Source organism: Carettochelys insculpta, chromosome 5 (genome assembly GCF_033958435.1).
Source record: "Carettochelys insculpta isolate YL-2023 chromosome 5, ASM3395843v1, whole genome shotgun sequence".
Lineage (NCBI taxonomy): Eukaryota > Metazoa > Chordata > Testudines > Carettochelyidae > Carettochelys > Carettochelys insculpta.
This window is the reverse complement of record NC_134141.1, coordinates 503,040-790,270: the sequence shown is the minus strand read 5'-3', so window position 1 is coordinate 790,270 and position 287,231 is coordinate 503,040. Positions and strand designations below refer to the sequence as shown.

The window sequence follows — 287,231 nt, the reverse complement described above, 5'->3', positions numbered from 1 at the left end:
TGCAATAAACTGAGGGCCTTGACAAAGAAAGGAGGGGACTAACCTCTGGGAAGGCCCTTCAATGCGGGAACATGCCTCCTTCTCTAGGGCATAGTGATCCAGATGTAGTAACCTCCTGGACATGTTGATCTCATGCTTCAGTCAGCCAGCAACAGGAGCCAGTCAGGGAAACCCTGACCCCCAAATGTAAGATTGTTTTTATTTATCTTCTTCCTCTGAAGGATCAGACATGGTCCCAGCTGGAGATGGGAGAGAGGGTAGGACGGACCAAGACTGTACAGTGCTGAGCCGCTTTCAGGTGCTTGTGTGGTAGACTCAGCTTGTGAACAAGAACCAAACTGCTACTTGTGGAATGGGGAAGGAATTTCCCTCAGGCCAGACTGGCAGTGACCTTGGGGGTTTTTTGCCTTCTTCTACAGAAGGTGGGTGTGGCTTACTTACCAGGATTATCTGGGTATGTCTCACATAATCAACTTCCTGCTATTGCAGGGGCCTTTGGCATTGGTGCACCTCAGTCTCTCCTATTCTCTGCCTGCAGCACAGAATAGTTTAATCTTCTGTGGGCTGTAATTGAAGTTGTGTGTAGTGTACAGAGGCTGGCGGTATTGGTGGTCTGTGCTGTGTAGGAAGTTAGACAAGATGATCTGGTGGCCCCTGCTTGCCTTAAACCATATGAATCTCTGATGTGAGAACATATTTTTTTTCTATTCATTTGGGGAACATAAGGACAGCCACGCTGGATCAGACCAATCCGCCTCACCCTGTGTCCTGTCTTCTGACAGTAGCTGGTGACAGATGACTAGAATAGGGCAACTTTGAGAGAACCAGTGCCAGATTCTGGCCATCAGGGGTTTATTGCCATTCAACAAGTTGGGCTGTGTCCTGTTCATCTTGACTAATAGCTATTGATTGACCTATTCAGAAATGACTGGTGAAGGGAGATGTGGGGTCACCAGCCACATGACATACACCCCCCAGTCAGGTGAAGGGCTGGGACAACCTCTCCCTGCCCTCTCCCTACCCTTCTCACCTCCCCCAATTAATGCAGCCCCAGGGACTAACAGGACCAGCACTGGCAGCTCCCCTCCAAACTCACCAGCAGCCTTGCTCTGCTTCCCTGGCTGCATTGCTCCATTTCCCATGAGTAAGTGTGGGGAGATCCCACTCCTCCCCAAGTGATGTGACCCAAGGAGCAGAGGGAGCTGGGCCCTCCACTGCTAGTGAGTGCAGGAGAAGGAGGCAGTGGACCCCTGCTGTGGGCACCAGACCCTGCCCCCAGTTAGTCCACCCCCACTGGCTTCTGGCCAGCCTCTTGACACTCCTGCCCATGTCATTGGGAGGCAACGTGGTCCCCATCGCATTGCCTATGGACCTATCTTCTGTAAAGTTATGTAGTTCTTTTTTCAACACTTTTATATTCTTGGCCTTCACAACATCCTTGGGTAAAGAGTTCCACAGGTTCACTGTATTTTGTGTGAACAAATACTTCATTTTATTTGTTTTAAACCTCGTTCCTATTGTTTTCATTGGGTGACCCTGACTACTACTGCTATGTGAAAGGGGTAAATAACACTTTTTCTCTTTCTCCACACCAGTCATGATTTTATAGACTGCTGTCATACACTTCTTAATTGTCTATTTTCCAGTCTGAACAATCCCAATCTTTATACTGCCCTTCATGTGGAAGCTGTTTCTTAACCCTAATCATTTTGGTTGCCCTTCTCTGTACATTGTTCACTTTAATATGTCCTTTTGAGATAGGGCAGCAACATCTGCACGCAGTATTCAAGGTGTGGGTATAGCAGGGATTCATATAGTAGCATATCCGTATGGTTTTTGGCTGCTCTTGTGTCTCCATCATGTTGTTAACAGTATATTATATTTTAGTGGAACCTTTTGAGGAATGGGAAGAATGTATTTGGATCAAGACTGGGTAATGTAGTGAGGAGGGCTTTAAACTATTTTCAATGGGGACAGGTGACTAAAGCCTGCAGGTAAGTATAAAACCTGGAGACCTGGGATTTGTGTTGGAAAGGGGAGGAATCATGGGCTATAATAACAGAGAAAAAAGTCGGATGGAGGTGGAGATGGATGCAGGAGACAAAGATGTTGCAAGTCTCTGGATTAGTTTAAAAGGGGTAAAAAAACAGTTGTGATGTCATATTAGGGGGTCTACTACAGACCACCTAGCCAGGTGGAAGAGGTGGATGAGGCTTTTTTTCTAAGCAATTAACAAAATCATCAAAAACACAGGATTTGGTGGTGATGGGGGACTTCAGCTATCCTGATGTATGTTGGGAAACTAACACTGTGAGGCACAAACTATCCAGAAAGTTCTTGGACTGCATGGATGACAATTTTTTTAATTTCAGAAAGTGGAAAAAGCTATGCAGCAGGTGGGGAAGCAGTTCTAGATTTGATTTCAACAAATAGGGAGGAACTTGTTGAGAATTTGAAAGTGGAAGGTAGCTTGAGAGAAAGTGACCATGAAATCATAGAGTTCATGATTCTAAGAAATAGTGAAAGGGAGAAAGCAAAATAGAGACAATTGATTTCAGGAAAACAAATTTTGGTAAACTTAGAGAGCTGGTAGGTAAGGTCCCATGGGAAGCAAGACTAAGAGACAAAACAACTGAAGAGAGTTGGCAGTTTCTCAAAGGGACATTATTAAGGGCCCAAAAGCAAGCTATACCATTGCATAGAAAAGAGAGAGAGTATGGTAAAAGACCATCTTGGGTTAGCCGGGAGATCTTGCAGGACCTCAGAATCGAAAAGGAGTCATACAAAAAGTGAAAATCAGGAGCAATTACAAAAGATGAATATTAGCAAACAATACATGTATGCAGGGGCAAGATTGGAAAAACCAAGGCACAAAAAGAGCTTAAACTAGGTAGAGACGTAAAGGATAACAAGAAGCCATTCTTAAAAACATTAGAAAAAAGAGGAAGACTAAGGACAGGGTAGACCCACTACTCAATGAGGAGGGAGAAACAATAGCAGGAAACTTGGAAATGGCTGAGATGCTTAATGACTTTGTGTCGGTCTTCACTAAGAAGGTCAATGCAGAAGTGCCTAACTTTATGTATGCTAGTGGGAAAGGGTTAGGTTTAGAGGAAAAAAGAAAAAGTTAAAAATTACTTAGAAAAATTAGAAGTCTGCAAGTCACCCAGGCCTGATGAAATGCATCCTAGCATACTTAAGGAGCTGATAGAGGAGTTTTCTGAGCCTTTTGGTGTCATCTTTCAAAAGTCCTGGAAGTCAGGAGACATTCTGGAAGACTGGAAAAGAGCAAATATAGCGTCCATCTATAAAAAGGGAAAAAAGAACAACACAGGAAACTACATACCAGTCAGTTTAACTTCTGTGCCAGGAAAGATAATGGAGTAAACAATTACGGAATTCATCTGCAAACATGTGGATGAAAATAAGGTGATAGGTAACAGTCAGTGTGGATTTATAAAGAACAAGTCATGCCAGACGAATCTGATAGCTTTTTGTGACAGGATAATAAGTCTTGTGGACGTGGTATACCTAGACTTTAGTAAGGCATTTGACATGGTCTCGCATGATCTTTTTAACAATAAACTAAGAAAATACAACTTAGATGGTGCCAATATAAGGTGGATGTATAACTGGCTGGATAACCATTCTCAAAGCGTGTAGTTATTAATGATTCGCAGTCATACTGGAAGGGGATAACAAGTGGGGTTTCTCAGGGATCTCTTTTGGGACCGGTTCTATTTAATACCTTAATCAACAATTTAGATCAGGCGTGTCCAACCTGCGGCCCATGGGCCGCATGTGGCCCTGGACAGCTAGTAATGCGGCCTCACAAGATCGTAAACTTATAACATTATTATGTGATTTATGTACATTAACTACATTATATATTTTATATGCGGCCCAAGACAATTCCTTTTCACTCAATGCGGCCCAGGCAAGCCAAAAGGTTGGACACCCATGATTTAGATACTGGCATAGAGAGTACACTTATTAAGTTTGCAGAGGATACCAAGCTGGGAGGGGTTGCAACTGCTTTGAAGGATAGGGTCATAATTCAAAATGATCTGGACAAACTGGAGAAATGATCTGAGGTAAACAGAATGAAATTTCATAAGAACAAATGCATGAGCATCATGCATATAGAATGGGAAATGACCATCTAGGAGGAGTACTTTGGAGAGGGATTTAAAAGTCATAGTGGACCACAAGCTAAATATGAGTCAACAGTGTGATGCTGTTGCAAAAAAAAAGCAAACATGATTCTGGGATGCATGAACAGGAGTGTAGTGAGCAAGACTTTGGTTTTATCTGTTCCCTTGTGCTCTAGATCCAAAACAAACAGAACTCTGAATTTGAGACTCTAGGGCTGTGTCTACACTACACGCAAATCTCGAAAGAGAGAATGTTGAAAATCTAAATTGAATCAAGGGATTTTGAAAGAACACAGCCACACACACAAAGTGGCTCACCGTACCTGTCTGCTATTTTGAAAGAGGCCCCCAGTCTTTCGAAAGGGAGCGTCCACGCAGCAACATGAGCCCTTTCAAAAGAACAAGCTGGGAAACACTGTGCATGGGGTCACATGGCCAACAAGCTCTTCTGGGCCCCGTAACTGGCAGCTTCAATGCGTGGATGAGACGATGGTGTAGGGAGGAAGGGTTTAGATTTATTAGGAACTGGGGGACACTTTTGGGGTGGGGGAGCCTATACAGGAACAATGGGCTCCACCTAAAACAAGGTGGATCCAGACTGCTGGCATTAAACATTAAAAAGGTCATAGAGCAGTTTTTAAACTAAGAGATGGGGGAAAGCCGATTAGTGCAGGGGAGCACGTGGATTGGACGGAGACTTCTCTTAGATGAGACTCCATTGGTAGAGATTCTCAGTCAGAAAGAGAAGATGGGAGATGGTAAAGTATGGGCCAGATCAGATGAGAAACAGTCACATATAAAAAAAAATCCAACGCCTCAGTGAAGGGCAGACATATAGATAGTGGTAGTTTTTTAAAGTGCTTTTACACAAATGCTAGAAGTCTGTCTAATAAGATGGGTGAACTAGAGTACCTCATATCAAAGGAGGAGATTGACATAATAGGCATCACAGAAACCTGGTGGAATGAGGACAATCAGTGGGACACAATCATACCGGGATATAAAATATATCGGAAAGACAGAACGGGTCGTGCGGGTGGTGGAGTGGTACTATATGTGAAAGATAATATAGACTCAAATGAAGTAAAATCCTAAATGAATCAAATTGCTCCATAGAATCAGTATGGATAGCAATTCCTTCCTCTAATAGGACTATGGCACTAGGAATATATTATCAACCACCTAACCAGGACAGTGATAGTGATGCTGAGATGTTAAGGGAGATTAGAGAGGCTATCAAAATAAAAAATTCAGTAATAAGAGGGGATTTCAATTATCCTCATATTGGCTGGGTACATGTCACCTCAGGATGGGATTCAGAGGTAAAATTTCTTGATGCCTTAAATAACTGCTTCTTGGAGCAGCTGGTACAGGAACCCACAAGGGGAGAGTCCATTCTCTTTCTAGTACGGACTGGAATGCAGGATCTGGTCCAAGAAGTAACTATTACAGGACCGCTTGGAAATAGTGACCATAATATAACAACGTTTAATATTCCTGTGTTGGGAAGAACACCGCAGCAGTCCAACGCTCTGGCATTTAATTTCAAAAAGGGGAATTATGCAAAAATGAGGAGGTTAGTTAAACAGAAATTAAAAGGTAGAGTAACTAAAGTAAAATCCCTGCAGGCTGTGTGGAAACTTTTCATGGACATCATATTAGAGGCCCAACTTAAATGTATACCCCAAATTAAAAAACACAGTAAGAGACGTAAAAAAGAGCCACCGTGGCTTAACAACCATGTAAAAGAGGCAGTGAGAGATAAAAAAGCATCCTTTAAAAAGTGGAAGTCAAATCCTAGTGATGAAAATAGAAAGGAATATAAACACTGCCAAATTAAGTGTAAAAATGTAATAAGAAAAGCCAAAAAAGATTTTGAGGAATGGTTTGCCATAAATTCAAAAAACAATAGTAAAATGTTTTTTATGTACATTAGAAGCAGGAAGCCTGCTAAAAAATCAGTGGGACCCCTGGATGATAGAGATATAAAAGGAGCAATCAAGGAAGATAATGCCATTGCAGAGAAACTAAATGATTTCTTTGCTTCAGTCTTCACGGCTGAGGATATTACAGAGGTTCCCAAATCTGAGCCATCCTTTGTAGGTGACAAATCTGAGGAACTGTCCCAGATTGATGTGTCAGTAGAAGAGGTTTTGGAACTAATTGGTAAGCTAAACAGTCACAAGTCTCCGGGACCAGATGGCATTCACCCAAGGGTTCTGAAAGAACTCAAATGTGAAATTGCAGAGCTATTAATGGTGGTTTGTAACCTATCCTTTAAATCCGCTTCGGTACCCAATGACTGGAAGACAGCTAATACAATGCCAATATTTAAAAAGGGTTCTAGAGGAGACCCTGGCAATTATAGACCGGTAAGTCTAACGTCAGTACCGGGCAAATTAGTAGAAACAATAGTAAAGAATAAAATTGTTAGACACGTAGAACATGATTTGTTGGGCAAAAGTCAGCATGATTTCTGTAGAGAGAAGTCATGTCTTACTAATCTATTAGAGTTCTTTGAAGGGGTTAACAAACATTCAGACGGGGGATCGAGTGGACATAATATACTTAGATTTCCAGAAAGCCTTTGAGAAGGTCCCTCACCAAAGTCTCTTATGTAAATTAGGTGGTCATGGGATAGGAGGAAATATCCTTTCATGGATTGGAAACTGGTTAAAAGACAGGAAACAAAGGGTTGGAATAAATGGCAAATTTTCACAATGGAGGGGGGTAACTAGTGGTGTTCCCCAAGGGTCAGTCCTGGGACCAGTCCTGTTCAACTTGTTCATCAATGATCTAGAGAAAGGGGTAAGCAGTGAGGTGGCAAAGTTTGCAGATGATACCAAGGTGTTCAGGATAGTCAAAACCAAAGTAGATTGTGAAGAACTTCAAAAAGATCTCAGCAAACTGAGTGATTGGGCAGCAAAATGGCAAATGAAATTTAATGTGGGTAAGTGTAAGGTAATGCACATTGGGAAAAATAACCCCAATTATACATACAATGTGATGGGGACAAATTTAGCTACAACAGATCAGGAAAGGGATCTTGGAATTATAGTGGCTAGTTCTCTGAAAACATCCACGCAGTGTGCAGTGGCAGTCAGTAAAGCAAATAGGATGTTAGGAATTATTAAAAAAGGGATAGAGAATAAGACAAAGAATATCATACTTCCCCTATATAAAACTATGGTACACCCACATTTTGAGTACTGCGTGCAGATGTGGTCTCCTCACCTCAAAAAAGATATACTGGAGTTAGAAAGAGTTCAGAAAAGGGCAACTAAAATGCTTAAGGGTTTGGAAAGGGTCCTATATGAGGAGAGGCTAGAAAGACTGGAACTTTTCAGTCTAGAAAAGAGGAGATTGAGGGGCAATATGATAGAGGTATGTAAAATCATGAATGGTGTGGAGAAAGTGAATATTGAAAAGTTATTTACTTGTTCCCATAATATAAGAACTAGAGGACACCAAATGAAATTAATGGGTAGTAGGTTCAAAACTAATAAAAGAAAATTTTTCTTCACACAGCGCACAGTCAACCTGTGGAACTCCTTGCCAGAGGAGGCTGTGAAGGCCAGCACTCTAACAGAGTTTAAAAAAGAGCTTGATAAATTTTTGGAGGGTAGGTCCATAAATGGCTGTTAGCCGAGGGCAAAGTATGGTGCCCCTAGCCTTTAGTCAAAGGCTGGAGACAGATGGCAGGAGACAACTCGCTTGATCATTGTCTTCGGTTCACCTCCTCTGGGGCACCTGGCACTGGCCACTGTCGGCAGACAGGATACTGGGCTGGATGGACCTTTGGTCTGACCCAGTATGGCCGTTCTTATGTTCCTTAAAGGGCCCCTCCCCAACACACCCATCTTGCACACACACAGCACTGCAGAGCAGCAGACAGCACTGTGGGGACCATGCTCTGACCATGCTGACGCCTCCACTCACACTGGAGCCCAGACGGCCGTGGTCATCCTTGCCATGGTGGAAGCTCTGCAGTCCATGAAACCCCATGCCCCATGGCTCCTGCAGGCCCTGGCCACAGGGCAACTGCCGCACCCCATTCCCCATCCCCTGTGGTGCCTCTAGAGCCACCCCAGCAGCGAGGACTGGGGGGAGAGGCTGGTACTGGGCTAGTGGGACAATGAAAAGTGGCTCCAGACCTTGCGAATGTCGAGGCAGACATTCATGGAGATGTGACAGTGGCTCTCACCCACCCTGTATCATGTGGACACTTGCATGCAGCCCGCACTCCCGGTCGAGAAATGCGTGGCATCACACTGTGGAAGCTGGCCACCCTGATAGCCACTGTTTGCTGGAACACCAATTGGGGGTGGCCAAGGCCACCATTGGAGCTGTCTTCCTGGAGGTAAGCCAGGCCAGGGCACCACACCCAACCATGGGAAGTGGGGAGCATGCCCTGTGTAGGTGGGGCCCTGCAAGGGAAGGGGCTGGGGGCCCCAGAAGGGTAGGGAGGCAGGGCACAGAGGGCCATGGGGCTCCCTGCTGTGCTGGACAACATGTCTAAACCACACACCCCCACACACACACACACATGTGGTCCAACTCTGTGATCCTGTGGAGGGCCGTCCACCTCGGGGACCTGGATGACACCATGGTGGGATTAACAGCCATCAAGTTTCCCAACTGCTTTGGCGCCCTTGATGGCACCCACATAGTGATCCATGCCCCAGACCACAGGGCTGGTTCAGCATCATCTGTGTGGGTTGGTCTGGGCAAGCCTAAAACACTTGGGTACAGCAGAACTCCTGGCTGGGGCGCCACATGGAGGAGGGCATGTATGTTCCTGCCTGGGAGCTTCCTGTGGGGGCCACCACGATACCACCATGCATAGTGGCCGACAGGACATACCCATTGTAGCCATGGCTGATGCACTCCTACACAGGGCATGCCATTGCCAGCCAGAACAATTTTAATCACCACATCAACCACGCCTGCACTACCGTGGAGTGGCCATGTGGACACCTAAAGGGGTGCTTCCGATGCCTGAACATGTGGCTGGACATCAGCGTCCCCGGTGTGGTTGTGGCATGTTGTGTTCTGCACAACATAGTGGAGGGCAAGCACGAATGTTTCGTGCAGTGGTGGGCTGTGGACAGCGGCCTGGGTATGAGCAGCTGCCCATGGCTCCATGCCCCCAGGCACACAGGGATGGGGTTAGTATCTGGGAGACCTTTGACCGGGAGCCTCACTGACTGTCCCCTGGCACGCTCCGGCTCACACCCACCCCACATCACAGCCTGCATATGCACAGGGGATTCTCGGGTGTACAACACAGTTTATTTAAAATCACTCAGCCAACAACATAGGGAACATAGGCATTCTTCGATCCCGAGGGATCATAGGTTTGCGCCCTAGTTGGACTGATTCGAGCAGCATCTTCTGTGGCTGTGTAATCCAATCCGGGAGTGGCAGTCCCTTCCGCACTGTGAGCAGCAGTAGGCAGATGTTTCTCTGGTATCACGGGCACAGATCTTCCTGAGGGCTCTCCTGTCTTCCGCTTCCTTCACCAAGGTAGTTTCATACATAACACAAACTTCCTTCACTCCCTGTTTCCAGGCATGCCTGCCTGAGGCGAGCGAATGCCAGGTGTTCACACTGATAGAGAGAGCACTGAGGTCACGCTTGCATGTGTCCTTGTAGCGCAATTTAGGTCGCCCTTTTGGCCTCTTTCCAGACGCCAGTTCACCGAAGAGGAGGTCCTTCGGTATTTGGCCATCCGTCATGCGTGCGACATGGCCCAGCCAGCGCATACGCCTCCGTTTGAGAAGGGTGAACGTGGAGGTGGTGCCTGCCCTCTCAAGCACTGCACTATTGGGGACCTTGTCCTGCCATGAGATACCGAGTATGCGCCTAAGGCAGCGCATGTGGAATGTGTTGAGCCGCTGCTCTTGTTTTGAGCGCAAAGTCCATGTTTCACCGGCGTACAGCAGTGTGCTCAAAACACAGGCTGTGTAGACCTGCACCTTGGTGTGTACAGTGAGCTTATTGTCAGCCCAGACTCTCTTCGTCAGCCTGGAGAACGTAGTGGCGGCTTTTCCAATGCACTTGTTGATCTCGCTATCAAGTGACAAGTTGTCAGCCAACAAACAACATGTAAATAAAGGGCAATTGAACAAAAGGCAGTGTGAGAGCATCGAAACTGGGAGCTAGGTATGGGGGTGAACGGTGGAGAGCTATGTATGAGAGGTGGAGCACACCCCTGTAGACAGGGCCATGGGCATAGGTGGGCCTAGTCCTCCATGGGGGTGAAGGGGTGGGACCCTTGGTGGGTGTGGGGGCCCTGTTGACCTGGGATGAGGCTGGAATAACAGGGAGGTAGGACCAGGTGGGGGCTTGGAGGGGTGAGGGATTGCAGGGGGGCAGACTCCCCCTGGCCTGCGCTGGGGATGAGCCAGCGTCCCAGTGCAACCTGGACAGTGCCGGGGGGAGAGTGTCCAGGATAAAAGCAGTGAGTTCAGAGGCAGCAGGGGTGGGGATGGGGGTGGCAGGGGTTAGTGGGGGGCACGGGCAGGGGGCAAGGCACTGGAAGGCCATGGCTGACTTGCCCCAGGCCTCCCGCCACCAGGCCCTGTCTTCCTGCTCCACAAGGAGTCACTCCTGGAGTACAGCCATCTGCTCTTGTATGGCAGCAGTGTGGGCAGACGGCGGGTCGTCTGGGGCTGTGCAGGCAGCAGCCTGGGCAGCAGGGAAGGGGGTTCCCTGGCCCCATCGGATGGCAGGGCTGGTGTCCTGGTGACCGGGATGGGACTGGCCCAGCCCTTGGAGGATGATACTACAGAGACACAAGGGGGAGAGGGTCACTTATCAGTGCTGTCATCGGGCCCTTCCCCCCCAACCATTCCCCGTTGTAGCATCTGACGGCCTGACCTCCACCCCCTGGGGGGGGTCCCGTATGGCTGCTGGGGGCTGTATCTGTGGGGTGCCTGCTGGCTGCAATCTGGCCCCCATATCCCTTCCTGGTCAGGAGGGTCGGGGTGCTGTCCACAAGCGCGGGTGCTGCATGCCACCACACCTGGGTCCGAGACACAGCCGGGGCATGCAGGACGGGGCACACACCCCCGGACAGCCCGAACCATCCATTACCTAACCTGGGCTCTGGAGAACAGATCCAGAGACACCTATCTCAAGTGGGCCTGGCTGGAGGAGCCAGAGTAGATGGCGATGAAGAGGCCTTCGTCCTCCAAGCTGCACCCTGGCTTCACTGCCCCATTCCAGCTGATAGTCCTGGCCAATCGGGTGCCTCTGCATCGAGGTCCGAGTTGGGACTGTCGGTGTTGGCCATGGCTACTGACTCGGGGGTGTCCTTCAAGCTGAGGAGCCAGTCCAGCTCATGGTTGTGTGGACACCTTGGGGCCCCTGTCCCCGATCACCTCCAGGTGTCTCTGACCCAGCTGTAGGCCTGCCTCAGCTCCTTTTCAGTGCACTTGATCAGCTGTGCACTGGGGCTGGTCCCACTTCTGCAGCCCCAGTGACAACTGATTGAAGGCTGCAGCATTTTGGGGCCGCCCAGTACTGTGCAATAACATCTCTTCATCTGCTCAGAGGCCGAGGAGGTCTTTAATCTCGGCTTCTGTCCAGGAGGGGCCCCTCCTCTTCTGGCCCTGGCTTGCCTTTGGCAACCCCTCAGGCTGAGAGGAGGGGTCCTTCTGGGCATCCCTGGAGTGTGGGGGCTCACCATCCTATCAGTGGGCTATGCAGCTGCGGGTTCAGGGATGCTGGAGCATGTGCCAGGCAGAGCTCATGCTCCTGAGGCTCTGGGCATGCTCTCAGCTGGCCCTGGAGACCATAGAGCCCCACAGGGGCTTGCTAGAGTGTCTCTGCACTCCCTGTGGCTGCCGCCATGGAGGACCTGCTATTTTGAAACAGTGGCCCTGGAGCGTCTACATCTGCCCTATTCTGAAATTCAGTTTTGAAACGGGCCGCTTTTCCTGATTTCAGATGGGAAGAGCAATTTCGAAATCACACCTCTTTTCACCAAAAACAATTTCAAGAGAGGCCATTATGTGTGTGGACACCCCACAGCATCTTTCAAAATTGGACCCCCCTTTCAAAATTGATTTTGAAATATGTGGCTAATTTAGACACACCCTAGTTGTCATAGATGGACTCACTGTAGTATAATTACCATTAAATACAACAAAAGGCTACATCTGAATAGTTCCCACTGTGCTGCTGGGCTTCTGCTGGCATAATTTTTACCCTTGCAGGATGTTCTTTTTTTGTGTCTTTTTGCGGGTCTGCGGGATGGATAGTTATTGGCTTAAATTTAGAGAATATTTGTTAGGGATATCCAGCTGTCCCACATGCTCTCTCTCTGCCCTCACAAAACACACATTTGCTGCTCCTGTTCACTAGAACCACGGGTTGCTTAGAAGCTAAGTTTTTAACCCCCTATGCCCTCTTGACTTCAGGAACCCATGACAGTAGGGATCAAAGCACTGGCCCAGAGCCTCCTTAGGAAGCATTCAGCCTTTCTTAGCTGTTAGATGCAGCAGACAGACCCCAGCTGACAGTGGTAATGGAATGTGGGTGCTGGCAAAGGGGTACTTGTCATTTCACTGGTGAAGCAGAGCTCTGTGGCTGTCAGTTATCAATGATTTCTTATTGGCAGGGCCCTAACAAATTCATAGCTATGGAAAGCACATCATGGACTATGAAATCTGATCTTCTGTGTGCCTTTACCCTATACTATGCAGATGTCATGGAGGAGACCAGCAGTTCTCAAATTAGGGGCCCTGACCCAAGAGGGAACTGCAGTGGGTTGTAGCATTGCCACCCTTACTTCTGCTACCTTCATAGCTGGGTGGCCAGAGAGAACAGCTTTTGGCTGTGTGTCTAGCTCTGAATGCAGTGCCCCACCAGTTAGAGGTCCATACCATGCCATCCTTACTTCTGCACTGCTGCTGGTGGCAGCTATCCCTTCAGAGAGGGGCTACCGCCCTCCAGCTGCCCAGCTCTGACAGTAGTGCTGCCACCAGCAGCAGTACAGAAGTAAGAGTGGCAGTACTACAACTCCTCTTTTAGTCTGAACACCTGCAATTACAATACTGTCACATTGCAGATTTAATGATTATGATTTTTAAAATCCTATGACCATGAAATTGACAAAAATGGACTATGAATTTGGTAGGGCCCTACTTATTGGCATGTCATGGCTAGGAGAGTACTCTGAGTCCTGGGTGGGTATTGCTGACACTCGGCTGGCTAGCAGAGTCTGTAGCTGAATGTGGCTCAACAGCATAGATAAATATAACTATTTATTTGCTACTACAGGCCTGGTCTAGCCAGGTCAATCTGCAGTAGAGCAGTTGAGTACAGAAAAGAGAGCATCAAGCTGTATCAGTAATTGAGAAGAATGGCTTCTGATGAGTTTGTACAGTGTGTCAGGATTCTCAGAAGTGCTGAGTGATGTATTGGAAACTATTAACATTACAAATTTTTACTTTGTTCTAAGTGGCTTCCTGGTCCTGCTTGCAGGTTAGATGCCAATGTAGAAAAGCCTGCAACCTGGGGTCTTGTGCAGTCCACCTGCAAAAAGCCAGCTTAGAGCAAGGTCAGATGAGCTCTGCCACTCTGTTGTAGGGACTGGTCTGCTATGGCTCTGGTTTTAGTTCTTGTGTGTTGAGTTTCTGGATTTTAAGAAAGACTAGCAAGAGTAGTAAATGTGTATCTAATTTTTTGCCTGCAGTGAACATAACACTGAGCACACACATCTCATTGGCTATGGTGGAGTTGCAGCTGCTTGGCACTTAGGAGGGAAAACCACAACCTTCTTGATCCCACTAGCAGAGGACTCCAGAGGAATCAAACAAACTTCAGAATGTTTGTGTTGTTGCTTTCAGTCACTGACACTGAGTCCTTAAAGCAGGTAGCTCTGAGTCAAACTGAAATTTGGTGTTTCAGGTTAAAGATGAATGCAATTATCCTTCATTTGTATTTTTATAAACCTTTAATCTACTTTAGACATTACCTTTCATATATCTCAAGCCTGACAAGGTGAGTAAGCTACATATCACTATCTGTGAAAGCTGTTCTGTTTGTCTATTGCCAGAAATATTCTGTGAAATGTTTTGCTAAAGTTAATCCTATTACAGAATGGGCATACTTTCCGCTGATCTGACTTCACTGGGAAATAGTCATCTCTAAACACTTGGCTGAGTAAGAGTCTCCATGCCTGGGATTTGGCTTGTCAGCTGTGTATAGTCACAATAAGAAAATAATGCAGATGGCATCTGGAGGAGTAAAATTGCTCGACCATAACTCTTAGTAATTAAACAGCTATTGCTTCTAAAATGATGGTGAGTGTGATATAATGTTATGTACATTTTAAGTGTTCACGCACGCAAAAGATTTAATCTAGAGTGGGTGTAATGGGGGAATCTCAGTGGATTTCAACTCAGTTATGCTAGGGCTGAATCTGGCCCAGGTCTTCCATGACATGAACAGACAAAGCATGTTGATTGCTGTTCTGATAGAGGAGAATGTTGTAGGGGATAAAGTCATGGGAAAGGAAACTGAAATGTTGCCTTCAAGCTAGTACTGCAGTACTGAACCTCCAGAATACTGTGTGCTAAGAGAATCCATCTATTTTTGCCTTCTCTTAAAAACCTCATTGTGAGGTTTTCTGTGGTACCCAAGGTTGTGAGGACATCTCTGTCCCTTCCCTTTGCATGGGGGAGGCTTGTCTGTGCCTGCCAGATGTCAGCTCCCTGACTCCACTGGCAATGCAAGCCCTGCCCTCTAGGCCTGACAGACTTCGTTGTCACTCTACAGGTTAGTGACTGCAGTACTCCAGCTGTCCGAGCAAGCCGTCCGAGCATTTCCCTGGAGTGTCTGCCCAAGCTCACTGGAAGCTCATGGTATTCACAGGTTCACTGCTTCCAAAAAAACAAGGCACCCCACCTCCCCAGTGCACCTCCAGTCATTGTTCACTTAAACACATCTAAGTGTTGGGTGTTATACCGATTTCTCTGTAAAAAAAATTTTTAACAAAAGTCAGAAATACAAGTAGATGAAGAAGTAGATGGCTACATAGCAATAAAATCATAACATGCATTCTAGAGCCTACTCTTAATTAACAAAATACTCTTGTGTCTAACCAAGTATTGTTTTCCCCCTACCCCCAAAAAAATCCTTATAACCAACTTTGGCTGTGATCCCACTCCACCCCACCACTTTTATGAGACAAATATGATTGCAGTTTGTCACCTGGATGAAGGATTCCCTTCTCTTCTGAATATATCAGAATACTCCTTTGTCACCTGTCATACACAGAAACCTATCTTGTTTATTCTGGTGAACAGAGGGCAAGCAAACAGAGGGAGTTTGCCTGAGAACCATCCAAGAAGAGCTACGTTATGGACTGCGTTGTGAGCTGGTGAGGTGTCTGCTGAGAACATTTGTTTGACTGGAGCTTTGATTAACAGAGAAATGATCAGGGACCTTAAACACAAAAAGGAAGCTAATAAGAAGTGGACACTGGGACAAGCGACTAGGGAGGAGCATAAAAACATTGCTTGAGCATGCAAGGAAGTAATCAGGAAGGCCAAAGCACAATTGGAGTTGGAGCGTCCAAGGGATGTGAAGGATAACAAGAAGGGTTTCCGCAAGTATCCTTGCAATAAGAAGGTCAGGAAAAGTGTGGGACCCTTATTGAACAGGGAAGACAACCTTGTGAAAGATGGCAAAAAGCTGAAGTAGTCAACGCTTGGTTTGTTTTGCCTTGGTTTCACAGACAAAGTGGCTGGGTCTACACGTGTCCCTTCCTTTAGAAAGGGGCATGTTAATGAGCAGGTTTGAAATATGCTAATGAGGCACTGCAATGAATACACGGCGCCTCATTAGCATAATGGCGGCCAATTTTTAGCAGAAAACTCTGTAACTTCCTGAATTCTAGCTCCTGGCCAGCAGCAAACTTGCCTGGATTCTAGGTCTGGATGGCAGATGGATGACTGTCCCTCTTAGGAAGGAGTCTCCAAACACCACCACCTGTCTTCTTCTCTTAGGGGTGGTGGTGGCAGAACCCATGTCCCTAGGACTGCGCATCCCATGCCTTAGAAGCCATAGGGTCTTCTTCAGATCTCTTCCCTGTGAGGAATCAACCCCAGCTATCTCCACCATATCACCTGTGCAGAGAGGCTGAAAGCGGTTACTTAACTCCACTGGAATTGGAGAGACCTGAATTGATTTTCTCCTCCTGGAGGTAACATGCTTCCAGTTCTCTTCCTTGTTTTGAACAGCCTGCTCTTCCTGCAATATTGTATGGTGCCTTCTATCCAGAAAGTCTTCACCTTCTCTGATGGACCTGAGGCTTGACATTTGGGCCTCAAGTCCTCTAACCTTCTCTTCCAGCTTGTACTGGATACATACAAAATTCTTTCTATCATCCAGGAGGAAGGCAAAAATGGCATGTGCCATGCAGGGCACATAGCAGATTTCTCAGTAGCCATGTCACAGTCCATTTTCTCCCTTTTCAGAGCGTTCCCTCAGATGTTTCTACTGCCGCCTTGAAGGGCACAAGAGAAACAAACCTATAAGAAAGGGAAAACTGATATAGGGCTACCCCCCTCAGGTGAACTCCTAGGCAAACTGCCTGTTAGCTGCTCCTGTTCACTGTGGCTGCCTTCTTATAAGGCTGTGGCTGGTTAGGCCCAGCTCAAAGCCTTGTCTCCAATTTAATCAGCCCTTGAAGGCCCACCTGGAACAAAGCTCTCCCAATTCACACCTTGCAAACTTTGCCAAACTGCCAAACGTGCTTTCAAACTGCCCCTCTCTGCAAAACAAAACAAATGCTCAGACACACAGACAGATATTCAACCCACTAGCCCACAGCACAGCCTGAGCTATAGCTCAGTGGTGTGAGCATTGGCCTGTTAAACCCAGGCTTGTGAGCTCAGCCCTTGAGGGAGCCATTTAGGGAACTGTGCCAAAAAAAAAAAAAAATGATGGGGATGGTGCTTGGCCCTGCCAAGAGGACAGGTGGCTGGACTCAATGACCTCCTGAGTTTCCTTCCAGCTCTATGAGATATGTATCTCCCCCAAATGCCACACTCACCTGAGCGCCTCTTGGATACTTTCCCAGGCAAACTCCCTGTGAGCTGCTCCTATTCGCTGCTCACCAAATGAACAGAACATCACCAAAGTGATCCCTTTCCTGTCATCCATTTCAGACAGAGGCTAGGGACACCATTCCTACCTATCCTGGCCAACATCCTTGAATTTATCCACTTAGTTTTTGAACCCTGTTAATGTCCTGGTCTTCACAACATCCTCTGTCAAGGAGGATGAACTGGTCTACCATAACTGTGTGAAGAAGAACTTCCTTTTGTTAGTTTTAAGCCTGCTACCCATTAATTTCATTTGGTGACCCCTAGTTTTTTTATTATGGGAACAACCACACAGCTTTTCTGCATTCAGTTTTTCTGCACCAGTCATGATTTATAGACTGCTATCATATCCCGCCTTACTCTCCCTTTTTCTAGGATGAAAACTCCCAGGCTACGTCTATGCTACAGAGATCTTTCAAAAGAAGCTCTTCTGGAAGATCTCTTCTGAAAGACCTTCTTTCGAAAGAGTGCGCCTGCACACAAAAAAGTGGATCAAAAGAGTGATCTGCTCTTTCAAAAAAAGCATCTACACAGCCCCCACTCTTTTGAAAGAATAGGCCAGGGATTGAAAATGAAAATTGTTCTTTCGAAAGAAGCTTTCGAAAGGGGGCACTCTTCCTCAAACGGGAAAGGAAGAGCGCTTTCTAAAGGAGCACCATATTCTTTCTATTTACTTTCAAAAACTGGGCCCTTTCCACCTTGCTGAATAGACCTTGTCAGCTCTGGCCCTCCCTTTTACTGGGACCCCACTCTCTAAATACCCCTCTGAAACCACCCCCCCAACTCATGCATCTGATGAAGCGGGTCTTTGCCCACGAACGCTTATGCTCCAAAATATCTATTAGTCTATAGGGTGCCACAAAACTTCTTGTTGTTCTTGAAGCCACAGACTAACATGGCTACCCCTCTGATTTTTGCAAGTAGACTCTCCATGGGATCTTTCAAAAGAGCCCCCCTTCTTTCAAAAAATCTTTTGAAAGAACTTGCTAATGTAGACACAGCCCCAGTCTTTTTAATCTTTCTTCATATGGCACCTGTTCCAAACCCCTAATCATTTTTATTGCCGTTTTCTGAACCATTTCAAATGCCAAGATATCTTTTTTTGAGCTGAGGTGACTACATCTGTATTAAATATTCAAGATGTGGGTGTACCATGGATTTATGAAGAGGCAATAAATATTCTCTGTCTTAACCTCTATCCCTTTTTTAATTATTCCTAACATTCTGTTTGCTTTTTTGACTGCTGCAGCACGTTGAGTGGATGTTTTCAGAGAACTGTCCAGAGTGACTCCAAGATCTCTCTCGAGTGGCTATAGCTAAACTAGTCCCCACGATGTACAGTTGGGATTATTTTTTCCAATGTGCATTACTTTACATTTATTAACATTAAAATTAATGTGCCATTTTGTTGCCTAATCACTTAGTTTTGTGAGAGGAACACAGAGGTGAGGGGTAGAATGGGCACTGAGCTGGGACCCAGGAGATCTGTATTCTCACCCAAGCTCTGTTGATAAGCTTGTCTGGGCAAGTCTCTTCATGTTGGTATACAGTAACTTGCACACCACATGGCAGCTGTCCACTGGACAGCCATAATAGCAGCAGTAGTAGTTGGTACATTCCACAAGTGCAGAAAGACAGTCCCTAATGCTGCCATGGGCACAGTGAATGCAAATAACTGTGAGCATGGACCGACAGTCCTGATGCAGGCAGAGCAATGCCTGGCTCCACCTTAGCTGGTACAAGTCAACATGAAGTGACTTCCACAGAGCTAGCTCCATTCACATCAGCGGAGGAGCTGGCAGTTTGATGTAAACATAATCTCTGCTCTCAGGCCTGCAGGGCTTGCTGCACCTTTGGCTTCTTCCTGAGAGCACCTATTCAGGTGACGGGCCCTGCAGCTCCCCCTGTCCTAGGAGAAAACACCATGATTCTCCCATTCACTGAGCAGGTCCTGGGTTTCAGCCCTCAGTATGTCACCCATGATTACTAAGCAGCACCAAATGGTTGGCTACCTAAGAAGTCTCCTTTTCTAGGAGAAAAGGACCAGGACCCAAACCAGCCTTTTTGAACCAGGTATTTAATCCAACAGCAGGAGCAAAGCCCAGTGAGGAAGAAGGGCTTTAAAAGGCTTGCATAGATACCCAACCTCTCTTTAGTCTTAGCTCATTGGTGACTAGTGAGAGAGGTTCCAGGTTGGGGGGGGTACCAGGCACAAGCTTCTACCCCTTCTACTCTGCCCATGCCCTTCCGCACCGCTGCATTGCCCCTGCCCTGTTCTTCCTCTAGGGCTGCATCACTCCAGGGAGAGGTGGGATCACCCCTGCACTCACTGGAAGTGGTGCAGCACTGACGGTGAGGGGCAGACACTAGGGGATGCATGTGACCTCCCATATACCCACCACGCGTCACCCCTGGCTTAGATGGTCCTAGCTTACCTCAGGCACCCCCCATTTCTGGGCAGTGGGGATCAGCCTGCTCCCCAGCAGGGGTTATCATCCTTATAGCCATCCAGGCACTTTGTTCCAGTGTTTCCCATCAAAGTCAAACGGAGTTACAAAACTAACAAAGCTGTCCGGTTATTTTGGTAGAGGCAATATTTTGGGACTGCCACAGAAGGTTGTGTAGCAGTGAAACATACTAACCTACACTTTATCTGGAGCTGGAAATACCACTAAGTAGATGATGATGATGATGATGAAGAAAACTTTGATGGACTTGACTTAATGGCGGGGGGGGCAGGGTTTGCCATTGTCATACATATTCCTGGGAAATGAGAGAAAGATCTTCTGCAACATCGCATTCAGCAGTAGGACGCTATCTCTGTTGATCTCGTACACTGAGATTTTTAGCTCAAGTCTTAGCCTACACAGGAATTGTATCTGCTCCTGCATTGGTCATCTTCTGTTCTCTGTGCAGGTGCTCGTGGCGGTTACAACATAGTGGGCCAGACAGTAAGCGTGCACATCTCCATGGACGTCCGTATTTATGGTTTAGATAAGCATCATGACTACGTCTACTCTAGCCCCTTCTTTTCAAAAGGGGCATGGTAATGAGTGAGGTTGGAAGATGCTAATGAGGCACTACCATGAATATGCAGAGCCTCATTAGCATAATTGTGGCTGCAACAATATGAAAGTGCCGCTTTCAAATCACGTGCCACCTGTGAAGATTGGGGGCCTTTTAAAAGGACCCCCCCATCTTCAAAAGCCCCCTGTTCCTAAAACCAAATAGGAATAAGGGGCTCTTGAAGTCAACACGGGCGGCGCATGGTTCGAAAGCAGCACTTTTGAATTGCCGCAGCCACCATTATGGTAATGAGGCTCTGCATATTCATGTCAGTAACCCAAGGCTAGCATGCCTAAAACTCCTGGAATTGTGCAGCAGCTGATCCTTTGCCGTACTTGTTTACACACACCTGAGAGGAGCCAGAATCTTGGGTGAACATGTATGGGCAGCACTCCTAACTAGCTCATGTCTCAAGTCTCCTGAGAGCAGCAGGCCCTATGGTCCAGGAATGAGGAGGGGTTTGTGTGTTGAAGGATCTCTGGGCTCCACTGCTTCTCTTGTAGGTGAAGGTGTTCAGGAAACAGAGAAATGAAGCATTCTCTGTCTGGGGTGGTGAATATTATTTTAACTGCAATATCTAGAAGTACTAAATTGTCTGTATATTCTAGGTGGCTGTAAAGACCATTTGCCCTCATTCCTGCAGCTATGGTACAAGAGCACAGGGTGGGAGCAGCTGGATAAATAAACCTGGAAAAGTAAAATATGCTGTAGCCTTATACCCTGTGTGATGCAAACACTGACTTCTAGGTCTGACTTGCAAGAGGTGTCTGTCCACAACTCTCTGAATCAGGCCTCTTGGGTACCCTGCCTCTGCTGTCTTAACCCATTTGAATTTACCTCTGGCAAAGGCACTCCACCTTCCCTAGCTCCAGCAGCTGATAGTTCAGCAGGGAAGGGGGCTCTGGTCTGGCCAAGAACCTCAAGTAAGAGAGTGCAATGTTTCCTCTCAGGTTTGCTGATTGCCATCAGTGGGAGAGCATACTTTAGGCAGAAGGAGACACCCAGCTAACAGATGGGCCCCTTTAGAATGATGTAGGCCTGCTCCAGCCAAGGGGAGCTGAATCTGGTCACTGGAGAACTATCAGCCACTCGCCACTAGGTTAGGCTGCATTTCCATGGGTCGCTCTGGAAACATATGGGCCGTGTCTACACTTACTAAAAACTTTGAAATGGCCATGCTGTTAGCTAAATCGAAGAACACTAATGAAGCACTAAAATGCATATTCAGCGCCTCATTAGCATGACGCTGGCTGCAGCACTTCAGAAGTGCCACGGTTCGCTCGTCCATAGCTTGTCTACACAGGGGTCCTTTTCGAAAGGACCCTGCCAACATCGAAATCCCCTTATTCCTATCAACTGATTCCTATCACCCAGATAGGAATAAGGGGCCCCCAAGCTGGCAGGGTCCTTTCAGAAAGGACCCCCGTGTAGAAGAGCTGCAGGCGAGCAAACCGCGGCACTTTAGAGGTGCCGTGGCCGGCAGCATGCTAATGAGGCACTGAATATGCATTTCAGCACCTCATTAGTGTTCCTCGATTTGGCCATTGGCGTGGCCATTTCAAAGTTTTTAGTAAGTGTAGACGTAGCCAGAAAGAGGAACAATCTCACTGGCTAGTCTGCAGCTGCCCGTATTGGCAATGGTCTCAGAAGAGCTGTGCCTTCCACTGTGTTAGAAAAGCAGGGAGACCCCAGCTCAGGGTGCCCCGGGCCAAACTGCCTCTCCATAGATAAGGGAAGTGGAAAGCAAGAGTTCCAAGGATCTGCATGCTTCACTGACTGCAAAAGGCTGCTGTCAGAGCCAGGCTCAACCAGCTTTTTCCCTCCAGCAGGGGCCTACTAATGAAATTCTTATCCTGGTGTGTTATGACAAGGAGGAGGCTTGAGTCTCCACTTAACTGCTTAAAGATTCTGCAGAGTGCAAGTCAGTCAAGTGGAAAGAAGGAAGGAAGAGCTGGCTGCCCATGGACAATCCCTCCTTAAAGAGTTAATGCAGTGCAGTGCTCTGACTGGGGCTTTCTGCTGCCCTCTTATCACAGCCAAGGGAAGAGTGCAATGAATAACAAAGGGGAAAAGGGGCCTAGCAAGTGAGATGGAACCTGTCCTCAGTCAGGGCTTAAAGTCTCTCTGGAATGTTTCTTAGTAACAGAGAGGAAGCCGTGCTCGTCTATACACTATCAAAACAAAAAGCAGTCAAGTAGCACTTTAAAGACTTTGCTAGTCTTTAAAGTGCTACTTGACTGCTTTTTGTTTTGGAATGTTTCTCTGTTCTGACCTCAGTGGATGGATTACTGGCAGATAATACAGCCAGAATGACAAGTAATTCACCTGCTGTGGAAAGGGGGACTTCCCCTTGCTGCTCTGGTTGACAGCCACAAACCTGCTCCCCCTTTAACACCTGAAGGTTCTAAGGAACTTGCTATAGGAGCATCTATTGCAGGGTTCACACACTCAGATTTAAACTCTCATGTTGGGAAATTCAGGACCAGATCTTTTGCTAGTATAAATGGGTCTTACGCCACTGAAGCCAGTGCAATGACAAAATCGGTTTTCACCAGCTATGGATCTGAGCCCCAGAGTTCTGACTGGCACTTATCTTACTATGTGATGTGTTGGTGCAAGGACAGCCGTGCTAACTGGCAACAGTGACTAAAGTGGTGTCATCATTTTTCTTCTAAAGTCCCTTATTTATATCTTAGCAATAAAGGAAGGAACATGGCATACAAGGTCTCAGTGTCAGAAATAGCTAATTCAAGCTCAAAAGCCCCTAATCATAGTGTACATTCAAGACTGAGGTTTTGGAAAGAGCTGTTACAAGACCATTGTGGGCAGAATATATCCAGCTCGGGACAGCCAACTTGTATAGCCTGGATGGTGATATTGCAGGCTGGAGAAACCATCAGGAGAGAGAAACAGAAAAGTCAATATTAGCCAGTGATTCTTCCAAGGCCTCTCCATCATAGAAAGGAGCTGTGCCCTGAGGCCCTGTCACACCGACAAGGAGTGTGACTCAGGAGATGAGTAAGTGCCAAGTATGTAAAAATGTGCAGAGCGAAAGGTGCAGCCCAGGGTCTGTATTGTGTCCAGATGAGAAGGTGCCGGTACAATGACCAGTTCCTCTGCTTGTGCTTCCAGTGAGGTATTGTATGGGGAGGGAGGCAAATTCAAGTTCCAGCCACTATACTACAATTTGCAATGTTATTGGGCCTATGCTGTGTCTGATCTATACCTGAGCACCAAGGCAAAAACCTCGTGAAACCCAAGCACCAGAAAGCATTTGATTAGGTCTGAGCTGCAGAAAACTCCATATACTTCATGCTGGCTACGTCTACACTAGCCCCAAACTTCGAAATGGCCATGCAAATGGCCATTTCGAAGATTACTAATGAAGCGCTGAAATGCATATTCAGCGCTTCGTTAGCATGCGGGCGGCCGCGGCACTTTGAAATTGACGCGCCTCGCCGCCGCACGGCTTGTCCCAACGGGGCTCCTTTTTGAAAGGACCCCGCCTACTTCGAAGTCCCCTTATTCCCATCAGCTGAGCCCCGTCGGAACGAGCTGAGCGGCGGCGAGGCGCGTCAATTTTGAAGTGCCGCGGCCACCCACATGCTAACGAAGCACTGAATATGCATTTCAGCGCTTCATTAGTAAACTTCGAAATGGCCATTTGCGTGGCCATTTCGAAGTTTGGGGCTAGTGTAGACGTAGCCTAACAGAACGAGAGCACTACAGGAGGCTCAGCAGAGTTGGAAAAAGCAAGCTATCTTTCAGGTGTATTGCTGAGCGTGACTCACTGAGCATGGAAGGGAACTGCGATCCTCCCATCTGACTATCCATTCACAGCCAGAGGTCTCTGTGTCTGAGAATTAGGGCAATGAACAGGCACAGTGGTGCAAAACAGAAGGGCCTGGAGTTTTACTCCACTTTCATCAGAGCTATGACAACATTTGGATCTACAGGTCAGTGGCTGAGGGAGCGGCCTCCTTCAGGCGCACACTGCATTGCAATGTATGCATGTGCATATAGCAAGTACTGCCTGCATCACAGATAGACCAGGGACAAACCAGCAATAGCTTCACAACTGGGGAAAGCCCAGGGAGAGGATTAGGACAGGTGAGTGGTCTTTCTTGCTTATTCTACCCCCTCTGGTCTATGGGAGAGAGAAACCATATTGATTATGCCACCCCTTACTATCTAAAATGGGCAGCTCTTTGGGATTGTCTGCCCAGGTGAGCAGGAGACGTGTTCTCTCTTCCTAGCTCAGAGGTAATGAGTGGGTTAGAAGTGGTACGTCAGAAGGATCTGAACCAATGAGGCATGGGGAAAGATGGGGTGTAAAGGCTGTAGAGAAGTGGTTAAAGAGAGCTGGTGTCTGGCTAGAGCTGAGTAAATAATAAGGGGGACAACCTTTGCCCCCTTTCTGTCAGAGTCACCCCAAGAGAGACTAGGGTGCGTGGGAATGTGTGTGTGTGTTCATCTGTTTCTAGAGTTGGAAGAACCCAGGCCTGGGGAACCTACGTTCTGCAGGGTAGCTCCTTTGAGTGAGAGCTTGCAGAGGGAGAAGTAAAGCTCCATATGAGAACACAAGTGACAAACAACATTGATAGAATTACTGAAATCCCCTTCCCAGAAGAGAAGCCCTAATAGAAGAGTGGAACAGGCAAATCCAGTAACAAATTGGTTGAAAATGCAGATAACATATGACCCTAGTCACTGTCAAGTGAACTCTCACAGTGACAGAGACTTGTGTCTTGCCAAAGCCAGGAAATTGAAAAATATATATAAAAAAAATTAAATAAAAGTGGCAGCACTGGTCCCCTACTCTTGTCCCAGTCCAGGATCTGGTAGATGGTGGTACATGTAAACCCGCATCATGAGACTTTGATAAACCAGGATCTGAATCATCACACAAGGGCTGATTCCTTCCAGGCCACGAGCTCCTTCTCAGAAGGTCAAGAAACACCGGATCAAACACTGCAATGCTTACCCGGTATGTGGAGAGGCAGGGTAAGAGTAATGGCCAGAAGTTTCTTGCCTTTTTGCAAAATCTGCAACAAATGGGCCTAAGCCTCCAGGGACAGAAGCCAGGAGAGGGCAGAACTTGTCAGCCAAGAAATAACAAATGTCACTGACACTCAGCCACTAGCTCCACCCACAGTGAATGCCTCAATTTCCAGCCCATGGTGTAGGGTAGGCTCTTCTGCCTTGTCCAGACACAGCCAGCCTCGTGTCATTGTTATAAGGATGGCAGAAAACCAAGCTACCTGGGCTACAAAGCACAGTGGCAGTCATGCTCATAGTTGGGGAACAGGGTGATGATGCTCCTCAAACCTTCATACCACGCCTAGATGCCAACACCTTATAGTGGCACCAGCAAAAAGGAAAAACACATTTTTCACCTCTACCCTGAAGACATACATGGTTGGAGAATCTCTTTCTCTGTTGTTGCCCATAGGGATACAATCATCACCAACACCGCCCCCCCCATATGTACTTCTTTTCTGCCAGTTTTCACAAGGACATGCCCAGTCGTGAACATCACAGCTACTGTCGAGCACCAAGGATCTGGCCTAGTCTTGTGTCACATTAATGAGAAATGGAGGTCCCAGCACTTCTTTCAGGGGACAATTCCACATTTATAAACTTCTTTCTCTGTATGCTTCTGATCACTATCTGCCTTTCTCTCAGCCAGCAGTACTTCTACCCCACCAGACCCCAGGGTCCCAGTGAGGCTACTCCTGGAGAGGCACCATCCAGCAACAGTAAGGATTAGGAAGTCTGACTCACAATATTGGTGTAGTGTCTCTTGAATTTTTTTATCTACTTAAGGTAATGGCAGCTGGATCCAGTGACTAGAGCCAGGAAATCTGCAGGTATCCGTTTTATATCTGCAGGTATTCACATATACAGATATTCACAGCTCATGTTTGCAGATACAGTTGTGGCTACAGTACAAATTTTACATCTAGTACCAGTATTTCCTGTAAGCCGAATGCTTGTATGGCCACTTGGGAGAGATTGACAAACTGATGAGCAGAGCACCCACAGCAATTTTTTTTTTACTGGTGGTGCACAGTCACCCATGCTTTGATGCACATCAATTATTCTGCACCTGGATGGAAACAATCGACAGGTAGATGGAAAAGGGTGGAGGGAATATTGTCTAGAACCCTGCAAATTGCAGATATCCACATTATATCCGTGAGTATCCTCATCCATAGATGTCAGTGCAGATAGCTGCAACTCACTTCTGTGGATACAAATTTTGTACCTGTACTTGGCTCCATCCGTGACCCCTCACTCACAAAAGACATAGTATTTGGTACAACTGTGTTTGTTTGTGTTCCCTGAACACAGGAGGAACAAATGTAGTAGACAGCCAGTTTCCTTGCTCAGAAATCCCCAATCTACCAATCCAGCTTGTTCTGTGCTCTTTGCTCCTTCCAGGGCTGTGCTGACAATGGCTTCTCTTGCTGTCTGTGGGCTTCCTTCTTCCTGGCCTTCTGCTTCTTACCCACATACACAGCTTGCCAAACACCCCCTGAGCGCTTAAACCTGCAATCAGGAAACCCTCAGTCCACACAGTCCAGCTTCTGTGGCAATCTCAAGGCAGTGGTATACAACCAAAAGCCAGAACAGTAGGACAGCAGGTTTTATTAAGTGAAAAGTGAGGAACATAATTCATTCCTTTTCCTTGGCAACCATTGATCCCTTTCTTAATTGCTATATTTGGCACCATGGTATGACAGTTGCTGATGATATGTAAGGAAGGAACTCTACAAAGCCTGTTTGTTTGGGATGGGTTTAACGCACCTCCCCATGACTGGCATCCTGGAGTCTGAGTTTAAATGTTACCCAGGCAAACCACACCCTGTTCTGTACTGCGTCCAGGCAAGGTTCTTGCAGGCAGCCAAGATGCTTTGCATTGCTTCCTTGTCAGAACTGCAAGCACTGATTGCTTAAAATGGCCAGAAGGCTGGTGGAAAACAAAGCCCAGCAGAGTGATCTGGGGAGCGTTACAGTGTCAACCACGAACAATAACAAAAATATTTTCTTTCAGCTATTTTAAGGGAGTCTTACTTTGCCAGTGCTCCAGCTTAGAAAGACATTGACATGGGAAGTGGACTGAAGATCTTTTCTCCTTATGATGCCTCAATCTTGCTTAGATTTGATGTGGCTTTAGGGAATTGGAATCACTTCCTGTGGTATTTAACCCTGATTTGCTCTCTTGACAAATTTATTGCAAGGGTTTAATTTTTTTCTGTGGACCACTTAGGAGCAGAAAAAGCAAATGTTTTGTAAGCACCTGTAATCCAGATTCTCAAGGGTTTAGGGGCCTAGTTTACGGGAGCTAGGTTAGTAGATCCCTCTGAGGCTCTGGGCCTCAATTACTTAGGAGGTGAAAAGAGACTAAGCACCTGGGTGCTTCTGATAATGTGACTATGTGTCTGTGCACATCAGTAGGTGCCTAAATACCTTTAAAATCTGTCCCATAGGTATTTGTGAAAATGGGCCCAGTATCTATTTTTCTGTTGACTAAAGATGGGCAAGCTGTTTGGTGTGACATTGGTCCCATTTCTGTTCAGGCAGTTGTGTTACACTCGATCTTGGTTCCCACTGAAGGTAGCCATTGTTCATGAGTATTCACAGAACAGCTTGTTAGCTAATGGATTTCTTAAAACTGTACATGGAATATTTACTGTGTGTGGTATGTGGCCACTCCCCTAGGTCACAGGACATTGTTTCTGTCCCCCCATACAGATGATGGAGCTGGGCTTGCTATCACAGTGGCATTATAGCCACATGCAGAATGAGGTCTCCAACAGATGTCACTCAAATTTGAAGTCCTCCCTGATCATACCACCTTTTTCTTACACTTTTCAGGTAGATGTGTAAGGACTTGAGCATCCCATTCCCTACTCTGGCGTGTGGTCTGCAGCAGACACCAATTAACACCCCATTGTGTGCTCTGTCTGTTAGGGCAATGAGCCATAAACATTCAGGCTACGTCTACACTAGCACACTATGGCTACGTCTACACGTGCACCCAACTTCGAAATAGCTTATTTCGATGTTGCGACATCGAAATAGGCTATTTCGATGAATAACGTCTACACGTCCTCCAGGGCTGGCAACGTCGATGTTCAACTTCGACGTTGCTCAGCCCCACATCGAAATAGGCACAGCGAGGGAACGTCTACACGCCAAAGTAGCACACATCGAAATAAGGGAGCCAGGCACAGCTGCAGACAGGGTCACGGGGCGGACTCAACAGCAAGTCGCTCCCTTAAAGGGCCCCTCCCAGACACACTTTCATTAAACAGTGCAAGATACACAGAGCCAACAACTAGTTGCAGACCCTGTATATGCAGCATGGACCCCCAGCTGCAGCAGCAGCAGCCAGAAGCCCTGGGCTAAGGGCTGCTGCCCACGGTGACCACAGAGCCCCGCAAGGGCTGGAGAGAGAGTATCTCTCAACCCCCCAGCTGATGGCCGCCATGGAGGACCCCGCTATTTCGATGTTGCGGGACGCGGATCGTCTACACGTCCCTACTTCGATGTTGAACGTCGAAGTAGGGCGCTATTCCCATCCCCTCAGCTGCGTCTACACGTGCACGCTACTTCGAAGTAGCGGCAGTAACTTCGAAATAGCGCCCGTCACGTCTACACGTGTTGGGCGCTATTTCGAAGTTGAAATCGACGTTAGGCGGCGAGACGTCGAAGTCGCTAACCCCATGAGGGGATGGGAATAGCGCCCTACTTCGACGTTCAACATCGAAGTAGGGACGTGTAGACGATCCGCGTCCCGCAACATCGAAATAGCGGGGTCCTCCATGGCGGCCATCAGCTGGGGGGTTGAGAGATACTCTCTCTCCAGCCCTTGCGGGGCTCTGTGGTCACCGTGGGCAGCAGCCCTTAGCCCAGGGCTTCTGGCTGCTGCTGCTGCAGCTGGGGGTCCGTGCTGCATATACAGGGTCTGCAACTAGTTGTTGGCTCTGTGTATCTTGCACTGTTTAATGAAAGTGTATCTGGGAGGGGCCCTTTAAGGGAGCGACTTGCTGTTGAGTCCGCCCCGTGACCCTGTCTGCAGCTGTGCCTGGCTCCCTTATTTCGATGTGTGCTACTTTGGCGTGTAGACGTTCCCTCGCTGTGCCTATTTCGATGTGGGGCTGAGCAACGTCGAAGTTGAACATCGACGTTGCCAGCCCTGGAGGACGTGTAGACGTTATTCATCGAAATAGCCTATTTCGATGTCGCAACATCGAAATAAGCTATTTCGAAGTTGGGTGCACGTGTAGACGTAGCCCTCATGGGGTTAGCGACTTCGACGTCTCGCCGCCTAACGTCGATTTCAACTTCGAAATAGCGCCCAACACGTGTAGACGTGACGGGCGCTATTTCGAAGTTACTGCCGCTACTTCGAAGTAGCGTGCACGTGTAGACGCAGCTAATGTGAAAGTAGCCTATTTTGACATAAGAACATTGAAATAGGCTACTTTGACGCGTATTGTCTACACATCCTCCAGGGCTGGTGCCATTGAAATTCAGCGTCGAAGTAGCAATGGGGAACATCGAAAGGAGCTGCCCCAGAAGGAAACGCAGAGCATCCACACATACAAGCACTCCCCATCGAAATAAGGGGCCAGCAAAGCCCACGGACCAGATCAAAGGCTGGACTAGCCCTTCCGGGTCAACAGCAAGCTGCTCCTTTAAAGGACCCCTCCCAGACACACCCGGCCTGCACAGCACGAGGACCACAGGGTACTCTCCACCACACTCTCGCAGACCAAGTCACAGCAGACATGGACCCCCCCCCAGCAGCAGCAGCAGCAGCAGCAGGAAGAGGAGGCCCTCTAGGTAGTCATCCGGGGGCAAGCGCCCTGCTAGGTGCTGCCCGGGAGGCTGCCCAGTGGCTCCTGCCAGAGGAGCCCTCCCCTGACCACCAGGCTCCCCTCTTCCTCCCCTGCCGGCTGCTCCCCCACCTCTGGAGCTACCCCAGCAGCTCCGAGTGGTGGGAGCAGCTCGTCATGCGGGAGTGGGATGAAAAAATGTGGCTGCGGAACTTCTGCATGCACTGGCAGACCTTTCTCAAGCTCTGCCAGTGGCTCACCCCCACACTGAGGCACCAGGACACCCAGATGCAGCGCGCCCTCCCGTCGAGAGGAGGGTTACAATAGCCATCTGGAAGCTGGCCCCTCCAGACAGCTACTGTTCCGTGGGACACCAGTTTGGAGTGGGAAAGGCCAAGGCCGAGGCCGTTGTCATGGAGGTAAGGAGGCCCAGACATGCACCCACTGGGGGGGGTGGAGGGGGCCGAGTATGGGGCTGGGGAGGGAGGGGTGCTGGGGAGTGAGGGGCTAGGCAGGGGGGTTACCTGGGGAGGTGCCCGGGAGGAGGGTCTGGGGGGAGGGCCGTGGGGCACCCTGCACACCCTCATGGGTGCCTGTGTTCCCTCCCCACAGGTGGTCTGTGCACTCAATGCCATGCTGCTCCAGAGGGTCGTCCAAGTCGGGGACCTGGATGCAGCCATCACCGGATTCACCACCATGGGGTTCCCGAACTGCTTCCAGGCCCTGGATGGGACCCACATCCCCATCCGCGCCCTGGACCACAGCGGAGGAAGATACATAAACCTCAGGGGCTACCACTCCATGGTCCTGCAGGCCATGGTGGACAGTCGGGGCCGCTTCCAGGATGTGTACGTGGGCTGGCCCAGCTGCACACACGATGCCTGTGTTTTTAGGAACTCGGGCCTGTGCCACCGGCGGGAGGTGGAGACCTACAACCCCCAGAGGGAGATCTCTCTGGGGGACACCACTGTGCCCCCTCTGCCTCGTGGTGGCTGCAGCCTACCCCTCCAGCCCTTGCTCATGCACCCGTATGCTGGCCACCTCAATGCCAGCCAGGAGCAGTTCAACGCCCGCCTGAACCATGCCTGCCAGGTGGTGGAGAGGACCTTCGGCCGTCTGAAGGGCCGCTGGTGGTGCCTCTTTGCCCCATTGGATGTCAGCCTCCAGGTTGCGGGTGCGTGCTGCACGCTCCACAACATTGTAAAGAGTAAGGGGGAGGCTTTTGTCCAGGGATGGGCAGTCAACACCAGCATGGGCTTCCCCCAGCCAGCCGCCGCACCCAGCCACCAGGCCCACTGTAAGGGGGTATGGGTCCGCGAGGCCCTGCGGGCCTACTTGGATCAGGCAGACCCCTGAGCACCTCCCTGGCCTTCCCCAGAGGACCCCCCCACTGCCCACACACCGCCCCCAACACCCACACGCCCCCCCCAACAAGCACACGCCTCCAGTTATTTGGAAAATAAAACTTTTTTTTTTGAAAACTGCTAACTTTGTTTTGCACACAACAGAAACTGCAACCAATATACAAAGGGGAACTATCAGAGGGGTAGCCGTGTTAGTCTGGATCTGTAACAGCAACGAAGGGTCCTGTGGCACCTTATAGACTAACAGAAAAGTTTAGAGCATGAGCTTTCATGAGTTAACTCACTTCTTCAGATGCTGGTCCTGGAAATCTGCAAGGCCAGGTATAAATAGGCCAGAGCAAGGCTGGGGATAACGAGGTTAGCTCAGTCAGGCAGGCTGAGTTGTATTGTCCTCAGTAGATCTGGAGGTGTGAACTCCAAGAGAGGGGAAGCTGCTTTTGTATTTAGCCAGCCATTCACAGTCTTTGTTTAATCCTGAGCTGAGGGTATTGAATTTGCAGATGAGTTGTAGCTCAGCAATTTCTCTTTGGAGTCTGTTCTTGAAATTTCTTTGCTGCAGGATAGCTACTTTTAAATCTGCTACTGTGTGTCCTGGGAGATTGAAGTGCTCTCCTATGGGTTTTTGTGTGTTGCCATTTCTGATGTCCGATTTGTGTGCATTTATTCTTTTACGTAGAGACTGTCCAGTTTGTCCGATGTATATGGCAGAGAGGCATTGCTGGCACATGATGGCATAAATTACATTGGTAGATGTGCAGCTGAATGAGCCCACGATGGTGTGGCTGATCCGGTTAGGTCCTGTAATGATGTTGCTGGTGTGTATATGTGGGCAGAGCTGGCAACGAGGTTTGTTGCATGGATGGGTCCCTGAGATAGAGTGACTGTGCTGTGGTATATAGTTGCTTGTTAGGATTTGTTTTAGGTTGGCAGGCTGTCTGTGAGCAATGATAGGTCTGCCTCCCAAGGCCTGTGAAAGTGTGGGATCATTGTCCAGGATGGGTTGTAGATCCCTGATGATGCGCTATACAAAGGGGAGACAACTATATACATGGGGGGACAACTATGTACATGGGGGCCCAGCAGATGGCTCAGCCGTTGGCCTATCAGTCTGGGTTGGGGGTAGAGGGGTTTGACCCCGGTGGGTACAGCTCACGACCCCCACCCCCATGTCCGCAGCCCCCAACATGGCTGGCTGAGGGGCTGGGAGGACCGGCAAGTATGGCCAGGATGCCTCCACTGGCCGGTCTTCAGCCCCAGTGGGCTCTGGTCCTGGAGCGCTTGCAGGCGGCACGGCAGGTGGGACAGCAGGCGGCGAGGCAGGGGGGCAACAGGTGGAGCGATGGGGAGGGTGTCCCGCGGGACAGCAGCGGGGGTGGGAGCCAGCCGACAGCCTCCCAGATTGATCTGGCTGTGTCCCGGACGACCCCCATGAAGTCCTCCCACGCCAGCCACCGCCAGGTGGACTCCTCCCTGCCAAAGCGGAGTCTCTCCTCTGCCACCTCCGTCTGCCGCTGGAGAGCTGCCAGGAGCTGGGGATCCACAGGGGCCATCCCCAGGGTCTGGCGGTGGCGGGACCGTCCTGCTGGCCTTGGAGGTGTCTCCAGGCGCTGGCGGTGGCTGATCTCCGGCAGGCTGTCGGGGACGATGGAGGGTGCTTGGCTGCTGGGGGCATCGGATGGTGCAGCTGGAGAGAGGGAGGGGAAGGCTGTTGGTACTGTGCCCTGGCCCGTGGCCTGTTCCCCCCCACCCTCCCTTGGGTGCTGGGTCTCCGTCCCCGTCGGTGGGTGTGATGTCCCTGTTGGCTGTCCCCATAGCATTGTCCCCCTCCCACCCCTGGGGTTAAGGCGCAGTGCTGTCCATGGATGCGGGTGCTGAGGGGTGCTGATGGCCGTGCTGCCATCCTGGAACCATCCTGTGGTTGGGCGGTTGCACGTTGGGGTCCGCTGGGGGTGTGTGAGGCTCCCAGTCATGTCTGGGGCCCTCCGCCCATGGCCCATGGGTATGTGCTCTGTGGGGTACATACCTGACCATCCATTGCTGTGGTCGGGGGAATCCCGGTGGGCAGACGCCCGGCTGGTGCTCCAGGAAGGGAGGTCTATGAGGAGCCCCCCCCTTCGCTGTTGGACCCCTCCTCCACTGTCCCGAGGGGGGGGCTCCTTGGGTGGGGCCTGGGATGCGGGGCTGGCCTCCGGGCCAGACTCTGGCTCCGAGGCCTGCTGGGGCTCGTCGGCCAGGGTGTCAAGAGTGGTCGGGGGGTGGGGAGGTGTCCCGGGGGCCCAGGATGGCCCTGAGCTCCCTGTAATAGGGGCAAGAGGCGGGGGTGGCCCCAGACCAGCTGGCTGAGTCCCAGGCTCAGGCGTACCCCTGCCGCAACTCCTTCACCTTACTCCTGACGTGACCCAGAGTGCGGGCAGGGTGACCCCGGGCGGCCAGGCCCTCGGCTAGTTGGGCGAATGCTTTTGCGTTCCACTGCTTGTTCCCCATCACGTGGAGCACCTCCTCCTCGCCCCAGAGCCCCACCAGGTCTCGGAGCTCGGCCTCTGACCAGGAGGGGCCCCGCGTCCTTTTGGCCCCCTGCTTGGCTGCCAGGGGTGCCTGGGTCCCCTCAGGAGGGGAGCCCTGGGGGCACTCAGGGAGCTGGCTCTATGCCATGGGTGGTGGGTAGATGGGTCGGGGTCTGTAGAGGGTGTGCAGGGCTAGCACGTGCGTGTGCTGCTGCCTGCACGCTCTCAGCTTCCTGCCACAGGAAATCCGGGTCCGTGGTGCTTTAAAGGCTGCTGCGCGTGGGGACCATAAAGCCCTGAAGGGGCTGGACAGAGCATCTCAACCCCTCAGCTGATGGCTGCCATGGAGGACCCTGCTATTTTGAAGTAGCAGGACGTGATCGTCTACACACACCCTACTGCAACGTTCAACGTCAAAGTAGGGCGCTATTCCCATCCGAATATGGGAATAGTGATTTCGACGTCTCACCGCTTAACGTCGAGTTCCATGTCGAAATAGCACACGGCGTGTGCAGACGCAACGGGTGCTATTTTGACATTGTGCCGGCTACTTCGAAGTAGCCGGCTAGTGTAGATGCACCCTCAAAGTCATTTTCTTCTGGGTTATCAGTGACACTGGGCAATAGGTAATGTCATTTCTGATACAGAGTGCCCTCCCACTCCTCTTTTGCCCACTTAATCCTTCCTAAATAAGTTTTATAACCATCAATTTTAACATTCCAATCACAGAAATCATCCCACCCAGTTTCAGTAATAGCACTAGATCGAATGCTAAATGAGCAGTTCTAAGTTCCCTAGGCTGTTACTCAGTCTCCAAGCATGGGGGGAATAGGCAATTAAAGAATCATTTATCTTCATGTCATTTGTTTTCTTTAATTTTGTTTTCAACATCTCAGTTTTGTGCAAAGTCCTCAAATCTTCCCTCTTGCCAACTCTCTTTTTGTTACTAGTTTACTCTAGTCAGCCTGTCCCCAAGAAGACAGAGGCCATCCAAACTGTCCAGCCTCCTCTCACCAAAGAAGGTGGACCAGTGTATCACAAAACCCAAGGTCTTCACTCTACACAATTTATTTAGCCCATGATTTACTTCCAGAATCTTCTGTCTTCCTTTGCTCCTGGGACAGGCTTGGGTGTTTGCTAGGAATCATAGCTGAGAGCAAGGCAGGTACCCATGCATCCAAGGGCTTTGGATAATACCCTTACCCTTGGGTAGCTCAGCCTTACTTCTCTGGCAGCACTCTTTACCTGGTCGAATGACATCAGGCTCCACGAGTCCAGCTGAAATCTGTTAACATGCATGTTAATACCTTCTAACGGGAAGCTGGAATAGTCTCCTGGTCACAGATCCCAAACATGTCCCTTATTGAAGCATCTGAGGATACTGAGAGGGTCTCCATTGCATCAGGTGGGAGTAGCTGGCATAACAGTTTAGCTGCCCCATGAAATGCGATGCTGCCATTAAGATGTGGGTGTTGCAGTAGCTGCAGCAGGAACAGCCGAAGTGAAACCAGCCTCATCCTGTAGCAGCACTCTGGAAGGAATGGCCCAAGTAAGACAGAATGCATGGCGCAATTCCCTGCGTGGTTGCTTCCTGGAGAGGGGTCTGAAAGGAGCACAGAGTGTGACATAGCTGTATGTCCTACTCTGCCCTGTGGTATGACTGTTTCTGTAAATAGGTTGAACAACCGCTATGTACAAGCTTGGTTATGAGCAATTATAAAATACAGCTGGCAGCCGTGTTTTGTGTGGGCACAGTGTTGCATGGTGTTTACCTGCCCTCCAGCTATGCCCTGGTCATGACCTTACTGGAAAATGGCTATGCATAGAGGAATCCTGTGAGATCTGCCCTCTTCCCTTGCCCCTTACCTCAAGTGTCACATAGAAAGGAGGAAGGACTGCACCCTTTTTATATGCAGGACTCCCATTGCTCAAAGTTCACCAGTATTAGGCAATCACCAGGCACAGGTGACCACCCAGCAAATCTCCAGGCTGGCTGGGATTTGCCAAGCAGTGTGCAGTCTACGTTTGAATAGAAGACGTGTCTCACATGCCAAAACTGCTTTGAAAAATCTCACCCATTGTTCCATCCGTGGCAGGAAAGCGCCTTGGTGCCAGACCACTCAGGTTATGTTACCTCCCCACCCCAGTCTGTGCCTCTAGCAAACGGCCGCTGCCAGGAGTTCTTTTCTCTGACATGCCTATGTACAAAAGAAGGAGCTGTGGCGTTTCCTGTTGCCGCCCTCTGTCTTGGTGAGATGGGCATAAAGAATAATGATGACTCACAACACAGGCTAGTTTTAACAGCTACGCTGACAGCTCTTTTGAGCAGCTGGCTGGATTAGGAAGACCTGGCAGGGCTAGGACCAGGTGTACTGTGCTGAAATCCATTTGTCTGAAAAAGGCAGCCCATCCAGTACATGCCATGGGAGTGACTCTGCCCTGTGTTCTGCCTCCTACCAGAAATGTAGCAAGGGCTGGGCAAAAAGTGGTTTGGCACAAAAAGGAGAATTATGATTGGCAGTCACTGGTGTCATTGTTCTCTGTCTAAATTCTGTTTTATGTCACCGAGAAGTCGTGGCAGGCAGTGCTTTTGAGACAATTATTGACATCATTGATTGGTTCAGATTACCCAGGGTATGTCTACACTGAAGCTGGGAGTGTGCCTCCCAGCCCAGGAAACAGACACACACTAGCTCTGTTCAAGGTAGCACTCAGTAGGTTTTGTGGGTTTTCCACCTTCGTGCATGGAGGGTCTGCATCTTCCTGCTACAGAGTGGCCTTTCCCAACAGCTTTCAACAGAGCAGGAAGCTGCAAATGTAGGAACACTAACTGTGATTTTTCAAAAACACCTAAGCTCAGGCTAGCCACTCAACCACAAGCCTGCCTGCCCCCCGGGTGGCTGTCACAACAGCCACACTGCTGTTTTTTTTACATGCATCTGACAAAGTGGGTCCAACATTAAACAGCATTCAACAAGGTGCTGAGCTTAGCATGCCAAGACCTCAGGCTGCTTTAGTACCATGGGGGAAAGACCAATAAAATCTTTTTATTGAAGACATAGACGATATAGAAAACAGACAAGCCTTTCACTTGTGCATATGAAATCCTGACTTACTACTTTATACAGCCCTCTTTCTCCCCCATCCAGGAACTGGAGAGTTTTAAGACGGAAAAACCCCTTTGTTTGACAGTCTGAGTTGGTTTTAAAGATTTTAATAACTGTCCTTTTTGGGAAGAAGAGAAGTTAGGAGAGCTGGGCTGGAGCTACTGTTAAAGACCAATCCTGTTTTCTAGAAAACGAAACAAGACAAACACACACAAAAGGGGCTATGGTTACACTATGGTTACACTACAAAACCCTGGTTTCGCCAACAAAACTGGTGGTTTGTCCACACACCAAATGCGTTTTGTCGACAGTTTGTTGATTAAACTCAGCACTTTTGCTGGCAGCGTTCTGTCTCTCAGTCACGAGGCATAATGCTGCTGTTGACAGATTCTGTCGACGAAAAAGCTGTGTGGACACTCTGGGGGGGCTTTCTCTCGACAAACAGGGCATCCAGAACAACGGACAGAGTCTGCCTCCTGTGCTGCCTGTTTTGTCAAGAGAGCAAATGGGCACTGAGACTGCTCTGTCGACAGATCAGAGTGCACTTCCAATTGGCTTTTGTGCGTGGCTGCACTTTGTCGACAGAAGTTTTGTCATGAAAGCTCTTCCAACTGTGACTTCTGTCAACAGATCACTGAAGTGTAACAATAGCTGGGGAGAGAAAAGAACAGCAAAGACAGCGCATGCAGCATCTGTCTCATGTGCGACTCTCACATGCAGCCTCTTTGCTGGATAAACACAGGCTCTGGGTATGAGCAGGCGCTCTGAGACTAACCGTGAGAAACTGGTTGCAGGCCTATAGCAGCAGTACCAAATGCGCACTTCTGGATGGCTAAGCAAGACCCTTATTAGATAGAAGGAGAAGGAAAAGGAAAAGAGGTTGGAAAGAAGGAATGAGGAAATGAAGGAAAAGGACATGTTGGAGTGGGAGGAAAACAAAACCTCACATATAAGGGTGGAGGGTACCATAGGATGAGAGAGGCTGTGCCTTCTAAATTGCCAGGTTTGGCCCTGCCTGTGCTCTGCCACCCTGGTCCCTCCTGCCTGCTTTCCAGCAAGGGATGCAGAAGGGTTGGGGACTGGGGTGGAAGGGATGGGGCTGAAGGCAACCCTCTCCCAGCCAGAGGGTCACAACCCACCCACACTCACATTCAAGATGAATATTGTCTGCAAACTTTGCCACCTCACTGTTTACCCAGTTTTCCAGATCATTTATGAATACTGGTCTCAGTACAGACCCCAGGGAGACAACCCTTTTTACCGTTCTCCATTCTGAAAACTGGCCATTTGTTCTTACCCTTTGTTTCCGATCTTTTAACAAGTTACTGATCCATGAGAGGACTTTCCCTCTTGTCCCTGCTGACTTTGCTTAAGAACCTTTATTGAGGGGCCTTGTCAACGGCTTTCTGAAAGCGCAAGTATGCCATATCTACTGGCTCACCCTTGTCCACATGCTTCTTGACCACTTCAAAGTATTCTAATAGATTAGTGAGGCATGAGTCTCCTTCACAGAAGACATACTGATTCTTTTGCAGCAAATCATGCTCATCTATGAGTCTGTTACTTCTGTTGGTTACTATAGTTTCAACAAATTTGCCTGGTACTGAATTTAGGCTTACCAGCCTGTAATTGCCAGGAAGCTTAGCATCACATTAACACTCCTCCAGTCACCTGGTACAGAACTGGATTTAAGCAATAGCTTACATACCACAGTTATTGGTTCTTGAATTTCTTATTTGAGTTTCTTCAGAATGCTTGGGTGTTTTATTACCATTTAATTTATCAATTTGCTCCAACAGTTCCTCTATTAACATCTTAGTCTGAGACAGTTCTTCAGCTATCACCTAATGAGAATGGCTCAGATGCAGAAATCCCCTTCACATCCACGGCAGTGAAGACAAATGTAAAGAATTCATTAATCCGTTCTCCACAATGGTCATGTCTTCCTTGATTGCTCCTTTAGCATTTGATTCTCCAGTAATCCCCACTGATGGTTGGAAAGGCTTCCTGCTTCTGATGTACTTTGACAAAATTGCTGTTAATTTTTGTGTCTTTTGCTAGTTGTTCTTCAAATTCTTTCTTGACCTGCCTAATTATACTTTGGCTTGTCAGAGTTTATTCTGCTTTATATTTTCCTCAGTAGGCTATGACCTCCAATTTTTAAAGGATATGCACTTTTGCCTCTAACTGCCTCTTTTACTCCATTGTTCATCCATTGTGGCATTTTTTGGTGTTTGTCTATGTTCTTAAATTTTGAGTATAGATTGAATTTAAACCTCTATTATTCTGTTTTTTTAAAGGGTTCCATGCAGATTCCAGGCATTTCGCTCTTGTGACTCTCCCTTTTCATTTTCATTTGACTAGCTTCATATTTATATAGCTCTCCTTTTCCAAGTTAAATTCTACTTTGGGATGTTTTGGTATTCTTCACCACTCCCAAGAAGTTAAATTTAATTACGTTATGGTCACTACAGTAAAGTCTTTCATATCCAGCAGCCCCAGGACTGGGAGGTTCTCAGAGAGCCAAATATTCTGGATAATACAGAATACCTAGTAATGCATAACACTAAAGAAAAGCAAGATTAGATATTAAGAAACAAACAAAAATGTATGCAGAGTACTTTATTGACAAATAACAGGAGTATTGTACACTGTAAACTTATACTGTATTTGCTGTAGTTATTTATATTTACTTTCACTATACTGTACTTATAGGAAAAGGAACTGAAGTTTACTTATGGTTAATATGCTGGTTATTTGAGGGTTCTGGCTAATAGATAAAGAGAAGTAGCTGTGTTAACAGAATGGATAATAGAATCACAGAATTGCAGGGCTGGAAGGGACCTCAGGAGGTCATCTAGTCCAGCCCCCTGCTTCAAGCAGGGTCACCCCCCACTAAGTCATCCCAGCCAGGACCTTGTCCAGCCAGGACTTAAAAACTTTAAGGGATGGAGAATCCACCACCTCTCTAGGCAACGCATTCCAATGCTTCACCACCTGCCTGGTGAAGTAGTTTTTCCTAATATCTAACCTACACCTCTCCCTCTTCAACTTCTGACCATTACTCCTTGTTCTGCCATCTGACACCACTGAGAACAGTTTCTCACCCTCCTTTTTAGAGCTCCCCTTCAGGAAGTTGAAAGCTGCTATTAAATCACGTCTAAGTCTTCTCTTCCGTAAACTAAACAAGCCCAAATCCCTCAGCCTATCCTCATAGGTCTTGTGCTCCAGAACCTTAATCATTTTTGTTGCCCTTCGCTGAACCTGTTCCAGCAAATCCGCATCCTTTTTATACTGGGGGGCCCAAAACTGGACACAATATTCCAGATGTGACCTCACCAGTGCCGAATAAAGAGGAATAACCACTTCTCTAGATCTGCTTGAAATGCTCCTTCTAGTGCACCCTACTATGCCGTTAGCCTTCTTGGCTACAAGGGCACACTGTTTACTCATATCCAGCCTTTCATCCACCATAACCCCTAGGTCCCTTTCCATCATACTGCTGCTGAGCCAGTCAGTCCCCAGCCTGTAACAATGCTTGGGGTTCTTCAGCCCTAGGTGCAGGACTCTACACTTCTCCTTATTGAACCGCATCAGATTTCTTTTGGCCCAGCCCTCCAATTTATCCAGGTCCCTCTGGATTCTCTCTCTACCCTCCAACGTATCTACCTCTCACCCTAGTTTTGTGTCATCTGCAAACTTGCTGAGGGTGCAATCCAGTCCCTCATCCAGGTCATTAATAAAGATGTTGAATAACACCAGCCCCAGAACCGAGCCTTGCGGCACTCTGCTTGAAACAGACTGCCATCCAGATATTGAGCCATTGACAACTACCCTTTGGGCCCGACCATCAAGCCAGCTTTCTATCCATCTTATAGTCCAAGGATCCAAGCCATATTTCCTTAACTTATGGACAAGAATGCTGTGGGAGACCGTATCAAAAGCCTTGCTGAAGTCAAGGTATATCACATCCACTGACTTCCCCATGTCCACAGAGCTTGTTACCTCATCATAGAAGCTAATCAGATTGGTCAGGCAGGACTTGCCCCTGGTGAATCCATGTTGGCTACTTTTGATCACTTTCCGCTCTTCCAAGTGCTCCAAAATGGATTCCTTGAGAATTCCCTCCATTATTTTCCCAGGGATTGAGGTAAGGCTGACGGGTCTATAGTTCCCTGGATTGTCCTTCTCTTCTTTTTTAAAGATGGGCACTATGTTTGCCTTCTTCCAGTCATCTGGTAACTCCCCCGATCTCCAAGAGTCTTCAAAGACAGTGGCCAAAGGCTCAGCAATGATCTCTGCCAATTCCCTCAGTACCCTGGGGCGCATTAAATCCAGACCCATGGACTTGTGCACATCTAGTTTTTCTAGATAGCTCAGAGCTTGTTCCTTCCCCACAGGTGGCTGCCCTCCACCTTCCCATACTGCATTGCCTAGGACCGTCATGGGGAAGTTGACTTTGTCCGTGAAGACTGAGGCAAAAAAAGCATTGAGTACTTCAGCTTTTCCTGCATCATCTGTCACTAGGTTACCTCCCTCATCCAGTAATGGCCCCACACCTTCTCTGATAACCTGTTTATTGTTCACATGCCTGTAGAAACCCTTCTTGTTACTCTTCACATCCCTTGCCAGCTGCAGTTCCAATTGTGCTTTCGCTTTCCTGATTACTGCCCGGCATTCTCCAGCCATATGTTTATACTCCTCCTTAGTCAACTGTCCACGTTTCCATTCTTGTATGCATCCTTCTTGAATTTAAGCTGACTAAGGATTTCCCTGTTAAGCCAAGCTGGTTGCCTACCATGTTTGCATTTCTTACTACGCAGCAGGATTGTTTGTTCCTGTGCCTTCAGTAAGATTTCTTTAAAATACTTCCAGTTCTCTTCAACTCTTTTCCCCTTCATCTTCATTTCCCAAGGGATCCTTCTCATCTGGTCTCTCAGGGAGTCAAAGTCTGCTGTTCTGAAATCAAGGGTCTGTATGTTACTGCTCACCCTTCTTCCTTTCATCCAGATCCTGAAATCTACGATCTCATGGTCGCTGCAGCCCAGGTTCCCTCCCACTTCTATTTCTTCTACTAGTTCTTCCCTGTTTGTGAGCAGCAGGTCAAGTTGCGCATGGCCCCTGGTCGGTTCCTTCAGCACTTGTACTAAGAAGTTATCCCCAACATTCTCCAAAAACTTACTGGATTGTCTGTGCGCTGATGTATGGGTCTCCCAACAAATGCTCGGATGATTAAAGTCTCCCATGAGAACCAAGGCCTGTGATTTGGAAACGTCACTAAGGTGCCTGAAGAAAGCCTCATCTATCTCCTCTCCCTGATCTGGCGGCCTATAACAGACACCAACTACAACATCATCTCTGTTACTTCCACCTCTAAGCTTAACCCAAAGACACTCAACTGGATTTTCTCTTTCCTCATCCTGGAGCTCTGAGCAATCACACTGCTCCCTCACATAGAGCGCAACTCCTCCTCCTCTTCTCCCCCGTCTGTCCTTCCTGAACAATTTATAACCTTCCATGACCGTGCTCCAGTTACGCGAATCGTCCCACCAAGTCTCTGTTATTCCAACCACCTCATACTTGTGTGACTGTGCCAGGGCCTCGAATTCTTCCTGTTTGTTCCCCAGCTTCTGGCATTAGTGTACACGCATCTTAGAGAAGGGGCCTATTGGCCCACTTTCTCCTCTTCACCCAGGAAACCCACTTGATTGTTCCCTCCTCCTTCCCCACTTGCCTCCGGGCTTGTGTCACCTCCCCCCGACAAACCTAGTTTAAAGCCCTCCTCACTAGGTTTGCAAGCCTGCCCACAAAGATGCTCTTTCCTCTTTTAGTGAGGTGGATCCCATCTCTTCTCAGCAATCCCTGTTCACAAAACAGAATCCCATGGTCAAAGAAACCAAATCCTTCCCTGCTACGCCACCTATGCAACCACGCATTTAATGCCAGATATGAAAGAGTTTACTGTATTACCAAGCAGTTCCTTCGTATTCTTGGACCACATCCTGATCCACATCTATAACTAAATCAAGAATTTCCTCTCCTTGTGGGTTCCAGGAATAGCTGCTCCAAGAAGCAAATCATTTAATGGTGTCCAGAAACTTTATCTCTGAATTGCACCCTATGGTCACATGGTCCAAGTCAATATGGAGAGGATAATAATAATGAAGAATTTCAACTAAGTTAAAAAAAAATTATAGCTTCCCTAGTCTCTCCGAGCATTTCACCATCAGCATCCTGGGCAGCTGGTTGGCAATATATTCATGCTGCTATACTCATTATTATTTTAGCATGGAATTTTTATCTACAGGGATTCTACAGTGCAGTTTGATTCATTTACCATTTTACTGCATTTGATCCTGTTCTTTCTTTCACATATAGTCCATGCCCCCGGCAGCTCAACCTAGTCTGTTATTCCTTTATTTTGTACCTTGATATTACAGGACCACATTTTTGTAGTGACAGTTCATAGAAGATTAGGATTGGAAGAGATCTCAGTTCATCTGCTCCAATCCCTTATTCAAAGCACCCAATTCAGGGCTTTGTCAAGCCCAGCCTCAATAACCTCTACAGACTGAGTCCACCATCACCCGAGGTAACCCATTCCAGTGCTAGTGACAGTTATGAGTTCTTAAATAAATTATTGTTGGAAGAAATAATTGTGAATAATGGCCTACTATCTATCAAACCTGTTATTTGCATTGAAAGAAACATAACCTGAATAAGCAAAAATACTGGAGCCAGGTGAGAGGAATGGAAGCTGAACAGCTGGTATTTTTAGAACTAATTTTGCCTGTGTTCTTGAGTCATTTCCTTATTTCTTTACTAGGACAGGATGTGAGTTGACTGGACTGGAACTCATATGTGAACCACAAGGTGAACGTCTTTCCAACAGATCTCCATTGTGGGAACAAAGCTGCTAAAAAAAAGCATGTTCTTGCTCTACACCAAAGAGTATGGCACAATAAAAAATGAAAGATGTTTAAATCCTAATAAAATGGAGTGGCAATAGCCCTACTAGGCACCCAACACACACAAGAACTCCTTCTAAAAGTATACTAAATGGATTCCACACATACAGATCACATATTATTACAAATTATAGGGGCAGATTCTCTGCTGGAATAAATCACTACGGATCCATTGGCTTCAACCTGCTAGATGAAGACTTGGACAAGGAGTTGTACAGTTTGTCAAAAGAAAAATAGTTGCTGAGGATGTCCAATAACCACTCTTCCTCATTTACGGGAGGCACAGAATGAGGGGGAGCTGCTGCCTCAGCCCTGCAGCTTATTTCGTTCTTTCCTTGGTAACCTCCCTCCCAGGGTGTTGCCCTCACTCGAACCTCACCCTGGCTCTGTGCCTTGCTGGTGGGCACAGATGGAGCTCACCCACGCTGACCCCTCCACAGCCTCGCGTGCACCATGACAGCCCTGGGGAATGTTCATGACAACAGTGGGATGGACAGACAGCTCTCCTTTTGTAATAGTATGGACTTTCTCTGTAAAAATTAAATTATTTTCTCAATTTAAAACCAACTATTTTAATAATTCAAATTATTGTTATTTTTAAAAGTGGTATTAGTGACACATTATTCTTACCTTCACTTTTCAGTTTCTGCACAATTCAACCTGGGATAGGAACATTTTGCTCCCAAATCCAGTGGAGTAATTTCAGACCGTGGATTTACGTGGTTGCAGAGCCAGCCCTATAGGGGAGCCAACTGCCCAGAGCGCCGAGATCAGGAGGTGTTGTGGTCAACAGGGTGTTATATCCCCATGGCAATCACAGCAGTGGTGGTTGTAGCTCCTTCAGCCCCCTGGGGTGTGGTGCAGCTGCCATTGAGGTCTAATTCAGGGAGTGATGACATGAAGCTGCCATGCCCAACCCAGCTCAGCTGCAGGGGACTCAGGAGGCACAGGACTGCAGAGCTGCCTTGGATCATCCTATTTTGACTTCTCTCTCTGCTGCTAACACTGCTGTGCATTTAGGCTGACAGCCAGAGGCTGCATGTGGCTACACATCTCTTCTCCCTGCCAAATACAAGCCCACTGGCAAGCAGGATCCAGGAAAACCAGAGCCCAAGCTGCAGGCAGTCCCCTGCCTTGCCCCACTCTCACCTGCTCCAGCCCAGATGGCAGCATGACAGAGGCAGCTCCCCAAGCCAATAACTGAGCCAGAGATGTCCTGCACCTCCCAAGAGATCTTGTTCCTTTGCCCTCCCCAACAAGAATCTGTCCCAAGGTCCATCCCTGTGCCCGTTCACCTAGGGGACAGGTGATGGGGTGGGCAGTTACATACCCCAGCAAAGAAGGAGTAGCGGGGGAGGATGAAGGAGAGAGAGCCCAGTTAGAGAGGCAGAGCACCCTGGTTCTGTCCCAAGCCTGTGGGAAGGGTTCCTGTGTGGAATGACAGTGCACACTAACATAAGGGGTTGGGGCACCTGAGCAGATGCAGAAAGGGGAAGGGTGCCAAGGTACAGGGTCAACCGGGGGCACAAGTTTCCCTGTGCAGTTGTAGTCACAGGCAGAGATTGCTGCCCCATTCATTACAAACTTTTAGCCTCCTTCATTGTGACCCATTCATCCTGTACAGAAATGACGGCCGGGTCTGGCAGAAATAACGTGTGTTAAATGGCTGTGCCTCAATGCATAGGCACAAGGGAGAGAAATGTAGGTGTGCAGTGTCTAATTTCTGTTCCTTTGAGTCAATGGTATGAGAAAAAACAATTGGGGAGGGGCATGAGGTTTCCACCCTGATCGCTGCTTAGCCTTCCAGCTAGTGTGATACACAGATGAGGGGGGTTTCACGACTGTCAGACCTTTGCCGTATTTTTAAGAGCTGTGGTTTAATTTGCCTCAGAATCAGAGCCAGATTTACACCCTACAGGTCTCTACGTAAAGGATCGCAAGCATCCCCCCACCATCGCCTACAGCTGACCTATGTGCTGAACACAGTTTGAGAGAGAAGGGGTCCCTAGAATGCTGGCACCCCAACATGTGTGCCTAATTGGAAAACTGGCCCTGATCAGAATGTGGGAGACACCACAGCCCCCAGATGTCTTGAAGGAAAGGAGGAAACTAAAATCTTTTCCTTGCAACCTGTCTCGTGTCATAGCTATTCATGTGAGCCAGCATTATTCTGAACGTAGGCAAGGCAACGCCGCCCTCCCACGGGGCTCTCCGCACCCTGGGAAAGCTTCAGACTACATGCAAGTTTCAGCATTGCCAAGAACTTCCCTCTGATTGGCTGTTCTTTCCCTGGAAGTGGGAAAGGGGTAGGAGGCAGCCAATCAAAGCTACAGCAGGAAACAAACAGGGATAGGTGTCCTCAGAACTGAGGTGGGTTTGGGTAGGGGAGGGAACCAGCTGTCACCATTTGCGCAGAAGAGGAGGAGGGAGCAGAAAGATCCCCTTGCTCAGGATGGCTCCGCTCCTCTGTCCCCACTACTTGTGAGCAATGGGTCAGTCTGCTCCCTCCTCCCCTAGCCTTCCCTGCACCCTCAGGCCTGGTACGACTGTAGCTGTGGGGAGGGAGCACAGATGTGGGCTGGTGCCATGCAGGACTGATGTGGGGCTAGATGGGCGGGGTGGACGCAGGGCTGGAGGAAAGGACAGATGTGGAATTCGGAGGCACCGTGTTAATTGATGTGCGGCTATCAAAGCCTACAACCTGGTTTAATATGGTCAGCGGTCAGACTCTCAACAGTGTAAGATTAGTGCTGATGAGGGACTGGCGCTCTCAGAATGCTGCTAATGAGAGTTCCTGCGATCAGAGCCTAAGTCTCCTTCCTGGCTGCTCTGGAACTATCTCACATGACCAGGGGATGCGAAGACTCTTCCTTAAAAAACAAACAAACAAAAAAACCCACACACAAAACACAAAGAACATGTCTTGCTTTAAAACAAAATCTCAAAATTGTTGGGTCAGGCCTATGAGTTTGTGTGGGAATCTCACTCAGGCTCCCGAGGGTGTCTATACTGACTACCTCACTTCTGTTCATGTCTCCTTCCAATCAGTTTCCGCCTTCATCGTGTCACTGAGAAATCTGTGCAGCTTTGGTTTCCATCAGGTTTTCTTTCCTCTAGCTTCCAGTCCACACTTGCTATTAGGATCCTGCTTCTTTACATGTATATGACGTTCCCCAGCCCCTGAGAATGAGGTAAAGCTTATCTTCTCATTTGCAATGCACTCATCTCTGCTAGCTAAAGGCCTTAGTCTCCTGAGGTATTGACCATCAAATCCAACAAGCTGCATCATCATAGCTGTTAGCTCAATGGAACTGGACAAATTGATGTTTGTAAAGTGCTTGGAACATATGAAGTTGTGGCAGGGGCTCTTCTCTGAACACGGCAAGGTGGTGTTCCTTGTTTGGGAAACAAAAGCAGTCAAGTAGCACTTTAAAGACTAGCAAAATAATTTATTAGGTGAGCTTTCGTGGGTCTGAAGAAGTGGGTCTGTCCCACGAAAGCTCACCTAATAAATTATTTTGCTAGTCTTTAAAGTGCTACTTGACTGCTTTTTTGTTTTGATAGTATATAGACTAGCACGGCTCCCTCTCTGTTATTATTACTTGTTTGGGAAGTGCAGGGACCCTATAAAGACTTCTCTAGTCTCTTGTTGGTAGGACATTCAGCCTCCACATTGCCTGGGTCATCACTTTTTCTGTCTGCTCCATGAAATATACCTGAGAGATTTTATTTCTCTGGAGCCTTATTAACATGTGTTTGGGTCCATGATCGTGCCTATCATTACTACTCTTGAAAAGCTGCCCATGAGTGTTTCGGAGCTTCCTTCCAAGCCTTCCTGACAACAATCATGTTTTGCAGCACAGATTACAACATGCTCTTGCAGCAGACAGACTTAAAAAGTAGTTGGTGCATCTTGTAATGCAAAGGGCATTGTTCTGACCTGATCCCCACCCCAAAGCAAAAGGAAGGAGATGGCTTATGAATGCTGTCACAGTGTGAAGTTGGATCCAAGTGTATCTACCAACAGCCTTTATTAAGGTCTATTATTTGACTGTTCCTTGTTCCAATAAGTGGGATTGAACTGGTGTCTAGGTGCACAGGTGCTCAGTGTAGTGGTGAGTTTCAGCTACTGTGCTCAAGCCAGCACTCCTTGCCCAGGCAGAACTTCAAAGTAAAGCTAGATTGGGTCAGTGATTTGTTAGTATTATTATGGAATTAAACTTGACTAACCTGTAAACAGACAGACCAAACTGGTGATTTGGTAGACAAAATATAAAGAGCCGCAGGCTAGCACCCTAAGAGCTATTCAAAGATGTTGGCCTGGAGATTTTCATGAGGAGTTGATGTATAGTGGCCTGGGTGGAACAGCAGTGATGCAAAACTCACCAACCTGGCAGTCAAGCATAGCAGGAAATTTTCAGCTTCCAAAGAGAGCATTAAAGTGTTTTGCCTATTCCCTGCCAGTCAGGCTCTCCTTGTTAATGGACAGGATGAATTTGCCTAGCTGTTGTTTGCAAATCGCAGCACTTGGCAAGGCCATGCTCTTGTCATTGTTCAGTGGTAGAAACTATTTTAACAGATGACAGAAACATCTCTACCCTTGAATCTACACTCAGTTCCTCTCAATAAAGGAGCATCCCCCCAGGGCTGAGGGTTTGTTGATTCCTTATCTCCTGTTCATGCTGCCTACACTGTTGTCTGCTGTGTTATTTTGTTATTCAGTGGCTTTCATGGTCCTAGATAAAGCAGTCGCTGGTTGTAAGTTTCCATAGTTATTGAACAAGTTTAATCTGATGCTTATGCACAGTGATTTGAGTTCAGATGGTAATGCTGAACAGCATGTTGTTTAGGACTGATGAAGGGTTAGTATGCCCCATTACTAATCCGGATGCCAAACCTGTCTCAGTGCATTTCACCCGTGCACAGACCAAGCAGTCAGGTTCTGGGCAGAGAAGAGGAGTTTGTAGAGGTGAAATCCACCAGACCTGCCCAGAGCCAGGCTGTGGGCCACACACATAGTCAAACAGCCTTGCATGTGCATATGTGCGCACGCGTGTACACACACACACACACCCTGCAGATACCATATCATTTATGTGAGGCACTAAAGCCAATTGACGCAGCCTGTTCCTATCGCAGGCCTCTGTGCTGGCCTGCAGGTAACAATCTCCTACAGCACAAAAGGCTTTCCATGCTCATGGCTGCTCTGGCTGTGGCTCTCTCCTCCCATGCCCTGAGGCAGGGGCTTAAGTTGTACAATGTGATGGCTTTTGTTCCTCCCTGGGCCTGCTTGAGAGAGTGTGAGGAACAGGATTTGCCCTGTTTAAACCCTCAACAACAAATACAGAGCCTGGCTCCCCAGCAGGTTCTTGCAGGTTCATACTCATGTAATTTCATGGATCTCAAAGCCATCGTTTGTAAAACTGGTGCAGTGCAGTAGCAATTGGGCCCGAAGAGGTTTGAACCTTTCCATGTGTGGAAATTACACCTAGCAGTTCCAAACATGGTGTTCTGGCTAGTATGATTCATATACATGTAGCAGAACTAACAGGTGCCCTCTGCACAGGCTGGGGAGTGACAGCCACAAGTACAGGAATTTACAGTAAGCTCTGTGGTGCCTGATGCTGAAAGTCAGTTCCAGTTTTGTTCAGTTGACGATTGCAGATCTTGGCACTTACATCATTTAAATAGAGAAATTTGGATGGAAAAATGTTGATTCAGATTTATTTTTTAAAATTGCATTTGTCAAAGAGGCATATTTAAATACGCCAATGTGTTTATTGTGGCCAACACTAATCCAAACTTAGCACACTTTGTCACATTAAAAATGACCTCCAATCCTTTAATCAACAAGAGATTGTTTACCCCCTTTAAGTCAATAGATCTAGTGCAGAGGAGGCACAGGGAAAAGCATCTATCGTTTTGTTCTCCTTTTACAAAGATTAATCACCACCTCCAACACGGTTACTTTGAAGGAGAGACAAGTTTTATTTTAAATGTCCAATCCTGCGGGGTTCACCCAGCTGTGCCCCCATTATTGTTTAATAGATTTAAAGCTTAAGACCCTTCCTCACCCACTGATTCCTGCAGTCTCATGAGGTGTACTGTTTACCGAAAGCTTGAATTCAGGATGTGACCGGGAGCCTTACAAAACTGCTCAAGCCTTCGGAATACCACCCCTTCCTACTTCTGCATGTGGGAACTAACGAGACGGCCAAGAATGACCTTGAGTGGGTTACTGCGGATTACATGGCGCTGGGAAGAAGGGTCAAAGAATTTGGAGCGGAAGTCGTGTTCTCGTCCATCCTTCCTGTCGAAGGGAAAGGGCTAGGTAGGGACCGTCAAATTGAGGAAGTAAATGCATGGTTACGCAGGTGGTGTCGGAGAGAGGGCTTTGGATTCTTCAATCATGGGACGCTGTTCTGGGCACAAGGATTATTGGGAAGAGATGGGGTCCACCTAACTAAGAGAGGAAGGAGCATTTTCACAAGTAGGCTTGCAAACTTAGTGAGGACAGCTTTAAACTAGGTTTGCTGGGGGAAGGTGACCAAAACCCTGTGGGGAGAAAGAAACTTGGAGGCCGGGAAGAAATGCAAAGAGGAATGTACAACAAAAATGGACCCCTGGTTCGAGTAGTGAGGGTGGGGAGATCAACTGGTTATCTAAGGTGTTTGTACACCAATGCCAGAAGCCTGGGTAACAAGCAGGAGGAATTAGAAGCGCTGGCCCAGTCCAAGAGGTATGACTTGATTGGCGGGACGACTCGCGTGATTGCAGCGCTGTCATGAAAGGGTATAAACTGTTCAGGAAGAACAGGCAAGGGAGAAAAGGAGGAGGAGTTGCACTGTATGTAAGAGAGCACTATGATTGCTCGGAACTCCAGTACATAGAGGGAGAAAAGCCTGTTGAGAATCTATGGGTCAAGCTTAGTGTTGTAGGCAGCACTGGAGATGTGGTGGTTGGTGTCTGCTACAGGCCGCCAAATCAGGATGGTGAGGTAGATGAGGCTTTTTTGGACAACTGAGGGAAGTTTCCGGATCGCAGGCTCTCGTTACCATGGGTGACTTCAGTTACCCTGACATCTGTTGGGAGACCAATACGGCGGTACACAAGCAGTCCAGGAAATTTCTGGAGAATGTTGGGGATCACTTCTTGGTACAAGTGCTGAAGGACCCAATCAGAGGTGGTGCGCGACTCAACCTGCTGCTTACAAACAGGGAGGAACTAATAGGGAAGGTAGAGGTGGGTGACAACCTAGGAAGCAGTGATCATGAGATGGTAGACTTCAGGATCCTGACCAAAGGAAGGAAAGAGAGCAGTAAATTACACACCTTGGACTTCAGAAAAGCAGACTTTGACACCTTCAGGAACCTGATGGGCAGAATCCCCTGGGATGCTACCATGAAGGGAAAAGGAGTCCACGAAAACTGGCAGTATTTTAAGGAAACCCTATGGAAGGCGCAGAAAGAAACCGTCCCAATGCGAAGCAAGAGAAGTAAATATGGTAGGAGACCAGACTGGCCTACTGGGGAAATCCTTGGAAAACTTAGGCACACAAAGGGAGCTTACAAAAAGTGGAAACTGGGACAGATGTTTAGGGAGGGGTATAAATGTATAGCTCGAGAATGCAGAGCAGTTATCAGGAAGGCGAAAGTGCAACTGGAATTGCGACCTGCGAGGAATGTGAAGGATAACAAGAAAAGTTTCTACAGGCCTGTTACCAAGAAGAAGGTGATCAGAGAGGGCGTGGGGCCCCTACTGGATGAGGGAGGTAACCCAGTGACAGATGATGTAGGGAAAGCTGAAGTACTTAATGCTTTCTTTGCCTCTGTCTTCACGGACAAGGACGGCTCCCAGACTAATGCGATAAGTGATGCACTGTGGGATGAAGGTGGACAGCCTTTGGTGGGGAAAGAACAGGTTAGGAGCTATCTGAAAAAGCTAAACGTACATAAATCCATGGGCCCGGACCTAAGTCATCCGAGGGTTCTGAGGAAGTTGGCTTATGTCATTGACGAGCCCTTGGCCATTATCTTTGAAAAGTCGTGGGGATCTGGAGAGATCCTGGATGATTGGAAAAAGGCAAATGTAGTGCCCATCTTTAAAAAAGGGAAGAAGGATGATCCAGGGAACTATAGGCCGGTCAGTCTTACATCAGTCCTTTGAAAAATCATGGAGGGGCTCCTCAAGGAAGTCATTTTGAGGCACTCAGAGGAGGGGAAAGTGATCAGGAATAGTCAGCATGGATTCCTGAAGGGCAAGTCGTGCCTGACCAATCTGATTAGTTTCTATGATGAGATAAGTGGCTCTGTGGATAGGGGAAAATCAATGGATGTGATTTATCTTGACTTTAGCAAAGCTTTTGATACAGTCTCCCACAGTATTCTTGTCAGCAAGTTAAGGGAATTTGGATTGGATAAATGGACGGTAAGATGGACAGAAAGCTGGCTAGAAGGTCGGGCCCAGAGTGTAGTGATCAACAGCTCGATGTCGGGGTGGTGGTCAGTTTCTAGTGGAGTGCCCCAAGGTTCGGTTCTGGGTCCTGTTCTGTTCAACATAACCCTCAATGACCTGGATGAGGGGTTGTATGGCACCCTCAGGAAGCTGGCAGATGACACTAAGCTAGGGGGAGAGGTAGATATGCTGGAGGGTAGGGACAAGGTCCAAAGTGACTTAGACAAATTGGAAGACTGGGCTGCAAGAAATCTGATGAGGTTCAATAAGGACAAGTGCAGAGTCCTGCACTTGGGCCGGAAGAATCCCGAGCATTGTTACAGGCTGGGGTCTGACTGGCTCAGTAGTAGTTTTGCAGAAAAGGACCTGGGAGTTGTAGTGGACGAGAAGCTGGACATGAGTCAACAGTGTGTTGTTGTAGCCAAGAAGGCTAATGGCGTATTAGGTTGCATCAAGAGGAGCATTGCCAGTAGGTCTAGAGAAGTGATTATTCCTCTTTATTTGGCTTTGGTGAGGCCGCATCTGGAGCACTGTGTCCAGTTCTGGGTCCCCAGTTATAGGAAGGATGTGGATACACTGGAGAGGGTCCAGTGGCAGGCGACCAAAATAATTAGGGAGCTGGAGCATATGACTTATGAAGAAAGGTTGAGGGAATTGGGACTGTTTAGTCTGCAGAAGAGAAGACTGAGGGAGAACTTGATAACAGCCTTCAACTTACTGAAGGGAGGCTGCAAAGAGGCTGGAGAGAGGCTGTTCACAGCAGTCACGGATGGCAGAACACGGAACAGTGGTCTCAAGTTGTGGTTGGGAAGATCCAGGTTGAACGTTAGGAAAAACTTTTTCACTAGGAGGGTGGTGAAGCATTGGAATGCTCTACCCAGGGAAGTAGTGGAGTCTCCATCCCTGGAGGTGTTTAAGTCTCACCTCAAGAAAGCCCTGGCAGAGCTGATCTGATGGGTTTGGTCCTGCTGAGGGCAGGGGGCTGGTCGCATTGGCTTTTGTTAGGTCTCTTCCAGCTCTATTCTATGATTCTATGATTCCTGAATGAGGCCAAGAAGTTATAGCTGAGGTAGAGCACATGTCCCATCTGCACCTAAATGTCCCCTCTTAATCTGCCCTCTCTGGTTATTTCCAACTGCAGTAACCTGTCCCAAGGTGACTATGCAGAGGTGGATGGTGGGTTTGTGTTTGGGTGTTTACTACTGAGTCATGTGGTGGTAACTTGGCTCCTTGATTGGACAAGGGAATGACAATAGTGAGCTGAGCACATATTCCCCACACCTATAAACACCTTCTGCACCTGTGAATGGTCATGCATGGGACAACCAAACATTTGAGCTAATCCAATTCTGTTAGTGTGGGCAGTGAATAAGGAGCATTAAGAACACAGCTGAGCTTTCCCGGTGTGAACGGCTGCACTTGGCCGATACCACTGTTGTGCTGTCCAGCCTTCTCTGCTTATGGTCCAAATCCTGCCCAGGTGACAAGAAATGACTGTAGGGAGTAGGAGCAGAATCAGCTGCAGGAGAGGCCTGTGCGAAAAGCTGCCTGGAGCTCAGGACAAGATCCCACAAGCTGCCTCTGGGCAGTATGCAGGAGCCAGAACAGGCTTTGCTACCCCTCTTACCTGTGGCAGGGAGCTGGCATTAGTCACTCTGGACTCTGTCCCTACCCTCCAGCGTATCTGCCTCTCCCCCAGCTTAGTGTCATAGGGTGCAGTCCATCCCCTCATCCAGGTCATTGATAAACATGTTGAACAGAAGCTGCCCCAGTACCAACTCTTGGTACCCATTGCCAGCCAGACATCTAGTGGCTGATCACAGCCCCTTGAACCCTATGATCTAACCAGCTTTCTATCCACCGTACAGTCCATTTAGCCAGTCCATAGTTGGTGGGGTAGGTGTGTGTTGGGGTTTTGCGTGGTCAGAATTAGACCATAGTGGCTGCGTGTTTGGGATGCATAAAATAAAAAGGAGGGGCTGGCGGGCAGCGGGGCTCTTTGTGCATTGGGATCTGAACCGACTTGCGCTGACCTCTTCAGACTCCATGAAAAAGGGCCCGAGGGCTTCAATCTTCCTCCTCACCCCTGGAAAGTCACTAAACGCCACAGGCTGGCAACCAGCTAAGAAAGGTGCAAACCTGCAGACCATGGAGTGAACGTGGGGCTGCGCATGGCCGGGCGCTAGTCGGGCGGCTCCAGCCCGGCAGGGAGCTCCGCCTGTGCACCCCGTCGGACGCATGCAGCCGCAGTGGGGTGCGCCCGGGGAGCCCAGGGGGCGGGGGACAGGCTGGGTAGTAGCGGGAGCGGAGCAAGGTCCGATAAGTAACGAGAACGGCACAGAACTAGGCGACTCCGGCGCCCCTCGGAACGCGCAGCCGGCTTCGCCTGTCAGCCGGGCGCGGGGTAGCCCCCGGGCACAGAAAAGCCCAGAGCCTGGGCCGTGCACCGGGCGGGGGACCCGGCGGCCGTGCGAACGCGCCCCGCCCGCTCCCGGCTCGCGCCGCAGCACCCATGGGGGCTCGGCCTGGCCTGGCTTGCGGCAGGCCCCCGTGGAAGGCAGCGGCCGGGACCTGGCGGTGTCGGCGCAGCGCGGTTCCACCTCCGCAGCCGCTGGGCCCGGCGCTCGGGCGCTGCTGCTGTAACGGGCCGCAGCAAGCCAAGCACGGCCGGGACCTCCCTCCCTCCGGGCTGGGTCCGGCCCCCGGCGGGCGCTCTTGCCGCCGGGGCGCCGCTGGCCAAAGCAGCGGGAAGGCTGCGCTGACACTGGAGAGCTACAAGCGGCCGCGCCTGGCGCACGCTGCCCCCTGGCTCCAGCGCCGGCCGGGCCGCGGAGCTCGGGCACCTGCCCCCGCCTGGCCGGCCCTTCCCGCAGGTGCGCCGGGCCCGGCCTGTCTCTTTAAGGGCCGGGGGCGGAGGCGCCGGCCGGGCAGGTGGGAGTGCCGCTGCCCAGGTGGGGCCGGCGGGCGGCATAAAAGGAGCGAGTCCCGCGCCCGCAGCCGGCCGGTCTCCCGCCCCCAGGCCGAGCGCGTGGGGATGGGGGCAGCCGCTCCCGCAGCCCCGGGCCCGGACTCACCGCGCGCCCGGCCGGGGATGACCGCCGAGAGCCCGCAGCCCGCCCGCGGGGCCAGCCCGGCCGAGCCCGGCCGCCTGCTCACGCCCCTGGCCGAGGCGGGGCCGCGAGGCGCGGGCCGGCGGCGCAAGCGGCCGCTGCAGCGGGACAAGCCGCCCTACAGCTACATCGCGCTGATCGCCATGGCCATCGCGCACGCCCCGGAGCGGCGCCTCACGCTCGGCGGCATCTACCGCTTCATCACCGAGCGCTTCGCCTTCTACCGCGCCGCGCCGCGCCGCTGGCAGAACAGCATCCGCCACAACCTCACGCTCAACGACTGCTTCGTCAAGCTGCCGCGGGAGCCGGGCCGCCCGGGCAAGGGCAGCTACTGGGCGCTGGACCCCGCCGCGCGCGGCATGTTCGACAGCGGCAGCTTCCTGCGCCGGAGGAAGCGCTTCAAGCGCAGCGACCTGTCCACCTACCCGGGCCCCGCCGCGCCGCCCAGCCAGAGCCCGGCCCCGGCCCCGGCCCCGAGCGCGGCCGCCGCCAGCTCCTGCGCCTTCGGGGGCGCCGCCTGCGCCTACCCCTACGCGGGCCCCGGCGCGCCCCTGCCGCTCTGCCCGGGGCCCTACGCGCAGGCCAGCGGCCCCCTGTACCCGGCCGGCCGCCTGGCCTTGCCCGCCGCGCCCCCGCCGGCCGGCGACAGCCGGGACTTCTACGGCCGCCTGTCCCCCGCGCTGGCCCCCGGGTACAGCCCCTGCGCCTACCTGCGCCACGCGCCCTACCCCGGCGCCGTGGAGAGCTTCATCCCGGCCATGTGAGGGGCGCGGTGCGGTGGGGGGCGCCGGGCCGGGCCGGGCGGAGGCGCGGACCCCCGGACTCCGGCGGCGGCGACAGGGCCTCGGGCCGGGAGAGGGACCGCGAGCCCCCGGTGCGCGGCCAGGACACGGCGAGCAGGCAGCGTTGGCCTCCGGAACTGCGCTCCTGAGCTGCTCCCTGCTGCGGCTCCGCCAGCCTCGGGGCAGTCCCGGGCACTGAGCTGGCCCGAGCTCGGCCGCGCCAGGTCGCTTTCCGCAGGAGGGCCGGGCCGGGCCGGGCCAACGGGGAGTCTCCGGGTTCCGGCTGGGGCCGGGGCTGCAATAAACGCCTCTCCCAGCAGCTCGGGCGCTCTCGTCTTTGCTGTGGGGACCGCGCTCTCCAGCTGCGCTCTCTGGACCGGGCCGGGCCAGCCGGGGCGGGGGGGGGCGGGGGGTAGCGCGGGTCTCCGGAGGCGCCGGCCGGGCCGGGCCGGGCTCGCCAGCGCTGCCCGCAGGAGGGGCTCGCTCGGGGCGCGGGCTCCCTTCCTGCCGCCCGCGCGGCTAGTGCCCGCCGCCAGAGAGCTAGACGGCCGGGCCTGCGCCCAGGCAGCCCCCGGCAGCGGCGGGGTCGTAGAGCAGCGCGCCCTGGGGTGGAGGCGGCCGGGCCCGAGGGGCGCTAGGCGCTGCACCCCGCGCTCCGCCTCGGGCTCGCTGTCGAGGAGTCGCTGGGTTGGAGGGGAAGGGCCGGGGCAACGCCGCGGTGGCTCCGCCCCAGTAACCCTTTCCCCGTCCAGGGCGGGAGGCGACTCCTGTGTCACCCCCAGGCTGAGCCCCTCTTCGGCTACAACGCGGCCCGGGGAGCCTCCGCTGCTTATTTCCCTGGCTGCTTCCCGCGCCAGCCCTCCCAGCTCAGCCGGTCCGCGGGGGCCTGTCGCCGGCTGGTGGCGGTAGCGAGCCCTGGCGGGGGTGGGAGCTGCGGGGCAGCCCCGCGCCGACAGAAGCGAGAACACAGCGCGGGGCCCGCCAGAGCGGGCAGCAAATCCTTCTGCAGCCCGCAGGGGCTGCGCCTGAACCCCGGCTCGCTCCCAGAGGGACCCCGCCCGTAGCGCCCGGGACGGCGGGGGGTGCTCTGAGCGCAAGGAACGGGGCCGGTGACAGACCCAAGCCCTTACGCCCAGGCGTGGGCCGCTCTGAATTCCCCCGCTCGAGCCGGCAGCGGCAGCACGTGGCGTTTTCTGCCCGCCCCAGCGGAGGGGCCGATTTTCAGAGAGGAGGCGCACGGCGGTGTCTGAAAATCGGTCCCTTTGCGGCGCAGCGGAGGGGCCGCAGTGACTCCTGCCAGTCGTAGCGCGCTCGAGACGCGTCAGCGCTAGAAAGGGGAAGGTGTTCGCAAGGCCCGGCCGCGCACAGCGGGAGGCGCTCCGGCGGGACTCCCCCCCGGCAGTTCCTAAAGCAAAGCGCGGCCCCCACAGCTGGGCTGGCGCACGTGGGAATCCGGCAAGTGTTGAGACAAGCGGCTTGAAAGCCTGGCGGAACTTTTCCCAGCGAGAGGGAGGCAGGGAGCCCTTTTTCCCTGGCCGCTGCCGCCAGCAGCTCCAAGCTGGAGGACCTGGCTGGTCCTAGGATGGGCTTGGTTCCTGGGAAAGGGGCGGCCTTGTGCTGAGATTCCAGCTGGGAAGGGACCCTCGCCACAGCAGTTCAGGGCACGGGGCGACTGCATCCGACCCAAGCTTCAGAGCAGCACGGGGGGGAAGGGCGCCCTGAGTCCCTAGTGCGAAGGGGGAGGCCTCTAGTGCAGGACAGCCGGAAGGCTTTAAGCGCAGGCAGAGCTCACCCATGAGCTGGGCACCTCCCTGGCCCAGGAGTTGTATAGTGCTGCTAAACTCCACTCTTGGCTCAGTTTGTGACGGAGGGGGCACTGCGTCTGCAAGCCAGGGCAGGCAGGGGTTCTCCCCGTGGGGGGTAGGGCGTGGTGCTCCCTCTACAGGTTTGCTCAGTCGCAAGAGAACACAATGAGTCAAGTAATGGAGTTGTTCCCAAATGCTTCATTGTCGTGGTCAGCAGCAGGAGGCTCTTGGTCCCTGGCTGGTGTGTGTGTTTTATATTCAGCAGTAGCCGCCATGGGCTCAGCGCCCGTTGGTGTCCGACGCCTCCTTCACCGTTTCCTTCCCTCTTTCTCCATGCAGTGCAGAGCGGCTGAGTTCTGCAGCCTAGCTCCGCACCAGTCTCCTGTATCATCTACCCGTTCTCTGGGGGGTCTGCCGCTCCTGCTCGAGCTGTACGTTGTGCCGAATCCCAGCGTCTTGATTTTTCGTTCATTGTGCAGATCTGCCCGAATAGCTGCAACTTCTGTTCTGTAACCTCCTGCAGTTGGCTCTCCTTCAGCTGTATCTGGCTGTACAGTCCCCTGTTGCTGACCTTCTGCATCCATCCTGTTCTCAGGATCTTTCTCTAACGCCGCCTCTCGCATAGAATCATAGAAGAGTAGGACTGGAAGGGACCTCGAGAGGCCATCGAGTCCAGCCCCCTGCCCTCATGGCAGGACCAAGCACTTTCTAGACCATCCCTGAAAGCCACCTATCTAACCTCTTCTGAAATAGCTCCAGTGATGGAGATTCTACCACCTCCCTTGGCAATTCGTTCCAGTGTTTGATCACCCTGACAGTTAGGAACTTTTTCCTAATGTCCAACCTGAACCTCCCCCGCTGCAATTTCAGTCCATTGCCTCTTGTTCTATCCTCAGAGGCAAGGAAGAACAAGTTCCCTCCCTCTGCCTTATGACACCCTTTTAAATACCTGATAACTGCTATCATGTCCCCCCCTCAATCTTCTCTTTTCCAAACTAAACATGCCCAATTCTTTCAGCCTTTCTTCATAGGTCATGTTCTCTAGACCTTTGATCATTCTCGTTGCTCTCCTCTGGGCCCTCTCCAATTTCTCCACATCCTTCCTGAACTGCGGTGCCCAGAACTGGACACAATACTCCAGCTGAGGCCAAACCAGCACAGAGTAGAGCAGGAGAATGACTTCTCGTGTCTTGTTCACAACACACCTGTTAATGCATCCTAGAATCATGTTTGCTTTTTTTGCAACAGCATCACACTGTTGACTCATATTTAGCTTGTGGTCCACTATAACCCCCAGATCCCTTTCTGCTGTACTCGTTTCTAGGCAGTCCTTTCCCATTCTGTATGTGACACTGATTGTTCCTTCCTAAGTGGAGCACTTTGCATTTGTCCTTATTAAACTTCATCCTGTTTGCCTCAGCCCATTTCTTCAGTTTATCCAGATCCTTTTGAATTATGACCCTATCCTCCAAAGAAGTTGCAACCCCTCCCAGCTTGGTATCATCTGCAAACTCAATAAGTGTACTTTCTATGTCAATATCTAAATCGTTACTGAAGATATTGAACAGAACCGGTCCTAAAACAGACCCCTGTGGAACCCCACTAGTTATACTTTTCCAGCAGGATTGAAAACCATTAATAACTACTCTGGGTACGGTTATCCAGCCAGTTGTTCACCCACGTCAATGTCCTTCTCTTCGAAGCTTTCATTGTCACCCATGTCTCACATCCATACAGCATTCTGCATTGGATTGCTGGAAACGTTTCAAGGGCTCAGGGTTTTTGGTCTATTTCTGAGTGTATCAACTCTGTGAACCAAGCCTGAGACCTGTCTGTAGGCACACGGACTTAGTTCTGCATTTAAAAGGTCCTTCGGCCCCATGTGTGTGACTCGAGGGAAGTCAACTCTGCCATGCCCCATTACATGCACTAAGGATCTGGCCCAAGGCCATTAGAACCTGGGGTTTGGTTCTTTCTCGATTTATAGTGAAAGGCTTTGGGGCTGGAACAGCAGGATCCAACCTGCTCTGGGCCCCTGCTGGCACCAAAGTTGAATATTGGTAGGGTGACCAGAGTGCCTGTTTTGAAAGGGACAGTCCCACATTAACCCTCCTGCACATATCCTGACTTCTTAAGAATGGGTGAATTGTCCAATATTTTTGTCTCCTTCCCATTAATACTGGCAGGTCCTGCTGCTGTCTGAATCCCTGCGCCCAGCTGCCTGCCCCCCAGCTGCTGACAATGGAGGTGGGTGTGTAAAGTAGGTGGTTGGGCAAAGCTGTGGCATGTGAGATGAACCTCTCCCTAGTGGTCTTGTCAGTGCCACTCCCCTGCATGTCCGCTCTCAGCCAGCAGGTCCCCACCCCATCCCATTTCCCGCCAGCACCAACTGCGTGCTGTGAGCTGCAGCGGTTAGTGAGTACAGGATGGTGGCAGCCGATTATGTGTTACTTCTGCTGCCCTCCCATTGCTCCTTTACATGCCCCACCCCTCCCTGCTTTGCCCCTTCACACCCCAGCCCCACCGCTCCTCATATCCACCCAAGTGCTGTGCAGAGAGCCATCTCACCACCATCCTGGCCACGGGCGTCTTCCTTCCCCTGCTGCCTCGGGCTGGGCGGGCTCTCAGGGCACACCTTGAACACAGCCGGGGGGGAGCATCTGCAGCTGGCAGCGGGACATGTACCACACCAGCACCACGAGCCCCTGACTTTGGGGGCAACTGGCGAGGATGGGTGAGTGGGAGGCCCTGGCTGCGTGACTGCCCCCACCATCTGATTCCTCCCCTGGTGCTCCAGGGAAGGTCGGGACAACCTTGCCTCTACCTCAGGACCTGCCCCACCTCTGCACGGTGCCCATGCCACCCTCCTCCTACTGCTTCCCCTCCCCAGGCCTGTGCCATGAGAAACTGGGGGGGATCTGGTGCCTGCAGCAGGGTTGGTCCCCCCTGGAACTCACTGGCACCTGTGGGGGGAGTGATGCCACAAGGCTCCACTCCCGTGGCTGCCGGCCAGGCCACTCTGCTTCCCTCTGGCGGCAAGTGTGGGAGGCAGCCCTGCCCCTCCCCTGACTGATGGGCTGGCAGGGGGGAGCAGAGCCACATTGCTACGCTGTCCCCCACTGAGGGCACTAAGTGTCAGGGGATCCCTGCTGCAGGCAGCACACGCCACAGGAGGCCCAGAGGCTCTCACCCCTTGCCCGTCCCACTTTTGGAGAGTTGGAAGGGTGTGTGCTCCCCCGACCTTGCTCATGCACCACCAGTGCCTGACTTTCACTCGCAACAGCCCTGTCATGGGGAGGGAGCCCTGGGGGGTCCCTGCTGCCAGGGAGCTGGGCTACTGTGGGGCCCCGTGTCACAGAGGTTATAGAAAGTCACAGACTGTGCCCTTCTCCACTTCTGTGACAGGTTTGTAGCCTTACCAGTGAGGCATGCAGCAATGTAAGTGGGAGATAAAAGGGTGAAGTCATAGAACACTAGAACTGGAAGGGAGCTTGAGAGGTTGAGTGCAGCCCCTGCCCCAATGGCAGGACCAAATGCCGTCTAGCCCATCCCCATAGGTGTCTGTCTAACCCGCTCTTAAAAATCTCCAGCCATGGAGATGCCACAACCTCCCTAGGTAGCTCTGCTCTATCGTGGATTATTCAAACTTCGAAGTGCCAGCATGCGGGTAGCCGTGGGCGCTTTGAAGTGCCAGCACTACTTCAAAGTCCCTTTACTCCTCCTACATGCATGCTGGCACTTCGAAGTTTGAAGCTTCCAAGCTGCCACAGGGGAGAATTAGCCTAATGAAGTACTGCGTGTTCACCGCATCACTTCATTAGTAATCTCCCATCACCCTGATTACCATGCCCTCTTCGAAGTAGTGGGCAAGTGAAGTCCCAGCCAATGTACTGCAGCAGTCAAAAAAATGAACAGAATGCTAGAAAATGTTAAAAAGTGGATAGAGAATAAGATAGAGAATATCTTACTGCCTCTATATAAATCCCTGGTATGCCCACATCTTGAATACTGCATACAGATGTTGTCTCCTCATCTCAGAAAAGGTATCTTGGCATTAGAAAAGGTTCATAAAAGGGCCACAGGAATGATTAGGGGTTTAGAATGGGTTATTTAGTCTTCCCATAACAAAAGAACTAGAGGTCACCAAATGAAATTAAGGAATAGCAGGTTTAAAACTAGCAACAAGAAGTTCTCATTAACACAGTGCATGGTTGGCCTGGGGAACTCCTTGCCGGGGATGTTGTGAAGGCCAGGACTTTAGCAGGGTTCAAAAAAGTGTTGGATAAATTAATGGACGTCATGTCCATCAATGACTGTTGGCCAGGATGGGTAGGAATGGTGTGCCTTGCCTGTTTGTCACAGGCTGGAAATGAATGACAGGAGAGAGATCACCTGCTCATTACCTGTTCTGTTCTCTCCCTCTGGAGCATCTGGCATTAGCCACCATTGGAAGACAGGTTACTGAGCGAGATGGACCTTGGGGCTGATCCAGTGTAGCCGTTCTCATGTTCCTAACTGCTAGAGCATATGGCCTCAGCTGCCTAGCAGGGACACATGATGCTGTGCAAGAGAGAGGGGATTTGTTTTTCCCAGGGACTGTCTGCCAGTGCGCAGGTCAATTGACAAGAAACACAAAGTCTAAACTTTTTTTCACATAATAACAAACTGGCTGCAGTTAGAATAAACCACTTTCCTGAACCCCTAGCCAAGGCAGCGCGACGAATGAGTCGTGTACCTGAACAAAAGTGCTCCTTAGCAAATGCATTTTAGAGTAGATGATGTAATTATCTTGAAAGCGAGAAAACCCAACCTCAGGAAAGCCTTTGCCCTGGATGGGCACCATGCACCCACCGCCCTGGGAAGGTGCTGGCCGCTGGCTGTCTGTGCAGCTGCAGGCTGAGGTTGTAGAAAGGAAGGATGATGTTGGGCTGTGCACTGGGATTCAGTTCCTGCTTCTACCACAGGCTCCTTGTGTGACCTCGGATAGGTCTGTGGCACTGGCAGGCCACATGCCACCTCATGCCCAAAGGCCCTATCTCCCATGGGTGCTGACAAATGCAGAGGCGGCGTAGCAGCAACAGAGCACAGCAGTCGGGCTGAAACCTGGGTCTCCGGTGCGAGGAGCATGAGCTAAAAAACACCTGGCTCTTAGCAGAGGCTGCAGTGCAGACTCGATAACTCTCTCTAAGTAGGGGGGGACCCACGGTCGGGGTCTGGACTGGAGCTTGTCTGGATCCGGACCTGCGATTCAGGGCTCTCCTCCATAGCAGCCGGCTCCTGGAAGGTGCAGGGGTTGGAGCCCCAAGCCTCGTGGGCTGAATCAAAAGGCCACGGTTCAAATCCAAACGGCAGGCTGGGCTCATGAGTGAGGGAGGCGGCTCCAGGCTCAGCTGCCACATGCTGCTGTTCCCCCAGCCAGGAGCAGGGACACGGAGCAGCTGTGGCTTCTGCAGCCTGCCTCGGGGCTTCCTCCCATGGCTGCAACTGGCCAAACTGTGGCCAATCAGAGCAGCAGAGGGCCCAGCCGGGGGCGGGGGGGCGGCTGCTAATGAAAGCTGCACCCCCTGCACCCAGGCTCAGCGCCTCCAGACAGCTCCTGTGCCCCCACCCGTCCAGACCCCATCTCACCCCCCTGCCTAGACTCCCCACCTGCTCCTGCCCCCTCCCTCCTAGACCTGTACCCCAAACACTTCACCCGCTCCTGGCCAGGACCCACACCGCTCCTGAACCCTCCCTCCTGCCTGCACTCCCCACTGCACCTTGCTCCTACCCCCCACAAACTCCTCACCTCCACCTGGACCCCTCCCTTCCAGACCCCATGCCCTCCTGCACCCTTCCTCCCAACTGGCCCCTCCTCTTCCAGACCCCTTCCTGCTCCTGCACCCCTCCCACCCAGCCCCCCACTCCTCTCCTACACCCCCTCCCACCCAGATCCCTGCTTCTGCACCCCTCCCACCCAGCCCCCCACTCCTCTCCTACACTCCCTCCCACCCAGATCCCTGCTTCTGCACCCCCTCCCACCCAGCCCCCAACTCCTACACTCCCTCCCACCCAGATCCCTGCTTCTGCACCCCCTTCCATCCAGCCCCCCACTCCTCTCCTACACTCCCTCCCGCCCAGATCCCTGCTTCTGCATCCCTCCCACCCAGCCCCCCACTCCTACACTCCCTCCCGCCCAGATCCCTGCTTCTGCACCCCTCCCACCCAGCCCCCCACTCCTCTCCTACACCCCCTCCCGCCCAGATCCCTATTTCTGCATCCCTCCCACCCAGCCCCCCACTCCTACACTCCCTCCCACCCAGATCCCTGCTTCTACACCCCCTCCCACCCAGATCCCCCACTCCTCCCCTACACCCCATCCAGCCCAGATCCCTGCTCCTCTCTTACACCCCCTCGAGCTCAGATCCCTGCTCCTGTATCCCTTCCACCCAGCCCCCCACTCCTCTCCTACACCCCCTCCCACCCAGATCCCTGCTTCTACACCCCCTCCCACCCAGCCCCCCACTCCTCTCCTACACCCCCTCCCGCCCAGATCCCTGCTTCTACACCCCCTCCCACCCAGCCCCCCACTCCTCTCCTACACCCCCTCCCGCCCAGATCCCTGCTCCTGTATCCCTTCCACCCAGCCCCCCACTCCTCTCCTGCACCCCTCCCACCCAGATCCCTGCTCCTGCACCCCTCCCACCCACATACCCACTCCTCTCCTACACCCCCTCTCGCCCAGATCCCTGTTTCTGCATCCCTCCCACCCAGCCCCCCACTCCTACACTCCCTCCCACCCAGATCCCTGCTCCTGCACCCCCTCCCACCCAGATCCCCCACTCCTCTCTTACACCCCCTCCCACCCAGATCCCTGCTCCTGCACCCCTCCCACCCACATACCCACTCCTTTCTTACACCCCCTCCCTCCCAGATCCCTGCTCCTCTCTTACACCCCCCTTCCATCCAAACACCCATTCCTCTCCTACGCCCCCTCCAGCCCAGATCACCTTCCCTGCCCACTCCTGCACCCTCCCTCCTACCCATAACCCATAGTCAGAGACCACATCAGTGAGGTGTGGTAGTGGTTTTTTGGTTTTTGTTTTGCTTCTCACTTCTATGGCTCCTGACCCAAAAACAGTTCCTCCCATCCCTGCTCTAGGTGGTCTCAATACCACTAGATGTGTATTACACCAGTGAATGCTCATTTGATGTTGGGGTTTTGCTGCTGGCGTTATGCCTAGCAAAAAGGTGCAAAATGCAAAGCTCCTGGGAGGGATCTTCCAAGGATGCAAGAAGCAAGGCTGAGGTTCCTCAGAAGACGCAGCAATCCCACAGGAAAGCTGCTTTACAGACACTGCGTGCAAGTAGGCTTACAGCCTCTCTCAACAGAGAAGCCATTTTGGGTATGATTTGGTGTGTGAAGGAGAATTCTGAGAGACCTCCTAAAGCTGTTGGCTGTCTGTCATAGGGGTTCACCACTAGCGAGCAGAGAGAGCCTTACAGAGTTAAAACGGACTGAAAGGGCAGAGGTATCAGCTGTGCCACAAAGAAACAAGCTGGTCTTGTAAAGTAATGCTGAGGGGTTTGGAACAGATGCCTTATAAAGACTGGGACTTTTCAGCTTAGAAGAAAGGAGACTACGAGGGGATGTGACAGAGGCCTATGACGTCATTACTGCTGCAGGAAACGTGAGTAAGGAAAAGTTATGTGGCTGTTCCCATAACAAAGGAACTAGGGGTCACCAAATGAAATTAATGGGTAGTAGGTTTAAAACTCGCCAAAGGAGTTTTTCTTCACACACTGCATAATAGGCCTGTGGAGCTACTTGCCAGAGGAGATTGCGGAGACGCAGATATTAAGAGGGTTGAAAAGTGAACTGGACAAGTGCATGGAGGTCAGGTCCCTCGACAGGTATTGGCCAGTGTCGGCGGCGATGGTGTCCCTGCCTTCTGGTTGCCAGAGGCTGAAAGGGGTGTCAGGAGAGGAATCGCTTTGATTACCTGTTCTGTTCAATCCCCCTGGGGATCTGGCATTGTCTCTGTTGGCAGACAGGCTACTGGGGTAGATGGACCTATGGTCTGACCCAGTGTGGCCATTCTTATGTCTTCTCTAGCATGCCAAGTGTGACTCATAAGATGGTCTCTCATTGCTGCTGGCACCTCAGTCTACCCCAAGCAGAGCCTCCCAACCCAACTGGAAAAATGCGAGAGCAGATTGCTGAAGAACTACGCAGTGTGCAGTGGAGATATTGGAGCTGACCATTGCTACACTTCACTAGTTGTTATGGTTCCTAAGGGAGCTGCAAGCATAACGTGTTCCCAGGCTGAAATAAGACAGATTTCAGAATATCAGAAGTTCTCACTGAATGGAAATTTCACATTTTGAGCAGCTACGCTTAGCAGGGAAAATAGTGCCTGCTGCAAAGCTATTGCCGCAGACAAAATGCATTCCCCTTCTATGAGCTGGTCATTGATGAAGACCTCAGAAGGCATCCACATGAGCTGCAATGGCAATACAGTAAACCCTTAAATATGAGCAACCGAGCTGCATGTGTTTTGGGTTAATGCAGCTGCCGCCCCTGACAGGAGGTGGAAACTGCTTCTGTCGGCGTGGCAGCCTGACTATTGGCTGCTGCCCCTGACAGGAGCAGTTTCCCAGTCCCTGGAGTTGTGGGGAGCTGGGAACCAGGTGGCAGCTTTGGTCAGTTTCCTGGCTCCAGCAAGTGGAGGGGAGCTGGGAGCCAGGCTGCCACTTGGTTCCCATCTCCCTGCTGCTTGTGGGACCTGGGAAACTGAGCAGCATGTGACTGGTCGGTTTCCTGGATCCTGCAAGCAGTGGAGAGAGGGGAACCAGGCTGCTTCCACCATCCCATTTCCCGGCTCCCTGCCAGTCTGGGAGCCAGGAAACTGATCAGCACAGCAATGAAGGGTCCTGTGGCACCTTATAGACTAACATAAAAGTTTTGAGCATGAGCTTTCGTGAGCACAGACTCACTTCATCAGATGCTGATCAAGTGAGTCTGTGCTCACGAAAGCTCATGCTCAAAACTTCTCTGTTAGTCTATAAGGTGCCACAGGACCCTTCGTTGCTGTTACAGATCCAGACTAACAGGGCTACCCCTCCGGTACTGAGCAGCACAGGTCAGTTTTCTGGCTACTGCAAGCCCAGGGGAGCTGGGAACCAGGCTGAAGCTTGGTACCTGTTTCCCCTCAACTTGCATGAAAATTTGAGCTACGTGAGGGTTGCAGAAACACCCCTTCCCCCCTCACCCCATGTAACTGGAGGTTTTACTGTAGCCTGCTGTGATCAGCTGTCTCCTGTAGCAATGGGATTAACAGAATAGAGGGGCCTGGATTGTGAATGAAAGATATGAATGGGACAGCAAACATTCCCAACACTGCCTTGAACTCAGTGACAATCACTAATCACTGCATGTGACTGTGTTTAGTTTGTAGTTACCTAGGAACCCCAGTCATGGACCAGCATCCCATTGTGCTAGTGTAATATTTAGAGGTTTTTCTGGACACAGCTGAGAGAACTAATCCTTGGCAAAATGCTTAAAACTGGGCCTCTTATAGCCCAGACCAGGGTCCCAGTCTCAATTATATGAACCAAGCCAGCCACAAAAGTCCCTCTGCTATCCTCTCTGGCCAGCCAGAAGCTACACAAGCAAATGCACAGATTCTCCAGCTGCTTCTAATCTAGCAACCCACAGGGCTGACCAGTGTGCTGCAATACTGCAAGAGACAAGTGCTCTGAAGGGCACTTCCTTCCCTGCCTACCATGTGGGATTGGTGGTAGCAAAGCACCCCGTCTGCACACAGCTGCCCCCGCCCCCCCGTTCCCCAGCTGTTATCTGGAAGGGAGCTGGGCAGGTCTGGAGCAGCCAGCGCCTCCTGCGAGAGCTGTGGGGAGTGTTCTGTCTGAAGGCACTTCTGCTGTGGGGTGGTGCTGAGTCCAAGGCTGTCTGCATCTCCTCAGCCAGTCCCCTCTCAGCCCAGTCCTGTAGCTGTCCTGTTTGCCCAGAAAGGCCAAGCTCTTGTGTGGGAGCCAATCGGGCAGCGAGATGAGCAGGCCCTGCTTTCCAGCAGCTGTGGTCTCAGCAGGTCTGTGTGGTGAAGGGTGCTGGGAATGGAGGAGGCATGGCAAGGCCTGGCTGTCCATACAAGCCACCCTTTAGTGCAATGGCTGCAGAGCCTGGTACCAAAGCACAGCCTCCTTTGCAGGGCACAGCGAGTGTGAATTTCAGCCTCCGGGGCAACTGCCTACCAGGCACTGGGACCCCAAACCACCAGGCACTTTTCAAAATCTTGGCCGAGGACAGCAGGGTGCACATGTGTGTCCGTGTGTGTGTGTGTCCACGTGAGCGTGTGTGTGCATCCATGAGCATCCCACCTCCAGTGGCTGCCGCTGAGCTTCACTAGGCCCTGTGCAGGCCTGAGCTGCCAAACTTGCCCTTCGGTTATAACCATGCTGGACACCAGCCTAGTGCCTCTATCAGCCTCCCCCAAGCCCATCTCCTCCCCAGCCCCGGGCAGGACAGCAAAATAAGGATGTGTCTGTGCTTACAGGAGGAGCAGCGCTCTGGAGGTCCATGTTCCGGGGTTGGATGTAGTGTGTCTGGTAGGGATGCGCTACATCGAACGTTCTGGGCATCCCCATCGATCTCAACACTCCTCGCAGCCACAAGGGGTAAGGGAAGTCAGCGGGAGAGCACTTCCTGTCAACCTCACACAGTGGGGACAGCGGGGAAAGCCGGCCTAAGGCACATTGACTCCAGCTACACTATTCTCACAGCTGGAGCTTCATATCTTAGGCAGACTTTCTCCCCTAGCATAGGCGTGCCCAAGAGCCCACCCTGTTCAGTGTCCCCCTTCTCTGCATCCCCGGGATAAAGCCTCAGGTGATGGGGGTTCTCTGCCACCCTCCAGCCGTGGTTCCATCCCAGGGTCTCTCAAGGGGAGGCGCTAAGTTGGGTGGCACAATCTGTGCATTTAGTTGCTTGTGCTGGAGCTGCCTACCTCAAGTGGCATGGTCCCTAGGAACACAGAGGCAGTGGGGCAGGATGAGGTCGTGTGAGTTCAGCTGGGATTGCATGCCCCATGGGATGGGAGGGTGGAGATTAGTGGTGTGGGGTTTTATGGGATGGGGCAGTTTGGTTTCTGTCCAGAACTGTCATGTGGGATGCAGGGCGATTCTTCTGCTCACAGTACTCCAGACACGCAGAAGGCCTATATACCCCCACTGCTTCCTGCCTGGGGCTCCACCTGGCACTTTGTGGATCTGGGGCTGGGAGAGAGACTGTGAAGCCCATATAAGCTGGTACAACTCTTCCCCTCCACTGACTCCTCTCTCCACCCAAGTCTCTGAGGGCTCCCAGCACCCACACAAAGCCCTGCTCCAGGAGCAGGCTGGCAAAGGCATGGCACAATGGTGTGCGCTAATCTGTCTACCCCAGCCACTCACATCTAGCAGAGCCCTCAGGCACAGTGCATGATGGCCCTGAGCACTCAGTGCCTGCCCCACATGCCCCTGCTGCCGTCATAATGGCAGGGCTGGCCCTGTTCCCATTTCCTGCCGTTTGCAGCATCCGATCTTGGTGCCCTAATGTCGGGCGGAGCAGTATGTGGTTGCAGTTCTCCGAATGTCCACAAGAGACTGCCACTTGCCAGCTCCCAGACCTTCCCTGTGCTGGGCACAGAGCAGACTCAAAAAATCTCCAAATACACAAGCCTGTCAGCCAGCACTTTAATGGACTGGGCCACACTGGTAAAGACCTGAGAGACTGAGCTCCGGAGAAAGAGACTTTTACAGACGTCTACAGAGTGAACGTTCGGCACTAACAGTCATGGTCAAATTTGACACATTAACATGTGGGTTGAACAGGGACAGCAATTACCTGGCCCTTTATAAGGACTCTTTTACATACTTTGATGTTTGACCTCAGAAACAACAAGTCCCGTGGCACCTTATAGACCAGCAGGTCCCAACCTTTTCAAGACGGTGACCCATTCTGACAATTCAGTAAGACTTTGGCACCCAAGGCAATTCAAACCCAGAGGGGTGGGGAAGAAAAAGGCTTTCTTCCCTGGGAAATTTTTTTTCTAAATCTTGATCTCCCCCCCTTCACCACTGCACAGCCCCAAAATGCCCCCCACGTACCTCACATGAGTGCCACTGCTGCCCCCTGCAGCTCCTTTGTCAGGCAGCCGCCACCGCCACCTCCTCCACTTGGCTCCCCGCAGCCCTCCTACTCCCTTCCCCCACCTACAGCCCCCTGCCACGCTGAAATAGTGGAACTCAATTTAATTGGTTTAATGGCCACATCTGTCCTGCCAGTTGTTAAACCAATTGAGTTCCATTTCAGTGCAGCAGGGCAGAGACTGGGAGCCGGAGGAGTCAGTGGCAGCAGCAGTGGGAGCTGCAAATGGCTCCTTAAAGAGCCATATGTGGCTCAGAGCCACACAGCTGGTGACCCTTAGACAATCTGCTGGCAACCCATGTTACGGTCCCGGCCCATAGGTTGGGAATCACTCTTATAGACTAACAGATATTTTGGACTCTAAGCTTTTGTGGGCAAACACCCACTTCATCAGATGCATGAGTGGGGGGTTCCAGAGGAGGGTTTAGAGAGGGAGTGTCAGTCAAGGGGAAGGGCAGAGTTGACAAGGTCTGTTCAGTCACAGAGGATGTGGCCCATTATCAGCAGAAAATGTTTGACCTAACACTTAACTTCCCCACCCCACACCTCCCTCTCTCTGCTCTTCTATCTGATTTGCCAGCCTTGAAAACAATTTTTCTGATTTGTCAACCTTGATAGCAATTTTTCGACCGCTGTGCTTTATATATTGAGTCTGTTCTGGTGTGGCTATGACCTGAAGAAGTGGGTCTGTCCCATGAAAGCTCATCACCTAATAAATTATTTTGTTACTCTTTAAAGTACTACTGGACTGCTGTTTTGTTTTGTTTTGATAGAATACTGACTAACACAGCTATCTCTTTCTTACTATTTTTCCCCATTCAGTGACTGGCACTCGCCCCATGCTGAGGGGCCCACAGACTGCGTCAGTGCCCCATTAGCCTCATTTAAATTGTGGTAAGGCCTGTGCCCAGCACCAGCATGAACCTGCTGCATGTGGTATGGACCATTTGCTGTGGTGAATGTACCTTGCAGCTCTGGCCATTCAACCTCACTGTGTTAGTAGAAGCTGTTGCCAAATTCAAATGTTGAAAACCATGAGACTGAACAAAAATCATGAGATTTAAAAAAAAAGAAATCTAGATTCTTGCTGTTTGCCATCAGGTTTTGGCAGCTGTAATGTGTGTGTGTGTGTGGGGGGGGCAGGTGTTCAAGTTGTTCTCTACACCCAGGAGGGCTAGAAGCTTATTTGAAGAAAAACAAGCATGTGATTTTCAAAAAATAAAATGGTTCAGGGAGATGATTCTTGCCAACGAACCCCCCAGTACCACTGTGCTCGTGGTAAAATCACAACAATTGACAACAGATATTTTTCTTGCAATTCTTAAAAGAAATGCATATAACGTTTTAAAATATGATGATGGAACATCTTAACTAATGACAGGAACATGTTGTGGTGTTTTGTTGGCATAAAAAGCTGCAACAGGCATTATGTGGCTGTTCAGAGCTCAGACTCAGTGGGACAGCTCTCAGATCAGTAGAATCAGTCTGTGCTACCAAGTCCACTAACACTCAGCTGACATCACATACAAATTCCCTGAGGCCTGCAGATCATTTCTGGTCTTGGCTCTGCTGACTGCTGTGTGCTTCAGAACCCTCATATGTGATGAAAGTTTTATATCCTAACTCAGCACACAGTTAAGTATCTTCCTCTCACACACACACTTAACAAATGAGGCACCTGAGATGTTACTCAAGGCCACTTGCTAGCAGAACAAAAGTCTTCACTGGGACACATGCGGGACGCACCTACTCAACCTTGCAGAAAGGTTGTGCTGTGTTTCTGCACCGGCAGCTACCCTTTTTCTACCCCACCACCATTCTAATCACTAGGTCACACTCATCTCCCACAGAGCCAGGAGTAGAGCTCAGGATTCCTGATCACCTTCCAACTTCTGCATGCACCCCCTCCCAAGTGACCCACATGTAAAGACAAGTTGCTCCTTTAGCACAACTCAGAGAGCTACTTGATGGATCAGAAGGTCTAAACCCAGCTGCAGTCTGGGAAGGGGCTAACAGTTTCATGTGATGGTATTTTCCCCCCATTTGCTATCTTTTATAACGATTTGTTTAAGTTACACAGTGCATGAACATCCCAAAAGGCAGGTTTTAAAATTCACTAAGGGCACTAAGAGAATTGGCCAAGGTCATTGCTGAACCTTTGGCCATTATCCTTGAAGATTCTTGGAGATCAGGGGAGATACCAGATGACTGGAAGAAGGCAAACATAGCACCCACCTTTAAAAAAGGAAAGAAGGACACTCCAGGGAGCTATAGACCGGTCAGCCTTACCTCAATCCCTGGGAAATAATGGAGGGGATCCTCAATGAATCCATTTTGGAGCACTTGGAAGAGGGGAAAGTGATCAAAAGTAGCCAACATGGATTCACCGGGGCAAATCCTGCCTGACCAATCTGATTAGCTTCTATGACGAGGTAACAGTCTCTGTGGACATGGGGAAGTCAGTGGATGTGATATACCTTGACTTCAGCAAGGCTTTTGATACGGTCTCCCACAGCATTCTTGTCCATAAGTTAAGGAAATATGAATTGGATCCTTGGACAATAAGATGGATAGAAAGCTGGCTTGATGGTCGGGCCCAAAGGGTAGTGGTCAATGGCTCAATATCTGGATGGTGGTCTGTTTCAAGCAGAGTCCCGCAAGCCTTGGTTCTGGGGCCGGTGTTATTTGACATCTTTATTAATGACCTGGATGAGGGACTGGATTGCACCCTCAGCAAGTTTGCGGATGACACAAAACTAGAGGGAAAGGTAGATTCATTGGAGGGTAGAGAGAGAATCCAGAGGGACCTGGGTAAATTGGAGGACTGGGCCAAAAGAAATCTGATGCGGTTCAATAAGGAGAAGTGTTGAGTCCTGCACCTAGGGCGGAAGAATCCCAAGCATTGTTACAGGCTGGGGACTGACTGGCTCAGCAGCAGTACAAAGGAAAAGGGACCTAGGGGTTATGGTGGATGAAAGGCTGGCTACGAGTAAACAGTGTCTCCTAACAGCACACTAGGGTGCATTAGGAGGAGCATTTCAAGCAGATCTAGAGAAGTGGTTATTCTTCTTTATTCGGCACTGGTGAGGCCACATAGGGAATATTGTGTCCAGTTTTGGGCCCCCCAGTATAAAAAGGATGTGGGTTTGCTGGAGCAGGTTCAACAGAGGGCAACAAAAATGTTTAAGGGGCCGGAGCACAAGACCTATGAGGACAGGCTGAGGAATTTGGGCTTGTTTAGTTTACAGAGGAGAAGACTTAGGGATGACTTAATAGCAGCCTTCAACTTACTGAAGGGGAGCTCTAAAGAGAAGGGTAAGAAACTGGTCTCAGTAGTGTCAGATGACAGAACAAGGAGTAATGAAGTTGAAGGAGTCTGAAGGACTTGAAGGAGTCTGAAGTTGAAGAGGGAGAGGTGTAGGTTAGATATTAGGAAAAACTTCTTCACCAGGAATGTGTTGCCTAGAGAAGTGGTGGATTCCCCATCCCTCGAGGTTTTTAAGACCCAGCTGGACAAGGTCCTGGCTGGAATGACACAGTTGGGGTTGATCCTGCTTGAAGCAGGGGGCTGGACTAGATAACCTCCTGAGGTCCTTTCCAGCACTATGATTCTGTGATCAAGTTAGGAGCCTCCCTTTGAAAATCTTTGTCTCTGTTATTTACAATGCACACAGTAACAAAGGAACAGGTACCTATGACTTAGATCAAGGTTCAGGAACCTTTCAGAGACGGAGTGCCAAAATTTGACCTTTTGACCTCTCTGTGTGGTCCGACCGCCAGTGATACTTTTTAAAGTTACTAGAAGTCCCACTTACAGCAGCTTTGTTGATAACTATTTTAACATGCAGAGCTTTATGTTTAGGTGGTGTTTGGTAGCACTAGCCGGTCTTTTGTTAATCCGCAGCTGGCATGGCTTTGAGCAAGTCCCAGCTGCACAGAGGAATAGGGGCTGGGCTGAGCTGCTGCCTCGTGTGCCAATGAAAATCTGCTTGCATGCCACTCTTGGCACCCATGCCAGGGTTTGCTGACCCCTGACTTAGACAAAGACTTTATTAGTTATAAAATAGATGATAATTTTATGTTGCTTGTACCTAGGCAAGTTCTAGTGCGGCACACTGAAAATGGTAACTGGGGCATAGCAGAACAGTCAATTAGAAATTGCTCTGTGCTGTTTTGCGGTGCTCCCAGTACTATACACAAGCATTTGCTTCTCACAATAACATTAATTAATTACCAGTGTGTAGTCTGTAACTTACATCCTGTGGGCTCTACTCCTCAAAGCTATTTAGATGCCTAACTTCCACTGAAATCACCCGAATCTGACTAGCTCGTTAGGCACCTTTGAAGAGCTGGGTTCAAGCCACCGAAGCCAACAGAATAACTCCCACCCATTGTCTTCATGGAACGTTGGGTCAGGCCTAAAGGCAAAGTTTCCTAAAGCTTGTGGGCTGGCACAGGCCTCCTTTCATCAGAACTGGTTACTGCTTAGGCATAGCTGAGTCACTGCGCTAACAGGATAATACCAAAGGAATTTTATCTTCACAAAACTGTGTGAAAAATACCATTTGTGCTTCACCTGTACCTATGGAGTATCAGCAACCCTAGGATGAGCCCAATAATACCTGTCTTCCCCTGCCCTGTAAAACAAAGGGCTGAGGGTGGATACAGATGTATCTCTCACTAAGCGTTTTCTCTTCACTCCCCTTTGCTGGGTTATGTCTTGAGATCAGCTCCTCAGGGCTCAGTCTGGTGTCGCTTAGAGACGGTCAGTGTGGGCCACTGTGGCCGTAAGCAGACCCTTTCAGCTGTGATGACTTGCCCGTGGTCTTTCCCTGGGCTTGGAGAGATGTTCTCACACTTGCTTTCCCTTGCATGGTTTTCCTCTGGGCGGACAGGGGGAGACCAACCGGTCACGCTGCCTGCTGTGGCCTGGTCTGCCCACCCCTTAGCTTTCCTGAGGCAGACTTGGTCACTCCCTGGCTCGGCGCTCGTGCCGGTACCCTGAAGCATGTCAGCACAGACCGTGTTGCCATGGCGGTGAGCTTGCATCAGTTGGGTGAGGCCAGCTTTGTTGGCCTTGTTGAGCTCCAGGCCATATTGCTTCAGGGTGAGGATGATCATTCTAGTAATGGCCGCATGGCCTGTGGCAGCTGCATGCCAAAGCACCATGCACCCATTCTGGTCCGTGTGGCTCAGCTCGCGGTCTAGGGTGTTCAGTCACAGCTCCACCAGGCACTCCCACTGGTACAGCACAGCATGGATCAGAGCATTGCACCCACACTGATCCCTTCCCCCAACCCTGGCCCAAAGCTCAGCAGCAGTAGGGCAGCTGCGAGGGCCCAGCTGCCCATCATGGAGGCAGTAGTTGAGGAGTGGCATGTGGCCCTCTCTATCCCACCTGTTCATGTCGGTGCCAAACTCAACGAGCTCTTTCAGAAAGTTAAAGTCCCCCTTCCTCAGGGCTTCACTGATGCCTGTCTGCTAGAGAAGGCAGGGCTGTGCATGCTGCAGGGCTCCAGCAGGTGGAAGGGATGGAATGCAGCATTGTGGGCAGGGCTGAGCAAACAGAGCTCTCCTGACACATACGTTACAGAGTCCACGTCAGCTGCTGCAGCTTTGGGGCTAAATCGTGGGCAGGTCCAGCTGGTGGGGGGCAGATGCCACATGGGCAGCTTCTGGCCAATACACAATGAGATGCTTACAAAACAGAGTTACTAAGGTGTCTCTTTGCTCCTTCAGGGAGGAGAGTCTGGCCACAAATCAGCTGTTTGTGACAGGCAGTCCTGATAAGGGGCTTTAATGAGACACATTTGCCAGGTGACAAGACAGAGTCTTGCTCCGTAGGCGTGTGCTGCCTCAGACCGGCTACAGCTGCTGGTTTGTGGTAGGAGGGGAGATGGGTGCTTGGTGTTACCCCATCGGTTTCCCTGGAGCAAGTGTAACTGCCCACAGGGAGAACTCAAACCTGGGACGTCGGGTGCTTCATGCAGGTGCCTCTACAGCTTGAGCTAAATGCCAGCTGGCTCACAGCTTACGCTGCAGAGGACACTTCTTCTTTCTCTGTGAAGTGGTCTAGGTATCGCTACTTGGAACAGTTAACCACACCTAGGTGTGTGGGCTACATGACTCCAGAGAGGAAGTTGAACCACAGTTTGCATTGCTCCCCTTGGCACGTTTGCCCCAGAGGAAAGGAGGCTGAGGTCTAGAGATCAGCTTGTTTCCCTGGTCTTGCCCCCTCCTGCTTCAGGAGCACAGGACTGGGGCCCCTGCCACACTGGTGGCAGGAAGAGAGGCGCCCAGGGATGGGCTCTATGTGAAAGTGTCATGCCAGGGCAGCCTTGGGCTCTTGTGGTACCCAGCCCGTTCCTTTCCCAGCAACGTCATGAGCACTCGAGGGCACGGGGCCTCCGCTGATCAGGGGAACGTCCTTGGCTTGGCTCCTCAGCCTGTCTGGCCATACTGGTAGCTAACCTGGGCAGATGCCAAGAACAAGTGGGGCTGCAGGCCCCTGGTGTTCTGTGCTGAGGATGGAGCCCAAAGAAGGCCTGTGAGCCCTCTGATGAGCATGCTGCTGTGCACACAGCCACACTGTTCACTGTGGCAGGCTCTGGTCCCATTCAGGAGCAGGTGCTGCTCTTATGGGTAGCTGGGTTGCACTGTACCAAGCCCCAGGGCTGAGAGGTGAGCGCAGCACCTGCTGCCCAGTGCAGCCTGGCTGGGATGATCAGAAGTACCGTCCCATGCAGCTGCACTCCAGCCTCACTCATCGCACTGGGTGTGGTCTGCAGTGTGAGACAGTCCTTGTACCAGCCAGCCAAGGCCAGACAGCCAAAGAGAATTAGGTGCTTCTGAAAACCCCACTAAGGGGCTAAGTGGATAGGGCACCTACCACCCAGCATGTCAGACATCACCCTCCCACTGTCCAGCTGAAACGCTGAGGCACAGAGAGAGAATATCAGTGACCAAGTTAGGGCCTGCATGCGCTGCTGTCCAGGCTAGGAGCCCCGGGGTTCTCCAGAAGCCATGGCTGTGCTGGCTAAAATACAAAGGGCTCCACATAGCCAAATGGAGTAAGAAGCAAAGCACACAGCCCCCTGCCCCAGCCAGCCTGCCTGCCCCTGCTCTTCCCTAGCCAAAGGCACACGGACTGAGGCCAAATGGATCCCTTCTCCCTGCTCGTGTAGGGGTGTCTCTCCTGGACACTGCTGGGGTGTCCAGCAGGTCTGTAACGGCAGCCTGTGCTCCGCTGGCAGCCAGAGGAGTGCGCTCCCGCTGTGCAGGACAGTGTCCAGACGTGGCTGCTACTAGTAAGGCCAGAGAGGAGAGTTTGGGGTTGAGAGGGAAAACTAGGGCCAGGCAAAGGTGATTGTTACAGGCTGATCCTCTGCAGGAAGCTGGCAGTGCCGCTCTTTGCCCTGCTCCTTGGTGACGTACATTTTCCTCCTCTCACTCCTGCCTGGGAACACATTGCTCACAGCACCACTAGACTGTGGGGCTTGGTCTGGGTACTGAAGCACCTGTTCCAAGCAAGCTTTGCTGGGAGCATTGACTACAGACACAGCTTCAGTGTCACTGCTGCTCCAGGCCTCTCCAGCATGGCCCCTCTGGTAGGTCTGAGCCAATCCCACCTTGCGCCTCTGCTAACCATGGAGCCATCTAGTCGCAAGCAGTGCGGCAATGGTACCACACCACTCCTGCGTGCCATGCACACTGCCAAACAGCCACCAGCTAGTCGCATATCTCTGTCGCCACACCCCGGCTCAGAAGAGGAGCAATGACTTCGGATAACAGTCCCATATGTTTGACTAGTGCCAATCGGTACAAGTCCCTGAGCCGTCCATGCAGCCCAGGGCAGCTAACCCCCTAGAGGGCAGTGTAGGACTGACATGGCATGGTAGGGCTGTTTAAACCGGGCCTGTTGTTTTTAGGGAAGTATTTCTCCCTGCAGTGCTCTCATTGTCTCATGCTAGAGGACTGCAGAGATGTCAGACAGGTCTGAGGGGTGTCTGATGTCAGGGCTGTGCTGTCTGTCTGTCCGATAGATAGATGGATAGATAATGGCTCTTTGCACTCTATGCACTCTGTCCACGTGGCTCTTAGTCCCTACCTGGTTGGCCACTCCTGCCTTACATGGTGAATGCAAGAGACTGGTGTCCTGCATTGCACAGCCTGGCTCCCATCGCCTGGGGGTGCACATCAAGGCAAAAACATTGTCTAGGCCAGGTGGCAAGAAACCCTGCAGGTCTCTGACCCCTACAGCAAAGGGAGGGTTTTACCTTAGGTATCTGGCAGTGTGTTGATGGGAAAGTGCTCTCCTTTCCAACTACAGGCTGTGGCCAGCCAGGCAGCTGCTGCACTCGGTCATGTAATGGCAAAGTGGGAGCTTTGAGATGGAAATTATCTGCAACAGCCACATGGCTTCTGCTTTCAAACCTCCCGGTGACTCCGCCCTAGCACCAGTGGCACTGTTGTCTTATTGGAGCGCCCCAGCCAGGGGATTGTAAAGCAGCCATGGGCAGTGTGATAGACAGAGGGGGATACCAGGAAACACATTTACAAACACTCAGATATCACAGTAGCAGCCATGTTAGTCTGTATATTCAAAAACAACAAGAAGTCCTGTGGCACCTTATAGACTGACAGATATTTTGGAGCATAAGCTTTCGTGGGCAAAGACCCGCTTCATCAGATGCATGAGTGCACTTACAAACACTGGGTCTCTTCACACGGCAAATGTTTTGTGTAATTTAGTAAATGCTCCAGGCCCCATGGAAATGGGCCTTAGTTCTCCTAAGCTGAATGAGGGGCCTGACCCATGCTAAACACTAGGCCCTACAGGGTGGGGAGTAGATCTTTTGGTACTGCCAGGGACCTGGACAAACTGTATGTGCTCCACCTGTCCTGGGGAACTAGAGGCCAGCAGGCTGGAGTGACAGAGTCTGATGGGACCATAAGTAATGGCATCCACAGAGCCCTGGCATCGGCAGGCCCCAGAAAGGAGACACGGAGACAGACCCAGGTGGGGCAGCCCTGGGCACAGAACACAGTGTATCCTGCCCTTTTATGTGAAAATACCTTGCCCCACTCCACAGAGGGGCAGCCGGTGAGTGGGCTCCTGGCTCCCTCCTCCTCATCACTAGTTTTTTCACTACACACCAGAGTCTGTGTGCAAATGAGGTGTTAGCAGTATCCAGAGCTGACTAGGAACTTTAACCCAACCCTTCTCAGTCTGCTGCTGACCACGTCATTTGGCTCCTGAGTTGCTGGCTTGCTGAGCTTCTGCCATGCTCACAGTACCATACCGTGATTCCTACAGCTAGGTGGCCTTACAAGCCAGCCTGGTTCTATGCATGCTGAGACTTCACAGTTCTTGAGCACATCAATGTGGCTGCAGAGGCTCCTATCTCTGAGCATGAGGCCAACACCCTCTGAAGTCAGGAAGGGCCTTGTGCTGCGTGCAGCAGGAGCTGGAGCAGGCTCTCAAACTGGCTATCTCTGGGCACCCAAGTTTGAAGATTTTGGCCACGTGCTCGATTTCAGAGGTGCTGAGTGCCTAAGATTCCTGTTTAAGCCAACATGAGCCCTGGAGCTCAGCAGTGCTGAGAATAGGTGGGAGGGGCAGCTCAGTGGTTTGAGCACGGGCCAGGGTTGCAAGCTCAGTCCTTGAGGGGGCCATTTAGGGATATGAGGCAAATAGAAAAGGGATGGTGCCTGGTCCTGCCAAGAGGGCAGGGGACAGGACTCCATGACCTCCTGAGGTCCCTGCCAGCTCTATGTGATGTGCATCTCCATAGAGCTTATTTTATAATCGGTCCCATTGGTCTAGAACATTCTGCGGCATGCTCTTAGCGGAGGCCATTCTGGGCTCAGTCCTGCCAGGCCAACTCACAATTATAAGCAGGGATGCCATAAGGAATTGCGAACCTTCCTCAGCACAGCGGTGGGCATAGGAGCAGCGGCTCTCTTTAGCCACAGGGTTTGGAGATATGGTGCCTGGTTCACTGCTCAGGGCAGGGCAATCCATCTCCTTCCCTGTGACCCATATGCTGATTAAGTGGCACTGTTACGGCTTGGGCTGTAACTCTGAAAGCCTTTGGGACACTGTCAGTGCATTCCTTGTCCTTCTCCTGGCCTCCCCTCTGTGCTCCAATCCCAGCACTGCTGGCATATGAAGCCCCATCCCAGGGGCATGATATAGACAGCACAGTTACGGAGGCTGTATCTGAGTTTGGCAAGTGAAAAGTGAATGTGAAACACAGCTTCCCTCCTGCCTGGTCCACCCAGGGGCTACCACAAAGGACAAGCACAAAATACAGCTCCAAGTGAAGAGATTTCAGAAAGTCCTAAGATTCAGCCCTGCTTGCAATAAATACCACTGCTGCAAGGACAGCCAGACTCAAACAGCCCCCATCTCCCAGGGTCTGCCCGGGGGAGTCATGTGAAGCCAAGGGCCAGCTGAGTCTCAGACCCTTGTACTGGTGATCCCAGCAGGCAGCAAGCCTGTGAGAGCCACACCTCTACTTCCCCGCAGATAAGTTAAAAACCATGGTTTTTACATTCAACATGCTCATAAATGCTGGAGGCCTAATGGGGCTTAAAGGGCAGAGTCTGACAGCTCACAACACCCCCCTCCCACCACCACACACACAGGTAGTAGCCTCATGACCCCCTAAGGGGGCACTGACCTCAGTTTGAGAACCCCTGAATAAGTTATAGTTACATGTTGAGCAGCAGCTGGAAAGCTGGATAAACAGCTGACACCCCACTGCTGCCTGAGAGCTAACATCTGCAAGTTGCAAAGCCCAATCCAGAAATGAGCTTAGCCAGGGAAATCCCCAGATTTCAGCAGGATCGGGGATGCAGGGGAAGCCCAGCAGAAGACAATGGAGCCCAGGTCCCCAGAATCACTGGGAATTTCCCCCAGCTGAGGGAAACGGAGAGGGAGGGTTGGAAGAGACACCCCCCTCCAAGATCTGTGGTATAGTCCTGGGCGCACAGCTGCTGGGTGTTAGAGGGATGATATTTTGGAGGGAACTGAACAGATTTCCCCAGTGCTCCTATGTAGGCAAAATACCAGTGATGGGAGGTGCTGGTGCAGTGTTTTGTTTTTATTGCTCACGGAGGACATGCAGATCTAAATCATTCCACAGTGGCTGCAGTTTGACAGAAGCAATGTAAAGGAAAAAAAATTAAAATAAACCAGAAGGGTAGTATCCATTATCTGTGTGGTCATTTGCCAGAGGGACGGTCAAAACCTCTGAGATGCCTGCATCTTCTGACTTTGGCACTTCTTCAAGCTCTGTAAAATAAAATAAGAAAAGCTGTTTAATTGGGGGGTTTAGATGTTTTCCTTAGCTCCCCAGCTGCTGGAATCATGCACTCACTGGGGAAGCTTGGCTTTTATTAACAGTGCTGTCAAGCCCTCTGTGATAGGTAACAGGCCAACTAACCTACCCCTGGAGGAAAGCCAGGGATCACTACAGCTAACTGCTGATGAAGTCCAACTGGAGGAGGAGCAGGGCCCTGAAAGAAAGCTGGGAAGTTGGCTGTAGAAAGGGGGATGGGGTGGAAGTAGTCTGCATTTGTGCCTTGGGAGAAGGGAGGTGTATCTGGGTCTCTAGTCTACACTGCCTGTTCGGGAAGAGGGGGCTTGTACAGGCAAACCCAGAGAGCTGGGGGACTAGGTCAAGCTGAGAGGTAGGAAGGCAGTGAGGGCCTGAGGGAAGGCAGACCGCACAGTTCCAGGTATGGTGTCCCTGGGCGGCATCCACAGGCAGGAAGTGCTAGGGACCAGGCTGTGGAGCTCAGAGGGTTGCCTACGAGGGTTGTCTGGAGAACTCTGGTTGCTGTGGAAGGGGAGGGCTAACGCAACTGGACCAGAGGGCTGAGTCCTGAAGAAGCAGCACCCTGCATGTCAAAGAAAGAGAGAGACCGCAGGGCAAGAGGGAGTTTCAGGTCTAGAACCAGCTAATTCCCAGAGCAATCTGGAAGTGGTGCTGCTAGGGTTAGTGGGTCCTATGATACCCCGTATGCTTGTAGGTGCGTCAATTTTGGGCCCATATTTTTAAACATATGGGGAGGGTGAGCTTACATGGCAGTTGGAGATGAGGTGCTGGTCTTCGATTACAAAGACACCTCCTTTGTGTAGAAGGCTTACGTGCCCAGCCCGCAATGAGCTCTGCATGGGATGGGGAGCCTGCCCCCAAACAGTGGAGCCCTGTGCAGATGCATGGACCCTTGATGTGGCTTTGGGTCCTTGGGATCTCTGCACTCCAGTGGAGGTCAGTGGTGATGCAGGCACCCTGCACATCTCACACGAAGGCCCTAAGGGAATGGTCTCAAAGTCTGTAGGGGAGGTGGCTGTGCAGTTCCCATCAATGCCAATGGGAAATGGGCTCTCAAATCACATACCTGGTTTGGGGAACCTCAGCCCAGATCTCCACATAGCCTCAAGAATAAGCATGAACAGCCTGATGTTGACAGCGCTAAATGAGCCAGGCAGGGGCCCAGGTAATACAGGGCCCCATCATCTCTGTAGCTGTTCAGGGCACCTAAGGGGAGCACCCCAGGGCCCAGAATCTCCACACTTGCCTGCCAGGCTGCGCTGGTGATGTGTGGGTTTCTCTTGGGACTGGACTCGGGCTCCCCAGCTGCCCAGACACACAGTCCCACTACCCTGTTTGGTTCTGCCCCCTCTGCACTGTCTGTGACCTCCCTGCAGGTGGGCCCTGGACAGAGCCCTCAGCTCCCACGTACTTCGTAGTACTCTCAGCCACAGAATGGGGCCTGCCCAGGAGCTGCCACAGGGGCTGGAGCTTGGAACAGGCCAGTTCTCCAAGTGGGGTGGAGTTTGCTGTAGTTCAGTCATTGCCCTGTCCCAGTGCAGGCTGGAGGGAGGAGGAGGAGGCTCTGCTGCTGTTAGCCAGGCAAAGCCCCAGTGCGTGCGTGACTGGCTGGGCAGTGCCTCTCCTCCCCATGGGTGCAGCTAGGGGAGGGAGCTCTGGGAATGTGCTGTGATCCCAGGGGGTCTCTGATCGCTTACCCACTGGATGCAGAATGTCCTCAGCTGCGTGCCCCTCCACTGCCTCCTGCTGAGTCCCACCAGGCAGCTCGGGAGTCACAGGCAGGGTGGGCTCCTCCCCATGGGGCCCTGGGGATGCCTGGGCTTTCTCTGCTGGTTCCTTCTCCACGTCCTCTGGCTCTTCAGGCTGAGGTGCTGCCTCCGTAGCTTGCTGCCGGCCTCTTCCTCTTCCAGTGCCTCGGCCCCTCTTGGGCCCTTTGCCTTTCACCTGCTCTCTGTCAGAACATTGCAGCATTTCACACAGTGCTGGGACCTGTGGCAACTGGACTGGGCACAAAGGAGAAAGAAGCCCCCAGCTGCCAGGCACTGTCCCTGGGGGTTGGATTCCCCGTGCTCAGAGCGCTCTGTCAGTAGAACTGGACTGCTGCCTCTACCGGCAAACAATTCCTCCTGTGGCCCCAGCCAGGCCAGCAGACCTGCCCTGCTGCTGGTGTAGTTTATTCCAGCCACTCCTCCTCTTCCAGTGCACTGCACACTCAGCCCACTCCCCGCAACCTCCACACAAACTAAACTGTACTGGCTGAAGTTCAGCTCTGCTGCTGTGTCTGGCTTCATGAGGGGCTTTGGCTGGCCCAGCTCCATCAGTCACAGGTCACACCCCAGCCCCTACTGCGATGCTGGCAGAAGTCTATAGTCAGGCCTTCATGTCTCTCCCCTTTGTCTCTACGACAGGTGTGGGTAAACTCTCTATTCCAGGACAGAGCACAGCCTGGGAGAATACAGTGGGTGCTCGCCTGCCAACAGCTGGTCTCTTGTCCCTGAGCAAAACACCCCTGGGGTAAGTGAAACTTACCTCAGAACCCACTGGACAGTATCTTTCTCCTGTGCCTCTGCTTTCCTTTTCCTCAGCAGCTCTCGGTCTCTCAAGCGGCGCGTGACAGCCCCTACAACAGCAAGCCAGTTGTTAATGCAAGGTCGTGATTGAAGCCTGGCCTGTGCTAGGGCTTCCTGGTGATGACAGGGCATGACACAGTGAATCAAGCAGGAGCACCATGGGGTGGAGCTGATGTTGGAAGGGAGGAATCTGAGCCAAAGGGTGCATGATCATGTAAGTAGCAGCTGGGACACAAGTGCACCAGTGATCACATCTCTCGTGCCACAGATAACACTTTAGTGAAAGCAGGCAGGCTTTGGGCATGGGCTGGACATGCGCAGCTTCTTGGACAATAGCTCCCACAGGCAGCAGTGGGGGCTGCAACCAGAACTTTAAGAGGTTGCCTAACAGCTAGTTGGAAGCCTGCAGGCTGTTAACCCAAACCCGTTGGCTTGGCCGGGTGTTGTTCTTGCTGATCATTGGTCCCGCCATTGGCTCCCTGGACTCTGAGGCGGCCTGGACACAAGGCTTTACAGCTCTCTGGGCTGAGTCTGCTGCTGTTTGAAGGCTCATGTATTCGTTGCTCATCTGTACTGGGGTGCAGCCACATGTTCATAAATCTCCAGGTTTCTCTAATTTTACCAACACTGAGTATCCATTGTGGCCTGATGGATACATATAGAACACTAGAACTGGAAGGGACCTCGAGAGGTCATCAAGTCCAGCCCTCTGCACTCACAGCAGGACCAGGCACCATCTAGATCATCCCTGACAGATGTCAATCTAACCTGCTCTCAAATACCTCCAATGATGGGAATTCCACAACCTCCCTAGGCAATCTATTCCCGAGCTTAACCACCCTGACAGGGAGCTTTTCCTAATGTCCAGACAAAAGCTCCTTTGCTGCAATTTTAAGCCCATTGCTTCTTGTCCTGTCCTCAGAGGTTAAGGAGAATAATTTTTCCTCCTCCCCCTTGTAACAGGCATTTAGGTACTCGAAAGCTGTTATCACGTCTCCTCCCAGTCTTCTCTTTTCCAGACTAAACAAACCCAGTTCTTTCAGTCTTTCCTCATAGGTCATGTTTTCTAGAACTTTAATCATTTTTGTTGTTCTTCTCTAGGCCCTCTCCAGTTTCTCCACAGCTTTCTTGAAATGTGGAGTCCAGAATCGGACACAATATTCCAGCTGAGGCCTAATGAGCGCAGCGTACAGTATGGTCTTCATATAATGGACTAATGGGGGGGAGGGGAGTCCAGTAAAACAGAAAGTCCGTTATATTTGAGGGGTTACAGGGCGGTGGCCCCCATGCTCTGCCCTGAGTGTGGGGGCTGCCCAGGCTCCCAGCCTCCCAGACTCAGGACAGAGCATGGGGGCTGCTCAGGCTGACAGCCACCCACTGGGCGGTCCCAGCACAGGGGGTGGGTGGGGCGAGATGGAGCTGGCAGTGGTGATTTTCCCAGACACACCAGGGATCTCTTTACAGTACTGCACAATACAAGTACTCTACTTTCATTGGGGGAGTCTAGTGGTCCGTTATTACCGATGTCTGGTAAGACGAGGGCTGCTATCATGGCGGTTTACTGCTGAGCAGAAGAATGACTCTCGTGTCTTGCTCACAGCACTCCTGTTAATGCATCCCAGAATCATGTTAGCTTTTTGTTGTTTTTTGTTTGGGGTTTTGTTTGTTTCTTGTTTCATCGTACTGGTAACTCACATTTAGCTTGTCCTCCAGTGTGATTCCCTAGATCTCTTTCTACAGTACTTCTTCCTAGACAGTCATTCCCATTGTGTATGTCTGAAACTGATTGTTCTGCCCCAAGGGGAGTACTTTGCATTTGTCCTTACTGAACTTCCTCTTGCTTACCTCAGACCTTTCCTCCTGTTTGTCCATTTTGAATTATGACCCTGTGCTCTAAAGCACTGGCAACGCCTCGCAGCTTGGTATCATCTGCAGACTTTATAAGTACTCTCTCTCTTTGTCATTGTCTAAATCGTGCTGGCCTGGAACTTCTTAGACCTGCATCTTAATCTCAGCTCTGCAACTGGCTACCAGGCAGTCCTGGGGAAGTCTCTGTGAACAGTGTTCAAAGCAGAATGAAGTTCCTGCAGGACAGGTCCACCAGTAGCTATGAGCCAGGATAGTCAGGGACACAACCCATTGCCTTTGACTGCCAGGGCTGGGAGTGGGTGACAGGATGGATCACTCACTGATTGGACTGTGCAAGACGGGGCTGTCTCAGAGCTGAGGCTGCATATCTGTCCCACCATGAAACAGCCCCCCCCACTCCAGGTGAGCCCACATCAGCTGGCACAGGCCAGCTGCAGGTGTCTAACTGCAGTGCAAATGCACCCAGAGGGACTCCCTGGGATGAAGGTTGTTGGCAGCAAAAACAACACAACTCACTGCACAAAACCCCACCAACCCCTGTGTGAAGGGTTCCGGGTGCACAAGTGCTCACTGGTCTGGTGGTGTTATGGGCCTTTGTGACTTGCCCTATGTCACGTGGCCAGGCAACGGCTGAGCTGGGGACAGACTTCCAGGCTGGAATCCTAATGCCTGCTGTCAGTGGCAGAACTCCCATTGACTTCCCTGGGGCCAGGATTTGCACCCCCCAGTCCCTGAGCCCCAGCCCCAAAGCTAGCCCTGTGGTACAGGCACCTGCCCCTAGGGACTCTGAGGCCGCGTCTACACGTGCACGCTACATTGAAGTAGCGGCGCCGACTTCAAAATAGCGCCCGTCACGGCTACACGTGTTGGGCGCTATTTCGAAGTTGAAATCGAAGTTAGGTGGCGAGACGTCGAAGTCGCTAACCCCACGAGGGGATGGGAATAGCGCCTTACTTTGAAGTTGAACGTCGAAGTAGGGCACGTGTAGCCGATCCGCGTCCCGCAACATCGAAATAGCGGGGTCCGCCATGGCGGCCATCAGCTGAGGGGTTGAGAGACGCTCTCTCTCCAGCCCCTGCAGGGCTCTATGGTCACCGTGTGCAGCAGCCCTTAGCCCAGGGCTTCTGGCTGCTGCTGCGGCAGCTGGGGATCCATGCTGCATGCACAGGGTCTGCAACCAGTTGGCGGCTCTGTGGATCTTGTGTTGTTTAGTGCAACTGTGTCTGGGAGGGGCCCTTTAAGGGAGCAGCTTGCTGTTGAGTCCGCCCTGTGACCCTGTCTGCAGCTGTTCCTGGTACCCTTATTTCGATGTGTGCTACTTTGGCGTGTAGACGTTCCCTCGCAGCGCCTATTTCGATGTGGTGCTGCCCAACATCAAAGTTGAACGTCGACGTTGCCAGCCCTGGCGGACGTGTAGACGTTATTCATCGAAGTAGCCTATTTCGATGTAGCGTGCACGTGTAGACGTAGCCTGAGTCACTGAGCATGACTTGGTCTGTATGTGCAGGTCGTGGTCCTCCCTTCCTAGGCCTCAGCAGCTGTGAGCGCAAGGCACACAAGGCTCACAGCAGCGGTCCTAGCACCCCTTTGCTCTGAAACGCATCACAGTAACTATGCTGTGCAGGCAGAAAATGCATTTCTGCAACAGTCCCAACAGGGGACTGTGAGGAACGAGGCCGGTTGTGGGTAATTACACCTAGCACCTTCCAGCCAATAGCCTCAAAGTATGTTAATGCATTGAGCACCCCAAACAAGCTCTAGGAGACCTAGGAAGTGGTATTATAACTAAATTGAGAAACTGAGGCATGCAGCGGCAAAGTGGCTTGTTCACAAGGACTCCGACTGTTCTGGGAATAGCACCAGCATCTGTCTAGTGTTCTAAGCCAAGAATTTCCTCCTCTGGATCTGCAGCACCAGCTAGGAGTGAATGATGAGAAATTAACTCCAGGGATGCTTCTGTTGCATGCTTTAGATCCCATTCTGAGCTGAGCACAAGGCTGCAGCATTATCATTTTTACTGTAATGCCTGAAGGCTTACTTGTGCTGGGCACCAGAGAGACACCCAGAAAGAGACAGTCCTGTCCACAAGACACTCACAATCAGAACAGACAAGACAGGGGGTAAGTGAGAATTTACACAGTGATTCAAAATGTGTAATATAAAGTGGATAATATGCTGTAAGGGAAGCATACCACAGCTTGATAGTCCTGTACAGCAGCAGCGGCTTCCTTTAATTCTCAGCACATGCATGTTGTGAAATGTGACGTTCTTAGTATCAGAGGGGTAGCCGTGTTAGTCTGTAACTGCACAAGCAACAAGAAGTCTCGTGGCACCTTATAGACTAACATATTTTGGAGCATGAGCTTTCATGTGCAAAAACCCACTTCATCAGATGCATCTGAAGAAGCAGGTCTTTGCCTACGAAAGCTTGTGCTCCAAAATATGTGTGTCTATAAGGTGCCACAGGACTTCTCATTGTTGTGGTGTTCTTACTGTACAAAATGGCATAGTGACAACTCCACCCCCTCCAAAGGAATTATTTTAGTGACACAACATGGCACAGTGATCCATCCTGGCACCTGCCAACCAGTAAAGCAGCAGCAAAGTTGCTGAGAAGCCTGGCTCATTTGAACGGTAGAAGGCCGCTCACAGGACTGATGGAATGAATGAAATGATGGCTATTAGACCAAGATGCAGTTAGCTACACTCACATGTTGCACTTTGAAAAGGTGTAACTGAGGTGAACTCCTTATTTCTTTTAGTGAGCTAAGAGACAGTCAACTATCTGAGAAACAAACTCTGAGAAAATCGTCAAGGCCAGGGTTGGCAACCAAAATAGCAAGAGCCATTTTTTTCCAAATCGGCAAAAAACTCAGTAGTTCAAGAGCTGCAATGCATGTGAATATGAGACGGTCCTTAATAAATAACGTTAAACCAGACTTTTTGTAACCCCTATTTTAAGAACAGCACACACACACAATGATTTGCAATGTGATACATGTTTACTGCAGGACGTTCACAAACTTTTTACCTATTCTATTTCCCCACAGTTTACATATGTGTTTGTACTACTGTCTTCATGACTTTCATGGCCGAGCCTTCTCTCTCACTGGAGGATGCTAGGGAGAGTGAGTCAACATTTCAAGATTATACGTAATTTGCTATTTAGATATGAGGTGTTCATTGTTGGGCTTTTAGACATTCACTGTATCGAAAATAATCAAGATTTTTTTTTTAACTTTGTGATTATAATGTCGGGAGCCAAAAAGAAGTCCTTAAAAGCTGCATGTGGCTCTGGAGCGGCAGGTTGCAGACCCTTGTTCTAGGCTTATAATAAACCTGTGCCAGCTTTACACTCTAGCCTGCACAAATTATTTTTGATTGTCAGTGACCTCAATACCATTTTTCCCTCACTATAACAAAGTACTGAGCACAGGCTCCCTAGGGTTTGCTTGCTTTCTATTCTGCATAATCACCTTATGTTGGCATGTGAAGTCTGGAGCATAGAGTCCAACTATTGCCTGTATAGGGCCTGTTCAAACTGGAATGGCAAACTGTCTATTGCTTAAAACATTCTGGGATCACTGATTTCACTTCACACCTGATTCCAAGATTCGTGCACATGTTAAAGCAATAATTTAGCTAGATTTCACACCACATGGCAGTGTTTTGTGGTAACCACTTGCCAGACAGTGACTTCCTATTGCAAAATGCCTGTGTTCTTCAACAAAAGAACACTGATGCACAAAGACTGGCACACTCAAGTCCAGCTCAAAGAAGCATAAAATTCTCTGTAAACTTACTCAGTATTTGTACTGGTCCAGGATTCTGACTGCACTGAGAAGTGTTTCCAAATGCTTGTACCATTTGTGACAATGAGAAAAATTATCTGACTGGTAATGTATGCAAGGTAAACATCTGCTTCTTCCACACTCTGTATACTCAGCATCTACCATAGCTTATGCACATCACTTTGATTATTTGCAACTCACTAAGAACTCTAGTGCCTAGGCCTGCCAACCTTCCAAGACTAACCTGAAGCCTCCAGGAATCAGCAGCAATTCCCCAGTGACTACTGAAAGCAATGCTGGAGATTTTAATAGAATGGTTTAAGAAAATGACTTTATGTCACAGTTGGGGAGGGGGAATCTCCCAGAGTAGCTTCAGTCAGAGTTGTCAACCCTGCCAATAAGGCATTAGACTACAGCACGCTCCTGTTCCACCCTGTCATGTAAGAGGCAATAGCTTTGCAATGTTACCTGGTACAGTGTGTTCCTCTCCAGCTGGGGGAGGCTGCTGGGAAGATTCCGAGTAAGGGTGGTCCTTTTCCAGACCCTCCATTGTTCTTTGCGGGTTGTTGCTGAGGCTCTGTGTTTTAATTACAGCGCAGCTTAGCTGCGCACTAAGGGCCTCCAGGATCACTCAGGGTACATGCTGCACAAGGGGTAACTAGCGAAAACACAGCCCGCCCACTCGGCATGGCTTATCTGGCCTGGCCACTGGGCTGGTCCGGCTCTGCTCCTTATCATGTCACAAAGCTGAGGGAGCCTGAGCTCACGTCCTGTCACGCCGCTGCACAGGGTTATTAGTGTGCAGTGTGGTGCCAGGCCAGGCTCCCGAAACAGGAAGGGAAGAGATGCTGGAGCCGTTGAGTGTAGAGACCCTCCTATTTAACAGCCGCAGAGGTGGGAGGGAGGCTCAGCAGCCCCACTACTGGCTGCCATTGGACGTGGGGGGCAGGAGGACAAAGGGGCATCGCACCCAACAGAGGGCTCTTGTTTCAGGTCTAATGTATGTAGGTGGCCGCAGGCCTTCAGCAGAGGGTGAATTTCATGGCTGTGCTGCTCTGATCTCTGGGGCAGAGCTTTGCTCAAAGGGGCAGCCATTTGGGGCTGGGCATGGTCTCTGCACTGTCAGTTCTCCCCAAGCCCGCACAGGGCGTGTCCCTCCCAGTCCCTGGCCTGCATTGCCAGAGTATTGGTAACGCCCATGCAGCAGGCTCTGAGCACACCATTTTGTTCCCTCCGTGCTGCTTTTTAAGCAGTTCTGCCCCGTCACCCGTAATCAGACAGTGTCAGTCGTCCCATTTACGATATCAAGGGCATGCCAGGCTCCAGCCCAACCAAAGACTTACACATGTGCAGAACCCAGGGGAACTGCGCATGTAGTGGGGATAGCATTGCCTAGAGGATAGAGCATTAGACCAGGGCTCAGGGGGCCTGTTAGTGATCTTGGCCAAGTCACCTCCAGACTCTGTGCCTTAGTTTCCCCATTTGCAAAACGTGGAGCTTGTTAGTAACAAGCTTTGAGGGCTACTGCTGATGTGGCAGATCACTACATGCTTTGCTGAGTCTGGCCTCCGTGGTCAGCTGCCTTCACTCACGACTCATGTGGACATGAGCAAAGCTAGGGAAACTGTCCTCAGCTCTCACTTCCCTCAGTTACACAGGCACAGAGTGGCCCTAAAGCGGGCCTAGGAGACCTGCCTCCCTGTTCAGAAGGGTCCTCAAATGGAGCAGAGCAGTCCCTCTGTTGCCAGTTTCAGTGCCAGGCTGGGGTTAGGCTGAGCAGGAGCTGCATTACAGCAGTGCCCCCATGGAGTGTTAGGCCCTTACACCTGCCTACTGCTCCCACTTTCAGCAGGTGCCCAGCCAGCACAGAACTGAGGATGCACAAGGAACTATTCCCCTGGCTGTCAGACAAGGAGCCAGTGCCCAGACGCCTGATGGCCATGCCTGCAGCCCAGGAATGCACCAATACCGGGACACAAGTCGTATGACAGCCAGACTTTCTCCTGTAATATACTGAGCAGGCTATATGGCTTGTCATGATAACCTTATGGAATAAGGGGCAATACCTTCGGGGTGGTGCCTGCCAGGGGCGTGGAACTGCCAAGTGCCTCTGAATAGGTCCATAGCCCCTACCCCGCTTCCCATGCCCCGTGAGGCCATAGAGCCTCATCAGGAGTGGATAGGGCCAAGCCATGGCTCCCTGCCCTGGGGAGGGGGAGAGAATCACAGGGAGGCACTGACTGAGGGGCTGGTGCTGCATCCCTGGCCTGCACTAGCCGCCCTACCACCATGCCAGTGATGGATGCTCTGGACTTCCCTTGAGAAGCCTGATGAATGTAGCCACAACACCTTACTCGTGACAACCCTCAGAGCCATTGTCCAGTTGCTATCCCACTCTGTCTGCTGGGGTGGTGCGTGTGGCACTGTTGGTCCCCATGAGACTGGGTGCTTGGTCTGGTGAATGTGCGACCTCAGTGTAACCACTAGGGTGGCGTGGTGCATGGTGAGCGAGTTCACATGCATGTAGGTGTTTTGCTTGGATGGTCTCTCTGGGATGAGGTACACCTTGAGAGTAATGCAAGCTGGCTGGCTCAGAAAGAGCTAGGTGTCAAAGCAGCTATTGTGTCCAATTTGCCGGGAAAGCAAGCGGGCCTGATGGCAGCCTGACAGTGCTGGGAATGACCCAGTGTAGGCAGGGCCCTGTGCAGAGGAGGGGAGGGAGAACTGCAGGTTTCCTTGACAAAGGACATTGTGAAGGCCAAGTCTATAACAGGGTTCAAAAAAGAACTAGACAAGTTCATGGAGGACAGGTCCATTGACGTCTGCTAGCCAGGGTGGGCAGGGGCGGTGTCCCAGACTGTGTGTCAGAAGCTGGGAATTCGGAGACGGGGAGGGATCACTTGATCACCTGTCCTATTCATTTCCTTTGGGGCACCTGTTACTGGCCACTATCGGCAGACAGGACGCTGGTCGGGATGAACTGTTCGTCTGACCCAGCGTGGCCATTCTTATGGAAAAGCGGGCAGGAGTCCCAGGAGTTTCAAGAGGATGACTACGTGCCAGGGATTCCCAGCAGCTCCCAGCCAGGCTGTGGTGCTGCTCCAGAGGGTGCCCGGAAGGAGAGGGGAGCCCCAGCAGTGAGAAAGAGAAGTTACTCACTTGTGTAATAATGATGGTTCTTTGAGATATCCCCCTGTGGGTGCTCCATGTTGGGTGTCGGACCCGCCCCAGTGCCACAGGTCAGAGATTTTCAAGCCATAGTTAGCTGGACCACGCTTTTGGTCACGTGCATAACCGGTCCAAGCCAGTTCCTCGAAGACCACCCCAGGAGCATCTGAAAAACAAAGCAGAACTCCAAAGCAGGGAGGAATGGGTGGGTAGTGGAGCACCCACAGGGACACATCTCAAAGAACCATCATTACTACACAACAGAGTAACTTCTCTTTCTTCTTCGAGTGGTCCCCGTGGGTGCTCCATGTCAGGTGACGATACAGCAGTGACCCCCCCTTGAAGTACAGAGGCGGGTACTGGAGTTGGGTTGTTCGCCACAGAAAGCACCGCTGCCGGAAGGCGCATGTCTTTCTCCATATGACGATGTATCGCATAATGTTTAGCAAATGTATCATAGGAGGACCGCGTTGCTGCTGTGCAAATGTCCCTCAAGGAGACTCATCTGAAGAAGGCTGTTACCACTGCCCTGGTAGAATGAGCTTTGGGGGTGGAGCTGATAAGGTGGTTTTACGTAATGAATATCACATCTTAATGCAAATTGTAATAATATCCGAGATCCTTTGTGATGACAGCTCCTCACCCTTCGATCTCTGCACAGGGGATACAAATAATCTATCTGTTTTATGGAATGGTTTTGTTCTATTTATATAAAAGGCCAGAGCCCTCCTCATGTCAAGTGTGTGCAGCCTTGTTTCTCTATTCAAAGAGTGCGGCTTAGGATAGAAGGGTGGTAACATTATCGGTTCATTTATGTGGAATTCCGAGACCTTGGGAAGGAACACAGGATGTAAATGTAATATCACTGCGTTCTTAGAGGAAGTTGTATAAGATGCAATTGCCATTACTGCAACCAACTCGCTGACTCTATGGGCTGATGTTACAGTGAGAAGAAATCCTGTCTTTAAGGTAAGTAAACGAAGTGACCTGGTGGTTAGTGGTTTGAAAGGTGGTCTAGATAATGTGTCCAGTACCAGGTTCAAGCTCCATGGAGGTGCTATTAGTTTATGAGGAAGATATAAGTTCATAAGACCTTTTAGGAACCAGGTCATGATAAGATGGGCGAAAACCATCACCCCTTCTACAGTGTGTCTAAAAGCCGATATGGCTTCCAAGTGGACCTTTACGGTCAGTAGCATGAGTCCTCCTTGTTTAAGGTCCAATAAATAATCTAGAATTGTGGGTATGGGTGCCTCCAGTGGGTGTAATTGTCTGGAGGAGCACCAGGACATAAACCATTTCTATTTATAGAGGTAAGCCTTTCGTGTGGAAGTTCGTTGGCTACATATCGGTACTTCCTAGACCTGCTCAGAGCCTAAGTTCTCCAAGGCGCTGAACCAAGAGTCAACCCTGCCGTAAGACATAATGTTCAAGGTTGAGAGTGGGTCAGAGTCTCCAAATTCTGTGTAAAGTCTGGAACGATGAGGAGGGGTGTGGAGGGCAAAATGACATTCGTTGTAGCAGTGGGAACCAGTGCTGACAGTCCCACGCCGATGCTATGAGAATCAGATTGACCTTCTCTGGCCTCGCCTTTTCCAGAACTTTGTGAATGAGAACCAGAGGAGGGGAAAAGCATAGAGGAGGGGTTCTTTCCATGGTATGAGAAAAGCATCCCCTAATGAGCCTGGGCCAAGACCCGCCCTGGAACAAAAAACAAGGACATTTTCTATTGTTGTAGGTCACAAATGCGTCTATTTGAGGGAAGCCTCAAATGCAGAAGATGCGGCAGAGTGTATCCGGGCAGATCTCCCACTCATGATCCGGTGCAAATTATCTGTTCCATGGGTCTGCTGTGACGTTGCTGATGCCCGGTAAGTATGAGGCCCTCAAGATTATGCCGTTTGCCTTACACCAGTTCCACAGACGAACATCCTGTGCACACTGTGCAAGATCTGGCCCCACCTTGTCGGTTGATGTAGTACATTGTGCTAACATTGATGGTATTGATGCCAACCACTGCACCCCACATATACGGTAGGAAGTGTTTGCAAGCACTGAACAACACTCATAGCTCCCTCATGTTTATATGTAGAGCCATCTGCTGTTGTGACCAATGTCCTTGCACTGATTTGTCCCCCATATGTGCTTCCCAAGCCCATGCTGGGGGCATCTGTCATTATAAAAATGGAAGTTTGGGGCTGGTGAAAGGGAACCCCCGATAGTAGATTTTTAGGGTTCATCCACCACCACAAGGATTTTTGAACCTCTGCGGTTGGCAATACCTCTTGTGTTTTATTGGTGTATATACTGATGCTAGCCAATGCTGGAGACAGTGAAAATGCAGCCTGGCATTTTGAACCACAGATGAGATGGCCGCCATGTGACCCAGAAGCTGGAGGCAAGTTTTCACGTGTGTCGTAGGACTGGGCATCAGGATTTCCATTAGTGATTGCATTGCATGAAAATGAGGTGCTGGTAAGTACACTTTTGCCGTGATAGAACTGAGATGAGCCCCTATAAATTCTATGATCTGCGTGGGCTCGGTGGTTGATTTCTGAAAACTGATGATAAGGCCCAGAGACTGAAAGTCTTTGTGGTAATGCTTATCATATGGAGGACATCCGCAAGTGAGCAGCTCTTCAAAAGGCAATCATCTAGGTATGGAAAGATGAAAAGAGCTAGGTGATGCAGTAAGCCACTGCTACTGAGAGCATTTTTGCAAAGACTCTGGGCGCCGATGACAGGCCGAATGACAGGACTTTGTACTGAAAAAGATCTGTGCCCAGTGTGAAGCAGAGAAAATATCTGTGGGCACGGTGGATAGTTATATGAAAGTAGGTGTCTTGTAGTCGAGGGCTGCAAACCAGTCCCCATCATCCATTGTGGTAACTATAGAGGTAATGGTGACCATCTTGAAACACTGTTTGCAAAGACAACAGTTAAGAGCCCATAAGTCTAGGATGGGTCTCCACTCCCCCTGCCCCATTTTCTTCTCTGTGAGGAAGTAGCAGGAATAGAACCCTTTTCCCTTGAATTCATTGGGTACCCTCTCGATAGCCCCATGGACAGGAGGTGGTCCACTTCGCTCTTCCACAACGTCTCATGAGAGGGATCTCTGAAGAGGGACTGGCGGGGGGTTGGTGAAAGGGTGCGGAATGGAACGGTATAGCCTGCAGAAAGGATCTCCAGCACCCATTTGTCTGCAGTGGTGGTCTGCCACACCTGGTAAAATGGTCTGAGGCAGTGGTGTAACAGTGCGCTAGCTGTGTGTATTGGGTGATGAGTGTGGTGTCACCGTCCTTGACATAGTATCCAAACCTGCTGCCTTATCATTTGTGACGCAGGGTTACAGCCTTGCATGTTATGCCACCTCGGGGGTCTTTGCTGTTGTTGTTGTTGATGATGCCACGGGTCATAGCTACGTTGGTGGTATTGTGTTCGCTGAGGTTGGTAATTGTAGCGGCACTGATATAGGTCTTCCTCTTGTACGGGGGAGGTATACATACCCAGTGTTTGCAAAGTAGTTCTCAAGTCTTTACTAGAGTGTAAAACCATATCTGTAGACTTGGCAAACAATACAGACTTAACAAAGGGGAGGTCTTCCACCTTTGTTTGCAATTCTTTAGGGACGCCAGATGTTTGTAGCCAGGAGACCCATCTCATTATGACCGCAGTTGCAGTAGATCATGCAGCTGTGTCTGCAATGTCTAGAGCAATTTGGACTTCCGTATGTGAGGCAGTATATCCTTCCTGGACTATCAATTTTAATATGGGTTTCTTGTCATCAGGGAGATATTCCATTAGGGACATCAGTTTTGTATCATTATCAAAGATATGGTTGGAAAGGTGTGCAGCACAATTCATCATTCATAACAACAGAGTAGAGGATGAATAGACCTCTTGTCCGAATAGGTCTAGCCTCTTAGCATCCTTGTCTGACACTGCAGATTTACATTGAAGAGTCTATGATCTTTGTTGTGAGGACCCCACCACAAGACAGTTGGGTCGAGGGTGACTGAAGAGAAATCCCTTTCCCTTCGAGGGAACGAAGTTCTTTTTATCCACTCTCTTATTGGTTGGTGGGATGGAGGTGGGGGTCTGCCAAATATTATCTGCAGCTTCTGCAATGGCCTCATCTAACTGAATGGTTGTCTTGGATGATGTCAGAGGTCTTAGATTCTTAAGGAGCCTATGCTACTTTTCTTGTACCTCTGTGATTTGTATGCCCTGTGACTGAGCGACCCTCTTAAAGAGCTCCTGAAATTGTCTAAGATCATCAGGAGGGGACAAGTCCCCTGGACAACAGCCTCATCTGAGGATGATGAGGAAACATCTGTTTGATAGGTCTCCGTTTGTTCTTCCACAATTTCTTCTGGCTTCTCCTCTGTGGGTTCCAAGGGAGCAGGGTGCATTGGTTCTAGGCGTTCTCTTGATGAGAAGTGCCTATGCTTCTTTGAGAAGTGGAGATGTAGAATGTCTATATGAGGGACGTGACTCTGGGGATCTGTCCCTGGATCTATGAGAGTAGTGTTCTTAATAGTAGTCTTTGCGATTATATGGACGCAAATAATAATGGAAATGTGATCCCAGTGAGGAAGATCAGGAATGCGAATGTCTCCTGTAGGTATGGTGGTGGAAGGAGTAAGGTAGGTGAGACTTACTCAGTGACAGAGGAGGAGAAGGGGATATCTGGTGAGAGTATTCGTGTGACTGGTGTGGTTGTTGCGAGGTAGGAGAAGGTCTGAGCCAAGGAGAAGGAGGCCTGAGGAAGGGAGATGGAGGTGTCAGAGGCCATTCTAGTACAATTGAGTCTACAGGAGAATTATGGTATAGCAGCAACGACATGATAACTAAGTCAGGAGACGCAGATCTTTGCCCACTAAAGCTTATGCTTCAAAATACCTGGTAGTCTAGAAGGAGCCACAGGACTTCTTGTTGTTTTTTAAGTCAGGAGAAGGACTACAGTAGCGAGTTTTAGCCTGTGCCTTTCCAGGATGTTGGGCTGTAAAGGTTGAAGTGTACGTTGCCGATGGAATTGGTGCTGATATAGCTGGTACTCCACTCAGTGCCATATGCCTCAGTGCAGAGTCTGTCAGTGCAGTTTGTTTCAACGCTGTCGGCACTGACCTCAGGTCAGATGTTCTCGGTGCAGATTCCGCCAGTACCAAGATCTTTGGTGCCGTGGGCTTATGCACCGGGTCCTCTGGTGCTGCCATTGTTTTCAGTACTAGGGACGATTGTCTCGGTGCCACAGTTTCTGCTGCCGATCGCTTTGAGGCACGCAAATTCCGTGGTTCCGAGGCTTGCCTGTGTGCCTGGGGTATGCTCACTGATTTCTGCTCCCTAGCCCATTTGTCCCCTTTAGATGTAGAGGGGTCACGGCTTTCAACCTCACTTGTCCTGCTCATCAGTAACACTGGCAAGGATCGAGTGGGAGAGGATCTCTTTCTTATGGCCAGAGGGAGTCAAAGACGCTACTTTGTGCTTTTGAGGCAGCGATGGACCCTCGCAGGGAGTCAGCTCAGAGGTCGTAGGCTGAAGAGCCTTACCGAGTAAAATCATCTTTAGCCTCATCTCCGTCTTTTCTGGATCTTGCTGTCAGTTTGCAGCAGTGGGGACACTTCTGTGGTATATGGGCTCCCCCAGGCAGTGAATGCATTTGCTGTGGCCATCGGAAGCCGGCACGGCTTCGCAACATGAATCACGCTTTTTAAAGCCTGCCACAGACTTTTTTTTTTTTTTTTTTAAACACGCACGAATAACAAACAGGCTTTTTTATGAATAGCAAACAGTAGTTAATAGTATTTAGCAGTTGTAAATGATTGTTAACAGTCAATAAGAACCATTCTTAAGCAACTCTCAGATTACTTTTAACTTATTAAGAATGCCTCCTTTTCTCCCTTCTTTCTCTTAAAATGCTGCAAAAAGGCAAGAAACTATTTACAGACAATTCCGAACTTTTGTTTCAGGCATGTGTTGGAGCACAAGCAAAGTCCGTTTGCAGCCGCTGGCGGTTGAGAGGAACTGGCTTGGACTGGATTGCGCATGTGACCAAAAGCGCATGAAGAGCCCGGCATGCTCCTGCACATGCGTGGTCTGGCTAACTATGGCTTGAAAAATCTCTGAACTGCGGCACCGGGGCAGGCCCAACACCTGACATGGAGCACCCAAGGGGACCACTCGAAGACGAATCAATGCTTGGGGAGCCCTGGCACTATGAGTGCCCTGATGAGGCCTGTGATGGAGACACCTAGGAACCAGCTGGCCTGGTAGGAAAGACCCCTTCCCAAATGGCACCAGCAGGGAAGACGAATAGCACATGTGCCTGACAAAGACTCAGTTGACACAGACCAGGAGAGCACAAGATACACATAAGGGATTTCTCTGTTACCCTAACACCTTCACAGGACGAACAGGATACTTCCCAGCCATTGCCCTAGTCCAGGGACTGGCAACCAAAATAGCAAGAGCCATTTTTTCCAATTCTGTAAAAAAATCAGTAGTTCAAGAGCTGGAATGCAGGTGAATATGAGACAGTCCTTAATAAATAACATCAAACCGTACTTTTTGTAACACCTGTTTTAAGAGCAGCACACACACGATTTGTAATGTGATACATGTTTACTGCAGGACATTCACAAACTTTTTACATATTCCACTTCCTCACACTTTACGTGTGTTTGTACCACTGTCTTCCTGACTTTCACTCCCAAACCTTCTCTCTCTCCCTGGAGGATGGTAGTGGGAGTTATCCAACATTTCAAGATCACTTATCATTAGCTATTCAGATCTGAGTTGTTCATTTTTGGGCTTTTGGATGTTCATGGTTTATTGAAAATAATCAGGACTTTAAAAAAAAACACCAAACCAAAACTTTGCAATTATAGTGTTGGGAGCCACAAAGAAGTCCTTACAAAGCCACATGTGGCTCTGGAGCCGCAGGTTACAGACCCCTGTCCTAGTCACTGGAGTGGTCCAAAGTCCCTGCAGTTAATTGACACTGGATGCAGTGCAGGCAGGCTCTGGCCATTTCCTTTCAGCAGGCTCCTGGGCCAGTGATAAGTCTGTAGCTCTGTGCATGCCCTCGGCCCAGATTCTGACAGGTACTGGAGTGCTCAGCTCCTGTTTTTCGCACTTGGAGGTTGGTGGCTCGACAACTCTGGAGGGCCTAGGCAGCAGAGGTAGTAGTAGTCCAGAAAACAGCAGGCCCTGCTGAAAACGCAGCTATAGTAAAGCTGTGAGCATCTCGAGTCCCCACAGCTGGAACAACACACTCCACATAGACAGGAGACACATTTTCCATGGATTCTGGTCAGAATCTTGATGGCTTTGGCCGTTTTGCAGTGCTGGCTGTGTGATCAGCAGCTGAAGTTTGACTGAAGGCTCTGAACTAGACTGCATGCTGCAAAACTGTGGAGTAACCTGAGATGCCCACATTACGGCCAGGCTGGGCTTCCTTTTCATGCCCTGGGGGAGACTCCTGCAGGCTGCCGAAGCATGATAAAGGAGCCTTGACTCTGCAGAATGTTACTGGATGACATTGCAAACCCAGGCGATAAAACCTTTCCACACCCCAGCCTTTGGACAGCTGCAGAAGGCAAAACAAATGCAGGAGCAAGTTCTCCATGGAGCCAGACCATAAGAACGGCCATACTGGTTCAGACCAAAGGTCCATCTAGCCCAGTATCCTGTCTGCCGACAGTAGCCAATGCCAGGTGCCCCAGAGGAGGTGAACCGAAGACAATGATCAAGCGATTTGCCTCCTGCCATCCGTCTCCAGCCTTCGACAAAAGGCTAGTCACCATACCTCACCCCTTGCTAATCGCCAGCAAGGGTATGGAAGGAGGACATGATGTGCGGTTAGAACTAGGCTAAAGAGGTGGAGTCTGGAGGTGGCAGGAGGGAGGAGAAGCCACTGGGATGGTGCCTAGTGCCCAGATCGCCTGTTTTGCCAACTTGGGTGTGAATTGTCACAGTTTGGGGTAACTCTCCTGGATGCCCTCCCACAGTCCAGCAATAACAGCCAGGCTAGGCTCCTGTGCTGTCACCTCTCTTGCGTGGAGCTTTGCATCTCTCTCCCTCCTTTCCAGGCTGCCCAGCTCCCTGCCCACCCAGTGAGTGACCAGAAAGGCAAATGGCCTAAAGCCAAACTGTTTCACCTCCTCCCCAGCATAAATGCCACTGTGCTCGGACCCTATCCAGCTCTGTGTAAGTGAGCCCATTTCCTTGTACAGCGAAAGCATCTAGAAAAAACCTGCGACACACAATAAAAGAACCTGCCTGCCCACCTGCCTGCTCAGCTCACCAAGGACAACTCTGCCTCCGAGTGCTTGGACCTGAGACCAGGCCTTCAGACTTCACCTGTGCTCCTAAGCGCCAGGGCTCAGAACACACCCCCCAAGAATCTGTGTGATGTATCTTTACAGGACCTGGGCCGTAGCTCAGAGTACGTGGAGCAGGTGCTCAGCACGCAAAGCGCCTGCCCTTGCGGTGAGGGCCAGGAGGCTGCATTCTCATGCAGCTGGAGGAGTGACAGTTGCGCGCACTTCCCAGTAGCCCCAACCTCAAACTTTCACACTGGTTCAGCTGGTCGTTGCACCGTTTAGTGCTTCCCAAGGGTGCTGCTGGCCGTGTCTCCCCTGCACCGCCAGCATTCCACTGACGCACCACCAGCCCCTGTCTCAATCCACAGAAGGCCAAAGCTCCTTAAATGTACGCAAATCCGCTCTACGCTCATTCAGTAAGGTTTGGCCTGGCAATTGCAGCAGGCAGCTGTGCCTGCCACAGCTCCTTCCTAAGGACTGGATTAGCCAGGTGCTGGTCAGGTGCCTCCGGCCATATTGCCTGGACAGGATTAGTCTCTGAATGCCATTTTCTGCCCTGACCTCATCTCAGCTGTGCATACAACCAGCATGCTGCTACTGAGCCAGCAGGCAGACTTCAGCATCACATGACAGCCCTCCTGTGTCATTCCCCTCGTTCCAGCAAGGGACGGGCGCTGTCACGCACCCCCCTGTCCTTTGCCACCCCAGAATCTTTGGAGTAAACCGGGGACTGACCCTTCCAGTTCCACCTAGTGTTCCTCTGTTCCCACTACTGCCAGGGTGCGTCACTGGCAGCCAGCCTGTGGCTCAAAGTGAGCGCAACAGCAGGGCTGCCTCACTGGGAAGCAGCGCTCAGCCAGGAATGGCTTTTCAGAGCAGAATGCTCAGGCCAGGATGTGTCTTCAGATCTCCCCTTAGCCCAGTTCTTAGCTCCACAGCCAGGTGTGGTGGTGGCCTAATCTCAGCTTCTCACGGGCCGGAGTCTAGATCGCCCACCCCACTGGGGCAGCCATTGTTCCTCCCACAGGGAGTCAAGGCGAGTAGGATTCCTTCTCTGCCCTGCCCAGCAGACCCTAAGCCTGTGGGAAGAAGTTCTGCCTTCTCCTGACAGCAGGCTCCATGCCCCACAGCCACAGGACTCTGGGAGAAGGCTCAGGGGATTCAACATGGGGTCTTCCTGCCAGTCTTCAAAGACAATAGTCACACCTCTCAGCTGCCCCCTCTGCTTGTGGTTGGCTCCTTCCCTTACAGGTCAGAAGATAACAGAGGGGTCGGATTCACCCCTGTGCTTGCAGAGCTGTAAGAGCAGCCACCAAAAGAGAATATCTCTTGTTCCCGCCAGACCTACAGCCAACACACCAGCCCTTCCTGGGTCTGTCTAGGGAGCAGAACCAAACCTGGCCCCAGGCACTTTAACCCACAGTTCACACACCACGGAGCCTTTGATGGGGCCACATGAGATGGGGTCTAGTCCTAGGCTGCTTGTGGCTGTGTTGAGAACATAGGCCATCATATTGGCCATTACCGTCTCCTTGTGCTCCCCACTGACCTGGCTGTAAGCAGCAGTTGGTTTGTCTTATTCTTACGCAGTCAGATCTTTGAGGCAGGCCCTGCCTTGTGCAGCCGGCTCCACACTGTCCCAGAGGTTGGGCTCCCCAGCACTCAGCTGGTACAGACCCTAAATAATACACCACTGCACTGCAGCATCTGCCTGCCCTTTGCCAGGCTGCAAACTCCATGGAGGGCCACAGGAGCCTGTCCACTGGTTTCAGGGTGGGTGCTCTGGTTAGGCCTCCGGCGCAGTGAGAGCCACAAAGCCGTTTGCAGCTTTGTGACATGGATTTAGTTTGCTCGGTTCACAGACTGAGGCCTGAGTGCTGGTAGCTGGCAGGGGAAGGGACATGGGGGAGAGTTTTCATTCTGAGTGGTGTTTGGTTAACATCCCCCGCTCCCCGCCAATAGCTGGAGCATTCAAATCTCAGCCCCAACTCGAGCTCGAATGTGAGGCTTGTCCCATTCCTACTGTGACTGTCTCACTGTATTCTGCAGTCTCTGGGCAGCAAGCAACAGCAAGCACAGGCACGGTGCCACACACAAGCTGCTGGGGAGGGAATGCTGTGTTCCCTGAGGCTGAGGGCCAAGAATGGGGTTGTGGGCTTCATTTCTGGCTCTACCTCTGACAGGCTATGCTACCTGCCGCTTCTTGCTTACCCTGCCCTCATCGCCAGCTGACAAATGGTGAGCCCTACTTCCTGGGGTGGTATAAGGGTCAACAGATGTTTGTGCTGAGACCTGTGCTTAATTATTACGTATGAAGTACTATTATTACAAAGGACAAATGCAAAGTGCTCCACTTGGGAAGGAACAATCAGTTTCACACATACAGAATGGGGAGAGACTGTCTAGGAATGACTACAGCAGAAAGGGATCTAGGGGTTATAGTGGACCACAAGCTAAATATGAGTCAACAGTGTGATGCTGCTGCAAAAAAAGCAAACATGATTCTGGGATGCATTAGCAGGTGTGTTGTGAGCAAGACACGAGAAGTCATTCTTCCAGTCTACTCTGCGCTGGTTAGGCCTCAGCTGGAGTATTGTGTCCAGTTCTGGGCACCGCAGTTCAAGAAAGATGTGGAGAAATTAGAGAGGGTCCAGAAGAGAGTGACAAGAATGATTAAAGTTCTAGAGAATGTGACCTGTGAAGAAAGGCTGAAAGAATTGGGCTTGTTTAGTTTGGAAAAGAGAAGATTGAGGGGAGACATGATAGCGGTTTTCAGGTATCTAAAAGGGAGTCATAAGGAGGAGGGAGAAAACTTGTTCTTTGTGGCCTCTGAGGGTAGAACAAGAGACAACGGGCTTAAACTGCAGCAAGGGAGGTTTAGGTTGGACATCAGGAAAAAGTTCCTAACTGTCAGGGTGGCCAAACAGTGGAATAAATTGCCAAGGGAGGTTGTGGAATCTCCATCTCTGGAGACATTTAAGAACAGGTTAGATAGATGTCTATCAGGGATGGTTTAGACAGTACTTGGTCCTGCCATTGGGACAGGTGGCTGGACTCGATGGCCTCTCCAGGTCCCTTCCAGTCCTAGTGTTCTATGATACTATATATAATTTGCACCACTAGATGGTGGACCCCAGCAAATGGAAAAAAGCCCATTTAAGGCCAGATTCTCCTTTCACACTCTTACTAGCAGGACTCTCTCTTCCACACACTGCAGAGCTGTGCCACATTCCACATAATAAGAACTAGCACTTCTGTAGCACTCTCCATGCTTGGAGCTCAGAGCCCTCTGTACTCTGGACCAGGTCTACTTGTGGCCCTCTTAGCAGCAGAACATGACTAGAAAATAATTCGTACAATAGCTAAGAAATTCATCCCATGAATCTATGATAAGAACTTCCTGAAGAGGTTCGGGGGAGGGAGGGTGCTCACGTGTCTTCTCCGTTACGTGATAATAAATGTTTCAAATAAGAATGCTTCACGTGCTAATTTTATTATCCAGCATAACAAGCTGCAGTGATCATTATTTGTACTTTTTGAATCAACTTAGTGCAGAGAATCAAGTACAGAGCTTTCCTGTGGTTTAAAAGGTGTCCTGGAGGGCTCCAAATATTAACACACTTCATCCTTCGCAATCTGGCTAGCTCGCCTGATTTTTCTAAAATACCATAAAATAACAATACACTTTTAGCAAATATTCCTGGGGTCACATTTAGGATTTTTATCCAACAAATAGAAAATGCCTGATTTTCTAAAACCTGTGTTTCATTTTCCATCCAAAAAGTATGCATTACACATATAAACTGCATACTAATTATGCATTTAACTAGTTGTGTGCACAATTACCCAATTTGAAGATATAATGTTCCTAATTTAATATGCAAGTTAAGCATACAATGGTGCTTTTTGCCCTTCTAATTATATAAAATGCAGGAAATGGTTGACATCCTGTTCAAAACTGGTGAAGCCAAGTCTGTTTGCAGTTGGCTTTCATGGGATGTAATCCAGGGTCAAATTTGGCCCAGCTAAGTATAGAAAAGTATTGGAATAGGACAGTGTTACTGAATCTGTGTTCCATGGAATGCAGGTGCTCCTCATGACGTGAATAGATATTCCATGGCAAAATTCTGAAGCTAACAATATTTTTCCTTCTAAAATATTAAATAAGAAATTGTGTGCATTAAAACTAAAGTATTTGACTAGTATTTAGATCGTAGGTATAACATTTATAATAGTATAGTTATTATTATGGGACTCATGCCAAAACAGAAATGTAAAAATACTCTTCCCATTTAAAAAACAAAACAAAACAAAATAAAACAAAAACCACCTGTCAAATGTTACTTATTTTTATTCTCCAGTAGTTTTCTCTAAAAATATCTGTGACATGACTGGATTTTTATATTGGATACGGAAGCCATTTCATGTGTCCATTGTATCTAATGTCCAGCCTAAACCTCCCTTGCTTCAGTTTAAGCCCATTGCTTCTTGTTCTACCCTCAGGGGCCAAGGAGAACATGTTCTCCCCCTCCTCCTTATGACACCCTTTTAGATACCTGAAAATCACTATCATGTCTCCCCTCAGTCTTCTCTTTTCCAAACTAAACAAGCCCAATTCTTTCAGCCTTTCTTCATAGGTCACATTCTCTAGACCTTTGATCATTCTTGTTGCTCTTTTCTGGACCTTCTCTAACTGCTCCACATCTTTCTTGAACTGCGGTGCCCAGAACTGGACACAATACTCCAGCTGAGGCCTAACCAGCTCAGAGTAGAGCGGGAGAACGACTTCTCGTGTCTTGTTCACAACACACCTGTTAATGCATCCCAGAATCATGTTTGCTTTTTTGCAACAGCATCATACTGACTCATATTTAGCTTGTGGTCCACTATAACCCCTAGATCCCTTTCTGCTGTAGTCATTCCTAGACAGTCTCTCCCCATTCTGTATGTGTGACACTGATTGTTCCTTCCTGAGTGGAGCACTTTGCATTTGTCCTTATTAGACTTCATCCTGTTTCCCTCAGCCCACGTCTCTGGTTGCGACCGTTTAAACAACAAACTAAATTCAGTTCGCTCAATGGCACGCAACTGAATTTAGTTGTTTGTTTAAGGACTGGTGGTCTCTGGAGTGCACCTGGAGTCAGCGTCAGCAGCTCTCGGAGCCGCAAGTGAGCCCAGAAAGAGCCACGTGCAGCTCCAGAGCTGCAGCTTGCCGACCCCTGAACTAGAGCATAAGCAGGAGAAGACAGATGCACTACAGGAAACAGCTGAGCGAGTGGGCCTCGAGATCAGTTAAGAGAAGACGAAGTTGATGCACATTAATAATAGACAAGAAAGCAAAACTACAGTTGAAGGAAAAGCAGTGCAATATGCTGACCATTCTGTGTACTTGGGGAGTGTTATCAGCAAGAACGGGGGCACTGAAGAGGACATCAGTGTGAGAATATGAAAGGCACAACAAGCCTTTGCCAGATTACAACCAGTCTGGTGCACAAGAGCCATGTCAACAAGAATCAAACTATGTATTTGCACTTCCAATGTGAAATCAGTGCTGCTGTATGGCTTGGAGACATGGCGCATTGTCCAGAGTAATGCTAAGAAAATTCAGATGTTTGTCAACACATGCTGTAGACACATTTTCCAGCTAAAGTGGTATGACAGAATGCCAAATTAAACCTTGCAGAACAAAACAAACCACAAGCCAATGGCGCTCCAGGTCAAGAAGAGACAATGGCGACGGGCAGGCCATATCCTGCATAAGAACTGCGAGAAATGTATCTCAAGACAAACATTAGAATGGACTCCAAAGGGAAAGTGGAAAAGGGAATGTCCCAAAAACATGGCAATGAAGCTTCCTGGATGACGTAAAAGCAGCTGGCTTAATATGGGATCAAATCAAGACTATTGCCAAGGATTGCAAAAGATGGAGAATGACTGTGGAGACCCTGTGCTCCACTAGGAGCCCAAAGCATTAACCATCTTGTAGGCTGCCCTCCCCGTCGGCCCGTGCTCCTCTCAGTAGGCTGGGCCAGGCCTGTCTGGTAGCAATCCCTGGCCCATTTCTCTTTCACTTGGCTGGGTTTAAAAGACAAGTAAGGGCACTGTCGTTTTTAAAAACGCTGAGACTAAAAATAGGCTGCCCCTTTATTTTAACCAGTTACCCTAATTTATTTTGTTTCCATTCTGTAGGCAGGACAAAAGGATGAGACAGTTCAGGTCCAGATCATGCAAGAATACCAGTGTGGACTGGCTCTTGGGTTCCAGAGTGGGTTCAGCTCACAGTTCATACTCCATCCCACAGCAGGCCTGCTGAGGCACCCACCAGCGTGAAGCAGGTTGTACCTACCCAGCCGATTGTGTTTGCTGTCCCGTAACCTCTAGTGCCTGCCCATAGACTGTGAGCTCCTCGGAGACAGTGGGACAGTGGTAATAATACACAGATTAACAATAATGGCCACCACAGAGCCAAGTAGTAGCTGTGTAGCTAAGGGGCCAAGGGCAGACACATACGCTTGCATTTCTTAACCTTTTTTCCAACTAGTCAGTAAACAAAGCCAAGGATGTCCCATTACTGGGCCTCCTCTCCCTTCACCGTTCGCTGTCTCCTTTAAACCAACTCTCAGCAGAGTCCTCCCCACTAGCGATTGCCCTTCAGCTGCTCTAGGCTGCCATGTCTGCATCCCTGGGCTCACAGTTGTTGAGCACCTTCTACAGCAGGGTGGGAACCTCCCGTGTGCTGGCAAGCTGCCAGACCATTCGTTCACCTGAACTGCCACAAGCAGAGAGCCCCAAAGCTCCCAGTGGCCACAGGATGCCTTTCCCAGCTGATGGGAGCAGAGGAAAATGGCACTGCCTGAGCTATTGCTGCTCACACCCTCCACTGGCCAGGACTAGTAAACTGCAGCCATTGGGAGCCGCAGGGCAGCAGATGCTCAGGTAAACAAATGTATCTGGCAGTCTGCCAGTGGCTAACCCTGACAAACCACATCCAGCCAGCAAGCCAGGGGTTTCCCCCCCCAACCCCCACAGCACCACACGGGTGCTAAACCCTGATAAACCACGTCCAGCCCGTGAGCCGGGGTCCCCCCCCCGCAGCACCACACAGGTGCTAAACCCTGACAAACCACGTCCAGCCCGTGAGCCGGGGGTCCCCACCGCAGCACCACACGGGTGCTAAACCCTGACAAAACATGTCCAGCCCGTCAGCCGGGGGTCCCCCCCCTGCAGCACCACACGGGTGCTAAACCCTGACAAACCACATCCAGCCCGTGAGCTGGGGGTCCCCCTCCGCAGCACCACACGGGTGCTAAACCCTGACAAACCACATCCAGCCCGTGAGCCGGGGGTCCCCACCCCTCCTGCAGCACCACACGGGTGCTAAACTCTCTGCAAATATCTGTTCAACATGCAGCAGCACTCAAAAAGGTTTACAGAATGTTGGGAACTATTAGAAAAGCACTAGATCAAGAGACAGAAAATATCATAAGGCCAATACATAAGTCACTGTCCGTCCCCACCTGACCTACTGTGTGTAATGATTGTTGCCCCATCCCAAAAATCAAAAAGGAAGTTACATACAGAAAAGGCACAGAGAGGGCAACAAAAACTATGAAGGTGGCAGATCTGCGTTCATGGGAGGAGAGATTTAAAAAGTCCAGGCTCCTTCTGATTAGAAAAAGTGCAGTCTGGTGGTGGTAGTGGGGCGGGGGGGTGTGACAGAGGTCAATAAAATCATGAGTGGTGTGGAGAATGTCAGTAAGGGAACTTTCTTACCCTTCACACATCACAAGAACCAGGAGTCACCCAAGGAGAATAAGAGGCAGGAGGTTTAAAACAACAAAAAGAAAATACTTTTTCAGACAGTGAAGGGTCAGTCAGTGGAGCTCATTGCCAGGCCAGAAATACAGTTTTGTTCAAAGAAGACCAAGAGAAGCTCATGGGGAATCAGTCCATCCATGGCTATGAGCCAAGATTGCCAGGGACACAAATTCATGCACTAGGTGTCCCTAGCCTCTGGCTGCTAGAAGCTGGGCCTAGCCATCATTCACTCGCTGAGTGCCGTTTCTGGTCTCCCCACGTGGGGCACCTGGCCAGGCTTGTTGTGCTGCTCACACACCTTTGCCTTCACCCCTCCCTCGATCCCCCTGGTGTGGCCACCGGCAGAAGACAGGCTGCTGGGCTGGATGGCCCCAGGATCTGATAGGGATCTGATAGGCAATAGGAACAGCCCAACTATAAGCTGACAGGCAGAGTATCCCAGGACTGATTCTGCTTCTTTCCCCAGATTTATGTGTGTCACTGAGGAGTTCGGTGACATGACACTTGAGTCACACTGGCCCAACGGCACTGTGAGCCAGGCCCTGCAGCTTCTTGTGCCACCCATGGCAGGTGCAATAGTGGGCTCAACCGCCCCTTGGGGATGAGGCTAGTGACCTAGCACGCATCTTCCTGCGCCAGGCCCTGCAAATTACATGTTTCAGCTGACAACTTTCGTTTTACAACATGCTGCACCCTTCACACCCTGACCCTTCCCCTGCCTGCCTCTCCAGCTGCTCTCAGGGCTTTACAAAGTTTAGCTCCAGGAGCACCTAAATTAAATGTCCATTTACAGGACACCTCCACAGCGCCCCCTGCTGCCATGCTGGTGTGATGCGCCTTCCGCCCCTCCCCACCTATTCTTCCATGTCAAGCACGAGGGGACCCCACTACCTCTGACTAACTCTGTCACCTCAAGCACCATGAACCAGCTGCTCACCACCTGCTGCTATACCTAATTCCACACAGTTCCACTGACAATTCCCTGAGCCCATCCACCCAGCCCCTGCGCCTGGCTCTTTTCCTGAAGCCCCTTCATATATCCCCTGTATACAGCACAGCACCCTCAGCCTCTGGGAAGGATGAGGAGAGTAGGGATGGGGCGGGAAAAGCACTGGGGAAAAGAGGGAAGAACAGGGTTGGAAAGCAGCAGGACTGGGGTGCGAACAAGGCGAAAGTTGATGGGTGAGGCCTGTGGCAGAGCTGGGGATTGAGTACACCCCTGGGGCCCAGAGAAAGCCTGTGTCTATGAAGGACGTTTAGTACAAATCAGTTAAGAGACAATGCTGAACCACAGAGCGTGCAAACATGCCTACTGCACGGACCTGGGAATAGACTAGCAGCAGACTGGGTGGCGTGGAATATTTTCCCAAGTAGGCAGAACGAGCACACTTGAGAGATAATATTTACTCTGCCATCAAGAAACTGACGTGCCAGAGGTGCCAGCTGCTCTGGGGCTTGAACACCCACCCAAAAAACCCAAAAGAAAACAAAAAAAAGCGTTGCTCCACAAGCCACGCCATGGTGTTGCTGACAGTTTCACCCAGCAAGCTCCAGTGAGATGTAATGACTTTAAAGGAGGACGTTAGTGAAGATAATTTGAAGAGTAGTGCAACCATTTTAACTGTGATTCCACAGTTCGCTGTTATTTTAATAATGGTTAAATCATCAAGGTACAAATGACAGACACATATTCAATAACAAAAGTATAACATAAGGGTACACAGATGCTGAAAACACCCTCCCTCCCAAACACACCCCATGCTTTAAAAACACTCAGCAGCAAAACCAGAAGGTGGGGTGGGGGGTGAAGTGCACTTTTACTCACTGCAGTATCCCGACACTCCTAGGGATGACCAACGGCCCGCACATCGCTGCACCAGAACTGAAGTCCTTCCCAACAAAATGTGATTTTGATCATATCGCCAGCAGCCCACACTACTCACAAGTAAATGCAGAGGCTGAGCAAGCTGTTCTGACAGCCAAGCAAATCCTTCAGCTACTGCAAGACAATCCATGTTTTGCTCTCTGGAGTTACAGCTCAAAACCAATAGCAGCTTCTGCACATAGTCCAACAGCTCTTGACGAGAAGACGGCTGGGAAATACTATTTCAGCACTGGCATAGCACCTACCTCCACAGTGGTCAGATGTGAACTCAGTAGGCCCATTGGATGAAGAGACTAGCAGAGCTTTTACAACAGACAGACATCACTCAGCAACAGCCTGCTGGATCGAGAACCTAGTGACTGACTTTGTGTCAAATTAGGTTGACAAGAAGCAGTGACAACAACTGGGAAGGGACACGGGTGCTGCTCATGTGACCACCCCCTCCACACATATGACTTACACCCTTAGCCTAAGGGAGCGCCCCCCCTCTTCCCACCCCTCCCCAGCCCCATTCCACTTCTGCCCCTGAGTGGGGCAGCCCAGGGAACTAGCACCATCCTGGCACTGGCAGCAGGTGTCAGCCCCTCCCCACACTCACTGGCAGTGGCGGCAGGAAGCAGAGTGACCTGGCCCCAGCCCACTCCACTCCCCAGCGGGGTCATTCAGCTTCCCATTGCTGGTGAGTGACGGGCGCTTGACCCCTGAACCCTTTGGCAGCCCCCGGCTAATCCCTTGAGTTGTGTCACTCCAGGAAGGGGCTTGAGGGAAAGGGTGGAACCCCCACTTCCCCCACTGCAGAGCAACTCAGCTGAGGTGCCCAAGTAGCAGAGTGGAAAGGGGCTGGGTCACGCCACTTCCCACCATCACTAGTGAGTGTGGGGGAGTGGGGTGTGACCCTACTGCTGGCACAAGGGCCCCCACTAGTCCCTGGGGTCCGGCAGGGCCTCTGGCACGTGGGGTCCAGGACAGTTAGATGAACTACAGCTGTTGACCCTGTTCCCCTGGTGTTGTGGGGGCACGTGACCCTTCATGCCCCACCAAGGGTTGCCCCCCATAAAAAGGATGGGCAAATCCAACTTTGCCAAGAGAAACAAAGTAGTGCCCAGGCAGTGTGTGAGTGAGACAATAACAGCGCAATCAGCAGGCGCTGCTGACATCTACACTTCGTGCCTCAGAAGAACACATACGGGCGCAAACACAACAAGCAAATGACGGGGTAACTGCAGAGAGTCCTTGCAGCAAATGGGCAGCCAAAGACCAACTGGTTTTGCATTAGGACTCTGTGGTGAGAAGAGCAGGACAAGACAGAGTCACTTGACGGATGTAGAGCAGCAGAGAGCGAAGGCACCCAGGTAGCACAGCTACTGACATGGGTAGGAAAGTGAGCGCCAAGGGGAAAGTGCTGCACTGCCGAGCACCACAAAGCTCCTGAACCAGGAATGGAGGGGGTGCACTGTGCACAAGACCTTATTCGACCTGCTCTCAGCCCTGCGTGGCCCAGCTTGCTGTACTCACACCTGGTGTGGACACACCGCAGTCACTCTCCGCTTGATACCAAAGCTTGACTTGCTAGGAACAGCCTTGCAACCCATGGGGCGCAAGTGCAAGCTAACCCCTGAGCAGGGTACAGGCCCCCCGCCTGCCACTCACACCCCTCCTTCCTCCTTAGAGCCCTCCCCGCCTGCCACTCACACCCCTCCCCCCCCTTTAGACCCCTCCCTGCCTGCCACTCCCCCCTCCCCCCCTTAGAGTTCTCCCCGCCTGCCACTCACACCCCTTCCCCCTCCCTAGAGCCCCCCCGCCACTCACACCCCTCCCCCCTCCTTAGAGCCCTCCCCGCCTGCCACTCACACCCCTCCCCCCTCCTTAGAGCCCTCCCCGCCTGCCACTCACACCCCTCCCCCCTCTTTAGAGCCCTCCCCGCCTGCCACTCACACCCCTTCCCCCTCCCTAGAGCCCCCCCGCCACTCACACCCCTCCCCCCTCTTTAGAGCCCTCCCCACCAGCCACTCACACCCCTCCCCCCTCTTTAGACCCCTCCCTGCCTGCCACTCCCCCCTCCCCCCCTTAGAGTTCTCCCCGCCTGCCACTCACACCCCTTCCTCCTCCCTAGAGCCCCCCCGCCTGCCACTCACACCCTTCCCCTCTCCCTAGAGCTCCCCTCCTGCCACTCACACCCTTCCCCTCTCCCTAGAGCCCCCCTGCCTGCCACTCACACCCTTCCCTTCTCCCTAGAGCCCCCCCGCCTGCCACTCACACCCTTCCCCCCTCCCTAGAGCCCCCCCGCCTGCCACTCACACCATTCCCCTCTCCCTAGAGCCCCCCCGCCTGCCACTCACACCCCTCCCCCCTCCTTAGAGCCCTCCCCGCCTGCCACTCACACCCCTCCCCCCTCTTTAGAGCCCTCCCCACCTGCCACTCACACCCCTTCCCCCTCCCTAGAGCCCCCCCGCCACTCACACCCCTCCCCCCTCTTTAGAGCCCTCCCCACCAGCCACTCACACCCCTCCCCCCTCTTTAGACCCCTCCCTGCCTGCCACTCCCCCCTCCCCCCCTTAGAGTTCTCCCCGCCTGCCACTCACACCCCTTCCTCCTCCCTAGAGCCCCCCCGCCTGCCACTCACACCCTTCCCCTCTCCCTAGAGCTCCCCTCCTGCCACTCACACCCTTCCCCTCTCCCTAGAGCCCCCCTGCCTGCCACTCACACCCTTCCCTTCTCCCTAGAGCCCCCCCGCCTGCCACTCACACCCTTCCCCCCTCCCTAGAGCCCCCCCGCCTGCCACTCACACCATTCCGCTCTCCCTAGAGCCCTCCCACCTGCCACTCACACCCTTCCCCTCTCCCTAGCGCCCCCCCGCCTGCCACTCACACCCTTCCCCTCTCCCTAGAGTTCCCCTGCCTGCCACTCACACCCTTCCCCCCTACCTAGAGCCCCCCCGCCTGCCACTCACACCCTTCCCCTCTCCCTAGAGCCCCCCCGCCTGCCACTCACACCCTTCCCCTCTACCTAGAGCCCCCCCGCCTGCCACTCACACCCTTCCCCTCTCCCTAGAGCTCCCCTGCCTGCCACTCACACCCTTCCCCGCTCCCTAGAGCCCCCCCGCCTGCCACTCACACCCTTCCCCTCTCCCTAGAGCCCCCCGCCTGCCACTCACACCCTTCCCCCCTACCTAGAGCCCCCCCGCCTGCCACTCACACCCTTCCCCTCTCCCTAGAGCCCCCCTGCCTGCCACTCACACCCTTCCCCCCTCCCTATAGCCCCCCCGCCTGCCACTCACACCCCTTCCCCTCTCCCTAGAGCTCCCCTGCCTGCCACTCACACCCTTCCCCGCTCCCTAGAGCCCCCCCGCCTGCCACTCACACCCTTCCCCTCTCCCTAGAGCCCCCCCGCCTGCCACTCACACCCTTCCCCCCTACCTAGAGCCCCCCCGCCTGCCACTCACACCCTTCCCCTCTCCCTAGAGCCCCCCCGCCTGCCACTCACACCCTTCCCCTCTACCTAGAGCCCCCCCTGCCTGCCACTCACACCCTTCCCCTCTCCCTAGAGCCCCCCCACCTGCCACTCACACCCTTCCCGCCTCCCACCACTCACACCCTTCCCCTCTCCCTAGAGGCCTCCCCGCCTGCCACTCACACCCTTCCCCCCTCCCTATAGCCCTCCCCACCTGCCACTCACACCCTTCCCCTCTCCCTAGAGCCCCCCCGCCTGCCACTCACACCCTTCCGCAGCCTTGTGGACCCCCGAACTGGGACTGGAGCCCATGGGGCAAACAATAACCCCAGCAGATGGAGCACTGCTAAGCCAACACCAGAGCCCCATTACAGCCCTGCAGCAGCATGGCAATTTGAGATACTTGGGAAAAAGTAGCAGAGTTTGCAGGGCTGTCTAGAAGGGCTACTCACTTGAGCTTGATGGGATGCCTCTCAGGAGGCCAATTAGGCTGTAATTAGCTCTGCTTTGTCACACAGCAATTCAACTGCAGAATTGAAAGGGAGGGATTTGAAAAGTCATAGACTAACACGGCTACCTCTCTGGTACTTTTCATTCTGATGCAGTTAATGTGGGTAAGTGTAAGGTAATGCACACTGGAAAAAATAACCCAAATTACACGTGCAACATGATGGGGTCAAATTTAGCTATGACAGATCAGGAAAGGGATCTTGGAGTTATAGTGGATAGTTCTCTGAAGACATCCACGCAGTGTGCAGCGGCAGTTAATAAAGCAAATAGGATGTTAGGAATTATTAAAAAAGGGATAGATAATAAGACAAAAGATATCATACTTCCCCTATATAAAACTATGGTACGCCCACATCTTGAGTACTGCGTGCAGATGTGGTCTCCTCACCTCAAAAAAGATATATTGGCATAAGAACATAAGAACATAAGAACATAAGAATGGCCATACTGGGTCAGACCAAAGGTCCATCAAGCCCAGCATCCCATCTGCCGACGGTGGCCAATGCCAGGTGCCCCAGAGAAGGAGAACAGAAGACAAGTGATTTATCTCCTGCCATCCATCTCCTGCCCTTGTTATGAAGGCTAGGGCACCATACTTTATCCCTGGCTAATAGCCATTTATGGACCTGACCTGCAAAAATTTATCAAGCTCTTTTTTAAACCCTAATAGAGTCCTGGCCTTCACAGCCTCCTCGGGCAAGGAGTTCCACAGGTTGACTGTGCGCTGTGTGAAGAAAAATTTCCTTTTATTAGTTTTGAACCTACTACCCATCAATTTCATTTGGTGTCCCCTAGTTCTTGTATTATGGGAAAAGGTAAATAATTTTTCTATATTCACTTTCTCCACACCATTCATGATTTTATATACCTCTATCATATCACCCCTCAATCGCCTCTTTTCCAAACTGAAAAGTCCCAGTCTCTCTAGCCTCTCCCCATATGGGACCCTTTCCAAGCCCCTAATCATCTTAGTCGCCCTTTTCTGAACCTTTTCTAATGCCAATATATCTTTTTTGAGGTGAGGAGACCACATCTGCACGCAGTACTCGAGATGTGGGCGTACCATAGTTTTATATAGGGGAAGTATGATATCTTTTGTCTTATTATCGATCCCTTTTTTAATAATTCCTAACATCCTATTTGCCTTACTAACTGCCGCTGCACACTGCGTGGATGTCTTCAGAGAACTATCCACTATAACTCCAAGATCCCTTTCCTGATCTGTCGTAGCTAAATTTGACCCCATCATGTAGTACTTGTAATTTGGGTTATTTTTTCCAACATGCATTACCTTACACTTACCCACATTAAATTTCATTTGCCATTTTGCTGCCCAATCACTCAGTTTGCTGAGATCTTTTTGTAGTTCTTCACAATCCCTTTTGCTTTTGACTGTCCTGAACAACTTGGTGTCATCTGCAAACTTTGCCACCTCACTGCTTACCTCATTTTCTAGATCATTGATGAACAAGTTGAACAGGATCGGTCCCAGGACTGAGCCCTGGGGAACACCACTAGTTACCCCCCTCCATTGTGAAAATTTACCATTTATTCCAACCCTTTGTTTTCTGTCTTTTAACCAATTCCCGATCCATGAAAGGACCTTTCCTCCTATCCCATGACCACCTAATTTACATAAAAGCCTTTGGTGTGGGACCGTGTCAAAGGCTTTCTGGAAATCTAGGTATATTATGTCCACTGGGTGCCCCTTGTCCGCATGTTTATTAACCCCTTCAAAGAATTCTAATAGATTAGACAGACACGACTTCCCTCTGCAGAAACCATGCTGACTTTTGCCCAACAATTCGTGCTCTTCTATGTGCCTTGCAATTTTACTCTTTACTAGTGTTTCTACTAATTTACCTGGTACTGATGTTAAACTTATCGGTCTATAATTGCCAGGATCTCCTCTAGAGCCTTTTTTAAATATTGGTGTTATATTGGCCGTCTTCCAGTCATTTGGTACCAAAGTGGATTTAAAGGATAGGTTACAAACCACTGTTAATAACTCCGCAATTTCACATTTGAGTTCTTTCAGAACCCTTGGGTGAATGCCATCTGGTCCTGGAGACTTGTTACTATTCAGCTTATCAATTAATTCCAAAACCTCCTCTAATGTCACTTCAATCTGAGTGAGTTCCTCAGATTTGTCGCCTAAAAAGGCTGGCTCAGATTTAGGAACCTCTGTAACATCTTCAGCCGTGAAGACTGAAGCAAAGAAATCATTTAATCGCTCCGCAATGGCACTGTCTTCCTTGATCGCTCCTTTTATATCTTTATCATCCAAGGGCCCCACTGCTTTTTTAGCAGGCTTCCTGCTTCTAATGTATTTAAAAAACATTTTACTATTGTTTTTTGAATTTTTGGCTAGCTGTTCCTCAAACTCTTTTTTGGCTTTTCTTACTACATTATGACAGTTAATTTGGGAGTGTTTATGTTCCTTTCTATTTTCCTCACTAGGATTTGACTTCCACTTTTTAAAAGCTGCCCTTTTCTCTCTCACTGCCTTTTTAACATGGCTGTTTAGCCATGGTGGTTCTTTGTTAGGTCTCTTACTGTGTTTTTTTATTTGGGGTATACATTTAAGTTGGGCCTCTAGTATGGTGTCTTTAAACAGTTTCCATGCAGTTTCCAGGGATTTTAGTTTAATTACTCTACCTTTTAGTTTCTGTTTAACTAGCTTCCTCATTTTAGTGTAATTCCCCTTTTTGAAATTAAATGCCAGAGTGTTTGACCGCTGCGGTGTTCTTCCCAACACAGGAATATTAAAAGTTATTATATTGTGGTCACTATTTCCAAGCGGTCCAGTAACAGTTACCTCTTGGACCAGATCCTGCGTTCCAGTCAAGACTAGATCGAGAATCGACTCTCCCCTTGTGGGTTCCTGTACTAGCTGCTCCAAGAAGCAGTCATTTAAGGCATCAAGAAATTTAATCTCTGAATCCCGTCCTGAGGTGACATGCACCCAATCAATATGGGGATAATTGAAATCTCCTATTATTACTGTGTTTTTTATTTTGATAGCCTCTCTAATCTCCCTCATCATTTCAGCATCACTATCACTGTCCTGGTTAGGTGGTCGGTAATATATTCCTAATGCCATATTCATATTAGAGGAATGAATTGTTATCCATAATGATTCTATGGAACATTTTGATTCCTTTAGGATTTTTACTTCATTTGATTCTATATTATCCTTCACATATAGTACCACTCCGCCACCCGCACGACCACGCATTAGAAGAGGTACAGAAAAGGGTGACTAAGATGATTAGGCGTTTGGAACGGGTCCCATATGGGGAGAGGCTAGAGAGACTGGGACTTTTCAGTCTGGAAAAGAGGAGATTGAGGGGTGATATGATAGAGGTATATAAAATCATGAATGGTGTGGAGAAAGTGAACATAGAAAAATTATTTACCTTTTCCCATAATACAAGAACTAGGGGACACCAAATGAAATTGATGGGTAGTAGGTTCAAAACTAATAAAAGGAAATTTTTCTTCACACAGCGCACAGTCAACCTGTGGAACTCCTTGCCGGAGGAGGCTGTGAAGGCCAGGACTCTATTAGGGTTTAAAAAAGAGCTCGATAAATTTTTGCAGGTTAGGTCCATAAATGGCTATAAGCCAGGGATAAAGTATGGTGCCCTAGCCTTCAGAACAAGGGCAGGAGATGGATGGCAGGAGATAAATCACTTGATCATTGTCTTCTGTTCTCCTTCTCTGGGGCATTTGGCATTGGCCACTGTCAGCAGACGGGATACTGGGCTGGATGGACCTTCTGTGTCTACACGTGCCCCAAACTTCGAAATGGCCATGCAAATGGCCATTTCGAAGTTTACTAATGAAGCGCTGACATGCATATTCAGCGCTTCATTAGCATGCGGGCGGCAGCGGCGCTTCGAAATTGACGAGCCTTGCCGCCGCGCGGCGCGTCCAGACGGGGCTCCTTTTCGAAAGGACGCCACCTTCTTCGAAGTCCCCTTATTCCCATGAGCTCACGGGAATAAGGGGACTTCGAAGTAGGTGGCGTGCTTTCGAAAAGGAGCCCCGTCTGGACGCGCCGCGCGGCGGCAAGGCTCGTCAATTTCGAAGCGCCGCTGCCGCCTGCATGCTAATGAAGCGCTGAATATGCATGTCAGCGCTTCATTAGTAAACTTCGAAATGGCCATTTGCATGGCCATTTCGAAGTTTGGGGCACGTGTAGACGTATTGGTCTGACCCAGTATGGCCATTCTTATGTTCTTACTATTCCAAAGTAAATGCACTGTCATGCCTGCATAACAGGCTCAGCTGTGCGAACACAAAGTGTTTTCTGCTGGAAGAAAGCGCTTTATACAGAAAAAAAGCCCGTGTAAATGAGCCCCAAGTGATGAAGAAATGTTTGGCTTGTTCCAGAGGGAGCTCCCTTTGCTCTTCTCAGCTGGAAGGAGACTTTGAGGCAATGGGGCCGAGAGCCATTGCAGGCCACAGAGTAATGGTGGGAAAGAGGCCTGGCTCCATGCTCCTGGAAGGGACGGGGCCATGGGAAGAAGGGGTGGGGCTTAGGACAGTTATCCTTAGCATTGTCTGGACCAAGGTGCTAGGCTCCTCCCTCCCTGTTTTGCTGTAGCTAGGGTCTACATGTGCAAGCATATTTGAAACTTTTGGCCCCCTTTCAAAAGGCCACGAGGAGCGACTACACACAAAATGCAGTCTTCCAAAACGGAAATCGAAGGAACGCAGTACAGATTTCGAAATCCCTACCCTGTTCCCATATTAAGTACAGCGCCCTCCTCTGAAAGGCTCTTTCAACAGAGTCCTCCTCCATGGTGCTGTCCAGCGCGATCGCGGAATCGCCCTGGCTGGCGGCAGCAGGGCTCTATCGTCTCTGCATCTGGTTGCCATTAAAAGCTGTACGGACCCAGAAAACCCATGGCAGGAAGCTGAGAGCATGCTAGCAGCACAGCCACGAGCTGCTTTCAGCACACCCTTGCACCCACCCTCTGAAATCAAAAGAGCCGCAATGGCCAACAGCCACCCACCGCAGAAACTCTGGGGGCCCCCTCAGAGCCCTTGCAGGGTTTGCAGGAGCCAGTGCCTGCAAAAATAAAAAAGCCCCCCTCCTGGACCGAGCCAGAGCTCAGAGACCTCCTGGGACTGCGGAAGGAGGAGGAGGTGCTCCAGGAGATGGAGGTAAAGTGGCACAATGCTGCAGTCTTTGGCCACCTGGCCCACAGCCTCACCACCTCCGGACACCCCAAGCAGACTTTGGACCAAGTCAGGAGCAAGGTGAAGGAGCTCCAGCAGGGCTGCACCAGGGCCTGGGATGAGGCTGGCCACTCAGGGGCAGGTCCCACAACCTGCCCCTACTACAGGGAGTTTGGGCCGTCCTGGGATCCCAGGACAGTTCCCCACCACCCGTCACCCTTGACACCTTGGTGGAGCTGACGGAGGCAGAGACCCTGGAGGACCTGAGACTAGCAAGCCAGGGCCAGGAGTCATACCCCTCCACGGCATGGTCCAGTGATGAGGAGGACCTCCCTGTCATCTAGCTGGGCAACTGGGAACCGGGCGTCGCCAGACCTCAGCAAGGGACCATCAGGTATGTACTAGGTGTGGTGTGCACCCCAGCGCATGGGGCGTGGTCAACACACCTGCCAGTGTGCCACCCACATGCCCAGTTGTCCCAGTCTGGACACATCCCAGGCAGCCATGCCCCCTGCACACCGTGACGGCTGCCAACTACACTCAGCACCCACTCCCTGGACAGCACCATGAGCCACGTGCATGGCAAGAGGCAGGCAAGGCCGGATGGCACCTGGGAACTGCCCATATGGGCAGGGGACCTCTCCATGCTCATGATACCCCATGGCCACTGTGCCTTTGGGAAGGGGATGCTGCCCCAAGGGGAGGACAGTGCCCCAAGGGGCTTGGCTGTCGGCACTGTGATGAGGGACTGATACCCTGGCCATCTCTCCATACAGCCACACCATCCAAGGACTGACAGTCTCATGCCCTTTGCTGTCCCGGCAGAGAGGGCCCAGGCACCATGCCCCAAGCAGCACCATGGTGGGCCTGCAGTCACAGACCTCAGAGGCAGTTGGGGATGACAATGCCAGCAGCTGACAGGCTGAGGTGGCTGAATGACACTTTTGGCTGAGGTTGTTGTGGTCTGGAGGAGGGCAACCTGGGACAGACTCCTGGATAACCTGAAGGGCATAACCTGCATCATCTGTGAGCACACAGCGAACGTGGCCTGCCTTGTCTCCCCCACCAAACCCAGACCCACTGAAGCCCTCCCACAGCCCTACCTGCCCATGCAGCCTGCCCCACCTCAGCCACGCTGCAGATGCTGAACCCAGGGAGGGAGGGGATCCCAGGGCTGACGGGGCTCACAGCCTTCCACCCCTTCCCTTTAGTGATCCTCCCATCCCCTCTCCAGGTGTTGGTCCCTCCCAGACCCCCAAGGTACATAGTTCACGCCCCCATAGTACATATTTTTGAGTCAGAAAACAGATGGTTGGTTATAGTGTATAGTAAATGTTTTATTTTCCAAAGATCCCCATCTCCTGTGCTCTTCATCAAGGGATGGTGGGGGTTGATGTGTGGAGATGCCGGTGGTGGGGATGGTGAGGGGAGGCTGTGTAAGGGGGATGGTGAGGGGAGGCTGTGGGTCAGCAGAGTCTGTGAACAAAGCTCTCATGGAGGTCCTCCCCAGTATGGACCCTGTCCTGGTGGGCCTGGTGACTGGGGGCCATGGCCAGCTGCTCATACCCAGAGCTGGACTTGGCTGCCCACTCCTGCAGAAGGGCATCCCCCTTGCCCTCCATGATGTTGTGGAGGGCACAGCAGGTGCCCACCACCTGCAGGATGTTCTACACCTCGGTCTCCAGGAGCAAGAGGAGGCAGCGCCACCACCCTTTCAGATGCCCGAAGGCTTTGCTCCACCACGGTACGGGCCTGGTTCAGCCAGGTGCTGTACAGCTCCTGGGTGGGGCCAAGGTGGCTGGCATACGGCCACATCAGTCAAGCTGCAGGGGGTAGGCAGCGTCCACCACCATGCAGAGTGGCAGGGTGACATCCCCAACCTGGAGCTCCCGCTGGCGGATGATAGTCCCGGCCTCCACGCAGCAACACAAGCCCAAATCCCAGAACATGTATTGTGTGCCTGGCCCACTCAGCCCCCAGGGATGTCCATGAACCAGACTCTGGGATCCACCAGGGCCGGGAGGACTACCGGGTGACAGCCCTTCCTGTTGAGGTAGTGGCCGGTGCTGTGAGCCAGGGTGTGGATAGGGATGTGCTTCCCATCCAGGGCACTGAAGCAGTTTGGGAAGCCAAGTACAGTGAATCCCACCATGGCTGCATCCAGATCCCCCACGTGGAGGACCCTGTGGAGCAGCACCATGATGATGGCCTGGACAACCTGCAAGGGATGGAAGACGCACGCTCTCATGAAGGCATGGCAGGGAGTCCATGGCCCCCTGCACTCACGCACCCTCCTGGCCAAGAGTCCCCTGTTCCCTGCCGCCCAAAGCCCCCCACACCCTCTCCTGGCCCACCCCCTCCACACACAAGGAGGACCCTTGCTCTGGAGTCCAGCGAGTGTGTGCCCCAGCATGCCTCACCTACATGAGGACAGCTCCGATGGTGGCCTTGCCCAGCCTGAACTGGTGCCTGATGGAGTGATAGCTATCCAGGGTGACCAGCTTCCATATGGCTATGGTGACCCTCTTTTCAGGGGAGAGGCGGACCGCATGGAGGTATCCTGGTGTCTGAGAGCTGCGGCGAGCCAGTGGCAGAGCTCCTGGAAGGTCTGCCTGATCATATGGAAGCTCCGCAGTCATCTGGCGTCATCCCACTCCCCCCAGACCAGCCGCTCTCACCAGTGTAGTTTTTGGGGTAGCTCCAGGGGCACTGGGACACATGGGGGGATGCCAGTGGGGCAGAATACATGGCCCTGGGAGCAGCTCAGCCACCTGAGGAGGTGGGGGTAGTCATGCTGTGCACAGTTGCTACCACAGTGTCCAGGATGGCAGTGTCCGATGCCAGGAGCAGCTGCTGAGGCTCCACCGAGTTGTGTACTAGCCCGCTGGTTCCTGGATGGGCTCTGCCTGGCTTGGGGCAGCTCAGCAGACCTCTGCATGTACCGGGGGAAGGGCCCTCAAAGGAAGCAGCTGGCTGCGGCCCGCAGAAGGGTTTGTGCGCCACTTGACCCTGTCCGCGCAGCGCCCTGCTCCATTCTTTTGAAGGAGCGCCTGGAGCTGCGTGGACGCTCCCTTTGGAAAGACTGGAGAGGTCTTTGGGGAGTGGGTCTAGGGCTCTAGCCACTTCTTGCGCATAGCTGGGCTCTTTCAAAGGGCTACATTGCAAATCATACCACTCAATATTTAACCTTTCAAAAGAGCACTGTCCTGTAGACACAGCTAGTGTCTGGAGTGGCGGCACAGGGCTGCCACAGCACTTCAAAGGGGCCCGGAGCTCTGGCCGCTGCTGCTGCCCAAGTGGCAGTGATGGGGACCGGAGGTCCACGCCCCTCTGAAATACTGATCCTGGAGGCACCTGCCCACTTTGCCCCCTGCCCTGGGCATGCCTGCGTTGAGTCCCTGTCTGGCTTTGCACCCACCCTCAGGAGACAACCCTACATTTTTCATGAAAATGAAGTGTCCTGGAACAGCTGTTTGGGGACAAACACCTGCAAATTACAAGTCTAGGAGAGCTCTTGTCTGATCAGAGCTGGGGCAAGGACTTTCCTTCTGTTCTGTCTGTACAGCAGATAGCACAATGGCTGCCTGGTCCATGACTAGAGCGGCAAGAGGCTACAATAATACAAACACCAAACCAATGATCTCAGCAGCTCTCTGTAGTGTATATTCCCAGCCTCCTTTCATCTGCCACTACTTATCCCTGGCCACATAAAACAACCCACCAATCACATCGCACCTGCGCTGGTTTCCCCAGCTGTACATGGGGATAACAACATGCATTGTTAATGCAATAGAACAGGAGGCCAAACGGCTGAGGAAGTAGCTCTCTCACCTGCCAGTCCGTTTCCATAAGGGTTTCACTGGCAGCTGCTGCTGTGTGCAGTGAAGGATGAAAACCTTCCTCCCACCGCCGGGGGCACCTTGGCCCAGTCCCGCACCCCGGCGCCTTCAGACCAAGGTACCGGGTCTCCCACTTGGCGTCCCCCTCCTCTGTGGGGTCAGCGCTCTGCTCTCCCCACCTCCGCAGCGCCGAGCACGCCGCTTTCAACTGCAAAGTGCCCACCCCCGCTGCCCAGTGCCTGACTCTGGCTACCCCCGCTGGTGGCCTGGCGTCCGCGGCTGCCTTGGCCGCCCTTGAAATGCCACAGGCCCACCGCGCTCGGGTGGGCGGCTGCAGCTGGGTCACCGGACGGGCCGTCTGCCCCCCAGAGCTGCGTGCAGGGGCTTAGCCTGGGCGGCGGGCTCCCGCCCCAGCGAGGGAGCTGCGGCTGAGGACGGCTGGCGCGGAGCAGGCTGCGGAGGGGCCGCGGGCAAACAGCGCCACCTCCGACCCCGCTGCGCCCCCGGCCCGGCGCTCCGCTCCCGCGGGCAAACAGCGCCACCGCCGACCCCGCTGCGCCCCCGGCCCGGCGCTCCGCTCCCGCGGGCAAACAGCGCCACCGCCGACCCCGCTGCGCCCCCGGGCCCGGCGCTCCGCTCCCGCGGGCAAACAGCGCCACCGCCGACCCCGCTGCGCCCCCGGGCCCGGCGCTCCGCTCCCGCGGGCAAACAGCGCCACCGCCGACCCCGCTGCGCCCCCGGGCCCGGCGCTCCGCTCCTGCGGGAGACCTAGTCCGGCCCGGGGCTCACGCCAAGCGCCCCCCCCCCGGGCAGCCCCGCAGCCAAGGTTCCGCCTGCGCCCAGCGCAGCCCCCCCGTGCCCCGGCTCGCTCCGCCCCCGGCCGCCGCGGCACGGGGAGGGGCTCGGCGCGGCGCGGCTCAGACAGCCCGGCGGCTACAGGCAGCGCGCAGCGCCGAGCCCCGCCCCGCCCCGGGCTATGCGGCCGAGCGCGCCGCGATGAAGGAGGCGGTGGGCGGCAGGGCCCTGCCCGGCACCGGGCTGCAGCGGGCCTGCCGCCTGCTCGTGCTCCTCTGCGCCCTGCACCTCTCGGCCACGCTGCTCTACTACCTGGCGGGCGGGGCCGGGGCCGGGGCCAGGCCCGCCGCCCGCTCCCCCCCCGGGCCGCCGCCCGCCGCCCGCTCCCCGCCCGGGCCGCCACCGCCCGACTGCCCCGACCCGTCTCCGCTGCTGGGTAAGCGCCGCCCGGCCCCTGCCCCTGCCCCGCCCGGCCGAGCGGCCCCGGCCCCCGCACCGCCCCGGCCGAGCGGCCGCGGAGCGTGCGGGGCTGGCTGGGTCCACGGGCGCCCTGCCGGTGGCCGCTGCGCTCGGCCCGTTCTGGAGCTCGGCCGCCGCCGGGAAGCTGCCCAGACTCACCCCCGCGGCGGGAGAGACGGTGCCTGGGCCGCCCGGGCACTTCTCAGGCGGGAGCTGCGGGCCCTGCCTCCGTTCCCCGCGCCCCCGGCCCGCACGGTACCGTCGGACCGATCGGGCCAGAGCTCCGGCCCACCGCGCTGTGGGAAGTCAGAGCACCCCAGGGCCGAGCGAGACGCGCGGGTGGTAACGGTTTTGCTAGTCACTCGGCTGACGTTTTACCAGCGTCACTAGAGTCCAGAGACACACACTGAATCGCACCGGGCTGGTGTTGGGGAAACTCCCGTAATAGGGCTCATGACCACACGTGTAAAACAGTAGCAGTATATGGAGCCGCTTCCTGGTCCACCCAAATCATAATTAATTAATTGAAATAAAGCCCTGAGATTGAGGCCAGCCTGTCTTGGGAAGAAGGCGGCTGCATACGCTCAAATTGTCGTTCGAAGGCCTGTTTGTGCCTACTGTGTCTTCCACCGTGTGTGTTTGTAACCCTGTTAGCACACCTTGCTTAGGTGAACTCAGTGGAAGCTAGTAACAGAGAGGGAGCCGTGCTAGTCTATATATGATCAAAACAAAAAGCAGTCAAGTAGCACTTTAAAGACTAACAAAATAACTTATTAGGTGATGAGCTTTTATGGGACAGACCCACTTCTTCAGACCATAGCCAGACCAGAGCACACTCAATATTTAAGGTACAGAGTGTATCTGCAGTGGAGATTGGGTTCATTGTGTTTCACCTTATAAAGGTAAAAAATATCATAATGCAGATTACTAGGGCTTGTCTAATGGTATATTAAATGCTATTTTGCTTGTTTAATTTTCAAATAAAAAGAAGTTATGGTTGTGCTAAAAGGAACTGGCAATTTGTTTCACTGCTTTGTGTGATCCATTTCCATGTCCTTTACCTTCAGATTGAAGAGCTGATCTTGCTACTGATACAACTGTCCTGTGGCCTGGCTCTAAAAGGGTTATATCCTTGACTTGCTTATTCCATTCTAACCAGTAGTATTGACAGGATTTTACCCACTCTCCTGGAAGTTGGGACCTTTTTTGACTTCAGAATAGGACCCCTGATATGGCTGTATTTGTAAGATAAACAGATCCTTCATAAGAAAATTAAGATGGCTGCTGAAAAGCACATCTTTCTAGAAGGCATATAATTTAAAACTAAAAAAATAGATTTTTTTTGAAAAGTACAGTTTACTCATTGGAAAAGCCTTTGGATCCAAAAACTCAGTAATGCCTGCTGCTGAAAAGAAAGCAATTAAAAATTATGAATGACTTATTTATACATCCCTTACCAGAATTCTTCATGGTAGTCTTAATGAGATGGTGGGCGTGGGGAGAAACATTAAAAATGGAACATTTTTCCTTCCCAGACTTATGAATATTTTAGTTAGTTTTGTACTTAGTGTTTCATGATCGCTGTGCTAGCATTACTGTTCGGTTTCCTATTACAGATCCGCAGTTCTTGGGACTTTTCTTGCTGGTTGGGTTTTGTTTTGTGTGCAAAGGAGCGCTACTGCTAACGGATTAAAAGCCTGATAATTTTGACCCTTAAAACAAAAAAGCAGTCAATCAGTACTTTAAAGACTAACAAAATAATTTATTAGGTGAGCTTTCGTGGGACAGACCCACTTCTTCAGACCATAGCCATACCAGAACAGACTCAATATTTAAGGCACAGAGAACCAAAACCAGTAATCAAGGTGGACAAATCAGAAAAAAAAATTATCAAGCTGACCAAATCAGAGGGTAGAGGAGCAGAAGGTGGGGAGGAAGTTAAGAATTAGATTAAGCCAAGTATGCAGATGAGCCCCTATAGTGACCCAGAAAATTCCAATCTCTGTTCAAACCACATGTTCATGTGTCGAATTTGAATATGAGAGTTCAGCAGCCTCTCTTTGAAGGGTTTTGTGAAAATTTCTCTTCAGTAACACACAGACTCTTAAGCCATTAACAGAATGGCCCCCTCCATTAAAATGCTGACTAATAGGTTTGTGGATCAGGAGTGTTTTTATGTTTATAAAAGTTTTTTTTAATGACCTAAGAGTTTGCATGTTACTGAAGAGAAATTTTCACAACACCCTTCAAAGAGAGGCTGCTGAACTCTCTTTCATATTCAAATTCGACACATGAACATGTGGTCTGAACAGAGATTGGAATTTTCTGGGTCACTATAGGGGCTCATCTGCATACTTGGCTTAATCTAATTCTTGACTTCCTCCCGGCCTTCTGCTCCTCTACTCTCTGATTTGGTCAGCTTGATAATTTTTTTTTCTGATTTGTCCACCTTGATTACTGGTTTTGGTTCTCTGTGCCTTAAATATTGAGTCTGTTCTGGTATGGCTATGGTCTGAAGAAGTGGGTCTGTCCCACGAAAGCTCACCTAATACATTATTTTGTTAGTCTTTAAAGTACTGCTTGACTGCTTTTTTGTTTTGATATTATATATACTAGCATGGCTTTCTCTTTGTTACTTTTCACTATTGAAGAGTGTTCTCACCCAGCTTCTCAGGAAAGACTAATTTGCTCTTGTATGACTGAATTTTTGGAGCTTCTGTAATTGGGTTATTTAGACACCATCTACCATACTGGGGGAAAATGGAATTCTACAAATAAATGTTATCCAACACTATCATAAAGAAATACATCCAAGCAACAATAATCAAAGTGAATACGGGTAAGGCAGTGTTAGTGTGACTGATTTAGGATGACTAAACAGCAAGTGTGAAAAATCAGAAGGAGATGGGGAGAGAGAGGTTCCTATATAAAGACACAGCCCTCAGATCCAGATGCCTGGGCACCTTACTCTGACTTCCAATACTTGATGTTCGGCAATACATCTACAAATGAGAACCCAGATCCTCCAAACGTACACATGAGCAGTGCCATAGTGCATAACGTTTTTTGGGTATACAAATGTTTGCAGGATTGTGGCCTAGTGATGTTGGAATGTATCAAATTGTTTTGGGACAGCTGTCCAGCTCAACTACTTCACATATTTGTGTGAGATGAGAAACACGTGCATTTTTTTTTCCTGCTGTCGTTGGCAATTTGTTATTTATTAACAGCTGCTGTTAGAGATTACTACTACTTGAAACTTAAATAATGAAGCTTTACTTGGACCTTGTCATGTCTTCGATTATTAAATACTGCTCTGGCATAACCACAAGCACATGTGATGTGAAGATTAGAAAGAGAACCTTCCCCATTACTAGTATGTTTACATAAGAACTCTTTTTAAGCAGGGATTTTTAAAAATGCTTTTGAGAAGCTTTGTGTGGTTTTCAACATATGCAACTCTCAGAGAAGTTCCATCTGACCACTTACTGCTAAGTGAGAGGCTGTTTATGGATCAACACATCTGCATAACAAATGACTGGTTTTGAGGTCACTAAAAGGAACTGTGTGCACTGTTTCTTGTTGCAGATCTTTCACTTTTTCTTTACCATTTTAGAAACCAGTTGTGTGGCTTATACAGTGCTGCAGTCCTGGCCACGCAAAAAGCACAAATCAGAACCCTTCGGGAGACGGGCTTAACTCTGCACTAGTTGAGCTACGGAGTTGTGCTATGTTACTATGTTTACCTATCGGAGTTTACCATTGCCCCTGGAAGGAGTGGGTCTAATGCTTTCAAGTGCCTGGAATCCTGAGACAGGAAAGAGAGAAGAACCCCATGAGCTGGAAGCCATGCAGCCAAGGATTAGGGCCAGAGCTTGAAGCCCTGTGGCTGGAGCGTTCCCCCTGCCCCTTACCCTGAGCCTCGCCGCCCACCGGAAAGTGGGGAACATGACCCGCTGCCTGTTTCTCCAGGGGTTGTGTCAGGGGCGAGAGAGAGCAGGGACCAGCTGCTGCTGGCAGCTCTAGAAGATGGGCCCGCTGCTTTGCCTCCCCACCGTCGCTCTTCAGGAGGCTGCGGCTGCAGAAACAGCCCCTGGTGCCGGCGTGTGGGAAGCACTGGTGGGAGTCTGACAAGCGAGGGCTAGGGAAAGCTTTCACGGTGCAATTGAGTATCACCACTGACGATGTGCCGACCTACTCCGGGTCCCGTGGGTGCGCGTGGGGTGTGATACAGCGGGGGGAGTCAGGTGGCCCGGGACCGACCACGCCACCTTTATAGCAGCCTGATATAGCGTAGCAGCAATATGTGATTCAGTGTATCCACTTTAAAACCTGGGTTTCCACAGTATTATGAGTACCAGGAACAATAACACTCCAATTGTGAACACCACAATGCCCTGTGGCTGTTCTAAGTCCCAATAATTCTCTATACAGACCCAGCTAGACCAGCTAGGGGTATTTACCAATAGTGATTTATTCATTTATTCGTAACTACAATTACTTAACACTTGTTATATATATGTTATTTATTTGGCATAGGCTAAACACTAGGTTACGTATAGCTGTATATAATTACACGTGACTTACCAATAACATCCAATGCTCCCACATCTCACCAACAACTACGTTACAGCGGCCCTTCAAGTCAGAGATACGGCTTGGTTGGGACCTTTCGTGGTGGTGACGTCCGGGTGATCAGGCCAGGGTCTGCTGTCTGGACTGGAAGTTGCTAGCCTCCGCCTTGTGTCCAGGAGCCCACACCCTTATTCCTGCTAAATCACCTTTTATACTGTTTCTTACTTGGGGGTTTGATACCTGGCCAATTAAAGCGTTTGTTACCTAATTTGGGCTTTCTATCCTCCCGGCCTGTCAGAACACGTTACAAGATTTCCTCTGTCCTTGGTCTTTTTCTGAACCTCCCCTGGGACCCTCTGATGTTGTACAACCAAGATGTTCTCTTTGGGGGGCTTCCAGCTACTAGCCCCAGCTGTTCTCTTTGGGGGCTTACTATCTGCTTGTCAGGATGTTCTCTTTGGGGACTCTCCAACTACTTGTCAACTTTCTGATTTCTTTCTCCTGGCCTGACTTCAGACCTTCCCGCCGTTGTATGATAGCGTTCCAAGATGGAGTGTATGGTCATTCTGCCTTGCGAGTGAGGCCCGGCCACCAGATGCTCGTGCTCCCACAACCACCAATACGCCAAGCTCAGTTACTCTCACAGAGGGGCAAAGCACATCAGCATAAGCATGACCAGACCTCCATCCAATATAACCACAGGCTGTGATCAGGGAAAACAAATTGCTCTTTCTTCCCCTTCTAGGACTATTGATTTTGGAAGCTTTGGTGAGATTATGGGAAGCTTCTCCTTTCCCCCTCCCGCTGAAGAGAAAGGGGAGAGATGAGATGGTAGATTCCTGTGGAATTAGTTTGTGTTAGGATAACTCCTCATGAAATGCACTTTCTCTTTTGGGGCCAGAACATAAGTTATTCTTTTATAGGGTACTGATCTCTCAGCATATAAGCAGTTGATTTAAAAAATAAGTATTTCTGATAATTTATGACTGGCACAATGGAAGTATCACTTGCCAACATGTTACTTTTGTTTTTAAGTGGATGGGGAGATTAAAATGCATTGTATCCAAAAATGTTACTTTTGTGTGGTTGTAATGTAGTGAGGAAGTTGTGTTGGCATTATGTCTCCTTTCTCTGCAATGCTCATTTCTCTGGCTACACTTGTTTTCCAAACCATGTTCAGAAATTGTGAATACAGCATGGCTGTGTCTATCCTAGACCCCTCCTTTCAGAGGGGAAAGTCAATGAGGGATTATCCAGATATTTGTTGGGAGACCAATACAGCAGCACACAGACAATCCCAGGAAGTTTTTGGAGAATGTTGGGGATAACTTCCTGATACAATTGCTGATTGAACCAACCAGGGGCCTTGTGCAACTTGACTTGCTTCTCACAGACAGAGAAGAACTAGTAGGAGAAATAGAAGTGAGTGGCAACCTGGGCTGTAGTGATCACGAGATGGTAGATTTCAGGATCCTTTCAAAAGGAAGAAAGGTGAGGAGTAATATATGGACCCTTGATTTCAAAAGAGCAGACTTTGACTTCCTGAGAGAACTGATGGGCAGGATCCCCTGGGAAATGAAGATGAAGGGGAAAAGTGTTCAGGAGAACTGGCAGTATTTTAAAGAAGTCTTGCTGGAGGCACAGGAACAAACAATCCCGCTGCATAGTAAGAAATGCAGTTATGGTAGGCAACCAGCTTGGCTTAACAGGGAAATCTTTGGTCAGCATAAACTCAGAAAGAATGCATATAAGAAGTGGAAACTTGGACAGATGACTAAGGAGGGGTATAAATATATGGCTGGAAAATGCCGGGGGGGAGGTAATCAGGACAGCAAAAGCACAATTGGAACAGCAGCTGGCAAGGGATGTGAAGGGTAACAAGAAGGGTTGCTATAGGCATGTTAACAATAAGAGGGTTATCAGGGAAGGTGTAGGGCTGTTATTGGATGAGAGAGGTAACCTCGTGACAGATGATGTAAGAAAAGCTGAAGCACTCAGTGCTATTTTGCCTCAGTCTTCATGGACAAGGACAGCTCCCCAACTACAGTGCTAGAAAATGCAGTATGGGAAGATGGACGGCAGCCCTCGGTGGGGAAGGAATGAGTGAAGAGCTACTTAGAAAAGCTAGATTTACACAGATTCCTGGGGCTGGATTTAGTGCACCCAAGGGTACTGAGGGAATTGGCAGACATCGTTGCCGAGCCTTTGGCCATTAAGTTTGAAGACTCTTGGAGACTGGGAGAGATCCCTGATGATTGGAAAAAAGGCAAATGTAGTGTCCATCTTTAAAAAAGGAAAGGATGACAATCCAGGGAACTATAGACCAGTCAGCCTTACCTCAGTACCTGGGAAAATAAAGGAGGGGATCTTTCAGGAATCCATTTTGGAACACTTGGAAGAGGGAAATGTGATCAAAAGTAGCCAGCGTGGATTCACCAAGGGCAAGTTATGCCTGACTGATCTGATTAGCTTCTATAATGAGATAACAGGCTCTGTGGACATGGGGAAGTCAGTGGATGTGATATATCTTGACTTCAGTAAAGCTTTTGATACGGTCTCCCACAACATTCTTGCCCATAAGTTAAGGAGATATGGATTGGATATGTGGACTATAAGACGGATAGAAAGCTGGCTTGACAGTCGGGCTCAATGGGTAGTGGTCAATGGCTCAATATCTGGATGGCAGCCAGTTTCAAGCGGAGTGCTGCGCGGCTCAGTTCCAGGGCCGGTGTTATTCAACATCTTTATTAACAACCTGGATGTGGGACATGATTGCACCCTCAGCAAGTTTGCGGATGACACCAAGCTAGAGGGAAAGATAGATAAACTGGAGCATCGAGAGAGGATCCAGAGTGACCTGGATAAATTGGAGGACTGGGCCAAAAGAAATATGATGTGGCTCAACAAGAAGAAGTGTAGAGTTCTGCACCTAGGACAGAAGAATCCCAAGCATTGTTATAGGCTGGGGACCGACTGGCTAAGCAGCAGGACAGCAGAAAGTGACCTAGGGGTTATAGTGGATGAAAGGCTGGATATGAGTAAACAGCATGCCCTTGTAGCCAAAAAGGCCAACGGCATATTGGGTGGGCTGCATTAGGAGTAGCATTTTGGGCAGATCTAGAGAGGTGGCTGTTCCCTTCTGTTCGGCCCTGGTGAGGCCACATCTGGAATATTGTGTCTAGTTTTGGGCTCCCCTGTATAGAAAGGATGTGGATGTGCTGGAGTAAGTTCAGGGGAGGGCAATGAATATGATTAAGGGGCTGGAGCACATGACCTATGAGGAGCGGCTGAGGAATTTGGGCTTGTTTAATTTACAGAAGAGAAGGCTGAGGGGTGATTTAATAGCAGCCTTCAACTTCCTGAAGGGGAGCTCTAAGGAGGATGGAGATAAAACTGTTCTCAGTGGTGACAGATGGCAGAACAAGGAGCAATAATCTGAAGTTAAAGAGGGAGAGGTGGGGTAGGTTGGATACTGGGAAAATCTACTTCACCAGAGGGGTGGTGAAGCACTGGAATGTGTTGCCTAGAGAGGTGGTGGATTCTCCATCCCACAAGATTGTTAAGTCCCAGCTTGACAAGGTCCTGGCTGGGATGACTTAGTTGGGGTTGATCCTGCTTGAAGCAGGCGGCTGGACTTGATGACCTCTTGAGGTCCCTTCCAGCCCTATGATTCTATGATACTGTTGTGCCAGGTCGGAGAGCCCTGCTGACCAGTGGGCCTGCAAATGAGTGCTCATCAAGACAGAAACAAGGCTAAGAAAGAAGAGATGACTTGCTGAGAGAAGACTGCGCTGGCCAGATTCATTTGGACCCGGTCTGATTGGTTCCAGTTCTGAGGGTAGCTGGGTTGTTGTCAGCAGTACCTGGCTGACCTGTCAGTGGGCCCTGGTTGAGTGCCCTTTGTAGCAGAGATGGCGCTCTGGTGGCAAGTAGCCATGACCATGCTGAGAAGCACTTCAAGGGCTAACCCACTGTGTTTTGTGCAAACAGTAGTCATGTTTTTAAGTAAAAACAAGGAGTCCAGTGGCATCTTATGCCCACATAAATTTATTAGTCTTTATGCTTTTGTGGGCTGCATCTCACGTCATCAGATATCTTAAGTGAAAGAATATGATGACAGAGATACATACGTACATCCATATATGCAGAGGTGGGAGTGTTAAAACAGTGTTAATAGGGCTTATTTATTCTGGGCTGATGTGGCCTGCTTCAGTAGCAATAAAAAAGCTGAGAATAGCTGAAGGAGAAAATAACTTAATGTAATTATAATGACACTATTTTAGTTCAGTGATTCTTGACACCCTGCTTTTTCTTTCAAATAGGGGATTATCCATGTACTTTCAGCGTCCATTCCTTTGTGTCTCTTCTGCCTATGAACAAAGAGTGACAAAGTAAAGCTTGCAAATTGCAGTGTGTTCGTTTTATGGCAGGGGAAGAGTGGGCTGCATGAAGAGACCACAAGGAGGAAGTTAGAAGGGCAGAGTCAACTAGTATGACTTCAGACACACCCTACGTGTTAGCTGTTGTGAAAGAGTAAAAAATAGTCATTGCAAACATAGGTGTAACAATAATGCAAAGACCCCTGCAACTGATTTCTGCTGTGATTTGTGCCTCTTCATGGAATTACACAGGTAGAAGACAAGACAGTATGTGGTCCATGGAGTATACTTAATGCTAAACCTTACTCGCATGTCTCTCCCCTCCTCCCCACCACTAACAGCCCACAGTTTTGAATATTTAGCCATTTAACTGGGAGAATGGGTGTGAGTTCAGCTGGCAGCAGCTCTTCACTATTTAGCTTTGTTAATGGGACATGTTTTAATTTTAAATCACAAGCTTTAGCAGCAGGACTGACAAGTCCAGTCAGTGATAAAACATGCAGCTCGGTATAATCCTTATATTGCTGTGATCTGCTTAAAATAAGAATCTTGAACAATACAAACTATATTGAGAATTGCAAACTATAGTGAAAATAACAAAAAGTCTTGTGGCACCTTTATAGACTAACAGATATTTTGGAGCATGAGCTTTCATGGGCAAAGACCCACTTCATCAGATGCGTGAGTGGGGGGCGGTTCAGAGGGGCATTTAAAGAGTGGGGTCCCAGTAAGAGGGAGGGCCAGAGCTGACAAGGTCTATTCAGCAAGGTGGAAATGGCCCAGTATCAACAGTACTTATCAAAAGAGAAAAAAACAAGTCAGATCAGACTGGGTGTGAGCCATTGTCAGCGTCTAATAGGGAGCAATCAACATCCAGAGCAGAGAAACTGTTGTTGTAAACTGCGAGCCACTCCCAGTCTCTGTTTAATCCATGGTTAAACCATGGATTAAACAGAGACTGGGAGTGGCTCGCAGTTTACAAAGACAATTTCTCTGCTTTGGGTGTTGATAGCTCCCCATTAGAGGCTGACAATGGCTCACATCCCCCTGTCTGATCTGACTTGTTTCTTCCTCTTTTGATAAGTACTGTTGATACTGGGCCATTTCCACCTTGCTGAATAGACCTTGTCAGCTCTGGCCCTCCCTCTTACTGGGACCCCGCTCTTTAAATACCCCTCTGAAACCGCCTCCCACTCATGCATCTGATGAAGCGGGTCTTTGCCCACGAAAGCTTATGCTCCAAAATATCTGTTAGTCTACAAGGTGCCACAAGACTTTTTATAGTGAAAACATTAACGTATGTTCCTAGGGTCTAGCTATTCCTTGCACTGTATAGCAGATTGTGACACAACAGAGGAAGGAAGGGGAAGTTTTCATCTCCCACTTCCAGTATTTTGCAAAACAGTTGTTTTGTCTGTTTTTTATCAGAAGGAATGGCTGGTTTCTCTGGGCTACATGCCCAGTTAATGTTTACAGAGAAATTGAGGCTGTGTAGTGTCCCAAAGAGTTTATCTAGAGACAAGAGACCCTCGATTGATTAAACCCTCGTTTTTTCCTGTTTTCAGACTTATTTTTCATCCTGGAATGGCCTAATTTAATATTGTTTGGCAATTTACAGGTTTTAATTACAGAATGACAGCCAGTGGGTTGATTTGGGGAGGGGGTTTATGACTGGGGGTTACTGTCACAAAGGGACCTACAGATTTACTTTGTACCTCAGTTTTGTTAAAAGAAAGTGAAAGATCAGAGTAAGTTATAAGTCATAGTAACCTAAAACAGATATTATCAGGGAAAGATGCAAAAGGGAGACTGATCAAATGAGCCCAAACAAAAAAAGCCACCTGATCATGCCCAACAAAAATGTGGGACTGGAAATCTGTGAACCAAAAGTCATGTGTTGACTAGTAAGCCTAAATGGTGAACAAAATAATGAGGGGATGAACAATCCTTGTATTACACCCATTCTAGAGATCTTTTTTGAAAGAAGCAAAGGAAAAATAAATTTTAGGGGGAACTTAGCAGAGGAGGATGAAGGTTTGCGGTCTCCATTTTTTTTCCGGTACCCTTGGGTTCCTCTGTAACATTGGCTGTGTCTTCATCATGCTGATCCTAATAGATCCCTAACCCAGGTCAGAGAGCAGGGCAAGGATAACATCGTCAACTCCACTAGCTCTGGATAAATCCCACATACCACCTGGGAGGTGAGACTTCGGATATGTCTCCACTACTCACTTTTGTTGACAAAACACAAATCACCAGCAGGTGCTCACACTTGCTCCGTCTGTTGACACATGATGTCCACAGTGGGGCACCATCATTGACAATGTGAGCAATGCACTATGAATGTGTATCCCACAGTGCGCTGTGGGGGGAGGGTAGAGGTGATCTCTGTGCATTTTGGGACTCCCTTGCAGTTCTCCCACAACCTCCTCAGCTGCGGGAGGAGCATGGAGATTAGTGCAGGGAGCTCTCTGTGCTTAGGAGTGTAAAAGTAGCACAGCACTGATTTGTTCTTTGTTTAACAGTAACAGAGAGGTGGCCCTGTTAATCTGTGCTCTAACAACACAAACCAGCGGTCATTTAGCAATTCAGAAACTAGCAGAATGATTTATTAGGTGATGAGCTTTCATGGGACAGACCCACTTCTTCAGATCTGTAGCATTTCCAGTCCAGACCCAGAAATATAGTACGGAGGTCCAAAAGTTGTAATACACACTGAAATGTCAAATACATGAACTGAAGGAGGGGGGTGAGGGGTGTGGGATATTAAGTGGTTTGCCTGAGATCATTGCAAGCATCAAAGGAAGAGAAGCAGTCCTTGTAATGCGTGAGATAATTGCTGTCTTTGTTTTTACCAATTGTTAATGTGTCAAATTTGAATATAAAGCCCAGTTCACAGATCTCCCTATGTAATCTGCTGTTAAAGGCTCTTTGTTGTAGGATGCATATGCTCAGGTCTTTAACAGAATGGCCCATTCCATGGAAATGCTCACTGACCGGCTTATGTGTATTGAGATTCCTAATGTCAGCTCTGTGTCCATTCATTCTTTGGCAAAGTGTTTGCCCAGTCTGTCTGATATATGTTGTAGAGGGGCATTGCTGGCACATAATAGCATACATAATATTGGTTGACATACCTGAGAATTATCAGAGAGGTAGCCATGTTAGTCTGTAGCTTCGAGAACAACAAAAAGTCTTGTGGTACCTTATAGACTAACAGATATTTTGGAGCATAAACTTTCGTGGGCAAAGACCCACTTCATCAGATGCATGAGTGGGGGGTGGTTTCAGAGGGGTATTTAAAGAGTGGGATCCCAGTAAAGAGGGAGGGCCAGAGCTGACAAGGTCTATTCAGCAAGGTGGAAATGGCCCAATATCAACAGTACTTATCGAAAGAGGAAAAAACAAGTCAGATCAGACTGGGTGTGAGCCATTGTCAGCCTCTAATGGGGAGCTAGCAGCACCCAAAGCAGAGAAACTGTCTTTGTAAACTGCGAGCCACTCCCAGTCTGCGTTTAATCCATGGTTAATGGAGTCAAATTTGCAAATAAATTGCATCTCAGAGATTTCTCTCTCCATTTGATTTCTGAATTTTTTTTTTTGTTTCAGAACTGTCACCCTTAAATCTGCCACTGAGTGTCCAGGGAGATTGAAATGCTCTCCCACAGGCTTCTGCACACTACCGTTCCTGATGTCTCATTTATGTTCATTTACTCTTTTGCACAGAGACTGTCCAGTTTGGCCAATGTCAATTGCAGTGGGGCATTGCTGGCACATGATGGCATATATTATATTAGTAGATGTTCAAGTAAAGCAGCCCCTGATGGTATAGTATCAGAGGGGTAGCCGTGTTGCCAGCATCTGAAGAAGTGAGTTAACTCACGAAAGCTCATGCTCTAAACTTTTCTGTTAGTCTATAAGGTGCCACAGGACCCTTCGTTCCTGATGGTATAGTTGATGTTAGGTCCTGTGATGTCGTCACTGGGGTATATAAGTGAGCAGAGTTGGCAGCGAGGACTGTTACAGGGGCCCTGGAACCAGCCCCTGTAACAGTCCTCGCTGCCAACTCTGCTCACATATCTACACCAGTGACAACATCACAGGACCTAACATCAACTATACCATCAGGGGCTCCTTTACTTGAACATCTACTAATATAATATATGCCATCATGTGCCAGCAATGCCCCACTGCAATTGACATTGGCCAAACTGGACAGTCTCTGTGTAAAAGAGTAAACGGACAGAAATCAGACATCAGGAACGGCAGTGTGCAGAAGCCTGTGGGAGAGCATTTCAATCTCCCTGGACACTCAGTGGCAGATTTAAGGGTGACAGTTCTGAAACAAAAAAAATTCAGAAATCAAATCGAGAGAGGAATCCTCTGAGCTGCAATTTATTTGCAAATTTGACTCTATTAACCATGGATTAAGCACAGACTGGGAGCGGCTCGCAGTTTAAGACAGTTTCTCTGCTTTGGGTGTTGATAGCTCCCCATTAGATGCTGACAATGGCTCACATCCCCCGTCTGATCTGACTTGTTTTTTCCTCTTTTCATAAGTACTGTTGATACTGGGCCATTTCCACCTTGCTGAATAGACCTTGTCAGCTCTGGCCCTCCCTCTTACTGGGACCCCGCTCTTTAAATACCCCTGTAACCACTCCCCACTCTTGCATCTGATGAAGTGGGTCTTTGCCCATGAAAGCTTATGCTCCAAAATATGTTAGTCTATAAGGTGCCACAAGACTTTTTGTTGTTCTCGTATCTGAGAATGACCCCCTGATCTTGTAATTAACGGGTTACGTCCAGTGATGGTATCCCTGAATAAATATGTGGACAAGGTTGGTAATGGGGTTTGTTGCAAGGAAAACTCCAGGATTAGTATTAATGTGGTGTAGCCTGTGATTGCCAGTGAGAATCTTTCTTAGGTTAGGAGGTTGTTTATAGAGAGGACAGGGCTGTTACCTAGGACCTTCTGTTCCGTAGCATCATGACCTAGAATAGGCTGTAGATTTTTTTAATGATGTGTTGCTGAGGTCTATAGGTAGTGGCAGGTTGTGTTCTGTTATTGACCTCCTTGGGCCTATCTTGAAGTAGCTGGTTTCTGGGTGTTCGTCTAGCCCTGTTAATCTATTTTTGTACCTCTTGTGGTGGGTAATAAAGTTTTATGAATGTTTGGTAGAGATCTTGAAGGTTTCGGTCTTGTCAGTAGGATCAGAGCAGAGGCGATTGTATCTAAGGGCTTGACTATAAACGATGGATCGTGTGGTATGTGCTGGGTGGAAGTTGATGGTATATAGGTAAGTGTAGCAGTCAGTGGGTTACTGGTAGAGAGTGGGTTCGATGTGGCCATCTGTGATTTGTACTGTGGTGTCCAGGAAATGTGTATCTCGTGTGGACTAGTCAAGGCTGAGATTGATTGATAGTAGGGTGCAGGTTGTTAAAATCTTTATGTAATTCTTCCAGTGTGTCTGTACTGTGGGTCCAAATGATACAGATGTCATCAATGTAGCGTAAGTAAAGAAGGGGTAGGTAATAGGGGATGAGAGCTGAGGAATCGTTGTTCTAAGTCAGCCATAAGAATGTTAGCATACTGTGGGACCATGTGGGTGCCCGTAGCAGTGCTGCTAATCTGGAGGTATAAATTGTTCCCGAATTGGAAATAATTGTGGGTAAGAACAAAGTTACATAGGTCATCTGAGAGCTCATCACCTAATAAATCAATTTGTTAGTCTTTAAAACACTATATGACTGCTGGTTTGTTTTGTTCTTTCTTTGTTCCCCAAACAGAGGAACTCACTCAGCTATTCGATACTTCCCTCAGTTTTGAAAGGGGAGAGTTTTATGCATGCAGGGCAGCAGAGAGGAAAAGTGAGCAGAGCCATCAGGGCAGAAGTTATTGCTGTACACCAAACCAACAGCAGGGTTCACACTGGCTTTGTTGACAATGGGAAAATAAAAAAAAGTCTCCTTAAGGGTAAAAGATTTTTGTTGCCAAAACTGAGCGTTTCTCACAACAGAAGTCACATTAGTGTTCATAGGCTCTCACTGTTTTGTCACCAAAAGGCAGTTTTGGACTACAAAACTTGGTAGTGTGGACATATCCTTTGTCAAAACTTCCTCTTCTCTTCGATTTGTGGGGGAGGGGTTAGCTCAGTGGGTTGAGCATTGGCCTGCTGAATCTAGGGTTGTGAGTCTGTGCTCACGAAAGCTCATGCTCAAAACATTTCTGTTAGTCTGTAAGATGCTACAGGACCCTTCGTTGCTGATTCCTGATGTCCATTTATGTCCATTCATCCTTTGACGCAGAGACTGTCCAGTTTGTCCAATGTACATGGCAGAGGGGCATTGCTGGCACATGATGTTATCCAGTGTATCACATTAGTGGGTGTGCAGGTGTATGTGCCCCGATGGTGCAAGTGACGTGGTTAGGTCCAGTGATGGTATCTCTGGTATAGATATGTGCACAGAGCTAGCAATGGGACTTGTCGCAGGGATAGATCCCTCAGTTAGTGTTTCTGTGGTATGGTGTGTGGCTGTGAGTATTTTCTGGAGGTTGGGTGGCTCTCTTTCTTACCCATGAAAGCTCATTACCTAATAAATACAAATGGTTAGTCTTGTGGTGCTACAGGATGGCTTCTTTTTTTTGGTGAAGCTACAGACCAACACATCTACCCCTCTGAGACTATAAATTGCAAATTATCCTAGAGCCAGTTTTTCAGTGAGGATAGGCAATTATGGGCTGTCAGTATGAAATTAAAGGTTACAAAAATAATTGGGTGTGAAAGATACATTTAAAAAAATATCTACCACTGATAATTCAGTTTAGATGTTAAGTCTTCACCCAAATTTTATTTTTAAGAATGGAAAGTATCAGAACAAAGCACTGTGGTTTTTTTTTAAAAAGCCGTAAGTATGTGGGAGCAGTAGATTATCATACAAACCTGCCTAAAATGTTACGGCGCAATTGTCTTAAAGTGAACACAAGATAGCGTGAGTGTCCTTGTTAGTCTTAATAATCACATTTCATAAGGAGGAAGGAGAGAACTTGTTCTTCTTGGCCTCTGAGGATAGAACAAGAGGCAACAACGGGCTTAAACTGCAACAAGAGAGGTGTTTAGGTTGGACATTAGGAAAAAGTTCCTAACTGTCAGGGCGGTCAAACAGTGGAATTAATTGCCAAGGGAGGTTGTGGAATCTCCATTGCTGGAGACATTTAAGAACAGGTTAGATAGATAGTAATTGGTCCTGCCATTGGGGCAGGGGGCTGGACTCGATGGCCTCTCGAGATCCCTTCCAGTCCTAGTGTTCTATGATTTCGTGGCTCATATCTTTCCTCATGTGTAACTTACTTGTTTTTTCAGTGCTTGCCCTGCTGACTTGCCCAGATATCTAAAAGACAGGCTCTAGTCCTTCTGACTCATGAACCCTTCCCAGAAATAGAGACTCTTCTCTTTTGCAACCCCATCATACTTAAATTATACATCCCTGCAACTTTACTGTCTGTGAAGTCACACAGATGGAAGTAGGAGCGTGGCGTGAGGACCATAGGGTTGGCATGGATGGCTCTGCTGATGTACCTTGACTAACAATTCCATCAGGCATGCACAGACCACTGCAGAAGGCTAATAGAGAAGCTCAGAGTTCTGCAGCTCAGAGAGCCGTAGCATGCCGCCACATGTCCTAGTGACACACATGGGTAAAGCACCAGTGAGGACACAGTAATAGAGCTTGGCTGTGTGGCTGCATACACCAAGGCGAAGGTAACCTAGACCCGGCACTGAACACCTGGTTATTGTACCTTAAATCTCTAGTGCTTGCAAACAAATGCTAGGAGTGTCAGAAAGATAATGGAAATTCAGGGGATCCTGGGTGAGTGCTTTTCCCCGTCTGCTCTAGAACCTGGCCTACATGCCATGTAGGTGTATTAGCTGTCTGTAAGCCAAGGTAGGGAGGCAGTTGGAAGGGGGCTATTTGTTTTATTTTGTATCAAGTTAATGTTTAAGGAATCGGCAAGTAACAAAAGTGGGTTTCAAGTCATTTTTGTTTCACTAGAGTCATTTAAAATACGCCTAAACCACAAAAAGGGATTTTCTGCTTGACTTAAATCTCCCAAACAAATCTCTCTGCAAACAGATCTCAGCCCTGTCACCAAGATAAATGACTGTGAATTCATGATGAAAGAGATGAAGATTAAGGGGAACAATCAGACAGACATTGATTGGTTCCAGAAGCAATTGTAATAACTATTCCTCAAAAAAAAATCCTGCCGCTAACAGTATGATTTAGGAACTTATTTCCTGTCTCAGGATGATAGTCCATTAATAATTTCTGTTTCAGCGAGTTCATATTTGTAATATAGACTGTCACCCCACGATGACCAACTTAAATGAAGCATATTTTAAAATAACATATTTAATACAAAATACCTGCTTCTTGCCACAGACTGACTGTTTTGTTGCTCTCTGAGTAAGCCAAGAGCTCAAACACCATAGTCTGAAATTTATATGAAAATAGTATGTCCTGTGGATTGTGTGTATTAGCTTCATTTCTGAGTACCCCAAGCCTCATTACAGGCATTCACAAGCATTTCCTATTATTTAGCCTATGAGAACCACGGTGTTAAAATTAGCTTTTACCAAATGCTCAGTTTAATTAGACTGCAATGAAAATTCCATCAGAGAGAAAGTAAAACAACTGAAAAATATTGGGGGAGGGATAGCTCAGTGGTTAGTACATTGGCCTTGTAAACATAAGGTCATGAGCTCAGTCCTTGAGGGGGGCCATTTAGGGATCGGGGGCAAATAGATTAAAAAAATGCATCAGGGATGGTGCTTGGCCCTGCCAAAAGGGCAGCAGACTTGACTTGACTTGACTTGATGACCTCTCAAGGTCCCTTCCAGTTCTGTAAGATAGATATATATATCAATCAATTGACACTTTTTTTTTAAAGAGTCCAAACTCCTCTTCCTTGGATTTGGCTTTACTAACACAGTCCTGAACAATAAGAGAGCATGGGTTCCTGGACCAGCCCACACCCTCATTCTCTCATTACAGACCCACTCCCAGCTCCATTAGACAGGTGAGCAGTTCATACCCCTGCTTTGGGTCAGAAGAGCACACTTAGGGCTTGGCCATGCTGTATCGCAGTGGGGACTGCCAAGGTCTGAACTACATCCTAACTGCACACAGGGACACTTCTTGCATGAACTAACAGGTTGGACAAAGGACTACATTAATGCATGCTAGCTTCTCTCTAGTTCAAACCATCACCATTCAAGTGAGGCAGTTAGAATGCAGTTTTTTGGTGCACATTGCAGTTCGTATCCCTGCAGTCTGCATATGGTGCCGTGTAGACACAGCCCTAATCATAACTAGGAGGATCAGAAACTCCTAAAAGGGTAGGTGATGAAAATCTGTGTGCATGGTTTATAGATCTTCTGGCGAGTCTGGCAAAAAAAGAGCAACTTTATCTTCATCTTCCAACTGCTGACTACATTGCAAAGCCTGCCAGCCTCTGCCTTCTGGCTGTATATTCTCTTGTGGGGCTTGGAAAAGAAGGGGTTAAATCTACTATGGCAGGCTATTCAGTAAGTTGGTCAGTTTTCATGGGTGGTTAGTCTTCCACTTGGAGTAGGTACATCACTGACTCTACAGCTGTGTTTTGCAAAGTACATCTTAGCCACTGTCTGTTCTTCTACACAAGCCTCACCTTTCGCTGTTCGAAAAGTCGCTTCCTGTTGTTCAGCAGTTACTAGAACCGCACTGCCTCTTCAGACCACATCTGTTCCTGTACAACTTCTGTACGGTGTCTTAATGTGATTAGTTCATATCAAGCAGCACCTTTTCTGCAGCTCCTGGAAATATTGCAATCGTTGCATTTCAGAGTATAATTCTCAGTATATTGACAAGTAGTAACAGAGAGGTACCGTGTTAGTCTGTATTATAACAAAACAGAACAGCAGTCATGTAGCACTTTAAAGACTAACAAAATGACTTATTAGGTAATGAGCTTTCCTGGGACAGACCCACTTCTTTAGGTCTATAGCATGGGTGTCCAACCTTTTGGCTTGCCTGGGCCGCATTGAGTGAAGAGGAATTGTCTTGGGCCACATATAAAATATATAATATAGCTAATGTATATAAATCACATAATAATGTTAAAAGTTTACGATCTTGTGGGGCCGCATTACTAGCTGTCCAGGCCTGAATGCGGGCCACGGGTTGGACACGCCTGGTCTATAGCATTTCCAGTCCTAGTCCTAGGCATCCTTCAGGCTGTGTAGACTATGGATTGTGCCCTTCGTAACTCCATTTAAGATCGTCATTTGCAGCATTGACTGTGACTGTGGAGGCTCACATGAGAGTGACAGTCCTTGCTACAATCTGCTGCATATGTAGTGGGTGTCTGGCAGGTCCTTGCTGTCCTTTCTACGGGCTCACTTCTCCTCTGCCAGCTGTCTGATTTTCATCTCGCCCCTCTAAAGGCCCTTGTGTATTTCCTGCTTCCAGTTGCTGCGGTCATCTGCCAGCTCTTCCCAGCTATCTGGGCTGATGTCTACCTCCTTGAGGTCCCTCTTACAGATCTCTTTATAGCGCAATTGGGGGCATCCAGGAGGTATTTTGCCAGAGGCTAGCTCGCCATACAGGATGTCTTTTGGGATCTGTCCATCATTCATCCTGTGGACATGGCCAAGCCAGTGGAGCCGCCGCTGCCTGAGGAGGGTGTGCATGGCTGGAATTCCAGCTTGCTCGAGGACGGCGTTGTTGGGCACTCTGTCCTTCCATGATATCCCAAGAATGCACCTGAGGCAGCACAAGTGGAAGACATTCAGCCTCTTTTCCTGGCGGGCATACAGGGTCCAAGACTTGCTGCCGTAGAGGAGGGTGCTGAAGATGCAGGCTCTATAGACTTGCATTTTGGTGTGAGTGTACAGCTTGTTGTTGTTCCACACTCTCTTGCTAAGCCTGAACAGAGTAGTGGCTGCTTTTCCAATCTTCCTGTTTAGCTCAGTCTCCAGTGACAGGGTGTCAGTGATGATAGACCCAAGGTAAGTAAACTCGTGGATGACCTGTAGCGTGTAATTGTCAGAACTGATTGATAGAGGTCCTGATCAAGTATGTGTGTCTTCTCTAGGCTGATGGAAAGCCCGAAGTCCTTGCATGATTTGGAAAACTGATCCAGCAGTTTTTGAAGCTGGCTTTCTATGTGTGTCACTACAGCAGCGTTGTCTGCGAACAGAATGTCTCTAATGAGCACTTCCCGCACCTTAGACTTAGCCTTCAGCCTTGCAAGATTAAACAGTTTCCTGTCAGATCCTGTGTGCAAAAAGATGCCCTCTGTTGAGGGTCCAAAGGCGTGCTTCAGGAGGAGTGCGAAGAAGATCCTGAACAATGTCAGAGCAAGGATGCATCCTTCTTTGACGCCACTCCTGATGCTGAAGGCATCCAGTGATGTGCCAGTCCAGACCCAAATATATATTATGTAGGTCCAAAAAAATTGCAATAAAAACTGACAAATCAAATACATGAACTGAAGGAGAGGGGTGAGGAGTGTGGGATGTTAAGTGTTTTGCCTGAGATCATTACAAGCATCAAAGGAAGGGAAGCACTCCTTGTAATGTGTGAGATAATTGCTGTCTTTGTTCTTACCAATTGTTAATGTGTTGAATTTGAATATAAAGCCTAGTTCACAGATCTCCCTATGTAATCTGCTATTAAAGCCTCTTTGTTGTAGGATGCATATTCTCAGGTCTTTAACAGAATGGCCTCCTCCATGGAAATGCTCACTGACCAGCTTATGTGAATTCACAGAATCATAGGGCTGGAAGGGACCTCAGGAGGTCATCTATTCCAGCCCCCTGCTTCAAGAAGGATCAACCCCTACTAAGTCATCCCAGCTAGGACCTTGTCCAGCCGGGACTTAAAAACCTCAAGGGATGGAGAATCCACCACCTCTCTAGGCAACGCATTCCAATGCTTCACCACCCACCTGGTGAAGAAGTTTTTCCTAATATCTAACCTACACCTTTCCCTCTTCAACTTCTAACCATTACTCCTTGTTCTGCCATCTGATACCACTGAGAACAGTTTCTCACCCTCCTCTTTAGAGCTCCCCTTCAGGAAGTTGAAGACTGCTATTAAATCACCTCTAAGTCTTCTCTTCTTAGGAATTGAGATGCCTAATGTCAGGTCTGTGTCCATTCATTCTTTGGCAAAGTGTTTGCCCAGTTTATCTGATATACTTTGTAGAGGGGCATTGCTGGCACATAATAGCGTATATAATATTGGTTGACGTACCTGAGAATGACCCCCTGATCTTCTAATTAACGGGTTATGTCCAGTGATGATATCCCCAGAATAAATATGTGGACAAAGTTGGCAATGGGGTTCATTGCAAGGAAAATTCCAGGATTAGTATTAATGTGGTGTAGCCTGTGATTGCCAGTGAGAATCTTTCTTAGGTTAGGAGGTGTTTATAGGAGAGGACAGGGCTGTTACCTAGGGCTTCTGTTTTGTAGCATCATGACCTAGAATAGGCTGTAGATTTTTTAATGATGTGTTGCTGAGGTCTATAGGTAATGACAGGTTGTGTTCTGTTATTGACCTTCTTGGGCCTATCTTGAAGCGGCTGGTTTCTGGGTGTTCGTCTAGGCCTGTTAATCTACTTTTATACTACTTGTGGTGGGTAATAAAGTTTTTTGAATGTTTGGTAGAGATCTTGAAGGTTTCAATCTTGTCAGTAGGATCAGAGCAGAGGCGATTGTATCTAAGGGCTTGACTATAAACGATGGATCGTGTGGTATGTGCTGGGTGGAAGTTGAAGGCATATAGGTAAGTGTAGCAGTCAGTGGGTTTCTAGTAGAGAGTGGGGTCGATGTGGCCATCAGTGATTTGTACTGTGGTGTCCAGGAAATATGTCTTTCGGGTGGACTAGTCAAGGCTGAGATTGATAGTAGGGTGTAGGTTGTTAAAAATCTTTATGTAATTCTTCCAGAGTGTCTGTACTGTGGGTCCAAATGATAAAGATGTCATCAATGTAGTGTAAGTAAAGAAGGGGTAGGTAATAGGGGATGAGAGCTGAGGAATCGTTGTTCTAAGTCAGCCATAAAAAGGTTAGCATACTGTGGGGCCATGCGGGTGCCCATAGCAGTGCTGCTAATCTGGAGGTATAAATTGTCCCCAAATTGGAAATAATTGTGGGTGAGAACAAAGTTACATAGGTCAGATACCAGATTTGCCGTGTAATATGAGGGATGGTAGTCCTGATCACTTGTAGCCCATATATTTGTGGAATATTGGTGTAGAAAGCCTCTATATCCAGGGTGGCAAGAGTGGTATGGTCAGGAAGGTTTCCAATGTTTTGTAATTTCCTCAGGAAGTCAGTGGTATCTTGGCGATAGTTAGAAGTGCTGGTGGCGTAGGGTTTGAGGAGGGAGTGTGCACAGCTTGATAGCCCAGTAGTAAGGGTGCCAATACCTGTAATGATAGGGTGTCCTGGGTTTCGAGGTTTATGGATTTTTAGGAAGCAGATAGAATAATCCAAGTTGGGGCTCAGGTGGTGTGTCTGAGTGAATTTGGTCCCAAGTAGAGGCAGCGAGTTCTCTAAGTAGATGGTGTAGTTTCTTTGGGAAATTCTAAAGTGGGATCAGAGGAAAGAGGTCTGTAAAATGTGATATTGGAGAGTTGTCTGGCTGCCTCCTGTTTGTAGTCCGACTTGTTCATGATGACAACAGCACCCCCCCTTTGTTAGCCAGCTTGATTATAATGTTCGAGTTATTTTTGAGATGCTGGACAACATAGTGTTCAGCATAGTTGAGATTGCATTTCATTTGGTGTTTGCATATATTGTCAGTCTGTGCACAGTTGCGGAAGCATTTATATAGAAATCTAGACTGTCAGTATGACCATTGGGGGAGTCCACATTAAATTCTTCTTCTTTTGTTGGTGGTAGGGGGGATCAAGCAAGTCAGACTGATGTTCATTGGTGTGTTGGAAGTATTCCATTAGATGAAGATGGCGGAAGAAAGTCTTTAGGTCACCACAAAATTGTATTAGGTTTGTGGAAGAGGTGGGGCAGAAAGAAAGTCCCTGGGATAAGAGAGACTTTTCTGCCGGGTTGAATTTGTAGCTGGAAAGTTTAATGATATTATCCAGTGAGCTACAATATGTCACTTTTAAAATGCAGATTACAGCTGGGGTGGGCATGGGCCTGCAGTTGGAGCCAGGAGCAGAGCGAGGTGGTGCTCTTTGCCTTGACCTATGGGAGCTGGCCCAATCCCCAGCTGTGCTCCCTTTTTCATGCCTGCACTCTGTGGGAGTGCACCCTACAGTTTGGGGACCTCTGTCATAAGGCAGTGCCCCTCTCTCTCACAGGTGTGGCTTGCTCTGTATTGAGAGCTGACTAGACCCTGCCCACAAGGGTGAGATGCCCTGTTACAGAGAGCTTGCGGAGTCATAGAGAGTATTGACAGGTCTCACCGTGACCCCATCATGTCTTGCAGGGAGTTGGATATAGGGTTAAGCCTAAAGCAGAAGTAACTACTTGTAATTTAAAACACAAGAGAGAGGCTACAGGCTAGTACTAGTCATATTTTGATGACAACATTATACCAGAACAGTGCATGCATGTCAGTATAGACACAACTGCTTGTAATAGCTGCGTACCCGTCTGTACGTGCATTCCTTTTCTCCTCCGTACATCTACAGAAGATGCTTTGTGAGGATGAGCTTTGATCATTAGGGAGTTTCCCAGCTGTGCACACTCTTTCCCTTGTGCCAGCATGCGCTGGTGAGTGGGGGCATGGAACTATCACTTGTTAGGATGAAAAGGGAGTGGAGGAGTGCAATTAACATCTCTCCAAAAACATGTGCGTTGGAGGAAGTGCAGATGGCCATTAAATGATTAAATTGAAAGATGTACCAATTGTATTTAGCTAAAACTGAGCGCTGTTCTACTCTGCATTTTCATGGGCAGACAGAATAGCTAATATTTTCTGAATTCCTCCTTTAGAGCAGACATCCCACAGATCCTCCAGTGGTGGTGCTCTGCACCTTGGCCTAGGACATCCAGGGGCTTCTGTCAACACCATGCTGAGGGTTGCGTGGCAGCCCCCAAGGGACTTTGTCCTCTGCTGCTGTGGGCTCCCTCTCTCCGGGCTGTTCTCATGCTTCTGAGGGGTTGCTGGATTCCCCCTGCATGTGTTTTATAATGGGCAGGACTGGCTCAGAACAGAGAGCTGCTACTGAGAAACAACCCAACTGAAAAATAACCCCCTCTTCCCCAGTATGCAGCTGTTGACTTGGTTGGTGCCCCCACTCATTTGTTTTGGTAACACCATTATTGTGAAGCAGATTGGAGGCCTTATTTGGGCTCAGGAGTACCCCTGGCTTGGCAGCACATTAGGGTGTAACTTCAGGTCATCCAGAGCTACGCTCTGAGGGGTCAGTCTGGTCTCAGTCCCAGGACGGGGCTCTGTACTGAGGCGTGCACAGCACCCTGGCAAAGGGTGACAGGCAGAGCGTGCAGCCTGGCTTTTGTCAGCCAGATATTTTTCTTTTATGGTTATTGCCCATTTTCAGTTCCTTCTCCTCCCACCCCCACTCTTTCATTCCAAGCCTTTGACCAACCCTGCAGGTTGGGCGTTCACCCTTTTGTTCCCCTGTGGGTTTGACCGGTGGAGGAGCTCAGCCACCATTTCTGTACCATGTGAGGCTGTATTTGAAGTAACAGTAGTACAGTAGCTATGTGGAGTCCTGGGGCACCTTAAAGATGATCAGATGTATTTGGGCATAAGCTTTCATGGGTAAAATCCACTTCGTCATATGCCTTAGAGTGGAAATACAGAGACAGGAGTATCTATCCCCCCTCTTCCCTTGTAGCACTTCAAAGACTAAAAAACTAATGAATTTATTAGGTGATGAGCTTACGTTTTTTTCTTCCCTCTCTTCTCCCACCTTCTGTCCTATGCAGATGATTTGTCAGCTTTTATTTAATTTTCTGTCTTTCTGTTAAAGTTGTCTGTTTTCATTTATCAGAATTTTCCAGATCTGAAGAAGTGGGTCTGTCCCACAAAAGCTCATCACCTGATAAATTACTTTGTTAGTCTTTAAAATGGGTATGCCGACAGCAGAGTGCATGCTGGGTTGTTACTCCATGCAGAAGCCAGTGACCTATAGCAGGGCTGAGGATTTTCAGACCCAGTAAATATCAGATACAAATTTGAGTACTGGCCCGAAGCATACTGACGTCAACATGAGTCTTCCCCACATGGGGAAGGGTCTCATCCTGCTCCCAAATTGTGCACCTGGTTTTGATATGCTGGGCTAAAGGGACAGTTTTTTGTGTCCGGGACTTTTATTCAGATCCAGATTCCCTCCCTCACCCATTCCTCTATCCTGGGTTATAGAAGAACTGTGTGTCTTCAAACCACAACAGAGAATTGTAAGGGCCTTTTGGAAATGACAAACTCACTGTCTGTCATGGTCCTTTCCAGTTGGTGCACTGCGTGTGGAATTTTCCCAGCCCGTGAACCTTGAGGAAGTTGAAAAGATAAACCCTGAAGTGAGAGGAGGAGGCCGATATGCTCCAAAAGACTGTAAAGCACTTCAGAAAGTAGCAATTATCATACCATTCCGGAACCGTGAGGAGCATCTGAAGTACTGGCTGTACTATCTCCACCCAATCCTTCAAAGGCAACAGCTTGACTATGGAGTATATGTCATCAACCAGGTAAGGACATACATACATTCATGGAATAATGGCTAACATATTCCTGTATTAAGGTGCAGTTGGCTTATACTCAGCAACCAACTTGCTGGTTGAGAAGATTAATGCACAAAATAAAAGAGTGGTGAGTCAGGAACCTTCACTGCATAATCTGTAAACAGATCCCAACACTCCTGCAGTTTGTTTTTATAGTTTTGGGAAAATGCTTCCCCACAGTGTACTGAGAAGCACTTCTCAAGTTAGTCAAAGTCCATGTGGTATAACTTCTATTAAAGTAATTACTTTGAGGAGAACTTTTAACAAAACAGATCAATCTTATTCCCAGGATATGCTTATCACCACCTTGTGCAGGACTTTCAGGCCTAGATTACATGATCTCCTGTATGGTGCAGGCTAGACAGTCAGATAACCCCCATGAACAGTAATAGGAACAGTGCACTAAATGGCCTGCATATCAGAGATCTCTCACAGATGTAGACAAGTAAATGGAACAGAAGAAAATTACAGGCATTACTTCCAATTTGCCTTTAGCCCTGCCTGTGACCATCACCTAAAAACATGACTGGCTTGAGTATATACCAAGATTTTGGGATGAGTGGGGAATTGGCTTTTGTGAACACAGTGAGAAGCTTACAATGTTGAGAAAAATGCATTAGTTGTGATGAAAAGGCACCCGTGTGTCTCTGAATATGTGGCCCATAGATATTAACACAGCATCTCTGTCTAGTTTTGGATCTTATCCTTGGCAGTGTTCCCTGTAGCATAACCATTTCTAGAATGGTAACAGAGAAAATGAAGAGACAAGTTGGGTCAGGTAATATTAGCTTTACCTCACCCGCCTTGTGTCTCTAACGCTGGGACCAATGTGGCTACAAAATCTGTGCATGTGGCAAAGGATGATGTCTAAAGTCAAGATGGATGGTGTGTTCAGGTTCAGCTGAAGATTTGAACTTTTCTCTATGCAATAGGAAATGGATTGCTCTGCATTTAAAATAATGGTAAATACTGACCAAAGAAATGCTGATTCTTGCCTGCTGTGCTTGATGTGACTTTGTTCGTATTTCTGTGATGGCAGAGTGTTCTAGTGACAGATGACAAACAATTGCAAATAGTGGATTATTTTAGGTTGGATTATGATGAACTATCATTTATCCCTCCCAAATCATTTTTGTATGTAATAAACCCTTCAAATACCCAGCTTCGAGCTGCACAGAATTTGCTTTAATGCGAGTTAAGCACAACTTGAAGCTGCTCTGTGGCTGTCAGCCTGCCTAGCTTGTCTAGCTGCCGGCAGCTGTGAGCAACTAAGAGCCCCTTCTCCCTGCCTTCCCCCAGCGGTGCAGCTGTCAGAGTGACAGCTGCATGGCTGGGGGAAGGCAGGGAGAAGGGGCCAGGAAACTTACCAGCTCTGGTTGGGCTGTTCAATTTCCCGGGTCCCACAAGCGGCAGGGCCTAGGAACCAAGCTGCAGCCTAGCTCCCCTCTGCTTGCAGAGCCAGGAAACTGATCAAGGCATCAGCTCAGAGGAGTGGAGGGGAGCCCAGAGCAGGCTGCCCCTGGTTGCTGGCTCCCTTTCACTGGCTGGAACCAGGAAACTGACCAAGGCTGCTGGTGTGCTTAGTTTCCTGGCTCTGCAAGCAGAGGGGAGCAGGTCCTGGAAGCAGTAGTGAGCCTGGAAGCAGCAGTGAGACAGGAACCAGGCTGCCCCCTGGTTCTGGGCTCCCCCTGACTCTGGGAGCCAGGAAACTGACCAGCCTTGATGGGCTGGTCAGTTTCCCAGCTCCTGCAAGCCCAGGGGACCTGGGAACCAGGCTGTCCCCTGATTCCCGGCTCCCTGACCCCAACTTGCATGAAAATTTGAGTTATGTGGAGGTTGCAGGAACACAACCCCCATGTAACTCAAGAGTTTACTGTATGTGTAAAGTGCTTATATGTCACACCATATTGATGACTGAATCAGCTTTTCTACAGCCAGTAATAACATGCTCTACTAACGATACTAAATGTTACCCTCAAGTTGCTCCGCAGACCCCCTTTGTAGTACAGCATAAGTGACACTTTAGAATACAGCTCTCCAGACTGAGCCATTCTAGACCACTTACCTCTCACAAGCGGTGGTTTAAATACCCAGCCACTCCTAGCTTGTGAAGATGGTATTTTGTTGCACTTATGATCCACTGTGTACATGCACATGTTTTGTTTGCCCATGTAATGATACTAGTGTTCTGTTGAAATCCCCATCGAACACATTTTGGGTGGGGAGGGGCTGGAGATGAAACTGGTATTCTGTACCTTCATCAGCCAAAATGCTTGTCTCGCCACGTGTGCTAGTTTCACAAGCTGGGTATGTTTGCATAACTTGGAAAGTCAAGTTCCTGGTATGTGGCCATTTCTAGCAAGTGCTTACCAGTTGCTCTAAGCTTCATATATTTATGTATCTTGTGTGTTAGGATGTACGGTGTCTTGTTTAAAATATGGGGCTTCGATCCTACCACTGGGATTTACTGCTCATTGTAATTATCTCTTGTCATATGATAGCTTTTCAAGGACCTTTGAAAAATGACTCTTTTCTGGGGCTAGCTGCTAGCGAGCAGATATCCACATTGCAGTGATGATAGCCCATGGAGCAAATCTCCCACGGTTTGTGTGCCTGGCAAAGAAGGAAAGCACTGCCTGTAAGGGGCCTGAACTCCGCCATAAGACATTTGGCATATGCTTTGAAATTAACCTGCACAACAGTTATCTAATTGGGCTTTTAAAATATGTCCCCTTTAGCAAAGGGTGAGACAGAGCTGGTGCCCATAGACTGGAGAGGTACAGTGCATGCTTCTGCACGTATCTTCTTGATACGGGGCAGTGATTAGCTGTAGCAACTGACTACCTAGTCTGCAGCTAAAACGTTTGCTTCTCTTGTGCTGAAGTTAACCAAGACCAAGTCTAAACATGTTCTGCACTTCTCTGAAGTCTTATGTCCATAACATAGAGAACTGTTGGTGGCACTAAGCCAGCTGCGTTGAGGGGTTATAAAATGTGGGTGCTCTGGCAAAACTAGAGGAGGAAAAAAAGTTCTTATTTCTCTGCTGTCTTGACAATTACTTTTCTCTTTTCTTGTCTGTCCTCCCTTTGCATCCATCCTTCCTTTTTGTTTTCTTTTTTCCTTCTAGTGGGGAAATTTTACCTTTATTTGTTAATCGTGTCTATAGCAAAGCAGTCACTGAAGCAAGGAAAATTACTGTGTGATCTGACTCTTGCACTCCGCCTACGTGCTCTTCTGTACTCTACATCTCATAGAAAGAAAGGAGCGCTGACCCTTACTGCTGCTGCACTGGTAATGTCAAACTTCTTCCTTTCAGTGTGATGCAATTCAGGCATGATTCCATTGCATCGTCACCATTCAGTTCTTGGCTGACTGAAATGCACCACATTTAATGCTGGACTGAAGTCAGAAAAAGTGTATTTGTAAAGTGTCTTGGGTATAACCAGAGCCAGTGGAAAAATTCGAGTTGGGAGGGGAAACGCAAAGTGGCAATTTTATGGTCTCATTTTTTTTTAAATTTAAGCTTTTTTTTTTTTTTCATACTCTTCCTTATGATAATGGATACATTTCTGCTAACTCCAGTTAATGAGGCAATGACACATCTTCAGTGGAACAAATATGATCAAAACACTTGTGAACTTGGCCTTTGGCCCATTCACCTCAGTGAACTGTTAACTTAATTTGGGTCATTAATATGCCAACATCTATTAAAATAAGTAATCTCAGAAACAAGCCTGTTGCTGTCCCTGGGCTGTGGGTGATTTAAAATAAGACATTGTAGTGAGCAACTGATTAGGAGAGCTGGAGATTGCACAACCTGCCTAATGTTTTGCATCTGTACACAGCAGTTATGTCGTATTGTCTACAAGCACTGGTCACAATATGTTGCAGCTCCTGAGATGAGCTCTTCAGGTCAGGTCTGCCTGAACCAGCTCAATCAATAGTTAAAGCCACAAGTGCTGCTGCTCCACCACACTCTAGTCCTCAGACACTATACCTCATGCTTAGAATGCCTCTGGGCATGGTGGGACAGGCACGCCTGGTGCTGTGGAATGGACCAGTCCAACAGGGTTTCTGAAGCCTGTAAGATGAGCAACTATTCCGTGTAAGACCCTGGAAGCATTTTCTCCCTTTGGTGTCACATTTCTGTGGACTAAAGACATGTTAGCAAATTATTCCCAGGTAGAATTCAAGTGAGTTCAGCTACAGTATTGGGTGTCCCCTCAGTCACTCCCTCCAGGATGGGAACTTGCTTACTTGCACCATATGTAATTCTCCTGCCCTACTACTTGGTTCCTTCCAGTCTGTACTGAGTTTACCTGCCTCAAGTCCGGAGAGGTGAGGCAGTTTGCTACAGATGAGGAACTTCCCCATGGTCATACAGGCAGTACCTGGCAAAGCAGGGAATTGAATGTGAGTTTCCTGAAAATCAGCTTAGCATCTCAGCCTCTGAACCAGTTTTCCCCATCTAGAGCTCTCACTTGTCTTGGCTGCTTGGTGTAGCTACATTCACAGCAACTCTTTGCTGCTGCTAACACAAGAACCCTCACACATGCACTTGGAGTTTATAAAAAGTTGGCTTTCAGCAACTTGTCTGTGCAAGTGCTTGTGAGTGTCATGTTACATTGCTAAATGGGTGAAGGGATTGGGGAACGTTAGATAACACCCAGCCGATTTCACAGCTGTTTTTCCAGCAGTTTCCCACTGGCCCTGGCTGTTTCCTGTGACTACATCTGTAGTAAGTCGTGTGGCATGTGACTGTGTGAGTGTGTGGGTGTTGTGTTTTACTAGTCTTATCACAGGGCAGGATAGAGCTGCTGGGCTGTATTGTAGAAAGAATAAAAAAAAGTGCTTCCTGGCTACTTGCTGTTTGCCAGGTCACTCTGCTCATGCATTAGAGTCCCACAGCGGCAGACACTGCTGTGGAAAGGAGCTTTCTGTTATCTCCTCTGGGCACCAAGAAGAAAAAGAGACTCTCCAGGGAGGAGGCTGCTGAGAACAGCGTTGGCCTGTTGTTGGGAGCAATGGCAATTGCTCTGTTGTGCACAAGTGATGGAAGGCAGTTTTACAAGGCACCCACAACAATTGGTTATTCCTATGAAATGGCGTTTATCTTTTTACCTTTGATCCTGTAAATGTTCGTGGCACTGCCTGCAGCACACGCTCCCTGCTGTTAACCAAAGAATGGATATTTCTGCCCTACACTTTGTGCCTGGGGTTTGTTTTCCACGAAAGAATTGTTTTCCTCACTGCAGCAATGTGACTGCTGGTGGCTGAGGAGACAGTATTCCTGGTGAATAACATACAAGGTAGACTGAAAACATGCTGGCTGTTGCAGTGGTTCCAGAGAAGTAATTGCAGACATGTACATTTAGGCTGAAGTTTTCAGGCGTGTCTGGGAGTCATTGCAAGCAGTTCTCTGAAACCTCTGCTCAATGTGTAGCAGCAACCAAAAGAGCTAACAGAACATTAGACACCATTAGGAAAGGCACAGATAAGACAGTAAATATCACAATGCCACCATATATAAATTAATATGTCCAGAGTTTGAATAGTGCATGCAGACCTGGTCTCACTATCTCTGACTGGATTATTGGGCTGATCCATTATTGCCATTATATGTCTCTTGAGGAGTTAGGTGCCTGAGCATTGAGGCCTTGATCTCAGAGGTGCCTATACAGCAGCAGGCCTGTCACACTCCTGTCTAAAATGTCTCTCCCAGTGCTACTGCTGCAGGCCAGGGGCTCCTTTCCTGGGAGCGGCGAGAATGCAGTGGAGCATGGTGCTATGGCCTTGCTGTGTTGCTGGTGAAGAAGCTTCTTTTGTAATGTGGCCTGTGTTGGTGTTCAGGGCCAAGAATGCCCTGCAGTCTTCATGCTGATGCCTCAGGCTTGGAGCTGCAAGAACTGAGCAGGGACTGCAGTGTATGTCAGCCTTCCACCCTCCAGAACCTGCCTCCAAACACCGAGTAGGTGGGTTTCAAATGCATTTGGAGGCATCCACTGGTGTGTTAGTAATGAGCTGCAGCATTGGAGTCTGTGGAGTCCTGCTGAGTGCTCCTGGGTGGTCAGCAGAGATGGTAGGCACCGAAAGGGCTAGATCTCCATATCCCATGGACAGCCGGTGGGAGTTGGATGTCTGAGTCCCCACGACTTCTCTAAAGTCCTGTGTTAATGTTTGACACAGGCACGTCCTCCACTGTCATCCTTGTAGTAACCATGGTCCATAGAGTCTTACTCTCATTCTCAGGTGCTGCCATGCCCTCAGAGCTCCAGGGTATTTCTACACTGCATTGCAAACTCAGGTCTTCTTTCCAAGCCTGCCCTTGAGCTACCATGCAGCATTGGAAACCTGCGTTTGCCATTCCTTGACCCTGATCTCTCAGCTGTGCTAGTGCATCCACACTGCATGGCACAGCTCTTCTGACCCCACGCACCAGCTTGAGTTATGACCACATAGCAAAGTGGCAGGGCTTGAACCCAAGTCACAGCAGTATTCTGGCTCTGACCCCCGGTCCACTGCCCAGCAGGGTACTTGGACTTGGGTCCTGGATGCTTGCTGACCCAGGTCAGGCCAGTGGGTGTGTGGAGGGAAGTGAGGCCTTGGGCTCAAGCCTGAGTCAGAACCTGGATGTGGTGTGTAGTGTAGACCTACCCCAGCAGGGGGTGCTGTACAGAAACTTGAACCTGGGAGCGCAGGCTGTGCTACCTGTACTTTCAGTGGACATCAGAGCTCAGTTCACTTTCCACAGGGGATTGCTAGTTCCTTTCAGATATTTGATAACTTTCTGAATACGCTCAGCACCACTTCCCCACGACTAGACAGTGTTATGGGACCTCAGTATTTCCTGGCTTAGAAGAGGTGTTTTTAAGCAAACTGAAGCCTCCTGTTGCTTTTCCCCCAAGGCTTCCACCATGCTGCCCCAGAGCTTGTGGGACAGAGGCTCCCTGGGTCTCCCCCTGCCCCCGACCCTTTGGGCCCATCCAGGAGCTTCAGATCACAACAGATAACTTCAGCTTCTCCAGCACAGCTGCTTCTGTAGAACGTCACCTGCCAGAGTCTAGTCTGGCTGCACATTCCTGTCCAAGCTAGATAAGCATCCAACCCGTCACCCAATAGGGAAGAAAAGTGTTCTGGAAGTGCCTTTTCTTCTCTCTGCCCTGAGGGGCCAGCAGAATTGCCTTCCTTAATTACCGGATGATCTTCTTCCTGAAGTGACAAAGAAGCAGAGGTGTTTGCTGGATATCCACTGATGGGTTATCTACACTTGCTTCTTCCTTGGTGAGAGCCTGCTGCTGCTCCTTTGTTCGTGGTCTCCATATAGAGGATAGGTCATCAAGGGTTGTGAAATACTAATTCACGTAGCCCAGATGGGACACTTTTCCAACCTGGTCAAAGAATAAGCTGCTCTTCTGGCATGGAGTCTCCATCCCAGTGCGTGGGGTATATGTGTGAAGTTTTGGAAGGCCGTATCAGATGAGCATTCTGCTCTACATGGGTGAGACGAATGGCTATAGACCCTTCAGTTCAGTCCATATAAAATAGAGCTAGAGTCAGTGTCAGGCAGTTTGACTGGGGGCAGTTGAATCACAGAAGCAAAAGGGATTTCTTCTCTATCTCTTCCCTTTGTGGCCTCAGTCCCATCCCTGTGAATTACCACTAGCATCTGCGGGGTTCTCTTGGTACGGATTTGCCTCTCTTGTATTGATTGACTGGCTATTAGCAAAAACAGCACTCTCGCTCAGTTTGGCTGGGCAAGTTCTAAGTCCGTAAGTGATGAGATGGGGAAGTCTTCATTTTCATCAAGCTGCCAGCCTTCTGCCCTGTATAGGAAGGGTTACCAGTCTGCCAGGTTGTGCCTTGCATGTGCTGCTGAGATCCACTGGAATGATCCATTCACTCATGCAAGGAATCCCCTTAAGGTTTGCATGGTAACAGGCAGCGAACATCTGCACAGAAAGAATCGTCCTTTTGACCTGAATTTGCTTGCATAACAAGAGGACAGGCCAAGAAATCCGCGAAAATGGTAACATTAGGAAGAGTGCTGCCTGTTGTCTCCAGCTTAAATGTGAAAAGTGACCAAACATTCTGTGACGGGAAGCCAAGTCTCAGTGGGAAGAACAGAGTCCCATACAGACACAGTCCAAATACGCTGTGAGTGGATGCTAGCTACACAATAATACCTGGCTGAGCCCAGAGCACAGCGACACTCCTCAGGGAAGGTGTGTGTGATGTTTCTTTGCAAGAGGAAGAGAATATTATTTATTCATTTAGTAAACAGTCAGGGCCCAGCTTTGAAAGCCTTCATTACAACGAATGATACCAGTGAAGCCAACAAGTGCGCTTACAGAACAAGGTTACACTGAACCACATATAGGGTATTATAATCTGACCTTAATTTTTTTCTGCTTTTACTAAGCCTCTGCCACCCACAAAAATAAATCAGAAGGGAGAGAACACAAAGCACCCTGAGTTTCCTGCTTCTCTAGTTTTTCCTTTTGAAAGCATTGGGATTAGTGTGAAGCTAAACTCATCAGCAGGTCCTGGGATAATTGAACATTTAAATTTGTTACTCCAGCCCTGCCTGTGCTTCTGAATTGACACTGGTTGACAGACACATGCCCCTTTCTAACAACTGCCAAACGCAAAAAAACCAAACCAAACCAAAAACACTCAGTGCACTCTTTCCTGTTCTGATGTTTAGCAGTAACACCTTGTCCGAGTCCTTGTTGGGACAGGGGTTCAGATGCTTTTCCATAGCAGGGATCATGTCTTCTCCTCCCATTAATGCTCATACAGCCCCGCTTTCCATTTGCATCATACAGTGTCCCTATAGCAAGGACAGCAGTTGCCTATCCCAGCATCACGTGCCTAGCCTGCTCTCTAAGGACCATGCACAAGTGCAGTTTGATTTGCTAAGGCTCTTCAGATCAGTCTGCATGTGCTGCAGCAAGGACTTCTACAGTCCTCCAAGTTGGCACAAACTCAAAAGCTGTATGTGAATCAGAGGAGTTTGACTGTAACAATAGTCACATCACAGAACAAAAAAGCAGTCCAGTAGCACTTTTTAAAGACTAACAAAATAATTTATTAGGTGATGAGCTTTCGTGGGACAGACCCACTTCTTCAGACCATAGCCATACCAGAACAGACTCAATATTTAAGGCACAGAGAACCAAACATAGTAATCAAGGTTGACAAATCAGAAAAATTATTATTAAGATGAGCAAATCAGAGAGTGGAGGGGGTGCATCACAGAAACAGCTGCTGCCTCTAGAGTCCATAGGCTTTCTTTTATGAGAAAATTGTACAGATTTACATAACCTGTCTTAGAGAAAAATTTAGTTGAACTAATAAGACTGGCAGCTTTCATTTCAGTGTAAGGAAGCATCACGTTGACTTAGCATGAGTTGGTTCCTCACTGAAGTTGTTTGGCCAGTGCTGGCTTCACTGGGAGTACAGAGAGGCCCGTTTTGGAAAACACGACCCTACATTTGGGTAGTAATTCTTCAATTTTGCATGCATTAAAATAACCACAGGATTTAGTGAATTAAACATACTTTGTAAGAGTCAGATTCATTATCCGGTTTGGACTGAGTTACTAGAAATGCTATTTTTTAGCCAGACTAATGGGAAAGTAAACTGGAGACCTTTAGGCTTCCATTCTTTGTTTTTCAGTCCAGGCTGGACCTGTGTTTGAGAGTTGCAGCTCTGTGATTGATGCTTTCTGCTTTGTAGATGGAGGAATGGGTAAATGACTTTCAAGTAAAGCTATAAATGCCTTTACTGCTGTGTTGTAATAGCCAGCTGTGCAGGGGAGTTTGCTGGAGCCAAGAGAAGGAGCTGGGTGTGGCCACCATGTTGACCTCCTTGTCAGACAGTGTTCTGAGTCCAAGGCTCTTTTGAGAATGGCAAAATCTGCAGTCGTCTTTGGGTTCGGGTCCCTTGTGCCACCCATTGCTTGTTCTGCCTGTTTCCCTTACAGGTTTTGGGTTCCTAGCCAGTGGTGCTGGGTCAGCCCCTTTACAAGGAACAACAAACCTTAGCCTCAAACTGGTAGTGTAAGAATGATGCATAATAGTTTCTAAAGTGTCTAAGTGACTTTGAAACCCATTTTCCGAGTCAGTTTTGTTCTTTTCGAAGTGATACTTGTGTGTATGCCGAGCTGTTGTCTCTCCACACTCAAGGCAGTCACAGGTAAGGTGTGGGTCAGTGCCAGATCTTCCACCCCAGCTGGTTGATTAGGGCCAGAGTGTCCACATTGAGATCCCTGCTGAAGGAGTTGTGTGTTGTCTTGTGCAGGCTTTTCCCTGGTGCTTATTACCATAGTACCGTGTGCTGGTGGTATTCTCCTCACACTGCTCCTGTGAGACACTGTCAGGCAATACTTTTCGCATCACCTCAATGGGGTGCACTTGGGAACGCCAGATCTATGCTACAGACTTCTGCCAGTGAACATTTGTTGGTCAGAGATGTGAAGAGGGCATCTCTGGCCAGCAGAGGCCTCATGTGTAGACAGACTTATATTCTTACCACAGTACAGCTTATTTGGCATTTACCATAATACATATAAAGAGTAGCTTTGCTTGTATGATTCTCTCCATACTACCCTGCCATCCCTCTGCAGCAAAGAGCTCTGCTTTAAGCCCATCTCACTCTCTGCGCACGTGTGTGCTAAGAGGTAGCACATGTGAATAAGTGCTTTGCTCAGTTGACTTTGGTGACATGCCCAGGACCCGTAGAGCAGAGCCAGGATTGACCCCCATGTCTTCACTGCAAAGCCAGTCTTTTTCTCAGCCCTCTTAGCCACCCAGTCTTCACCAAGTTGCATAAACACCTCTGCAGTCTGGGGAGAGGTGTCACACTCCAATCAGGCTGTCTCCTCTGTAAACAGAACTGGCTGTTCTTTATGTGCTTCCCAGGATACCACCCTTTTCCCAGGGTGCCCCTCCTGCTCAAACCAAAGAAGCTTTTCTGCAGCTCTGTCCAAACTCCTCCCCCAAGGAGGGTTTTAATGCAAGCTGAACATTAGAGAGGGAAGTCACTTGTTTAAATGGTGATACCACAAGATACCTGTACTGAGTCATGTTCTGTGTCTGAAGGCAGTGTCCAGTGCAGAGCAAGGGAGGTTCCATCTAGCACCTTCCTGTTAATCCATTGCCTCTGATGAAGTGGGTTTTACCCATGAAATCTTATTTCCACATAAATCCCTGTCTTTAAGGTGCCACAGGACTACTCATCCTTCTTCCTGTTAATGTGCACACAAGTTGGATGGAGTTCAGCTACACAATGTGATGGTGTAAAGAGCATAGTGGGGATTACCTGAGCTCCTAGGAGCCTGTGGGCCAGCAATTGGCAGGATGAATGGAATGTGTCCAACTCTGGCTAGTCTTTTGTCAATCATTTCAGATTCCCCACATGTCTGGGAACTGCAACTAAACATAGATTCCGCTGCCCAGAAAATACAGCAGCTGGACGAAGCAGTCTTTGGGGATCAGCGTCAAAGCCTTTGGACGGGGTGTAGTGCTAGCTCTACTCCACATCAGCCATGCTGTGAGGGCTCAGGGGGACTTCAGCTCTGGTGGCTGTGTGGGTCGCATGTGGCAGATGTGACACTTGGGAGCAGGTAAGAAATGGACAATGAATTCTAACATCTTTAACATGCTTAATTATTTTTATTTGTTTTAAATTAGGATGGAGAAGAAACATTTAATCGTGCTAAACTTCTGAACATAGGCTTTGAAGAAGCTTCAAAAGAATATGACTATGATTGCTTTGTATTTAGTGATGTAGACCTAATTCCAATGGATGACAGGAATATCTACAAATGTTATAGCCAGCCTCGGCACCTCTCTGTATCGATGGATAAGTTTGGATTTAGGTGAGAGCTCTTTTAAGTGGACGGTTTGTTACTCATCTGTGTTTTAGCTTTCCATGCCTGTGGCAGAGTAGCAGTATCTCTAGTATAAAACTCTTAGCACAGGGCTAAAGAAATCACTGCTGGCTGCAGTGTGTCACAGTGCAGGGGGACCACAAGGTTTGTTGGGTGGGAGAGATTAGACAACTGGTTTTAAATGTTTTCCAGTATCAAAGTCACAGAAGTAATAAAAATAGGTAATCATTTTCAGATTTTCTATGCCTGTCCAGAAGCAGCTGATGTTATCCTGTATCCATTTAGCAACCAGCAAGCACCATTCTTCTCCCTTGAAGGCAATGGAGTCACTCTTTCCTATTCCAAGCGACTTTGGCCCTGTATATTTAGCATTATGTTAGCAGGTCTGGTCAGATTTTCTGGGCAAGGAGGGTTTTTCTAGAATGGCTACCCCTGGGGTGTTGGAAATTCTCAGGAACAAACTGTTGTCAGGAGAGTACCCCTTGCAGGCCAGTAGTCACTGCGCCTTCTCATGGGAACAAGAATAGGATCAACTTATTCATCATGAGCTGTATGACTGGGAGACATGACAGATACTTGTACCTAATAATGGCTGTATGGCAGGCTGTTCAGCCATTAACCTATGGGCTGAAGCTTGTAGTTCTGGTGGGAGACGAATCAGGGAAGGCAGCACCAAAAGGCAAGGCTAAATGTGTTGGTGCTATAGTGACAGAACTCCTCCCCAGAAGCCCTGGTAGTCATTCCAGGGACAGATAACCCACCAGCTTACCCCTGCTAGTCATTCTAGTGATATGACCTGCCGCCACCCGTATCATCCCCTGCTAATTTACCATACAGGGAGATGTACTGTGGCAGACCCCTACCTGGAAGCTGCAGGAAACCTCGGGAAGGAAGGTATACCGGATGGTGGGCTAATGCCTTTTTGTTTCCGGATTAAGCCCAATTAGGGCAGGCAACTGGGGTCTCAGTAGGAATCAACACTCATTGGTCAGCTGAGGCCCTGCGCTCTTTACAAAAGGCTCCCCATCTGGTAGCAGGGGAAGGTTTTGGAAGGCACACCGGAGGAGCACAGCGGGAGCAGAACAGAGCAGTGAGTAAGCAAGCGGGAAGGTACCACAGGGAAGCGGTGGGTGAAGTGGCCCAGGGTGAGGTTGCTGCATTGGGGCAGTCGTGAAAGCCCTGCCAGCTGCCTCTTCTCCCCTTAGGGACCCTGGGCCGGAGTCCAGGGTAGAGGGCAGGTCTAGTCTCCCCCCACCCTTCCCCGGAGGGATTACTCCACTGGAGCAGGCGCAGGCCTGCAAGGAGACTGGCTGTGTCCTCCCCCAGCTGGGACTTGCCTATGAGGAGGATGGCTCGCTAAGCGGAGACACCTGCCTCTGGAAAGGCCTGAACAGATAAGGGGTCTCCGTGAGTCTGAGGCACAACAGAGAACCGCCAGGAAGCGCAGGGACCCGCAGGGGCTGACAAGGGTCATTGTCACAGTACATTATAGTATTCCTTGTCAGGAAATGAGCAAAGTCTCATGTTTAAATGTGGCCCTTGAAAGCCTGTTCTGAACTTCCTTTTAACAAGGCCCTATTCAGCCCTGCCCCAGGCACTAGAGGTGATTGCTTTTCACTGGGCTAAGCTGTACAAGCTGCACTGTATAAACACTGCCCAGACACCCTGTGTGGGCTCTTGTACCTTTATTTCAGATCCATAGGAGTGAGCCAGGTTACTCAACCACTTTCTCCCTGGAGCTGGGGAAATGGGGCCTTGCCACTCCACACTCAGTCTCTGGCAAGAGTGGTAGGGCAAGGGCTCGGTATGGGGTAGTAACTTACTGCTGGTCCAGACCAGCATCATTGCTAGCTCCACTCTGAAGCTGGGGAGTCACAGTGCCTGTGGGAGTGGGTTTCTGATGTGCACCCCTTTGCTCAGGGCTGGGTCTGATGGCACCATCTGTCACTGCCTTTTCCGTACTCAGCCTAGTGCACTAACAAATCTCTTTTTTCCCCCTTACAGTTTACCATACAATCAGTATTTTGGAGGTGTGTCTGCTCTAAGCAAGGAGCAGTTTCTAAAAATCAACGGATTTCCTAATGATTACTGGGGCTGGGGTGGTGAAGATGACGACATTTATAACAGGTAAAGACCCAAGATGAAAAATGCTATGCCATATTTGCTGCAGGTGGAAGCCTCTACTAGCCTCAGCCACAGCACTGCTTGCTCTGTGACTTATATCCCCATTGAGCAACGCATAAAGCAGTTGCCTTTAGCCTGTGCTGTATCTACAGCCTTGTGTGCTAGAGCTTTCCTTCTTCTCTCCCTCAGTGATGTAGCCATTGCTTCAGTTGCTGCCTCAAGCAGGTCTGGGCAGTGCGTTGCCAGAGGTGCACTGAGGCTTTCTTGCCATGCCAGTGTAATGTGCTGCGTGTGCTAAAAGGCCAGGGTTTCTATGAGCAGCACCTCTGCTATAAACTGCACTTGCAGTGGACAAGTTCTCTGGGAGCCCGGAATCCTTCCAGGGGTGGCCAATGCAGGAGTATAAGTCTCTTCCTGCTTATTAGTCACAGGGTCAAGTTGGGTTGAAGGGTTGCACCAAGCTCATTGCCAGCTAGGGCTGTGTTTGTTGGCTGCTGCAGCCCTATGGGCTTTTCACCATGTCTGATCCGGCAGCACAGCCTGAGACAGCAAATGGGTTGCGGCAATGGAGTCACGTCTCTGGTGCAGGGTTTGGATTTCACAGAAGGCCATAGGAAGTGGGGGGAGCTGGAGCCGCCCTTTGTGCACACACCCAAATAACCTTGCTGACAGTGCCTGTGTTCATTTCCCCTCCTTGCCCACAGGAACTGTTGCAATTCAGGTGCAGGTTGATGCAAATGCACAGCTCCAACCTGGCGCTGTGTGGATCTGGAGCCAAGGAAGGCCCTGGAGTGAGGGACATTCTGTTCACCATTTGCAACGGCTCCCAGCCAAAGCAAACTGGGCCAGGAAGATCAGTCAACACCCAGTGGCCTGGGATGTGCCCTGTGAGCTCTCTAAGGAGTTTGCTGGTGGTGCTGATCTTGGTGTGAGGCCTGATGGTTATGGGGTTCACTTGCAGCCAGGACTGAGGTCAGGGCCATGGGTGCAGCAGCAGCAAGATTCCATCTGTCTTCCAGAACCTGATTTTTTTCTTCACTTATTATGTAGGTGATTCCTATCCACTGCTGGGGACAATGAAGCTGGGAAGCCAGGCTTTCCTGCAACCCTAAGGGGAGCACCTGAGTCCAGCCCTCAAATCACTGGGTCAGGAGATTCTCCAGATAAGGGAGAAATGAGGAAAGGAGCTGGGGGCAATGGCTCCAGCTTTATTTACACTGATCATGGAAGACCAACTGTTCAAGTTTGATTTTTCTGGGGTGCCATTTTGTGCATGTGTGAAATTGCGCATTCCAGGGTCACCGTTGACCCCGGAACGCCTTGCAGCCTTGAGAATTAAGAAAGGTTGATAGGAAGAGCGCTCCTGTTGACCTTCTGCTGTGTAGACAGGGATGAAAGTTGACAGCTGAAAAGTAGATTTTAGGTACACAGCTGGCATACCTAAAATTGCCTATCGGCCTTCTAGGTGAGTGGTGACGTAGCCTCAGGTTGGTTTGTTCAGCAGGCCAGGCAAGTTCTTTGCATGTGGCTGAAGTGAGAAATATCACCTGCATGAAAGGGATGTGGTAGAGCAGTTTGAATCTTAGTTTCAGTATGTGGGTAATGGTGTCTTCCAGCAAAATCTAAGCAGCTGCAAATACTAAAATGTAAAATAGACACTAATAAGTCCAGGAGTGAGCATGAAATGCCACAGAAAATAGCACAGGGAGCTATTTGCACAATACAACTTGTGCTTTTTTACGTGGAGACCAAACAAGCAGTTTTTGACAATCACTGGTATTTTGATTTTTCAGTTCACGTGTGCAAGGTTTTACTAACTTCTGTTTTAGTCTCAAGTGTTTCTCTACCCCTTGGCCTCATAGTAGGCATTTGTACTTCCCCTGAATTTATGAAACAGCTTCATACAAATGTTGGCTGAGACATCTGTAAACTTTGTTTTACCTGTTTTTTTTTCCTTTTTTAAATTGCAAGACGTCATCTCATGGGAAATTGATTTCCTTTGTACCATGTACTGACATCTGTCGTTGGAAATGTACAGTTGAGCCAGAGGGCATTCAAAAAGGGAGGGGTGATGTAAAATCTGGAATCATGGAAACATTGAACAGGAAGGGACCCCAAGAGGTTACCAAGTCCAACCCTTGCACTGAGGCAAGACCAGGTTAACGGAGGCCATCACTGATAGGGGCTTGTCCAACAGGTTTGTAAAATCCTCCAGTGAAGGGGATTCCACACCCCACCCCGGGATGCCTGGCCTGCTCCAGACCTTTACTATCCTTGGAGTTGCAATTTTTTGTGACTTTCGGCTCCATGTAATAACAGCAAAGAGAATACAGAAGAGCGCCAGCTGTCAGGTGTTGGAAAAGTTTTCTCTAGGCTGAAGGGTAAGAGCTCGGTCCGTCATATCTATATAATCTCAGTAAAGGTGAGCTGCATTTAGGAGACACTGGTAATACTTAGGATTGCCAGACCACTTTACAGTTTGAAAGCACTTTTTCCACCATTTTGATAGGAGCACAGAATATCTTCCACCAGGAGGTGCAAAATTATATCTACAGATTATGTTATGCTCCAAAATATCTGTTAGTCTATAAGGTGCCACAGGACTTCTTGTTGTTTTTGAAGACACAGACTAACTCAGCTACATCTCTGATACTTATCTACAGATTGTACATAGTATCTAACCATAAAACTTCCCCCAGACCCCAAGGATGGGCAGAGACTGACCCAACTTTGGTCCCATTCTCAGATTTCATAATACAGAATCATAGGGCTGGAAGGGACCTCAGGAGGTCATCTAGTCCAGCCCCCTGCTTCAAGCAGGATCAACCCCTACTAAGTCATCCCAGCCAGGACCTTGTCCAGCTGGGACTTAAAAACCTCAAGGGATGGAGAATCCACCACCTCTCTGGGCAACGCATTCCAATGCTTCACCACCCATCTGGTGAAGTAGTTTTTGCTGATATCTAACCTACACCTCTCCCTCTTCAATAATACGCAGCATTAAAGCCTGGAACGCTAATTATGGTTATTTCAAACAAGTGCAGTATGTGTCTGGTCAGTCAAGTAGCAAGGGAAACTCAAGCTTATTTGGGTAGTTGGGAGCTGAGAGAATTGAAGGGGTGTGAGTGGCAGGGAGCACTTTTGCAGTGCTGTGCTCACAGCCCTGAAGACGCACGGGTAGAGATTTCTCTGCAGTGCCACAAGGTCCATTCTGCAGCAGGAGGTCTTCCCACACAGTCAGGCCTCTCTGCTTTATTCACCAAATCACTGCATTATTAACCCCCCACTGGAGGCTGAAGAGGGGAGTTGGGTAATGCAGCTGTTCAGATGGTAAATGGGTTTTGGAAAATGAATAAAATATAGGTGTGTATAAACAGAGCAGGAGTGGTGGGGCAGACAAGTGAGGCTGCTGTGAGAAGGTGATGGAAAGCCAATTAAGTTAAGAAAGGGAGACATGTGGATCCTGGCCATCAACTACTGCTGGAGGCTATGAGAGCTGACAGCGCTTGGCCCCTTACAAGATTGAATCAGGTTAGCCAGATGTAGGAGTTGAAAATGCAGGAGGCAGAAGGTAACAGCAGAGGTACTGCGCTGACCTCACAGGGTAGTTCTCAGAGACACTGTTGGGACCATCTGGCTGGTGAGTAATTTTGAAAGCTATGAAGTCAGTTTTTAGTTGGTGGCCAAAACTAAAAAGCTACGTCTACACTGGAGAGTTTTGTTGACAAAACCCCTGGAGCACACCCACTAAAAATGTGTTCTGTCAACATGCTGTTGACAGAACTCAGCACTTCTGTCCACAGCCTTCTGCCTCTCCCCCATGAGGCAGAATGCCTTTCTCCACAGGATCTGTTGTGGACACTTCAGGTGGCTCTCTGTCAACAGACAGGACTTCTGGGTCATCAGGCAGCCTTATCTGATGTGCTTGTGCTTGGCCGCTCTGTCGAGAGAGCAGTCCGGTCAGTCTGCCTGCTCTCTGTGGACACAGCGGATCCATAGAGCGATCTGCTTTCATTTGTGGCTGCGATCTGTCGACAGATGTCTTGTTGGAAGATACCGTCCGACAGTAACTTCTGTTGACAGATCACTGTAGTGTAGACGCAGCCAAAGAGTGTGGCTACCAGCCCTACCAAATGGCACTTAGCACTCGAAACATGCACACAGCACCATTTAACTTTCTGCTATGAGGAGAGAGACCGCATGAGTAGCCCCAAACTACAAATTCCTCTTCTGTGTGTATTTAGCAGGCAGTACTGCAGCTTGGTCCAATTCGTTCTGCTTTCTCACCACATTGCCTTCTCAGTGGGGTTGTGAATGCTGTATTTGTGAATGACTAGGGCCATTACTTTAATTCAGAAGCTTGGCCACTGAATTAGCAGAGCTGTGGAAATAATTTTGATTCCCCCCATGCCCCACCCCTTTTTCCCACTTCACTGGCAGTTCCAAAAAAAAAAAACAACCCATCATTTTGGGGTCAATCCAAAACCAACATTTCTGGAATTTTAAATGAAGCAGAAAAGTTAGGAAAACTTGATTTGGGTCAAACAAAATGTTGAATTTGAAACCAGGAGATTGATCTAGTAATTTTATTGGCTCGGCCTCTGTTGGTGAGCGACACAAGGTTTCAAGTTTACACCCTGGGAAAGCTGCTCAGAGGGTATGTGCGCACAGTAACTGGACACCTGGCTTGGCTGTGTCAGCCAGCTCACACGGCTTAAGCTGCAGAGTTGTTTTATTGCTGCATAGACTTCTGGGTTCCAGGACACTGCAGGATGGCCAGGTGACTGCCCTGCCCCCAAGGTCTTTCTCTCTTTCACACCCAGTGACCATTTATGTAATTCATTTTGATGTTTCCAGGACTTTTTTTCCTTTTTCTAACTGAAACAATTCACCATAATTGGTACAAATTTGTGAAATATTTTGAGTGCCCTGAATTTGCATTTCCCTTCACCGAGAAAAGTTTTGACTGAAATACTTCATCCAGATCATTAAAATCAGCTCTTCTAAATGTTGCACAGTTAGCTTAAGGTTGTAGTGGCATTAGCTGCATACTCAAGTACTTACGAGGAGTAATAACAGCCTCTGTGCTATGTTTACTTTCACAGGCTGATTTTTAAAGGCATGAGGATCTCTCGCCCAGATGCTGTCATTGGGAAGTGTCGAATGATTCGCCATGCAAGAGACCAAAAAAATGAACCCAACCCCCAGAGGTGTGTCCCAACTCGCTTCCCCTTCTTGACCAGCTGGAGATGCTCTGCAGGCTTCTAGTCCCAGATCTTCTTGCTTCTTCCTTACTGTGTGGAGGTCTGATCACATGAGTTACTGTTCTCAGATGGCCAAGTGTCCACATGATTATTGCACCCAAACTCGATGGAGTAGGCTGGGATACACAGATGTAGGATTAACTTTGAAAACTTGATAGTTTGAATCCAGGGATGGCCAAAACTGACTGACCCTCTGAACCACATATGACCATCTTCAGAAATTTGAGAGCTAGGATGAACCTGCTGGCCCCTGGGACTTCAGCCCTGTGGGGTGGGGCTCCCTGAGTGTCAGCCCGGGCAATATGTGGAGGATGTCATGTGGGTCACATCTCCCCCCCCCCCCCAATTTTTTTGTGCTCAGTTATATGGTGGTGCAGAACTCCCAGAACCAGCTGCAGCCATTGGGACAAAAAACTGGGGACTGCAAGGTGAGTGGATGCTTTTGCTGATGCCCCTCCCTGGGGTGCTCAAGCAGTAGCCCCTCCCTGAAGCACCCAGCTGTTTGCCACTGCCTCTCCACATGGGTGGAGCTGCAGGGAAAGGCTGCTGAAGGTAAGAGGCAGAACTTGTGCCTGCTGGGGCATGACTCAAACTCTTGGGGAGGGTTTTTAATTGTGGGCGCTCCCCCACTCTCAGCAGGTTCCATTCATCTCTCACAGAAGCGCCAAGGTTTCCCTTCCCGAGCCTGGCAGGCATAGGCATATGTTCATATTACAACAGTGCATTTTTTCCCCCACAGGTTTGACAGAATTGCTCGCACAAGGGAGACAATGACTTCTGATGGCTTAAATTCACTGTCATACAAGGTAGTGAGAACTGATAAATACCCACTTTATACAAAAATCACAGTGGATGTTGGCTCACCCAAAAACTAGTGTTGGAGAGGCAGAAGGGAAGCTACCAGGGAAGTCTGATCCACAGGATTTTTACATGTACTGTACTGTTTTTACTACAGTCAGAAATGAACAAGAAAGCCTCATTCAGCTATGCAAAGTTTTTCTATGTTTGTTGGACAAGCGAGCCTTTTTAATCTCAAACTTGACTTTACACAACTTTCTAGCTCTACAATATTTTTGTAAGTTTAGAAACTGTAAATAAGAGTTGCAAATATTTACATTGACAGGAAATGTTTGGCTGTTTATGTATGTGCTGCAGTGCTCCCCACATAGTTTATACAAATGTTATTGTTCATAAACTAATGATGAATCCGCAATATTATTTTTATAACATTATTATGACTATCATATTATTTCTTCCATATGCTAAATTAGGTAGACAAGAATACGGCTTTAAATTCTTTGCTGCTATTACTTTATGAAGGACTGAGAAATGCTGCTAAAATTGTACAAGTTTACATATTTTATTAGATTTTTTTTTAATGGAGGCAGTATCACTTGTTCATGTTTAACATCAAACAGAACAAACATTTTTCTTTGATTTTATATAGGGTGTGTGCTGGAAAAATTGATCATACAAAATTTGTATTAGCTACAGATTTTATTATTGCAGAGGGGATGCAGCAGTCCTTCAAGGGTGGGAGCTGCACAGGACAGTATAAATATTATGACTGGTGCAAGAAGTACTGTCTCCAGGTGATCTGTGTTCACAGATGTCTTGCTATATAGAGCAGTAATTTTTGAGAAAGGCAAATTGATTGTAATTTTGGCCTGAAACTATAGCATTGTTTATTAAAATTTACCAAAATTTGTGTACTTTTGTAAGAGTTTATTACACTATTTAAATACTATATAAATTTCACGAAAACAAAATGCATTTTAGTTAATGTTATACATAAAACTTGAATTCACTGTTCCCTTTTTTGATGTGAGAAACATTTGGTTTTTAAGAGACATTTGTATGTTAATATCTTGATTAAACTAGGATGTAGCATTGTAGTTAAATGTGGCTTAATAATAGTCTGTCCTGCCAAATGACCAGGTTCTTATATGCTTCATTATGTGTGAGTGATGTATAAAGTTTACACTAAAATTTGTCCATGAAATCTTTTGCACTCTTTAATGCTTTAGTATTAACTGTACAATAAGAGTTCAGGTTTTGTTTGCTGATCTGAAGCACACACTAAGTGTTAGCTAAGCTATGGAGAAGTGTTGCAATAGTCATTTGTAACTTCCACAGCCAAGTAAGGAGTTTACATTTTTTTTGTTCATGGTATTTTTAAACTGCAGAAAGGGAGCAGTGCCAGCCTATGTATCTTGCCTTTTTGTAGCATGACATTCTGAAAATCCCTTCAGCGTTATGGCATCAGAGCAGGTCAGAATTTCACCTCAAAGCACCAACATCTCAGCAGTGTTTGTGATTTTTTTATGCCACTTTTCAGCCAGCCCAGTCTAAAATGATTTATGCTAACTGAGCCAAATCCATAGGAGTCAGTGGGAGGCTTTGCAGGAGCTGCGGATCAGGCCTGTAGGGTAACTCCTGCATCTAGCTAGGTCTGTTTCAGAAGTGCATAGAATTTGAGTGTAAGCCCCTTTTGCTTTACATAAGAAATGATGGTGCTGATCTAAAGGTAGGGCAGAGGATAAGCAATTACCTTGCTTTATATACAGGTGCTTTTTGACCACCAGCTGTGACTGAATGAATGGGTAGAAGCCCCAATAACTGAATAGGGGACCTGGGAAATTTTCCTTCAGTCTGACTTGTAAGGGCTTGTCCACTGATACAAGTTAATGTGAGGCCAGTGTGGACTCCTGGTTCTGAAACTTTAACCTGCACCTGTATACTTGCCAACACAAGCCAGACTTGTGTGTGTGTCCACGCACACAAGTGCACCAAATCTGTAAACACTCCCACCTTTGCTTAAACCAGTACAGCTCTGGTTTCTGATCAGAACGAGGGAGACCCGCTTCTTGGCAACACTGAAACTAAGACCCTGATCTGCCTATGTGGAACCCATTGCAATATCTGGATCTGAAAGCCAGCCTGCGAACATCTGGTCTGGGGAGTAATTGATTAATGCTCTGAACTGCAGTACAAAGTCACTGATACTGCTCCTGGGTGGACTCTGGGTGCCTGCACACCGGCCCATAGAAAACACACCCTTTCCCCGCCCAAAAAACCAGTTACACAGGAGAGATGGGGGGGGCAACCATGTGTGCCGTTTTGGGGGAGGGGATTCCCTCTCAGAGGCAAGGCACGGGGAGCACATGGGGTTACATGCCACGCCTCCCCAGGCCCCTCATTTCTGCAAGCACAGAGCTGCCCAGCTGGAGAAGACCAAGTCTCAAGGGCCTGTGGACCTGACTGACATCTCCTGGGTCCTAGTGCCAGTTGGGCTCTCCTGCATACTTGCAGGGAGCCTTCCTGTTTTCTGTGAACAGTGAGTGCCTGTGATGGGTGTGGGTAAGGGGATGTGGACATAAGCGAAGGGAGGGTGTGGTGGGGAAGAGGCAGTGAGGAAGGAAAGGTGTGGCACAGGGTAGCAGGAGGGGGAGGGGAAAAAGTAAAGGTGATAGGGGACTAGCATGGGATGTGGGAGCCTAGCATGTAGCATCCCCTTGGCAGAAGCTGGGAGTCCCTGTTAAGTGGTCCACTGAACGCTCACTAGCACTATGCCCAGACCCCTCTGGGCCACCCACCCCACTGGGCCCCAATTGGCTGCACCTGGATCACCACCCCATGAAGCCCCACTAAGTCCCCATACCTGGACCCCTCGACTGACCCCACCACCGAGTGCCAACCACCTTCACCTGGACTCGCCACAGAGTCCTATTGCACCTGGACCTCCCACCGTGAACAAGCCCCTGTGCCTCCAGATCTACTACTGAGTTGCCTGGACTCTGATTGCCCCACACAGAAGCCTCTCACCCCACACCTGCATCCCCCCATACTAAGCCCCTCCTTGCTTGCAGCCTGCCCAGCCATACCTCGTGTGCCTAGCACAGAGGGTTCAGCCCTTGCATGTGTCAGGATTGGGTTCAGTCTCACTGCTGAATCCCTGTATTAGAGGTGGTGAGGGCTTCAAAGTTATCTCCCACCTCAATGGAGCCAGCAGTCTGTGCTCCTTACTACCATGCTGGAGCTACATTACTTATTGACAAATAACATTTGCAGACTTTTAAAATATTGTTCTCATTTAATATTTTAGCGCAGTTCCCTCAGGAGTATGCTGTGTTGGTAGGTCAGCCCCTAATCCTGGCAGAAATGCAGTAGCACGTGGTTTAGCTCCCTGCCTGAATCTGCATTCATTTTTTCTCTGCAAATCCCATGTGCATACAGCAGCACTGCATAGTAGTCAAATGTGGCCTGGGATTTTCAGAGGAGTCTGAAGAGTGTGGCTCCCCAGGTCCCCTTGAATGGCAGGAGAATGTACGAACCAAACTCTACCTAGGCTTGTTGGAAAATCCCAGAATCCTTGTGGGTTCCCTCCCAAATTGCCTCTTCTATCAGCTGAAACATCTGAACTTTCAGAGATGTGTTTCATCTTCTAGCTACCCAAGCCATGCAAAAGCACTGTATATTGCACTTGTTTTGCCTTATTAATATATGAAGATAAGGAAAATTTCTATAGAACGCTTTGAGATTTAAAATAGGAAAGAATGGAATTCAAGTAAGTGGTAACTGCTCTGACTGTGAACATGAAAGGTTTCTACAAATGTGCCTTAAAGGAAATGGAGGAAGGAAGCATTGAAGCAACACAGCATTTATCATATCAGACACTTAAAGAATTCCCATGGACTGATATTTTACATACTTACTTCTCCTTTACTCATATTTAAAATGTATATAGATCTGAAGAAGTGGGTCTGTCCCATGAAAGCTCATCACCTAATAAATCATTTTGTTAGTCTTTAAAATGCTACATGACTTTCGGTTTGTTTTGTTAGAATACAAACACGGCTACCTCTCTGGTACTATTGATATTTAAAACTGTAAACTATTTAAGAAAAGTGCTTTAAAAACAAAAATCTCCCCTCCCCCCTTCTCAGTAATATGCATAGCTCTGTGGAGCAGAGCTGGGACTTCCCCAGACTGAGTTCTTATGTAAAGCACAACTGTCAAACTGTGAAATTTGTTCTTTCTGGGATTTTCAGGGACCTCATCTGTAAACAAGTATCTGACTCAAAGTGAATTTTCACTGTGAATCTTAGTTTGTGGTGGTTCCCATTTGCTCATTGGAATTGTGTATAAAATGGGCAAAATCTGGAACAAATAATTGGATGTAAAACAAATGCAGATACCTGACTTCTTAACAATTGTCTTTAGAATACTAAGGCTGCAGCCACACTTGGCCAAAACTTCGAAATGGCCATGCAAATGACCATTTCGAAGATTACTAATGAAGCACTGAATTGAATATTCAGCGCTACATTAGCATTAGGACGCTTCCGTCCGCAGCACTTCGAAAGTGCCGCCTTCAAAAGCACAAGTCTCGGCGCGGCTACACGGGGTCCTTTTTGAAAGGACCCCGCTCCTTTCGAAATCAACTTATTCCCCTTGGCTGAGAGGAATAAGGGGATTTCGAAAGGAGCGGGGTCCTTTCGAAAAGGACCCCCCATGTAGCCACGCCGAGCTTCACGCTTTCGAAGATGGCACTTTCGAAGTGCCGCGGCCAGAAGCGTCCTAATGCTAATGAAGCGCTGAATAGTCAATTCAGCGCTTCATTAGTAATCTTCAGAATGGCCATTTGCATGGCCATTTCGAAGTTTTGGCCAAGTGTCGACGCAGCCAAAGTGTTCTAGTTCATGGCCTTTTATCATGTGGTCTTTGCTTGTTTGCTGGACAGTGTAGCTGTTTTAAACACATTTTCCATAGATTGTTTTGCTTTGTACTTTCTATCACTCATATTATGTCCACATGTAAAAGCTGAGGTTCATATGTTGATGTTCGTATAACATAAAATATTTTAAGTCTTTACAGGTGGATAATTTTGTTTGACATGTATTTTGTCCGTTTCTTCCATAGTTACTCTGCTAGTGTGTAGACCATTCCTTGTTACCAGTTTACACTTCTTTGCATAGGGTTTATTCCCTCCCTCCTGCCAACAATAATGGCTTGAGTGAGGAATGGTCCTTGCACCTTCCAGAATTATAGGTAGGCTCTGGTGGGCCTATAAGCAAAGTCTTCCTCTGATGATGTCCAGGAGTCAGCATGCTGGGGCATGGTAGTTCAAGTGTCCTATATGCCCTGGAGGAGAGACATTCTGCTGCAGCCATGATCCCAGCTGTGTAAGGTTTTATAGTTCCATTAAAACAGCTGATTTCTCTAAGGAGAAAATCATAAGACTGGACGGCATCTCTAGGGCAGTGCCCTGCACCCATCGCAGTATTATGTATTTTGTAGACCAGGAGTGGGCAAAGATAATTGGCTTGGAGGAAAGGAACACATCTCAAAATAGAAACTGTACGGTGGACTATGAATACTCATAAAAATGGGGGTGGGGTAAAGGGGAGGGTAAAGACTCTGGCTTGGGGTGCAGACTCTGGATAGGGCCAGAAACTAGGAGTTTAGTGTGTAGGAAGGTGCTCAGGACAAGGACCAATGAGTTTTGAGGGAGGAAGGAAGCTCTTGGCTGGAACAAAGGAATGGGAGGTGGCTGAGGGCTTTGGCTGGTGGTGCAGGTCCTAGAGTTGGGCTGGGGATGAAATGTTTAGGGTGCGGGAGGGTGCTCTGGGCTTGGCAGGAGTTTGGGGTGCCAAGGTTGGGGGTGAGCCTCTGGCTGGAGATGCAGACTCAGGTGGGCTGAGGAGGAGGGGTTTGGGTACAGGGGGGACATACTTTTGAAGGGTAGAAAGGGGACTGGGGTGGAGTGCAGGGGCCTCAGGGATGCTGAGTGTGGGCAGCACTTATTTAAGCAGCTCCTGGAATCAGTGCTCTGGCTCCCATGCAGAGGTGACTCTCTGCATTACCTTGTCTGCAGACAACAGACTGTGATCCCCAGCCAATGGGAGCTGCAGATCTGGTGCTTAGGGTGCAAGAAAGAACTCAGTTCCAAGCTCTCACTGAAGGTAAGCCGCAAGCCAGCATGGGAGTTGAATCAGCTGTTGAGGAAGGAGATGCATCAAAGAATTTCACAGAGACTTGAGCAATCTGCACCCCACTGTCAACTTATGCCTCAATTACTCCATGCGAGAGGGACATTCCTTGGACACTACAGTACAAATCAAGGATGGCCTGATCGGTACCACACTCTACTGGAAACCCACTGATTGCTATACTTACCTACACGCTTCTAGCTTCCATCCTGCACACATAACTAGATCCATTGTTTACAGTCAAGCCTTTAGGTACAATCAACGTTTGCTCTGATCCTACTGACAGAGACCAAAAACTACAAGATCTTTACCAAATTTTCATAAACCTGAATTACCCACCAAGAGAAATAAAAAACAAATTGACAGGGCCAGACGAATACCCAGAGACCAGCTACTCCAAAATAGGCCCAAAAAAGCCAAGAACTGAACGCCGCTGGTCATCACCTATAGCTCCCAACTCAAACCACTGCAACTTATTATTGAAGACCTACAACTCATCCTTAATCAGGATGCCACACTCCAGAAGGCCCTAGGTGACAGGCCTGTTCTCCCCTACAGAAAACTTCCCAACTTTATGAGGATTCTCACCAACAGCCACAGTCTGTACCACAGGAACACTAGTCCTGGGACTTTTCATTGCAACAAAGCCCGCTTCCAGCTTTGTCCACATCTTTTCTGGCGATACCATCACTGGACCTAACCAAGTTATTCACAGAATCACAGGCACATTCTCATGTTCCGCGACTAACATCATATATGCCATCATGTGCCAACAATGCCCACATGCTTTGCATATTGGACAGACTTCAAATTCTCTCAGACAAAGAGTTAATGGGCACAAAACAGACATAAAAACACTCCTGATCCACAAACCTGTTAATGGAGTGGGCCATTCTGTTAATGACTTAAGAGTTTCCGTGTTACTGAAGAGTTTTCACAACACTCTTGAAAGAGAGGCTGCTGAACTCTTTTATATTCAAATTTGACACATTAACATGTGGTTTGAACCAGGGTGGGACTTTTCTGGGTCACTATATGGGCTCATTTGCATACTTGGCTTAATCTAATTCTTCCCTCACTGCCCCTGCTTCTGCCCCTGTATTCTCTGATTTGCTCACCTTGATCATTTTTTTTCTGATGTGTCCACCTTGATTACTGTTTTTGGTTCTCTGTGCCTTAAATATTGAGTCTGTTCTGGTCTGGCTATGGTCTGAAGAAGTGGGTCTGTCCCTCGAAAGCTCACCTAATAAATTATTTTATTAAAGTGCTACTGGACTGCTTTTTTTGTTTTCACAGTAGATAGACTCGCACGGCTTTCTCCATGTTTTACTTGTGTATATCTTACCTGTATAGCATACCTGAGCCCTTTCTGTACTGGCACCTGAAACAGTTTTGAAATGTCTCCAAATGCCATCAAAGGTGAGTTTGCTGTTCAGTTGTTCACAATCTCACTTGCCATGTTTCTAGTGTTTAAACAGAACACATTAGTGTCATTTTCTCTTTCCAGGACAGTTGCTTAATCCTGGGTTGGCCTGGAGTGAAGGCACTGGGCTGGGACTTAGGGAAAAGGGAGGGGGTGGCTCTGCTACAACCTGCTTGTGCAGATTTTCTTCCCCTCCTGTACTTATTTCCAGCGCTGCACCGAGACAACAGGAGGGTCTATTAAAATACATATGTGTGATGATTGTGAGACAGGTTACTGGCAAAATACATTGGCTTTTCTTTTATTCTTTCTACCTGTGCCCAATAACAATGCCTTCTCGGCAGGAATTGGAATTACAAAATGGGCTAGCTTTCTAATCCACCCAAAAAGAACTCCCCATGTACAGCTGTGTACAAGTAGGCTCTGACCAGTCACTGCATGCACCAACAGCAGAGACCTCCCAAATCTCCAGGGAAGCACCCTTCCCATGACTGGAATATGAACTCAAAACTATACCAAATTGTGGTGTACAGGACACATTACAGTGTAAGCTCATAGAGTCTGCCCCTACTTCACCAGGGAGAGGAAATGCAACAGTGTCTTGAGCTAAAATTCCCCAGCATGTCACTCCACTCTCACTGGTTTAGGTTAAAACGAAATCTTTTTTTTTAAAGCTAATACATTTATTTTATAAGTGATAACATTCAAATAAAATCCAAAAGGCAAACTAAGCTTAACTACTGGAAAGCTGGGACTTTAACATTAATGATCACCCTGACTGGTACAAGCAGAATGCAGACTTTTAAGACATAAACTACACTTCCTTACAGCCTCCAGGTTTTCCATACACTGGCTAGAAATCCCATAAGCCTGGATCCAGCACTCCCCCTATTTGTTCCTCAGGTGTTTCCAGGCATCCTCATGTTGCTCCATGCCTTATATATCTTTAGCATATGGTGGAAACTCTTTGTCCTTAAACTCAGTTTGTGGGGAACTACTGACATCGTAAGATGTGTTGAGTCCTGTGGGCTGTTCATATGCCTTCTGAAACCTTGCTGCATCATAGTAGCCATGCTTACAGGCTGGCCAAAATGCCAAGAGGAAAGTTAAGCTATTCCACAGTCCATTGTCTTTGCTGATGGGTCATCAGTCCTTTTTGCCTTCTTCATTGTTGTATGTGAAAGATTGCCTTTGGGTGTTCTCCAGACTAAGTTTATTTGAAATATAGATCCTTAGCCAGTATTAATAACTTCAGGTGTAAAAATGACCATGCATACACATAGGACAATCACCCTTTACATGACTTATACAAAATGGATCATAATTACGCTATAGTCATATAATATTGCTATAGGGTGGAGGGGTCATACTCACCCTGCCCCTTTTGGGTGTATTTGCCACTGGCGATGGAGCTGGCTGCCACTGGGCGGTTCTGCAAGACAAACATTGGGCTGGGCTAGAGAGGAATCTTGCAATGAACTAATGCCTTCACATCAATAAATAATGTAGCCTCAGCTGGGCACTGTTTGTAGTCCTCCACTGGGCACTGCAGCTCCACTGGCATAGCATGGAGTTAGAGGGGTTGTAGAGTGGTGAATGAGCAAGGACCTGGAAACACTCCCGTGAGGAAAACCAGAACAAACTGGATTCCTGTTCATTTATTCCCCTCACCCCTGCCTTCCAAGTGTACATTAGTGTCCCCAGGAAGATCACGGTTTGTGAGAAATCCACGCAAGTCAGTACAGTACTAGCTATTACTTTGCCATTTTCTGTAAATGAGTATCTGGGTCAGCTCCTCCTGGACTGCAACTGTGGGACCTTCAATAGCTGTTTCATGAATTCAGAGATGTTACCAGCACTGCTTCTCTCTCACCCTTAAGAACAAAACTTCACCCTCTTGCCTGGAGCTAACCTGACCCCAGGAGTGATACTGAAGCTCGCAGGTGGCTTCTGTACAGCTGTTGGGTTTTTGGTTGCTCTTATACACAGTTTAATATCTGTTATTCCAGGGTTTTCCCAACTTATGTGTAACAGTATTACCAATATGGTTTCTCTAGCCATTTTGTGAGGCCTATAGCTTGTCTGCAGCCAGACTAAAGAGACAAGTCACATACTCGCATTCTATCTACATTTCAGCACAATAGTAGCATATCAAGCCGTAAGAAGAAGACCACATCCTAATGCCACCCACTATTAAACAGATTGCAAGATGGGTAAAGAAAACTTAGTTAACAGCATTTCATCTGGCAGGCAATGGCTTATCAATAGCTGGGGTTGTGGAATCGCCATTCTATGATGATTGTCTTCACTTTTCTACTGTTTTCTGTATAATCTCTGTCTGGTTTGTAATTGCTCCTTCTCTGCTGTGTAATTAATTTTGTTAGGTGTAAATCAGTTAAGGTGGTGGGTTATGACTGGTTAGGTAATTCTGTTACCATAGGTTATGATTGGTTAGTAAAATTGCACTAAAATAATTGGTCAAGCTAGAGCTAAGCAGGACTCAAGTTCACTGCTTAAAACTGGAGTCCAAGAAGGAAAAAGGGGGGAAAGAAGAACAGAACAAGGGGGAAAAGGAGAAGAGCCCATCAAGGAAGAAGGAACACCTTAAGGCAGACTCATCCCCTCCCCCAAGACCCCTCTAAGACCCTGAGGTGCAGCAACCAGCATCCAGAGTGATTTTATCTGTCCCAAAAGCGCAAGTCTGCCTGCCTGCTTTATCAGGATTGGTGAGCATGATACTGTGTGCTTAGCATGTATTCTGCTTTCCTGGCAATTGTAAATAAATAGAGAATAAGAATATTACTGGATACGTCTTTTTCAGTGGCACAGATCCTGCATACCCACAGGGAATTACACCCTGAGCCCTAGGAATTGGGTAAGGGTGGGAGTTTAAATTAACAGGGTCATGCCTTGAGCCCTATGGATTGGGTAAAAGTGTGTATGTCCCTGAGTGTGGAAGGGATGAGAAATGTGTGCGGGTAACATATGGGGTGTGACACAAACATGGATTGTGATTAAAACAAAAAAGTAGTCAAGTAGCACTTCAAAGACTAACAAAATAATGTATTAGCTGATGAGCTTTCATGGGACAGAACCAGTCACTGGCTGGGCTGGGCAGCTCTGCAGGTGGCTCTTAAGGATCCATTCATGCTGAAGTGGTACTCGCCCTCACCAATCAATTAAATTGAGTGCCATTTCAGTGCTGCAGGGCAGGACAGGGTAGGTAACTGCCCACCTGCTTGGGAAAAAGGTATAGGCCAGAGAGCTAGGGAGCCAGAAAAGGAGCACTGCCTGGCTTGGTGAGGGATGTGGAGGTGGTAAGCTTAAGCCTAAGGGCGGCGGGGATGGGCAACAGTGAGCTGAGAGCTGGTCAGAGCTCCATGCCCTATCTGGCTTCCAGCCTCTGGAAGAGGGCAGGGTTTCTCTGCAAGTGGCTGGGTTCCCACAGCTGGCACTTACCGGCCAGGGCTCTGCCCCAGCCAGTGTCCAGCAGCATGGGTCATGGTTCCACCCCCCGCCCCTACCAGCTGTGACTCCCCTAGCCTCTGAATGTAACTCCAGCCCCCTCCAACCTGAGTGCGACTCCTCCAGCCCCTGCGTGTGATTCCCAGCCTCCTCCTTTAATGTCATATTGGGGTGCATTAGGTGGAGCATTTTGAGCAGATCCAGAGTTGTTGTTGTTCCCTGTTCTTCAGCATTAGTGAGGCCACATCTGGAGTATTGCATCCAATTTTTGCCCGCGTCACCCACCCGCCTCAGTATAGAAAGGATGTGGATGTGCTGGAGCAGGTTCAGCAGAGAGCAACGAAAATGATTAAGGGGCTGGAGCACATGACCTATGAGGAGAGGCTGAGGAATTGGGGCTTGTTTAGTTTGCAGCAAACACAGGGGTGATTTAATAGCAGCCTTCACCTTCGTAAAGGGGAGCCCTAAAGAGGATGGAGAGAAACTGTCCTCAATTGTGGCAGACGGCAGAACAAGGAACAATGGGCTGAAGTTACAGAAGGAAAGGAGTAGATTGGCTGTTAGGAAAAAAACTACTTCCCGGGAGGGTGGTGAAGCACTGGAATGCGTTGCCTAGAGAGGTGGTGGAATCTCCATCTCTAGAGGTTTTTAAGTCCCGGCTGGACAAGGTCCTGGCTGGGATGACTTAGTGGGGGGGTTGATCCTGCTTGAAGCAGGGGACTGGACTTGATAACCTCCTGAGGTCCTTTCCAGCCCTAGGATTCTGTGATTTCCCTCCAGCCCCCTGGCTGTGACTCTCCTAGCCCTCCAAATGTGGGGTTTAAGCTGTGAGGGGGGGGGGAGGCAAGCAGTTTGGGGATGTGTGTCTTTCCCCCACCACAAGTCAGATTAACTATAATAAATGTACCTCCCCATGCATCTGATGAAGCGGGTCTTTGCCCACAAAAGCTTATGTTCCAAAATAGCTGTTAGTCTATAAGGTGCCAGAAGACCTTTTGTTATAATAAATGTAGTTATTTTAGTATTAATGTATTTCCCTTTTCCTATGAAATAACTACTATGAATATATAAAAATGGGGGGACGTAATTTTATATTCTTTTCTCAGGTGCAAAATTAACTAGTTATAGCATGGGCACCCCTTCCCCCTTTTTTTTTTTAATTGCTGTGGGTCACCAAGTCTTACTGTCAAAATGGGTCCACCTATGGAAAAGGCTGGGAACGACTGTATTAGTCCATCATTGTTTACAGCTCTCGTAAGATCCTGGTTGGCCTTATCCAGGGGTCTGCAACCAAAATAGTGAGAAGAGCTATTTTTTTTTTCAAATTCAGTTACAAAATCAATCCTTCAAGAGCTGCCATGCGTGTGAATAGGCATCAGTCCTTAAAGTATGGTTTGATGCTACTTATTTTGTCACCCCTCTTTTAAGAACAGTGCATACACAATGATTTGTAATGCTTTCGCTGATGCACACAGGCAGAAATTGTGGAGAGACAGCATCGTTTGCCTCACAACCTCAGTCGTGCGGAACGCAATGCCATCCACAGCCTCAGAAACAACTCTGACATTATAATCAAAGAGGCAGATAAAGGAGGAGCTACTGTCATCATGAACAGGTCTGACTGCCAGAAGGAGGCTTCCAGATAACTCTCCAATACCAAATTTTACAGGCTACTTTCCTCAGACCCCACCGAGGAATACACTAAGAAACTACACCATCTGCTCAGCACACTCCCTACACAAGCACAAGAACAGATTTATACCAACACACCTCTAGAGCCCCATCCGGGGCTATTCTACCTACTACCCAAGATCCACAAACCTGGAAATCCTGGATGCCCCATCATCTCAGGCATTGGCACTCTCACTGTAGGACTGTCTGGTTATGTGGACTCTGTCCTCAGACCCTATGCCACCAGCACTCCCAGCTATCTCCAAGACACCACTGACTTCCTGAGAAAACTACAAGACATTGATGACCTACCAGAAAACACTATCCCAGCCACCATGGATGTAGAGGTTCTCTATACCAACATCCCACACAAAGATGGAATAAATGCTGCCCGGAACAGTATCTCTGATGATGCTACAGCACATCTGATGGCTGAGCTCTGTAACTTTATCCTCACACACAACTATTTCAGATTTGGCGACGACATATACCTTCAAATCAGCAGCACAGCTATGGGTACCTGCATGGCCCCTCAATAGGCCAATATTTTCATGGCTGACCTGGAACAGCGCTTCCTTAGCTCTCGTCCACTAACACCCCATCTCTGCTTATGCTACATTGATGATATCTTCATCATCTGGACCCATCGGAAGGAGACTCTGGAGGAATTCCACCAGGACTTCAACAACTTTCACCCCAACATCAACCTCAGCCTGGAACAGTCCACACAGGAGATCCACTTCCTGGACACCATGGTGCTAATACACGATGGCCACATCAATACCACCCTGTACCATAAACCCACTGACCGCTACGCCTACCTTCATGCTGTTAGCCGATGGCCAAGGATGTTTGGTGAGGTGCCAGCTATGCCCGTTTTATACCATCCGTGACTTTAACCGCTAGGACGCACTGTCCCTTCGCGGCGGGCAGCCCGGGCTAGGCTGACGGATGCCCCAAGGTCCTAACCACCCGTGACTTTAACTGCTAGAGCTCAGAGCTCCTTCGCAGTGGGCAGTCAACGCTGACTGACAGGTGCCCCAATGGCAGCACTAAGAGCCTTTCCACACCCGTGACTTTAACTGCTAGAGCTCAGAGCTCCTTCGCAGTGGGCAGTCAGGATTGACTGACAGGCGCCCCAAGAGTTTGCCCCGTGGAGGCGGCACAACTCAACGCTAGGCTCTTAGTACTCTCACCTAATGGCCAGGCTTTATAGCCAAAACGGCTGAGGTTCTTTAATTGTGTTGGCTGCTTTACAGTAAACCAGAGAAACAAGTCAGGCTTATGCACAAATGGTTACCATAATTTATTAAACTAGATTCTAATCATGTGGTTACAAAATTGCTAGTGCCTACTTATTTAAATGTATAGATGTTACACACACAAACAAGTTACAAAGCTGAAGCCACAATCCCAAAGAAAGAAAACAAAGTATAGAGCTCTATGTCAAAATATGTGTACACTAAAGATAGGAGATCAGGTGTGGGTGCTTCTTACCCTCCTTGCATCTCTCGATTCCAGCGGTGCCAAGCCAGGATCAGTCACTCAATTCCGCGGAAAGACGAATAAGGGACAAGGCTCAGGGACCCTCTTAGCTGCAGAAGCCTTGGGAGGCTGTCACTTATCTGACCAGCAGATAGATAGTGAAAAGCACTCAAAAATCATGGTGCTGTAGGTCCCATACTTATACCTCTGTACTCCTTTATTCTCTTTCTCCTTTCTTATGCCAAATTGGGGCTGGTCTGTCTGGGTGACGCCAGCTCTCGCAAGAGTAGTTTACACTTGCAAGGGAGAGAAACAATAAGTTTCGACTACTGGACATTCTTTTATTAGGGTAAATATTTTCCCACCTAGGATGTGGGTGTGTGTGCATCACGTTATTTAGTAGGGGCTAAGAGCCATGTCTGTCACAGCTTCTCTGTCTGCTGTGAGCCTAATCGTTGTATATGTTCCCAGAGGCACATTGCAGCAGCACACCTGTGCTTCTCACAGCTTCAAAGGCTGTGCTGGAATTTATGTTAAGTGCCCTGTTGTTTTGGCTCCCTTGTGTTCCCAGCAATGCTGGTCTGAGAGGGGGCTGGCTGTCTGGCTACACATGCCTCCAGCTTCCATCCCAGACACACCACACGATCCATTGTCTACAGCCAAGCACTAAGATATAACCGCATTTGCTCCAACCCCTCCGACAGAGACAAACGCCTACAGAATCTCTACCAAGCACGCTTGAAACTGCAATACCCACCTGAAGAAGTGAAAAAACAGATCAACAGAGCCAGACGTGTGCCATGAAGCCCAAGAGAGAAACCAACAGAACACTACTAGCCATCACCTACAGTCCTCAGCTAAAACCTCTACAGCACATCATCAGGGATTTACAACCCATCCTGGACAATGATCCCCCACTTTCACAGGCCTTGGGAGGCAGCCCAGTCCTTGCCCACAGACAACCTGCCAACCTGAAGCAAATCCTACCCAGCAACTATACACCGGACCACAGTCACTCTAACTCAGGGACCCATCCATGCAACAAACTTCGTTGCCAGCTCTGCCCACATATCTACACCAGCAACACCATTACAGGACCTAATCAGATCAGCCACACCATCGTGGGTTCATTCAGCTGCACATCTACCAATATAATTTATGCCATCATGTGCCAGCAATGCCCCTCTGCTATATACATCGGACAAACTGGACAGTCTCTACGTAAAAGAATAAACGCACACAAATCAGACATCAGAAATGGCAATATACAAAAACCCGTAGGAGAGCACTTCAATCTCCCAGGCCACACAGTAGCAGACTTAAAAGTAGCTATCCTACAGCAAAGAAATTTCAGGACCAGACTCCCAAGAGAAATTTCTGAGCTACAATTCATCTGCAAATTCGATGTCCTCAACTCTGGCTTAAACAAAGACTGCGAATGGCTGGCTAAATACAGAAGCAGCTTCCCCTCCCTTGGTATTCATACCTCCAGATCAACTGCTGGTAGTAAGCCTCACCCTTCCTGCCTGAGCTAACCTTGTTATCCCCACCCTTTCTCTGGCTTATTTATACCTGGCCCTGCAGATTTCCAAGACCAGCATCTGATGAAGTGAGTCTGTGCTCACGAAAGCTCATGCTCAAAACTTTTCTGTTAGTCTATAAGGTGCCACAGGACCCTTCGTTGCTGTTACAGATCCAGACTAACACGGCTACCCCTCCGATATTAGAAAGTTGTTCCCCCCCACCCGCATCCCCAGGCTTAACTCCTCTGAACCCCCAACTCCCCCCCCCGCCAGGATTAACTGCTGTGAGCCCTAACTCTACCCCCCCCAACCCCCAGGGTTAATTCGCCTCAGTGCCTGCAGCTCCTCTCTGCTGCCTTCTTGGTGGGGTGCATGGCTCCAGCAGGGGCAGGCTCATCTGCTCCTCCCCCCAGCTTTCCTGGTGGTTTAACTCCCCCCCCACCCCCCGCATGGGATGGCTTCCTGCTGTGCCTTGGCTTTCACCTCCAGGCTCCCTGCCCTGCTGCAGCTTTCACTTCCGGGGCTCCCTGCCACAGCTAACTGCTCAGTGGCTCTGGAAGCTGCTGCTGCTTAAACAAAAAAAAAGTAATCCAATTGGTTTAGCAGGCAACTTACTTCAGTATTTTTGTTTAAGTGGTGGTAGCCTCCGGAGCGGCAAGAGGCATCAGTGGTGGCAGGCTGCTGCCCCTGGCCTTAGCCATAGGGAAGTGGGGAGCCAATCCCCAGAGAGGAGTCCTACCCGCATGATGCAATACCCTCATCCCCACCTGCTCCCACTGAGCTGGACCAGATCTTTGCCTGGGCCTAGTCTCGTTGGATTCTTACACTGTGCCATCACCTTAATATCTGAGCGCCTTGCATGGTCTATTGCAAACCCAATGCAGTCCTTTCCATAACCCAGGTTCTGATGCACCCCCAAACAATAGTACTTGTGCTGCGGCTTCTGGCTCCAGCAGGGTTGTCACTGGTGTTCTCGGTAGCCTCTCACTGCTCTGATTACAGGGCTCTTGCACCTTGGGTAGGCCCTTCCATTGCACACTGGCAGTCACAAGCAGCACAATCTCACCAGCACTGTGCTGCGCATCCCTGGGGTTGGCAGCCCTGAGATTCCAAAATTGTGTGTAGTGGTGGTGTGGGCATCCTTTGTAAGTGGGTTATGGCAATTTGCACAGGAAGGGGCACACGCTCCTGCCGTGGAGACATGTTTTACCTTCAGCCAGTATGAATGGTGCAATAGCAACATGCTAGGTCTGGCAAGGCAACCTTGTTTGTTCAACAGCACAAGCTCAGTGGTGGCAAAAGTTGCAGTGCACTCACTGATGCCACAATTGGAAAAGAAAGAGCAAGGTCTCACTAGTCATGTTTTCCACCACTCAAGTTGGCAGGGACTTTGTAGGCTTTTGTGCCAGCTGCCTATAGATCTTACCAAGCACAAGTTATGCCTATGAGCTTTTTTTGGCAGTCACAAGGCTATGTGGCCAAGGAGTAAATGAGAGCATGTTTAAAACAGCTCAAAGTACATTTCCTAGTTCCTGGTTATAAGTGATTGGCCCAGCACGTCTCCCCCATTTATTCCAACATTTCAGAATATGGGTCTCTCCAACTGTCTTGGGTGTTGCTCTAACTATGTGAGTACTCATCTCTGGAGTTCTTAGCCATTCTTGCAAGCACAAAGACAATGCAGATGAGCAGCAGTGGGTACATTCTGAGTCACTAATCTGTGTTTGTGAAGAAGCATGGATTATGTAATACACTGTCGCAGAAACTGCCAGCTCTATAAAGAGGCCGGTGGAGGGCTTTATCAACACAGTCTTCCCCTGCCTTACGAGGGTACTTCATTCCTGAAAAACTCCTCTTAGGGAGAATTCTTGTAAGTCGAAAATGTAATTACCATTAATTTCAATGGGAAAAATTGTATGCATTCCTGAGCCCCAAAATTTACACCCTTTTATGCTAAAATAACACCAAATCCCATTAAAATAAACACAATTACATCAATAGTTAACATTAGTTATCATAACACAACCTAACAAGGCATTTTCCCTTCATTAATTACTCTACAATATAGCTGTTTACCTGCGCTCGTTAAGTTCTTTCGTAGCTATTATGCACAGTACACTTAAGACTACGCTCACAAACAAAACATACATATGATACTCAATGTTTATGTAATTCAACCTTTAATGCAAAAAAGAACAGAACAGTAAAGACAAAAGAAATCAATGAAAACAATGCAAATGATATCACACTCAGCGAACAAATTGACATCCTGTGGAAAGGCGATAAGATGAGGTGAGAGAGACTGCGAGGAGAGTCACTGTTGTTCGTTGGTTGGTGATGGGGGCATTGGTGTGAATGGAGTAGAAAATGAAGGCAAAGGTGAGGAGGATGAAGAGTGGCTGCTTTCTTCACACGCCATAATTTCTGGATTGTCAAAGTCGTCTTCTTCTTCCATTGCAATGGGAGGAAGAGAGATACCAGAGGTTGAAGGTTGAGCCTCAGAAGTGGCAGAAGTACCAGCAGCAGCAGCAGGGCGGGCTCGAAGAAAAAAACGATAAAATACTTGTCTGCTTGCCTTCTCGCACCTTTCTATCATACAGTTGTTTGTAATATTCAATCGATTCTCTCAAGAGAATTTTAGCTTTCTGAGCTCTTTCAAAATTGCTATCATTTTCGTCCAACAAAGCACAAGCACTATCGATAATGGAGAACAAATTGCGTAACTGTTTCGTGCCAAATTCTTTTACTGGTTCTTCCTCTTTGTCGAATTTCCCTTCTTTCAAGTGTTCAGCCTCCCCCTTCAAACATTCTTCTTCTCATTGAATTAGCTCGTCATCCGTCAGGTCTTCAGAGTGAGATTCCAACACCTCTTGCACATCTTCGGTGTCAACCTCATCAAAATCTGCTTTTGCTGTCAGCTGTACAATGTCATCACAGATTGTCTTCTTCAGATTCAAAACATTGAAAGCCATGCACAGCCTCAGGAAGAAGTTTTTTCCAAACAACATTCATAGTGTTCACTGTCACTTTGTCCCAAACAGTTGCTATGTTTTCAATGGCCATTTTTATGTTGTAATTTTTCCATAATTCCCTGACCGTCAGAATGTCACTCTTGTCCAAACCATCAATGAGATACTTCATCACAAGCTGCATATAGTAAGCCTTAAATGTAGCAATGACACCTTGGTCCATCGGCTGTATCAAAGATGTTGTGTTTGGAGGCAAAAACACACCTGAACATTGCTACCATAATCAAGAATTGTTGCTGGATGGCCTGGAGCATTGTCGACAATTAAAAGTGCTTTGTTGTCTAGGTTATTGTCTTTGCAATATTTTTCGACGAAAGGACAAAAGTAACTCGGCATGTAGTCCAGAAACACGTGTTGGGTCACCCATACACTTCTATTTGAACGCCAAATCACTGGAAGGTTTATCTTATCGATACCTTTCAAAGCCCATGGATTTTCCAAATGGTATACGAGCAAAGGTTTGACCTTTCTGTCACCCTCAGCATTGCCACCAAGCAACAATGTTAACCTGTCTTTAGAGGCTTTATGTCCTTTGGCTTGCTTTTCATCTTTGGAGATGTAGGTACGAGACATCATTCGCTTCCAAAACAAGCCAGTCTCATCCATATTGAAAATCTGCTTGTTAGTGTAGCCGCCTTCTTGGATAATTTTCTTCAGCTTTTCAGGAAAAGCACTGCCTGCTGCAAAATCGCCGGATGCTGCCTCACCTGTAACCTTGAGGCTATGCAGGAGTCCCCGCTTCCTGAAATGGTTGAACCATCCATTACTGCCTTTAAAGTTCAAATCCTTGGCTGTCTCATCACCCTCTTCAATTGCCTGTGCCTTCAATCGCTCAAACAATGATAGTGCCTTTTCTGTTATGAGAAGAAAGCTAAGAGTCGTGGCGTTTAACTGAATTCTCTATCCATTGCAACAAAAGAGTCTCAAGTTTCTGCTTAATGGGGTGCCTACTCAAAGATGACATTGTTGAATTTGCACCAACAGCAGTCTCAGCAGCTTCCAATATTTTTTCCTTTTGCATGTAGATAGTACGCACAGTAGACGAAGATAAATGGAGTCCTGCATCACATCTCTGTTATGCTGTCCTTCATCGATATGCTTTATCTCATCCAATTTTACATCTAGAGGTATGGCTTTTCTGTCTTTTTTTTTTTGGCTTTTCTAGCTCATTACTTGGTTTTTTCAGCACTGTCTTCATTTTAGGGGACATGATGCACAAGATTATCACTGCTATAAACTATCAAACCATGAGTACTCTGAGGGGAGAACTCAATGCAACACGCACCAACTACATATACAGCAGCAAAGCTCAGAAAAGTCCTCCTGGTAGTGAGCCCTGGGGAGCAGAGCTGGAGACCAGGGGGCTGTCCCAGGGGCATGGCAATCAAAGAGCGCCTGGGAGGGGTGTGCAAAGCTGGGTAGCTGCGTGTGGGGCTAGGGACTCGTGCGGGGCTGCGGGGCAGAGAGGCCCCACCGGCGGCGGCCAAGGCACAGCCGCGCAGGGCTGGCGGCAGTGGCCCTCTAGCCGCCCGGAGAACGAGCAGCGGGGGCGGCGCCAGGATGGGCTGCGTGTGCAGCAGCCACCTCTCCCAGGAGCACGTGGGAGCCTGCGGGTGGTGGCCGCCCTGGGGCGCACAGCTGCTGCAGCGCGGAAGCGCAGACCCAGACCAGCCCCAGGTGAAGGCTGGGCTGGGGGGCTCCGTGGAACCACCACCAGGCGAGATGCAGCTGCGGGCAGCCATTGTCCAGAGCCACGGCCTTTCTCCCGCCGCAGGGCGTCCGCATCCCGCTGAGGCACTCGTAAATTCGAGGAAATGGCTCGTAGGGTGAAGTTGTGGTTTTAAATCTAGCTGCTCGTAAATGTGAATTCTCATAGCCCGAATGGGCGTATCTTGGGGTATGACTGTACCTGACATTTATTTATTTTGGCATCTGGTGTCTGCTTCAACAACTTACACAGTCTGAAGTGCAATCGTATCGCCTTGGACTGGGAGTTCATTAGCTTTATGTGAATGAAGCTGGCAGAGGCATAATTGTGGCCAGATTAAGCCACAGTTACTACAGGCCCAAGGCTTGGATCCCCAAATCTTGAAGTTATGGGTTACATCAGAATCTCTGTGTTCAAAGAAAAAGTCTATTCTTTGTTCTCCTGGTTGTGAATAAAGCCTGAAAAATGTGCGTCTGCAAAGAGCCTCAGGTGATTCTACTTGTGGCAGTTTTCCTCGCACTGGCTCAGGCTCTCTGCAAACTCAGGCTGCCATTGCTGTACTGATAACGCTCAGGGCAGAACTATCCTGCTTTGAGCAAGTAGCTCAGCTATCTGCAATCTCAGGCCACATTGCCACATTGTATCAGAAAGGCAGCCCAGTTAGTCTGCATCTTCAAAAACAATAAGAAGTCTTGTGGCACTGTCAAAGTTTGACTCAGACTCACAATTTATCAGACCACTCTGTTTTATTAGCAAAGCCGCTCTGCTAATACATTTAGAAGTGAGCCCCCCGAGTGGGGCTTGTGTCTCTTAATTTATACAGTTTTTTGGAGAACAAGTTACAGAGAAGTTACAGACAAAAGAAGAAAGATTTTAGTCACCACCCTTCGAGATCCCTGAGACCAGTCACATATCTTCAATTACCTGCCACCCTTAACAATCTCCTTTAACAGCTTCCAGTTAACTTAACTAATTGCCCTTCACACCTTCCATTCTGATGCCTGCTTCTTAGACGTGCTGGCTCCATCTAAATTGCTTCTCCATTCAAAAGCTAACTGTCCCTACGCGTGCTCCCTCAGATACTTTGTAACATGTTTTGGCATGTCCCTCTCATATACAATGTATCCAGCATGTCCCCTTATACAACGTTATACTTACACAATGTTATACTTCCACAGCACCTTATGGACAAACAGATATTTTGCACCATAAGCTTTCGTGGGCAAAGACCTGCTTCATCAAATGCATCAGTTGGCAGGGAGGCAGTTCAGAGGAGGATTTAAACAGGGAGACTCAGTCAAGCAGTGGGCCAGAGATGACAAGATCTATTCAGTCAGGGTAGATGTGGCCCATTATCAGTAGCTAATGTGGAGTTGTGAACATCAAGGCTGTGTCTACATTAGCCAAAAACTTCGAAATGGCCAGGCAAATGGCCATTTCGAAGTTTACTAATGAAGCGCTGAAATACATATTCAGCACCTCATTAGCATGCGGGCGGCTGCGGCGCTTCAAAATTGACGCGGCTCACCGCTGCGCGGCTTGTCCAGACAGGGCTCCTTTTCGAAAGGACCCCGGCTACTGTGAAGTCCCCTTATTCCTATCTGCTCATGGGAATAAGGGGACTTCGAAGTAGCTAGGGTCCTTTCGAAAAGGAACCCCACCTGGATGAGCCCCGCGGCGGTGAGCCGCGTCAGTTTCTAAGTGCCGTGGCTGCCCGCACGCTAATGAGGTGCTGAATATGTATTTCAGCGCTTCATTAGTAAACTTCGAAATGGCCATTTGCATGGCCATTTCGAAGTTTTTGGCTAGTGTAGACGTAGCCCAAGAGAGGAAAAACTGCTTTTGTAATTGGCCAACCACTCCCAGTCTCTGTTCAATCCTTGGTTGATGGATTGCCACATTGGTTACACTTGGAGCAGCACTTCTGTGCCTTCCAGAGGTGTGGGAGGAGAAATATGTGCACCTTAGGCAGTGCTCATAATTGAGTGACAGTGCTATGTAGGTATCTAGAGTGGATGGATAGTCCCTTTGAGATGATGGCTGCACAAAGTGCAGGGAATCTGCTCCAAATAGTTTGCCTGATAGATCAAGAGCAAGCAGAAATGGCTGGATGTCATCAAAAGTGGGAAATTTGCAGGGAAACAATAATTAATAGTGTTTTATGGATCTCTTCTGCTTTGCAAAGGTACAACTTATCTCATCACAAAGACGGTCTGTCTGCACCTAACAGTCAAATGCAGGAAGCAGGAAAAATCTTTCCGCAAACAGGACCAAATTATTCACATTTGGAAAACAAAACAAAAAATACTCCCTGCCAAGCCCTCGCAGAGCAATTCTTTGGCAAGTGTGATGTAGCGGCCATGGCTGTTGGTGTAGTCGGACATCTATACCAGTGTGGTGCTCGGACGTCCAATCTGCTCCATTTGATGTTAATCATCTTGGCTGGATTTGTGTGGTTTCTTTGGACAGTGGTGTAAACTCTGCAGTCAGCTGACACTGCAGACCTCAGAGTGCCCCCAAGAACCACAAATCAACCGAGGTATGAAGGCACTGGAACCAGGTTTTATTGTTGTTGATGTATGGTTTCCAAACCTCCAGGCACCTAGATTAGTTGTCTACGGTTTTATGGTAGTACTTGTGTATGCCACAACAATGGCCTCGGTATATATTCAGAGGGCTAGAATGCCCCAAATACTGTCACCTAAACTGGACAATACATTCAGTGTGAAATACACTTTTGTACTCAGGTACAAACACGTTACGTACACATTACGTATCCAGGTACAACCTCTTCACTATAATACCTCAATGCCACTAGATCTACCCATTAACTTGGGGGATAATGGTGGTACCATCAAAACAACACTGTCCATCATGTTGTCATTACAACCTGCTCCTGAATTTGGGTCGTAGTGTGCCTGACGGTAAGCTGTTATCTATAGAGAGTGCATAGTATTGAGCAGCATGTGTTTATGTTCCTAACTGTCAGGGTGGTCAAACAGTGGACTAAATTGCCAAGGGAGGTTGTGGAATCTCCATCTCTGGAGATATTTAAGAACAGGTTAGATAGATGTCTATTAGGGTGGTTTAGACAGTACTTGGTCCTACCATTGGGACAGGGGGCTGGACTCAATGGCCTCTCCAGGTCCCTTCCAGTCCTAGTATTCTATGACTCTATGTGTATCACTGAGTGCCTGGCTCCGGGTGCTTTCAGGTGTTTTTATGTGCTTTTAGGCCCTGTGACTTATCAGCTGGCCAGGAGCAAGGGGATGGCTCAGGCCCCACTTGGTGGGCAGGGGAGCAACTTGGACCCTGCATGGGAGGTAGGAGGAGTCAACTCAGACCCTGCTGGGGGCGGGGCAGTTAAGCTGATGGGAGAAGGGGGTGCCAGCTCGGGCCTTGCACGGGAAGGTAGTTAAGCTGCTGGGGATGGACGGCTCAGTTCCCACACAGGTCGATTTGGGCCCTGCTGTGTGACAGCTCAGGCCCTGTGCAGACTGAAGTTGCTCAGGCCTCATGTGGGAGAAGGTGGAAGGTCGAGCCCCACACAAGACAGTTTAGTCCCTGCCAGGAGGTGGCTGAACCCCCACAGGGCAGCTCAAGCCCTTCTGGAGGAGCATTTAAGCCTCTGGGGGGGCAGCTCACGCCCAGCACAACGGAGGTTGGGCCTCGCTTTGGGGTGGTTGGACCCTGCATGGGGTTGCTCAGGGCTCACTGGTGGCAGGGGGCAGCTTGGGCACTGCTGGGATGGCTTGGGCCCTGCCAGGGCTCACCTCCGCCCACACCTGCAACAATCACTCAGTCCTCTCAGTTCTTCACCAGTCACTTTAGCAGCTACCTACTAAGCTGTAGCATGACCCTAGAAAGGCAACTCCCCAAGCCACAGATTTGATTGTAGAAACCACCCAAATAGTTACTGTGACAATGTCCCCTGTCAGCCCCTGTGGGTCCCTGCGCTTCCTGGCAGTTCTCTGTTGTGCCTCAGAGACTCATGGAGACCCCTTATCTGCCCAGGCCTTTCCAGAGGCATGTGTCTCTGCTTAGTGAGCCATCCTCATCATAGGCAAATCCAGAATGGGGAGGACACAGCCAATCCCCTTGCAGGCCCGCACCTGCTCCAGTGGAGTAACCCTCTGGGGAAGGGTGGGGAACGGACGGCACAATCAACAGGCGGCTGATAAGAGGAGCAGCGGACGGACGGCACGTCTGGCAGGCAGCCGGTAGGAGGAGCAGCGGACGGACAGACAGTTCGATTGGTGGGCAGTTGATAGGAGAAGCGGATGGATGGCACAACCGGCCAGTAGCAGGAGCAGTGGACAGACGGATGGATGGTGAGTGGCTGGTAGGAGGAGTAGCAGACAGAAGGATGGCACGACTGGAAGGTGGCCAGCTGGTAGGAGAAGTAGCAGACGGACGGACGATGTGACCGGCAGCTGGCTGGTGGTGCAGCTGGCAGGGAGCAAGCGGAACGCTGAACCAGTGTAAGGTGGGCATTGCCTCAGGTTCAATGAGGGAATGCATCAAGGTGATGTGTCAAGGCCTGCATGGACTGGACCAAGTTGTAAGTGGGGCATTTGAATTGGGGGTAGGAAGAAAGTTTGGGTGTGTGGATTAGCTGGTTACAATATTGGACTGGTGAGCCTGAGAGGCCAAGGACACTGCTCAATCCATTTGAGCTGGGACAGTTATTTGAGGGTTGGTTTTGAACTCTGGGTGTGGCATTTTCCCAAGCTTATGCCAGTTGACTTTTCTGCCTCTTTCATTAAAAATTTCTTTTCTACACTCAGACTGTGCGCTTGTGAGTGGGGAAGCACTACTGGGTGGAGGCTTGAGCAAGTTCTGTGAGAGATGGATGAAAAGGAAACCCCAGATGTTGAACCTGGCCCTGGTTGCTGCTGACTCCTTCTGGCAGAAGGGTAACACAATTTTTGCTGATAACTTTACATTGATTTGGCTCAGAGCTCAGGGGTCAAAGACTTGGAAGAAAGTTTCACTGGCACAAGCAGGCCATTTCTCACACAGCCTTCAATTTTTGCAGCCAGTCCAGCAAATTATGCACCCAGCCAACACAAATAAGCAGAGGGATTGTGTGGAGGGGAATTAATGTGCTATTATTCTGCCAGACAGTTTGGCTCTAGTAGGAGTCACTTAAAACAGCACTTTATTGCTAACAACACACTGAAGAGACAAGAGCAGCCAAAAACCATATGGTGTTTCAGTACAGCAGTTCCCAACCTACTTCATATGGGGACCAATTCTGAAAATTCAGGAAGACTTGGTGACCTAAGGCAATTTAAAGACAGAGGCTGGGAGTGTGGGAGGAGGAGAAACCAGTGCTGTAACCAGCTAATTTTGCACCTGAGGCAAGAATATAAAATTGTGCCCCCTCATGTTTATATATTAATAGTTATTCCATAAAAAGGGAAAATAAAATAATAAACAACCAGTTATTATATTAATGCATTATTATACTTAACCTGAGTTGTGATGGGTGAAAGACTCATCCACAAACTGCTCCCTCCTTCCCCTGGCTTAACACCCACACTTTGAGGCTGGAGGGGCTGGGAGGGAGTCACAAACAAAAAAATGAAAACTGAGAAATCAGCTACACGAAAGAGAAGGGGAGGCAAAAAGAGGGAAGAGAAAAGTGGGGGTGAAAATTACTGCCAGAGTCTATGAAGTGGCTTGCCTGGGATCACTACAAATATCAAAGACAGGGAAGCAGTCTTTGCAATGCATAAGGCAGGGGCATCCAACTTTTTTTTTTTAACTGGGGGCCACATGGCAATTTTTTAAATGTTCGGGGGCTGAACACAAAATAGCCCCAAGCCGCCACCACCACCACCCGCCCAGCCTTAGACCCACAGCCCCAAATGGCCCCCAGTCTTAGACCCCCTCCCGCAGCCCCAGTTGCCCCCACCCTTAGACCTCCCCAGCAGCCCCAAACTGCCCCTAGCCTTGGACCCCCCACCAGCCTTAAACGGCCTCAGCCTTAGACACTCCCCGCCTTCCTGCAGCCTCTTCATCAGGGCTGCTAGACTGGGTGGCCTCCCCAGCCCTCCTGCTTCCAGCAGGTAACAGTTGTTAAAAACAACTCAAGTGTAAAGCTTTCAGCATCTAGGCATCAGTTAATTACTATCTCTAGTGATAGAAAGAGCTCCTGGAGACCGTGTGTGATGCCCAGGCAGTTGCCATACATGCTAGCCCCGCACTTGCAACCTCCCCCATACCTATCCCAGGACCCCCAGGTTGAGAAACATTGATCTATGTAAGCTATACACTTACTCCAGAAACATTGATTTATGCAAGGCCCCTTGAAGGCCTCTCTTTAAACCACCTCCCCCCAACACACACACAAAAATCACAATAATTGTCAGGTTTCTCTGAGTAGTAAAGAACCAGTTGCTTATCCCAGGTCCATTGCACTTTAGTTCTCTCATCAAATGCACTTGTAGCCAATCCTATAACAATCCAAAAATGTATTAACTGGGCAAAGGAAACCAAAAGGTATTTACAAGATTTAAAGCAGGTAAACACACATAAATGAGTTAGAGATTTAAGTTTCAAACAGTAATAAATGCTTCTATAGTAAACAAGCTCTCTAGGCCCCTGAGAGCTGCCCCAGGCTAAACACAGAGGATCGCTAGCTTACACTTAGAAATCTTTGCCCTTGAGAATCCAAGCAGCGTAGAGACATGTTTCAAACTTCCACACAGTCTATAATTTAGTCTGTCAGTGCAAAAACTTTTTTTTTGTAATCAGGTCTATCAGCTAGTCAAATAAAGTAATGAACCCACCAGGAGGTGTGCCTGCCTCATCTTGGCTCAGGATAACAGTACTTTAAAGGACTTAAGAGAAGTGAACGGTTTATCCAAGTTCTGCAAGTTTCTGTGCCAAAGGATTAATGGATATATATAAGACATCAGGAATTGGAATACACCTGTAGGAAAACACTTTAGCTACTTTTACTTTATTGAATGGCCAGGGAGGTTATTCTTCTACAGATTACAGAGGGAGACATCTGAATTGGTATTCATTTACAAATCTGACAACTTTAACTTTGGCCTAAATAGTAGTAGGCATCCTTCAATCCCAAGGGATCATGGGTTTGCGCCCCAGTTGGACTGATTTGAGCAGCGTCTTCTGTGGCTGTGCAATCCAATCCGGGAGTGGCAGTCCCTTCCGCACTGTGAGCAGCAGTAGGCAGATGTCACTTTGGTATCACAGGCACGGATCTTCCTGAGGGCTCTCGTGTCTTCTGCTTCCTTCACCAAGGTAGTTTCATACACAACAAGAGCTTCCTTCACTCCCTGTTTCCAGGCATGCCTGCCTGAGGCGAGCGAATGCCAGGTGTTCACACTGATAGAGAGAGCACTGAGGTCACGCTTGCACATGTCCTTGTAGCTCAATTTAGGTCGCCCTTTCAGTCTCTTTCCAGACGCCAGTTCGCTGAAGAGGAGGTGCTTCGGTATTCGGCCATCCGTCATGCGTGAGACATGGCCCAGCCAGCGCATACGCCTCTGTTTGAGAAGGGTGAACGTGGAGGCTGTGCCTGCCCTCTCAAGCGCTGCGCTATTGGGGACCTTGTCCCACCATGAGATACCGAGTATGCGCCTAAGGCAGCGCATGTGGAATGTGTTGAGCTGCTGCTCTTGTTTTGAGCGCAAAGTCCATGTTTCGCTGGTGTACAGCAGCGTGCTCAAAACACAGGCTGTGTAGAAAAGTGGGCAGGACTTCTTGTTGTTCCCCACCTTTGATATTCGCAAGAATGAGACACATCCTTCTTAATTTGCTTCATTAACTAATTCTACCAGAGACAGTTACCTCCCCTCCCCCATTATATAAACCGTGGATTCTGTTTTTCCTCTGCATTTTCACCTGATGAAATGAGTTTTTCCCACAAAACCTCATTACCTAATACATTTTTTAGTCTCAAAGGTGCCACAAGACTGCTTGTTAACTGATACAAGCAGTTAGTTGTTGGGTGAATTATTGGTGACATCTAATGGCCAGTACAGCTAATACCATTAAATACTGCAGACAATAGGCTGCTCTTACAGAAATTGTTGGGCAAGCGACCGGGGAGCATGTGACCGGGTGCATGTGAACAGTGTGGTTGCTAACAGGAGGGAGCTCTTGAGAGGGGCTCTCCTGGGGAAGGAGGGGGCAAACTACCGCACTTTGGGTAAGTGGCCCTCTGGAGTGTGTGGGTGCCTGTGTTTGGGGGTTCTGGGCCTGGGTTTGTCTGTTTGTTTGGTGTTTGGAGTGCTGGGCTGTCTGTTTCTTTGTTTGAAAGGCCATGTGCTCAGGTTGTGTGCCGACTGGCTGAGTGGTAGTCAGAGGGAGGGGCTCTCTCAGGTAGACCAGAGCTCTAAAGCCCTGCTGGCAAGCGACCAGGGGGCAAGCGACCGGGTGCATGCGAATAGGGTGGTTGCTAACAGGAGGGAGTTTTGAGAGGGAAGTTTAGAGGGGGAGCTTAGAGGGAGCTAGTTACTACTTCAGGTGTAAGAGGCAGCATGATCCCCAACTGCTGGCTGGAGCTGAGGGACCCGCTGCAGCACAAGGAGCAGGGGGGGCGAGATTGAGGGATGTCAGTGGTGGGCAAGTGGTTTGGGGGCGTCTGGTACGGCTGTGAGGATGGCAGCACCCATGGAGGCTGCTTGCGGCGTGCTGGCTCAGATTGCATGGCTTCCAAGCCCAGTCCTGCGCTCCTTGCATGCACACGCCGCACCAGATCTATGGGGTTCCAGGGACAGCCATAGCCAGATGAAGAGTTGGTGGCTTTGGCTGGGACCCAGGGTGCGGCTGGGCTGCGAGATCGGCGCCTTCCTCAAGGACGTAGGGCTGCAGCAGTGTGTGGCCAGGTGTGGAGAGGCCAGGGGAAGGGGGACCTGGGGGCAACGAGAACTGATATGGGGCAGTGTGGTGCAGTCGGGAGACATGGGAGTGGATGGGGGAAAAGGGGACAGGGAGGGAGGATCTGGGGGGTGATGGTAGCTGATGAGAAGCAGAGGGGTGGGGAGGAGGGTCCTGGGGAGGCGAGGTGGTCGTCCCAGGGAGCTTTGGGGACATGTGGTGCCAGGGAGGTGCAAGAGGTAGTGGGACCCTACCCACGTTCTCCATGCCCCACTGCCTTGTGGGTTATCCTGGAAAGGAGCAAGGCTAAGGGAGTAAACCCTGACAGAAAATCCGGAGGGGAGTCCTAAGGCGGTTCTGTGCCAACTTCTGGCATTGACCCGGCAACTCCTGCAGCTGAGCTGGTACCAGACGCAGAGGTTATCCTCTCCTTTGGATTATATCAGTAAAGCCGAGACGGGAACTGGTGTCTGGGCAGCCCAGGGTCCCAATAATCGCCCAAGCTCGCACCTGGAGAGGTACTCCAGCATTGCTAACAGCGTTGAACCAACAAGGGAGGTAACATACCGGTTATAAGCTCTTGCTCGACTGGCGTAGAGAACGAGCGCCAGGGTTCGCCTCCGACGGTGGGAGAGATCGTCGCATCTCACTGGACAGTAACCGCCCGCCTCAAGCTGGGCAGTCCCCAGCCAATAGGGTACTGTCCCGCCACAGGTCACCTGCCTCACTGGGTGCGTGAGGCTTAAGGTTCCCAAACCTGACAAGTGACCTGAAAGCTGAGCACCAGGCAAACCAAAAAGAAAATCAACAAGAAAAGGAAACCATCAAAGCTTTAAGCTTGCTTGCTGGAATGTGCGGACCATGCTGACAGGTCTGACTGAAGATCTTCAGGACACTAGCGACACCCGAAAGACCACTGTCATCAATGAGGAACTGAAGAGGCTCCAAGTTGACACTGCTGCTCTGCAAGAGACGCGACTCTCAGATTCGGGATCTCTAAAGGAAAACGACTACACCTTTTTCTGGCAGGGTAAAGCCCAAGAAGAACCCAGGGAGCATGATGTTGGCTTCGCCATTAGAAACACCCTTCTACAAATGGTGGAATTAGTCATGGGTGGATCAGAAAGACTCCTTCAGGTCATACTTCAAACTCGCGCTGGTCCTGTCCACCTGATCAGCGCTTACGCCCCAACCCTGTACACCACACCGGAAGTAAAAGACAGGTTTTATGATGTGCTTAGTGCTGCCATAGCACAAATATCTGCTTGCGAACAACTGTATATTACGGGTGACTTCAATGCGAGAGTTGGAGCCGATCATGACTTGTGGCCTTCCTGCTTAGGCCACTTTGGTGTGGGGAAAATGAATGAAAATGGTCAGCGTCTTCTCGAACTTTGCACATACCACAATCTGTGCATCACAAACACATTTTTCCAAACCAAGCCACAGCAGAGTGTCATGGAGACACCCACGCTCAAAACACTGGCATCAACTAGATGTGGTCATTGCTAGACGTGATAACCTCAAAAACGTCCTTCTGACACGCAGCTATCATAGTGCTGACTGCGATACAGATCACTCATTAGCTTACTCCAAACTCAAGGTGATTTCCAAGAAGCTGCACCGCTCTAAACCAAATGGAAGGCCCCGCATCGATGCCAGAAAGACGGCTAACTCAGAGAGAGCTGAAAAGTTCAGAGCGACCCTCGAGCAGAATCTGCGCAGCAACCCTGGGGGTGCCGATGTGACATGCAGATGGCAGCATCTGAGGGATACAATGTGCAACACGGCTTTGTCAGTGTTTGGAAGAAGAGCTAGAAACACAAATGACTGGTTCGAAGCTAACTTCGATGAGATGATTCCAGCCATCAAAAAAAACCGCGCTGCACTCCTGGAGTACAAACGTTCGCCGAGACAGAATACCCTGCAAGCGCTCAGAGCAGCCAGCAAAACAGTACAGCAGACGGCCAGGCGCTGTGCCAACAACTACTGGCTCGAGCTATGCAGCAGCATCCAGACCACTGCTGACTTTGGTAACCTCAGGGAAATGTACGAGAGCATCAAGAAGGCTTTAGGACCCACCCAGAACAAGATGGTACCTCTGAAATCCAAATATGGTGATGTCATCACTGACAAAGCCAAACAGATGGAGCGCTGGGTTGAGCACTACTCCGAGCTGTACTCATGCGAGAACATTGTGGTCGACTCAGCCCTCGATGCCGTTGAACTCCTACCAGTAATGGATGAACTGTACCAGGAACCAACTGTGGATGAACTGAAGAAAGCCATCGACAACACTGCAGTAGGAAAGGCCCCAGGCGAGGATGGTATACCACCAGAGGTAATCAAGTGTGCCACAGACACTCTCCTGGAACCCCTACATGAGCTACTGTGACTGTGCTGGAGAGAGGGAGAGGTTCCACAGGACATGCGCGACACTAACATCATAACCTTGTATAAGAACAAAGGAGACAGAAGCGACTGCAACAATTACTGTGGAATCTCCCTCCTAAGCATCACTGGTAAACTGTTTGCTCGCGTCATCCTCGGCAAACTCCAGAAGATTGCTGAGAGGGTGTATCCTGAATCACAGTGTGGATTCCGCGCAGAGAGATCTACCATTCACATGGTCTTCTCTCTGAAGCAGCTGCAGGAGAAATGCAGGGAGCAGAGGAAGCCACTCTATATTGCCTTCATTGACCTAACCACGGCCTTCAACTTGGTCAGCAGGGATGGACTGTTCAAACTGCTCCACAAGATAGGATGTCCACTATGGTTGCTCAAGATGATCCAGTCTTTCCACGAAGACATGAGAGGAACCGTCCAATACGATGGCACATTATCGGATGCTTTCAGCATCAGGAGCAGTGTCAAACAAGGATGCGTCCTGGCTCCAACACTGTTCGGGATCTTCTTCGCACTCCTCCTTAAACATGCCTTTGGATCGTCAACAGAGGGCATCTTTTTGCACACAAGATCTGATGGGAAACTGTTTAATCTTGCAAGGCTGAAAGCTAAATCTAAGGTGCGGGAAGTCCTCATCAGAGATAGGCTGTTCGCAGATGACGCTGCTGTCGTGTCACACACAGAAGACCAGCTTCAGAAGCTGCTGGATCGGTTCTCCAAAGCATGCAAGGACTTTGGGCTCTGCATCAGCCTAAAGAAGACAGATGTACTTGCTCAGGACGTTGCTGTTTCTCCATCAATCAGCATTGACAACTATACGTTAGAGGTCGTCCACGAGTTCGTTTACCTTGGGTCCACCATCACTGACACCCTGTCGTTGGAGACTGAGCTAAATAGGAGGATCGGTAAAGCAGCCACAACTCTGTCCAGACTCAGCGAGAGAGTGTGGAATAACAACAAGCTGTACACTCACACCAAAATGCAAGTCTACAGAGCCTGCATCCTCAGCACCCTCCTTTACGGCAGCAAGACTTGGACCCTGTACGCCCGCTAGGAAAAGAAGCTGAACGTCTTACACTTGCGCTGCCTCAGGCGCATCCTAGGAATATCATGGAAGGACAGAGTGTCCAACACTACCGTCCTTGAGCAAGCTGGAATCCCAGCTATGCACACCCTCCTCAGGCAGCGGCGGCTCCACTGGTTTGGCCACGTCCACAGGATGAATGATGGAAGGATCCCAAAAGACATCCTCTATGGCGAGCCAGCCTCTGGCAAAAAGCCTCCCGGACGCCCCCAGCTGCGCTACAAAGATGTTTGCAAGAGAGACCTCAGGGAAGTACACATCAAACCAGACAGCTCGGAGGAGCTGGCAGATGATTGCAGCAGATGGAGGCAGGAACTATACAAGGGCCTTCAGAAGCGTGAGTTGAGGATCAGACAGCTAGCAAAGGAGAAGCGAGCCCACAGAAAGCACAGCAAGGACCTGCCAGACACCCATTACATATGCAACAGATGCAGCAAAGACTGTCACTCTCGTGTGGGTCTTCACAGTCACAGCCGACGCTGCAAATGAGGATGCCAAACGGAACTACGAAGGGCGCAATCCATAGTCTACGTACACTGAAGGACGCTACTACTACTACAGAAACTGTTCTACACAGAATGGCATGGGGAGAAAGAGCAAGGGTCCAGTTTTATAACTGTAACTGAAAAGAAAAACCCTGGGACCGATCCTTTCTGTTATACAGTGGGCTTCTGCAAATGACATTGTCTAAATTCACCATCACTGAGCTAGGCAACTCAGACATCAGGCAGGGAAATAGTGGCTTTATTCTCAGAGGCATGGGAATATTCCACTGCTTTTCAAGTTGATTGCTTAGGTGAAAGAATAACCAACAAATGCTGATGCTCCTGCACAGAATGTGTTCCATAAAGCACTATTTTAGAGCCCTTATGCTCGTCTTCTTCAAAAGAGACTGTAAAAGGGTGCAAATTCCTGCTGAATTTGCTCCAATACTTCTGAAGCACCACACAGGCAGTAGCGGGACAGCATAACTTAAAGACACATCTAAAATGTTTTCACAAGCCCGTTTTGTAATCTACACAGAGTACTGGAGCTAGAAGAATCTCTCTTTCTTTCTTCTTTCTCTCTCTTGGTGGTCACTCAATAACGAGTAGGACGTCTTCATGTCACCCTCCTACCTGTAAGTCCATTGATGGCTGATCAGCCCAATTATGGAGCTGCAGATCTTATCACTGAAAAAGCAGGTGTTACTGGCTGTTGGAAGGGCGCAGGGCAGTTTTTGATACTCTTTCCTTCTTCTCTCCCTCTGCACGTCTGCACTGTGGTGGGACCTCTCACATTGCGCCACCCCCTCATGGATTGCCATTCTCCCCTATGGACTGTCTTGGGCAAGATTCTCCCAAGCATCAATGCCGATGCTGCACTTTTTCATGTGTGCCTTCAGCACATCCTTATAATCGCTTCTGCTGGCCCGCAATGCTCCTCTGTCCTTCCTCCAATTTGGAAAACGGAATCTGTTTTGGGAGGTGCTGATCAGACATTTGAACCACACGACCAGTCTAACAAAATTATTGATGAATGATAATGGCTTCAATGTTGGTCATGTTCGACTCTTCCAGGATGCTAGTGTTTCTGCACCTATCCTCCCAAGAGATATTTAGGATCCTCTTGAGGCAGCCTTGATATCTTTCAAGCGCCTTCAAATGACACTTGTATGTTGTCCGGGTTTCACATGCATACAGTAGCACTGGAACAACCATTGCACAGTATACAAGGAGCTTTGTCTTGGTATGGATGTCCCAGTTCTTGAAGACCCTTTATCTCAGGCGGGTGAAAGCAGAGTTTGCATGGCTCAGACAATGCTGGATTTCCGCATCAATATTGACTTAACGGAAAGATGACTTTCAAGGTATGAAAAGTGCTCCACATTTTTCCAGCCATTGTCCTTTGACTTCAATAGAAGGCACATGAGCTTGTCCCATCAGTGAAGGTTGGTGGAGCACCTTGGTCTTTTTGATGTTCAGCATGAGTCCGAGACTCTCGTATGCTTCAGCGAAAAGCACTTAAGATGGGCTGTGGGAGAAAGAGCAATAACTATGTTGTCATCTGCATACTGGAGCTCCATAATAAAGGTTCTGGAGGTTTTGCTCTTAACCCTCTGCCTCCTGAGATTGAAACGCTTCCTGTTCATTCTATAGATAATCTTCACACCATCTTGAAGCTTGCCATCAATAAGGTGAAAGGTAATGATGATGAAGACACAAAACAATGATGGGGCAATGATGCAGCCTTGCTCGACTGCCATTTTGATCTCAAAAGGGGTCATTTTGGGATCCGCTGTGCTCAATACTGTGGCAGTCATGTTGATGTGAAGCAGCCTTAAAATGCTAATGAATATTTTGGGGCAGATGATCTTTGAGAGGAGGGTCCACAGGACACTACAACTGACTGAGTCGAATGCTTTGTTCAGGTCGATGAAACTCATATATAAGGCTTTATTGCATTCAGGACATTCTTCTTGAAGTTGCAGGACAGCGAAGATCATGTCCTCTGTTCCTTGGAATGGTCAGAAGCCACACTGGGATTCTGGGAGAATTTCTTCTGAGAGTGACAGGCATCAGTTTGCTAGGATTCGAGCTACGATTTTAAGATTGTTGCCAGGAGGGCGATGCCACAATAGTTTTCACAGTCCATCTTGTCACCCTTCTTGAAAAGACTGATGATCAATGTGTCTCTGAAATCTTGTGGCCCCTGCTGCCTAACCCAGATCTTGAGAATCAGGAGGTGGAGCTGTTTGTGGAACTCGGGCCCACCTTCGTGGAACACTTCAGTGGGGATTCCATCTAGTTCAGTTGCCTTGTTGCACCGCATTGCTTTGATAGCAGTTTGAACTTGACTCAGGGTGGGAATTGTTGCAAGATTGTGTCTAACCAGTTGCTGAGGGATTTGGTCAAGGAATTCTAGGACCATGATGGAGGGGCAGTTCAAAAGCTCATTATAGTGCTCCCTCCAGCAAGAAGCAATGGCTTCATTATCTTTCAAGAGTTGGGTATCCTCCTTTGATCTCATGGGATTGATTCTGTGGTTTCTCAGTCCATAAATAGCTTTGGTAGCATTGAGGAAAACCCTTGTATCGTTGATGTCTGAGATGCTGGAGTTCTTGCACATTCTCAGTCCACCACTGTTTTTTCAGAGCCCTTGTTTTATGTTGCACTTCTGCCTTGGGCTTGGCATGTACTTCTCTCTTCGTTGTGCAATTGATATAGTTTTACTAGGCCCTAAAGGCTTTCCTTTTCGCCTCAATTAGGTGCTCAATTTCTACATCACTCTCATCAAACCAGTCCTGATGCTTCCTGGTCTGGTAGCCAATGGTTTCGCCACAAACTCCAATGTTGGCATTTTTAATTGACACCAGTGTTTGTCCACATTTTCAGGGTGTACTGTCGGCAGCTTCTTTTGGAGCGCTGTCTGGAAGTCACTTCATTTGATGGGATCCTTCAAGCCTTGCACATTGATCTTTCATTGGATCTGTTTCCTCTGACTTCTTCATTTGGTGCCAATTCTATTCTCCATTGTGGATCAAATAAGGTGGTGACGCTCCGGCAGTCATCACCACTAATCACTGCATGTGCGAGAAGGACATTGAGCCGATCACGCGTGTGGACAATGACAGGTGTAAGTGCTTCGATCGAGGATGTTGCCATGAGGTCTTTAATTTGTTTCTCTGGCAGAACAGGGTGTTTGTGGTGATGAGCTCGTGTTCCGCACACTTTGTGAGGAGGAGCACTCCACTGGAGCTGCTCTTGCTGACTCCTTTCCCAGTGATAGTCTGCTAGCGATCTGCATTTCTTCTGACCCTGGCACTGAAATCCCCCAAGAGAATAATCTTGTTTCCTTTGGGGATGTCTTTTAGGACTGTGTCCAGTTGGGTGTAGAACTTCTCCTTCACATCATCTTCTGCGTCTGGAGTTGGTGCATAAGTGCTGATGACAGTTGCCTGTTGGTTTCTGGCAAGCTTCACGTGGAGTGTCTTTCAGGTCACTCACTGTCTGGGTTGTGCATTAGAATCCAAATATTCCTTGTTCCAAAGTTGTAGCATTACCTTGGCTATCCTCTACCTGTTCTGCTGTTGACAACTTTTAGAAGAATAGAGAAAAGAGGTCTCTCCCCTGGCTTTAGCTTCTTTTCCACACGCTGAAGAGCACTTTTCTTTAAAACTAGATTGTCTATTTCTCCTTTATAAGTCCATTAGTTTTCCTCACCTGTGTGGGCCTTTCATACAGCAAAAGGAGGAGGGAAAAGCAATGATAAAACTCAAAACTGTGATTGTAAAACTATAAATATCGGCAGGGATGTGTGTGTGTCAGGTGAAGTGAGTGTATACTTAATGTCAACTTGATTTTTTAATTCACTACACTTAAAGTTGACATTGTCACTAGAACCAGTATGATAGAAAAATATTACATTTTGGCATCCTCTCTCATCAAATAACACCAGGAAAGTATGTGAATTTTTCCATCAACACAGTTATAGACTAGAGTACTGGGGAGCTAGCTAGCTCCAGCACAGTAGCACAACACATTCCTGTGCACAATGGGAGGCACCCAACTTTCAGAGTAATTTAGTCTCTTGTTCTCAAGCTGCAGCCTTAGACTACTACACACACAGTGCACTCAGCAAGGGAGAGAAGTGCCTCATGCTGCTTTGCAGCAAACCTCCCAGAGAAATTCATGCAATACTAAGACTCCAGAAACAACTGGGCCCAGGCCACCTAAATGAAGCACTGCCACAGAGCAAGTGTTGGTAAGGAAGACAGAAAAACTTCTCTTCCCCTATGTTTTCTAAGGAACTGAAATTTACAACATATTGGCTACGTCTACACTAGCCCCAAACTTCGAAATGGCCACGCAAATGGCCATTTTGAAGTTTACTAATGAAGCGCTGAAATGCATATTCAGTGCTTCATTAGCATGCGGGCGGCCGCAGCACTTCGAAATTGACGCGCCTCGCCGCCGCGCGGCTCGTCCTGACCGGGCTCCTTTTCAAAAGGACGCTGCCTACTTCTAAGTCCCCTTATTCCCATCAGCTCATGGGAATAAGAGGACTTTGAAGTAGGTGGGGTCCTTTCGAAAAGGAGCCCCGTCAGGACGAGCCGCGCGGCGGCGAGGCGCATCAATTTTGAAGTGCCGCGGCTGCCCGCATGCTAATGAAACGCTGAATATGCATTTCAGCATTTCATTAGTAAACTTCGAAATGGCCATTTGCGTGGCCATTTCGAAGTTTGGGGCTAGTGTGGACACGGCCATTGAGGCAGAAGTGACTGGTGCATTTGTAACCCACAAACCTATGGCCCAATTTTATGCCCCAAATTAACTGACCCATGTAGTGGTACCTAGACCACTTTACACAGAAAGAATAGGTGTCCTCTACAGCCTCAGCTGAGAGCCATCTGGTCTTTAGCCCAAGCTGTAGCTGCAACTGCACTAAGCTCCAGAGGTCCCATGTTCAAGTCTAGCTGTGGGCAGTTACACCTAGCTATCTGAGGATCCAGGAGCCATGTGATCCTCCCTCCCCCACAGCCCAAAGAAGGACCAGAGCAGCCTGCCTCTGCCCCAAGCTTAGTGATCAGTTAATATGGCTGCCCTTCTTAGCCTGGCTGGGTGGCCTCATGCCCAGAGGGAAATAAGCCACCATCCAGGGAGAGAGTAGCCTGGGGAACTCAGGCCCTCCCTGCTCTATCAGGTGCTAGCAGCATGTGTATTCATCTCTGGCTCAGTAGGGATTCACATTAACTTACTGTTCTGTTGTACAACCATATCAATGGCTAGTTCCTCAGCCTACTTCCTACCTTGCCTTCCAAGTGGCATGATCCAAGGTCTTCAGCCTTTGATGATTCCAACAGTTGCAATACTTCTTGGGCATCCACTGGTAGCCAAGCATCTGCCTAGCACTCAGTGTGGCTCACATCCATGCTCTAGGAGCTCCAGGGCAGGAACCTGCAACATGCATCCTCTATTCTCAGTGCTCCACCCTGACTGAGCTCTATTTTATACTGGTACTCCAGTCAGAGCATGCACAGGAAGGATGAGAGCAGTATGGCTTCCTCTGCTCCAAGTACTGTGTTAACACCTTGTCCAGTGCAAGTACATCCCATTGCACACCCAGAACAAAACAGCTCCAACAAGGTTCAGAATTTACATACACAGTTGTATCCCTTTACATCTTTAAGGCTTCTTCTGCTCTTGAGAACTATGAAAAAATGAGAGGACGTAAAAGTCTGCATCCTGCTTGTACCAGTCAGGGTGATCATTAACGTTAAAGTCCAAACTTTCCAGTAGTTAAGCTTAGTTTGCCTTTCTGCTTTTATTTGCATTTTATCACTTATAAAATAAATGAATTAGCTTTAAAAAAAAAGATTTCGTTTTAATCTAAACCGGTGAGAGTGGAGTGACATGCTGGCGAATTTTAGCTCAAGGCACTGTTGCATTTCCTCTTCCTGGTGAAGTAGGGGCAGACTTTATGAGCTTACACTGTTAAGGTGTCCTGTACACCACAATTTGGTATAGTTTTGAGTTTATATTCCAGTCAGGGGAAGGGTGCTTCCCTGGAGATTTGGGAGGTCTCTGCTGTTGGTTCATGCATTTCTGCTGTTGGTTCATGCAGTGACTGGTCAGAGCCTACTTATACACAACTGTACATGGGGAGTTCTTTTTGGGTGGATTGGAAAGGCTCCTTCTGCTCTTGAGAATTATGAAAAAAGGAGAGGACAGCATGTTGACTCTGCCTGAGGCAGAGCCAAGAGCTGAACAAGTGTCAAAAACAAAAAGCAAAAATGAAGCAACAGGCAAACAAACTGAACCTGGTAATGCACTGTAACTGATATACCCCTTTGCCATCAGAATGCTTTAAAGCCAGAACTTGATGCACTGGTTACAAGGCAATTTGTCTACCTGTTACAGTCAGGGTCCTAGGTCTGAGCCCCAGCTCTTGCACTGGCTGGCCCACTGTGTCAATGGGCAACCTACAAGGTCTCTTTGGGTCTCCATTCACTTCTGTGCTCAAAGGACTCTTAGGACAACTCCTTTCTGAATGGTATCAGAAGGGTGGCCATGTTAGTCTGTATCTGCACAAACACAAAGTCCAGTGGCACATTATCGACTAAAAGATTTTTTGGAGCATAGCTTTCATGGGCAAAGGCCCACTTTGTCATATGCATGTTCGGCTATAAGGTGCCACAGGACTTTCGAATGGGGATCCAGTCTGAAAACAACTGACCAGCACAGGTTAGAGCAAAGCTTTCAAGGAGTCTGTAGGTAGCAGGAACAGGGCTACATAGCAGTTCCCTGGCAGACAAGCTGATGCTCGTGGCATTTCTTTGTTTATGCACCTCAGCAAAAGAGTGAAAGTAGCGCCTCATAACATGTTCTGCGTTAGTCTATTCCGCTCGGCTGACTCCTATGGACCAGCGTCAGTCCCGCCAAGCCCAGGTCCCACTCTTAGGCTCCTTCGGAGGGCAAAGCGCCGTCCCCAGCACTCCTGCTCGGCCCCCCTCGGAGGGCGGGGCAGAAGGCCCTGAACCGGACACCGGCGCACAACGCTACGTTCCCGTTATCTTGCCTTCCAAGCGGCAAGCCTCCTGCAGGGCGGCACTCCCTACAGGGCTAGGCCCTAACGGGCCGGACCCGGCGCCGGCCGCAGCGCACGCCCGAAGCGGCGTTCCCCAACAGCTAGCAGCAAGACCCGCCCCTTGTCTCGCCTAGAGGCTCACGTGGCCTTGGACGGTCACGTGAGCGTCCCGCGTTCTGAGCCGCCCTGGCGCGTTAGCGGAAGTGGATGGGCGCGAGGGCGGAAGTGCTTTTTGCTCAGATCGCTGGAGGCTGAGGGGGTCTTGGGCGGTCCAAGATGTCGATAGAAATCGAGTCCTCGGAGTACGTGCGGGGTGGCGGCTCCTCGGAGAGGGGGTACCGTGCTGGCGGAGGGCGGCTCTGGGCTCGGCGGGCGGCTCTAGGGTTGCCACGTGTTCTTCACAAAAATACCGGGCACAAGCAGCGGGGGGCGGGGGGCGTTTGAACGAGGTGAACCGGGGGGCGGTTAGCTGGGGGGCGTAGAGCCTCAGGCGCTTCCAACGGCTGACAGTCGGAGCCGCACGCGAGGCGGGCCTGGGAGCCGAGCGCGTGCCTGGCGGTGAGCGGAGGACGGCGGGGGGAGTTGAGCCGGGCGGAGGGGTGGGGTGAACTGGGGTGAGGGTGTATTGAGCTGGCAGGGGAGTTAGAGCCCCTGCGCACGCCGGTGGTGGCGGACAGCTGGAGCCCCGCGCGCTGGGGGGTGAGCCGGCTGGGGAAGTTGAACGGGGTACACTGGAGCAGCGTGGTTGAGTGGAAGGGATTTGGAGCAGCGTGTGGGTTGAAGCCGGAGCCCCGCGCGAGTGGGAGGGATAGCTTGGGGGAGAGGTTGAATGGGGGTGCAATGGGGTGAAGTGCTTGAGCGGCGCGGGGAGTTTGGAGCTGCGGTACGCTGAGCTGGGACCGCACGGGGGTTGGGGGCGAGCCCCCCGGCGTGCGGCTGGGGTCCCCTACTGGGGCAGGTGCGCCTGGGTGAGCTGGGGCCCGCAGGGGAGTTGGAGGAGATGGAGCTGGTGGGGTTTTAACGGGGGTGAACTGGCACAACTGTCAAGGGGCGCTGCTGTGGGAAGCTGGGGGAGAGGGGTTTTAGCCTGCCTGGCTGCCTGAGAGCCCCACAGCTTCACATTGTGTGAAACTCATGTTAAAGCAAGTTTTTCATATTGTGTAGCTGTGTAAAGCAAGGGATTACTGTAAAATTAAAATACTGGACATTTGTGTGTCTGGTAGTCTTTGTTTTTGTGGGTTTTTTTTTTTTTTTTTTTTTTTTAAGCGGACAGAGAGCCCAAAAACCAGATTGCCGGGTTTAATACCAGATGCCTGGCAACTCTAGGTGTATCTGGTCTGGAGCAGGTTGACCCCTGTGCTAGTTATGCAAAGTTATACTGAGCTGGGGAGGGTGACCTTGGGAATGTTACTGATGGGGGCATACTGGAGTGAGGGAGAGTGACCCTGGGACTTTTACTGGAGGATGATTGTGATCCTAGGCCTGTTGCTGAGGGTGGGGTGGGGTGTACAGGAGGTTACTGGGTAGGGAAGGTTGACTGTGGTGTGTTGCTGGGAGGTGGGGTATTTTAGTCCTGTTGCTGAAGGATACCAAGCTAGGGGCTGGCGTTTGAACTGATCCATTTCGATCCCTTTCCTGTCTTTCCTCCTTTCCCTCCAGTGTTATCCGGCTCATTATGCAGTATCTGAAGGAGAACAGCCTTCATCGTGCATTGGCCACTCTTCAGGAGGAGACAACTGTGTCCCTCAACACTGTGGACAGCATTGAGAGCTTTGTGGCAGACATCAACAGCGGGCACTGGGACACAGTGCTGCAGGCCATACAGTCCCTCAAACTGCCGGACAAGACCCTTATTGACCTCTATGAACAGGTGAATTTGTCACCCACACAGTATCAGCCATATATCCCATTGCTGATTTATGAGAAAGGTAGCTGTGTTAGTCTGTCCCCACAAAAATAGTGAGAAATCCTGTGGCACCTTATAGACTAACAGATATTTTGGAGCATAAGGTTTCGTGGGCAAATACCCACTTCATCAGATGCATGTACTGGAAATACCAGAAGCAGGTCTAATTATACAGGCTCGTGAAAAGGAGGGAGTTCCAGTCAGGAAGAACGCCAGAGTTGAGGAGGTCAGTGCAGTCAGGGAGACTGTGGCCCACTTTCAGCAGCTAATGTGGAGGTGTTATTTGTGAATATTACTCTGCTGCCCTTAACCACAAAATCAAAGGTATCAGAATACCACAAGGGAAAATTCCGAGTCATGATGCACTGCTCACATAGTTAATACTTCTGCTTGTATAATTATGGATAGGAGGTTCAGACTGGGACACTTGACATACATATCTTCAGCATCAGTAGTGGGGAAAAGTGATCTCAGAAAGTTAAGGTGGAAAATATTTCTTGCATAACTGTATAAAATATCCATTTTAAGAAATTCAAAGCAAAGAGAAATAATTTGGGAAAAACTTATTCTGTAGATCACATTCTCACTTCTGATGTGTGGTGGCTTTGCAGTAATAAATACTGTCCCATTGTTTAATTATTAATATATGAGTCATATTTTATGATGTACATACTAACAGTGTTTCTTTACGTTACTCCAGGTTGTTCTGGAATTAATAGAGCTCCGAGAGCTGGGCGCTGCCAGATCTCTCTTGAGGCAAACTGATCCCATGATCATGTTAAAACAGACTCAGCCAGAGCGATACATTCATCTTGAAAATCTCTTGGCTAGGTCGTACTTTGATCCTCGTGAAGTAAGTTGTATTTGTGGTATCTTTTTAAAAAGTTACAGTTATGACTGCTTGGAGAATTTGTATCTGGCAGAACAGTTTTGCACTACACAGTTTTTAATGAAAAAATTATTTAGTATTTTACACTTTCCTAGTTTTCCTATGTAAAACCATTCCCCTCTCTCAAATTCTGCATTAATATTTTTATTCTGTTATGATACTGCAAATTTTGATTTTTGTTTTTTTGGCAATTTCTGTTATGCTCTTTATGAATTAATCTTTTTCAGTATTCACCATGGTTAAAACATGGGACTGGGGCTCGGGCGATCAGGGTTCAGTTTTCATTTCTGTGACAGACTTCTGGTATTATTTTTGGGCAAGTCATCCAACTGCTCTATACCTCTTTCCCATGTTTAACGTGTGAGAAACAATATTTGTCCATTCTTATACATCTGAAAATACTTCATGTATGAAAAAGTCATAAGATAACCAAGTACTTATATAATAGACGGAGTTTGTTTAAATCTAAACTTGATCCCTTTATTGCATCTAATTTTTTTCTGGTCACTCAAAATGCATGTGTTCTATTTTGATGATTTCCTCCTTGTGGCCTCAGACCCTTGTATGCATTGAACTTCCCTGGTCTGGCATCTTTGAATGTCCTTCCACTTCCCCAAGACTCTTTTGCTGCTCCTTCTGGGCACGGCAGCTCTGCTGCTTCTGCTTTGGATCCCTCTTAGAGCTCTGCTGCTCCAGAACCCCAGAGTGCTGAATTTCCCCCCACCCACAGGTTCTCTGCTGCTCAAGCCTGCAGCTCCACAGGAGCTTTAGTCTTTTCTACTTCAGTAATGCTTCTGGCCCCCCATTTTTCCATGAGTGTTCCAGTTCCAGAGCACCCTCTGGTTTACCAACAGTGCTGGACCAGTGGTAGTGCTGGACTAGGGAAGTCTGGATTAGAGATATTTAACCTGCAGTCAGGTGTTGTTAGAAAAAATGGCAGTGTTCTATGACTAAATTCATCTAGAAAATTAATAATTTTACTTGTACTTTTTACTAGGCATATCCAGATGGCAGCAGCAAAGAGAAACGGAGAGCAGCAATTGCCCAAGCTTTAGCTGGAGAAGTCAGTGTAGTACCTCCATCACGTCTTATGGCGTTGTTGGGACAGGTAAATTTTGAAGAATATGTGTTTACTAGCTATATCAATTTAGCTACTGGGGGAACTGTTCTAGATTTGATTTTAACAAATAGGGTGGAACTCTTGAGAAATTGAAAGTGAAACTCAGCTCTGATGAAAGTGATCATGAAATGATGGAGTTCATGAGTCTGTGAAATGGTGGAAGGGAGAATAGCAAAATAAAGACAATAGAGTTCAAGAAGGCAGGCTTTAACAAACTTGGAGATATGTTAGGTAAGGTCTCATGGGAAGTCAGACTAAGAGGAATAACAATTTAAGAGAGTTGTCAGTTTTTCCAAAGGGTCCAAGAGCAAGTTATTCCAGTGTGTAAGAAAGATAGGCAGTATAGCAAGAGATCACCTTTACTTGATCTCAAATGATCTAAAAATTAAAAAGGAGACATACAAAAATGGAAACTAGGTCAAAGTACAAAGGATGAATATAAGCAATTAGCATTAGTATACAGTGGCAAAATTAGAAAGGGAAAGGAAAAAAAGAAGCTCAATCTAGCTAGAGACATAAAGAATAACAAGAAAACATTGTTCAAATGTATTAGATGTAAAAGGAAGACCAAGGACAGGGTAGGCCCACTGAAGAGGGAGAAACAATGTCAGTAACTTAAAATATGGAAATGACAGAGATGCTTAACAGCTTCTTTGGTTTGGTTTTCACCAAGAAGGTTGGTTGTGACTGGATGCCTACATAGTGAATGCTAGTAGGAATGTAACACAGAGGGAGCCGTGCTAGTCTATATACTATCAAAACAAAAAAGCAGTCAAGTAGCACTTTAAAGACTAGCAAAATAATTTATTAGGTGAGCTTTCGTGGGACAGATCCACTTCTTCAGACCATAGCCATACCAGAACAGACTCAATATTTAAGGCACAAAGAACCAAAAACAGTAATCAAGGAGGACAAATCAGAAAAATATTATCAAGGTAAGCAAATCAGAGAGTGGCGGGGGGGAGTCAAGAATTAGATTAAACGAAGTGTGCAGGTGAGCCCCTGTAGTGACTCAGAAAATTCATCCTGGTTCAAACCATGTGTTAATGTGCCGAATTTGAATATAATAGACAGCTCAGCTGTCTCCCTTTGAATAGTGGTGCAAAAATTTTTCTTCAATAACACACAAACTCTTAAGTCATTAACAGAATGGCCCACTCCATTAAAACATTGATTAACTGGTTTGTGGATCTGGAGTGTTTTTATGTCTGTTTTGTGCCCATTAACCCTTTGTCTAAGGGAGTTAGAAGTCTGTCCAATGTACAAAGCATCTGGGCATGATGGCATATATGATGTTAGTTGAGGAACACGAGAATGTGCCCGTGATTCTGTGAATAACCTGGTTAGGTCCAGTGATGGTATTTCCAGAGACGATATGTGGACAAAGCTGGCAGCGGGCTTTGTTGAAAGGAAAGGTTCCACGACTGGTATTCCTGGGATATAGACTGTGGCTGTTAGTGAGGATCCTCATAAGGTTGGGAGGTTGTCTGTAGGAGAGAACAGGCCTGTCACCTAGGGCCTTCTGGAGTGTGGCATCCTGATTAAGGATAGGTTGTAGGTCTTTAATAATTCATTGCAGTGGTTCGAGTTGGGGGCTGTAGGTGATGACCAGTGGTGTTCTGTTCTTGGATTTTTTGGGCCAATCTTGGTGTAGGTGGTCCCTGGGTATTTGTCTGGCACTGTCAATTTGTTTTTTTAACTTCTCCTGGTGGGTAATTCAGGTTTATGAAAATTTGGTAAAGATCTTTTAGTTTTTGGTCTCTGTCAGTAGGATCAGAGCAAATATGATTGTACGTAAGGGCTTGAGTGTAAACAATGGATCTAGTTGTGTGTACAGGATGGAAGCTAGACGCGTGTAGGTAAGTATAGTGATCAGTGTGTGGTACCAATCAGGCCATCCATGATTTGTACTGTAGTGTCCAGGAAATGTAATCGAGGCATAAAGTGATGGTGGGGTGCTGATTGTTAAAGTGTCTGTGGAATTCTTCTAGAGTCTCTATACCATGGGTCCAAATCATGAAGATGTCATCAATGTATATTAAATAGAGGAGGGGTAATAGGGGACGAGAGCTGAGGAATCGTTGTTCCAGGTCAGCCATAAATATATTAGCATATTGTGGGGCCATGTGGGTGCCCATAGCAGTTCCACTACTCTGGAGGTATAAATTGTCCCCAAATCGGAAATAACTGCAGGTGAGAACAAAGTTACAGAGCTCAGATACCAGATTGTCTTTGGTGACATCAGGGATGGTATTCCTGATTGCTTGTAATCCGTCTTTATGTGGAATATTAGTGTACAGAGCCTCTACATCCATTGTGGCAAGGATTGGCGTTATCAGGAACTTTTCCGATGTTTGGAGATAGCTGGGAGCGTTGGTGGCATAGAGTTTGAGGAGGGAGTCCACGTAACTGGGTAGTCCGGTGGTAAGGGTGCCACTACTCGAAATGATAGAGTGTCCAGGGTTTCCAGGTTTGTGGATTTTGGGAAGAAAATAGAATAATCCAGGCTGGGGCTTTGATGGTGTGTCTGAGTGAATAAGGTCCTGAGTAGCAGCAGGGAGTTCCTTAAGTAGTTGTTGTAATTTCCTTTGGAATTCCAAAGTGGGATCAGCAGAGAGAGGTCTGTAAAATGTGGTGTTGGAGAGTTGTCTGGCTGCCTTCTGTTCATAGTCTGACTTATTCATGATGACAACAGCACCCCCTTTGTCAGCTGGTTTGATTATGATGTCTGGGTTATTTTTGAGACTGTGGACAGCATAGTGTTCAGCATAGTTGAGATTGTGCCTCATTTGGCATTGTTTGTGTATAATGTCAGCCTGAGCACGGTTGCGGAAGCATTGTACGTAGAAATCCAGACTTTCACTACGACCCTCAGCTAGTCTTTAAAGTGCTACTTGACTGCTTTTTTGTTTTGCTAGTAGAAATGGGATGAGCTTAGAAGTGAAAATAGGAAAAGAACAAGTTAATAATGTCTTAGAAAAGTTAAATGTCGTTGAGTAACCAGGGCATCATGAAATGTATCCTAGAGTAGTCAGGGAGTTGACAGAGGAGATATGAGACATTAGCTATCATCTTTGAAAAGTCAAGCCAGTCAGGACAGATTCCAGGAGAGTATAAAAGGGTAAACAGTGCCTATCTATAAAAAGGGAAATAAGAACAACCAAGGAAACTGCAGACCTGTCAGCCTAACTCCTTTCCTAGGAAAGATAATGGAGCAAGTAATTAAGGAATTATCTGCAAAGACCTGGAAAGTAATAAGGTGATAAGTAGCAGCTAGCATGGATTTGTAAAGAACAAATCATGCCAAACCAATCTCACAGCTTTCTTTGGTAGGATAAAAACAGGCAAGCAGTAGATCTGCTATACCTAGATTTTAGTAAAGCTTTTGATACAGTCTTGCCTGATCTTTTCGTTTATAAACTGGGGAAATGCAACCTATATTGGGCTACTCTAAGTTGGGTGCATAACTGGCTGGATATCCATACTCTGAGAATATTTATTAAGGGTTCACATTCATGCTGGAAGTGGGGTTCTGCAGGGGTCAGTTCTGGGACTGGTTTTGTTCAATACCTTCAGCAACAATTTAGGTAATAGCATAGAGTGTATGCTTGTAAAGTTTGCAGATGACACCATGGTGGGAGGGGTTGCATTTGCTGTGGAGGCTAGAGTCATAATTCAAAAAGATCTGAAGAAATGGCCTGAGATAAACGGGGTTTAGTTTAAAAAGGATAACAGCAAAGTACTTTGCTTAGGAAGGTACAATCAGTTTCACACATACAACATGGGAAATGACTGTCTAGCCAGGAGTACTGCAGAAAGTGATTTAGGGGTCGGAGTGGACCACAAGCTGAATATGAGTTAACAGTGTGACATTGTTGCAAAAGAAACCAAACATGATTCTGGGATGCATTAACAGGAGTTTTGTGAGAGAGACTTGAGAGGTAATTATTCTGCTCTACTCTGTGCTGATTGGGCCTCAGTGGGTGTATTGTGTCCAGTTCTGGGTTCCACATTTCAAGAAAGATGTGAAGACATTGGAGAGGGTCCAGAGAAGAGCAACAAAAATGATTAAAGATCTAGAAAACCCTGTGAGGGAAGACTGAAAGAACTGGGTTTGTTTAGTTTGGAAAAGAGAAGGCTGAGGCCATGTCTACACTACAAGACAAATTCAAATTTAAGGCTGTTAGCTCGATATTACCACATGACTGTCTTCACTTTCAATACCATTAGCTTGATTTAGGGAGCACTAATATTAGGATTACAGTATCATTGTTACCTGACAGGTATAGCATCAAGCTTGAATTCAGGAGTTGTATTAAAGGCCAGTGTGGAAGCACCACATCTTAAAATTGAATTAATTAGCCTCCAGAGGTGTCCCGTATGTAACCAACAATGTCCCTCATTGCTCTGCTCTGGCTGCTGCTCTCCAGGCATGCAGGAATTAGGTAACAGGAACGCCATGAATTTTAAAGCTGAAGCAGCAAGCCTGTGGCTGTGGGCTCATGTTTGTATGAGGGCCTGAGAAATGTCTTTCTTTACTATTGGGTCTGTGAGCACATCTACACATTATCTATATGCCCTACAGGATTTTGTCTCTATGCTTGTTGGCAGCAGGCAGTGCAGAAAAAAAAACTATTACCCTGCTGCACTACACGGCAACAAGGCTATTGTGGGGGTCATGCTTCCATAAGACACCAAGAAACTTCATCTCAGCAGTTCACATTTGTGCTTGACTCTCCCTCCCTTCCCCACAGGTGACATACAGTTGGGGTCTTTCCCATGCTCAGTCCCATTATGTGGGTAGCCCCCAACCCAATAAAAGGACGTGCGTGCCATTCAGTGCTGACCGTGTTGCCAGGCAGCACCACATCCTAGCTTGTGTGCATTTGGGGCTCCAAGGGCGTAAAAGATATTTGGGGACTCGCAGCTGTCGTGGGACAGTGTCCACTAGTGACTAAGATACCCGGGACTTGCTGCCACTGAAGGGAAGTCTCCACCGGCAGCTAAGATAATTGGGGGGGACTACTTCAACTGGCCCCCCCACTGAACCCCCTCATGCCCCTAGCAAGAGACCAACAGTGGTTGCAGCCACCGGGCGGAGGGAAGTGTCTATTGGCAGCTAAGATACTCAGGGGCTTGCTGCTGCTGAAGTGAAGTCTTCCCTGACAGCTAAGAGAGTCTGGGGGACTGCTTCAGCTACTTCAAAACCAACAAGAAGTCCTGTGGCACCTTATAGACTAAGAGATATTTTGGAGCATAAGCTTTTGTGGGCAAAGACCTGCTTCATCAGATGCATGAGTCGGGGAGGTTTCAGAGGAGGATTTAAAGGGAGTCTCAGTAAAGGGGTGGGCCAGCACTGGCAAGGTTTATTCGGTCAGGGTGAATGTGACCCATTATTGACAGTTTATGTGGAGTTGTGAACATCAAGAGAGGAGAAATCAAGTCAGTTCACTTGGGATGGTGGGATGTGTCCCATTGTCAGTTGCTAATGTGGAGGTGTGAACATCCTAAGCCTTCCAAACTGGCATCAGTATGTAAGATAAATGGTTTGTTTGGGTCAGCAAACACTAGGACAGGAGCATGAGTTAGACAGTTAATGATCAGCTACTTCAACATTGCAACTGACTCTGCAGCTGCAGACCACAGCATCCCCGCCCACCAAAAATATTTTCAGGAGCTTGCTGTCCCTTGCCAGACACCTGATGGTTTGATATTTCTGTTATAAACTCTTTTTCCTAACATTTCCTGTCTTCGTGCTTTGACACCCCTGCAAAAACACAGGGGAAGGCCAGTTGAGATTCCTGTTTTTGTTATAAGTTCAGTGTATGATATTTCACTGACGTATTACCCGTGTTGGCAATGTCTGTGTAGTGAAGAAGGACATCAAAATTTTTTTCCTAGGCTTTTCTGTCCTCTTTCTTCTTTCTTAAAGAATATAGTGAGGGTCCCTGTATTATTTTCATTGATCGCATGCAGTCACTGAAGGGGAGAAACTCAGTGGATGGCGAGTTGAGAATTCAGCGACAGAAGAAAGACATTTCTGTTAACTTTTTTTTGCTATCTCTGTGGATGCCCTACTTTTCCTTCCTTCTGACGGGAAAAATGGACATTTACTTACCATGGGAGGGGAATGAGGAAAATGCAATGTGAGAGGATGATCTCAAAGACCAGCGAGCACACTTAGAATTCTATGGGAATGAGGGAACGGTGAGATGATTCCCACAATGCACCACTGCAACAGTTGATGTTTGCCAATTCAGTGTGGCAGCAATAAGTCGACTTGTGAGGAGCATGTGGGGAGGTGAGGATGGTCAAATTTGAACTTATAAATTCCAGAATTACAAACTTGATGTTAATACATTCAAATTTATCTTGTAGCATAGATGCAGCCTTAGAAGGGCCATGACAGCAGCTTTTAAGTATGAAAAATTATTCTCCTTGACCTCTGAGGATAGGACAAGAAGCAAAGGGCTTAAACTGCAGCAAGGCAAGTTCAGGCTGGACATTAGGAGAAACTTCTTATCAGGGTGGTTAAACAGTAGCCTTAAGAGGTAGACAATTCTTTATCATTAGCAATATTTAAGAGCAGGTTGGATAAGTATCTGCCAGGGATGATCTAGATGGCACTTGGTCCTGCTGTGAGTGAGGGTGCTGGACTTGAGGTGCTTTCCAGTTCCAGTACTTTATGATTCCTACAAATTTACTGTGTATAAGTGAAATTAGAGTGGCATGTTTCTAAGCTTTGCCATAGCAGATCCTCATTAATCTCTCTCTTTATAAATAGCACATACAAGTAAGCCTTGTCCCTTTTCACAGCAAAGATTTAATTAGCTGTAATGAGAGGTCATAGTCTTAAAATTATGGCAGGTTTGTAGTTTTTCAAACTGTGTTGCAGAATACTTACTGGTACCAATCCATGATTACAAATAAAGCCAAAATAAACTGGTCAAATTGTATTTCATGGGGTTTTGTTCCTGCTTTGTAAATTGATTTTTCCTTTTCAAAGTTCATAAGGGACTTCCTTGTGACTATACTAATAATGTTCTACTGTAGATATTTTCATTGCTTAAACTTTACATTACAGAAAGTAAAGATCTTGGAGTTGTAAATAGTTCTTTGAAAACATCGGTTCAGTGTGCACATAGTCAAAGAAAATAATGATGTTAGACATTAGGAAAGGAATAGATAATATACAGTGCTTCTGTATATCTGTGGTACGCACATATTTAATACAAGCAGATCTGATTATCCCATCTCAGCAAAGATATACTGGAAATGGAAAAGGTACACAGAAGGGCAACAGAACAAAAAAGCAGTCATGTGGCTCTTTAAAGACTAACAATAATTTATTAGGAGATGAATAGAAACAGAGAGGGAGCTGTGCTAGTCTATACACTATCAAAACAAAAAGCAGTCAAGTAGCGCTTTAAAAACTAGCAAAGTAATTTATTAGATGAGCTTTCATGGGACAGACCCACTTCTTCAGACCATAGCCAGACCAGAACAGACTCAATATATAAAGCACAGAGGTCCAGAAATTATCAAGGTTGACAAATCAGAAAAATTGTTACCAAGATTGGCAAATCAGAAGAGCAAAGGGATGGCAGTGGGTGGTGTGTGGAGTGGGGAAGTTGAGAGTTAGATAAAACAGAGTTTGTAAGAGTCCTTATAATGGGTCAGGTAATTGCTGTCCCAGTTCAAACCATGTGTTAATGTGTTGAATTTGAATATGAATGTTAGTTCTGATCATTCCCGCTGTAGATGGCTTTTAAAGTCCTGTTTCGGTAGAACACAAACTTCCAGATCGTTAACAGAATGGCCCACTCTGTTAAAGTACTGGCTGACAGGTTTGTGTATTTGGAGTTTTTTGATATCCTATGCCCATTCATTTTTGTCAAAGAGTGTTTGCAGTCTGTCCTATATACATGGTGTGTGGGCATTGTTGTCATATGATGGCATATATGATGTTAGTTGAGGAACAGGAGAATGCACACATCCCGCCCCCAACACCTTGCCTTCCCTCTACTCCTCTGATTTGTCAACCATGATAACAATTTTTGGACCTGTGCTTTATATATTGAGTCTGTTCTGTTAAGGCTATGATCTGAAGAAGTGGATCTGTCTCATGAAAGCTCATCTCCTAATAAATTAATTGTTACTCTTTAAAGCGCTACATGACTGCTTTTTTGTTTTGATAGAATACAGACTAACATGACTATCTCTCTGTCACTATTCAGAAGGGCAACAAAAATGGTTAGGGGCATGGGACAGTTTTTGTATGAAAAGAGGTTAAAAATACTTGGATTTTTATCTTGGAAATAATTGACTAAAATAAGTTGTGCTATAAAAGCTTGATTGGCATGGAGAAAGTAAATAAGGAAGTGTTATATACTCCTTCACGTGACAGGAAATGGGGTTCTGGCAACAACAGCACTTTGAGTAACACTTGAAAAAAGCCTCTTTGGCCACTCAGTTCAAAAGTAGGAGTGCAAAGTTTAATGAAGGTTTATGAGAAAAGCTTTACTAAGGAATTGAGTGGAACACGGACAGCCCCTGCAGCGAGGATTACAATGACTGAATTTACTTCATGATAAGTATCTCTAATTGTGTGTTATGGCTTCTCATAAGGCACTGAAATGGCAACAGCATCAGGGACTGCTTCCTCCAGGGATGACAATTGATTTGTTTAGAGGTAAAGCAGCTGTGAAAGATGTAGAAGAAGAAAAGTTCCCAACACAGCTGAGCAGACATATTAAGGTAGAATTCTATTAACTTGTTTTGGTGTAATGTTTGGTAGTACTTGCTATAGATATGTTAAGCCAAGGCTTTAATTTTAATTCTCTAGCTTCTCATGCTCAAAGCTTTTTGAACATTTATCCTTTTTACTTACATTTTTCCCATACCTGGTTTTTGCCCAGAAGAACATCATTGGAAGGTTTTATTAAAAACTCCAGTTAAGGTGGGGGGGAATGCTAATGAAATTTCAGCTGGTTTTCAATTGTGAATTTAAAATGCTTTTGAATTGTGATTGATTGAAACTCTCGTTATCTTCAGGAAAAAAGGGATGATGGTATTGTGCACGCGTTAGTAACTTCCGTTTAATCATGGGAACATTGGTACTTTGCGCAGTGCTAAGTTTTTAATACTGTTGCAACTAATATTTACGTAGCTTTCAACAACAATGTACATACAGAATTCAATACAGAAATGGATTCTGCTCTAAAATTTCTGTGTTCCTGCAAAGATTGACTTGCAACAGAGAGCTTTTCTGTTGTGGAGTTTGCAGTGTTTATAAGTGAATTCCATAAGCCCTGTAGTTCCATTTCTTGCATGTAACTCTGCAAGCTGCCTGCTCTGGTAACTAAGAGCAAAAATGATTTACAGGGGTCCCTATATCAATGACTTGGTCATGGGCAGTCAGGTCTAGTGGTTGGAGCATGAATTGATGGCTGCATATCAGAACCCAATGTCAGGGCCAGAGTTGAGAGCCAGTGATTAGAAATCTGAACTGGGGATCTGAATCCGATTACATGAAGTGAGGCAAGGCAGAAGCAGGATTCAGAACAAGCAGATGCAGGAGCTATTTCAGTTCTGACAAATTATTTGAGCAGCTGTTTAACTGCTATTGCTGCTGTGCTTAAGAGCCGTCTGCTGGCACTTCCAGGTCCAACTAATCAGGTGGCTTAGGCAATCAGGCAACCTACTACAGGCAAGCTTTCCTGGCAAGGTTGCTTGGAGACTGGCTCTACTGCTCACTTGAGTTGGTATCTTTCCCACCAGCACTAAATTCACTTACTTTTAATTACAGGGTCAGACCCTCAAAACAAGCAGCAGAAAGGTCAGACCCTTTAATCCAGACTTCTGTAGTCTGACAGCTCCTGTGGTTCTGCATTTCTGTGGGTGCTTCCTGGGAATAGTTGGGCCCCAGCTTCAGCATCTCTTTCCCTGCCTGCCCAGAGCTTTTGGAGCACCACAAAAAGCCGATCTGTGATGCTGAAACTTGGGAAGGAGGAGGGACACTTAGTGGAAGAGGCAGAGTGGCTATGGAATCCTGCAGGGATGCGCTCCTAGACCTGACTGCATGGCTCTGCAGCCATCTTGCCTCTTCTTCTGAACATCCCATCCCACTCGGCAGCCCACGGTAACAAATGGGACAGCATTGACCAAGTGGAGACTGGAGTTCAGGGAAAGAAGCAGGGTGGCCGTGGAGCCCTCCAGCCTGTGTCAGCAGAAGGGCTGGCAATGACCACCTTGATCTGGCAGATTCTCTGGTTTGGAACCACTCAGGTCCTTGGAGTGCTGAACCAGGGAGGTACTACCTGTATTGGAAGGCATCAGATTTTTCAACATGGATATCATTTTGAAAAAATAGTTTTATTTCAAATTTTGTGTTATGACATTTTGAAATGAAAAGAATTGTTACATTTTAGTGAAGGGAAAAAACTTGCTCATTCTTACTTCTCTTATCCCATTTTTTCTAATATGCAGATGGTGTAAGTGAAGATTTTTCAGTCTGAATTTTTTTATTCAGGAAATAACATTTCTAACAAAACAATTTTTTTCTGCTTTACAGTAAAATCTTTGATATCTGGCATCCATGGGACCGGGAAATTGCCGGATAATCAAATATTCTGAATAATAGAGAGGGGTACCTAACAGTGCATAACACTAAAGAAAAACAAGATTAGATATTAAGAAACAAATAAAAATCTATGCAGAATATTGTTCTCAGTCCTTTTCCACAAGTATCCACATACAGTAGAAGATTGATACCCACTGCCATCAGGACACTGCCTCAGCTGAGCAGCTCTGGACAGCGTGAGTGGCTCATGCTGGGTGGGAGAACAGAGAGCCTGCTGGTTGCACTCAGACAATATGGCTATGTCTACACTAGTACCCCGCCTTTCGAAAGGGGGATGTTAATGAGACCCTTTGGGATATGCTAATAGGTGCTGCAATGAATATGCAGTGTCTCATTAGCATAATGGCGGCCATGGCACTTTGCAAGTGCTGCTTTCAATCAAATGTGCAGCTCCTCTGCATGGGGTGCTTTTCAAAGTCCCCTTATTTATATTTAGTTATCGGAATAAGGGGATTTCAAAGTGTGCAGGGTCTTTCGAAAAGGACCCTAGGTAGATGAGCCGCGTGCGATCAAAAGCGGCACTTTCAAAGCCGCAGCTGCCAGTATGCTAATGAGGTGCTGCATGTTTGTTGCAGTGCCTCGTTAGCATATCCTGAAGTGTAACATCCCCCTTTCGAAAGGGGGGTGCTAGGGTAGACATAGCCAATGTGTCCCAAAAGGGGGACACAAAACAGCAGTCATGTGTCACTTTAAAGACTAACAAAATGATTTATTAGGTGATGAGCTTTTGTGGAACAGATGAAATGGGTTACCTCTCTGTTATGATCCAAAAGTGGGAGATTGGGTAGTTTAGAAGAGTGTTAATGGCATTTGTTAAAAGTAACTGCCTACTGGCTGCTTGGCATATCCTCTGTCTAGATCTTTTTGAAGAAATATCTACATTGTAATTCCAAGAACAACAAGAAGTATTGTGACACCTTACAGACTAACACATATTTTGTAGCATAAGCTTTCATAGGCAAAGACCCGCTTCATTAGATGCTTGAGTTGGGGAGTGGTTTCAGAGGGGTGTTGAAAGAGTGGGGTCCCAGTAAAAGGGAGGGCCAGAGCTGACAAGGTCTATTCAGCAAGGTGGTAATGGCCCAGTATCAACAGTACTTATCAAAGGAGGGAAGAACAAGCAGATCAGACAGGGGGACATGAGCCTTTGTCAGTGTCTAATGGGGAGATGTTAACACCCAGAGCAGAGAAGCTGTCTTTGTAAACTGCAAGCCACTCCCACTCTGTTTAATCCATGGTTAATGGAGTCAAACTCGCAAATAAATTGCAACTCAGAGATTTCTCTCTCCATTTGACTTTTGAAACGTTTTTGTTTCAGGACTGCCACCCTTAAATCTGCCACTGAGTGTCCAGGGAGATTGAAATGTTCTCCCATAAGCTTCTGTGCATTATCGTTCTTGATGTCTGATTTACGTCCATTTATTATTTTACGGAGAGATTGGCCAAACTGGACAATGTAAATTACAGTGGGGCATTGCTGGCACATGATGGCATATATTATATTAGTAGATGTGCAGGTGCCAGACCTGCAGCAGTCCTCGCTGCCAACTCTGCTCTCATATCTACACCAGTGACATCATCACAGGACCTAACATCACCTATACCATCAGGGGCTCCTTTACCTGCACATCTACTAATATAATATATGCCAGAGTTGCCCCATTGCAATTTACATTGGCCAAACTGGACAGTCTCTCTGTAAAAGAGTAAATGGATGTAAATCAGACATCAGGAACGGTAATGTACAGAAGCCTGTGGGAGAACATTTCAATCTCCCTGGACACTCAGTGGCAGATTTAAGCGTGGCAGTCCTGAAACAAAAAAATTTCAAAAATCAAATGGAGAGAGAAATCTGAGCTGCAATTTATTTGCAAATTTGACTCCATTAACCATGGATTAAACAGAGACTGGGAGTGGCTCACAGTTAAGTAAGACAGCTTTCTCTGCTCTGAGTGTTAATCTCTCCCCATTAGATGCTGACGTTCATCAACGAGGAACTGAAGAGGCTCCGAGTTGGTATCGCTGCACTGCAAGAGACGCGACTCGCAGATTCGGGATCTCTGAAGCAAAAGGACTACACCTTTTTCTGGCAGGGTAAAGCCCAAGAAGAACCCAGACAGCATGGTGTTGGCTTTGCTGTCAGAAACACCCTTCTACAAATGGTGGAATTAGTCATGGGCGGATCAGAAAGACTTCTTCGGATCACGCTTCAAACTTGCGCTGGTCCCGTCCACCTGATCAGCGCTTATGCTCCAACCGTGTACGCCACACCAGAAGTAAAAGACAAGTTCTATGATGTGCTTAGTGCTGCTGTAGCGCAAATACCTGCTCGTGAACAACTGTACATCTTGGGTGACTTCAATGCAAGAGTTGGAGCTGATTGGGCCTCATGGCCTTCCTGCTTAGGACACTTCGGTGTGGGAAAAATGAATGACAGTGGACAGCGTCTCCTTGAACTGTGCACGTACTACAATCTGTGCATCACAAACACATTCTTCCAAACGAAGCCACAGCACAGAGTGTTGTGGAGACACCCACGCTCAGAACACTGGCATCAACTAGACGTGGTCATCACTAGGTGTAATAACCTCAAAAACGTCCTTCTGACATGCAGCTATTATAGTGCTGACTGTGATACAGATCACTCGCTAGTTTGCTCCAAGCTCAAGCTGAGACCCAAGAAGCTGTACCGCTCTAAACCTGCTGGAAGGCCCCGCATTGACGCCAGAAAGACGGCAAACTCGGAGAAAGCTGAAAAGTTCAGAGAGACCCTCCAGGAAAATCTGCGCAGCAGCCCTGGAGGCACCAATGTGACATCCAAATGGCAACAGCTGAGGGATACAGTTTACAACACGGCCTTGTCGGTGTTTGGAAGAAGAGCTAGCAACACGAACGACTGGTTCGAAGCTAACTCCGATGAGATGATTCCAGTCATTGAAAAGAAGCACGCTGCACTCCTGGAATACAAACGCTCACCGAGCCAGAGTACCCAGCAAGCACTTAGAGCGGCCAGAAGAACGGTACAGCAGACAGCCAGGCGCTGTGCCAACAACCACTGGCTCCAGCTATGCAGCGGCATCCAGACCTGTGCTGACTTTGGTAATCTCAGAGGAATGTACGAGGGTATGAAGAAGGCATTAGGACCCACCCAGAACAGGATGGCACCTCTGAAATCCAAATCTGGTGAAGTCATCGCTGACAAAGCCAAACAGATGGAGCGCTGGGTTGAGCACTACTCCGAACTGTACTCACGCGAGAACGTTGTGGTTGACGCAGCCCTCGATGCCGTTGTGCTCCTACCAGTAATGGACGAACTGGATCAGGAACCGACTGTGGATGAACTGAAGAGAGCCATCGACAACATTGCAGCAGGAAAGGGCCCTGGCCAGGATGGTATACCACCAGAGGTAATCAACTGTGCCGCGGACACACTCCTGGAACCACTACATGAGCTACTGTGCCTGTGCTGGAAAGAGGGTGAGGTTCCACAGGATATGCGCGACGCTAACATTGTAACGTATAAGAACAAAGGAGACAGAAACAACTGCAACAACTACCGTGGAATCTCCCTCCTAAGCGTCACTGGTAAACTGTTCGCTTACGTCATCCTCGGCAGACTCCAGAAGATTGCTGAGAGGGTGTACCCCGAATCGCAGTGCGGATTCTATGCAGAGAGGTCTACCGTTGACATGGTCTTCTCTCTAAGGCAGCTTCAGGAGAAGTGCTGGGAGCAGAGGAAGCCACTCTACATAGCTTTCATCGACCTGACCAAGGCCTTTGACTTGGTCAGAGAGATGGTCTGTTCAAAGTGCTCCACAAGATAGGCTGTCCTCCATGGTTACTCAGGATGATCCAGTCTTTCCACGAAGACATGAGCGGAACCGTCCAATAAGATGGCGCATTATCGGATGCTTTCAGAATCAGGAGCAGCGTCAAACAAGGATGCGTGCTTGCTCCGACATTGTTCGGGATCTTCTTCGCACTCCTCCTGAAGCATGCCTTTGGATCTTCAACAGAGGGCATCTTGCTGCACACAAGATCTGATGGGAAACTGTTTAATCTTGCAAGGCTGAAAGCTAAATCTAAGGTGCGGGAAGTCCTCATCAGAGCCATGCTGTTCGCAGACGATGCTGCTGTAGTGTCTCACACAGAAGACCAGCTTCAAAAACTGCTGGATCAGTCCTCCAAAGCGTGCAAGGACTTTGGGCTTACCATCAGCCTAAAGAAGACAAACGTACTCGGTCAGGATGTTGCTGAATCCCCATCAATCAGCATTGACAACTTATACGTTAGAGGTCATCCACGAGTTTGTTTACCTCAGGTCCACCATCACTGACACCCTGTCGTTGGACACTGAGCTAAATAGGAGGATTGGAAAAGTGGCCACTACTCTGTCCAGACTCAGCAAGAGAGTGTGGAATAACAACAAGCTGTACACTCGCACCAAAATGCAAGTCTACAGAGCCTGCATCCTCAGCACCCTCCTTTATGGCAGCGAGACTTGGACCCTGTATGCCCGCCAGGAAAAGAGGCTGAACGTCTTCCACTTGCGCTGCCTCAGGCGCATGCTTGGACTATCATGGAAGGACAGAGTGACCAACACTGCCGTCCTCGAGCAAGCTGGAATCCCAACCATGCACACCCTCCTCAGGCAGCATCGGCTCCGCTGGCTTTGCCACATCCACAGGATGAATGATGGAAGGATTCCAAAAGACATCCTGTATGGTGAGCTAGCCTCTGGCAAAAGACCTCCCGGATGCCCCCAGTTGCGCTACAAAGATGTCTGCAAGAGAGACCTCAGAGACGTAGACATCGAGCTGGACAACTGGGAAGAATTAGCAGATGACCACAGCAGATGGAGGCAGTGGTTACACAAGGGCCTTCAGAAGGGCAAGATGAGGATCAGACAGCTAGCAGAGGAGAAGCGAGCGCACAGAAAGCACACTAAGGACTTACCAGACACCCACCACATCTGCAAGAGATGCAGCAAGGACTGTCACTCTCGTGTGGGTCTTCATAGTCACAGTAGACGCTGTAAATGAAGTCCTCAATTGAAACTATAGAGAGCGCGATCCATAGTCTATGCGGACTGAAGGATGCCTACTACTAGTACTGTTGATACTGGGCCATTTCTACCTTGCTGAATAGACTTTGTCAGCTCTGGCCCTCCCTCTTACTGGGACCCCACTCTTTAAATATCCCTCTGAAAACAGCTCCCCCAGACTCAAGCATCTGATGAAGCGGGTCTTTGCCCACGAAATCTTATGCCCCAAAATATCGTTAGTCCATAAGGTGCCACAAGATTTTTTGTTGTTCTGGAAGCTACAGACTAACAGGGCTACTTCTCTGCTACATTGTAATTAACATTAATTGTCTCTTAATGGGCAGTCGCCTTAGAACATTTCCCTGTCTCTGCTGAGCCTGAGTGTAGCCTGCAGGCTCCTCTGCTGTCTCCGTGCTCTTGCATCCTGTCCACTGACCAGAGCTGCTCAGCTGTAAGTTGGGCTGGTTATTGGAGTTGATCAAAGAGCAGTTAAACAAAAGAGTTTACTGTATTAATTAAGATTTCTTATGTTTGCTAAAATGACATTGTAGAAGTCTCCACTGACAGTCCATGATTGTAAAAATTAGTGAAAACTAACTAGTTTTGAAAGCATAGACTTGCTGGAGTAGAAATAAAGCAGCAACACAAAAAATTATTTATCAAAAAGAAGGGCTTTTTAGTAGACAGTCAGTGGGACTGGCAGCTGTTTTCCATCACTAAAATAGAATAAATTAACCTTTAGCCATGAAATCCATCATGAAGGCACCAGTGAGTTAACTTGACTTAAAATGTAATTGAGCTCATCTAAAATCCTTTTCTTTTTTTTCTTTTTAATTTCATTTGAAAACAGTTTGGGCAGAAGTCACATGTGGAATGTGCTAGGTTTTCTCCAGATGGTCAATATCTGGTAACCGGCTCTGTGGATGGATTCATTGAAGTGTGGAATTTCACTACTGGAAAGATCAGAAAGGTAATTAGTTCTGGGTTCATTTGAATGGGAAGTGGATTGATAGGTGGTTAGAGAGTGCATTTTTCAAGTGTGAAACCATGTTTCAAATCCAAATGAATCTAACTAAAATGAGTTTGTAGAAGACAGCTAGTCCATTGTGCTGGCCAAGGAGGTGCAAACTCATGATCACTTGGTCTTTCTTTGCTTTAGTTCCCCATTAGCAAAATGAGAATAGTAGCACTGCCTATTTCACAGGTGTTTTTGAGGATAAGAATATTTGTGAGATGCTTGAATACTGTGGTAAAGGGGACTATATAAAGTGACTTTAAAAGAGAGAGAGAGAAATAACTGTTGCTAAACCACTGTCACGTTTCTTGTAGTCAGCAGACTGGTTGTAGTTGAATGTTCTGGAGGTTGAGTCACCAGAGAGATCAGCCCTGCACACTGGTGTCATTAATTGAACAGAGTTGAGCATGTAAGATGGGAAACTTAGGCATGAGTCCACCTAATTCTTGCCTTTTGTTTTTGAATTTTAAACAGAACTAGTGTCACTTGCAGATTCTGGTCATATATATCTGATAACTTGGACCCCTATCTGTTCTATCTTATCGAGTTCTGGGGTACCAGGAAGCTTTGCTTTGCTTCTCATCTTTTAGACTTGGATCTTTGTTCATTTGTTTTTTGGGGGTTTTATTTTTGTACCTTCCCATAATGTATATTCATTAGCTTTGTTTCAATCACTATTAAAGTGATCTACTGTATATTTGGGAGAGTTTGTGCATCTGTCTGTTTTGTCCATAAGTCTGTTTGTTCAAGAACTCCTCCAAAATGGTAATAGCTAGGACCACCAAATCTAGTATACAGCTTCCTCTTATCGTAACTGAAAGGAAGGTAAGGGTTTGATAGTGCCAGATCAATGGGATGTGTGTGGAAGGAATGTGATTCTCATCAGACAGAAAGGCAGGGCTCTGAGAACAAGGAGAGTTATACTCCAGAATGCCCACAGGAGGGCAGCAAGCAAGCATGGTCTCTGCTGCCTGACAGTGTCCTGGGCCTGCTCAGGAAGCAGATTGCTGGGCAGTTTGGCCCCTACCATCCAGGGGAGCAGCCAGAGCTCAGGCAGTGCAGCCTCTTGAACTCCCCCTATCCCACCCAACCACCTGCTCTGACTCCTGCACCTCCAGCCCCTGTCCTGAGTTCCTTCTCATCCCCAACACTGACTTCTGCACCCCCCATATAGCCAGCCCTGAAGGACTGGAGCAATGCTGGATAAATTTTCCACTGCTTAAATAATCCATAAATTATGCATGTTCAGGCTTCAATTTACATAACATTTGCTGTACACTATTGTTTCATGTTTTTATGTCACCTTATTCCTGTTTTCCCTGTATAGGGACTTCTAGCCATATGTTTTATATATTTTATGATTAACTTTCTTTTCCTTACACCTTCCCATATGATATGTTTCATGAATAGAATGTCACCTTTACCTTGTCCACTCTAAGCCGCACTTAATCAAGTCTGTATAAGAGAGAGAGTGGAAGACAACAATCATATCAAGCACAGATTATGCCAAAGCATTAGCATGAGTATTATTGTGAACTGTCCAAAAGAAATTCATTATTATACATAGTTTAATATTAATTTATAATGAATACAACTAGCCTTTTTTGCCATTTTAAGTTTTCGTCTTTGGATGTCATAGTTCACAAAACTAGTATCACCGTAAATTAGTTATTAGCATAATGTTTTGTTTTGTTTTTTTGGTTATTTGAGTAGTAGGGCGTGTTGTTTGTTTGTTTTTCCATGGCTATCCTATCAGAATATTTTTCTTTTTCAAACTTGAACTTTTTGCTCAAAGTTTAGCACCACATTGGAAAATCATCAAAAGTCTTGTCAAGTAATTTTGCAAAATACATTTAGAAGAGCTTTTTTCACTGTAGGGCCTAGGTGTGTGTGTTTAGACCTCAATACTTTCCCCTCCAATGCTTTTGGAAATACAGTATTTCCAAGGGTGTCACTTATTTTACATGATGGAGTCACATTCCAATATTTGGGGGTCTTTTCTGTCTTTTTTTTTTTTTTTGCTGGTTTTTAATACAAATTGTAGGGACATAAAACCCTGTTTTAATTGGTTAACTGTTTAAACACCACCCAGGTGGAAGACGCCTGTGGGGCTAAATCAGCTGTGAGGGTAGCTGGTCCACGCCTTATCGGTTAACTGTATGTGCTAAATGAGATCAGTTTCAGGGTGAGGCTTACTGGTTAAACTTTAACATCTCTAATACATTGTATGTACATTTATAATGCATTATAACCCGTGATGTAACTATTAACCTTAACATACGTAACAATATTTTAAAGATAAATGCAACAACTGGGCATTCCCTAACTGTATTTGTTTAATGCCATCATCTAGTATTAATATGTTTACCATGACTATTTGCTATATTTAATTTTTGTTCTGCATGTGAACTAAATGTTTCTATTTTGTGGTGACAGAGACTTTAGGTGTAGATTTAATTTGGCTATGGCTAATCAAAAAGTTAGGAAGCAACCTCATAACTTCAAAACCAAATCTTGGTTGACTTGATATTACTGGTTCAACAAATATGGGTATAGATATGATTTTGATTGGTTCAACCATAGTTTTGAATTTAGGTGTAAAACATCAGTTGGACTGATCAGTTGGGTCTTCTTTCCCTCCATAATTGTATTTTAGCTGTTATGGGATCACATCGTATTCTCTGTTCCCCACATATGTGGCACAGGTTTGTTCAAATTGCAGATGCCAGATGGAATGTGGCATGTTCCACGTTCATTAACATAATAGACCACTTCCAGTTCAGAGCTGAATTATTTCATGAATTGATGCTAATTAGCCAGGGGTGTTCAGTTTTAGTTCTGTTTTATACTCACCTGCTGTGACTGATGTATCTTCCTGCTATTTCATTTAGGATCTGAAGTACCAAGCGCAAGATAACTTTATGATGATGGATGATGCAGTTCTATGCATGTGTTTCAGTAGAGATACAGAAATGTTAGCAACTGGAGCACAAGATGGGAAGATCAAGGTATGAATTCTCGGGCATGAAAAGTGCAGAAAGATAAGGCTAAGTCTAATGTATGCATTGCATCTTTTTAAATTTGAGGAGTTGGAAATGGAGGAGGGTCTGATGCTCATGTCCTGTGAATTTTCCCAGGCACTGGAAACAAATGTCTTGATATAATTTAATCCTCTCTCCTCTCGAAGTTGACCTACAAAGGCACTTTAACAAACTTTTGGATTAGAATATTGTACCTGTATTGAGAGAGGAATTTATTTTATGCTTAAGAGATTATGGGTTTCACACCCTGCGATCTTTGTTATAAGAGGCTGCTAAATATATATTTATAGAAGCTGTAACGGTTTATTTCCTCTTGCTAGTATGGGAAATTTTTTTCAAAGCATATCCTTTGGAATAGGAGGTGGATATGCATGTTCAGTAATGAATGTCCTTAGACTGGCCCAAGGCATTTCATATGTGGACTGCATTCTGTATGGTAGCCTCAGACACGAACAAGTGTAGTGTCTCAATAGCTACGTCTACACTAGAGCATGATTTTGAAAGGCCCCCTTTCGAAAATGGTGAATCAAAAGATGATCTTTCAAAATATAGCATCCACACAGGAGCAGAGGCTAGCACCTGCAATCCATTCTTTCGAAAAAGTGTCTACATGGTCCCAAGCGCTCTTTCAAAAGAGAGGGCCAGGAAATGTCATGGACAGGGTCACGTGGCAGACAAGCCCTTCTGGGGCTGCAGACAGCCACTCCCTTAAAGGGCCCCTCCCCAACGCCCTCAGCCTGCACAGCACAAGGCCTACAGAGCTGCCACGAGGCCAGCAGATGCCAATGCTCACAGGGCAAAACGTGGAGCAGCAGCTGGAGATGCTTCTGGCTGTTCCCAGCAGCATGGTCGCCCTACTGTCCACAGCTGTGGCAGTCAACCTTCACCTCCTGTTGGGGGCTGCTGCCCCCACCCTCCTCCAGCATGGCTATGGATCCCCTGAACTTTTGACTCCTCCAGCACCCCTCCTCACCCAGATTCTCTGCCAACTGGAGCTACCCTACTAGCTCAGAGTGGTGGGAGCACCTGGTGATGGGGGGAATGGGATGATGACAGGTGGCTTCAGAATTTCCGAATGAGGCAGCAGACCTTCCCAGAGCTCTGCCAGTGGCTAGCCCCTGTGTAGCAGCATTAGGACCCGGATGTGGCACACCCTCCTGGTCGAGAAGAGGGTCGTGATAGTTGTCTGGAAGTTGGCAACATCCCTCAGGCTGCGTGCTGCCAGGTTGCCTTGGCCTCTTCCAGGCAGAGGCACCACTCCGGCATCTCCACCTGGTGCCAGGCAAAGGCAATGAGCTGAAGGTTCTCAGTGGCCCACCTCTGGACCCTCCTAGAGTGGGGATGCCCTGGTACAGTGGTGGGGCTGCCTGGTCTCCATCCCTCACCTCACCTGTAAATGGCAAAAGAGCTTAGAGCATCATAAGCAGTGGGGATCCAACATTTAGGTTGTATGTTAAATTAGAAAAATTACAATGTAAAGAGAATGTTTTCATAACTTTGTTAAATGGCAGCAAAAGTAGATGGTTATGTGCCTTGCAGTGTTTGTAATCCTTCCATCGCAGTGTATACTGTTTATGCATGAGTACTTGAAGGTAACACACACAATTAAATTAGGCTGCTTTCATTGTCTCAGGTGTAAGTAAGCGTTTTTCTAACATGTGCTCTTGGCTTCTTGGGTTCATAGATGATCAGGCCAGAAGGGACCAGTCTGATCATCTAGCCTGAAAGCCTATATATAATAAAGGCCTCAAAAATTCCCCCAAAAAACATTGTCTAAGGTGAATAGTCCGAAATGTAAGGAGGATAAGTGGGAGAAAACAGAACTCATTTGTTAATCATTTTTAACACAAATGAGGTTTTAAGTGATATTTAACCTCTTAAGGAAAAAGAAAGTGTAGTTCCAGGGCAAAGTAGTGGTGGCAGTCCAAAGCAGTGGGCTGTTGTTCCTTTCTGGAGGAGGAAGGGTTGGAAAGGGTCTTAGGCTGTGTCTACACCAGAGATTTCCCAACCTATGGACTGGGACACAAACATTGGTTGCCATTAGAGGGTCACCGGCTGGGTGGCTCCAAGCCACACATGGCTCTTAAAGAGTAATTTGTGGCTCCCGCCAGTGCTGCCGCTCACTCATCCAGCTCCTAGTCCCTGTCCTGCCTCACTGACAGGGAACTCAATTTAATGGCCAACAGGAGGGGTCTGGCTGTTAAACCAATTAAACTGAGCACCATTTCAGCAGGCAGGGAAGGGAACTGCCTGTGCTGCAGGTGGGGGAAGGGAGTAGGAGGGTTTGGGCGAACTGTGCAGAGGAGGCGGCAGCTCAGTGAAGGAACAGCAGTGGCAGATTGTGGAGCTCGTGTGAGGTAGATGGGAGGCGGTTTAGGGCTGACAGAGGTTTAAGACTGGGGGTGCTTTTTTTCCAGGGGAGAACCTCAACTCCCCCATTTTGCATTACTTTGGGTCACAAAGTCTTACTGAATTGTCAAAAAGAGTCCCTGCCTCAAAATGGTTGGGAACTGTTGTTCTACCTGAGCCATAATGCCAGCAGCTTGATGTAAATGAGCAGTCTTGAACATGCAAATAGATGCTCACTTGCATATTATTGCAGCTAATTTACATATTCATGCAAGATTGCCCTGCTGCGGAAAACAAGCAGTGTAGATGTGGTTCTATCAGCAGCCCCTTATGCCTGGAAAAGATCAGGGATAAGGAGATATACCTATCTCATAGAGCTGGAAGGGACCTTCAGAGGTTGTTGAGTCCAGTCTGCTGCCCTCAAAGCAGGACCTGTCACCATCCCTGACTCTTTTTTTTTTTTTTTTTTTTTTTTTTTAAAAGATCTATTTGCCACGGAAGCCTAATTGGGCCCTGCAAGGATTGAACTCACAAGCCTGGGTTTAGCAGGCCAATGCTCAAATCACAGAGCTATCCCTCTCCCCTAAGCTCAGCTTGTGAGTGCAATCCTTGAGAGAGCCATTTAGGGATCTGGGGCAAATAGATCAAAAAAGGGATGGTGCTTGGTCTTGCCAAGGGGCTTGGGGGTGCTCTCATGTGCGTATGCAAATTATCAATGTAAATATGCAAATGAGCATCTATTTGCATTTTCAAGACAGCTCATTTACATCAGGCTGCCAGCACTACAGCTCAGTGTACACACAGCCTTCCAGCTTTAGGCCAGGCAGCCCTCTGCACCAGCAGCAGTCCCATAGCTGACAGGTGCCCTATGCAGCCTGATAGGATTGCTATAGCCATCACTGGAAAGAGTTGCCAGGACAGATGAGTTCAAGCATTCATAAAACCAAACCCAGGTAACCTAGATTTCTGTAGTCACCCGTATGAAACAGCTTCGAAGTTGGAGATCAACTTAAGGGTATGCCATATATACAAGGAAATGAGCAAACTGCTGTGGAAGATACATTGAAAAAGGAAAGTTGTAGTTGGGCTGACTGGCTGATATGAAAGATCCCAGTCACTTTCAAAGGAGGGGCATGGTGGAGATATTGGTAGTGCAGGCTGATAGGTAGATGCCGTCCATTGCAGCGATTCATACTATGTGCTGAGTCTGAAAACTAATGACCCCATTTGTATTGTCAGTTACCTTCCCAGTTCTGTTCTAACACTGTTTAAATCAAAATAAAGCTGGGATATTGGAAGGGTTTGATTTACACAGAGAACCAAAGACGTTGAAATTTAAGGCTTGACTTGAGGGGTGGCGAGACTGTCCCTGAACTACATCCATGCAAAACTCTTAGATAGCGTAGTCAGAGGTGTAGTGTAAGGACCTGGAGAGAGACAGAATCCCAATATTTCATTGTAGGTTGCCTGTTGTCCTCAGTCTAGCCCATGGTTTCCCAAACTGGGGCACGTGTCCCCCCTGGGGTGGGTCTGAAGAAATTCAAGTGGGGGGGCAAGGCAACCCAGTGCCCCCCACTATTTCCCCATCCTTTGCTTCTGGCTCTCAGCCCCTGCCATTTTACATGGGTGACCTGGTGCAGCTGCTATAAAAAGCAGGCAGTTGGCGAAGACCCACGTGCTAAGGTAAGTGAGTGTGAGTTGCGGGGGTAGGAGGGGAAGGATGGAGTTAGATGGGGCCTTGGGGTGCCTAGCTCAGTAAGGGGGATGGGAATAAGAGCAGGGGGCTGGTAGTATCTGGCTTTATGGGAGGGGAGGGGCTCGGGTGAACCGCTCGCAGGGCTCGGGCGGCTGGCTGGCTTGCAGGACTCTCGGGGCTTGGGTGGCTGATTCCGGCATCACAGGGCTTGGGCTAGTGGGTGGGCAGCTGGCCCCAGCAACGTGGGGCTCATGCAGCTCGGACTGGCAGGCGGGTGGCTGGCCTGGGCAGTGTGGGGCTTGGGCAGGCGGCTCAGGCATCTGGCCTGCGGCCAGCTCCAGCGGCTGGTGGGAGGGTGGGTGGCTGGCCCTGGTGGTGCGGGGCTCAGGAGGGCAGCTCTGGCAGTGCAGGTCTGAGGCAGATGGGTGGCTGGCACAGGCCGCTCTGGTGACTGGCATGGGGTTCAGGCAGCTGGCGAACTGGGGCTGTACCAGGTGTCTGCAAGGGGCCAAGAAAAATTATTTGTGCTTATTTTTAATTTTAAATAATACTTTTATATGAAGTTTTGTTTTTATTTTAAATTACGAATTGAGTTTTTTGTTAAAGGGGGGTTGGGTGATGGTAAAGAAGAGGTGGAGGGGGCGTGAAGGTTTCTCAAAAATCAAAAGGGGGCATGAGTCCAAAAAAGTCCATTGTACTAAAGGGCTGTATGCAAGCATATTGTTGAAGGGGTGCTGGAAGGCTGGCATTAATAGGAAGTAGGGTTAAGGTTGCAGTGCATGGTGTACAGTAGCTCTGGGGTATGGTGAGGTGTGAGTGTGTCAGGAAAAGCAGAGGGTCTTTGTTGCTAGGTGGCTTGACTTTACCTTCTCTTTTTGTGTAGGTTTGTGTTTGGCATGTGTGGGTGCAGTGCTTTTTTTTTTTTTTTTCCTAGAAAAAATGGTGCTGGGACTAAAGTTTGATTCTTCATAGGGGTTAGGGTGTTCAAATTTAATCCCACAGTCCCTGTGCTTCTGTGAGACTGGCGGGGACTCCTGCCCCAGTCTCCACACTGCTGCAGGACCAGTGATGAAAATTTTTCTGGTGTTCTAATGAAAAAATGTGCCAGTACTCTGTACCACTATGTTCCACCAGAAAAAATGGCCTGGTTCGTGTAGGTGTATGAAGAAAGGCTAACTGGTACACAGCAAAATTTCTTATATGTTTCCTAGGTGTTTTTTTTTTTTAATAGTTGATTAAAGAGGAGGGTTGGACTAGAGTTAGTATCAGAAGAAACGCAAGGTACTGTCAGATGGTTTATCTGTCATCTCTTGTGTCTTACATGCCAGCAGCTGTGCACCAGCCATGCTGTCGGATCACATCTGACAGAAGTGTAACTCCTAACAGGTCTTGAGTGCCCAGGCTGGCTGTCTCCACTTCCAGTTAGAACAAGAATAAAAGCTAAACACTGTTACTGGGGGGGAAAAAATCATCAAACTTACTGCCCAAGCTCTACTCAGAATCCGCTGCTTTTGCAAAATATGGAGTAGATGTAGTATGTAAGAGAGAGCAGTCAGCAGCTGAAAGTAGGACAGGAAAGTTGGCTAAAGCCCAAATTTAAAGAGTTCCTATTGCATACAACGAAGAGAATTTCAGAAAGCAAAATAATTTGGTAACTGTGCACACTGCCTGATCATCCACTTGCAGAAAAAGACAGGAATTTATATCCCATTTAAAACCAATCCCTAATTATGGAGTGCACTCTGGTACCTCCAGAATTTGTGTATTTTAGGGTGTGAAATAATGTTGAAAATTTGACAAAAATTGGCCAGTCCTGGAGTTGGGAGGGTCATGCAGCCTGTTTGGTGATAAATCTGTCATAGTAGAGTGCAAAGGAATAATGTTCTGAGGGTAGCTACTGTGCTGGGATGATTCTGCACCTGAACCTCAACAAAAACATTGTTTTTGTGACTAAGGCTAAGTCTAGATTGCTACTTTACTGGTCTGCAATTTTTTGGCTCAGAGTTGTTAAAAACACCTTCCTCCCTGAGTGCAAGTTACAGCACTGCAAAGTGCCAGTTTAAATAGCTGACCATTGCTATTAGCTTACATGCCACATGGAGCACTGGGAGACATCTCCCTGTGTTCCGTGATTCTGCTTTAGTTTTAGAAGTGTAAATGCAGCCTTCAACTGATGCAGCAGTGTAATTTTCCAGTGACAGGCTCACTACGTGGGGTTTGTGCTGGTTTTATATTAACTTTCAGGCGTGGTCAAACTTGAAGCCTTTTTTGTGTTCAGTAGTGGAAAAAGGAAAGAAGAGGCATACCACACAACTGTTCTTACATGGAGCTGGGAAATCAGAGCCAATCATCACCTCTCCCACATTAGCAAGAAACTTCAGCACACTGTTTGCCAAAGTCTTGTTTGAATGCAAGCTTGCTAGAGTCATGCAGGTGCCTCTTAAATGTATTTACCACAGTATTAGATATTTTGAAGAAGTAAAAAGCACTACTGCCAGTGCTTTCTAGATTAGCTTTTGATCCTGGATAATCTCTGCTTAGTCCTGAATACCCTTTTAATGTTACATGATTTTTCGAAGTCCTTTTTCTAACTAGTGTTTTGGATGTCTTTCAGGTGTGGAAGATTCAGAGTGGGCAGTGTCTGAGGAGATTTGAACGAGCACACAGTAAAGGTGTCACCTGCCTCAGTTTCTCTAAAGACAGCAGTCAGATTCTTAGTGCTTCTTTTGATCAGACAATCAGGTAAATTATACATTTGGGGGTCATAATGCACAAGAAGCTCTAATAGGGGTTCCAAGTATTATTTCTTCCATCCTCTTGTGTTAAATCTTTAGATGTTTTTATCTTACATAAAAACTAGTCGTTAGTGTCAGTTTTTAACATGAATAAAATTACTTGGCTCTTTACTATTGAACAGATAATCTAAATTTTTGCTATTAGTTTTTGTAATCTCTTTTTGTGCTGTCCTATTGTCATTCCAGTGTTAAGCAGAACAGTGCTGGCCAGGGTGTTTTGTTTTTACATTTGTTCAAATGTATTTCTCTCCTCAGATTCAGCAGTAGTCATTTCACTACTCTCACGCCTGCCACCTCATCCCAGCAAAAGGCCTACTGAGCAGTACTTGTTAGCTTATAGTCAAATTTTAGGACACCTGTTTCTGAAAGTAGCTACTGCAACCTGGTGGTCCTTACAGCTAATGGGACATACATCCATTCTTGAACACCAGTTCTGACTGAACCCAATCACTACCAGTTGATAGCTATTGGTGGGTTGTTATTTTCATTCTTCTTCATAATAGCCTTCACACCACAAAAGGGAGTGCCAAGCAGCCAGAAAACCTCTTAGTGCAGAGAGAGGAGAGTTCAGAAGTTCTCCAGGGTCACTTGTCTCCGTCCTCCTAGCAGCAACTACATAGAGAAATAGATATCGCCATTATAAAAATGTGGCCTTACACCTGCCACAGTCTTTTGTAATTCTCTCTAATAGGGTGAAGCACTTAGCCAACAGAGTTTCATCTTCTCTACTTCCATCAGGAAGCATTGTGGGATGCACCGCCAAAGCACATGTACACTTCCAGGAAGCAGCTCAGCTGTTGTTGAGCTGTTCTTGGGCCTGGGAGCTTAGATACCCTAACCGAAGATGCAGTTCCTGACTCTCACCTTCTGTGAATAAGTGGGACCTTCCACTATTGTGGGTCCCAGGCTGCATCCCTGTTACCCAGTCTGAGACAGCCCAACGCCCTCATAGTCGCATCAATTCTTGGAGCAGTGAAATTGGCCTTTTTTGGAGAAGACTTGAGCTTGCAGGAGCTGGGCATACTAGAATATGGGAACTCATGCTCATAAGAACAAAGGGGACCACAAAACCAACCTAATTCAAAAGTAAATTGCAAAGCTCCTCCTCAACTTAGCCTCACTCAAAGCTTTCACACCATAAAACTGTTGTATAAACTAATCAAGCTAGTTTTTCTGCAGCCTGGGAATAAAAAGAGTTTTGATTTTTAAGTAGTTAGTGGCTGCTCAGATGCTAATATGCTTGGGGCCATGTGAGTACTTAGATTGGGGGCCAGTATTTATGCTATCAGAATTCTTCAGTATCTGTTGAACTTTCTTGCCAGAATCAGCCACTCCATGCTCCTATTACTCCCTTCAGGACTGAGTTCTAGTGCACTGGTGCCTAGTAGAAACAAGACTTAAGTCTGCAGGGTTCTTAGGTTAAATTCACCTTACAACTAACACACAAACCTGTGTCCTTCTGCCAGTTCTTGGGGTTTTATGTTCTATGTATGCCTGAAACTACCTTTTAGCTTTTTTAAATTGATTAGATTTCAAGTTGATGATGTCCCTTTACATTTTGCATAGTCAGAAGTTGTAGTTGGGGAAAGGAGCTTGTGATGACTAATGTATTCTAGCTGCAGATGTTTTAGCGTATTTTACTACTAGTTCTGTACATCAGACATAAAGAAACTAATTTCTTCCTTTATTTTATGTGTATGCATCATACCTCTGTACAGATTGTATGGATTAATGGTACCTTTTTTAAATTTTGTAACAGGATTCATGGCTTAAAATCAGGAAAAACTTTGAAGGAGTTCCGTGGTCATTCTTCATTTGTTAATGAAGCTACTTTTACACAGGATGGTCACTATATTATCAGTGCATCCTCTGATGGCACAGTAAAGGTAAAATGGTCATTTCTGTGAGTTACATATAGGGCTTGTTCTCTGTGTTGAAGCATTTAATATTTGAGATACTTTCACTTAAAGATACTGTTATTAAAGCTAGGGCTCAAGCTCTGTCATTTGGGCCAATTTACATGTAGATTCATGGAAGCTAAACAAGATGAAATGAGACAGCTAATGGTACTTTGTCAAATTATGGAGTGCTACACTGCCCATTTTTTGCTGTCCCAAGAATATATAGAAAATGCATATTTCTGGGCAACATGATGGTGTAACCCATCTGACCACATATAATATGATGCGGAGTTCTGGGCACAGCTGAGGGAACCAATCCAGTGTAAAACTGGGCCATTTACAGCCCGGGTTGTGATTTCCTTCTCACTAAGACAAATCAAACCAGCCACAAAATTACCTCTGCCAGCCCCACTGGCCAGCCAGAAGCCCCACAAGCAAACCTGCAGATTCTTCAGCTGCTCCAACCACTCAGTCCAGTACCACGCTTTACTCAGGTCAGAGGTTATTACAGCCTATTTCACCAAATCCAAACAGATTCTTCCGGGCCCCAATGAGTCCAGTCGCAGTCCCAGGTCAATATGTACTTGGATCTTACCCAAAACAGCAAGCTGTTCCAATCCTTTAGAATCTGAAATCTGAAGGTTTATTAATAAAGACTAGGGTGAGAGAGAAAAAATTGTTAAATTGGTACATTATATATATCAATTAAAGCTGTTGACGCAGCCCAGCGGTGCTATTTGCTGATTTCTTGAAAGTCTTTGAAAGCACACCCCATGAGGGTGGGATCCCAGTTCACACAGGCTTAGTTCATAGAGACGGGAGAAAAAAATGGTCACTGCCAGGACCATCTTGTAGCTTGCCATGTGGATGGGAAAACCCCTTTCTTCTTCCATAGGCAATGGAGTATCACCTGATGAGGTGGGCTGCTGCGGCATGTTGCCATTGACTGCATCCCAGATGACCAGTCCCAAATTCCTGAGATGGGTATTCAACATCTGGTCATCTGTCCCTTTAGTGAGCTCATGTCATCTGACTGGGGAGGTGATCACACCTCCTATTGTGAATCTTACCACTAAACCTGAACTAAAAATGTTTTAAAGTCAATATCTGTAACTTACGCACAAACATGGCACATGTATGTAAGTAGCATGAACAGATTCAGGACATTACCAGCTTTAATTACACACCTCACCTGGCCCTCCTGGCACAAGGTTTGGTGCCACTACATACAATGGTGACCTAAATGGCTTTCATCTTTAATTTAAAAATCCAGTAACGTCACACCATACCACCTGCAGTTGTGTCATTTTGGAAATAGAATTGAAATACTTATTCATGGAAGCTGGAGGTGAAAAATATCTGTTATAGTCATTACAGGTGACAGGGCTTCTGTTACACTGTTAGGGATACCCCTGCCCACCTTTCCATCAAGATTTCTGGCTGGTTTAGGATTGGCAGAGTAGCCAGTTCAATAAATCATGCAAGTTGTAGGACCCATAACAGTTTCCTTTTCTTAATCTTAATAAATTACTGACTGCTTCTACTTCATGCCAAGAGATTAAGCTAGCAGTAACTTACAACATGGTGCCTTCTATTTATTACAGTAGAAATAAAAATAGTCTAATTCTGAAAGTACAGGCCAGCTGGGAGGATGGATGTTATAGTAAAATTCACACCGTATCTGTGACATGTTCAGGCCTACCGATGTGGGTGGAGAGAGAGGTAACAGGACAATTGCCCCAGGGCCTGGCAGTGCAGGGCCTGGAGCTCTCAGCTGTTACAACTTTAGCAGCCATGGTGACCAGAGCCTTGGCTCCCTTTGAATTGCTGCCAGAACACTGTTCTGTGTGGATCTGTGGGCTCATGAGAGGTTGGGGCAGGTGTGGAAGATTCAGAGTGGGCAGTGTCTGAGGAGCATGGGGAGTGCTAAGTGCTAGCTACTCTCAGCCTCGCCCACATCTTGCCAGGCAGCCCACAGTGGCTGTCTATTCTGCTGGACATGTTATGTGTATGTCTCAGGATAGTTATATTAATACCCAACAAGAAACTACTTTGGATATATATCTTTTTGCCAGAGTGGTGACACATAGGAGAACATATATAGGCAGGTGCTCTCACTTTGTCTTGAATTGATATGCAAATATAGAATGAACTGGTGCCAAACCTGCAAAATCCCACGTTAGGAGGCCAATCGGCCAGAGTAAATTCTTAAATATAACACCAGAAGTTACTGTCATCTCATTTGCTGACTCCATAGCTAAATTAAATTTATCCATTGAGTGTCCTCTGCATATTCCCATTGATGGGATGCTCAGCCAGCACAGCCTGAATGGTAAAATGCTACTATGGGTAGCTGTGCCAATATACAAGTGCCTCTTCTGACCCCTACCCTGTTTTGGACTTCGGATATCCTAGAGGAAGGGTTTAAAAGAAGCAGGGCTGTAGGTTTTCGTAGGCCAAATTTGGCTCTGTTTCCAGCCAAGCTGGCCAGAAAAAAGCAAGATTCAGCTTCTGTGTCAGGCACATGACTACAGAGAGGTAAGTGTCTGAAAAAGAAGAAAAGATCTGGAACAGAGACTGACTTTGTTGCCAGAGCTGTGCTGTTATAGAGGAATTTGATTGTTGTACTGAAGAAATATGTGCAGCCCTCTCTTTATACCTTCAATGATAAAAAGAAAGTTCATCTTCTGTGATTCTTCTGAGATGTTAGATTTGATGTAAGAATGCAGTGCTTCAAGCCAATCCACTTGGATATTATTTATTGGAAACCAGTTGTCCAATTTTTTTTTTAACCGATGTGAGTTATCATTGGACAGATGAATTTCAGAAGTTATTTCATGGAGTTAATACAATTCAGTTCAAAATCTCTCCCCCAGCAGCTCACGTGCTTCATATCTATGCAGAAATCAGTCACCTGTTGAAAAAGGTTTCCTCTACTATAGTGAAATGCAGTAGATTACGGAGAAATGGTGAGGTTTTACTTGTTATCTTCTGAGTCTCCCCAAAGATGAGGTCCTTTGTTGTGTTTTGTATTTAACAAGATTACACACCTATATAGAGAAAGTTTACTTGTGCATGTTGCCTTTAACTTCTGTAATACCTACCTCCAGGGTCGGTTTGCAGCTCTGGTCTTAAGACACACATTTTCACATATATTGGATCATGTCATTGGAAATACCTGTGTTTTGTTATTGTAGAGGTTTATTTTCAGCATAAGGTTCTCTTTTGAGTTCTTCCCAGCACATAAAGTGTTTACAAAATATTTGTGTGTTACAGCAGCATGTTAGGAAGGCAGGGGATTATGTATAGCCATACCTAGACCACTGATTAATAAAAACGTCATCCGTAGTCTATGCAGACTGAAGGATGCCTACTACTACTACATCCAAGGAAGGGCTCTTACTTCATATATGTAAAATATTTTCACTGTCAGTCTGCAATTACAGTTAAATGGGGAAACATCATGTCCACTGTTTCCTGTAAGCTGGGTGCTTGGTGGTCGACTCAGGAGAGATTCAGGTGCTGCCCAGCTGATTAGCAGAGAGTCTGCAGCCTCCCACAGTGGGCACCATGTATTTCTATTGGTAGCACATGCCTTGGTTTGCATAACAACATTTATTCTGCACACATTGGAACATTGGTTCTGTCTAAACCATACACAAATGATTCATTTTATAGGTGCCTGCAGTGATGCTTTAGCTCACCCTGGCAGGGAAAGAGTTGAAAGCAGGCCAGAGGGAGCCTGAGCAAACCCAACCAATCAGGGCCTTCAGGTTTTATTTCCCTGTGTAGTAGGTAGCACCTTGTGTGGAGCAGTGCTGGGCAGGCCCAGGGATCCTGGAGAGAAGCTCCTGCCTGATCGGTGAGCCTTGGTACAAGGGCAGAGTAGGTGAATGGGTTATGGGGGAGTGGCCCAGGGAATAGGAGTTGTCAAGGGGAGAGAAATAGGGCAAGAGATGGCTGTCACCAGCTGGTCCCTGGGTTGGAACCCAGAGTAGTGAGTGGGCCTGGGTTCCCTCCTCTTCCCCTTTGCATCTCACCTGGCCACATTAGAGTGTGGTTTATACAGACTGTCTTTGAGACAGGCTGCTAAACTGTGGGGCTTTAGTTTGACTGCTCAGGCAGGTGTGAGGAATGAGGACTGCTGATACCTGGGCAAAACAGAGTCTGAAGAGGATGTCACAGTCCAAGGAGTGACACGGGTCCCAGCCAGCGGGTAGAAACAGTGGAGCAGAGAGCAGCACTGTGACAGGTGAGATACCAGCCAAAAGGAAGTGCACTCTAACAAACTGAGCTAATTCCCGACATGACCAGCAGGAGGTGATGTGGGGTGCGTTGACCCTGCTACAGAGCCACGTTGGACTCAGTGGTGGAGAGAGTTTTTCTGCTAGAGCACATCTGTGGATCCATTTATTTTGATATATATATCTCCTTCACTGGTACCAAGACAGTTGATTCTTCTCTTTTGTTGTGGGGTCTGTTGGCATCAGTCACTACTGTGACTCCTTATACTTGTCTTAAGATGAGAGTTCTTCAGCACTTGTTAGCAAAATTACAAAAGCAACTTTAGATGCTGCATCAAAAATATTAATTCCACAAGTATTAATGGTGTCAGTGACATGAAATGCCACTTGTTCAACTGTGGTGCAACTGTTGATGAAAGCATTTCCAATGTGATCACCAGATCCTGTCTGTGTTGATATGAATCATGAACCTTCTAATTGTGAGATCCAAGCAGACATAAAAAAGATGAAAGATGACAAGATCACAGGCCTTGGAATCCCTGCCGAGATAGTCAAACAGGGAGGTCTATCCTTTCTGTTGTGCCTGTATTTCCTCATTCTGATGATATGATGAGAGGGAACCATACCTAGCAAGTTCAGAGATGCCATCAAAATGACCCTCTTTAAGAAGGGTGACAGAATGGGCTGCGTAAACTAACAAGGGATCTCCTTGCTTTTCAACCACAGGTAAAATTTTCACCCAAGTGCTTCTGAGACATCTCCTTCCTTTGGCAGCAGAAGTTCTTCTGGATTCACAATGTCAGGTTGAGGAATGACTAATATATGATCTCTTCTGCCCACCTAATACAAGAGAAATGTTGGGAACAACATCAGACTGTGTATATGGCATTCTTTGATTTGACTAAAGGATTTGACTCGGTCAACTGTGAGGCTCTCTGGAAGATCCTGTGACAGTCTGGTTGTCTTGCAAAGTTCATCAACATCATATACCTCTTACATGACAACATGCAGGCTGTGATACTCAACAATGGCAACACAACTGAACCAATTAACAGAAGGACTGGAGTCAAAACAGGGTAGTGACAGCACCTATACCATTTAATATCTTCCTGGCAACAATACTCCAGATTATTGGAGACAACTTCCCAAGTGTAGTCAAAATAACCTACAGGATGGAGACTTCAGAGCCACGATCAAAACCATAACATCAGTGGTAGAACTCCAGTATGCCAACAATGCAGAGGTCAGTGCTACCTTGGAAGATGGTTTCCTAGCAATCATTGTTTTTGCTGTGGCCTACCACAGGTTGGGACTGACTCTCAATACACAAAGACCAAAGTTCCCTTTCAGCCAACATGCACCATACCGTTACCCAAACCCACCATCACGGTGAATGACTGAGTGGTGGAAAATGTCAGCAGCTCCCTTTATCTCAGAAATTATCTGTGCAACAATGCTGACATTGATGATGAAATTCACCACTGAATTTCTAATGCAGCTTATGGATTCTTATGTAGGCGAGTCTTTGACCATGACATCAAGACACAGACCAAGATAGATGAAGCTTGAACTCCCTAAAGACATCTAAAAGATCTGGAGAAATTCCACCCAAGGTATCTGAGGAGAATACTAGGCATCATGTGGCAGAACATATGTGCCAATGTTCGTATCCTTGCAGAGGCTGATGCCTGCAGCATTGAGGCAATAATTACCCATATGCACCAATGATGGTGTGGTCATGTGGTAAGTGCCTGACACTTGTCTGCCTAAAGAGATCTTCTGCGCTCAGCTCATGGCTGGGGCAGGGTCTCATGGTGGGCAGAGGGGAAGTGCTATCAAGAAGCCCTTAAGAACACTTTAATAAAGTGCGGCATTGATGCTGACCCTGGGAGAGGCAGGTTGAGGATCAGGTAACCTGGAGGACTGCCATCAGGAGTGGTCCCCAATACTTTGAGGTTAAGTATCATCTCTGAGAAGAAAACCAGAGAGCCCGAGGTAAGGAGTGGGCCTGGGCCCACATCAGCGTTGCTGGTGCCAGTGGAGACAAAGACCTTGTGCAGCCATTGCCGCTGTTCCTTGCCAGAACTGACCCGATTTCTCACCTTCAAACTCATCGGTTATAGGTGTCCAAGGGGAAATCTTGCTGCACATGGGGGGGCTCCTAAGGTTCATCTCGCAGCCTTATCAGTATTATCATGTATCTAGATGGAAGTTCAGTTTTCCTAATGAGATGGCTAAGGGAATTTTAAAAGGTCCTAATAATTGATAACCTTCAACAGAAACTCTTGTGCCCTCCCAGGATCTGAATGTAGCACCAGCACAATTAATGAGACTTCTCTTTGTCCTTTTGGGGGTTGTTCTTCATTTCATCTATCAATAAAAGCGGTGTTTGTAATACATTCACTGAAGTGAGATGCATAAGTGACTTGCATGCAATAATGGCTGATCCCACATTCTCTGTACTTCATAAGAATAAGGCGATTCTTTGCATTCATCCTAAGTTTTTACCAAAAATAGCCTCTGATTTTTCACATAAATCAATAAAAATTTCCCTCCATGCCTGATACTCATGATAGGGAAACTAAATTACACACACTGTGTGTGAGGAGACTTCATCTTTTAATTTTGACAAGACTAAATAGTTCAGTCTTCAGAACTGTTTGTAGCTTATGCGCCCCTCCACACATACATACACACACAAAGGGAAAAGCTATTTCTGATCAGTCTCTAAATTAATTAGGTGTTTATGTTCATAAGGTGAATGGATTATCCATTCCTCAGGAATCAGAACTTTCACATAGATCAGAGGCATCTCGCATAGTTTTCTTTGGGTGTATTCCTCTGGTAGAGTATGTAGAATAGTAACCTGGTGTTCTTTCCACTGTTTACTAAACATTATACTTTAGATTTGAATTCAAGAGCAGATGCAAAGTTGACAGAGCAGTCCTGCACTCCTTATTTGAGTAGAATGCCAGGTCCCACTATTCTTGGTCAGAGTACTGCTTATTATTCTGTCCGTGGCAAGGAACAAATAAAGGTCACTTACCCATAACTGATGTTTCCAAGACAGACTCTACATTTCAACACTCCTCTGTATTACACTTTTCCCTACTACCTTGGAGGCTCCTGCTTACCAAAGGGCTTGGGCGTCAGAACTGTGACAATAGTATGCCATGCTCCTTTTAAACCCTTGCCTTAGAAAGTCTGGATTTCAGTGAAGAGGGGCAAAGAAAGCATGTGTCTTATACCAACCACTACCATTAGTAGAATATTACCATGTAGGCTCCACTGGTCAGAGCATCTTGTGAGATGAAAAAGGGTTAAGAGTCCATGCTGAAGAATCTCAGCCACAGGTAAGTAATCTGTATTTGGATATCTTTCTGAAAAAAGGGTGTTTTTGTTCACCCACTAGTTACTGGGCTTGATTCAGAAATTGCTAGGTAATATTCTCAGGCCAATGCTGCATAGACAATTGGTGTAGGTGCACAAAAGGTTGTTTTTCTGGTTTCAAAATCTGTGAACCTGTTGAATTACCATTACTGTCATTAGTTACTCTTTTTTCTCTAGTTTCAATAATTTTTTTTTAAATGCTTAACACAATGTTCCTAGCAAAAGTGTGCTGTCTTGTTCATTAAAATGCAAAAATGGACCTGATCATAAAGTGCTTCCACTTCTATATTTTGCTTAATAGATTTGGAATATGAAGACAACTGAATGCTCCAACACTTTCAAATCTCTTGGTAGCACTGCTGGAACAGACATCACCGTGAATAGCGTAGTTCTGCTGCCTAAAAATCCAGAACACTTTGTTGTTTGCAACAGATCAAACACAGTAGTCATTATGAACATGCAAGGACAAGTATGTGATCAAAGAGTGTCCCTTTGATGCAGCTAAGGGGTTAACAAGCATTAGAATTGGGAAGAGATTTGTGACCTTTCCAAGCTGTGTATTGGGTGAAGACCTGATTACTCCCTTTAATGAGGAGTGGGCATGCTGGTGGGGGAGCATGCTGAGATTTTAGTAAGAGGTCAAAGGCTGCACTTTTCTGTAGATGGGGTGCAAAGTCTGGGATGGTGGCTGGGTGCAGAAGGAAGCTCAGGGTAAGAGATGGGAGTGCACTATAGGGTGTGCGGTCTGAGAGTGCTTGGGTGGAGGGGGTTGTGACCTGGGGCAGGGGATTGGGGTGGAGGGTGCAGAAGGGAATATGAGTTCAGGAGAGTACTCTGGACTGGGGGAGGGATGTAAGATGGAGTGCATGGTCTGGGAGGGAGCTGGGATGTAGGAGGGGGACTATGAGCAGCTCCCATACATCAGCACTCTAAGGCAGGCTTCCCCACCTGCCAGCAGGCACAGATCACCTGCCTTTTCTGTGCTGTCCCACTCCCCAGGAAAATCTCTCTCCACCTATTGGCCAGTTCTAGCCAATGTGAGCTGAGAAACTGTGTGGCACTGCCCCGCTCCTTCCAGCAAATTATCTCAGCTCCCATTGGCTGGTTTTTGGCTAATAGGAGCAGAGAGATGTTTCTCGGGCTGGGGGCAGCACGCAAAGCTCTCCCCCAGCGGGGGGTCTGGATTAAACGGCCTGGTGGGCTGGATCCATCCCTGGGCTGTATTTTGCCTGCCCCTGCTTTTGTGGAAACTGCTGGGTGCTCTGATCTTCTGATAATCAGGTTTATTATTTAGGCAGTTAAGTTCATGATGTGAGTATCTACTAGAAGCTAACCTTGTTAGCCTGGCATGTGCTGCCACATGTCAATCCACTGAACCTTTTTTCATTTTTATAGATTGTAAGAAGCTTCAGCTCTGGTAAGAGAGAAGGTGGAGACTTTGTGTGCTGTGCCCTTTCACCACGTGGTGAATGGATATACTGTGTGGGGGAAGACTTTGTGTTGTACTGTTTTAGCACAGTAACTGGCAAGCTGGAGAGAACTCTGACAGTGAGTACTTACCATAAGCTATTTGAGAGTAAACTCAAGGCAGAATCCGTGCTGTCTCTTTTAGAATGTTCATGTAAACTTGAATTCCATAGTGACCACTTCCTCCCATGACAAATACCCTCTGAGTTCTAGTGTTAATATTAAAAATGAAAATGAGCTTTAGCTAGAATGTAGTCCTTGTAATCCTTGAAAGATTTTTTAAATAGTCATTGTGAGTGTATACTGTGGTTTAACCCTGCACTCTCCACAGGTCAATGGGACTGAAAGTGTTCGTGTTTGCACAATTTTCTTTTAGTTTAAAACTTCACGGATGTGACTCTTCCTGTTTGTATTTTGAGTGGCTTAATTCCATATAAAGACTCTTGTTGGGGGTGGATATTGAGATGTAGACAGCATTAGCTGTTGTAGACCCACACATGAGGTGGACGGGGGAAATCAGATCAAACCAAATTAAAGAACAATTGATTTATGAATGGCATTGTAGTATAAGGTGTGACCACACCAGGAAATCTGTTGTTGTTTTATTAGATGCTAGACTCAAAGGGCCAGAAGGAACTATCATGATCATCTAGTCTGACCTTCTGTATATTATATGCCACAGAATCTCAGCCACCCACTCTTTTAATAGATATCTTACAACTGCCTGAGCTATTGAAGTCCTCAAATCATATTTTTTTAAAGACTTCCAAGTTATGGAGTTTAAAAATCTGCAAGTGGCCTGTGTCCTCAGGATCTCTGCCAGTCAGACCTGGAAGAAGATTCCTTCCCATCCCCTGACACAGTTGTCAGTTAAATCCTGACCACATGGGAAGACCCAGCAGCTGGCACATGAGAGAGAATTCACTGTAGTAACTCAGAGTCCTTCCCATTGCTGCCCAATGGAGGTATTTGCCACTAGTAGTTGCAGATTGGCTCTATGCCATGGTAAGCAGTCCTAGTATACTCTCTCCTCCATAATCTTATCAAGCTGCATCTTGAAGCCAATGAGGTTTTTTGCCTCCCACTACACCCCTTGGATGGCTGTTCCAGAACTTCCCTCTGATGGTTAGAAACCTTAGTCTAATTTTAAGCCTAAGGTTGATGATGACCACTTCAGAACCATTTGTTCTGGGGCCCATGCTGATGTTAAATTAAAATAACTTCTCTCCCTATATGATATTGATTCCTCTGATGTACTTAGGATAGCTCTCGGAGACTACTGTCTCCCCTCAGTCTTCTTTTGGTTAGACTAAACAAGTTGAGCTCTTTGAATTTCCTTTTACTAGGCAGAGTTTCTATTCCTTGGATCATCCTTTCTTTGCTTATGTTCCAGTTTGAATTCATTTTTCTTAAATGTGGGAGACCAGAATTCCAGTGTGTTCCAGATGAGGTCTCACCAGTGCCTTGCATAATGGTACCAACGCTTCCCTGTCTCTGCTGTCCTAGGTTGAAAATACTTGTGAATGATGACAGTATCCCAATAATACCTATGGTCCTAAAGTACTGATGTGCACTCTGAACCTTTACATATTTTTTCATTGTCTTTGATTAAGACTATGGTTTGGCTGGAGGTGATGTGCAGAGATGACTTGCATTCATTTATCTTCTGTTCATACTATAGGTTCATGAAAAGGATGTCATTGGAATCGCTCACCATCCTCATCAGAACTTGATTGCTACCTACAGTGAAGATGGCCTCTTGAAACTCTGGAAACCATAACTTTGTTTTTAACCAGCTTTGGAGTATGCTTCTTAGATGAAGGGCTCTTGCATTCATGCTTTTTGAGTACACAACGTGAATGTATATTTTTTCCTCAATGTTCAGTTCAGGAGCCCTGACAGCTTTTTCAGTACTTAGTCTAAATTAGTTGTATAATGTCAGTGGATAGAACTCTTTCCTTAACCCTGCATCTGGGTAGCTAGAGCAGTTTAATTGCTGTAGCAATGATTACTCTGTCTTCTGAAGTCTTTATTTCATTTGTGGTGTTTTTAAAGGTAGATGGAAAAACCACCATCAATTTATAAATGGTTGACTTGTTGAAATGTCTAGCAGATGGCTCACTTATTTCTTTGAGAATGAGAATGGAATAGACAGGAGGAGAGGGTCACCACCTTAGCAAAGGTGGATTCTTTGTGGAAAACAACTATTGACCCTAACTTACCTTGCTTTTTAGTACTGAAGTACTCTAATACAATGGGGTTTTCTGCTGTATTTATGTCATACCAGCTATCTAACTTTGATCCTCATTAAATGAAGCATTCTTCTGCCTTCTACACAAAAGATCCACCCCTTGGTGTCTTGTATGACAAGAAGTTGCATGTATGGGCTTTGTTTCCAGCAGAGACCTGTATAATTGCATTCTGACTACCGTAGAAAATAGGTTCGAGCTGACCTGATGAGAAGATCAATACAGGGTTCGGCATACGTTTTTAATATGAGCTTTTGTTTTTGTTCTTTCATGCACCCATATTTGCATGACTCTCTAGTGCACTATTTCCTGCTCTCATCTTTTGTACTGGAAGCTGTATCACTAAAGGAAGGCATGGAATCAGGCTAACTGCCCTATAATTTGTAGGCAGTAGGCCCAGTTCAGACTGTTTAATGTGATAGGTGATATTATTGTGACTGCAGTTCTCACGTATAAACTGGTGATGAACCCTGTAGAATTATTACAGTGGCTTTTTCTATCATGCTGAGCAATGAGAAGATGAACAGAAGAATTTAATCATGAACAACTATCCTAGCTGTAAGAGGGCCTATTCATTAACACTGTAATGTTTAGTTCATGTTAATTTAGATGGTTCTGCATTAAAAATAGTTTTTACTTCATCAGGCATAGCAATAAATCAATATTTTAGACAGTGGAAATAGTATTTCACATGAGCACATGACATGGATTTTTATGTTTCCACCTTGTCCTTTGCATTTTTGACCATAGCTGTATGTCGAGCGGCTCACCTGAGACCCATATTCCTGCCTGAATTTATATTGTAGACAAGACCACACTCCACCCATGTGGCAGAGGGGTAGTTCACAATTAATTCTACAATGTGTATCTATCAAGTGAATTGCATATACTAGGTTAGAGCCCATTCACTGGGCTTGGAGAGAGGTAACGAAGCCACTGCTAGAATTCACTAGCCTCCACAGGTGCTGGCAAGTCCCTGTCATAAAGCACAGTAAGGATGCAGCATGACACACAGATTTTCCTCTCTTAAATATCTTGATCTTCTTTAAGGGTCCCCATGGGTACCCCACTTTTAGGTGCATCAGTGCCGCCATGCCCAGTGACTGAAGATTTGTATGTAGCAGTGGTTCCCCTGCCCCCCAGCTGCCCTCCCGTGCAGAGCACAGGCATGAGATGCTTGTGGCACTTACTGCACGTGTGGGTGGCTGGTTCCTCAAGTTTTCTGTTCACCTTTGGCTGCGGTGGCAAGAGCAATCCTGCCCTCAGTCACCTGAAGGGGGGGGGAAAGAAGCAGCCACCCAAAATCAGAACAACTTATCTTAAATATTTAAGAACTGAATACAACACAAGAACAAGAAGACAAGGAGGGAGAGCTATGGACGTGGCTTCTCCCAAGCAGCCCTAGCCGCTTTTAGCGGCTTCGTTCCATAATGCAGCCAGTCTCGTCAGTTTCGCTCATGCCCAGCTCGCTGGGTTTTAAAAAGTGCTCTGTTTGTGGCTTCTCCATTTCAGTTTCTGATGGCCACTCTGTGCACACGCTGTCTGGGTCAACACAACATGGAAAGCTGCCTGCACTGTGGGAATTGACAAAATGGCCCAGGAGATCGAGGCTACAGCAGCTCTGTGTCTGGCGGATGGAGCAGATTCTCACACCTATGGACCACAACTCCCACCTCAGGCATAGCCAGCAGAGGGTTGAGGCTACTGACAGGGCTTTGATTGGGAGAAGCCCTAGAGATAAGGGGAACGCCCTTGGACTTAAAAAGAGGTCTCTCACTTCCTGGAGATAAGTATCCCCAATGGTGAAATGGACCAGCTCCAAGCACTGCTCTGCCACCCTCCGTGCTTTTAAGGGGGCATCCTCGAGTGGTTCATCAAAAAGGCCACAGAAGGAGAGGGCTCGCCCCCCCCTCAAACAATACAGAGCCACCCTCTGTGCCCCACAGAATAAGCTGGCAAAGAGAAAGCAAACACCATTTTCTGTGAACATTACACCGGTGCCAGCAGCTGCTAATGTTGACAAGCTGGCCCTGGCAAAGCACACTCCTGGTGTGGAGAAAATACAGGGTGTGGAGAAAATAAATTTATTCCTCGCAACACAAGAACCATAGGTCACCAAATGAAATTAATAGGCAGCAGGTTTAAAACAAACAATAGGAAATATTTTTTCACACAATGCACAGTTAACCTGTGGAACTCCTTGCTGGAGAAAGTGAAAACCAAGACTACAGCAGAGTTTAAAAAAGAGCTAGATAAATTCATGGGGGATAGGTCCATCAATGGGTATTAGCCAGGATGGACATGGACAATGTCCCTAGCCTCTGTTTGCAAGAGACTGGAAATCAGCAACAGGGAATTGATCACTTGATTGTTACCTGTTCTCTTCGTTCCCCCTGGGGCACCTGGCATTGGCCACTGTCAGAAGACAGGATACTGGGCTAGATGGACCTATGGTCTGACCCAGTATAGTGGCTGTTCTTATGTTCCTATGAATGCGCTTAGTGGAGCTACAGCTGCTTCTGTTCTCTTGGTACTGGCAGTGCAAGGGGTTAGGATTAGGGTAGCGATGCACCCTCTGCCATTTATGCTGCCGTATACCACCACAGGGGATTCTCTTTTCACCACGCGCTCCCCTGCTTAGTGAAGGCTCTTTACATGGCTCAAGGCATTCACGTTCACTCACTCCAGCTTCTGATTCAGCACGGTCCTCTGATGCAGACAATGAAATTTCTCCTCACAGAAAAGTGGGGAAATCTTCATCCAAGCCAGTACAATTAAAACAGTGGCAACAGCAGTGGGTGCCCCCACCCAGCTGGCCTTATTGGGATCCTCGGGGGGCTTTTTGACACCAGCCACTTCCCCAAGCCATTACCTCAACGTCTGCTGACAAACAGACCCGGACCCCCAAGTATTTGGTCACTGGACAGGTCAGAGATTTCAGAGTTGAAATCTGTATCACTAGAGGAAGCTATGGAATCAGATAATTGAATTCCCCACTCCCATTACAGTTCTCTCCCTCATCGTCCTCCACAGGCTCGACAACGCAACCCTCCACCTCCCTCTTGCGTTAAGACTCCAGGACTTTCCAAGATCTCTTCAGCATGGGCTGAGACAGGTTCAAGATATCCCTCTTGACCCCCAGGGATGCACATCGCAAGCTGACTAATCCTACACTCGTCCACCCAGAACAGAGTGGCAATACCAATTAACAAAGCCCTTCTAAATCCAACCAGGCTTCTCTGGAACACTCCAGCCACCAGTCCACCCACATTGAAGAGGCTGGATCAAAAATATGATATGGCCTCAGGGGGGGCATGTGAATAGCTCTTCTCCCACCCATCTTCTAACTCGTTGATAATAGAGACTGTGAATCAGAGGGGTAGACAACAGAAAACCAGATTCACCGCTGGAGCCAGAGAATGGAAAAGGCTGGATGTGATAGGGGAAAAAGTCATACTCCTCAACCAGCCTACAGTTTTGTATTTCCAATTATATGGCAGTACTTGCAAAATACACATTCCACATCTTTGACCAACTTCACACCTTTATTGAAAGAATTTCAGATAACAAAAGAGATCAATACAAAGGTCCTATGAGAGATGGCTCACTCATTACCCAGACAGCTTTACAATCAGCTCTGGATGCAGCGGGTACCACTGCTAGATCCCTAGCATCATGCAGCAGGTGCCCTGACTACAACTGTCCAGTTTTCCTAGGAATGTTTAAACCACTGTTGAGGATCTTTCCTTCCATGTCTCTATTCTTCACTGAAAGCACAAACAAGATACTTCACTCCCTCAAAGATTCATGGCTCACCTTACGTACTCTAGACAGCCAAATGGCTGCTGCAAAACTTAACTAAATGGTCTGTTTATAAGTACAAACCATCTCCATTCAGCAACACATTATAACAGACATCATCAGAAAATACTGAGGAGAGACAAACCACAGAGCAGTCTCTGACTCAGCAGGCTCCAGCCCATCAGTTTTGAAAATTTCATCAAGAGTCAAACAGCACTCATAACTTGTGGGCCCCTGGCCAAACTGCACACTGCTTTCTACCCCGCATGGCAAGCTGTCTCCAAGATCTGTATTATCAGACAATATACACTACCTGAAGGATTCACCTCTGACACTGCTTTGTAGTCACCTAAAGGTGGAATACCCACAGGGACCCTTGAAGAAGGAGAGGTTACTCACCCTGTGCAGCAGCTGGAGTTCTTTGAGATGATGATCTGTGGGTGCTCCACACACCCTCTGCTTTGGATTCCTGATTTGGCTTCTAGCTTGGAGGAGAACTGAGGACCCACCATCTCGAGCACAGGGTGAGTAACCTCTCCTTCAGCTACATTATTTAATGTAATATTAGCTAGTGTAAATATTAGCCCCAGAACTTTTAAAATACAAAATTACCAAGTATAGAGGTAGGAAATTTAATCACTGTCTATGGTCAGACAAGGTCAAGGATACTACAGACTGGGAGTGCATGAAGAGTGGGTGTATGAATGATTAGGACAGTGGGTCTCCCTGATCTCATTTTAGTTGTCATGTAATAATAAATTTAAAAAAAAAACATTTGTAAAATCACGTTTCCTTGACAATTTCAGTGCGTTCTTTGGTAGAGATGGATGCTTGATCTCTAAGTGGTCCCTCCTTTGAAGGGCTACACCTATGTAACTGGATCTTGTGCCAGCTACTGCTGCAGCCTGTTTGGATTGTTTCAGTAACTGAGAAGCAGGTGAAGGATGGACCTTTATGTTTGGTGAAAATGACATCACTAGTGACATTAGAACTATTACTGTAGCTGAGCGTGTCCTCTCACCAAATGAGATGCAGTATGAAAATATGCAGTCCCTGCTTTAATGAGCCTATGGTGACTGTAGCAATGCAAGGAACAAGCTGGGAGGGGAAGCAGGTAGGAAGTGACTCACACAAGGTCCCGTAAGTAGTTAATGACAGCTGAGACTAGAATGCAATTGAAATCCAGTCCCATCACATACCTATCAGATCTCTTCTGCCAGGCCACCCCCATCTAGTTGTCAGGAAGTAGAGTTAATAGGAGGATGTGTGATCGGAATAGCCTGCACCCTGAAGGAGCTTGATTCTGTTAATGGAGGATTCTGAAAGGCTTGCATTTACTGTGGTGATTGAATGAGATTCTGTAATTTACAAAGGTTGCAGTATTGGACTCCTTGTCTTCTCATGGCACATCCCACAGATGGGATGGGGAATTCTCTCCTCAAAGGTAGTATGATACATAGCTAAGAGATTGTCTCAAATGTGGGGAAATGAGTGTACTGCACCCCAACCCACCACTCTGTAGAAGCATGTAGCTGCTGGCATTAGGTTGGGGGGAGGGGATCGTTATGTTGGGTATACTGTGAGATTGTAACAAGTTGTGAAGTGCACCACATGGTGAAAGGTTGCTGAGCACTGCATTAAAACATGGATGGAAGCTACAAGTGTGAGCATCATTGGACATTAGTATGTATTCTGGAAAGGCTAGCTGGATATTTTCAGTGTGAGGGGAAAAGAAATCACTTGCTGTCCCGTGGGGGTGCTAAGTACCACATGTTCCTTGTAAGCTGTGCTGTTGTGGCATTACTGAGATTCAAATACGAGACTCAGCAACGAAGGGTCCCGTGGCACCTTATAGACTAACAAAAGTTTTGAGCATGCTTATGCTCAAAACTTTTGTTAGTCTATAAGGTGCCACAGCAGCCTTCGTTGCTGTTACAGATCCAGCCTAACACAGCTACCCCTCCGATATAAATACTAGACTGCTGCTTAGCAGAGCACTCGCCCCTAGAAACGAGTCTAGTTGTAGGGAACAAAAATTTATTGCACAGCTGGCTGAAAAAAATTCCCATGGAGAGAGACTATTAGTTTTTCTTTGACATTAAGCAGTACACAAGAGAAGTGAGTGAACAGTTCCTGTGTAGTCAGCACAGCATTTCCTGGCTACTAAAGTATGTTTGACTAGTTGACCTGTTACACCCTAACCAGCCATGGCAACAGAATGCACCTTCCCCTCTAGCTCTAGAGCTAGTCATCACATTTCCAAGGGAAGCTGGGTCCCTGCTCTCAGGTAGGTTCTTCAAATGCCTATCACACCTAAGCTCTTCATGTTTGTTAAGCAAGGAAAAAAAAAAACGAGACAGACCCTTTAACAACTAATCTCAACCTTTTCAGTCCAAAACAAAAGTTTGGGAGTTGGAGAGCTGGATTCTGAGTTCTTTTCAGAGGGACTGTACAAAAAGGTTAAAATTGAAGCTCCCTTCTATATCTTTCTTGTGATGAAACATGGAAGGTGTTAAGTATTTCCCAGGAGAAAATAGATTTTCTTAAAGCATTAAAGATGTCATTTTCCAGTGAAATAGACAGTTAAGCCAGAAAGTGATAGACTACACTGTATCTTACAGGAGCAATGGCTGTAGAGCAAATTAACCTTTTGATTCACCTGTAGGAAAAGGACATTTTCTCATTATTGCACAGCAGCTTGTTTACAAGCTAGTTCACAGCAAACTCTTACAGTAATTTCTTGAAATGCATGATTAAGTTGCACAAACTTGCATTTACACAAGTTTAAACAACTCAATCCTACTCTTCCTGGCCCCAGTTCACCCCCACTCTGTGACCCTGGCTCAACTCCACACTGCCACCCCCCTATTGCACCACCCCCAACTTACCTTCCAAAAGGAGCTCCAGTTGCTGAACATGCATTCCACCTGGGGGTGAGCTACCCTCCCCCCTTATGCAAAATTCAAGTTTGTGAGGGTGTGCAAATATGAGCAGCATAGCTTGACAGACCACTCTACTGAATTTTCCATACCCCTAACTAGATCTTATTTACACCAATAGCTGAAATTATGCAATTTTGTCCACTTATGCATCTGCTGCTATTCAGCAGAAGTACTGCCTCAACCAGCTTGTGCTGTGGTTAGTGGCCTCTCCTCACTCCTTTGCAGCACCCTGCTTCCCTAGTGGAGAATGAGAGGTTTAACAGCAGTAGCTAAAGTTTTAAAAAGCAGTATGTCATAGCCACATTTCTCCATTAACTGTGAATCCATGTACAGCTGCACATAAAAATCAGAGTAGCTGTGTTAGTCTGTATGTGCAAAAATGAGAAGGTCTAGGGCACGTTAGACTAAGATTTTTTGGAGCACAAGCTTTTGTGGGAAAAGACCTGCTTCCTCAAATGCATGCAATCTGAGGAAGAGGATAGTTGCCCACAAAAGCTTATGCTAAGAAAATTAAGGTGATCTTGAATTCCCTATACAGCATCATCTCATCTCCTGTCTTCACTCCCCCTATGGAGTCTGCTACTTTTCAACTTGATGCAAATTGGAGTCAAACTTCACATCAGCAGGCAGAGTATTTTAGAGAGTTAGAACAGCAAGCTCAGCTGTTCTGCTCACCTCACCTACAAATAAGGACTACAGAGCGAGCATTATTAGCTCTCCTTAATTAGGCATGTTAGTGCAGTGTACAGCCCTGCTGTTCACTAGTGCCTAACAAATTACCTATTTTATAAGAGCAGGAAGCTTCACTTAGTCCACTACTCAGTCAAAAGAATGTAAAAAAACCTCAAATCCAGCAGGCTCAGGGAGCAGATACATCTGCTAGGAGTTTTAATGGGCATGTGAAGACTGACAGCATCCATGTCAGATGAGTTAATCAGTACAGTACTATGCAGCTGCATTTATAACAAGCTGTGATTTGACATAGCAGTACAAGTCCAAAAACAGTCACAGGTTTAGTCTACAGTCTGATAACAAAAGCTTTAATTGATCTTAACATGAAATATAAATAAATACTTGGATATACTTCATAAACAGGGCATATAAACTAGAAGACGACCACAAAAACCTAAGCTAGTGCATTTGCACACAATTAAAAAATACAATTACAAGGTTGAAATTAAGACAAGCAGCCAGGAATAAATTTTATGGTATGTTTAAGCTAAGCCTGCAACCTGAACTTTACATCAGTTGCAAAGTCTGTTTTCATATTGATTTTATTAACTTGTTAAAAAACACACAATTACAGTTGAATATTAAGCCAAAAATAGCAAGTAGAGAGTGAGCTGCTTGTAGTTCTTCACTCATCCACTAATACATACTAAAACAAGCATCACAATGGCTATTCACTGGCCATTTTAAGATGTCTGACACTGAACACCACCTCTGGGTGGATGCTCATCATCTTCATAAGCTTCTCCATTGTAATGCTGTCGTCTTTCTTGAGATGGGTCAAAGTCCACCAGTTCTACCTGATCCATTTCTTCTGTTTCTTCCACTTCTTCCCTTGCAGGTAGCAATTTTTCCAACAGAGACAATTTATCAGAGGACAGGAAACCGCACTCTGGAAAATTTACCTGGGGCAGGGAGGGGTGTGTGTGTGTGTGTGGAAATTATTAGAACCATCAGTAATGAACTTTGCTCAGTCTCTCTTGCAAACATAAGCTTGTAGCAGATGCCTATGGCTTTCAGTATCTCTAGGCTCCCAACTAGTCTCAAACAAGGATTAAAAAAAGTAGCTACCTAGCAAGAATTTCATTTTTGACTTTTGTCTAACCTCCCCCACAGTCTGGCTGCCTTCCATTATCAGGTTTGCCAGATCTCCATCTACATACTATGCTTTTCATACAAGTTAACACTAGGGATGTAACACCCCATTCAACTGGATAATGGTAGGTTTAACTCATTAACTAAATTAAAGGGAGAGCAGTTAGGGAGGACACTAGTTTCTCCCCACCCAAGCCACGTGCCAAGGACTCGGGCTGTGCTGGAATAGCAACACCAGTAATGGTTCACAGGTCTGGAGCAAGCCCCTGGTGGGTGGGTGGCTGCTCCAGACCCTACTAATTAACTGGTTAACATCACTAGATGACACTTCAAATAAAGCAGTTTTCAAAAAAAGACAAGTTATTAAAAATGTCTTTCAGGTTGATCAGTATAACCCTGTTTACTGGATTTACAAAGATTGCCTTTTGCAGAACGGAATGCAAGATCAGCTCTAATCTTGAAGTTTCCAGCATGTTCAGTGCTGAGTCACTACATAAAGCTGACTGGACTTTACCTTGCAATTGATGAAGTGGGTCTTTGCCCACAAAGACTTATGCTCAAAAACATCTGTTAGCCTATAAGAGGTGCCACAGGACTTGTTTTTGTGGACAGACTAACAAATACTGTTACTTTAACTTTACCTTGAACTCAATGATCAGGCGCCCTTTTTCATATGGTCTGCGGTAAATTGGCATACCCTCATTCAGCACACATTTGATATCTCCATGCTTGACTATCTGACCTAAAGCAAAAACCGAGGCACAGAAGAGAAGCTGTTAGTTGGAACATTGTGATCTTCCTTTCACACCATGTTTTCTGAGCTAACATTCATAAAGCTATACTGATCCAGAGACCTTGGATTTTCTCAATCCTTTAAGGGTTGGGTTCCACTTTAAGTCTGATAAAAATAAATCCTTGGGTCCAAATGGGAGTGCCAAATCTACCCAGAAGTGGTTTTAAAAGGCTATATAAAGTGATGTAGTCCAATAAAATAATTGGATGCCATCTCAGCCAACCTCTGTTGGTAAAAGACAAGCTGTCAAGCCACAGGTCACATCAGGGAAAGGGACCTAAGCTGTCTACACTGCAAAATTTGGTTGCCAAAACTTATGCCATTTTAATTAAAGAACACTTAAAAAAAATCAGCTGTACCTCCACATATGCTCCTTGTGTTAGTGCTTCCATTCTAGCAGCTCTTGCATCAACACAGTAGTGCCCTTGTAGATAGCTATGACACTGCTCAACTAAACACAGGGAGCTTTAGCAAGTATTTACAGTGCCTCATGGGAGAGAGAAGTAGCATTACTTGAAAGTTTAAGCTCACTGTTCCAGGGGAACAGGGGAGTGGAAGTGTCTACATGTTGTCAAGGTCAGACTTTAGCCAGAAGCAGCCTGTCCGGGGCAGACAGGGCACCTTCCCCCCCAACATTAGCCCCCACATTCCTCTTTGGCTTTGCAAAGCAGTCAGTCTCTCCCCTTCCCCTTTGCACCCATTCCTGTGCCTGCCTCTGTGTTCCTAGTGAGGAAACACCAGCATTGCATGTTAGTGATTTGTTTGGTTTCCTGAGCAGATTAGCACCTATCAGAATTTCTGGGAGCTTGGAAAGGGGACTATGCCTAAAAGGCAACTGAGTTCAAAACACTGAACAGAGCAGAGGAGTCAGGGCAGATATTGTGGGATACTGAAAAAGAGACCAGTTCTGGGGACGCAAGCAACAGCATCTGCACACCAATGTTTCCAGGCAAACAAAGCAACTGAAGTTCATGCCTCATCAAGGTGGTTTTATTTTGTCATTGAGAATCAAAAAGACTCTTGTTGCCAAAAGTAGCATTGCTGTATACACCTGTTTCACCACCAAAACTGGCCTTTTGGCAACAAAACTTCAGGGGTAGGCAAGATGTGGCCTGTAGGCCAGATCCACCCTGAAAAGCCACTAGATCCAGCTTGCAGGTTGTCTCAGGCACAGAGCAGGCAGCTATTGCTTTAAACAGTTCTCTGTTCTGTCCCCTTGCCAAGTTTCCCACCAACAGGAGCTCAGATTTTGCTGAGGGGACAGAAGGAGCCCACAAATCTGCCTCCTCCACTCTGGAGCAGAGAGCTACAGGGAACAGGCAGCAGTTTTGAGCTGTCTGGGGCTGCAGTAGACAGAGCCTGCTGGCCTGGAAGTGCACAAGTCAAGTCTCCCATCCAAAGCCTGTATCTGGCACCGCACCCTGTCCTTCCCTCCAACACACTTATCGCTCCTCCTGTGCCCATAAGCCTTCCTAGACCCTGCAACCCCAAACCCCTGCACCTGTACCAGGTCACAACTCAAACCCCTGCACACCAGACCCCTGCCTCAGGTCACAACTGTCTTTCACCCACATTTCCTCAAAACCTCACACCCACACCCCTGTATCCCAAATCCCTTTCTACAAACTTGCTTTTATGCCCAGCCTCCATCCCAGACCCTGCACCTCCTTCATTAATCTCAGAAGAGTGCAGCCCATAACTACTTTCCAAATTCTCAGGAGTTCCCTCCTGCAAGTTTGACCATCCCTGCCCAAATATCACAGCTAAAATACAAGATTGAACAGATAGCACATATTGTGAGCGCCCAAGTGGCCTATTAACACTTGTGGTCACAAGACAAAAAAGGATGTTAAGTTAGATTGTTGTAATAAGCCATAATGTCAGAGTTTAATTAAGCCCCAATTTTTAGTGTCTAACAGTTGTAAATTTAAGCTCCCACGGTCATCTTGGTGGCATAGAGTGATCACTTTGTGATAAATGCTCAGGAGGAGAGAACACATTGTGATATCTGGAATTCCTGGCTGTAGGTAGAGCATATTCTGTATCTTTTAAGTACCAAGAGAACCTGCTTCAGTACAGAAATAAAGCCCTTCTAACTCCTGGCTGTAATCCACAGCCTGACAGTGGAATCCACATGTAAAACTACTCCAACCCAGGCTTGATGGGGATGTACTCACCCCCATTCCCCAAAAAGCAAAACAGGTTTGAAATAAGCCTCCAGCCACTCGAGGCTCATCAGAAGGTAAGCTCACCACAGATCAGGACACCAAACAACCCCAGCACCAGATTCTCCCAGATCAGATGCATAACATTAGACAGCTACTGCTACACTGACACACCTACCACGTCTTTCAAAGATGTATGAGTCCCATGCATGCCTATGATAGGTGGTGTACCTCATTACAGAAACACGGAACACTAGAACTAGAAGGGAACTCAAGAGGGCATAGAGTCCAGTTCCCTGCCCTCTTGGCAGGACCAAACACCATCTAGCCCAGCAATTCCCAACCTTTTCCAGAGAGGGGCCCATTTTGACAATTCAGGAAGACTTGGTGACCCAAGGCAATCCAAAAGAATTGCGGGGGGGGGGGGGGGGGGGGGGGGGGGGGGGGGAGAGAAGGAGAGCAGTGCTGTAACTAGCTAGCTAATTTTGCACCTGAGGCAAGAATATAAAATTCTGCCCCCTCACATTTATATATTCATAGTAGTTATTACATAGAAAAATACACACTACTTTTATTGTAATTAATTCTTACATTATAGTTGATCTGAGTTGTGGTGGGGGAAAGACCCTCAACCCCAAATCTCACCCCCCCCCCCCCAAGCTTAAATCCCACACATTGGAGGAGGCAGTGCTGGGAGGATCACACTGAGAGGCTGGGGGAATGACTCAGGCTGAGAGGAGATACGAACAAACACAAAGAAAATGGACAAATCAACTACATCGAACGGAAGAGCAGCAAAGGGGGAGAAAGGAGCAGGGGCAAAAGTTACTTACTGCAAGATTCTATTAAGTGGCTTTCCTGGGATAGCTACAAATATTAAAGAGTCTTTGTAACGTGTAATTGCTTCTCCATTGATATACACAGCTGCTGGATGTGGCAGCATTAAGGAGCTGCAAATGCCTTTAAGATCACATGCAGCTCTGAGATGCTGGCAGCAGTTAAACTGCAACCCACTGGTTGGGAATCACTGATCTAGCCCATCCCCAATACATGTCTCTCTAACCTGCTCTTAAACTTATCTCCAGCAATGGAGATTCCATCAGCACCCTGAGGTAGTTTATTCCAGTGTTCAACGACCCCGACAGGAAGTTTTGCCTATTATCTAATCTAAACCTGTCTTGCTGCAGTTTAAGCTCATTGTTCCTAGTCCTATCCTCAGAGGCCAAGGAGAACAATTTTTCTCCCTCCTCCTTTTAACCTTCTTTGAGGTCCTTGAAAACAGCTACCATGCCCTCTAAGTCTTTTGTCTAAGGTAAAGAAGCCCAGTTTTCAGTCTTCCCTCATAGTTCATGTTCGAGACCTTTAATAATTTTTGCTGCTCTTCTCTGGACCTTCTCCAATTTCTCCACATCTTTCTTGAAATGTGGTGCCCAGAACAGGACACAATACTCAAACTGAGGCCTAACGAACACTGAGTAATGTGGAAGAATGACTTCCCACGTCTTGCTCTCAACACTCCTGTTAACACATCCCCGAATTTTTTGTGGCAATAGCACCACCCTGTTGACTCATTTAGCTTGTGGTCCACTATGACCCCTAAATCCCTTTCTGCAGTACTCCTTCCTAGACAGTCACTTCCCATTCTATATACATGAAGCTGATTGTTCCTTCCTAAATGAAGTACTTCACATTTGTCCTTATTAAACTTCATCCTGTTTACCTCAGACCATTTCTCCTGTTTGTTCAGATCATTTTGAGCCTACCCTTCAAAGCAGCTGCAACTCCTCTGAGCTTAGTCTTATCTGCAAACTTAAGCATACTCTATGCCAATATCTAAATTGTTGAAGATACCGAATAGAACTGGTCCCAAAACAGATTCCTGCGGAACCCCACTTGTTACACTCTTCCAGCATGACTGTGAACCACTAATAACTGGATGAATGTTCTCCAAGAGTACTCATGCACCCAGGTTCAGTGCACTGACTCTTGACACTTAGGTTTGTGTGCTTCCACAACTGCTATACTGAATTCACAGAAAAAGAGATGAAGACAAACCATCTTGTAACCTGTGATTAAACACCACTTTTCACAAAAATCACTATGCAGATGCTGCACAAGAAAAACCTGGGAGCTTAAATTTATAACACTGCTAGACATCGAATATCATGGCTTGATTAGACACTGAGTTTGTCTTTTAACAAACCCCTTTCCCCCTATGACTATAGTGTTAATGGGCTATTTAGTCTGACATTTTAAAACTTATACTGAGCTATTTAGTGGTAACACCGAGCATTTTATAGACCCAAGGGTTAAGTGTAGCTCAGAAAGATTCTCACCAGCAGAAGTCCATCCAATAAAAAATTATGTACACATCTCTAATGTCCTGGGATCAACCATTACCCCACCGCATTATAGGATTGTGCATACATCCTGAAATAAGCCTTCTTACACACTATGTTCTGACAGACTGAACGGATGCTGAGCCCAAGAATACCAGTTGTCTTAAGAGTCAAGTCCTTCGTAAGTTCCCCACCTACCTAGTCAAGTTGAACTATTGTGCATTGATAGGGTCTCATCTGTTGCTGTACCAGAGCAGAGTTACTTATAAAAGTTACACCACAATATAAATATTACACCCACTGAGTTATTAATCCAGTACTTTATCAACCAGGACATACTATTAAAAAAAATTTTAAACAGCGATCTTTCACTGTGTAAGACAATGAGAGATTCACACTTTTGGGCCCAAATTAGTTTTTAAGATCATTGAAACCTAAATACTCTTAAATGCTCAAATGATTTTGGTCCCTTTACTATGCAAACAGAGAACTCTTGGATAATCTGCTAGCTGTAGTAGTACTTAGAAATAAGTTTAATAGCAATGCTAGTAAACACTTACCTGGATGAGAAGTAATAATTATAGTTCTGTTATCCAGTGTTGCAATAGGTTTCTGAAAGCCACACAGTGCCTCAACCAACTGTATGTCCATGCACATGAACAAATCTTCTCCTCGTCTACAACACAGATTGAATAAATACAGTGCATGCAACAGATCTGAAGATTCTGAAGAAAAATCTTTGCTAACACTAGAAGTGCCTAATGCATGTCTGCAGAAATCTGATTTTATTCCAGAAGTTAGTCCACCCTTTCCTTCCACATGCTGATCATTTAATTACAAGATTATACAGATGCTGTATGCCTAATAGATTAACCTGGCTTTGGCCATGACAACACACCAAGCCCTACTTGCAGTGATGGAGTGATTAGAGTACATTGACTCCTATTGTCTGCCACCCAACCCCAAACAGGACCCTGGCTCAGCTGTTAAATCAGCATGAAGGCATGTACTGAACATTCATGGTGCCTTGATTTTGTAATACCATACTGCTACCTACCCTCTCTTGGGTTTATTTTCTCTGTAAGCCACTTGGAAATCTTAGATTTACAAAGCAACAAGTGCAATGGCACTTTAAAGACTAATTGCACAAGTATTTCTACAGATACTGAGATTCCAAAGCAATGGTGCCCAAACATTTTCTGTCATGCCACCTCACACCACACAATCTATGTATGCAGCTCCAGTCCCACGTACTGCACACTTGGCTGCTGCTTCTCTGCAGAAAGAAAGGCAGGAGCTGGAGCTGGGTGACATTCTTTGCCCAACCCCCACTCCCTGCCTGCACATCAAATGTTCCTCCACAGCCCCCAGGGGACACAGTCCAGTCTGCAGATCACTGTTCTAAAGGAAAAAGTCAAGTATTCATCCAGTTCCACAAACCGGCTTACAACAAAGCTGTAGCCAAACAGATACCTTGGAAGCAAAAAACGAGTCTGTGTATGAAGCTTTAATTCACAGAAGCATTAAGCATGATTGTAGGATTTGCAGCTAGATTTTTACCTTGTGAATGTAGAATGGTCTTTTTGATCCAAGACAATAATAATGTCGCCTGGCTCTAGTCCTGGTTCTTGGTCCCCTTCCCCATGGAATGTTATCTTCTGACCATCCTTCATTCCTATAGCAGAGACACCATGCAATTAGAATGTAAAATCAGAACTACAATACAAAAGCAGTGTTACTTTACCCAGCACTAAATTTGTACTTAAACAGCTGGAATTGTTAAATTCTGATGATGCATCTATTTTTCTTCTAAAACCTGCTCACATGATTAATCAGCTACATTTCCAGACCTTTGCCTAAAGGCATCCAGGTCATGGCAGCTTATTCAACTGCTGGGCACTCAGCTCAATTGTCAAATCAGTCCAATTCCAGTTCAGGATTGCCACCAAGGGCCATACTGGTCAGACTAAAGGTTCTCCTAGCCATGTATCCCAGCAGTGGCCACAACCAGGTGCTTCAAAGGGAATGAATAAAAATCAGGTAATGAAGTGACATAATTCATCACCAACTCCCAGCTTCTGTCAAAGGCTAGGAACCACCACTCCTGCCCATCCTGCCTAACAGCCATTGATGGCCCTATCCTCAATAAATGTAGAGTTTTACTTTTAATCTTACTGCCTTGGACTTCACAACCTCCCACAAAAAGTTCCAGATGTTGACTGCACTGTGTGAAGAAATACATCCTTTTGTTTGAAATCTGCTACTTATTAGTTTTATTTGATGATCCCTTGTTTTTTTTTTTTCTTCCCACGAGGCATAAACAGTTCATCTACCTTTTTTCCTACATTTATGAACCTCAACTATATCCCCTCTCAACAGCCTCTTTTCCAAGCTGAAAAATCCTATTGCCTCTGTTCTTATGGAAGCCATCCCATAAACCCTAATATTTTTTGCCCCTTTTGAACCTTTTCTATGTCTAGTATCTCCTTTCTGAAATCCAACAACCACGAGTTTATGCAGTTTTCAAAATGCAGGCATACCAGGCAATGTAGTACTTGCTGTTTTGTCTACTCCTTCTTAAAAAGATTCCAATATTGTTCGGGGGGTTTTTTTTTTGACTAATTACAAGACTGGCAGAATATTCTCTTGGTATCTGCTCACCCAGATGCTAAATCAATGTGAAGGAGCAAAATACAAGTAAAACACTCTGAAGCAGTCAAAAGTTAAAATGTTAAGCACAGATCTGAAAGAGATTGGCACAAGCTTGACAACTTGTTTCACCCCACCAGAGTTTGGGCCATTAAGATATCACCTCCCCAACCTTGTGTCTCATTGTATAGACACTCTAGAACCAAAAGTGACATGCAGAAAGTAATTATGATCAAGTTCAAGGAAAATGGAGTCCCACGCTAAATTAAGCCTGAGTTTTAGGAATTAGTGTAGTTCTCCACTCATGCATCAAGTAATGGTAGACAGACAGACCATGGCATAGTCTTTCACAAACTGTACCATGAGTATTCAATCCTGATTGGATGCTAATGTCAGAATTCAGAGCCTGGCATCAAAGACTGCCAGCAACAATTTGTGATTACTTTTCCATGTAATAAGATGAAGGCCTAAGTCCATACAGTAGAGGCCTGGTTAGAGACCTAAAGCCTAGCAAGAATGGACAAAACATAACTCATGAGCAGGAGGCATGCCTCTGCTAACAAAACTTGGCTCACAGAGCAGAGAGCATAAAACAGTCATCTATAATTTGTCCAGGCGCAGAACAGTAATTGGTTCAGTTCATAAATTGGAATCACAAGGTTACCACCAGCTCATTAAAGAGACAGACCTTGGTACCTATTTTGCATAACTAGACCTAGGTTCAGAGAAAGGTCTAAAAGTACTCTCTCTCCTCCATGAGGACACCACCAAACCATGACGTACAGGGTGACTGGTGGTAACCTGACAGAGGGTGGCAACCTGATACATTCCTGAGGCGTGCTTTGTTTATACAGGTATAACACGTCTTTGGCGGAGACAGAACTTTTTTGTCTGACCTAGGGGGCAGTAGAACACACACACACACACACACACACACACACCCCCCCCCCACGGTTATCAGAGCCAGAGACCTGTGAGGACACCAACGCAGTAAACCCACCAGGGCTCCACTCCACAAGATGTTTATTCATCAACTAAGTGGACAGCTAACATCCACACTGTAAAGCTATAGCAATGATACAGAGATTATGGGTGGTATTGTCAAAAGGCACACAATTCCCTTAGGCTCTAAGGAGAAGCCCTCTTTATCCTGGAGCTCCTTCCATATTCAGCCATCCTAATTAGAACAAACTTAGGACTAATTCATTTGAGATGAAGATATTAGATCCTGAAGACATTGCATGTACTTTAGTGTCAACTTCTGCTCTTCCTCACCCCAGAAGCGTTAATTCAATATTCTCCCTCTTAAAATTCTGGGTGCATTACAGAGAAGCCTCCAGTGTAGATGTGGAGACCAGGTACAGCACACTGCATGCTTATCAAGCTGTTAGGCTGCCCAAGTTCTTCCAGAGCTAGCCACCATTGGCCAGCCACCTTTTGACAAGGCCTAGTCAGCCAGAGAAGCTTTTTGCATCTGCTACACAATATGGTCTTGAGAATTCCCTACCTCTGAAAAGGACTGTTTGCCACGCTTCAAGTAAGCTGTGCAGGTGTTTGTTTAGTGCTGCAGCCAGGGCAGCCCAAATCCAGCTCTGGCTCAAAATGAAAGGGAGGGTTGCCTATCCTGTTGCTCCAGATTCCCCATGTCCCCACACCTAGTGCAGAAACTGCTATGAGAGGGTGTGCTGGGGGCACGTTGTACAACAACTCTCCTTCCAGTAGTCCCAGAACCCCTCCTTCATCTCAGCCCCTTCAATCCAACCCACCCTATAGCATACGCATCAAGCCAGTACCCTTAGGCCTGTGCACTTCACCCACTGCTGCAACCTTGTGGCTCTTCCTACAGTTAGAACCTTTGACCCCTAACTGAGTGGAATAAATTTTGTTACGTGTACCAATACAAAGGTGAAGAGTCACTTATACATTCATGGATGCAAAGTTAATTCCACTCAGGGTGGGAAAGTTAGAGGGAACATAAGCTGTTTGTCAACTAAGCTAGTTAACTTCTACTAGATATTGCTGAACCCAATGTAGGTCAGCAGCACCTGGAAGAAAACCGTTAGAATGGTTTAAAAAGGTTGAATTTTAAGCATTACAGGCTTAGCACAATTTTTCCAGCTTTAGCAAATCTGGTTTGTCTTCTGAAGCCAAAGTGGACAGTATGTACACAATCCCTCAAGACTAGCAGAAGTTATTCTCTACCTGGGGAAATTCTGCACCACTCTTAAAGCAGAATTTTTTGCTTCCCTGTACAAAAAGGGTCAGCAAAGAGAAGCCGTAAACCCAAATCACACATTGGTGTGATTCCTACCGTCTATAGCAAAGTCTACGTGGGAGATGTGGAGCTGGAGATACCAGGGCACAGTCTGAGAATGTAATCAGAATTGAAGGGGATGGGGAGCGTGGAGAGAAAAAGAAAAATGTCAAACACCACCCCCCCCATTTCTGCATGCCCAAGTGAAGGAAGGTTTCACTAAGGTTAGTGGACTCAGCAGCTCCATGCTGCCCCAGGAGTCCTAGTGCTAGTTGTGTTCCCCTTCTGTATGGTGAAAGCCACCCTGTTTTCTGTAACAAGGCAAAGTGGACAGGGAGCTGCAGACAGGGGAGTTTAAGAGGGAGAGCAACTGATCCTGCCACTGCAGAAGCTACCAGGTGAGAGCGCTGGCTTTTGGGGTGAGAGTGTGCTTAACTGTTTGAATTTGAACTGCCATTTTGATTTCAGGTGGGTCAGTTTCAGTGGCAGCTGGGATTCCCTTGATTGCCCTTCTGAGACTCACGGGGGAGGGTCTGACCCAGGCCAGGAGGCTTTAAAAGCCAGAGGCAAGGGCGACCAGGGGAGCAAAGCAGACAGGGGAGTTTAAGAGAGGGAGGCCTCTGATGGTTAGGAAGACCCGCAATACCTGTGCCACCACTACTGCTGTCTCCTCCACCTGTGCCTGTAGCGAGAGACTGACCATGGATGCCTCTACCCAGATCTTGGTGTGGCTTTGCAGGGACTGTAGCTTGCAATTCCCACTCACTGATATCCAGCCTGGGGGAGGGGGACCCTCCCATGTGAAAAGTGCCTGCTGGTGGAATCTTTCAGGCAACAGGTAGAGGAGCTACAGGAGGTGGTGGCCAGGTTGACGAGTATGACTCCATGAGCAGTTCCTGGATAGTATTCATGTGGAGACAGCTGAGGTAACTGTCCCAGTACACAGGACAGCTGATAAACCACTGGTGGAAGAGAGACAGACATCAGGGTGGACACTGGCAGCTTATTCCTTCTGGCAGTAGGCAGTGTTCCACCCCTGCTCAGAACCCTCCACTGTGGTACTAGGAAAACCATTACGCTGTACTTGATACAGGAGACAAAGAATCGCCCTGTACAGCAGAGAAGCCTTGTACCCCCAAGCCTGGGAAGTCTGCTGCCACCACTGTCAGAAGGAAACGTAGAGTAGTGGTGGTCAGGGACTGAGGGGGATGGAGGTGCCCATCTGTTGCCCTGACATTTCATCTTGGGAGGTATGCTGCCTGCCTGGGGCCCGTATCCGAGATGTTACGGAGACACTGTCGAGGATTATCAGGCCCTCTGACTACTATCCCATGCTTCTCATCTATATGGGCACCAATGATACTGTGAGGTATGATGCTGAGCAGGTCAAGAGTGACTTCAGGGCTCTGGGGGCATGGCTGAGGGAGTTTGGGGCGCAGGTGGTATTCTCCTCAATCCTGCCTGTCAGTGGTAGGGGCCTAGGCAGAGACAGGTGCATCCTAGAGGTGAATGCCTGGCTTTGAAGATGGTATCACCAGGAAGGCTTTGGCTTCCTTGACCATGGGATGCTATTTCAGGAAGGACTGCTGGGCAGAGATGGTGTTCACCTTTCGAGGAGAGGAAAGACTGTATTTGGACACAGACTGGCTAATCTAGTGAGGAGGGCTTTAACCTAGATTCAACAGGGGCAAAGGAGCAAAGCCCACAGGTAAGTGGAAGACATGGAAACCTGGGTGATGGGTCAGAAATGGGAGGCAGCATGGGCAATGTCAGAGTCAAAAGAGGGTCAGGGCAAAAACGGAGACAAGATCAAATCAGTATCTTAGATGCCTATATACAAATGCAAGAAGTATGGGTAATAAGCAGGAAGAACTGGAAGTGCTAATAAATAAATATAACTGACATCATTGGCATCACAGAAACTTGGTGGGATAATACATGATTGGAATGTTGGTATTGAAGGGTACGGCCTACTTAAGAAGGACAGACAGGGAAGAAAGAGGGGGAGGTGTTGCCTTATATATTAAAAATGTACACACTTGGACTGAGGTGAGATGGACATAGGAGATAGACGTGTTGAGTCTCTGGGTTAGACTAAGAAGGGTAAAAAACAAGGGTTATGTCCTGCTAGGCATCTACTACAGGCCGCCTAGCCAGGTGGAAGAGGTTGATGAGGCTTCTTTTAAAGCAACTAACAAAGTCAATTAGGTCCCCAGATTTGCTGGTGATGGGGGACTTCAACTATCCAGATATATGTTGGGAAACTAATACAGCAGGGCACAGACTATCCAGTAAGTTCTTGGATTGTATTGGAGACAATTTTTTATTCCAAAAGGTTGAAAGAACTACCAGGGGGAAGCTGTTTTAGATTTGATTTTAACAAATAGGGAGAAATTGGTAGAGAACTTGAAGGTAGAAGGCAACTTGAGTGAAAGTGATCATGAAATTAGTGTTCACAATCCTAAGGAAGGGTAGAACAGAAAACAGCAAAATAGAGATAATGGATTTCAGGAGGGCAGATTTTGGTAAACTCAGAGAGCTGGTAGGTAAGGTCCTATGGGAAGCAAAACAGCTGAGAGTTGGCAGTTTTTCAAAAGGGACATTATTAAGGGCCCAACAGCAAGCTATCCCGCTGTGTAGTAAAAATAGAAAATATGGAAAAAGACCACTTTGGGTTAACCAGGAGATCTTACATGATCTCAAAATAAAAAAGGAATAGTATAAAAAAATGGAAACAAGGAAAAGGTAAAGGATGAATACAGGCAACCACCACAAGAATGCAGGAGAAAGATTAGAAAGGCTAAGGTACAAAATGAGCTCAAACTGGCTACAGGCATAAACGGCTGTTTATAAATATATTAGAAACAAGAGGAAGACCAGGGACAGGGTAGGGCCACTGCTCAGTGAGGAGGGAGAAACAGTAACAGGGAACTTGGAAGTGGCAGAGATGCTTAATGACTTCTTTGCTTTTGTCTTCACTGAGAAGTCTGATGAAGGAATGCCCAACATAGTAAATGCTAGTGGGAAAGGGGTAGGGTTAGAAGCTGCAATAAAAAAAAAAAGGACAAGTTAAAAGTCACTTCGGAAAATTAGCTGTCTGCAAGTCACCAGGGCCTGATGAAATGCACCCTAGAATACTCAAGGAGCTGATAGAGAAGGTATCTGAGCCTTTATCTATCATCTTTGGAAAATCATGGAGACAGGAGAGATTCCAGAAGACTGGAAAAGGGCAAATATAGTGCCCATCTATAAAAAGGGGAATAAGAACAACCCAGGAAGCTACAGGCCAGTCAGTTTAACTTCAGTGCCAGGAAAGATAATGGAGCAGGTAATTAAAGAAGTCATCTGCAAGCACTTGGAAGGCGGTAAGGTAATAGGAAACAGCCAGCATGGGTTTGTAAAGAATATCTTATCAAACCAATCTGATAGCTTTCTTTGATAGGATAACGAGCCTTGTGGATAGGGGAGAAGCAGTAGATGTGGTATACCTAGACTTTAGTAAAGCATTTGATACAGTCTCATGATATTCTTATAAAAAAAACTAGGCAAATACAATTTAGATGAGGCTACTATAAGGTGGGTGCATGACTGGCTGGATAACCGTACCCAGAGTAGTTCTTAATGGTTCTCAATCCTGCTGGAAAAGTATAACAAGTGGGGTCCCGCAGGGGTCTGTGGTAGGACTGGTTCTATTCAGCGTCTTCATCAATGATTTAGATATTGGCATAGAAAGTATGCTTATTAAGTTTGCAGACGACACCAAGTTGGGAGGAGTTGCAACTGCTTTGAAGGATAGAGTCATAATTCAAAATGATCTGGATAAACTGGAGAAATGGTCTGAGGTAAACAGGATGAAGTTCAATAAGGACAAGTGCAAAGTGCTCCACTTGGGAAGGAACAATCAGTTTCACATATACAGAATGGGGAGAGACTGTCTAGGAATGACTACAGCAGAAAGGGATCTAGGGATTATAGTGGACCACAAGCTAAATGAGTCAGTATGATGCTGTTGCAAAAAAGCAAACATGATTCTGGGATGCATTAACAGGTGTGTTGTGAACAAGACACGAGAAGTCAGTCTCCTGCTCTACTCTGTGCTGGTTAGGCCTCAGCTGGAGTATTGTGTCCAGTTCTGGGCACCACAGTTAAAAAAAAAAAAAAAAAAAGAGGATGGAAAAACTAGAGAGGGTCGAGAAAAGAGCGAGAAGAATGATCAAAGGTCTAGAGAATGTGACCTATGAAAAAAGGTTGGAAGAATTGGGCTTGTTTAGTTTGGAAAAGAGAAGATTGAGGGGAGACATGATAGTGGTTTTCAGGTATCTAAAAAGGGAGTCATAAGGAGGAAGGAGAGTACTTGTTCTTCTTGGTCTCTGAGGCTAGAGCAAGAGGAAACGGGCTTAAACTGCAGCAAGGGAAGTTTAGGTTGGACATTAGGAAAAGTTCTCAACTGTCAGGGTGGCCAAACAGTGGAATAAGTTGCCAAGGGAGGTTGTGGAATCTTCATCTCTGGAAATATTTAAGAACAGGTTAGATAGATGTCTATCAGGGATGGTTTAGATAGTACTTGGTCCTGCCATTGGGGCAGGTAGCTGGACTCAATGGCCTCTTGAGGTCCCTTCCAGTCCTAGCGTTCTGTCCTATTGCAGGCAATCATAGGAGTGGAAAAGAGAAGGAAACAGAGGAATGGTGGGGAAGCAGGAGCCTGGCATGTTGCACCCCTTTACCATCTGGGGGCTCCTCAGTTAAGCAGGCTCACTGCGCCTCATTCCCTCCACCAAGCCCCAAACACTTTAACCAGGGACCTGCCATTTTTCAACCATCCCCAACGAGCTTTGTGCATCTAGACTCCCCAGTCCCAAGCTGCCAAACACACAGAACTCCCTCATCCCACAACTGGATCCTGCCTCCTCATACAGTGCAGTAGGGTTCTGAGATGTTCTGGAGGGCAGGCATGGCCCTTGCACTGTTGTCTGGATCAGGTGCAGTGTCACCTCTGACTTGCTACTGAATAGAAGGGAAGGGGTAAAGACTACAAGATGATTCCCCATCTCTGTGGAGCCAACAGTTTATAGTCCCCTCTTCCATAAAATTTGCAGATTTTTAAATATTGTGCCTAGAATTTAATTTTGGCACAGAATTCCCCCAGAAGTAATAGTAAAGCAATTTAATAATTTAAATAATGTAAATTTGCCAGATGCTAGCATATTAATTTGCTTGTCACTTTTTTCCATTGGGACTCAATTAACCATTTACATACCAAGTAGTCATTACTCAACTGACATGGTCCTGCAAGTTGTCAAAAAGCCAGCCAAGTTCCCTTTGAAAGCATTACCTTTATCAATATGGACTTCTAGAATCTTCTTCTCTCTTACAATCTTCCTTCCAATGCAGCTTTTACATCTGTCCTTAGGACTAATTCGCTCTCCATGTCCCTGGCATTCCATGCACACAGACTGGATTTGCTGAACCATTCCTGGTCCTATCTGGTGAATTCGTATTTGCATGCCTGTACCTCTGCAATTGGGACAACATTCTACTGCGCCTTTTTTACCACCTCGGCCTGATGAAAAACAAGACAATGAAGTCTAAAGTGGACTTTAACCCTAAAAAAGCAGTTAACTAAGTTTATGTATTTCTAGTTTACCTTGAACAGGGCTTCAGGCCTCCTAGAGTGGGTCTTGTAAGCCTGTTTTAATTAGGCTGTAAAGTATGACATAGGAAACATCTACACCAGAAGGTCAACTCGCTCAGGGTCGATCTTATGGGGTTTTTTAGCGCACCTAGTCAGGACACACTAAATGGAACCATTGGGGCTCTATAGTTGGCCCTAGTAGTTCTCACTGGCAGGAGAAGAAGGGCGGGGGGGGCGGAAATCAAATGAAGAGTTCTCTCCTGTCAACCTCCCACTGTGGGCAGATTAAGAAAAAAAAACCCACTGATCCACAATACTTGTATTTCTGTTACACAATTTTTGTAGTTAGAATTGCGTATCTTGAACCACATTTTTGGCCTAGTGCAGACCTGGCCTTAGACTTGCTGAAACCCAGGGAAAAAGCTTGAGCCTTCCCCTCCAGGAACCCAAGCAGAAACCCAGAAGATTTCAGTCCTGGGTAGTGGGGCTCATCTTACAGGCTCCCCAGCTGGGGCTGAAGCCCTTAAGTTTGGGGTCCCCTCCCATTGGGAAAGTGGGGTCAGGCTTCACACCCACCCAACCCCAGATCATAGTTTGTTGTCAGACTGGAATAACAATGCAATGGATTTTGAGAATTCCTGACCTACACACCTTCACATTTGTCACAGATCACGTTCTTCTGCAGAGCCAGTTTTCTCGTTGCACCATTATACAGATCTTCCAGAGTTACAGACAACTGATGAACAACATTTTTACCTGAAAAAGCATAGTTAGTGATTAGCTTAGAATTATCCTATTTACCATCATCTTTTTACTTAGACAAGACATAACACTGAGTCTTTGCTTCAGGGTACAGTGGGCTTTTCTTCAAGATGTTAGCACATCTGGATGCAAGGCAAAGCAGGAGCAATATCAAACCTTACTCCCTGCTATTCTTTGTTATAGTGTGTTAAAATATTAACTAAAAGGCATTTAATTAGCATATTAAAATCTCTCATGTTACTATTTAAGATAGGTACCCTCACTGCAGTTTCAAAATTAATTCAATGAACAGCACAAGGAAGGTGATGTAGCACTGAGATCTACAAGTCTGTTACATGAAATCACTTAAACATATTAGTACTTTTTACCTTACACTTTAAGTCTTCATTACATAACTCAAGAATTATTAGTTATCCAAGCCATAGTCCTGACAAAAAACGTGGCTTAAACATTTTAAAAAAATTCCAAAACTGAAAAACCACATTATTTGGACAGTTTACAGGAAATCAAAATATCAGTCTCAAAGAAAACATCATACATTAGATCAACAGGCAAATGAAGTTACAAGATTTTCTGCCAAACATGGTTTCCTATCATTTCAAGCACTGTTGCATAACACTTTTTGGCTTTTAAAAACATGTTACTCCCCCTTCCCACCTCTGAAGCAGCTAATTATACTACATACAATAGAATACATGACTGGTCAGATGCATTGGCAACAAGTGATCATTTTAGGTAGTACCATTAAAATATCCAAATTACCTCTCCGCTCTCTCTGCATTCTTCCACCTCCTCCAAAGAACATATCAAAAATATCCATGGGTGACCCAAAACTACTGCCAGTACCACCCTCCTTAATAGCCTGTTCACCCCCTTTGTCATACAAGTCTCTTTTCTTGGGATCAGAAAGTACTTCATAGGCTTGAGAAATCTGCTTGAACTGAAAGATATAAAAAAAAAATGTTAAGGGACAGCAGCAATAGTCCTCCAATAACTGTTGGTAATGGATTAATTGCTTAACACCAAGTTTACTTGTATGTGTACTGGAACACAACACACCCCTTAATGTTTCCCATTGCCAGCTATACACAAATGACCTACATTTCTACTACCTGCATAACACAGACTCAAGTTTTCAAATCCCACTTGTAAGGACCAACTCCCCACTCCCACTGGGGCCGACAGCGTCACTTGCCTTCTCGCCCTCGTTGGGGTTCTTGTCCGGATGGTATTTCAGCGCCAGCTTACGGTAGGCCTTCTTCAGCTCCTCCTGGCTGGCACCGGGCTTCACCCCCAGCACATCGTAGTACGTGGTCTCCTTCACCATGGCGGTCGGCCTGCGAGAGAAAGAGAAAGCCGTCAAGCCCGAGATACGGACCTCCCCCCACCCCCACCCCCACCAGTACCGCCGCAGAAAGCCCCTTCAGCACAGGGGCAGAGGAGCGGGGAGCAGCAGCAGCACAGCGCTCGCTGGTTGGGCGGCAGCAGAATCTGTCACGGATGGGAAGGGAGCTGCGGGCACGGGAGGCGGCCGGGGACGGGAGGCGGCCGGGGACGGGCTGTGGCGGGGGAGTAGGGAATGGATGGAGGGCGGCGGGGATGGGGCTTCTCTGACGTCACTCACCGGGACAGCGGGGCGGCCCCAGGCGTAGCTGCGCACAGAAACCAGCCGCTCACCAGGGCCCAGCGAACTCCCGGATCTCGGCTGCCCCACTCGCTCTAGACTTTTCTGGAAAGTTCTTTCTGAGCCGGTTTCTCTATCCGGGGAGTTTTGTAGCCGCAGAAGCCCCGCCCCGGAAGTCCTTCCCTCTTTCTTGTCAGGGCAAATGAAGACTCGAAAAGGGCCACGGGGAGGAGACAGATGAGAGCCAATCAGAGTCCGTGGCCTCACGTCACCTATCCCAGGGTGGCCTTGCAGACTACATCTCCCAGCATGCTGTGCGATCTAGTCGGCCTGCGCAGGGGGCAGTGCCGACCGCCTATCAGCGCGGGCTAGGCAGGGAGGTGTAGCCCGCTCCCTGCAGGGGTCAGCGCGCGAACCACACCATTAGCATTGCGGGCCGGCGGTGGGGCCTTTGTCCCCTCTCGCGCTCTGTTACTCGGCTTCTCAGGCCAGGGCGGCGGGCTGCCAACTCCCGCGCAGGCGCAGGAGGGGACAAAGTAGCTTGGCCTGGTCGCGTTTTCCTGCATGGGGGAAGAGGCGTTTAGATGGCGGCCGGGCCAAACGAGTCCCTGGGCGCAACCTGCTACTGAAGTATAAAGTGCAGTGCTTTTCTGTGCCAGTATTTGCAGGGACTGAGCACCAGCCATTAGAGTGACTGGGGGCGAGGGGCAGGCAGACCACCGAGCACTGGCTCCTTTTTTTTTCTCTTCAAGCTAAGCACTAAAGCGTACTGATGTTCTACGAGAAGTGCAGGCAGACAGTGATTAGAGAGGAACAAATGGCATGAAAATCCTGTTAAGCTTATTCCTCCTGTTTATCTGGCTGGATATTGCTGTCCATTTCTCATGTTAACATCAGTTCAACAGGAGGTAGTAGTAAACAGGTGTATAGGTTTTCCAAGGAATCTTTTTTTTTTTGCTGTGTTTGGAATAAAGTTTCTATTGTTTCTTTGTATATTTATTTCGTACAAACTAAGGACAACATGTCTAGGAAACATGGCCACCTTCTGTTGAAACAACTGTTGGCCTTACTTGACCTTATTTGCACCAGTGCAGCAAGTTTGAGTTTAGCACTGATTGAGGGGATGGGGTTGTGGTTGCCTGCAACTCCTTTTTTGTCGGATGCCATAGACTCATCATCATCATCATAAATAACCATGGGCTCAACACCCGTTGGTGTCTGATGCCTCTCTCACTATTTCCTTCCATCTTCCCTGTCCAGTGCGGAGTGGCTTAGTTTCTGTAGACTACCTCCACACCAATCTACTATATCATCTACCCATTCTCTACCCATTCTCTTATTCAACCAGTCCATTATGCTGAATAACAGGGTCTTGATTTTTCATTCGTCATTCATTCTGCAAATATGCCCAAATAGTTGTAGCTTCCATTTTATAACCTTCTGCACCAAGTTCTCTTTTCGCTGTATATTTCTATATAATTTCTCATTGGTGACCTTCTGCATCCATCCTATTCTCAGAATCTTTCTATAACAACTCCTTTTGAATGCCAATATTCTTTTCGAATCTTTCATTATCACCCACGTCTCACATCCATACAACATGCTGATGAATGCACGTTTTCAAGATGCTCAGCTTTATTCTTAAGCTGATCGCTTTGCTTTTCCAGATCTTATCCATTGCCTTCAAACTCGTTCTTGCTTTCGCTGTTCTATTTGCCATTTCCTTCTTACAGTCTAGATCATACATTGTTGCTCCCCAGATATGTGAACTTCTCTACATTTTCTAGTTCAATACCATCAATACTGATTTTCCTTCTTATTTCCTTATCTCCAAATACCATTGTTTTTGTTTTATCAATGTTCATAATCAATCCGTACCACTTCCCTTCTTCGTTTAACACCTGCACCATTTTCGCTAGCTTCTCCTCATCTTCCTAAATAACTATATCATCCGCGAACCTCAAGTTGTTAATTCTTTTCCCGTGCACAGATATCCCTTCTACTTCTTACTTGATCTTGTCCATCGCTCTCTCCAGATGTGTGATGAAGCTACTTGGCAATATTGGATCTTCTTGTCTCGTACCTCTCCTTGTTTTAAACCAACTTCCTAACTCCCTGCGTGTTCTCACTGCTGCCTCTGCATTGTCACTGATCTCCTTCAACAACCGTATCAGTCTGCTATCCATTCCGTATGACTCCAACACCACCCAAGTCACTTTCAGAGCTATGCTGTCAAATGCCTTTTGAAAATTGACTAAGCAAGTGTATACGTTCTTGTTCTTTCATTGGGCTTTTTCCGCTATCAGTCTTGTACCCCGCTTGCTCGTCTGCTATATGTTCTTCTATCTGCAATCTTAGTCTCTCCGTCAGTATCATCATCAGCACCTTACCTAGATGACTTGTTAGGGCAATCCTTCTGTAGTTCTTGCACTCCAATGTACTTCCTTTCTTGGGTATTGTCACTAGCACAGATCTTGTCCATTCCTTAGGCGCCTTCCCTTCTTTCCATGCTATATTACATAGTTGGTGTATTTCCTGAATCATGCTTTCTCTACCATATTTGATCATCTCTCCTGTGATCTTATCATTTCCAGGGCTCTTGTTGTTCTTTCGTTGTTTCACTGCTTTTTCTACTTCCTCCTTCAAAATATTGGTCTCGCTCTCGATGTTCAGGGGAGATATCTCTTTCAGTTCTTCAATCAGTCTCTCTGAGACACTCGAGTCCAACTGTGCTTTGTATAGGTTGGTGCAATATCTCGTCCATCGCTGGACAATCTTCTCCCTGTTCATGAGCACTTCTTCGTTCTCATCTTTGATTGCCATCTGCTTTGGTTGCCATTTCCTATTAATATTCCCAATAGTCTTATACACCTCCCTGGTCTTACATTCACTGAAATACCTCTCTATATCTTCACATTGCTCCTCTAACCATTTCTCCTTATTCTTTCTGGCTGCTTTCCTTACCTCATTGCATTTCACCCTATATTGCTTTTCTGCCATCTCAGAGACATCTCTTCTGATCTTCAACACTCTCTTCTGTTGAGCCAACTTCAGTGTCTCCTGGGTAATCCACTTCGTATTGATCTTTTCTTCTTCTGGAACAGTCTGCTCAATTTCCTCTTCTATAATGATGTCTATCCCTGTGACTCTCTTATCTAGGTCTTTCTCTGTGGCGATATTCACAATCTTCTCTTCGAGGGCTACTCTGTATGCATTCCCTGTTTCTTCCTTGTGTAACCTCAGCACATCTTTTCTTAAACTCTGTCTTACATTTTCTTTTGAGTTTTATCTTGATATTTGCAATCACTAGACTGTGGTCTGAGTCTATATCCACTCCTTGGAAAGTTCAGCACTGCTGTACTGACGTTATCCATCTTCTTCTTATCAAAATCATATCTATCATGTTCTTGGACTTCCCGTCATTCGATCGCCACATCCACTTCCTACAGTCCTTTTGTTGGAATCTTGTGTTGCAGATCACCATCTCATGCTCTGCAGCAAAGTCTAGTAGTTTCTCACCTCGTTTGTTGCTTTCTCCATATCCAAACCTCCCCCCGACTCTCTCCCAACCTTCGTTATCTGTTCCAAACTTCGCATTCCAAGCTCCTCTGATGATCAACACATCTTTCTTCGGTATCTCCTCCACCATCTTTGTCAGGTCTTTATAGACAAGCCCAATCTCTTCCTCCGTGCTGTCCGACGTGGGTGCATACACCTGAATGACTCAGAGTTGAATGGTTTTGCTTCGAATCTCACTACCATCATTCTTGCACTCACTGGTTTGTATCCTAATCTCTTCTAGCTGTTTTGTAAGAAGGAATCCAACTCCTGCTTTGTGCTTCATTTAGTTTCCTGACCAAATGACTTTGCAACTACATATCTGTCCTGATCCCATCCAATGCATCTCTGCCAGTCCAAGTATATCACGTCGGTATCTCTCCATCTCCTTCCAAAGCAGCTCTAATTTTCCAGCTGCACACAGTAGTCAGACATTCCATGTTCCAATGGATAACATATGTGTTAGCTGTAACTTTCTTTCAGTGGCCAACTTATCGACCCAACCCCAATCACTCGATTGGCGTTGAGGACCTTGTTTATCCGGGCGACGTCCAAGCCAGTATCTTTTATCATTTAGTTGTCCTGGCATCAGATTTAATTCGTATTGTTGTTTGACGGTCAACGCATCGACACACATCTGACCAACCCTGCTCCTTCATCCAGGCTTGGGACTGGCATGGAGCTCATAGAGGCTTCATGGCGGAGTTGCTTTCAGCATCAGTGAGATGTTATTCCATTGTCTTCCAGAACTCCCCAGTCTGGACTGCATCTCATATTCATGCACACTGTCCTCTGTAACTCAGCTGTCCAGATACCTGAACTGCACAGTCACACTTCATTAATCTCCAGATTCAACTTCTCTGAGGCACTCTATGAAGCCCAAGGCCAGATAGGCCTATTTTTTCCACCTAAACGAGGGGATCTCAACCTGAGGGGGTTGTAAGTCTTACCTCTCCGAGAGTCATGGGCTTATTACATGGGGGGTTGTGGGCTAGTAGTCACCATCCCCAAGCCCCACTTCCCCCTCTCAGCTTTATAATTGTAAACATGAGGAGTCCCGGTAGCATCTTAATGATTAACAACTTTATTAGGGCATAAGCTTTGTAGGCTGCATCTCCCTTTGTCAGATTCATGAAATTTATACTGAAATTTGTAATGGTGTTAAATGTGAAAACGTTGAGTGGTGAAGAGGGGTCAGATTCTTGATGTTTCCTGTGTGAAAGAGATCAACAATGTATAAGTTGTACAATGCACAAATGAAGACCATTTTCTAGTCTGACCTGGTGCAGAGCCCTGGCCAGACACCTTCACTAAAGGATTCCTGCACGCAGTCCTGTTGAGCTAGAAAGAGCATGTCTTTCAGACACATGGCTGGCCTTGATTTTAAAATTACAAGCGGTGGAGACTCCAACCCATTTCCCGGTAGTTTTCTCCAGAGGTTAGTCACTTTAT

At 47.9% G+C, this 287,231-nt stretch overlaps 5 protein-coding genes across 12 annotated transcripts; 3 read left to right on the top strand and 2 right to left on the bottom strand.

Moving 5' to 3' along the window:
• Positions 1–55,677: 55,677 nt before the first annotated feature.
• Positions 55,678–56,605, top strand: LOC142012968 (forkhead box protein E1-like). The gene has a single exon (XM_074993991.1). The coding sequence runs from the start codon at positions 55,678–55,680 to the stop codon at positions 56,458–56,460; it is 783 nt and encodes a 260-aa protein (XP_074850092.1). The 3' UTR covers positions 56,461–56,605.
• A 24,950-nt stretch (positions 56,606–81,555) lies between these two features.
• On the bottom strand, positions 81,556–210,285 carry HEMGN (hemogen). 5 transcript variants are annotated; one of them, XM_074994485.1, is made up of 5 exons: positions 125,640–125,813; positions 93,202–93,376; positions 84,342–84,432; positions 83,510–83,763; positions 81,556–81,766 (listed from the first exon to the last, which is right to left on the bottom strand). In XM_074994485.1, the coding sequence occupies exons 2-5, from the start codon at positions 93,248–93,250 to the stop codon at positions 81,657–81,659; spliced, it is 504 nt and encodes a 167-aa protein (XP_074850586.1). In that variant the 5' UTR covers positions 93,251–93,376; positions 125,640–125,813; the 3' UTR covers positions 81,556–81,656. The 5 variants fall into 5 exon arrangements, 3 of the variants coding, with proteins under 3 accessions (XP_074850586.1, XP_074850587.1, XP_074850584.1); XR_012645599.1 differs by lacking the exons at positions 93,202–93,376; positions 125,640–125,813 and adding an exon at positions 130,068–130,089; XR_012645598.1 differs by lacking the exon at positions 93,202–93,376.
• On the top strand, positions 124,678–175,747 carry B4GALT1 (beta-1,4-galactosyltransferase 1). 3 transcript variants are annotated; one of them, XM_074994481.1, is made up of 7 exons: positions 124,678–125,457; positions 150,931–151,166; positions 162,893–163,080; positions 163,930–163,986; positions 165,097–165,219; positions 170,322–170,426; positions 171,220–175,747. In XM_074994481.1, exons 1-7 carry the CDS (start codon positions 125,223–125,225, stop codon positions 171,353–171,355), a joined length of 1,080 nt encoding a protein of 359 aa, XP_074850582.1. In that variant the 5' UTR covers positions 124,678–125,222; the 3' UTR covers positions 171,356–175,747. The 3 variants fall into 3 exon arrangements, with proteins under 3 accessions (XP_074850582.1, XP_074850583.1, XP_074850581.1); XM_074994482.1 differs by having other exon boundaries at positions 125,028–125,457; positions 170,322–170,520; positions 171,220–171,356; XM_074994480.1 differs by lacking the exon at positions 163,930–163,986 and having other exon boundaries at positions 125,036–125,457; positions 171,220–173,880.
• Positions 210,286–211,849: 1,564 nt separating the features above from the next.
• SMU1 (SMU1 DNA replication regulator and spliceosomal factor) lies at positions 211,850–260,988 on the top strand. 2 transcript variants are annotated; one of them, XM_074994478.1, is made up of 12 exons: positions 211,850–211,990; positions 213,348–213,558; positions 214,295–214,447; positions 215,481–215,591; positions 224,232–224,360; positions 232,140–232,259; positions 235,196–235,312; positions 242,005–242,132; positions 243,945–244,071; positions 252,022–252,189; positions 253,116–253,268; positions 254,869–260,987. In XM_074994478.1, exons 1-12 carry the CDS (start codon positions 211,965–211,967, stop codon positions 254,965–254,967), a joined length of 1,542 nt encoding a protein of 513 aa, XP_074850579.1. In that variant the 5' UTR covers positions 211,850–211,964; the 3' UTR covers positions 254,968–260,987. The 2 variants fall into 2 exon arrangements, with proteins under 2 accessions (XP_074850579.1, XP_074850578.1); XM_074994477.1 differs by having other exon boundaries at positions 211,950–212,023; positions 254,869–260,988.
• A 2,210-nt stretch (positions 260,989–263,198) lies between these two features.
• DNAJA1 (DnaJ heat shock protein family (Hsp40) member A1) lies at positions 263,199–282,378 on the bottom strand. Its single transcript, XM_074994479.1, has 9 exons — positions 282,222–282,378; positions 281,793–281,934; positions 281,360–281,537; positions 280,487–280,591; positions 279,536–279,763; positions 270,861–270,975; positions 269,861–269,976; positions 264,645–264,745; positions 263,199–263,813 (listed from the first exon to the last, which is right to left on the bottom strand). The coding sequence occupies exons 2-9, from the start codon at positions 281,922–281,924 to the stop codon at positions 263,595–263,597; spliced, it is 1,194 nt and encodes a 397-aa protein (XP_074850580.1). The 5' UTR covers positions 281,925–281,934; positions 282,222–282,378; the 3' UTR covers positions 263,199–263,594.
• Positions 282,379–287,231: the final 4,853 nt, after the last annotated feature.

What these genes read in the sequence shown, in the direction of transcription:
- B4GALT1 (XM_074994481.1), top strand. Translation starts at nt 125,223, where the DNA reads ATGAAGGAGGCGGTGGGCGGCAGGGCCCTGCCCGGCACCGGGCTGCAG. An exon ending in GAGTATATGTCATCAACCAG is followed by an intron (nt 151,167 to 162,892) that starts GTAAGGACATAC and finishes GTTTTAAATTAG; the next exon opens with GATGGAGAAGAAACATTTAA. An exon ending in GATGACGACATTTATAACAG is followed by an intron (nt 165,220 to 170,321) that starts GTAAAGACCCAA and finishes TTACTTTCACAG; the next exon opens with GCTGATTTTTAAAGGCATGA.
- DNAJA1 (XM_074994479.1), bottom strand. Translation starts at nt 281,924, where the DNA reads ATGGTGAAGGAGACCACGTACTACGATGTGCTGGGGGTGAAGCCCGGT. An exon ending in AATGCAGAGAGAGCGGAGAG is followed by an intron (nt 280,592 to 281,359) that starts GTAATTTGGATA and finishes ATGCTTTTTCAG; the next exon opens with GTAAAAATGTTGTTCATCAG. An exon ending in AGAAGTCCATATTGATAAAG is followed by an intron (nt 270,976 to 279,535) that starts GTAATGCTTTCA and finishes TCTCTGCTATAG; the next exon opens with GAATGAAGGATGGTCAGAAG.
- SMU1 (XM_074994477.1), top strand. Translation starts at nt 211,965, where the DNA reads ATGTCGATAGAAATCGAGTCCTCGGAGTACGTGCGGGGTGGCGGCTCC. An exon ending in GGCGGCTCCTCGGAGAGGGG is followed by an intron (nt 212,024 to 213,347) that starts GTACCGTGCTGG and finishes CTTTCCCTCCAG; the next exon opens with TGTTATCCGGCTCATTATGC. An exon ending in CTACTGGAAAGATCAGAAAG is followed by an intron (nt 232,260 to 235,195) that starts GTAATTAGTTCT and finishes TATTTCATTTAG; the next exon opens with GATCTGAAGTACCAAGCGCA.
- LOC142012968 (XM_074993991.1), top strand. Translation starts at nt 55,678, where the DNA reads ATGACCGCCGAGAGCCCGCAGCCCGCCCGCGGGGCCAGCCCGGCCGAG.
- HEMGN (XM_074994483.1), bottom strand. Translation starts at nt 90,592, where the DNA reads ATGGAGGGTCTGGAAAAGGACCACCCTTACTCGGAATCTTCCCAGCAG. An exon ending in ACTGTCCAGTGGGTTCTGAG is followed by an intron (nt 83,764 to 84,341) that starts GTAAGTTTCACT and finishes ATGTTCTGACAG; the next exon opens with AGAGCAGGTGAAAGGCAAAG. An exon ending in GGACATTCTGCATCCAGTGG is followed by an intron (nt 81,767 to 83,509) that starts GTAAGCGATCAG and finishes TTTATTTTACAG; the next exon opens with AGCTTGAAGAAGTGCCAAAG.